Source organism: Lepisosteus oculatus, chromosome 4 (assembly GCF_040954835.1).
Source record: "Lepisosteus oculatus isolate fLepOcu1 chromosome 4, fLepOcu1.hap2, whole genome shotgun sequence".
Classification (NCBI taxonomy): domain Eukaryota; kingdom Metazoa; phylum Chordata; class Actinopteri; order Semionotiformes; family Lepisosteidae; genus Lepisosteus; species Lepisosteus oculatus.
Window position 1 is genome coordinate 33,430,802 of NC_090699.1, and position 286,108 is coordinate 33,716,909.

At 36.8% G+C, this 286,108-nt stretch overlaps 11 protein-coding genes across 25 annotated transcripts; 5 read left to right on the forward strand and 6 right to left on the reverse strand.

The window, feature by feature from the left end:
* Nucleotides 1-1,955: 1,955 nt before the first annotated feature.
* Nucleotides 1,956-70,426, forward strand: mypn (myopalladin). Of its 3 annotated transcripts, XM_015347632.2 has the most exons (22): nucleotides 1,958-2,349; nucleotides 4,391-5,347; nucleotides 20,079-20,254; nucleotides 20,784-20,835; nucleotides 21,289-21,421; nucleotides 21,855-21,926; nucleotides 22,580-22,721; nucleotides 23,800-23,823; nucleotides 27,136-27,252; nucleotides 27,819-28,161; nucleotides 53,248-53,889; nucleotides 54,672-54,816; nucleotides 55,864-55,965; nucleotides 57,852-57,902; nucleotides 60,238-60,459; nucleotides 60,644-60,793; nucleotides 61,277-61,359; nucleotides 61,486-61,615; nucleotides 62,099-62,306; nucleotides 62,751-62,916; nucleotides 63,624-63,757; nucleotides 66,790-70,426. In XM_015347632.2, exons 2-22 carry the CDS (start codon nucleotides 4,392-4,394, stop codon nucleotides 66,966-66,968), a joined length of 4,227 nt encoding a protein of 1,408 aa, XP_015203118.2. In that variant the 5' UTR covers nucleotides 1,958-2,349; nucleotide 4,391; the 3' UTR covers nucleotides 66,969-70,426. The 3 variants fall into 3 exon arrangements, with proteins under 3 accessions (XP_015203119.2, XP_015203118.2, XP_006630853.2); XM_015347633.2 differs by lacking the exon at nucleotides 63,624-63,757 and having other exon boundaries at nucleotides 1,956-2,349; nucleotides 66,790-66,947; XM_006630790.3 differs by lacking the exon at nucleotides 57,852-57,902 and having other exon boundaries at nucleotides 1,959-2,349.
* A 1,390-nt stretch (nucleotides 70,427-71,816) lies between these two features.
* On the reverse strand, nucleotides 71,817-122,158 carry atoh7 (atonal bHLH transcription factor 7). 5 transcript variants are annotated; one of them, XM_015347525.2, is made up of 4 exons: nucleotides 122,071-122,158; nucleotides 102,068-102,129; nucleotides 100,476-100,566; nucleotides 71,817-73,836 (listed from the first exon to the last, which is right to left on the reverse strand). In XM_015347525.2, the coding sequence occupies exon 4, from the start codon at nucleotides 73,336-73,338 to the stop codon at nucleotides 72,913-72,915; it is 426 nt and encodes a 141-aa protein (XP_015203011.2). In that variant the 5' UTR covers nucleotides 73,339-73,836; nucleotides 100,476-100,566; nucleotides 102,068-102,129; nucleotides 122,071-122,158; the 3' UTR covers nucleotides 71,817-72,912. The 5 variants fall into 5 exon arrangements, 2 of the variants coding, with proteins under 2 accessions (XP_015203011.2, XP_015203012.2); XM_015347526.2 differs by lacking the exon at nucleotides 122,071-122,158 and adding an exon at nucleotides 102,564-102,917; XR_001478435.2 differs by lacking the exon at nucleotides 71,817-73,836 and adding an exon at nucleotides 85,218-86,974.
* On the forward strand, nucleotides 95,920-112,463 carry pkd2l1 (polycystic kidney disease 2-like 1). Its single transcript, XM_015347522.2, has 15 exons — nucleotides 95,920-96,388; nucleotides 97,912-98,025; nucleotides 100,420-100,547; nucleotides 103,089-103,342; nucleotides 103,797-104,021; nucleotides 104,212-104,440; nucleotides 104,729-104,899; nucleotides 105,195-105,376; nucleotides 106,683-106,803; nucleotides 106,897-106,995; nucleotides 107,201-107,322; nucleotides 107,496-107,613; nucleotides 108,019-108,155; nucleotides 108,845-108,992; nucleotides 109,383-112,463. Exons 1-15 carry the CDS (start codon nucleotides 96,088-96,090, stop codon nucleotides 109,569-109,571), a joined length of 2,538 nt encoding a protein of 845 aa, XP_015203008.2. The 5' UTR covers nucleotides 95,920-96,087; the 3' UTR covers nucleotides 109,572-112,463.
* LOC102696638 (broad substrate specificity ATP-binding cassette transporter ABCG2-like) lies at nucleotides 119,975-138,996 on the forward strand. Of its 2 annotated transcripts, none has more exons than XM_015347523.2 (16): nucleotides 119,975-120,081; nucleotides 122,020-122,308; nucleotides 125,571-125,630; nucleotides 126,432-126,546; nucleotides 127,723-127,875; nucleotides 129,927-130,084; nucleotides 130,696-130,847; nucleotides 130,939-131,034; nucleotides 131,292-131,572; nucleotides 132,180-132,262; nucleotides 134,458-134,547; nucleotides 135,228-135,352; nucleotides 136,007-136,161; nucleotides 136,977-137,066; nucleotides 137,409-137,527; nucleotides 138,064-138,996. In XM_015347523.2, exons 2-16 carry the CDS (start codon nucleotides 122,025-122,027, stop codon nucleotides 138,209-138,211), a joined length of 2,109 nt encoding a protein of 702 aa, XP_015203009.2. In that variant the 5' UTR covers nucleotides 119,975-120,081; nucleotides 122,020-122,024; the 3' UTR covers nucleotides 138,212-138,996. The 2 variants fall into 2 exon arrangements, with proteins under 2 accessions (XP_015203009.2, XP_015203010.2); XM_015347524.2 differs by having other exon boundaries at nucleotides 120,001-120,081; nucleotides 122,024-122,308.
* A 352-nt stretch (nucleotides 138,997-139,348) lies between these two features.
* LOC102696837 (protein phosphatase Mn(2+)-dependent 1K-like) lies at nucleotides 139,349-143,979 on the reverse strand. Its single transcript, XM_006630794.3, has 7 exons — nucleotides 143,874-143,979; nucleotides 142,832-143,311; nucleotides 142,602-142,702; nucleotides 141,077-141,242; nucleotides 140,269-140,413; nucleotides 140,046-140,180; nucleotides 139,349-139,952 (listed from the first exon to the last, which is right to left on the reverse strand). Exons 2-7 carry the CDS (start codon nucleotides 143,263-143,265, stop codon nucleotides 139,821-139,823), a joined length of 1,113 nt encoding a protein of 370 aa, XP_006630857.1. The 5' UTR covers nucleotides 143,266-143,311; nucleotides 143,874-143,979; the 3' UTR covers nucleotides 139,349-139,820.
* Nucleotides 143,980-157,625: 13,646 nt separating this feature from the next.
* On the reverse strand, nucleotides 157,626-168,653 carry LOC102697029 (pancreatic triacylglycerol lipase-like). The gene is made up of 12 exons (XM_069187834.1): nucleotides 168,605-168,653; nucleotides 167,787-167,941; nucleotides 166,519-166,644; nucleotides 165,765-165,899; nucleotides 165,101-165,209; nucleotides 164,713-164,832; nucleotides 163,339-163,491; nucleotides 162,806-162,924; nucleotides 161,665-161,794; nucleotides 161,431-161,542; nucleotides 159,374-159,541; nucleotides 157,626-158,835 (listed from the first exon to the last, which is right to left on the reverse strand). Exons 1-12 carry the CDS (start codon nucleotides 168,651-168,653, stop codon nucleotides 158,772-158,774), a joined length of 1,440 nt encoding a protein of 479 aa, XP_069043935.1. The 3' UTR covers nucleotides 157,626-158,771.
* A 1,745-nt stretch (nucleotides 168,654-170,398) lies between these two features.
* On the forward strand, nucleotides 170,399-199,434 carry LOC102684991 (G protein-coupled receptor kinase 5). Its single transcript, XM_006630728.3, has 17 exons — nucleotides 170,399-170,514; nucleotides 170,701-170,759; nucleotides 173,235-173,330; nucleotides 176,007-176,119; nucleotides 176,516-176,593; nucleotides 177,475-177,575; nucleotides 178,403-178,495; nucleotides 182,874-182,937; nucleotides 183,800-183,940; nucleotides 186,982-187,172; nucleotides 189,049-189,086; nucleotides 190,577-190,666; nucleotides 191,589-191,797; nucleotides 192,459-192,596; nucleotides 194,165-194,302; nucleotides 196,512-196,643; nucleotides 197,340-199,434. Exons 2-17 carry the CDS (start codon nucleotides 170,708-170,710, stop codon nucleotides 197,439-197,441), a joined length of 1,776 nt encoding a protein of 591 aa, XP_006630791.1. The 5' UTR covers nucleotides 170,399-170,514; nucleotides 170,701-170,707; the 3' UTR covers nucleotides 197,442-199,434.
* A 1,381-nt stretch (nucleotides 199,435-200,815) lies between these two features.
* Nucleotides 200,816-204,738, reverse strand: LOC107077403 (uncharacterized). Its single transcript, XM_015347662.2, has 2 exons — nucleotides 204,149-204,738; nucleotides 200,816-202,250 (listed from the first exon to the last, which is right to left on the reverse strand). Exons 1-2 carry the CDS (start codon nucleotides 204,281-204,283, stop codon nucleotides 201,738-201,740), a joined length of 648 nt encoding a protein of 215 aa, XP_015203148.1. The 5' UTR covers nucleotides 204,284-204,738; the 3' UTR covers nucleotides 200,816-201,737.
* Nucleotides 204,739-211,776: 7,038 nt separating this feature from the next.
* LOC102685187 (regulator of G protein signaling 10) lies at nucleotides 211,777-223,435 on the reverse strand. 2 transcript variants are annotated; one of them, XM_006630729.3, is made up of 5 exons: nucleotides 223,096-223,433; nucleotides 220,316-220,434; nucleotides 219,359-219,445; nucleotides 217,641-217,784; nucleotides 211,777-214,752 (listed from the first exon to the last, which is right to left on the reverse strand). In XM_006630729.3, the coding sequence occupies exons 1-5, from the start codon at nucleotides 223,262-223,264 to the stop codon at nucleotides 214,615-214,617; spliced, it is 657 nt and encodes a 218-aa protein (XP_006630792.2). In that variant the 5' UTR covers nucleotides 223,265-223,433; the 3' UTR covers nucleotides 211,777-214,614. The 2 variants fall into 2 exon arrangements, with proteins under 2 accessions (XP_006630792.2, XP_015203145.1); XM_015347659.2 differs by lacking the exon at nucleotides 219,359-219,445 and having other exon boundaries at nucleotides 223,096-223,435.
* A 12,578-nt stretch (nucleotides 223,436-236,013) lies between these two features.
* Nucleotides 236,014-257,988, reverse strand: tial1 (TIA1 cytotoxic granule-associated RNA binding protein-like 1). Of its 7 annotated transcripts, none has more exons than XM_015347599.2 (14): nucleotides 257,896-257,988; nucleotides 257,546-257,742; nucleotides 255,901-255,997; nucleotides 251,854-251,952; nucleotides 249,549-249,603; nucleotides 246,326-246,413; nucleotides 244,355-244,430; nucleotides 243,096-243,204; nucleotides 242,018-242,113; nucleotides 241,385-241,469; nucleotides 240,135-240,258; nucleotides 239,526-239,665; nucleotides 237,753-237,791; nucleotides 236,014-237,660 (listed from the first exon to the last, which is right to left on the reverse strand). In XM_015347599.2, the coding sequence occupies exons 1-14, from the start codon at nucleotides 257,971-257,973 to the stop codon at nucleotides 237,543-237,545; spliced, it is 1,401 nt and encodes a 466-aa protein (XP_015203085.2). In that variant the 5' UTR covers nucleotides 257,974-257,988; the 3' UTR covers nucleotides 236,014-237,542. The 7 variants fall into 7 exon arrangements, with proteins under 7 accessions (XP_015203085.2, XP_015203083.2, XP_015203081.2 ...); XM_015347597.2 differs by having other exon boundaries at nucleotides 242,018-242,131; XM_015347595.2 differs by having other exon boundaries at nucleotides 251,854-252,003.
* A 2,502-nt stretch (nucleotides 257,989-260,490) lies between these two features.
* bag3 (BCL2 associated athanogene 3) lies at nucleotides 260,491-276,930 on the forward strand. Its single transcript, XM_015347395.2, has 4 exons — nucleotides 260,491-261,127; nucleotides 271,947-272,297; nucleotides 272,885-273,265; nucleotides 273,714-276,930. The coding sequence occupies exons 1-4, from the start codon at nucleotides 260,936-260,938 to the stop codon at nucleotides 274,344-274,346; spliced, it is 1,557 nt and encodes a 518-aa protein (XP_015202881.2). The 5' UTR covers nucleotides 260,491-260,935; the 3' UTR covers nucleotides 274,347-276,930.
* The last annotated feature ends 9,178 nt before the right edge of the window (nucleotides 276,931-286,108 follow it).

The following is a 286,108-nucleotide window of genomic DNA, read 5'->3' on the forward strand; positions in this document are numbered from 1 at the left end:
TGTGGCCTATAATAAATTAGAAAAGTAAATTCAGGGACAAAGATGTATTCAATTGCCTAGGCATATATATTTTTTTTAAATATTCCTTTTCCTTATTTTATACTGAAACCTCTAAGGTTAGTTCAGTTAGTGTTGGGGAAAAATACAGTACACCTATTTAGAAGATGATATCCTTTGCTTATGAACATGAAATTAGTTCATTCAGAGAACAGTTATAATTAGGAGGCTTTATAAGAATGAGACAAAGTGCAGAACCAAAATAAGCATGTTTCTGATATACTTTCTAGCTTGTTATGTGGCCTTATAGAGCGTATGTTGTGTATTGCATATTGTTGTAAAGAAAGGGATCTTTAACAATAAACAGGTGTAAAAAATCTTTGAATTTTCTCCGTATCTCTATTGTCCCATTCACTTTAAATTTCTGTAAGAACACATCAAGGTGGGATTCAGGCTCTTCAGCAAGTTTCTCAATTCACACTGAAGTGGGGAGCTGACATATATTACAAATATTTGCCCTTCAGGCTGAGATGAACTAAGCCCCAAAAAAGGGGACAGCTAGTACGGCTGGTGTGGTTTTCTTTTTTCCTCCAATTAAGTGACAGACACCCAGTTTACATTTCCCAGATATTTTGGCAGGAGATGGTGTCCATGGTTGAAATCAGAAAGGATAAGAGTAGCTGATAGGCTGGCAGCTGACTTGACGTATAGGCTTTTGGACGTCACTACATGCAGAGGTCTTGACTTCACGTCTATTTAGGTTTTGTTCTTGGTGTCATCCCTCTCATGAAGCCAGCATACACAAATATAGATTGTGTCCGGGGCAGACCAGCAGAGACCCTTCAATATACCATCTGTTAAAACAGCATTTGAGTCAGAACAAACAATTTACTTTGAGCTGAGCGATGAATATTTTTATTTTCATAGTGATAGCAGCTGACACTTGGCTGAAAACCCTCAATTCTATTTTTATCCTCCACCTGCTTTATGATGGATGGATACATTTCAGATTGGATTTTGTCTTGTTTGAAATCATAATTCAGATGTCAAAATTATGATTGCCCTTTTCCCCTTTCACCTTCCTCAATCAGTGACCGGTTTTAGTCCTCATAATTTTTCAAGAGACATTATGTTTATCACCATACTATTCCATATTAGCAGTTACATATTTGTCTTTATGAATCTCTGCATATTAAGCAAGATAGGGATTGTATAGCTTTTAAGGAAATAGCTCCAATATCTCATTCATGGTGAAATCGTTTAAATATTGTATAAACAGATTATTATAGGTGATATACAGTATAATGTATAACTTAATTATATCTATGATAAAAAATATATGCACTATAGAATAATCATCTGGACATAAAACAAAGTAATAGTTTGGAGCTTCCTTACAAAGGCAAATGCTGAAGCTGAATTGCAGTTTAGACTTTCAACATTTATTTTTTCGCTACATTTAAAAAAATGATTTTGTCTTCTTCTTGTTATGCATTTTGATCTTTCCCTGTCATGATTTTTTTTGTATTTTGATTTTCTGTTCTGTATTGTTCATTCTCCTACAGAAAGCTGCTGTTTTTGATAGCCAAGAATAGCTATCAATGTTAAAAGCTGACATCCAGCTCATTATTGCAAGCAAAGGAAACACTTAGGTGTTAATAGAACTAGAACTTCAATGTGTTGAGTTTTGTTGCACAACAGATCTGGGAATTCTTCCTTGCAACATTGTGCATGCCAACTCAGATTGAGAGGTGTTTCCCACCTGACAAGAGACAAGCATTCTTGGAACTTCAACCCAACAAGCTAAGAATGCAGCAGTAAAGTGTTATCTTGCCATTGGCGTTCCTGTCTGTGTACTGTATATGAATATGAGGTATATGAGTTTTACACTGGGTTATCTGATGCCAGCTGCATATGCAGCTCACCCTGTTGGATGAATCAGCAGAGGTCCCCGGAGAATCTCCTTGAGGGAGCTCTACAGGCGTTGTTAAAGAGGAGATTGACACATCACCATAGGTGCTTCTCCGCTGCAGGAATCCTTTGCAGAAGCCTCTCCTGCCCAATGAGGTGGAATGCTTCCCAGGCACATGGTCCGTGCTGCCCAAAAATAACCTGGGACCCAGCAAGCTGACAAATGTTGCTGCTTTTTGCTGGTGACAGTTTGCCCAAGCTTCTTGCCGCCATTTAACCCAAACTTCAAGGTTAACTTCCAGCACAAAAAAAGGAGACCTGGGCTGCAGCTAATTTCCTGCTCACCCCTGGAGGGCCTGGAGGACTTGACCACTGTCTCTTACCTCAGTTCCAGCTTGAGGATTCTCAGATCTAGACGGCAGCTTCTGGGTTAATCAGAAGGTAAACATCCTGTTAAACTGTTCACAGCTTCTGCTTGTGTGGGGCGATTGGGTTCAGGTGGTGGCACAGAGAAATATTTTTTGTCCTTTACTCACCAAGTCACAGAGATGCTGCTGTCCAAAAGCTTGTGTAAATTATGTGCTTGCGTTCAATCCTAGATTATCCTATTTGACTGGGGCTGGCAGTGACAGTAAAACAGTTGTGCTCAGTTTATTCAGAGTATAAGCAGGACTCCTAAGTAGAAGTGCTTCTATTTCTGCCAAGTAACAGAGATGAAATGTAACAAGTGCCCTGCAGGAGATATTATTTTTTCCTCTCCAAAACATTCTAGACTGGCTGCAAGCCTTTTGAGGTATTATTAAGCACATCTAGATTAATTTGATCCATTTTTATCATACTAGGCCAGCAAATGTAAGAACCTATACATGGCATGTAAAACAAAAAAAAGGTTTATTTTCTCTTTTTTTTAAGTAAAGTGACACGCCTTGCTATAATTAGCTTTCAGCTCGGGGCTGAAGGAGGCTGTGCACTCGGGATTAATGTACACAACAGCTGCAGTAACAGGTCTGTTGGAAGGGCAATGCTAGCTTTCTTAATTGCTCTGGTTTGAGTGTCAGTAGCATCTGTGGGCCCTATCCCATTGCTGCATTCAACATCACCCAGAAGCCAAGCACTTTACAAGCATTGAAATGATTTTGCCAACAACGATGAAAACAAATCCTATCTTTTTTCGAGAAGCATTTTACAATTTAACAACAATTTATGTTATACAAGAGTATTATGCCCTGTAGGTTAAGAACTTTGTCACTTCCTTTATCCAGATGTCTTTCATACCACCTAGATCTTTTTGGGTTCAGTGCTTGGTTGATGTGTTGAGTTATTGTTTTTCAAATCAATACCACAATGACATTAGCAGCAGAACTCTTTCAGCTACCACTGCATCTTCATCTGTCTGCATTTTCTGTACAATTGTGATGCAAAATATAGATAAGATCATTCTGGTTGTGTGAGTGGATCGTCTTCCAGCTGAATCTATTGCTGGAAAATATAATAACCAGGATTCTCCACTGATCATGTTGCCATCAGGTCCAAAATTTACAGCCAGATCCATTGTCCAAAGATAATCTTTTGTTTTACCAGACTTTCTAGGATTTTGCCTTTTTCTTTTAAAACCCACTCACAACCTTTCCTTCTGCTCTTCAGCGTACCTCTAGGTCTGATGGGGCTTATACACAAGCTTGTGGCATCTTCAGACAGAAGGTCACTATGTTCATTTTCTGTGGGTTCTCACCCAGAACAGTAAAAGGAAACTGTAAATGCACCCCTGTAACAGTAAACAGTAAAACTCACCCCTGTTTCTGCTTACCCCATTGGATTTCCAGCCATTAATGGTTGCTATTAATATTAAGGAAATTCAATTACTATTGAGTAGCAGAAGGTAGTTATCAATATATAGTTTTATCCTCTTGTATTGTGAATACATATAAGAGGGACTCTGTAACATCTTGCAATATGAAAATGTCCTAAATGGAAGATTAGTTCTCAAATAGTACATCTACTAAATAATTAAATATCTAAATAATAATTCTAAAATCAAAATAATAATACAAGTCATATAAAATTAAATACAATTCAAAAATTAGTTTAAGAAGATTTGTTCCAGGCAAAAATGTTTAGGGACTCTGTTGATAAAGGGCGCTCACCAACTGGTCTATGACCAAAACTTCTTAGATACAGATGATAGCTGGACTGTGCAGAACTCATTTCCCTAAATGTCAAAGCTATTGCACATTCCAAAGACTGAAAACTTCACTGACTGGTAAAATCAGCTTGTATTAGTTTTTTGGCATCAAGACTACTTCAGTCCAGTGTTTGTTTAATTTAAGATAGATTTATCTCTAAAGTAAGAATGATATTTGCAGGGATATGGTAAGCAGCTTATACATAGTTTTGAGATTCTTTTAAATTTAAAATTATTTTTAAAATTCTTTTAAAATAAACCCTAAGCAAAATAGTTTTTTTGTTTTAACTTTTGTTGCAGGATGCAAGAGAATAACTTGGAAGCTTCTACATCTATATCCCAGCTTTTAAGAGAAAGCTACCTGGCCGAATCCAGAATCCACCAGAAGCACAGTGAAGTCAGCCGATCAGAAGCCACTTCACACCTTCCATTCTATGGAAACATTACAGGCAAGTCAGATGAGTTAATAGCACAGGATGAATTCCTAGACCTGTCAGCCTTTCTAAACCAAGAAGAACTGGACAAAAGTGTCAACCTTGCTCGTCAAGCCATTGGCCAAGGAGCACAAGAAGAGAAATCTCAGCCCAATGTTGGAAATTATGCAGCCCATGAGCAAAATAGTCCCGTGACACCTAACCCTAATAAGCAGTTTTCAGCATCCACTGCACTGTCGCAAGTCAAGCCAGCATTTCAAAGTTTCCACCAGGAGAATGTGATCAAGAGCAACCGAGGTCCCAGGGAAACACCACAGGATCTTAAAAAAACAGTGAGAAATTCTCCATATGGAGTTGAAACCCCAACCAAGAAGGAATTCCTTAATAAGGCAGCTGACTTCATTGAGGAATTGAGTTCCCTCTTTAAGGCCAACAGTTCTAAGAGAATTAGACCCAGATCATGTAAAGCCCACAGAAGCAGGTACCAGGCAAAGACTCAGCTGGACGAGTCAGTGTTTCCATACAACGCAGAAGAAAGAGAAAGACCCATAGCTCCTTTGGCCAGTCAACTGGACACAAAAGCCAACCTCTACCACGAGGAAACCGATGTGTATGGACAGGAGACAAATGCAGAAGAAGAATCGTCGGACACTGGAGTGTCAGAGAGCTGTGAGCTCGAGTCTTCCTCCAGGTCCTACGAAATGGAGGAGCCAATCGGGGAACCTCCACGGTTCATTCAAAAACTCAAGAGCAGAGAGGTGCCAGAGGGCAGCAAGGTGCAGCTGGATTGCATTGTTCAAGGATTCCCTCTACCTGAAGTCAGGTAAGAGAGCTTGGGCACCCACTAACTGTGAGACAAGCTGTTACAGATCGCACTTTGAAAAAAGGTATTAAAAGCGGTTGACCTGTAGAATAAAATTACCTTCTGGAGTGTTTTTAGTTGTTATGTATTTAGTATGTTTTGGTGTCATTTTGCTTGCCTTTATTTTTTATCTACTGGTGTTTAAGATACCACTTAATAAGAATAAACTGCTGTTTGCATATCTTATTGGGATACGCAGAAAAATTAGTAAATCTTTATGCTCTCTGGCCAATTGACTTTTCATAGCTCTACGGGTCTTGTTCCCAGCAGGGCCTGAAATACAAGATAAATGTTGGTTCTGTTTTTGCTTTTTCCATACCAACCTTTGCTCATTAATTTTATGTGACTCCCAGGCATTTGCAGAAAGTGATTTATAATAAAGCTTTAGAGAGAAGGTGAACTCAGATTCTATAAAAATAAAATAACCAGGATTACTCTGAAGCCAATAATAAAATCTCCAGGCTTCTCTCTTAAATAGATAGGCTTTTATATAAAGTTGGAGAAAGTTTGGTCATATAAGTGTAGTCCAAATATTCTTTTTCGACAAACCATTGTGTCTGTTTTTGGTAACATTGAGGTGTGAGTAACAGTCAATTCAAATATACCTGCCATACACACTATTACACACAATAAGAGCACATGGGGCCATAAAGCATAGTGCTGAGTTCATAAGGTGGAGGAAGTCAGAAGAAATGTGATTGAGCGGGAAGCTAAAAACCTGGCTGACACAAACTCATCCACTCCTGGCACTGCTCAGCTGGTTGTGCACTGCCACTTAGGGAATACCACTTGAGAAACTGGTCAGAGACTGGAGATGTCTAGGGTAATGACTATACTGGATGAGAAACATGACAGTCATTTTGTTTTTCTCAAAAACAACACTTTCCACTATATCAGGTGTTACTGTTTACAATGAAATATACAGTCAGGGTTTCGGTCAAATTGTCCTTTTTGGATATTGCAGTATATAGTCATGCGTCAGATGAAAAAAAAAGAATGAATTATAAGAATTTTTAGGAGACCAGTACCTAAATGATTAATTATCTGACAAGAGTGCACTTTTCTGGAAATTAACATGAAAACATCCCTTTTGTTAATTTAGTTGCTGCAACAAAAGGATAAAGTAGCCAATTTTTCAGCTCATGTTCACTGTCACACCAGAATGGTTTGAATGGGTTTTTGCTCCTTTCATCACAACATTTTTAATCATGTGTCTTCTAGGCCACTAGTGTGGATCTTTCTTATTCTCATAAATGAATCTAAATATTTATAAGCATAATAAAAAAAATGCTAGCAGAATTTCGAAGGCTTGTAAGGGCAGGTCATGCCATACAGTGAGAGTTTCTTGTCCTTCACTGTTTGTGTTCTGGCTTTGTTAAACATTTAAGATCAATTTTTTATTCTTTAACCTTTAGATCAAATAACTGTGCTGAGTGTTCTCGGTGGTGAAGGAGTAATAAATAAAATGGCAGACACCACGACAAAATACTGTTTAAGCTCACAGCATAAAAACATAACTTATTAAGATACGGCGCCACTAATGTTGCCATGCTGCTGTTTTTTTTTTTCAAGATGAATACTCTTTTTGTGTAAATGTCCGTCTGAATAGGTATGTGCTTGTCACCCACATATCTATCTTTGAAACCAGCTGCATCTGTTAGATACACAGCTTGAAAATGTTGGTCATAAAACACAAAGAAATTAAATTAAAGAGACATTTATTAAACAGAGGTGTTTCGGGACAAGACCATTCTTCTTTTATGAGAGTGAGAGTAAACAGCAGGACTCCTGGTAAATCTTTCTTTTACACTGCAAATCTGTGCTTTCTCGTGGTTTTTTTTTATTAGAAGCACGGTTTTCTACTTTGTACAGTAAAAAATAAATTTAGGGCTGTTCTTTAAGAAAATATTTTGCAGTTGAGTTGAAACACAGAGTCTTTACAAAATAATCATCTGCTTCTGAAATAACATCAGTGCACTCTTATGTGGAAAAAATTGCATTATGTTTTTTTTTAAATTGTAGTGGTGTATGAATCTGTATATGTGAAATAATAAGTGGATCCCTAGTTCACTTAGCACATTCAAGGGGGGTAATTATAATCACATGGTTGAATAATTGAGTAACAAGTAAACAAGGACTGGATCTGGGCAGTTCTATCCTACATAATGGTCAGAAATTTTGTAAGTTCAATATACAGTTTAGTGGAAAGACATCATGCCATAATAAAAGATAGATGGTGCTCATCAATCTGGAGAGGGTTACAAAAACATTTTTAAACAACCGAGGCTCCATCTATCCACTGTCAGACAGACAGTCTATAAATGGAAAACATTAAGGCCAAAGTGATTCTACCTAGGACCAGTTATCCTTCCAAGACCTTCCCAGGAGCAATCTGGAAAATCATCCAAGCAGTTACAAAGAATCCCAGAGTAATGTTTAAGAATCTGCAGATCTCCCTTGCTGTAGCTAATGTCAGTGCTTGTGCGTTAACCATTACGAAATGACTCAATGGGAATGGTTTTCATGGGAGGATAGCCAAGAAGAAACCATTGCTCTCTAAAAGGAACACTGCTCCACCTCTCACGTTTGCCAAAGAACCTAAACAACCTGAACAATCCACAAGACTACAAGAAGACTAGTTTTTTTCTAGTCATCCATGTCAAAAGTTGAATTCTTTGCCAAAATGAGAAACAAAACCAAACACTATCAATAGAAGAACCTCATCTCAAAGTTGAAGCTGAGCCTAATGAGTAAGACAACGACTAAACATGGAAGCAGAACCACCACAAAATAGCTAAAGAAAGAAGAAGAGATTTTGCATTTTGGATTGGCCAAGTCAAAGTCCAGACCTAAACATTAAAATATTGCAGCAGGACCTGAAGCAAGCTAGTCACGCCAGGAGACCCTCAGTCGTCCCTGATTTTAAGTCATTCTATAAACACAACATTCCTGAAAGCTGAAGCAAACATGAAAAGTTGATGAAAAGTTACAGGAAATGTTTAACTATAGTCAAGGAGGTGCCACCAGTTTCTGAATCTAAGAATTCACACACTGTACGTATTCACAAAAGGATATTTACTGTTGGATGAGTTTGTTGATTAAAAAATCCCAATATATCTTTTGTCTATATGATATACAGTACCTTCAATCAGGCTGTATTCATATTTTATTAAGACTTTCAAGAAAATCATAATTATGTTTCAGGTATAATATGTATATCAGGACCTGCGTAAGGGTTTAACAAACTTTTTCTCTGCAATGTGTAACTGTTTTAAAATCATTACATAAGGCCTTAAATATCAAATTGTTTAAATGAACAAATCATCAATGTTGTTATGTAAATTAGGAGCTTTGTTAAATCTAAACACTCTGCAGCCTTCAAAGAAGAAACTTGTCCATCATTCAGGCAGTCAGGGAATTTATGCAAGCCTCAATTGCATTTCATGAAATAGAATTTATTAAAAAAGGGTTTTTACCTTTGGAGTCTGAGAGACAGAGACATTTGACAATTTTCAAATCTCTGGCTCAGCAACTGAAATATCATATTTTTCTCCCTGAAGAGTCTTCTGCAATCCCTGGCAGTATGCCCAAGTCTGAGTCATGAATTTGATGTCGATATATATCCCAAAGCAATTCTGTCCAACTGCCCAGAGAAGTTCTGATCAGGTGAACTGAAATCTAATTAACAGTATATATTCACAGTGTATGGGTCAATGATTCTAAATAAATTTTGGAAGAAATGAACAGTGTAGAGGGATTTGGAGTGGAGAACTAAAATAACAACAAACACCAAGTTCAAGTAATCACAAAATAATTTACCAATCTGTACAAAGTTGTAAAGAAACAGGCACATTGAGATGCTATTATGCCTGTTGAGTGACTTTCTTATCCATTTGAAATACAGTGTAATTTTAAAGAGGAAATGCTTATTTGTTTAGGGAAATATAATATCTGTAGACCAGAGAAAATGAGCAATAGGTTCCTCAATATACTGTATATATTCAACATAGTGCAAAGTTCTGAATTCACAAAGACATGAAAGTCAGTTGAATGTAAAATTCAAACAGAAATCAATATGATCCATTTAATTAGCAAAATACATATTAGAGTGCTTGAAGAAAAAGCGTAAATGTTTTGGCTTAAATGTGACTGAACCCAATGACAGTGTTATGGTCTACAGTGTCACATTACTCTGGTGTGCCAGAGACCTTTTCAAATGTTTTATGCTTTACTCAGCCTGGACACTGTATTTTACATGTAATCCCCATTAGCCTTCAGGCACCAGGCCTTGCTAATTAAATTTATGCAACACTGAAACCTGACACAATACAGAACCCCCAATCTCTCGCTAGCGGTGTTACCATAAAAGGTCAGACCCTCACTGCCTTAAGAATAGTTTTGTTGTTAAATTTTTATTATGTAGAACTTTTCAGAGTATATCACAATGGCTGTATTAGCCATTAGAACTGTTATACTTCTTCAAGCACTGTGCTAGAAAGAATATGTAACAACACATGTACAAAGCACTTTTACAAAATCTGAGAAAACATGCAGCAGTAGAAGAAAAACAAATGACAAACAATAGTGTCTGTAAAGCCGTGTAATTTCTGCTTTGCATGAAAATGTTGAAAAGGACATTGACCCCTTTAACGAAACTAAACTAAATTAACAAATGGGATGTTTTCACGTTAATTTCCATAAAATCACAGAGTGTTACTAAATACTTCATGTATACAAGAGTACATGTGCACATGCTTCTTTATACTAATTAATTAAAATATACACACTAAATAGAAGTGTGATGATATTCTTTTGTTGTTAACGACATTGGTACTTTGCGTGGGACAATAGTATATTATATATTGCAATACATTAATATATTAGGAAATATTAGTAATTATTGCATTTAAAGAATGCAATGTTATTTAGTTTAGACACAATAATTGCTGTGTTTAAATGCAATGTCAGCTCCTTTAAATTCTTTTTTTTTCTCTGTGGCACAAACAGGATTCCATAATATGCACCTTTAAACTATTATGATTACTTATAAGACTTGATTTTGCTTTTACAGAATGTTGAATACAGGTTTAGCTGTGGGTATCACCTGAAATAACTGATCAATGCACAGAATCAGCTCTGCAACAGAGCTTAACTGCTTTTTAATATGTGAGTTCAACACATTTTTGCATTACTCTGTTATAAACAAATCATTTTAAATCGATTTCTAACTGTGATAAAAGATTTTTATTTTGTAATTACTTGCTCTAAACATAATACCGTCTTCTCAGTGCAGTCTCCTGAGACAGTAAAGTTCTTATTTTCAAAAGTACCACGAGCAGAGGCCAAATATACATCCATATATCTCCTTGCTCCTCCCTGTGTTACTAGAAGAATGCGTATTTCCTAGAGTAAGAGCCTATACTGAGAGGACTTTTTAATAAAATTGGCAGTGTGTAATTAAGGAAATGTTTTATATGTATTTTATAGTCTGTATTTCTGAGACTTAATATGTTCTGAGCTGCTGTTAGGTATCGGTTATCTAATTGATGTCCTCTTTAAGCAGTAAAAGGTCAGTCTGTTATTACTTATTAATAATAGGACATGAGGTCATTAAAAGAACAAATTAATAAAAATGATAGGAAAATTATAAAATATAACAGAAATCAATCCATCTTCTGACTGGTTCAGCTAATTAAGAGCTGTAGGGAAACCAGCAAGCAACTTATGCAAGGCATAAAAATGTAACAGAGAAACAACTTAACATGAACAAAAGTAGAATATGGGTAATTATTTGCTAAGAAGAATAGGTCCAGAATCAATAAGATACACAAAATCAAATTCCTATCATAGCTCCTAAAATATATTAAAAAACCCTAATTGCTTTATTTTATCCATTCCTCCATTTTTTAACTGCATCTTCCAATTCAGGGTCCTGGGGCAGCCAGAACCTATCCCAGTATAGAAAGGGTACAAAGAAGGGTACTCCCTGGACGGGGTGCCAATTGCTTTATTTTAATATTCTTTATTTACCAAAACACTGATGTTTCTCCACAGAAGCATAATTAATTGCCATGTACACTCCGATTTTGAATACCCAGTTCTTATTCAAATCATCTCTCTAATGCCCTCTCCCTCTGATATCGCCACAGCAGGGGTAGGAGTCACGATTATGTGGAGTGCCATCTTCTCTTGTCGTAAAATGTAAAAGACCCAGCTGAAATTTTAGCGGAGGACTGGCAAAACAGTTTACAGTGCCATCTTTCCATTACCACTGGCCAGATCTGGCAAGTACCAGAGTATACTGTAGTGTTGAACCTGAATACTCAAAATGCAGGGAACCTCCTATAACATGTTTGCTTCTTAGAACTTGAACAATATAGAAAAGGTTTCCATCAACTCTGTGCTAAAGAAGTACTCTTTGAGAGTCCACATTTCTCCTTTTAAAAGCTGAATAGAAAACGATCATAACATAATATTTTATGAAATAAAATAAAATCAAATATTTTGAAATAAAATCCTTATTTAATGTCTTCTTGCAGATAAATTAAGTTTATTTCTTATAAAATAATAGAGATTGATGATTAGACAGGAAAATGGCAGGACAGAGAGATTTCTATTCCAGTATGAATTTCAGATAGTCCCAGCTACAATGGTCTTTAAACACTTTCAGTGATACCAGCACAGTTCTTCATTTAAACATCTACGTGTGTAGCCTTGGCCTAATTTAGAGTCCCATTGTAAGAGGTCTGATGTGTGTGTGGCCTTTTTGGAAACTGGATACCAAGTCTTACTCAGTCCTAAGTCATCCATAGAGTTAAAATAGAGCACAGAGAAAATTCCTGAAGTGGCTTTAAGGTGCTAATGTCAATCAGTAATAAGTGACTGTTGTTGAAGACAAAATGAGACACCAGCTTTAGCTTTCAGAAAAAGAAAAATGATAAGTAAGTCTGCTTAGAACACTGTCTCATTTCTGTGCCAGTTAATATCTGGAGCTTTCCAAAGAATGCCATCCCTGACATTTTGGTAGACAGAGGGTACCCCCACTGCCAGCTGATCTTTGGAGGGGAAAGCAAGCCTGCCAGTCACTTAGGTTCAAATCTGACGTGAAATTGTGCTGGAAATTACTCTTGGAGGGAAAAGAAGTTTCAATGACAAGCCTGGAGCTGTGAAATACCGAAAGAGATTTCAAGTAACTCGAGCCATGTCATGAGCTCATTTCCTGACTGTGCCCAGGAACTTAGAGGGAGTGAGAGAAAAAAAAAGCTGAGAAGAGGAGACCTAAAGTGGAGCATCTCTGGCTAAACTGACAGCAAAGCACAGTCTGTGTGGAATTGGTTTTGGCAATATTTGTTGCTCGCCAAAGCAAGGGAATGCTGGGAGTGATTTGAGACTGGGGCTCTTGAAAACAAGAACTGTGTTGTCTTTCTGTTTGACTTTCTGAAAAGATCATGGGAGAGAACGAAATAGCTGACAAGGGATGTGAATGATAGGACAGCTGCAGCGTTTGGGTTGCGTTTGGCAAGCTGGCAGTATGAGTAATGTACCAGGACCACTGGATCTCGATGATATGCATGAGAATGAATACTGAATCAAAACTAACTTTGATCAAGTTCACTTTGCTTGTGAACTTATTGTTTAGCATCTCAACTGCAATACATGGATTTATCACACATTATTGCTTTTAAATGGATTGTTTGGGAAAGAAAACATAAAATTTGTAGTCTCAAGATATTTTTGCATTCAAAATCAATGGACAAAAAAAACTTTGAATTCAGAGGTATTCATATGCCCTGACAAAGGGCTGGAACCTGGTGGCAGGAATTGATAGACAAGCACAGTAGTTCCCTTCAAAGGTCACATCGAAAGAACTGAGAAACTCTTAAAGACATCTCGCAAAAATGCCAGACTGCCAAAGTCATCCAGAGGCACCTTGAGAAAGGAAGTCTTATTGAAAGCTCTGGACCTTTCACTTATAAGTGGACTACTGCTGGACCACTATTTTTCAATTCACTGAAAACACTTGACAGAGATCACAGAGTGAACGGGGGTAAGTCAGTTATCTGGAGATATTTTGTTCAAGTTTATAAATCTAGTGAAATAAGGGACTGTGCAGATTTCACTGTCTATCAGGCGTTTCGTTCAAGACAAGTTGATTGTAGTTAGCTTGAACATAATTAATGACAAACACATTACTGCCAGTTTAGGTGTCATCCAAGTATTTTGAGAGTAAGCTGGAGAAAACTCTATCTAAACTTTCACTTTTCTTGTTTATATTGACTTTGAAGTCTTCACAACAGCCTCTACTAAAACAAATGAGCATAGAGGTTGTGTGATAAAGCCTACTTGTAATGTAGCTTTACTTATAGGAAACCTGTTAATAATAACCTAGAATAATAAAAAGAAATTTAGTAAGTTATATTGCGAACAGGACTTACTCTCTGATACTCATCCCAAAATCAAAAGAAAACAATTTTAGAGCAAAATCATTTGAGCTTTGATGTAGTCTATAAATGAATAACTATTTCAATACTGTTATAATATTATTCTTTGTGTTGCACTAGGAGGCAGTTAAAAAAGCAGCACCAAAACAAGAACAGAATTTGGACAAAAAAAATTATAATACAAAATTCTCAAGACAATATCACTCTTTAGCATTTCAGGAAATACTGTACACCCCCCCAAAACCAGCACCATAATTTGAAAACACGCAGATATACTACTATTATACAATAGTTAATTCCATTAGTGTATAACCCTTTCCAGTCTGACTCCTGCAGGATTGCTCTGTCATGCCAGTGAAAAATTGCTGTCAGAGTTAGAGAACAGTAAACCCTTTTATAGTGCAGCAATTAGTGCTAGTAGGATCCATCAAGGCCTATACATTGTTATCTTGATGTTTCACACTTCACTTTTGGGGGCAGGATTTTTTCTTGAGACATAAACACAAACAGGCGCAGAATGGGCAATACTTTTCATCCAACCATACGTTAATTTTAAATCTTCAGTATTATAAATTAACTGTTACTGTTAGCCATGTAGTCTTTTCAGCTAATCTTGCCACAATGCTACTCTGAAATTTCTGAGCAGTCGACAATTGTTATCTTAAGATATGTGATACAAATTGGATACCGTAAAGATTTTAGAATTGTCATCAATTCTATCATTTAAAATCTTAAGCGTTGGATTTGTGGAAACTGTGAATGAAAAGAGATATCTAATATAGTAAAATGTACAGAGATTAACATTTGTATATTAACATCGATGCTTTAAAATGAATAAATCAAGTAGTTGCAGCAGTGTCCAAATCTGGCCCCATTCCTTCAGCAGCTCTGTCTGTGTGTGATATATGAAACTTATGACGAGAGCTGAAGAATATAGCATTCCTTCCCATGTTAAAGTTTTTAAAAATATGACATGAGCAGTCCTCTAAGACCATGGCAGCAACCCGCAGGCACAGCAGACCAAATATATCTATCATCACTGCAGAGAAATCGCAGTGGCGAATGTATGCACTCTGAGGAGCTTGACAGGCCTAGGGCTGTCACTGTGAATGGTGCAGTCAGCTGGCATCTGTAGGGCTGGAGGATTACAGAGATTCAGGGTGGCTTCTGTAGCTGTTACTGAAGCAAGAGCTCAAGTGTACTGTAGGATGAAGCTTGAAGCTGAAGAGTGAAAGCTTTGGATCACAGCTGAACTATCTGTTTTAGTGCCTTCCTGGTGCTTTATTTAGTCAACCCCTCACCTTGAGTTATTTATTCTACCAAGAAAATACACCTACAATACTAAAATTACAGTTATCGGAGGGACAAAAAAGAGAAAAGGCAAAAGTGTGAATTGCTTTCTAAAAAGAAAATTCTAAAATATAATAAAACGTTTTAATATATTAATATACTTAATAAATTATTATGATGATGCTACATTTTTTTATTTGTTAAATGTGTGGAAATATAAAAACTACATCATACCTAAAGCTTTGTGTAAGGAAAAATAAAGTGATGCTATATTTCTGTTTTGAAAACTAGAAAAATGGGATTAAAAAATTTAACTGATTTCTACCAGCATAAAAAAAACAACATTTTCTTGAGTTTACTAATTTCTGAAATCACTACTGGGTTGATTAAATAGGAAAGTCTCTCACAGTTATGAGTAATTGTGGATTAAGCTTAACAATGTGATTACAAGGTGGATTTCAATAACTAATTTGATGATGGTATAACATGGTTTTCAAGACAGGGCTAAGCAGTGGTAAATATTATCTCTCACTTGTTAAAATATTATAAAATTAAATGCGGAAATTATTTTTCTATATTTCTTAAGTCATATGTCGTACAATATGTACCAGAACGGGACTACGCACAGCATGGACTGTACAGGTGTTTCCCCAAAATCTTTCCTCTTAGGGTCCTGAGAGTAATTGCAAAAGCAGGAACAACTCTGATACTCTGATAAGTGCAAATATTAACATTAGTTTTGCTCTCAGAGTGTTATCAGATTTTTATTTTGAGTTAAAAAGAACAAAGTGAGGAAACCATTCAGGTTGACCAAGCAAACGTTGACTTAAAAAACTGACCTTTTATGTGGTATTTCCAGGAGTAACAGAGGTTTTTACGTACGTTGCCACATGAAGGTTTTATGAGGAAGTTACTATTCTTAATTCTGAAACAGTTGTCCTGCGGGGTGTCAGGAATAGCTTGGCAAGCATGTATAATAAAAAAAATAGCTGGGGTAGAAGTATGAACTGTCAAACTCTTGCTTGAAACACAGCCAACAGAACCAAGCTGCTTCAACAATACAGAAGAGCTCTCCAGTGTTTTCTGAAACTACTGAGAGTGAATCCCTATAGTAAGGATGTACTGTAATTCCTTTAATTAAGTGAAGGACATATTAAAGCTGTGGCTGAAGCAAAACAAGAACCTGAGAACTGAAAAGTGAGTATTGTTTGGAAAACAGTCAAAGATGCAGAGAATGTGTCAAACAGAATTTAATGCATGCTCCTTCTACTGGAGCTGAGAAAAATGTCCTTCAGACTACCAGAGAGTTTGAAGAACGGGATTACAAAGTTTTCTGCATGATAGCTAAGCCTTATTTAACTTAGAAATACCTTAGAATAAAGTGGAGAAAAAAACTATGGACAGTCTTCTTTATAAACTTTTGTAACACTGTAAGTGGTCCATGTTTCGAAGGGTCCATAACACTTAAAATATTTCTCTGTCATTTGATCAAGTGCTGCACAGCTACTTTTCTGCTGTACAACTAATCTGCTCTAAAATGGGAAGGTTATTTAATCAAATGGTTATTTAAAATGTTTCAGGTTGGACACTATTAAAGTGGGCAGTTACACTTTGGAGAGCTACTCTCACTCACAGTGATCTTCATGTTTCTTTATATAAAGCTCTAGTTTAATGTTCTCAATATTGTGTTGGATGTATGTATATCTTTTAATTCTCATAAATATAGTTTATGTGCCGGTCCACCAATGCTACATGAACTATGTTAATGAGAATATCCAGGTTTTACCAGGGCTCAAAGTCATAAGATGTACAGTATTAACATGTAGTACATAAAGATTGCAAGGTAGTAACAAAACTATAATTCTGAGCATAGCCCGAACCACATCGTCAACCATGACCACAGGGATATTTGCAGAAAGTGGATTGTTTCATTTTTAACATTTTCTAAATATATTAACAAGAAAATAATATAATATAAGTATAAATTTGGAACCCATAAACAAACATGTGATTAAAAAAAGCATTAAGCACCCTTCAAAAATATGGAAGTTTTCTTTTTACAAATACTAGAAGGAAAGAAGTCATTTAAACTAATGAAGAGCTTGGAGTCCCTTCATTTCTGTTTCTGCAATACATGAGAGTGTCCTAATGAGGTGTAATCAAAATCTATACATTTGTAACAATATTAAAATTTTATTTAGGTAGTCTTACTCTATGTGGAAAATATATAGAATTATTATTTAATAGATAAAGGTAATACTTATAATATGATTAGAATAGTATACATTGGATTTATTGAAGTCTGAGTATTTTTACTCTTAAAAGGAAGGCTTCATATTTCATCTGAGACTAAAACTAGGTACTCAAAATAGGGTATACATGGCTATTTACTCATGGAAGCATCACAGAGTAGTCTGCATTATGTCAGTTAGAAGAAAATGGAAAACCATTTTGAAATCTCAAGGAGGACTGTATGGCCCTTTTTAAAATCTGAAAAATGTATGCATACAAAGCGCCTGAGTACTGTGCAAAGAATTGTTTTCCCAAAACAACACACACAATGGAAGATTATCAAATTTATTACCAAAATAATACCCTGGAATAAACTTTTAATTTTTCTTTCTAACAGGCAGATCATGAATCAAACTGACATTTTAATAAGCAGATTGAATGGTACTTTCATCAGCTGTATGCCAGTGGTGGTAAAACAGATACATCACTTCTATTAACATGTCTCTTTCCCCCTAATAGACAGTTATACAGTAAGTCACCAAAAATTGTATTTATGTTGCTGACACAAAAATGCTTTGTGCAAGTTAAGAATGGAGATAAACAACATGAGACTCCAAAAACTATACAATAATTACAATGGAAAATTAGAATTAAATTTTGGGAACTCTCCTTTGTGAATTGTTTAAGAATGAAATTCTAGGAGGTTGTAAAGTAATATCCTAGACTGTGTGCTCCCAGCAGTGGCCATCAGTGTTTGCAATTCAGCAAGTTTCCTGGGTCTCCTAAATCAGTTTAGAAGAGCATAAGACTTGTGGGGAAGAGTTATACCATGTAGATTATACAAAGTTTCTGTAGTTCTGGGGAGATGTTGCCATTGTAGAACTATTCACTTGTCACAATTGGAAGCTGAATTTGGAATCTTACAAAGAAACGAACACTAAATGTGAAAGATAGGTAGACTATTAAATTCTTAGCAGTGAACTGAAATTATCTGATGCTTTGCTTAATGTGCAAGAGTATGTACAACTGTAAAAATGCTGAAGGTATGAGACATCAATATACTAAAGCTGTAAACATCAGGTATAGGTATACAGCCGGTGTTTTCATTTGCCTTATTAAAACATACATTGAAACTGTTGAGTAATACAGTAAAAAGTTCTTAAAAATATCTGCTAGTAATTTTAAGATACACCGGACATCCTTGTGAAGAAATGTTTCTCCTTGTGGAGAAACCTTGTTTTGGTTTATGTTTTTTTGTGAAAGGGTCTCAGGTTTCATTTCTAGCACCTAATAAATGATGTTTGAAAGCTGGGATTTTCAGACTTTGGTTTCTCTGATATTGCTATGTCATGTTGAATCTTGTGATGCCAATACCATTTAAAAAATCAGTAATTTGACAAACTGAGTTATGGACATTTAATGAGTACTCATCATGTAGTTAGTGAGCCATTCTTGTCAGTGTGGGTTTAAACTAAATATTAATCTTGCACCAGTTGGTTCTATTCCCAGACTTTTCGTTGGGTTCGGTCCAAACATAAATATTTAAAGAATTTGTTGAAAAATTACAATAAATAAATCCAAACACAACTCAGTGAAATCTCAGACTCAAAATGAACTCATCTTTTGTCCAAATACTGGGACAACCTTGGCACATGACAATTGTTTGTTTTACATCAGAGCAATGACAATGTTTCAGCCTTTTTGTGCAGTATGTTCCTCTCATTAAGAGAGATCTGCCTAAACAAATGCTGGTAAAACATCAAGGAAAAATAAAGGGCCCGTACAAGTGGCTACAGCCTTGAAGCTGGGGTAATTACATACTGCACACACCTGTTAAGGTGCAGCTTGTCTTTCAAGGAGGGTTTAATTGATTAGTCACATGTTTTCAGTCAATCAGTCATCTGAATAATTCCATGTATTTGTATAAGGCAGGGATTTTCAACTGTAGTCCCAAAGTATTGTGGTGTCTGCTGGGTTTCATTCCAACTGAACTTTCAATTACTTGATTGAACGTTTAATTTATCAAATTATTTAATTTGACTGTTTTTCCATTCATTAGCTGCATTTCAAATTGCTTCTAGAAACAGGACTGTTCCTAGTAGTAGGGATTTGTCAGGCTCCAGTTCCAGCTTCTATCTCGTTTCTATTTTCATCAGAGTTGTCAGCTGACAACAAATAGAGGTTTAATTTATTATTGTTTGTTTAATGTTTGGGTGACTTTCAAAAGGAGTTTTTTACATACAGGTGTAATAATAAAATTATTATTATTACAATAACCATATGAAATGCTATGCTGTAAAATGGTTTACATATGGAAAAGCTTTGTTATTATTCAATAGGTTTGGTGATCCAGCTCCTGAGTCTGCAACACAAAACTCTCTCAAATGTGAAGTTAGAAGCTTTCTGTGAAGATTATTAATTTCTCATCATCCTTGGAGGCTCATGTGTATCCTGTGTTTCATTTGACTGACTGGGGAAAACTAGAGAAGGCCCAGAAGAAAGGTGTCTTTTGCATAATGTAGATTTGTGTTTCATATATTGTTTCTTGAGATGTATGCCAATTGACTTAACCAGTACATCTTTGGAAGAAGGGAGAAAACTCACCCACATACAACATGAAAAGTCCACACAGGAGGCCCCACAGTTCAGAAATGAGCCTATTCATTGCTGATTATGATGACTATTACTCAGTCACCGAGGGTCACAGAGTCCCTGTGTTTGTCTTGTAGGTGGTTCTGTGAGGGTAAGGAGTTAGAGAACAGTCCTGACATTCAGATTCTCAATGATGGGGAGCTGCACTCCCTGATCATTACCGAGGCATTTGAGGAGGACACTGGACGCTACTCTTGCTTTGCCTCCAACTTCTATGGCACAGATTCCACTTCTGCAGAGATCTACATAGAGGGTGAAGCTTTTTTACTTCCCATTGTCTAATAAATGCACTGCAGTTATTTGATTCTTTACATGTAATCTGGTTACAACCATTATTTCTTCTTGGCATGTGTCTCCCTATTATCCATTACAGCAATCAGACAAAAGGCATTGCTTTCCTAGAGATGAGGTGTAGTCATTTCAAGCAGTTTTTGTAGAAGTGCAGTTGTACAGTGCTGGTAAAAATAGCTGGTATTTCATTCATTTCAATCAAAAACATTTTAAATGTTGTAATGCTAAGAATTTTTTTTTTCGGAAGAACTGTGACAATTCATTACAGTGCAATTTACAAAAAAAAACTCTTTGACTTGTCACGCTTGTTTTATGCCCAACCATTATTATATACAATAGTAATATTCAATTATATTTGGAATTCTACCTTTGGGGTCAGATACCATTTAATGTACTCAGTAATTCTGACACTATTGTTATAGTAATATGAAAGGGTTCCATAGCCAGTTGTCTTTTCTTTAACTAACATTTTGTTTGTACATTTTACACAGGTGCCTCCTCTTCCGAATCTGAAGGTGAACAGAATTTTGACAGCAAAGCACAGTAAGTATGAGTGTGATTTCAGAGAGAGGACTAGTGAACAGTCAGTGATGGTTCTGGCTCGACACAACTTAAATTTTTAACTCTGTATTATTATTCATTTGTTGGAGCCTGCCTAATAACTCTTGTCTGAAATATATTGACCAACTTAAATTATATATTGTGCAAAACCTATTTCTGTGCAGTGTCATTTTAATATGCAGAATAACGTATATTTTGCAGAGGCATTCTGCTCTTTTCCACAAAATGAGCTGACATTAGTTTCATGAGCATGCATGTTCCTCCTGCTGGTAGAATCCTCTTGCATGCATACCCACGGACTAACAGTGTACAGATTTTCCACATTTTTCATTTTTCACAAATTGCTGAAACCTGGTAAAAAATAACCAAGCAAACAGAACTATGAAGGTGAACTCTTATGATTTCATGCCTTATTTTTTGTCTCTCAAAACCAAGGGCCCAGAAGAAAACATCGCTGTCATTTTCAGTTTCATCTCCACCACAAAAGACAGAGCCCATTTGTGAAGAAGAGACTCAGCCAGTCCAGAATCCTGTTGTTCAGCCTTCTGCTCAGTTACCTATACAGGAGGTCAGTTGACTCACACCACTAGAGGAGACAGGCCTTTTAGCGACCTGCTCTTCTCATACAATTTACACAGATGTGGCAAGAATCGGTGTGACGTTGCATGACAATGAGTTTATACTGAACATAATAATCACAGCACTTGAGCAGTTAACTCAAATGAGGTCATTACAGCCTTTTTGCACTTCATCTTCTAGTTTCTTGAGCTCTACATCATAAGACATTCATTGTTAATCATAAAGCATAAAATTATTTTTGTCCATCTAGAGTCATTTCTATTCAAACGTTTGACCTTTCAGAAAACACATTTTCATTATCGCTCTTTTTTGTCTTGAAACAGAATCACAAAACCACCATTTTTATTTTGCAATTCAATGCAGAATTAAGATATCTTGTATATCTGACTACATCTTTTGCATGTTCTGTAAATGATCTACAGAGTCAGAGCTCCAACATCTACCTCCAGGGTTTAGATGGAAGACCGATAATGGCTGCTCCAGTTTTTACAAAGGTAAAAATTTGCTCTTTTCTGCTCTAAGCTTAACATGTCCCTACGTTTTAAGGGTTGATTGTAAAATGTAACTCTTGAATAGGAGTCTTTTCTGAGAATGCAATTACTGTTGGAAAAATAAATAGTTTCTTCAAATTACAACATTTATTTTTATTTGCACAGCCCCTTACATCTCAATGATTCAAATTAGGTTAATCAGGAAAATGAAAAGAAACAGAACATATCTTTTTATAAAAAGTAATAGGTTTATTCCATGCTGAAAAAAAGAAGAGAGAAAACTCAACGTTTTGTCCGTGGAGCCTTCTTCGGGTGTGAAGAAGGCTTTATAACTTTTGCCAATACTCAATTTTGAGTCTTAATGTACTGCACAATTTTCAAATTCTACCAGCAGAGGGCGCTGGGAGCCTAGAACATTAAAAGCGTAAAAATGCGATCCTTCAGGTTCTCAAGGAAGAAACATCCGGCGTCGATCAGAACTGATTGAAGAAATGATATTCTTTATTCTCTGCCAATCTAAAGTCATTTTTACTTTTTAATTGATCAAATTAATTTATAATGAGCTCAATTTAGATTATATTCTATCTCTATGAATAATTGTTAATGTAACGTCCAATTTGCAGATCTTACTGAAAACCATATCTCGTGTTCCACAGACTCTTCAAGATTTAACAGCCTATGAGGGGCAACTGGTTGTGCTTGAGTGCCGAATCAAAGGGGCTCCGTCCCCGAAGGTGGAATGGTACAGGGAGGGCACCTTGATTGATGATTCTCCTGATTTCAGGATTTTGCAAAAGAGTAAGTTCTTTCAACCAGAAGAAACTCTAAAATGAACAATTAAAAAAGTATCAATTACCATCACCAAACTATACCGGGTCTTAAGTCAGTCAAAGCGAACCCTCTGATCATGGGCAGCTACTAGCAAGCAGATGAACTGGATGGGCTGTTTGAACTATTAAAATGTGTTTTTTAATAGGTAGGAATGTCTTCATAATATGCAAATATAATGTTTATGCATAATTGGACATACAGTACATACAGTATACAGTACATGCATAAAACAAAAGTAAGTTTTATGTACACAAGGTTTAAAGGAGTAAAAATATCTTCTTCTTTTTTCTGGGCACTTCCAGAAAAGTGCAACCTCTCAATACAGTACATACTGTACATATATGTTCTGCAAACATGCATGCTGTTTTCACATATACAGTTATTTGTATAACTATACTTTATAACTATATGTATGTATATGTATAACTATAGTTATTGTATAGCTATACTTTATAAAGCTGTATCTTTGTGCTGAAATGAATGATTGTTTAGTTCAATTACTTTACTATGTGTGGAGATCTTTTTTTGTTTACAATATTTTTGTAAGATGTTCTGGTCAAGGACCCTGAAAAGTAAGTGTGGGGTGACTCACTGAACAAACCAGACGTAATCCACATTTCTCAAGTAAAAAATGACATATTAAGGCAGAGCTAAAAAAAAAAACCTTAATTAAACGAATTCAGAAAATGGTTCTAGTCCACTGAAAATGAAAGCGGCGTTGACTCTTGTTTGCGAATGACAGCGCTTTACACTGTAAGCAACCTGTAGTAAGATAATGGCATCAGCCAAATGTCATAAAGCTAAACAAATTAAGGGTAATATACTGTAGGATTGATTTTTTTCCTATTCCTCTCCCTACATCTTATCAAATTTTATATACTGTGTGTGTTGCAAAGCATAAATGTAGTCGGAAATTTAGCAGGTATGGATACAAACAGTAGTATTTGCTTGATAAAGACATTTCTGTTCAGGTGGATTTTGTGCAAAAAAAAGTTTATTCTGCCAAATTAACAACTTGTTCCTTATGATTCTGTTTCTGCTCTAGAGCCAAGGTCCATGGCAGAACCAGGTAAGCATCATTAAAGCACAACTGATTCAGCCTGTTTCACCTAAAACAAAGCACCTCCTTTTACAAGCGCCACCCGAAGAATATGTATTACAGAAAGCTGTAGCAGTATATGAGAATACCATTTATTTTTTAAATTCAGCCAGATAAGGTAGCTCTGAAATCACTTGTACTGTAACTCTTAACTTTGCTTAGTGCTCAGCCCATGATCTGCAAAAGATCAAAGCCTACAAGAACAATGATCTGAACATTTTATTTTATCAGCACAACAATCATTTCACTGATGAAAGATTTCTGATGCAATACACATCTTTCTAGGGATTTTTAATGGGATGGGATTCTTCAGTTTTGTGCAGTTTAAACCATATTCTTTCATTGACCTTATACTGTGAATCCTTTTTTTTAAATAAAGCTTTATGATACCCTGTAGGATTTTTTGGCAGAATCCAACACAACAACACCTTCCTTTCCTCCCTCTGAATTTCTATTCCATGCATGCAGTTATTTTATTTTAACTGAGCAGACCGAGGATGGAAAATTAAAAGGTTGATAAGAAAATTAAGTTAATGTAAAAGAAAAATCACAATAAATGCCATGAAGAGAAGAACAGTTATTGAACAGTAGATTGTGGAAATGCTCAGTTGACACCCCCGGTAGGGTTAGGGTTAGCATTCACACATTACTTAGACAACTTTTTAGCTCAACACTGGATTTTGGGGCCCTAGTCAGGTTTTGGATGAGTGGTATTTTGCTCCTATCTGATATTTGTTTTTTTGATAAAACTTTGGGGCCTGGATGACGTGGTGCACCACGCAGAAATTGTATCACAAAACTGAGTTGGTCGGATCATAAGTTGTAACCAAGCATTATTGGATCTCATTCAATTGCATGAGCTTGGATCAATGCTCTTGATTATTTCTCACTCGTGCTTTTTGGTTTGGGGAACATGTCAGAATCCGATTCCCAGAGACGTTCAGATATAGATCGCGGTAATGCACAGTTGACACCACAGGTGGGGTTAGGGTTAGCATTCACACACTACTTAGGCAATTGTTTAGTTCATCCCTGGATTTTGGGGCCCAAGTCAGGTTTAGGACGAGTGTTTTTTTTCTCATATCTGAATTTTATTTTTTTGGAAACTCTCTGGGGCCTGGATGGCGCTGTGCCCCACGCGGTAATTGTATCCCAAAACTGAGTCAGTCAGATCAAAAGTTGTAACCAAGCATTACTGAATCCTATTCACTTGCAAGAGCTTTGATCAATGGTCTTGATTGTTTCTCACTCATACTTTTTGATTTGGGGAACATTTCAAAATTAGTTGCCCAGAGGCGTTCAAATATACAGTATATAATGTGTCAGTATTTTTTTAACCTTTACTGGATACCTTTCCTCAAGCCCAGAGTTCTGTGCAATATTCCATTCAACCACACTGGAATTTTTGCTGGTGTTTGGTACAAACTGCAATGGAAAATAGTGCACATCATTCTATAATAGTCTGCATCTATTCTTTTAAAAGTGAAGGTCTTTAGGAAGCATTTTAAAGAAAAATGTGCAGTTTATGTCACTGACACCAGCCTAGAGCCTGATGACTTTGGCTCTGGCGAGAGACTCAATGAGGAAGAGCTTTGTCTCAGAAACACCACATTCCTCACGAGTCATAGGGCTGCAGTTCAGACTGATGAGGTTGCAGCAAGCAATATTTTGGAGTGCCCCTGTTTTTCATATTTATAAATCATGTGAAAAAGTAGAAAGGGGCATAGATTCCAAAATATGAGGTCATGGCAATGTGTTGCATATTAGTTTTACAGAATGCAAAATTTCTCCCTGAATCCTGCATCTGCCACACAATATTTTGTGTTGTTTAATGATCATGTACTCTTACAGATTGAAAACAATCCCATCCTCCACTTCAAGCCTTATGAAAAACTGTGGTGTCACCCTCAGGAGGAGATAACCCCCTATTTCGTGGCAAATAGCTGGCCTTTGTCTGACTGCCAGAAATACTGCTTTGCAACACTTGACTCTGGGCTCACCCTAGTAGTGTTAAAGCTGCAGCCAGCGTTGGCTTTTCAGAACTTCGGCCCATATAAGGCCATGAAGCTTCCTTGCTCAGAAAGCAACCTTAAACCTTTCAAGAAGGCCAGTCTTTTCTAACTGCTCGGCTGTATACATGATGTAAAACATCTGCAGTTGCTTAAATGTCAACACAGAAACAGATTCAATCTTCCCCGAAATCTAGGGGGACATGGAAAAGATTAATTCATGACAATCTCTATGCACCTATCCAGATGTATACAAACACATACAGTACATAGATACCTGAGAGGTCCTGCTTTATTTGTAATAAAAGGGAGACGAGGGCTGTCTTTGATATAATGGCTGTTATGAAGCAAGACAAATGTACAGCTTAAGGAATGAAGTATATATTTATAGTCTATACAGTATATGGCGAAAAAAGTATTAAGCTTCAGCAGTCAGCAAAACACGTTACAGTATATTGTGAGCATAATTCTATACTGAAATAGTGGTGGTGTGATCTGAAGAAGTTAAGTGTGCAACTTTATAGATAAAATAAGTGTTTTTTCAACCAAATAATTAATTACTGCCAATTCAGACAGTCATTGTCTGAGTTATCTACAGAAAAGTTCACAAACATGACTGAGACTAAAATAATGTTTTTGCCTCCAAGCTCAAGTTTTGTCACCAAAAAAGAAATGCTATACAAATACAGAGCAATAAAACCAATAGGCTTCTAACATCTGTGTTAAATATGATGACCAGCATATAAGGTTTACTTTTAATTTATTGCCTGACATAAATGAAAGAAATAGTGGAGTTGGTGGAAAAAGAAAAGTGTTGAATGTGTTGCTATGAGTCTGAAAGGTACTGAGCCTATTCTTTTTTTTTACTAGAAATTTTTGACAGTCAGCACTTGGTTTATGTCAATAGCAAGGGGCCAGAATTAGAAAATACAGTTGCGCATATGCCACAGAAGCAGCAGGGTGTCCAAAAAGAACTTGAATCACACATTTCACAATTGCTGATCACAAACTGAAAATCAATCAAGCCCTTCTAATACTGCTGCCAATGCAACTTGCATTTTATTCCTTTAATATTTAAACAAACAGCAGCAACAGCAGAATATAAATACATGTTATTTCACTTTTGTTATGATTTACTATATGTAATATTTTGCTTAACAGGGATGATTCGGTGTCCTAAGCAAAAAAGTCACCTGCCCATTTTGAATGATAAAACTCCACTTCATGTTTTATGCTTTGTAATTTAGTTATGTAAATCCTGCTCTCCTTTCAGAGGAAATATGTACATTGGTAATTGCTGAAGTCTTTCCTGAAGATTCTGGAACATTCACTTGCACAGCTAAAAACAAATATGGGACGGTGTCCAGCATTGCCTATCTGAAAGTGAAAGGTATTATGAAATTAAATTCCCTGCTTTTATGGTATACAGACAGATCAATGTTTTCGGTTGCCATTAAGGCAAAAATAATATAAGATTGTTGACTTTGTTTTACCTTAAATTATCTGATAAATTGTTTCCTTCTTAGAACAGCCTGCAGATAGCTTATCGTTTGATGCATGAAATGTCTAAAAGTGTTTTTTTTAACTGAAATACAACATGAAAATGGGAATCTTTCAACTTGGACAGATATAGAATATAGAAATTCCATTTGCTTGATGAACTATGAAATAAGGATGTCTCACTAAATAATTCCAATTCTTTATGGCAATTTAAACAAAACAAAAATTGGGAAGCAGCTAAGCACTGCTAGAATGTACTCTGAAAAGTATGGTTATAAGAGTCTCACCATGCATGCATATTTTTTTATTTAGTTGTTCTTTCCCCTTTTGTTGTTGGAGGTTTTGAATGTGAAATATTGTAATTCAAAATCTGTAAATAAAATCATGTCTTTTGAGCCCTATGTGCTGTAAGACACGCTCAGAAAGGGTTGACCCATTCACTCTCTTTTCTGCAAGGCAATGAGAACAGCAATAACTACACTGCAGTGTCCAGAATCACGTCCCAGCACAGAGCTCCTGAGGTCATCTCGGCTGACCCCCCAGGCTGCCTGAAGCCCAAGCTGGAGGGGGTCCTTGTTAATCACAATGAGCCTCGATCCAGCTCCAAGGCAGGGCTGCGTGTGCACTTCAAGCTGCCTGAGGACGAGAAGGACAGCGAGGCTTCCTTCGAACAGGGAGATTTCCTCACCAAGCCGCCAAAGGCCGGCTCTCCGCTCGAAATGCTGAATGGACAGCCGGCAGCCACCGTGCCCACTTCACCCATCAAGGAGCCCCCACCAGTCTTTGCCAAGCCCAAGCTGTGAGTATGTCTGTTTTTCAGTTGTTCTGGGTTTTTTTAAAACCTCCTCAGATCTACCACATCCACACTCTAGGTTGACAAACAGACCTCTTTCCTCAAATGAAACGGGGTCAGGAGTCTACAGTAGGTGATCCTGCGCTGCTCAGGGTTTCACTTCTTGTGATCCGGGAAGGATCATGACTTTTGTGTTGACAAAATTGAAAATCTGTGGTTTGGGGTATTGAGAGGCATGTTGTCATACCACTATTATATTCCTGACACCAATTCCCAATCAGTATTGAATACAGAAAATGTAAATATCAATTTGCAGATATTATTTCATAATGTATTTATTCTGTTAAATAGAAAATAAATCCAGCACTACTACAGTACCTGGGAATATTTAACAGACACATAACACAGACAAGCAACATATATCTTCAGTCCATGCTTCCTTTGACTTTCATAAACTGTGAACTTACATCCCTGAAGAAAGTGCAGAAGCTATAATTATAGCTGTTTTGACCATTAAATTGGTGTAAAATAAACTGCCACTATACAAAGAGATTTTAATAAAGGGAATAATGAGTTATTAATGGGGAAAAGGGGCATACAGAAAAGGAATGTTGTTTTTTATTTTAAATGCAAATTTGGCTTGTAGTGTATATGGGTTAAATGTGAATTAGAGAATTAAATAACCGTGGTTGTACATAAAATGTTCATGATTCCAAACACGCACTATATGGACGAAATGTTTCTCTTTCTCAAAAAGTAGCTTATAGCGTTTAATCCTATTGTTAATGTTAGTATTACTCATTTTTTTCCAAAATGTAAGAAACAATTTGAACAAAGTTAAGAGCAATTGCTCAGACCTTGGTTAAAGACAAGTCAAAACCTTTGTTTGTTGTTTTAGTTACTTTATTAGTATTGTGTTTTTCAAAAACTTTATCCCACGTGAAGTGTGTGGGCACATATCCACATGTTTATTTTTACTACTTAGTGTACTTGCATTTTCATAATCAAACCAATTATAAAATAACACCACCTTTGAGATGGCACAATTCTTGTTTATGTTGTGTAAATTCATCCTTAACAGATTATCTGAAAGTTTCTTTCACAATGATGTACCATTTTATCTTTTCATACATGGTAGGAGTATAATACACAGTTTACTGTGCATGATTCAAGATCATACACGTGCTTCAACATGTAACTATTTAAGATGCAGATAAAACAAATATCCTTTTTCATGACACATTATTTTTCTTTTCACTTCTTCCTATTAGTTTGTTTAGATGGGTTGTTTTCCATAGTATTTTCCTGTTTTCTTCAAAAAAAAACGCATCCACGCAGGCCTTAATACTGTAATATACCAGGAAATGGGGAAAAATCTCAGTGCTACGTAGGCCTGTGTCTATGAAAATTCTACTACTGGACCTGATTTTGTATTTTCTAGAACTCAAACCTCAGAAAGAACCTTTTATAAGAAACATTTTATAAATAAACTTCAATAAGTTGGGAATTACAAATCTTCAAGACATACTGTATGATAAATTTATTTTATCTTACTTTTTAAAAACTATGTGCTACACACTTCTAAATATTTTGGTGTTCTATCACCTATTGTATTACATATTTCGAATATACCTGTAGATATTAACATGCCTGGAATGGTAATCCCCTGTGCTGAAAAGCATGGGAAAAATGCCTGACAGTTCTCTACTTTTTGATCTAACCTTGAAATACGCCTCTTTGCAAAGAAACAGGTGTGAGCAAGTTTCACATACATCAGATGAAACAGTAAATTAATTTCCCCCCTTCCAGCTAAGGAGGCATTCAGCTGTTGTTCTACTGGATTCAGAGTCAGAACAATGACTTCAGTGTGAATTTCATTCAGAGGCATTTCAGTAACGGAAAATAAATGCTTGGCACAATGTTTCAAAGGCAAAAACATGTTAATTGAATAAACCCACTGACAGATAATGGAATTACAGATGGCACTATTTAGTTATTGGGTGATAAATGACCTTTATATGAAAGCACTGGTTTCCTACAATCTGATTATCTAATCATGTGTTTGTAACATTCTCCTTTTTAAAAAAAATCCAAAACTCTGAAGCTAGCATGAGATGTAAAAATATACCTCGTCTTATTGATAAAATCCATATTAGGGACAGATCAGTTCATTGCTAATGTATATGATGATTTAAAACATATGATTACAATAATAGATGTAGTCTTTGAAATTTGAATAAAACACTTTATTCTGGAAACCTAATAGACTTATTATTTGTGCACCTTATAAGGGAAAAAAGTGCTGCCCTTATGGATGACTTTAATGCAACATTATATCTTTGTTGTTGATCAAAAGTTTGTAAGAATAATTATTTTGCTTTTGCAAAACGTGTCTTATTTTATTATTTAAATATAATGTGAAAGATACTTTTTGGTGCAAGTCTAATTATAATAATTGCAATAATACTAATTAAAAAATTACATAAATCCTTAACTGTCTGCATTTGTGAAGCATTTTTCATTCCAAAGTATCCCAAAGGGATCATATAGAATTTTACGGTGCTATATAGCATTTTAAGAGGCCCACCTTATTCACCACTGAAGTGCAGGAGCCATGTTATAATGAGGCACTATGCAGCAGATCAGGTGGAGGAGTGAGAAATTGCTTCACTGCTTGTATTAAGGGTGAAGTTGAAGCACATTCCATCAGAAAGGAATTTAGCGAAGACAATGTCCCTAATCTTACAGTGTCATGGGATCTTTAATGACCAACTGGATTAAAGATGGGATTAAAGCCCATTGAATCAATCATATTTTGGCTTGTTGTTCTCACAATGTAAATTTTAAATTAATACTAACTCTGAAAGTGTGCCAGGCTTTCCTCTAGCTTTGCCAGTGTTAAAGAGTCAAACATGGCAAAAAGTGGATGTCATCCTGTTGAAATGCTTCTTGTATTTTGGTATTTTATTATGAAAAAAGGTAATTAAGATTCTGCTTGAAAAAATGCTACCCAGGAGAGGGGTTTAGTATAATACAGAATTATAATATGAAATATTATATTATTTGATAAAGACTTTAAATAAGAAATCATTTGGTACACACAAAATTGGTATGATTACTGTAAAATGTTTTTTAAGAAACAAGTCTCAATTTTGCACATCAGTTCTCAGATTAGCTTTAAATGATAGCTTCTCTTTAAGTAAATCAAGTTTACTCAGTGTGCAAATGGTCTGAAAAACTATTATATAATTATGGCATTTTCAAAAATTTAATGCGCGTTTGAAGTTAGACTAAACGTACAATTTACTTTTAAGATAGATTATGTAAGAATAGATAGCTACAACATACTGTAGCTGCTGCCACCATATATCATATCTGTAAAACTTTGCTTGGTGAGGTTTCTGTAGGTTTCTGTGCACAAACTAAATCCTAACTCAAAGAAAATATAAATATAAGTAGCAAGTCATTTTTTGTGTTAAAACCTAAGTTTTTCTGGTTTCTGAGCATGATTTTCAAAGGCACTTCATACTAGCTTCACTTTATTTGCAAACAAATCTCAGCTGCTAGGCAACACATGCACTTCAGTTTATAGCAACTCCATTCTAAGTTTTCAGATGGTGCTCACAGTTGCCACATTTCTGTCTGTATTCATTGTCTGACTGTAGCTAGCTTTTCCAGAGTTCTCAACATTTCTCTTGACGTAGGGGAATTGATGTGTATTTAGTTCTGGTCTGTTTAAAATAATGTTGATCTGATCTGTATTCAAGACCGTTTTGAGAGCCTAAGCTTAAATTGTTCCAGATTGAAATTATAATAAAACCACATTCAACTGCACCTCTTCTGAAAAACATGTACAGTATATACTTATGGTTATCACACAGAGGTGCGATGGTCATCTCAAACTGGTACCACAAATTTAGCCAAAATTAGCCAAAAAGACCAAGCAACCTTCAAAATCATTTTGCAGATAAAACTGTGCAAAGCTAGGGATGGGGCTAATGGTAAGTTGTGCTGCAAAGGTTTGTGGAATTCAATTGAATCTAACAGAAAAGTCAAAATTCACTCAACTGATCAACTGGTTAGTTGTAAACAAAAATTAGCTTATTAGTTACACATCTGCATCACAAGGTGGTTGCACAAAAACCCAATTCAAGGCTAAAGAGGACTTGGTTCTATTTCTGGCAAATAGACTTGAGGTGTTACTCTAATACACCAATGGCAGGAAGGCAATGTTCTTGTTAATTGAGGCATGTTTGTTCTTTTGTCATGTTTCTGTGGCATTCAATAGGTTAAATCACTTCATCATCCGAGCCCAAACTAGTATGTCACTAATTTAATGCTTATGTATCATTCAGTTACTTGGTCAGTCGTAAATGATCGATTAATCAAATCAAGCAAAGACATTCAATCAATATCCCAAATTTCATTTTTTGAGAAATATGCATAGATGAATAGAGTGCTATAGTTCCTCTAAAGCTCTGCATATACTGTTGACATTTTACAAAAGATTTATTCAAGAATATACTATAACTCCATAGATTTCTGGAATAATCCAGCATCAAACATATACAAGGCAATAGGCAAAAAGAAGAACTGCACAATTTTGCAAGGGTTTTCTTTGTTTCTCTGCCCAGCTCCTCACAAAGATTTAATGTTTTTTTTCTCTGTTGATGCACAGCTTTTGTCTTTTAACTCTTAATTAATATTGATAAATGAATCATGTCAAATAGTAAAACATCAATCATGAGAAAATTACTGGCAGTTGAGTTTGTGGTGTTTTGCCATGCTGGTAAAAGCTGTTTATCATCATCATTCTTTAGCAATGTCTTTTCAAGTATGAAGATGAGAGAAGAGTGGTATTTTGATGGATTTGTCTTCTGTCAATGAAATGCAACTACCATAAACCCCATTTATGATTTGGAACAAAATATAGAAACACATAACAGTGTTTACTGACAGTTGGATTTTCTGAATAATCCTCATAATTTCTCAAACCCTGTCATATCCATCTGTGCATGATGTATTTATTTTTATGTATTTTACAGATACAAACATTTATCTGTGATTTAGTGAAATAAAAGTTCAAAAACATTACATGCCTGCAAATTATGCCAAGGAAACTCCCCTTTATTTTCACAATAAGAAGTTTCAGTGATAAATATGACTTTTCCATGCATACCTAATGGTCCCTTTGAGCATTCCCTTCACATTTGGCAAGAATAGAAGCCCACAACTTTGGTTTGGATACATCAAAGTCTTCGGATTTCTCTTGCTCACAGCCTTTTTTCACAGCAACTCACTTTTATAATAAGGCCACTGTTAGGAATGAAACTGCAAACTTCTATAAAACAAGCCATAAAATGCTTGGCCATTTTTGATTTGTAGAGCACTGTGATGGGCTCAGCAGTCATAAGAGAGATCATTGTGTTGGCAATATAAGTACAGAATGTTAAGCACTTTTGTTTCTTATGACTATGAACACCTGGAATGTTGAAAAAGTTGCACAAGTTAAGAGCTCTGAACCATCCATATAACACTGGTCGTAGCACTAGGACAGAGGTATAAAATCATACATGAAACTATTTGGATGCAACAAACATCTGTTGGAATGGTAAAGTGATTTCATCAGAAATCCTAGATACAGTACAATAATATTATGTCTGTTGTTTGTTATGGTGCTGGATGGATATTATACTGTATAAACTACAGATGGATATGGGCAGAAATTTTAAATTCAGCACTTCAGCAAAACCCGAATTAGTGTAAAGTGGAAGAGAAATAAGGATTGGCTGTTCAGTTGCAGTACAGTAACTCACCTGGCTGAGGGAGCAGTAACCTGACCTTAAAGATGAGGCTGATGGAAGAGGATTGAAGCAGGCACCTGTGGCCAGGGCGATGATGGGGCAGGGAGGGGTGTGAGAAAAGAGGGGTTCAGGAGTGTGGAAATGGGTGTAATTAGGGTTTGACCCCTCCCTGAATGTTAATTTTAAGTTTGATTCATCTGATTATGTTTACATTATTTAAGTAAACAGTTTAGATTGCAATAAATATTAGCATATTTTTCTTTTTTTTTGTAATAGAAAATATAGCTTAAAGGAATGCAGACAGTCTTCTGGAGACACAGAAATACTTTTCCAATCATGGTCTTACTATCCACAACCTCTATTAGCACAACCAAATTACATAAGAAATCTAATTTTCCACATTTGGCCTCTAGTCATTTTTTTATATTTTAGAATTGGGTTATACAATGTTTATCTCAAAATGGTAGTAAAAGTAAAAGTCTTAACAATTATACACCAGTGACACTGACTGTATTTAGGTGCAGGTAAAGATGATTTCTGATTAGAAAGTGATGAGAAAAACTGGACTATTACCATCACACAGGCTTGATATAATTTATAGACAATGTAATGAATAGGCTACCTCCAATTTTATTGCTAAATGAAACTGCTTATTTACTAAACTACTTCTCTACATAAACTGGAGTGCTACATCATCTAAACTCTTTTTGCATGTACCATCATGGACAAAACAGTTCTAATACAGGCCCTCGTCTTATGGAAAGAAAGGATGAAACAGTTTATAAACTTTCAGATAAATTAATGTTTTTTATTTTTTAGTTTAATGCACAGTAAATAGTAAATGTCTTTCCTCCCTTTACTGGCAACCACTGGTACTGTTCAAAAGTGCCTGAATGGAATCAAATGTAGAAGAATGTAGAATGTAGAAGCAAGATGCAGCGCTTATCATATGCACTTGACTAAAATTAATGCTTAATACTTTGTAAACATATCCTTTCCCTGTTACCTCAACTTAGTAGGAAAATTAGCCATGAACTTGGGTGTTTTCTTCCTAGAAAACCTGAAAGTCTTTAAAATGATATGTTTTTAAAGACTGTTTAATAATATAATGTTGATATGATAATGTTTTTTCCAGTTCATCCAGGGAGAGTGTTTGTTATCAACTTTCTTTATTTAAGACATTGTTCACACATTAGTTTATTGTGTAAAGTTCTATTAGTCTTCCAAAATGAATTGTTGTGTTCTGACTTGTTTACATGGTAAGCTAACAAAATCAGAATTAAAGAATGAATTGATCACTTTGACTTTTTCTTAGGACACAATAAAAGAACAGAAAACACTACCATTCAATGAAATGTTACTTTCAGCTTTTATGTAGGACATACTTAACAGAACCATGACAGAACTGAATATGCTTTTTTTAATCGGGTGGTAGAAAACAGAGAACAACGTATTTATTGGAAAAAAAATTCCAAACCAATAGATCCCATTGTAGACAACAGGCCTTTAAATGTCAGCTCCTTTTGGGACAGTTAAACACATGTTTGGGAGCTCTGTCACAGAACCACGCAGCTGTAGAGAACGGCAGTAAACTATGGTTAAATACAGGAAAAGGAGCTGTTTACGAGAGTAGCAGGGGAGCAAGCACTGGGCCTTACAAATTGGTCTGTTCCCAAAGGCCAAAGTACCACTCTGCATTTGTCCTTTAATATATTAAAACACATTCTATGAAAGCCTTGTTTAATGGATCCAGTCATTACACAAGGGCTTCCTAGAATACTTCTGCTGAAGTGCATAAGACTGACTGTTAGAGGACTCTTACTGTCCTGCCTTCAGGCTTTTATTTTGAAGTTCTCCTGCTATCCTAACAGTAGCAATAGAGACTGCAGAAAAGCAATAATATTTAAGGTAGGAGGGACAACGATAGTACTCCTTCAACACAAACCCACTCAGCTAGAGCTGTGTTCTTTTCTGTACTGGACTGAGCCCTGCAAGTTAGCACAGCTGTTTAAATTCCCCACAGTACCACTTGTAAAGGGATGATATGCATTTAATGTTGGTGGCCTGAGTAAGTACAAATCTAAATTCAAATAAGTTGGTGTGTGTCAAAAGACTGACTAGTTTTTAACCTTTTGAAAATATTTGTAAGTTTAGATTTTACTCAAAATTTTAGAACCTTATCAAATAAGGTCTTTTTTTGCAGTTTTGTCATGTAAGAGCTGTCTAGTTTCAATGTACAGTAGTATAAACATTGTGTTACAATTTATTAAGTAAATGTTTGAAGTGAAATACAGTATATTACACCACTCCACAATCCTTGTTGGGTTATGCATACTAAATGTTGGTCTGTCAGATTTCTGGAATAAATTGTAGAAGCATTTATTTTTTTATTGACTGTTTACACAGCACAACTGTGCCCTGTTGTCCTACTGTATATACTGTATTATATATTGTGCTAGATGTGTAGATCAGATGTTTCAGCATGTTGTACTTTGTGAAGCCGGCTAAGATGCATTTGCAGTGCGTTGGCTATTCCATCAACTTTTTACCATATTTTCATGGTAACTGCCACTGAGAAAAGGAGTGTTTCTTAAACTATAACCAAAGCAACTGAGCATCTTAACATAAATATCGAACTCTGAAGAACTTGACTTGGTTTGTTTTTGAAACAACATATAATTTTGTTTCTACATCTCAGGACTGTTTAAAAAATACTGTGCTATGCACGAACTCCATCCCCTTTCACTGAGGTGTAAAAGAATTTTGAATTTTGAAACAGCAGGTAAAAAACGATATACAGTATCTGTAGACTGTGCTTGACAGAGATTTACAAATATAGAGCAAGAATATATTTCAATTTGTGAAATAAATTGATTGATAATGCACAGTTAAAGAATTAGTGCAAAATCAGAAAGAATTAAAGAAAAAAACAACTAAAAAGAAAAGAAAAATTAGGGATCTTGCAGAAAGCTAGTATTGTAAATACAGTACATATAGCAAAAAAAGTTTTGTTTTTAGTCCTGACTGAATAGTAGGTATTTAGAAGGTTCTGTCCTTCTTATTGCATGTCTGAAATATTCCTTTCCTGCTCTCCTGTTGTTAGATGAGGCTTGGTAACTGCAAATAATCAGGATCTGCTTCTCATTTACAAATGATTTCATTGGCAGGGGTCTAGTCTTCATGTCTGCTTCCATCATTACAAGGAATAGCAAGACAATATACTGTATAAAGGTTGAAATATCTTAAAATAACTTACATCACATTTTGATGTACTGCCACTTACAAATACAGTTGAAATTTCACACTAAACTTGACTTGAAACAGAAATTCAAAATGGAACAAGAAGGATATCCATGTTTTCAATTTCTTACGACGAAAACATAAATGTCCTATTTTCCACTTTAGTACCTGAGTAATGAACAGCAGAGAATGTGGTTTAATATGAAAACAACTGAGCGCAAGTGTTACTTCTTGATAATGTGGCAGTATGATCACATCTTCATATGCACTGCTTTTGTCTCACCAGTTTGTAATATGTAGTTACTAAGTTTTTTATAAGTAAAGTAAAATCTAGAATTATTTAACTATTGTTTGTGACACATGGCACATCATTTGTTAATTCAAGTAGTTGGTGTTGATATTTTTTTCAGAATTAACTAAACCTTTTTTATAAAATACATATGCCACTGTTGTCATGTTTGTGTTTGACCATCATGGGGCGTAACTACTTGTTAAAATCAGATATCAATTTACAAAAACAATGGATAGTTGGAAACCTTTTATTTAAAACTTTACAAATTAAGTGCAGTTTATGTAAATTTAAATGACTGTATCTTTAGTTTTAAAAGTTAATTAAAAAATGGTTTAAAATGTGTTTAGTTGGCTTATAATCTTCATCAAAATCAATGTAGATATTTTGTTCCACAGATATGATTGTAGAACAATCATTTGTCCAGATTTGTCTGGCTTTTATTCAGCAACTGAAACAATGTTGAAATATCTCAATATATTAGTCACAGGGGAAAAAAAACAACTGTAGGACATGTTTTGCCAAGAAACCCTGAACATGGTATGTCTTTAAAAATCAAAACAGCAATCTATACAGCATATGTGAAAAATAATGTACAAGATTTTACATAAACTGAAATGAATATTTCATTTCAAGCAGTGATTGACCTATGATAGTATAAGAATTTCACATTTCCCCTGAAGAGAACCATATGGAAATCATATTATTTTCCTTCAGTGCAATGGATTCAGGAAGTCATTAGGGGCAATTAGGACACATTATTCATAATGACTGTATCGGTGACAAGGGATTTAGAAAAACCTCTCTTTAAAAATTCCCCACTGTTGTCTGCATGAAAAAGGTCAATCATGATGACAGGAGCCCTACAAAATTCATCCAAAATCAAATCACCATTGAGCACTCAGTGTCACAAACTATGACAGGATTTTACCGTTTGAAGGAGGATAAAGGCTAGCAAGTAAAAAAATTCCAATTGGTTTAAGTGAAACTCTTTTGTTTTCCCTTTGGGTGTGCACAGCAGTAGTGCCAACTCTTCCATTTTTCACTGCAACGTTCATGGAGCTGAAAAGCAATTTCCCAACTTGATACTCAGCATGTACTGTAACTCCAATTAATGGAGCTGATATACAGTACAGTATGTTACCACAGATTTCTCAGACCACTTCTCTTATGATATTGCTGATCTCTAATGGCTGAAGAGGACTTTTTCCCTATTTGCTGCCTTGCTGGATATTGTGTCCTCATCATAGTCTTTATACTGTAATAAGGAAGCTTTGCAAATAAGGCAGAGATGCTCAAGGAAGGTTAACTAGATTGTCGACACAGAGACTTCAGTTTCGACTCCAAGTGATGAAGTTCTTGGTGGTCAATGTAGTAAAGGTTCATTGCTGTTTGTTGAGATTTTGCTTTGGCTCCCTGTGATCTGGTGGTTTATTACTGTTTTTCTTTGATCTATTCTTAACCAAAAAGGTTAAAAAAGCAAATGTATTTGTTTTATGTGGTTAATGTTCAACCTCAGCACATAGCACATTTCCCAGCACGTGTAAGTTCTATGTATTGAAATCTCAGATATCCACTTGTTGAAATGTGGACCTGTTCTGAATTGCATTAAAAATTTTAGGGTAAATATAAAAGGAGTGCCCCTTGCGCACCTGCAGGGTATTACATGACAGTGTTCAATATATTTGCATGCATGTGAATTGCCAGCCAGTAGTCAGTTTTAACATTTAAGTTTTAGCTCTTTAGAAGAGTATTTGGGATCTTAAAACTTTTATTCTATGCTTGGCAAGAAAGGGCTTTAGTAATAGTGCATTATTGTCAGGATCCATAAGGTTGGAAGAAGTATAAATGGCCATCACATGTCTTTTTCAAGGCTACATGACCAAGAGAAATAAGCCGTGCCAAGGAGTTTTAACTCAATGAATCAAACTGTGCTCTCCTCATACTGGTCATAGTAGAAAACCTAAGCACTTCCTTAATTTCCTTAAGTTCAAGTAGGTAGTTACATCAGCATGCAAAGGAACAGCTAAAGTTTATTCCATGCTGAAAAGAGAAGAAAAGAAACACAACGTTTTGGCTATGGAGCCTTCTTCAGGTGTGTGACACACCTGCTAAACAGCCGAAACGTTGTGTCTCTTCTTTTTCTTGCAGCCTGGAATAAACCTTTACCTGTTCTTTTACTTCCTTGACTAGCCTTGCTACACTTTTGGGATAACATCAGTGCCACATTGTCGTTAATCCCCATAATATTACCCGCCTGTGGAGGTTCTTTCTGCTTAACGGCAGGTTGCCTTTTCCCTGTAATGAGTATGGTACAGTTAGGATATATCCTAACCACACTGTTTATTTCAACTTTTCTCATGCTTAAAGGTCAAGGTCTGTGTTCCAATATCCAGAAATCCATCTTTCTTTAGTATAGAAATTAACATCTTTAATTTCTTCTGCTTCTTAAAGACATTAACTGGACAGTCACAATCAGGAAGGGCTTCTGTCAAAACAGGAGGAATAGGAAATAATGGCTTGAAGTCAAGGACAAATTTTCTCTAATGCTCCATTTCAATTATAGCTACTGGAGCATGTTTTCCACTTACAAATGCTAATCAGCTGTTGCTATAATGTTTAATATATATGTCGTTTTTAAAATATTTTTATTTTGTCTGGGTTTTGACAATACCATATACAGTGCCTTGCGAAAGTATTCGGCCCCCTTGAACTTTTCAACCTTTTGCCACATTTCAGGCTTCAAACATAAAGATATAAATTTTTTATTTTATGTGAAGAATCACCAACAAGTGGGACACAATTGTGAAGTGGAACGAAATCTATTGGATTTTTGAAACTTTTTTAACTAATAAAAAAATGAAAAGTGGGGCGTGCAAAATTATTCGGCCCCCTTGCGTTAATACTTAGTAGAGCCACCTTTTGCTGCGATTACAGCTGCAAGTCGCTTGGGGTATGTCTCTATCAGTTTTGCACATCGAGAGACTGAAATTCTTGCCCATTCTTCCTTGCAAAACAGCTCGAGCTCAGTGAGGTTGGATGGAGAGCGTTTGTGAACAGCAGTTTTCAGCTCTTTCCACAGATTCTCGATTGGATTCAGGTCTGGACTTTGACTTGGCCATTCAAACACCTGGATACGTTTATTTGTGAACCATTCCTTTGTAGATTTTGCTGTATGTTTGGGATCATTGTCTTGTTGGAAGATAAATCTCCGTCCCAGTTTCAGGTCTTTTGCAGACTCCAACAGGTTTTCATCCAGAATGGTCCTGTATTTGGCTGCATCCATCTTCCCCTCAATTTTAACCATCTTCCCTGTCCCTGCTGAAGAAAAGCAGGCCCAAACCATGATGCTTCCACCACCATGTTTGACAGTGGGGATGGTGTGTTGAGGGTGATGAGCTGTGTTGCTTTTACGCCAAACATATCGTTTTGCATTGTGGCCAAAAAGTTCGATTTTGGTTTCATCTGACCAGAGCACCTTCTTCCACATGTTTGGGGTGTCTCCCAGGTGGCTTGTGGCAAACTTTAGACGAGACTTTTTATGGATATCTTTGAGAAATGGCTTTCTTCTTGCCACTCTTCCATAAAGGCCAGATTTGTGCAGTGTAAGACTGATTGTTGTCCTATGGACAGACTCTCCCACCTCAGCTGTAGTTCTCTGCAGTTCATCCAGAGTGATCATGGGCCTCTTGGCTGCATCTCTGATCAGTCTTCTCCTTGTCTGAGCTGAAAGTTTAGAGGGACGGCCAGGTCTTGGTAGATTTGCAGTGGTCTGATACTCCTTCCATTTCAAGATGATCGCTTGCACAGTGCTCCTTGGGATGTTTGAAGCTTGGGAAATCTTTTTGTATCCAAATCCGGCTTTAAACTTCTCCACAACAGTATTACGGACCTGCCTGGTGTGTTCCTTGGTCTTCATGATGCTCTCTGCGCTTTCAACAGAACCTTGAGACTATCACAGAGCAGGTGCATTTATACAGAGACTTGATTACACACAGGTGGATTCTATTTATCACCATCAGTCATTTAGGACAACATTGGATCATTCAGAGATCCTCGCTGAACTTCTGGAGTGAGTTTGCTGCACTGAAAGTAAAGGGGCCGAATAATTTTGCACGCCCCACTTTTCATTTTTTTATTAGTTAAAAAAGTTTCAAAAATCCAATAGATTTCGTTCCACTTCACAATTGTGTCCCACTTGTTGGTGATTCTTCACATAAAATAAAAAATTTATATCTTTATGTTTGAAGCCTGAAATGTGGCAAAAGGTTGAAAAGTTCAAGGGGGCCGAATACTTTCGCAAGGCACTGTATGTCTGAGTGAGAGGTTCATTAGCATGGCTGACTTTTGCACCATTCCATTCTTAGATTCAGGTGAAAGGTATTCAATATATGCCCTTTCTGTAAGACCACAGACAATATGTCTCTGTTGCATTTTCCCTTTTATGGAAAATCTTAGAGGTTTTTGTGAATCTGTGCCGTCTATGTTGGCCAGGACAAGACATCTGTCTGGAACACTCCAAGAAACAATGTATATTAAACTTTCAAATAATTTTACAGAAGAAGGAGCTTAAAAGCGTGGAGCCTGAAAAGATTCAAAAACACCTGCAAATGCCTAGACACAGCCACTGTGAGGCTGGCGCCAGAGACTGGGACATAGAGATCAACTGCTTACTTGATGGCTGAGGTAAAAAGGAGAGAGTGTAGCAGGGTGTGTCCAGTATGACATGCCATTACAGGATAATGTAATCCACATAGAATTTCCATCTTTAATTCTGTGTCCGCCTTAAGCAAGCTAGCATAAGCAGATGGGTACCCAGTAATTAAATGAACCAATTTCTTGGGCCTTATCCACCTTATAGTGCATAGTCACAGATATGCAAATCCTGAATAAATCTGACAACTGAGCAAAGTTCATCATACAGTACTTCTATTTGGCACAATTTATATATAAATCTTATGTATTTCACAGAGGTTTTCCATGCTGGTCTCCCAATGTATAACATTTCAATGTGTTAGCATGGTAACCATCTAAACTTTACAAAACAAACAACAAAAAGAAAAGTCTTGTTTTTGGAAAGATGTTCCTACAGCCAGAAATAGAAATTGAGGTCTTGACAGCCTTGCTTCCTAGAAACTCTCCTTCAAGTTCCAAACTAATGAAACTTTGACCTCACAACTGAAACTGTTCTAGCAAGACAATATTTTGTCTGAATCAAGAGCCCAGTTTAGCAGTTTGTTTCTCTCCTTTTCAGGCATACAAACAGGGAGTATTATTTTAGTTTAGACACAACAACATTTTTCTAACAGCTGTACAACAAAAAGTGTTCCGGTCTATAAGGCCAAATCATACAGTCTCCAAGAAAGCCCACTGTGTGTAGTGATTTGTTTAAGAGGTCCAGTCAAATGTCAGCCCTTAAGCCAAGTTTTCTTTGTCAGCATTTGCCAAATAAGACCAAAAAATGTTGTATGTCTCGCTCTGTCTTAAATTAATGGCATGCTGGTGGAGTTGAGGCTTATGTTGTAGTATCTGTGCTCTGCAGTACACTTTTCACAGCAGTGCTGTAGCTGTAATAAATTATATACTGTAGAAAGGCTTCTTTCTTGTACAGTATGAGCACATTTTGCTAAATATGAAAACAGAGCCTGCCTGAATCTTTATTTGGCAGTCAAATAAATGAGAGAGGACACCAGGATCTCGGCATTGCCTTACAGTAGTACTACAGTAGTTCACATAGCAAAATAAAGTTAATTGATTTGATATTTTAAATAAGTGTTATAATCAAAAAACATCAGAATGGAATTTAATCATTTTTATTGCATATAACATAAGTGATAAAACCAGAACCTGATTCATACAGAGGATTGCATGTAATTTCTTGCGTTGTCAGCTTTTTATTTCCCATGCTATAAAATCCTTAGGGAAAGTTTTTTGGTTATGAAAACAGATATGAAAGGCATCTTCATTATTAGCTTTTTACTTAGTTACATATTTTTTCATTTTTAATTGTGGCTTGTTTTGCGATTTGAAGGCATTTCAGTTTCGATGTCTTGATTGCTATCCCAGTAAATCTACCTTCAAATGATCTTGCCATGGTTTATACCTCTTTGGTAAAACACTATGGATGAAAATCTTATTGGCTTATGTAATTGTTCTTCAACTGAAAATAACATTATTTTTTATCGACTTTAGCTAGCACTAGCACACCAGCAGTTTACCCAGCTGGAAAAGATGTGTAAAAGAGTTTAAAACTGAGCTCTGAGAGCTATGACTAATACTAGAACATGGCTAAAAATGTAAAAAGAGGGGTACTGAAAACCCCTTACTATCATTCATTGTTTTACATTCTTCCTTCAACCTATCATCGTCCTAGCTCCAGCTCTTCAGCTTTTAGTCGGAAGGTTCTTATAATCTCATCCTCATGGTGGCTAAAATCAAATTTCTTTTCAAATTGCCAACCTAATAAACCACTCAATACTATGGTTGGTCTGAAAGCTGTTGAATCTAGGATTTAACAAATTTGTAATTCAAAGGACTAATTCACAGTTGCTCACCCCCCCCCCCGACTTGTTCCAATAAGTTTACATTGGGAGAACTTCATGAGGAGAAAAAAGAAAGTAAAAACACTAAATGTACAGTACATGAACTGATCTCAGCTGGGGGACAAGTGTAATTTGAATCAAAGTGTTCTCTTACTTTTTTTTCCAATGTACAACAGAATAATATTTGTTACTGTTTTAATAACATTACTTTATGGATGCTAAAAGACTTTATGCCATTTGTTTAGCGTGAGGGCAGCACTGAGGCATAGTGTTTAATATTACTGCCTCATAGCACTAGGGCCCTGGGATCAATTCTTGGGACACTATCTTGGGGCATGGGCTTTGTATGTTCTCCTCATGTTCACAGGGGTTTCTTCCAGGTGCATCAGTTTTCTCTCACATTCCAAAAACATACTGGTACTGTGAATTAACTGGCTTCTGGGAACATTGGCCCTAGGGTTGAGTGTGAGCATGCCTGTGTCTGTGTGTCTGCCCTGCGATGGACTGGTGTCCCATCCAGGGTGTACTCCACCTTGCGCTTGTTGTCAGGATAGTCTCTGGTTCCCCCCTGACTCTGAATTGGATGAAGCTGTTAGAGAATGGATGGATGTTTAGAGTAATCACACTGCTAAAGCTGTCACGATATTAGTTCACCCTCCTTAAGGGTGCTCCAGCCCTTTCACTCAAGACTGTATTCTATGCACCTGCTCCCTATTCCCAGCCCACCTTAAAAGCCAGGCGCTGACGCTCATCCGGGCTCTGCATCTGATTTCCATATCGTGCGAGTCCGGGACCTGGAAGCGCCTGGTCCCGTTCAGGTTTTAACCTCTGTTCCCATTCCCGTTCCTGTTCCCCGTCCTCCGGTTCCGACCCGGCCTTCGTGGTTTTAATTCCCTTGTTTTGATGGATCTCCTGGTTTTGGACTTTCTCGTGTGTTTTTGGATATTCCCTAAGGACTTCTCTTTTGGATTGTTCGCCTCGGCCACACCTCTCCCGTACACCAGCGCACCTTGGACACGCCCCCCTGTCTTCAGCCCCGTTTTTCTGCATGACGTTTCCCTAGTGTTTCCCCACTCCATCAGACTGTGTCGTCCGCATAGGGTCCGGAAAGAACTGTTCGTTACAAAAGCATTTAAAATAACAGTATGAGCTGAGTGTTGGGTGTATACTTGAATGCAGTTTAACTGTGAAGAACAAGGTGCCTTTAGAAAAAGGTACTTCAATACAAAATCTGCATGATGTAAAAGAATATTCAGAATATATTTTAAGGCAGAATACAATATCCTTACATTAAACACATAAATTGACCTTCTGGCTATGGTTTCTAGTGCACTCAAAATAGCTTTAATGTGCATTTGAGAACACAAATTCAGTTTTACATAAACAAAGAAATAACAGAATAAAAACAGGAGATGTAAGAGATAACATTCTGGGTGGCACGGCAGGCGTTTAGGTCTGAACTTTACTTCACTTCTCTGTGAGGACAAAAACAGGGAATATGCTACAGGCTATCTCTGTTGTAGGAATATTCCTATCAGCTTCATTCAAATGTGTCAGTTTTTTTAGTCTGTCAACATTGAATTATTTAGACCCTGTATTGTTATCATTGCCATTTGTAAAGTGTGGATCATGTCTTTTTATATCACACAGCTGCTAGTTAAGACAGATCCCATTATCAAGCTAATAGCTTCTAAGAGAAGCAGTTGGTAAAAGATAGCAAGAGCATATGCCTCCCAAAGCCCTTCCAAAAGAGATGCTGAATTCTTATCAGAAGTACTTTTTATCTTTAAAAAGCATTAACAAATTACATTCCTCCTGCTGTGCAGGAGGTCCTTTGTCTTTTGTTTGCATCTGTGGTTCTCAGTGCAACATTTTTGTTTGAAAATATCTTTTTGCAATTTAACATCTGTCGCTCTGGCTGAGGTCCGTGTACTGGAGGACTTACAGTATTTAAACTTACAGTTTGTAAGTGTGAGTTTGTGGGAGGTTATGCCATCATTTCCTATAACAATCCCAGTCCCATGTTTCACAGAGTCACCATTGAAATGCTGTGCAATCAGGAAAAAAAAATTGAAAATGACTATTTTAATTTGCTAATGCATGCACTGTTACAGCCTATTACAAATGAATAATTCATTGAAGTTTATGTTGAAATCCTGGGCTCTCCCACATGCTGAATGTTTTCCACTGGATGAAGGCTTTTTGTGTCATTGCAATATCTGCAATTACAGTAATGCAGTGAATTGTTTTATGATGATTTGTGAAAGCAAAATGTTTATTCCATCCAGCACATAAACCTAAGAATAAAGGTATTTACTTTTGGAGGGAAGTATACAGTATGTTTTCTGAAGAAAGCCTGCTCCACGCAGATGAAGAGTATAAAATGAGCCAAAGTTCTGGATATTCTCAACACAATAAACAACTGTAAAAAATCACTTTTTTATTTGTTGGACATTATTTACTCACAGATAAAGCTGACTTTCTTTTGACCCAATACAGCTATAAGACAAGGTTTTCGGCTGAGACATGACACACAAAGCAGGAATTTCAAACAGACAGAAAGATAAAACATAAAGCCTCTCCGCCTTTTGATAAGTTTACATCTTTTCAAAGCGTTTAAAATCAAGCCAGTGATTTATTTCACACTAATGATGGCCTTAAACAATTTAAGCAAGCAGTGTCAGGGAGAATTTAGAGTCCCTGACTTGCTAGTCATTATCAGTGCATTCTTCAGTTGTAAGCTACTTGTTAGAGCACCTGGCCAAAGAAAAAGGGGTCATATTCCAACTTCTGCACTGATGATGACCCACACAAGGGACAAAAGTTCAGAATTGTTGAAAATTCAGCTCTGGATTTCCAAGCCCTTGGTGTATCAGAAGAGGAATTTGAATTGCACACAAATCATGCGTATAGAGCAAATCTTTTAATGGACTTAAAAAAGCTATTTATGCCTACCTGTGTGGGCTGAGCCACTGTCTGTTGTTATTCCTGTAGTGTTAATCTAAATAGGCATTTAGAAAAATAAAAATGCTTCACAAAAAGACCTTACGATGAAATGGTCCTTAGTGTGAAGTACCACTGGAAAATGGATTTTGGACATTTTAAATTTTGCCACTATTTTTCCTGTAGTGTTTTTTTAAATGACAAAGGATATTTGAAAAAAGGGGATAAAACCCACCACGGAATATGAAATACATTACAAGAAAACCAGATAGTAGAATGGCTTTTTAGTGATGCCACATGGCTACACAAGTACTGTATACCTCCTTTATCTGTTTCACAAACATTCTTTATTTTTGAAAATAAAAGTGTTTCACATAACTCAGTCTTTTTCCCTGCATGTAAAATAGTCATTTAGGACAGGCTGCAGTTCCTTTCAAGGATCATGACATAATACAACTACTAAATTTTGGTCATACTGTATATACAACTACAATATACAGTACTCTGTTATTTTTTGAATCCACAAAAGCAAGCTATGTATCTGCAATAATTTATATATATATATAAGACAATGGGCAGGGTATACAGTATAAGAAGGTATATTTAGATTTTCAGAAAGAATTCGATAAAGTACCTAATAAAAGATTAATTCTCAAAGTGCAGACTGTTTTCATTGTAGGTATTGCACATAACTGATGAAGAAATGGTTCACAAGCTAGAAACAGGGGACAGAAACAGGGATTAGGCTCAAATTAGTCTGTAAGGGAATTCCTAGAGTATCTCTTGTATATGAACTACTGCTCTTGTAATCTATAGTAATGATCCAGATTCTAATTCAGTTAGCAAACAAGCTACAGTAAGTGTGCAGATGATACCAATCTAAGAGCAATAGCAAGAAATCAAAAAGATCTAGAACAATTTCAGGACTGGGCAAACACCTTGCACATATCATTTAATGTAGACAAGTGCAAGGGTGTTACATACATGTGGAAAAGACATTTTTGTAAAATGGGAAACAGAAATGGAAGAGTCCACTTATGAGAACAGAGAAGAGCATTTTAAACTGAAACAGGAATCATTTTACACAAAGGGTTGTGGGAATATGGAACACTCCACCTAGCCATGGTGTTGAACCCCATACTCCAGTTTCTTTCCTTCCAAGCTTAATGAGATACTAATCGTATATCTACAGTACTAGCAACTGAACAAGCTACATTGGCTGAATGTTCTCCTCTTGTTTGCAACAGGTCTTAACTTAATATGGATATTTGAAAAGCAGCTACTTTCATAATATCTTTCTTGAATGTCCTTGCTCTGGTTTATAGTTGGTACATTTGTTTACATTGCACCATACTATAAATGTCTACATTGAATATCCTAATTATGGACTTGGAATGTCAAGTATAGACTTCTAACTGTACAGAAAAGAGCAATGTATATTGTTCGATATCTACCTGACAACTGTAATAAGCCACACATTATCTCGATCATTAATTGTTTTAGAAATTTGTTAAAGTAAAGTTATCCTTGAATATTCTGGGATTTTGTATATTTTATCAACATCTGTAATAAACACTAAATAGCACAATACAGTAAATAGAAAAGCTTTTGATTTAAGTGCTTTAAGTGTGAGATCTCCGATTCATTTTCCCCCCATTTTTTTCACTCGTGTTTTCAGAGGACTTTTTTCACAAAGCCAAGAAATTCACCTGACATCTATTACACTAATTGTAATTATCATTGTAATTTATTCCACTAAAGAAAGCAATTTATAACACAGGTTGGACTTTTACAGACGCACATGGGAAATCTATTCAAGATAATTAGACATTTTCAATACTTAGTTTTAAGCATGTCATTCATATTTTTATGAACATTCACTAATATACATTAATTGCATTATTGCAATATTGTATTAATTGCATTAATACAATCCAATTCAAACATCAATCAATCTCATCAGCAGAGCTCAGGTTCATACTTTCAAGAAAATTCTATTTTGTTTATCTAAGAGTGCAACTGAGACTCCATTATTATAACCCTTTAAAACCTTCCTTAGCTGACAGAATATTGAACACATTGTGTAAATAAATCTGCTATGGTTGAAAAGTTCTCTTTATGTCTTTATAAAGCCAAGACCTTCTCATAAATATTGTGTTTCTTGGATAATACAACACAAGACTTAGCCCTATTTTGGCTTTTTACCAATCAGATGACCGTGCTTTTGGAACCAAAGTATTAGACTTATTAATGAAGCACAAAAGACAGTGGAGTGATCCAGATTTCACTTCAGGCGAAAGGTCACTCAAGCATGCACCTTGATCCCCTCGTGTTTACTTTGCAGGTAAAATTAGAGGGAAGCATTACTGATGATTATACCCCTCCTGACAGAATAATTATACCTCAGCTAAAGTGTTTTGTTTGTTTGCATAGCTTTATAACTTACTGCATTATTCTGCTATTATTCAAATGTCTATGGCAGGTCTTCCCTATTCTGGTCCTAGTAACCCCAGTGTCTGACGTTTTTCATTCCTACTTAATTGAGCCCTTTATTGAACTAATAATTTGATTAATTGCAACTATTTTATTGCTTACAGCTATTAATTTGCTAGGAATTTCAAGGCAACAAATAGATTTTATCTAGCAATAATCAGAAAATGATTTATTGCTATTTAGGGTTGCAGCATTCTTTTACAAGCAACCTGAACATTTGCAGTTGAAAATAAACTGGATTCCGAACCATCAGATATCAGGGTCACTAGGACAAGTGGTGGAACTGTTGGAGGTCTGCACAAGGAAAAAAAACATATTAATGTCGGTGTAAAACGTATAAGACAGTCATTTATGAGATTTAAAAAAGACATTATGAATTACATTTATGTAATTATACCCCTTGAAAAGTATACATTTAGTAATTAAAGAATACAGGTTAAAGGTAAGAAACAAAACCTGAACAATGCCATTCCCTGGCTATGTCATAAATATGCTTATAGATTTAGTACAACAAGAGAAATATATTACTTGTAAAAACTGTCAATCAGGGTTTCACAACCCACAGTACATTTACTCCAGTTTTGAAAATATTGCTCAGGCCTAACTTTTAACGGTGACAGATATGGTTTAAGGCAAATTTTAGGTTATATGCAAAGAGAGCCCCTAATTACAGCTTTCATTACAAGACGTCTTTCAGAATTTTGGTCATAATAATTTTTTCAATCTGTTCAGTCTAGAGCTATAATTACTGAGCAAAAAAAACAGTAACACTGCAGTCATTAATTTCACATGGAAAAATGCACATGCACTGCACTGATGCTGAAAGACTAATTGACATTGGGAAACATTTAAGGCACCAAGAAAGCAAAGGTGCCCCATGGCTTGTTGAAGTGCTTTACAGTTGTGAGAGCTTGTCTGAATGTGCATTACAGTTCGTTCTTATAAATACAGTACATGCTGTATTATTTTTAATCCTACAGTATATACTACAATAACCACACCCTTGAAAAAGATGTATTTTGGTGCATATTACCAAGAGCAAAGAGAGAACAGCAAAGTGATAAGGGATCTGATGGTCACTCCAATGCACCATGAAATGAGAGGTTTAGAAATTGCTTGGAAATCTGCCAGTACTGCTTACAGGAACTGCTGGAATTAGTATTTGCCCTCAGCAGTGAAATGCTGTAGTCCATAGTTGGATTTACTCCACTGGACAGGAGCTCGTTCAAAATTTCAAAAGGTGTTGGTTGGTGGCCAATTCAACAAATTCTTCACCAAAGAAATGTGGCCCATGTTTTTTTACTATGTTTTTAATTGTTTTGATTAACCCCCTTGCCCTTTCCAAGACTGAGGAGTTGTGCTACATAAGATGACATCGTCCTAAGCCTGGACCTTTTCAATTTGCTTATTCCGGCTGAAAATTGTCCTGTTTGGCAGTCCAGTGCCATCCGTGTGAAATTTCTCCTTTCCCACGTTCTTGGACGGCCTGTGTGGAGAAACTGCATTTTTACCATTGTGTTTGCAGGAGTCACTGACTTGTGTGTACAGCAATTGGAAAGACTAATTTCAGTTCAGGATTAAGATCAAGTGGTTTTTGATTGTAGAAAGATAACATAGAGAGTATAGCTTGAGGGCTCACCTCAATTGCTTGTGTTATTGTAATTACAATCTGAAGCCACCATTAAATTATTGAATTTAGTCTTTTAAGTTAATTACTAATAATTCTACAAGCACTCCCTAATTTTATTTTTGCTGTTTCTGATTGGTCCAATTGCTCTCTTTATCACCCTGCTCCCTTCTACCATATGTTCAGTCTTCACCCACATCTTCAGCCACCCTCTCTCCTCCTGTCTTACTAGCCTACTGCTGATTGTTTCTCTCTGCTAGTCCATCCTACTGTGCTTAAATGCTTCTATCCTCATGCCCTTTGTAGTTATACATGAACATCAGGACTCTGCTGATCACCTTCTGTGATCAGAATGCTCCTGCTTAGATTTAGTTTGCAGCTTCTCTTTTCTATTGAGATCAGTTAAGCATAACTGTGCATAAAGATTTGACTGAATAAGTAATGTTATTTTATGAACAGTAACATAAAAACATACGAATGATTACATACAAGAGGAAACCGTTTAGTCCATTAGTAACTAATTGATTCATGGATCTCATCCAGCTGTTTCTTGAAGGACGCCAGGATGTCAGCTTCATCAGCATGACTGGGCTGCTTGTTCCATACTCCCTCATCCTGAGTTTAGTAGCGTTGAGAGCAGTTGTATAGTCATTATTCTTTTGCGAGGCTGTGACAGTATCACTGGGCAACAGGTTTACTGGGAGGATTTATGACTCGGGAATGAAAACTAAATCGTAGGTAGGCCCTGTAAGCAATGGTTAGGTTTTCATCACCCCATTCTCCAGAGAGTAGCTTCAGTGAACAACATGTGGATTTGTCACGGATTATCAATCAAAAAAACCACAGGGATTGCTTCCTAACAGCTGGCTTTCAGGTTACACAGGTGTTTGTGCCTTTTAAGGATTAGCTGGTAGCTATTCAAGATGAAATACAGTTCATGCCACATGATAAAAAGCAGTTAATTTAGTATACAAATACAATTACTTTAAAAGCTACTATTTGGACTAAAGTGTTATCCACACCTTAAAGATAAAAATGACACTATATGAAATAATGGGAATTGTATATAGGCTTGAAGCAAGGGTTTGAACAAAGATGTTTAGGAATACCAAGTTTGTGCAGGTGTATAACATCATCCATAAAATACATTCCCAAATATATTTCAGGCCTTACTTATTTGTGCTGTTTTAAACTCACATTTCCATAGTCTCAGTTTCGTTTCATTATACTGTATTTCTACCACTATCAAAATATCCCAAACCACGTTTTTAATCAAACATGAAATAGGGTCAAAGTTCCTTGGAGTCACTTCAGCCATCATTTAAGGATCAAAATGAGGTTTGTGTCTTTCAATCAGTTCAAGCTGATGGTACCAGTTTTATTAGGATATACTGTATTCAAACATGTAGGGCATTGGATAATTCAGGGATAGGCAACCAAGTTCCTGGATAGCTACAGTCCAGCAGGTCTTACTGAGAGATGAGCTTGATTATTAGGTATAAAGTATTCCCTTAAAGTGTTGCCCAAACCATTTGAGTACTTTCACCAATTCACACAAAAAGCCACAAGAAAATGAATAGGTTAACTCCGTGTGGCACTTGCAATAATGTTAGTGAGTTTTAAGTCTTTTCAAACACAGTTTTCAGTTCTTCTTGTTGGAGAAATGAATGCCTAAAAGGAAATCACCACACATTCAGACATTAGCTGCATTTTACACAAAGTTTATGCTCCTCTTATGATAACTGAATGTGCATGATGGAAAAAGTCAAAATGTATATAGCGGAATAAACTGACATAATCTAAATACAAGAGTGAATGGAGGTATTTACCTGAAATGTTTCCATGCTTCTTGTGTTTTCCTTTAGCTCTTTTCTAAAACTGGATGCAATTTTGTAATGTAATCATGTTGTATATTAATTCTGTAGTGGATTAAATGTGGTCATTTTGATCCATCTGCTTTGACAGAAAAGTATTATGACTTTTGTTTAATTTGTGGTATTGTTTGTTTCCTTCTGTGGCATGAGACTTTTAAACATGAATGTATGAAATACTAGATGATCTCTGTCAGGTCAGGCAGTGCCCTTGTTGTGCATTGCATGTTAGCTCTGGTTTTTCATGCTCATTCTTGCGTTTCCTCCTTTGTTCCATGTGCAGCGACCCCGTGCAGCTCCAGCTACTCCACAACCAAGTCCTGCTTGAGCAACAGCAAGAGAGCGTCACCCCGCGCCATCTGGAGTCTGCGTCCCACCCCGCCCCAGCCTTCCCCGAGCCCCTGGCCAACATGAACGTCATCAATTCCACACACCTGCCCCTCCAACAGTCAGCCCCCTCCGCCAACACAAACCTGCCTCAGACCTTCAACTACGCCCGGCCCAAGCAGTTCATTGCCGCTCAGACCCTCCCTCCTGGCAGGGGCTTTTCCCCGACGGAGTCCCCCGTCCCCATGCTGAACGCCATGGCCCAGGCTACCCAAGCGGCTCCAAAACCCCCAGCCGAAGATGTTTTTGCTCCAGCCCCTGCCACCCCTCCCCATTTCCAGCCATCTCCATGGCTGTTCCAAACCAGGGTCTTGCAATCGCCCACCAGTCCCACTGGACCTATGGCATCACCTCCCCCCCTTTACTCTGCTTTCGCCATTCGTGCTCAGTCCCCCCCCCATGCCCCCTCCCCGACTCCCAGCAGCTCCACTCCCAGCCCCATTCAGAATCCAGTGGCCTTCCTCAGCTCCGTCCTGCCATCGCTGCCCACCTCTCCACCAACTAACGCCATGGGCCTGCCAAGGAGCGCCCCTGCAGCGTGAGTGCCACAGTGTCACAGATTGAAGGGCCGAGATTGACGGGGCTCCTTCCAGTCTGAGATGTCTGCATGGCACCCTGTATTGTCCTGTACAGACCCATCTCTCACCCTCTTACTTAATCTCAGTTAAAGTTAAAACAATTAAAACCCAAAAAATAAAACCATCTTATTTAGAGAAATTATATATAAAGAAATGTTTTTCCACACGATGGAAATTTTGATTTTGATTTTGATGTCAATTTTGAGATGACAAGCTATTTCTGTCATCTCTGGAGCAGATTTAACTCATTTTAAATGTGTCCATTTATATTTAAATATTGAGCGTGTAGTTTAAAGTGGATTTTCACTGTATGTAAACAACTGCTTTCAAATTAAGAGAGAAAAGAATATGTTAGAAAACTAATTTTTTAAATGTAACACAAAAGGGATTAAAATTATCTACCTATCCTTTAATGAGAAGTGGTAGAGTAAATTCAACAAATATATCATTTGGGGACTGTTTCTCCTTTTCACGCATTGTTGCGGATAAATATTTGACAGCATCTTGAAACCTTCTGCATTATTTCACTTGAATTGGAACACTATTTAATGTTTATTTTTATATTTTATGTTATCAAAGGGTTTTTTTTATCAGCCAAGCACATGCAAATATTTAAATAGCGCTGAAACGTACAGTACCACACATTAAATTGTATGACAGTGTTCGTTTTAGTCAGATTGTGTGTACAAAACATTAATGGCTGCAGTTTGTCCATCAACAACTTTTTCTGTTGATATCCTAGGTCTCCACAAGGTATACTAAAGAAGAATCCAAAGTCCCCTCGCTCGGTATCAGATGACGAAATACGGGACACCAAAGATGCAGTCCTACATGACCTGGAGAAAAAACTACGGTTTAAAGATGATGCAGCACAAAATGGGCAACAGGTATTTACTGTTTCTGATTCCTGTCCACTGCTTTATCCTGGACTCACACAACATTCATATCCTTCGGCACTTTGTTCTTCATTTCAATCGAACCTGCTGAATCACCCCTTTCTCAAACCAAATAACTATTTTCTGTATCATTGATCATTGTGTATCACTAGAAATAATGTTGTTATAATAATTAAGCAGGAAGTACACCCAAAGCAGTTCACAAATATGAAATAAAGAAGAAGAAAATTCATATATGTACTGTACTGTATACTCTAAATCTCCCATACTCAAAATTTCTAAAATCTTAACGTACAGTAATTAACATGTAAAGTCATGATACCTGCTTACTGCATTTAATATGTGGGATGAAAAAATGCAAAAACGTTGGCTTCAGGTTGAATTAGCAAAGGGAAAAAAACTCTGCAGACTCTGAGGTCTGTTGGATTCCTGAACTGAGTCCAGGTGTCTGGGAAATTCATGCTTGTAGGCACGAAGTATTATGGATATCCTGGTGTATCCCAGGTCCTTATCAAGTTCTCTGATAGACTTCAAAAGAACCACAAAAATGCTTTAATTGACTGTGAAGTTAGAAATGCATGCAGACATATTCTGGCAAAAAACAAAGGTTAAAATATTGTTTCCTTTCCAGGTGTGCATTCCGTGTTCACTTGAAAGAGGGTGCGAGTTTGGTGTATTTTTGGCATTGCTTTCTTTATATATAAATTGACATGTAAATGTAGAAGAACTGTTTTATAATGAACATTTTACACATCTATAAAAAGCCAATATGAAGGCAAGCCTTTTCAAATTCTTAAGCACAAAAGTTTGTTATCTTTCAGACTGTCTGCGAAAGAAGGCAGTGAGTATAAGAGTTTAGTTTTCTCTCATCTTGGGTATACTGTATAACCTACTTCTCGGTTCAGACCTTGACCAAGAAACTAGTACTGTAGGAACATTAATGTACAGGCTAATTTGTACTTTGTTTTCGGACTGACTCTAACAATAACACTGTAACAAACAGGGTAAACCCCAATATTTATGCCTACTCTCTGATAGAAGCTGACTTATGAGGCAAAAATGGCCCGCAGACTGCTTGGACCAAACAATGCTGCAACAGTCTTTAACTTTGATGAGGTACAAGAATGTTCTCCATCTCAGGTATTTTCCAAAATGTTTTCCCAACTATTATTCTCTTTGTCTGTATAAATCTTCTTTGACCCTGCACTAATCTGAGAACTGATTTACTTGATCTTGGCACCGTGCATTCATTTTCACCACAGAAAACTCTAATTCTTGCTACACGGATGTTTTCACTGACTTAAAGCGCTTGATCACAATAATTTGTATTGTAATAATGTATAATAATCTAATACACAGCATTTGCTTTTATTCAAATGCTAAATATAATTCTTTTACTTATATGACAGGTCAGCCAGTGGTTAGAATGTTCAGAAACAGATCATAATTTCCAAGTGCTATATGTTAATGGTGGGTCCCAATAAAAAAGTCTGTATTTTGATATTATAAGATGCTAGAGAACAGGAGACAGAAAATATTTTTTCTAAAAAGCACTACAGGCAAAATGATTGTGGTCTGTGGTCTTTGATATGCTGAAATATGTACTTGTACCATAAAACATATGGATATAGATGGACTTGGATAAATAGCTAAGTCCCATTTATATGGTTTAAATTGTCAGTCAGATGATTTCTACTCATTTGAGAAGCAGGCTGTGTGACATTAAGAATACACAGAAAGGTGTCCTGCAAGATGTGGATCATTGAGACACCCTAAAGCAGGGAAGAGACCAAGTGTTCTGGACTGTTTGGTAGTCTTAACATCTTATTAGTGATACATGTACTCAAATACAAAAACATCTTACTTGTTTACAAATGCCATCAGAACTTGAGTAACACCCACAAAAATGGGAAATCGGGAACAAATTACTTTTTTGACACTAATACGTTTACAAATCTACATTAAACAAAATTTTTATCAAAATGCAAATTATCACCAGAAATCTTTTGAGTATAAAAATGACAGTGAAAACCATACAAGTGCACCCATTGCTCTTTACATTGGTTCCTATGTATTTACAGTATCATTTCTTAATTATTTAAAATAATATAACTTTGTCACGTCAGCTGTCTTACTGTAAAAAAAGAAAAAGATATAAAGACACTTTTTTAAACTGGCTTCAAGCCAGTTTCAACAGCAGTTACAATGCTCTTTTGAAAAGCTGAAAGTAGGTAGAAATAATCCCATTTATCACTGAGCTGGAAAGGGGAAAGTGCCAGTTTCGTATTTTCTCTACAACAGTATTGGGGCACAGCCAGGGGTATTTTGTCAAGCCATATGTTTATACCTTGAAGGAAAATCTTAAGACTAACCTAGTTGTGTAATGCAGTTATATTTAATTAAAATTCAATTATTGTTTGACAAAACCTGAAAGCTTCTTGAAAGTTCCCTACTTGATTGTGAGGAAAGGTGATATAAAGTGTACTTTTATCTGTTTATCAGAGTCTTATTTTAGGGTTTACACATGGTGTTTTATTAATATATTATATGGAAACCATTAGCAAAGACTTGTTCTGTGCTTTAATACAGGATTGTTAATCATGTTGAAAATGTCCTGTGAGATATAATCAAAATGTATATGCTAATAGGTAAATATTCTGTCGGTGTCCAAGTCAATCCACCATACTTGGTATGATTAATTCAAACCCTGAAACAAAAATGCTGTGAAAGTAGGCCTCTAAGTGAAGTATTACGTTTTCTCAAGTTTTATAAAAACATTTTAAGTTTTAAAATGATTGCAACAGGCATTTGCAAAAAAAAAGTGGTCCGTAAACCTCAAAAGCACGATGAAAACAAAATATTCCACCACCTGGTATGTGTTTTGTTTTTGGCAGTCTAGCTGTACATGGACCAAATGTAGTTGGGCTGTACTTTTTTAAACAGTCACATTAAAAGCTAGTCTTCTCTTAACATTTCATCACACTTTTGCATTTTCATCATTTTAAACTTGTTTTGTACTCTTGCAGGATCTTAAATATATGATAGAATCAACCCGCAACACACTTGGTAAACAGCAGGTTAAGTCCTAACCCTGATTATTATTTTTTAAATCTTTCTTCAGCTTTTGAGAAACTACATCTCTTTATCTCTGAATGTAGCACGGGAGTACAGCATCGTAGCAGACTGCATGGACAACAAACTATATTCTGGATACAGTCTGTTTCTATTTATCTTACAGCAAACTGCGATCTGGAATTTGTTCTTTTCCTATGGCTTCCTCTTACGTGCCTGCATATTAGCTCTGTACCTTGTTTGCATGGCAACTGCTCTGGCAGCTTGTGCTGATTCCTTCGAGCTGAGCTATTATTACAGTATGTGTTATTGCTGTCATGTATGAGCCTCACATACTGTAGTTTTCACAAGAGGACAGATTTTGTGGCACTGTAATGTTTTAGGTTGCTGGCAACAACAAAAGATCATAAAGAAATTGCTAGTCATAAGCAATCAGTGAAGGAAGAAAAACTTGATTTTGTCAAAAGTTCTTTTGCCTTTTACATTTCTTAGTGTCCGTAAAGAAGTAAGTTTTTTTTTTCTCAGATGAGCCCAGTTTTAATACAATAAATGATCATGATGGCTAACTAAAAAGGGAACATATTTTAAAACTGGTATTTGTTCTTCCTTCCCATCCTACCACCAAATATGATTATGGTTTCCGTCACCTCCTGTTTCACAACAGCCACCATTTCCTGAATTTCTTCTCATAAAACGTACTTAATGGTGTATGTTACATAATTTCCAGTGTTCTAAAATGTACAAATTAGAAAAGAAACTGAATCTGTATTTTAAAGTACCAATTCCCTAAAGTACCTATTCAGACATATTTTAAAGCGTACATCCTTTCAATGTTTCATCTACAGTTCAATACCATATTTTACCAGTCTTACATATTACTCCATTAACAAGCTCAGGACACAATAGGATGTTGATAACAGCACAGTTTCATACAGTATGTGACTCTTTATAACAGTTAAATTATAGAAGCAGTTTTTGGGAGAGAATACAAATGTATTCTTATCCTTAGAGGACTGAGCTTGAAGATATTGAAAGAAAGCAAACTATTTTTAAGACATTTATGATATTTGAAAGATGGGGATGTATTTATAAAGAAGTTCCAAAAACAATAGCCGTTTTACAGTGTCACATAGAACTCCAAGGATTCATTACCAGTCTCTTTTCAAAAAGAAAAAAAAACAGTTGAGTAGTTTACAATAAAATGTTTATATTTTCAGTACTTTCACGTACTTTCTAAATTTTACTTTTAACTTTTAAAGCCTTACACACCAACTCCTCACAACACAATACTACACCTCACAAACACTCCCATGTATCAAGCAATGTCTGTACTCTGCTGAGGCACATCTTTTAGCTGTACCTTCTTTTAGGTACGTACAGTACAAGCTTCTCAGGGCAAGCACTTTCAGCCGCCTCACTCCATAACCCTGGATCTCACTCTCTGCCACTCTGAGAAAAGTAAACTCTTTTAAAATCTACCGTCAAGACATATCTTTTTAGTTTGACTTTGAATTAATTAATGGCATTTCTTATGTTTAGTTATGCCATTTTTATGCATTTTATAAAAATAGTTTATGCCATTTTTCCATTTTCCATATTTTTATATCTCTATCTTTTTTCTGGTTAGTGTTATTTTGATTGTATTTCTCTTTTTTTTGTGTGTGTTTTTGTTTGTACCCTGTAAAGTGGCCCAAACACTGTTTGCTGTACATGGGCATAAACACTGTTTGGTGTACACAAAATAAATCCTTGTAATCCTCATGAATTGCTGAGCACTAAACCATCATCAAATACATTAATGGTGAAGCATTGAGCAATCACATGAGGTAAGACTCAGGCATGACAGCATTTTCCATTTGCTAGGATTTTGCATAAATAAAACTCAGTTGAGTCCTAAACAGAACCCCCATTCCAAAACACAAAGCCATCATTTCATCTGGAATACCTTCTAAATGCATTCCTTGATTTCAAAAGCGAGCATTGGAAAAGCGCTAGATTCTAAATCACCAGTCGCCAAACAACCTTTCACACGCACGGCCGTTTTCACCTTTCCCTTGAGAGAAAAAATGACTTCATAATAATTGTACATAATAATAACCACTTTCATTTGGATAGAACAGCCTTATAAGAGCCAGTGTGTCTGCAAGTGTAGTGAACATTTAGCCAAAGCTTGCTACTTAATGTTTCTGTCATTGCTTTAGCATGCATCTTCCATCATGCCTCCTTCCGCAGTGAATTTTTGTTCTCCGGATTCATTGTCAAAGAACGTAGGATGTGTGACTGAACGGCAATTATGCTGGGCACTTTAGGGCAGATGTCAATTTCCTCTTCTTCCTACAGGAGTATAAGGTCTCTAGCTTTGAGCAGAGATTGATGAGTGAGATTGAGTTCCGACTGGAACGTACCCCAGTGGACGAATCCGATGACGAGATACAGCATGATGAAATTCCAACAGGCAAATGCATAGCACCTATTTTTGACAAGAAGCTGAAGCACTTCCGGGTCATGGAGGGAGCTTCTTTGTCCTTCACCTGTAAAGTGGTGGGGATACCTGTACCAAAGGCAAGTATCTCCACCACATTTCCACTGCGTTGAACCCATTTATGCAGACGACAATGCTTGTAGTAAGGCTTTTCAGAAGTTAATAATCAACAATATCTGAGCTGCATACAGCACTATGGTTTCTTGATTGTTTGTGAGGCAGCCTGTTCAAACATTTTTAAAACCTCTCCATTATTCCCATTAGGTTTACTGGTTTAAGGATGGCAAGCAAATATCGAAGAAAAATGAGCACTATAAGATGAAACGAGAAGGTGACGGCACCTGTGTTCTGCACATTGCAACTACCACTAATGATGACGATGGCAATTATACCATTATGGCTGCAAATCCACAGGTATCTCTAATTTCTTCACACAGTTTATTTACTGAAACATTTTAAATGAACAGTTTACTATGTTAAGCATCTCTAAAATGCTATATTAACGTTAAGGCCTTGTGGATTTTGATAATTGCAGCATGTTCCCCTTTATTCTCATGATCGTGTGGAAAGAATAGACAATATACCATACCTGTCTGTCATGATCTAAGTACTGAAGACACATTGCATTTTTTACAGTTGGGAAGCATAAAGATATATTTCTACATGAAACTATTGCCCTACCAAGTTCTGAAAAACATTTTACGGTAATCAAAATAAACTACAAGATTTACAGTATTTAAATAATACATTTTTCTTTAAATCTACTTACTACTTACTAGCATGACAAAACAAAATTGTTCAAGTCACAGTTTTTCTGTTTTTTCCATTGTACTCCTTTTATTGCAACTTTGGGTCCTCCGCTGTTACCTTAATTTTGTGAATGTTCACATTCTGCAGGGAAGGATCAGCTGTTCTGGTCATTTGATTGTACAGACTGGTCCAGTGCGCAGTCGACTAGTACCAGCTATTCATTCCCAAAGGTGAGCAATGATCTGAATGTGTCACTGCATGGCAGAGGATTTCCAGGTGAGTATGCCCATATTGCAGGCCTACTCCAAGTCTGGGCTTTTGCAAACTGAACCAGCCGGAACTGGTGTTCTTCTCAGGGTGCGCTCCCGTCCGCAGGAAGGGGAGAGGGAAGAGCCTGTCGAAGAGCGCTTCTTCCGGCCTCACTTCCTACAGGCCCCAGGGGACATGGTGGCTCACGAAGGAAGACTCTGTAGGCTTGACTGCAAGGTACTACCTCACAACTTTACACAGACGTTCTCCCATTTACTTGTGAGCTTCTCAAGATTGATATGTACAGGCCAGAACAAAACCTTGTACTGCTTTGTGTAACTCTCTCACCAGTACAGTATACAGTATATGTCTTTGATCAACTTTACGACTCATGTACTGTACCATTATGTTTACTACTCACAAAATTATATATGCAAATAGATGCAGCATTTTTTCTGTGTATTTAAAATAAAGAAATTAGAAAAGATAGATAGAAAATTATTGTAAGATCAATGCATCATGACCCAGTCATGGCAATGTGCAGCTTTATATTCTCAAAATTAAAAGTGTGAATTCCAAGGACTTATAGTGTTCTCTTTAACGTCTGTATAACAAAGTTCAGCTGAGTCAAGCTGAAACAGGTTATTCATACTGTTGACCTTGGTTGAAAGAGGAACTAAACTCCTATATTTTAGTTATATATTTCCTAAACTTTTCTAGGTAAGCGGATTACCAAACCCTGACCTGATGTGGCTACTCAATGGAAAACCAATCCTTCCAGACTTAAACCACAAAATGCTGGTGAGAGAAAATGGAGTTCACTCACTCCTTATCGACCCACTGATGCAGAGTGATGCTGGAACTTACACATGTATTGCAACCAACAAAGCAGGACAAAACTCCTTTAGCCTGGAATTAAGTGTTGTAGGTAAGACATCCTGTTGAAATCTGTAACTTTCAGACAGTACTGTAGCAGGGAAATTCCTATTTCCCAATCTTTCATCTTGCTGATACAAATTATACTTTGTATTCTCAAGCAAACAATATAAAAGAGTCTTTTAAATAGAACAGAAAAAATGTTTCAATCATTAGTAGTAACCAGGCAGCATTATGCTTCAGAGGCACATAGTAACCAAAAGTGGTAAATATTAGGGCCTTTTTCCCTGCATGAAAAAGATGGAATGCACAGTCTACAGGGTCAAGCTTAGTTCTTTTCCTCTGTGTTGAGTGGTGTAGCCACAGTGATCAATTACAAGTATTACTGTACACTGTGCTCAACATTAACTCGAGATCATTGAATTTAATATGCCCAAGTGTTGTTGGGGTGTCTCACAAGCTTCTCTGGGATTAGATATTTAAACTGTCCCTACAGCAAAGGAGGTGAAAAAAGCTCCAGTGTTCCTGGAGAAGCTGCAGAACACAGGAATCCCAGAGGGAAGCCCAGTGAGGCTGGAATGCAGAGTGGTGGGGATGCCACCCCCAGCTATATACTGGAAGAAAGACAATGATACAATCCCTGCCAGCAAGGAACGAATGAGGTGAGCAGTACAGACTACTTTGTGGCTCTCCACGTTTGCCATTCTTGTAAAACTGGGATTTGCAATGGGAATGTTTTGTATATATAAACCATATGTACATATTTTATTTTTCCACCACAACAATAACAATTGTTGTACAATAGCTGGTTATATATATATATTTTTAATTCCCCTCTCTTCCATTTCCTGTCTCGAAAAAGAAATGGGTACTATCTTTGAAATGGTATATTCCGTCACGGTTGTCTGAAAATTCAACCAAAATCAACATTTCAACCATGTCATACTGGAAATGCAAAGACAATATTAAAATTATCTGGCACGCTACCATCACTTGTGTTAGCAAAACAATCAAATGGGACATTTCACAGCTACCACTAACCTCGCATCAGTGGTGCTGCCTACTTTAATTGAAAGCAATTTAACACAAGAAAAATAATTATAGAATGATTTGTCCTGGAAGAGTCTACTGTACATCATGGACCGTGTTTCTTAAAGACCATGTAGGCTAAGTTTATGGTATGAGTATAAATATAAGTACAGTACATGGCACAATTTAAGGTGCATAGTTCTACATATACTTGGATTCAAAAGTTTAATTTTTTCCTTCTAATTTTAAGGTGAAGATTACAGAACATACTGTATGTATGAAAATGACTTTCATTTGTTGCTACAGATTCTAATACTGGAAATTTATGTTTTAATCCCAGCATGCATCAAGATGCCACAGGATATGTTTGTCTGCAGATTCAGCCAACCAGGAAAGAGGACGCTGGTTGGTACACAGTATCAGCTAAAAATGAAGCAGGGATAGTATCATGCACTGCCAGGCTAGACATATATGGTAAGAAAATGACAGCTTAGTATTACTCAGAAGTCTCTGTATCTATCATCTAACAACAATACTCATGTTTTCAAGTGTGTACCAATTGCATATTTATGATTCTACTTCGGTAAAAGCAAACAAAAGAATTTAAAAGATTTTTATTAATGTATATTTAATGTAGATTTTGAGTCTTCTATTTTATTTTCAGATTTCTTGCCAATCTCTGTAATCTCAGGAACATTATAAATCATCATTATACAAACGAAAATGATTTAATTTTATTTTTAGTTTGAACTGAAAAAAAGTAAAAGTATTCATAGTAAAAGTGTATTACAAGTCTTAACATGAAAAAAAAAACTAATATAATTGTTCCAATTTTGGGTGGTCTCAGAGTGTGGCTAACAATATCTGATTACAGGACTGGTATAAATTAATCAAAAGTAAGGAAATATACCGCACTTAAAGCGCTTATAGATTTCACGACTTCTTTATAATAATGTCAGGGTGCTCTTAAAACTAAAAATAAATGCAGTTATCCTTTATTCTAAACTTTACTGAAAAAAAACAGAAACATAACAGTAAACACTGCTGTTTTTTGACAATCTTAAATCTAAATTTAATTCAATAATGTGATCCCACAATTAGAGCCAAAGTAATAACTAAGCAATAGAAATCGAATTGGTACAAGTTTCCAGATCATAAAAAAACTGAAAAAAAAATTTAGATTGAACAGTCAACAGTTGTCACAAAGAACCTTGCACTTCTAAAGATGATTTATAGTTTTTTTTTTCAAATAGCACTAATGAAATAAGAATTCCTTTCTGATTAATTATACATAGTTCTTAGTCTTCACGATTTGTTCCCGTAAATGGGCAGTGAACATCTAATCAGTATTGCTGATTGTATGTCATGAAGGCAAGATAAAAAATAGCTAACATAAGTACTGTAAAACATTAAGATAACATTTCATTTACATTTAATTTATTTTTAAAATAATATTCACCATAAGTTTTACATTTCTGAGCTGTCTTAGTACATCCAAAACAGTAGAACAGTAGAGAAACAGCAGAGAAAACAGGTTGCCAAATCTGCTCCATTGTATAGTACTACTGTCAGTACTGATTAAACCGAATCGTGCATATTAAGATTTGTGTTATTTAAAAGTGTACGCTTTTGACGTTTTAAGTATAAAAAGAAATAGTCTTATTATTCTGCATTTCACTATTTTTAGCAAAAACATTTCACAATCAACAATCGGGGATTCCAAAATTTTAGCAGGCACATTTCTCTAACTCATTTTAACTTCCTTATACAGTACTTGCACAACTACTGCGCAATTATCAAAACCTTCTCTCGCTTACCTTGTGTGCGTGGTACGCTCCTTGAAAACACAAGCCGGCTCTGACTGCATAAAACTAATTAAAATTGACGTTGATGCTGACCAATAGTATCTTAATTAACACCCTTAATACAACGTATATTATCACATGCAGACAGTTCAGAGGTGTCCACTACATGTAAATAATTGCATTGTAAACATTTTTATTTATTTACAAATCAGTTTGTCGTGAGCGCCACAAATCCCACTGATATCCACATTTGAGAAGTGCTGGTCTAATACTTCCTGCGTTGGCATTGCATGCTCTTTATTGTTGTGATTTGCTGTCTAATAAATGTACCATTGGACGGGGGAAAAGAAGCTTGTTTGCAACCATGCAGACCGAAACTGAAGGCTGGGATTTCTAGAGGCTGCACAAACCGTCATAAAATAAAATAAGCTGTTACTGTGAAAGACTAGTTACAAACTCGACAGTGAAGCATTTTCCACTTTTTTTGGCTGGAGCAGTACAGAGACCTCTAGTGGATGGCTGGAAAAAGTCTGTGGTTTGCTATACTACAATATTGCCGGTTTCCAACTTAATGTTCTAAATTTTTTAAATAAATGTAAGATTCATAGACAGACCATAGATGATCAAATACACTAACACGAAGAAAACACAGGAAAATCATTTAGCATGTACAAAATAACTTGATAACTTGAGAAAACGAAAAATAACGATGCAGTGCTGTTTGTAAAGATACTGTACATACAAAGTTAATATTTTACAATATACTTTACAAAAAACATAAACATAAAGTGTACAAATACAAAAACATGGGTGGCATGACCTCTATCACAACTCATCTCCTCGGACATCTATCACACAACTGCTAACTACTCAGAAGAAAAACAAAGGTCAACTACTGTTATTGATGTGATGTCGACTTCTGAAACAAACATTATATTGAGAGTGAGACATACTGTATGGATATTTGCATTTGTTTCCTATTAATGTAGATTTTAAGAAAGAGTAACTAGATTTACATCTACTGCAATAAACCGTATTGATCGCAATTTCACCGCAGAGGCTTACTAACTTTCTAAAACTATGTACCTTTACAACACCAAACTGTCAATCTTGTGATATTTAATGCCCTATTGACAGACTGCCTGAGCACAGTTTGCATATTTTGTGGAACCCTGTTGTCAGCATGTATTTTTTTCTAAATGGTGGTATGTTCTGCCCAGCCTCTGCTTCTGAGAGCTGCTGCGTCAGTGGACTCTTTAGAGATACAGGTGTCCTTAACTCTTCCAGGCTGTTTCTTCACAGAGCCGTTCACCTACTGTACATGTGGACTTCACTTAACATTTTTAATTGCCATGCTTTAGGTTTTGCGTCACGGGTCTCTCTTTCTTTTTCTCACGACCTCTTGATGTTTTCTGTTCTGCCTTTAAACTAACTCTTGAACAGCTGCCTTTTTGTCTGACTGACCTTTACTTTAACGGATTTGGGCAGGACTGCTTTGCCACCTCTGTCGTCCCGCCTAGGCTATGTTCAGTCCCATCACTGACCCTTCTTTGTCTTTCGTTTCTTCCCTGCCACACACTCCGAAATTGCTCTAATATTACGTCTGGAGAAGCGCTCCAGAAAGACGGTAAGACAATTGTTCAGTGAAAAAATGCTAACTTCTTTCACGTCAACCCCTTTCTTTCCCGTTGTCGACCGCAGCCCAGTGGCACCAGCAGATCCCACAGCCGATGAGGAAAGTGCGACCGTCGGGTAGCCGGTACGCCGCGCTCACAGGTCAGGGACTGGACATCATGTCGGCTTTCCCCACGGTGGACAACAGCCCTATTCTGTTTACGTCCACCCCCACTGAGGCAGCCCTGGAGAGTGAGGAGCTTTGAAGAGAAAATTGATTTTAATAGGAGACATGAGAAACATGAGCAGAGAGGGTGAATGGCCAAGCAAGACTCTATGGTTTACAAGCAACCTGTTAGTAGTACGTTGACTTTTGCTGTGACGTGTTGCAAATAGGAAAAGTAAGCACAGTTTCCTAGAATTGTATCGTTTATAATACCTTTTTTAAATAAAGCTTATGGCATGTACACATCATCAACCGAATCCAAATATAAGGTGGTAGGAATGTTTTCTTTAGATGATAAAGAGTCTTGGCATTAAAAGTTTTTTTTAAAAGTTTGATACATGTAGCTGTGATCTTCAAATTCATTCTGATCCCATATACAGTCGTATGCCTTCCTTATCAAATCTTGCAACCTTCTTCCTGTTTCATGTTTTCTGTTTTCCAGTTTTCTTACCACTTGATGATCTGAGTACAAAATGCCACCAAAATTTGAAAATGTTCACCAGTGATGAAATATACAGTAGTTTACACTGTGTTTGTCTAGGAAATGTAAAGTAACACACATCTACATAAACAATGTGAAGTAAAACATTATTAACACAAACAAAATAATATATACACAAAAAAATAATTTAGCATGCTTTTTGGTACCCTGTTTTCTTAGTTTGAAGCCAACTGCTTGGTCTTGGCAGTTTTAATCCTATTACAACACTACCATAATAACAAATACTATAGTATTTATACTATTTCATTTGTGGGTATTATACTTTTCAGCAGTTTTATTAACATGGGCAGGGAAAATATTAAAAATGTAGACTAAAAAATGATACTCTTGTCACTTTATTTTGATTTGCAATGCTGAAGACCTCCAATACATGATTATCTCTTGTTCATTTTCCAAGTCCTCATCTTCAGCAAACAATTTAAATTATTTTTTCAGTTTAATTTTATGTGTGGTTTAATGTCACTTAAATAAAGGAAAGATTTCACTGAGGAAATCCATGATAGCTTTTGGAGAGCCATTGTGTAAGTTCTCCATGGTGTTTTATGAAAACAAATTCAGATACTGTCAGAACTTGTAATATACTGTAGTTTAATTTAAAAAAAAGTTATGCCTTATATCCATAGCTGAAAATGTTAATCTTTCTGTGTTTTTGAAAAAAAAAAACCCTGCGCTGTTCCAAAGAACCTGTTACAAGTTCTATTGTTTTTTTTTTCATCTTTGAATTTACGTAATGAAAAGTCAAAATAAGTACTCTTGGACGGCATAGAAAATTTAAAGTATTGTTAAGCTAGCTAAGCTATTTTAAATGCAGTGCTGATTATTGTAGGTAAAACACTAAATTTGTGTTCACAGTTTAGGAACTCTAGGACTTTATACCCTGCTTTTTTCTTTATTACCAAAATATTGTTAAAAATAAGGATTTTCTACAAATATTCTACCAAAGGTGCACTTCAGTAATATTATATACTGTATTAGAGCAAAACTAAGCTCTAATATATATGGAATATGAATTATTATTTTTACTGTTTTAGGAGCAGACAGTCTTGTTCATCAAGGAAATAACACCACATTTCTGAAAAGTTAGGTGTTGTACAGTATTTACAGCAAACACTCCGTCTATTTGTGATGATGCTTTAAAAGAACACATTTATTATTTTATTCTGTGCTGTGTGAAATTCAGTAATGCCTTTATAGTGGTCATGAAAATCCACTATAAAATAAAAATCTGAGTTGTTTTTTACGCAAATTAAATTGTTCTGTTTAAATATTCACTATGCTAAATGGTAACAGAATTTCACACATTAAAGCATTTACAATGGTTCCTAGAAAGAACAGTTACTTTCAGCAAAAAATCAACATTTTCCTTACTTCAGTTAAATATGGTTTTAAAGCAAGGGAACATATACAGTACAATGTTATCTTTACAACAGTTTAGGAAGAACAAACACATAAATACAGTACAGGACTATAATAGACAGAGTTGCGTAGATTTTGCTTAATTTTTTGAGTTTACAGTGTCTTTCAATATGTACACTTAAGCATTTATTATATGGTACAACAGAATGAATGTTTGGCTTTCAAGCAAAGGTTTTGTTAATGTAAAATTGCACCTGTTGTAAGAAAGAAAATGGACTGTTTTATTTTTATTTTTTCTGTGAATAAAGTTATATTTATTCCAAAAGATGCTAGTATCATTTAATGTACTTGTATGAGATTGTCAACTGAATGACCTTTTTATTTGAATTACAGTTATTTATCGGGAGCAAAAAAAGAAAAGACATTCAAGAGAAACATGAAAAGAGTCTCTTTTCATCTTTTGTTCTGAAAACAAAATACTTGGCAGCCAACAACTAACCTAAAAATAAATGCTGGAGGTCAAGATCGATAATCTACTGGTGTGTTTATTACAATCTCCAAGTCTGATCTTCCCAGATTTCTGACACTACGTAGGGAGACCTCCAGGGAAAAGCCGGTTGCTGCTGTAAGCAGTGCTGGTAGGCCAGTATGTGGCACTCTATTCTATCGACCATAATTTACAAACCACATCAAACTGAAGCCCTAACTACTTGATTGATAAAAATCCAGTGCACTGTACAGTATGTAAGAGTAGGGATGATAACCCTGATGTGCTGACTAAATTCCACTCGTGTTTCCCCTTAATTTAACCGGTAAAACATTTTTTTCACTTCTCCACTAAACCTGTTATATACTGCGCAGGGGAGTGCTGTATTTCTGTGGAATATTATATGGGTCCTCTTCAGTATGTAAGTGCCTCAGGACCCTTTGGGATGAAGAACACTATACAGTACTTTCTGAGGAATTATTATTGTTTAAAATTTAAAGGGAAATTTAAAAACACGTTTTGGCTCAATGTGTCTGGCTGACCTGGGGGTCAGCTGATATTTTTAAATATTCTGTGTATGCGTTTGTGATATAGGTTTATCTACAGTAAATATACTGAGAATCAGAAGAAACCTATGACCGTGTTCTTCAATGTTTTAGAAAAAATGAATTATACAGATTTTGGATAGTGATTAAATTAGTTGACATTTTGATTTCTAACCTGATAAGATTTTACAGCCTAATGTCGTCTGTCAATGATAGACCATGATCTGGAAGACCACCAAGATGAATGTGGAGGTTCAAGTGTGACAGTCTGGCCAGGAGTGTCCAGTGACTAAGAACTCCATCTGTAGTGATTGAGAGCCACTCGACTGCACAGCACTACACTGATCAAGCCTGGGACTCTGCTTGCTACTCTTGCTATGGGCTCATACTGACACTACCACTTTACAGAAGGACAATGCAGATCCTCAGGTTGCTTGTGTAAAAATGATTTTAATGAGTGTTCTGCCTGACTTGGCCCCCGATTACATATAGTATGTGAGAGGATCTTTGATGATGTACTATATTATCTCTAGGGCTCAGCGACCGGTGGATATGCTTATATATGGTTGTGTATCACATTGTAATAGAATAAAAGTTTTGGTTTTGTAGGTGATTTGTGAATGATTTTTTTTTTTACAGTTAGTCATCCAGAGGGTTTCCTTTGCCAGGTTCAGTCCCTGTTGACATCCCAAATCAAATTTAAGTTCCACTTCAGCCTAGTTCCAAAGATATTTGGAGTAAGATGATTACTGCTACAATACAGCCTCCAGTGTTGTTAACATTTGAAAAAAATGTTTTATTTTTTTAATAAAAAAATATTATTAAAATGTATTATACAACGTATAAGTTGAACATGTGTTCCATTCATGATTTAGTTTGCTTGTCTTTGTGGAGTTGCAGCTACATGTAGACTATAAACCTTCCTATTATTCACAAGCAGGGTCTGTTGTCTTTAGATAAAAATATTTCTTTTCAAATTTTTAAACAAAGAAGTGTCCCAGAATGCATTTTTTCACAAGATTTTTGGAAAACAAGCCCAAAATAACTAGTTCAGAAGAGAACCCTTTTCATTCAACCAGATAAGAAAGGTTAAAAAGGTCACAGGGCTCATTAGAGTAATTAAGAATGACAAAACATGACACAGCACAATTGTACATTAATTGCAGAAGACAATCTTATTTTCTGCTGTTGAAGTCCTTAAGGAACACAATGTAAATGCATTGTGACTTACAGGGCAGAATTCAAATAAAATCTTCAACTTACATATGAGACCACCACTCATTGGTAGTTCTAGTGTAGGCTAGACATAAGAAGCCTCTAGGAAACGGAAAGCAGCAGTTGAGTTCTAATTCACTGGCCATCAGAACAAAATTTAATTTAACTCAGATCACATCTAAACTACATTGAACTATTAATGGTCTACTGGTATTAACCAAATACTTTCTTAATAAACCTTATGTAACTTATACAGAAACAAAGTTCCCATCTATTATGTAAACCTGAGTATAAAACACAAAAAAGCCATTTATGTGTTTCATTTTAAACACGTTAACCTTTGACCTTGACCTTTAAACTTTGGCTTTGCAGCACAAGTGCACCTGCTGCCATCAAGTCCTCTGTATGTCTGATAACTTCATGGGAAATCAAAGTTTTTAAAACCAAATCTGAGAAAACAAGAACATATACATATCTTTTTTATGTTCAAGATCATTTGGTTCAATTTTTTCATATAGTAAAATGGAAATATAGATTTCATGTACATAACACCACCATATTTTATTACAAGTAAACACCAGATATCTTATGATAAAAAGCAGTATTTAATATTGCTTTTCTAAATAGATCAACAGTGTCTCTGTAGCAATGTTTGCATCACTGTGTATTCAGATATATTATTATCTATATATATTATCCCTTAGGACTGAAGAACAGTCATAAGGGAACAAATGGACACACCATGAAATGAACATGTTACAAAGCATTTTTATTCTGATAGATGTTAAGCAAATTTATTTCAAAAAATAAATTACAAAAATAAAAAATTCCCAGTTAACCTTTCAAAACCTAAACACTTTATGCAGCATTGTCATAATACAGCATGAAATTACACATTTACAAAAAGTAAAGCTACGTAATGCATTTGTACTTGTTTTAAAACTTACAAAGTTCAGTGTACAAGGTCTGATAAAGCAGTGATAAAGAACAGGGAACATTTTGAATTTAACATTTACTGGATTATTATTCATTATTCAGTCCTTAATAATGGATACAAATCTACACTCCACAATTATATATTCTTTGCTTGATAAGACATTACATACAGTATGTGTACCCAGTAAATACATATATTATTATGAACTTAAAGAGAGATTTCCTCTAAGAATATATTTTAGTACTCGGCATAGTACAGGCAAGTTAATTCCCCGTGCCAAGCTGCTTTTCTGGGTGGTAGAGTAGTTGTTCTGATGCTAAATTCCTTAAAACAAAAGTAATATTGACAACCACGACACAGTTCAAGTTAACAAAATGTGTTACCCATGTAGTATATACATATATTTTTAAAAGTAACCACATTTTATCACTTGGCATTGTCCAAACAACAAATTAGAATCACTGCTGTGTGAAACTCAAATACATGATAATTACTGAGCAGTGAAGGTAGCTCTAGAGGTTTATGAAATCTACTCTAGCCTTAAGGTAATATTAAATGCTTTGAAAAGTCTTAACAATACCTTCATTACAGAATTTTACTAATTAAGGCTATAGAAATACATGTATGAACTAAAGTACCTGTACATATTGTATATTTCATATTATAGTATATGTATATTACATAATATTGCAAATTTACTGTGCCTGTATTTATACAAATAATTAACACTTGGAACAGTCCATAACTTGGCAGAATTCAAGTGGATTAATCCAAAAAGATTTTAACAAAATATAATACAAATGTATTTACCAACTTTTCAAAATAAAAAAATGCAGTCCCGGCATAAAAATAAAAAAAGCTCCCACATAACCTAACACCTAGATAGATACTGTATGACATATTGGTCATGAGCAAATCTATTATTTACTCATCAGGTGGCTTTTAATTTGTGACCTGGTAGGTGTCACACTGGTATGGGAAGGCAGAGTGCACGTATTCTTCATTACCTGCAGAGCTCTGCTCCAGGTAGGTGCTGTAGGTCTCTGCTTGAAAATGCTCAATGTGCAGGTCCAGCCACTGCCTCTGGGAAGTGCTGTGCCGCTGGGCATCAGTGAGGATGCGGTTGAGGGCCATGATGTAGCTCAGGGCCATCTGCAGTGTCTCGTACTTGGACAGCTTCTTGTCCTGGCCCCACTGGGGGACCACTTTGCGCAGGCGGTCGAAGGCAGTGTTCAGGCCCTGCATCCTCTTCCTCTCCCGGGCATTGGCCGCCATTCTCCTCCGTGCAGCATTCTCCTGTCTCTCAGAGCACTTGGAGTCCGAGTCGGAGCCAGAATCAGCACAGCTTGACGGCCTGCAGGACTTCATGATCTGCTTGATCACGCCCCAGTTCCAGATCCCCTATGAAAGTGTATTCTTTAGACGCTGGGAGGCTTCTCGAGACACGAGCTTGGAATTCAGTGTCAGTTCCGCCGATCTAAGGATGCAGCACAATCCCTTTTAATTTTCTGTGATGGGTCACAAAGAAAGTGCCTCTAGATCTGTTGCAGGTAGTTCTCAAGGTTCTCAAAGCTCCTGCATTGTGAAGATATTTCTGGCAGATTGTGCTCTTAAAAATTGCAGCTCTGCGTAGTCGTTCAGCACGAGGAGAGAGAACTCGATTCACACAGGTCTGGCTGCTTTGGATGGAGACTTGTGTTAACTCCACAATATCTGGACTCATCTGCCTCTCTCAGACTCAGTGAGACTCTGTTCTTTGGTACTGGGGAAGCAGAGGCTTTTATAGCAAAGGATAGGGAGGCGAACAGGTGGCAGCAGGTGGAGAAGCTTCCCTCTGCTCCCTATCCCGGAAAACAGCATCGCTCCCTGGGAAACAAAAAAAAAATCCTAATGAAGTCCCAATGAACACAGCCTTCATCTGCCTAAAAACTGCATTCACAGCCATGCATTTCTGACACTGACACCATACCATCTGGTCCAGGGTTAGAACCCTTTAAAAATCATCATAAACAGGCAGCAGAATGTGGAAATATTTTACTAAGCTAATCCTTAACACTCTAAACAACAAAATCCATCTCTTTTTATCCTGCAATGTCACATTTCCATGCATGTTCCGATAATTGGTCCACATAATTTATTCCCCTGGAAATAATTTTAATATATGCAGAGAATTAGGTGGATTAAAAGAGATTGTGGTGCTGTTGGAATATAACTTGCCTGAACGCATCAGCTATTCATTTTAAAGAATTTTAATGAAACACCTCATCTCAGGCTAGTGAAATGAGGTTACATTTTGATAAATCATCCTGCTCATTTTGCACAGTAAATGTCAATTATCACAATGCAAAACAACTTTAAAGACAATAATCTCTTTTTAGTGAGATAAAATCAGAGTCTTGCTACAAAACATCAAAAGAAGGTTCTATTAAAACATTAACAAGCAGGTTTGAATAATAATAAGCTAACAAAATATTATAATTTGTTTTGTTTGTATCTGTGTTTGGATGCAGAAAAATGTTGCTCAAGAAAAGTATGCCAGAGTCAAGTTAACATAAACATAGATGAATATAGTTTATTAATATGTTCAAACACATGGGTTTCCTGAAAAATAAGTAGTTTTTAGATTTTCTTTACTTTTTTTCCTCTATCTGAAATTGTCTTATTAATTGATTTATCAAACCCAAAGAGAGGATTATCCTTCCCTTAGTAAAGAACAATAGACTGAGATTATGTCTGTGATAACAATGGCTCATAATTGAACTCCACTGTACACTTGTGACAGATGTCAAGTGCCAAGAAAAGCTTCCTGTAATTAATGTGCTGTCAATTCCTATGATGGTTTTCTAATGTCACCTACTGTAGCTGCCACCCATTAGCTTGTATTCCCCTTTCATAGCTTTTGAATCGAGGATTTAAATGACATTCTAGGCTTTTAAATGTAAAACACTAAAAGTAGAACAGGTACACAATGTAGAGAATTTGCTTATTCTTGAATATTAATTTACTTAGTACTTTATTCTGTGATACTCTTTTTGGAGTTAGTTGATGTGTAGTTGATAATTTTAGAATGATGACTAGTAAAGTTGCCCAAGGGATAAAGATTTTATTTGGTTAATTTCTGGATTACTACAGTATTCTCAAGTGAAACAGGGTAGAATAACTTGACAACTGCAAAGAGGACCTGTACACAAAAGCAGAACTTGATAAAATAGCAATTAACAGCATGCTTAATACTTTTTCATGTAATCTGTTCAAGACACCATCCACAAAACAATTCACTCACATGCACTTCAAGACCGGCAGATATACATCAGGAAGGTATTTATAAATAAGGTATTTATATGAATACAATTAATTTGTATATAGATACTGACAAATGCTCAAATGTATTTTCATGTTTGAAGAATCGTCAATAAACAATACTGTATGTTCTTGTGTTTGTGCACAAATGATGGTGGATATTAAGGAGGAGCCAAACGCAAAAATGTGACAATGACAAATTGATAATACCCTTTGACATTATAGTGTGGAACAATCTTAGCTCTCTAGCAAAACACTAATGTTGTTGCTGTTGAAATACAATTGATTTTATCAATGCACCAGACTGCATAACTGGTTGAGATGATTTGAGCCCCATGCTCTGAAGCACACAGCTGCATGAGTAAAGGATCCTAAAGAAGAAAAAGGTCGAAATGCTGAAGACATTGTGGTCTCCTGACCTGAATCCAACTGAACTGTTTTAGGTGAATTTGAACGATTTTGTGGCTGCTGAGAAACCCCAATGTGACCCCAATCACCCCCAATTCAAAAAAAAGTTTGGATTCAAGCATAAAGAAACAGTATCCGTGAAAGATAGCAGCAGAAAGACAGTGATAGTGGTTTCTCATCCACACTTCAAATACCTTATGTGTGTACTCCACAATACTTTATATAACTTAATAAAGATAAAGCATAATGTTTTACTGATGTATTCATCAATTTGATTACTTTATTTTATTTGATTTACTATATTTATTTTGCTTACTTTATGTACAAAGATGAATGTATTTATCTTTGGCAGTATACTGGCATTTTGAAACATAAGGAGGACAGCTGAAAGAGCATCTGTTATTTTTAGCCTTATTATTTAAAGCCTACCATGTCATCAGCAACAGGTTTCACAGTTTATATCTGCAAGCCTTCATACCCTACTGAGTTCTTCTCTAGACCGAGATACCTTTGTACAGGCTAGCATGTGGTAAACAGGCCTGCTCTCCAGCATATGGGAAGGTTCACACAAAACCAAACAGTCCCACATGCACCTTTCAAACTATTGTTAGGAATTGCTAATAAGGAAAAGGATCATTGCCTTAGGAATGCCATGTTAAAAGAGATTATTCTGCACGTTAATATTGCTTTTGAAAAACTCAGATAAAAGATATTTTAAAAAACAATATTTAAATTACCAAATAAGAAGCACATGATGATTCCTCAAAATATTTTGTATGAAGGCCATTACTTACCTTCCAGTGCATTACTACAGATGCACCATCCCCCCAAAAAAATAATTAATGTGGTATCTCGTAATATTGAGAAAATGATCTCGTTATTACAAGATAGTAGATTGTCTTATAATTATGAGATACTAATGATCATGTGAGTGTGTGAACAACCTAAACAACGTAGAAGCTACCGAGAGCTCATCTGGAACTTTGGGTTTAGTGCTTGCAACAACGTCCGATGCTGCAGAATGTGTATGGACTTACTGAACTTTTGCATGGGATTTCATAATGAAATGTTACAATTTGTACCTGATGTGAACCCAATTATTATTATAACCAAGAGGACTCTCACACCTATCCTTAAACAAGAAAGAGTGAACCATGTAATCAATACCACTTCTTAAACCTGAAAGTTAATTAATGTTAAGGTACAGTAGGTATTGTACGACAATTGTGCTATCACATAATGTACTGTCTTGTAATTATGAGATCATTTACTATATTGAAAATATATTAAATATTTTTTATTTGATGGCAGCAGTGCACTTTCATGTATGTATTAACTCAGATCACCAAGATTTTTATCTGTTTGAAAGGATACACATGCATGTGAATTAATAACTATGGTATTAATATAGCATTTAGAGTATTTATATATAGTATTTATAATATAGTATTTATATAATAATAGAATAATAGTATTTGTACATGAACCCATTACAACTATATCGGAAATAAACAGCTGACTCAAGCACAACAATGTCAAAAATGAAGACCTTTGAAAGCATTAAACCACCTTAAACCTAGACCTATACATTTGTTATTAAACTTTTTTGCCATTCTTAATTTATAACTGAATTTAATTGCACAGTTTTATGTAAGACAAAAAATACATTTTCCTGAATGTCATAACAAAATTTTCAGTCCTTTTTTTAACAGAGTGAAACATTACAGATGGAGTATGAAATGACCTTTACAGTTAGAGCTTTAAAAGTTGATATTTAACCTGGCTAACTGAATGACTCTTGAATGGAAAGTTTAAAGTATTACTACATGATGATAGCATCTTTACACCTTGAAAATCAGAATTTAGACAGCACTACTTTAGTGAATACACCCAGTTTATCATCACACAGTGCTGTAAACACAAGGAAGCCTACTGTATGTGATTAGTCTTTTTTTAGATGACCCAATGTTTCTTTTCTCTTAATATTGTCAACGGAAACAAAGTCAGTATTAAGATTCAGTCAGTATTAAGACCACACCTGTCTGGATCAGAAAAGGTGATATCTAGGGTAAGGAGAATGCTTTACTACCATTATCTTCAGGGAAAAAAAAGGACTTTATTTCAAAGTAGTAAAAGGTAATTTAGACATGTGTACACATTTACTTAAAGTAACTGAATAGCTAAAAATAAAAATAGAAAATGTGTGTTTTGAAAGTTTTTTTGTCAATTTTGTCATATTAATTTAAATTGAAATACTGCAAAAGGCATTCAGTGCACCATAGAAGTGAAAACTCTTGTTGTCCAGCTAAGGACAGCATTCGTGTTAACTGAAACCCCTCATTACTGTATCCCACTATGGGGTATTAATTAGTGATCTGTACATGCTGGGCTCTGCATGCATTTAGGACACCAAAATAAATAATTTATCTGTCTGCCTGATACCCAAGGGAATTCAGCAGAGACAGACATGAAATCATTTGTGTAACTGTCTCTCATTCACATCTGTTCCTGGTGCCCAAGACAATAAATGATTAGGAAGTGATAGATGTTGAATAAGAAAACATTGCAGATTGTGTGAGAAGATGGAGCCCATGGAGTTTAATAAAAAGTATAAGTCTGTGTGGAAAAGTATTTTTTTCTTTTCATATCCTGAACATTAGAGTTATCCTAAACTATTACTGTACAGTACTTTAGTCAGTTACCTGATTTTTGTATCTTATTAAAATGTCATATATATTTTTTGCTTTTTACATAACCTATTACTGTAATTTTAATTTTTTATTATATCACATTTATTTACTGTATATACAAAGTACACATATATATGTATAAATGTGGCTCTGGACCATCGTTTAAATAAGATTTTTTTTTTCAACTGACCCATCTGTTTAAATAAGGGATTTAAAAAATCCTTTGTTTTACTTTGAAAATATTTCAGAACTTTATGGACATTTTCAGTTTGTCTGAAAGACTGGTTAATTGCAGCCCATTAACTTTCCTGGGTTCACAGGCACAGCGCAAACACACTACAAAACATTGAGACCTCAAAGGTCAAGATACCGAACCCTGCTGTTGCATCACTAAAAGAAGGTTAACAAAATGTTCCTGATTAGGTCATTATTTGCTAGTACACACACTGCTGTCAAGTCATTTTGTCTAGGGAGCGTATTTCTGTGCAAAGAGGCTGACGATCCAACCCACTAGTTTGAATCATTGATTACAAATTGGTGCAGGCTGCCAGCTGCTGCTGCTTCCCCAGGCTGAGGGTGCCTTCAGACTTTCCCTTGCCCTGTAACTCTCCCACATCTCATGTTATTAGCTGTTATGGGACTTTCAGCTACCCCCCTGCTTGAAATCCCTTCTTTACCCATATGTCACAGTGAAAGAGGGGTTCATCGGGCTTCAGAGTTACAGCCACCAAATGAGAACAAATCAACAAAACATTGAGAACTGGAGAAAGAACGAAAAGAGAAAAGGTGTTCACTTACAGTACTGGTTCTATAAAAAATAGTTCTTTATGTTGTAGCTGCTTACTAAGACACAAAACGCCTGATTTACTGTAATAATGATCAATCTAAATTTTGTACTTTATGGGTTAACTGCAGTGGAACAAGTAATAGGTTTATTCCATGCTGAAAAAAAGAAGAAAGAGAACACAACGTTTCGGCCGTGGAGCCTTCTGTTTGTTTTTGTTTTAATATAGTGCTCTGAATAGCATGACCTTCTTCTGAGATGCCATTCCCTGATTTGTTATTAAATTATTCCTCATTTTGACGGCTACCTCTGTTTCTGAATTTTGATCATACAATTTACAATTACTTCTGGATCAATATCTGTAATTCATTAAGTGCATAAAGTTACCAGAAAGTATTGTTTTTCTTGATGTTTCTTTTTTAATAAAGCTGACTTGGGAGGAAAGAAGACTCTTTTTTTCTACCAATCGCCCCTTATCAAATCATTAATCTGACTTCTCTTCCAAAGTGACCACTGCTTACATATGATCACATAGGAATGGATGGCCTCCTCTCTCTGCCATTGCTGCAGCCCCCTGGGTTATCTTATGCTGGACACCTCCAGCAGCTATATCACCCTGCAACTCACAACTGGCAACCCACTGAAGCTCAGCCTGGTCAGTACCTGGATGGGAGACCTCCTGGGAAAAACCAAGGTTGCTGCTGGAAGAGGTGTTAGTGGGGCTAGCAGGGGGCGCTCACCCTGTGGTCTGTGTGGGTCCTAATGCCTCAGTATAGTGACGGGGACACTTTACTGTAAACAGGTGCCTTTGGATGAGACGTAAAACCGAGGTCCTGACTCTCTGTGGTCATTAAAAATCCCAGGGTGTTTCTCGTAAAGAGTTGGGGTGTAACCCCGGCATCCTGGCCAAATTTCCCATTGGCCCTTACCAATCATGGCCTCCTAATAATCCCCATCTATGAATTGGCATCATTACTTTGCTCTCCTCCCCACTGATAGCTGATGTGTGGTGAGCGTTCTGGCGCACTATGGCTGCCGTCGCATCATCCAGGTGGGGCTGCACATTGGTGGTGGTGGAGGGGAGTCCCCATTGCCTGTAAAGCGCTTTGAGTGGAGTGTCCAGAAAAGCGCTATATAAGTGTAAGCAATTATTAATTATTATTATTATACTTTCAAGGACAATGGCAAGATGGTTAAGGGCGCATGCTTCCAGGTGGAAATAGCACAATAGCCTCTGTAGAGCTGGGGGTCTTACTTTGAATTAAAGCCACAGATATTCCAGATTCATTCATCCACAGTAGCATTACCAACCTGCTGCTCGACTTTGCCACAATTTGGATGTTAAGCAGAGTTTAGCCTTGTAATTTGAGACCCTCCTAGTAATCTACTGTATCTACAGAATTTTCCAAACCAGTGCCCCAGTATCATTACCAGAGACAGCATAGACTGCCTCAATTTGGTCTATTTAAATTTTCCCACTCATTTAATTAGTGAAGTAACTTGTACACTCACTGTCTTTACTGTGGGTTGCTTGTGCAGAATGCCTGTACATACTGTACTGTAGGTAGGTGCTACACTTCAGTGATGTATGAAGTAGTTTCACTGCTGTGTGTGAAGTGTTTCGAGATCTTTTGGGACAAAAAGTGCTATACAAAGTTTTTAATAAAGATATTTCCAATGCACAGACCTGATATGTACTGAACAGCAGATGGCATAATTAGAAATAACATAAATAACAATATATCTGAAAATGGCTAAAAAGACCTCTCACTTTTACTGGAAACATATAGGGGAGGGAGAGCTCCATCATTTTGGGTAGCCTGCTGGTTCTTCTAAATTTTTGTATTCTTTAGGCTGGTGTGCATGTTCTTTTTCAGCCAAAGTTTCAGAATCACTTGGCAGATACAATACAAAATACAGCAGTGCTTTAATATTTCGTTACCAAAGTTTTGATTCTATTTCCACAGATTGAAATCTTGGATACTGTATCTTTTAAGATGAAGAGCTCATATAATTAAATACTAAAGCACCCCAAACAACAAGTTCAAGTATTCTTTTGATCCCAGTCAGTTTTTGTACACAGAATGAACTATATCTGTGATGCCGCGCTGGGATGTGTCTTGTGAAGCTCGTGTGGCATTTCCTGTGGTGTCTTCCTTTTTCAAATCTTCCCACTGCCCAGGATGGCAGCACACTAATCACGGGCTGGTTGACAGGACACCAGCAATCACTGCAGCATGAGAGCTGGAAATTCCATTGCCTCATGCTGCAGCGACATCAGTTTATCTCCTGGCTAGGCAGCTGGAAGAACCTTATACTGCCATAGTGAAAGGTATATTTCCCCCAGCTCTGGCTAAAGAGCAGCTCTGCTGCTACTATTTTCTCCCCAACTGCAGCTGAAGAGTAGCTGTGCTGGTAACTTATTTTGCCCAGCATGGGTACCTATTCCCTTCCTTGACATGGATTGATTGTTTCCCTGCTAGAAGCTAAAAGGGATTTTTTGTCACAGCTCAAAACTGTTTATTTTTCTCAGTGTTTCGCTGGAAGGATCCGTTTGGCTACTGTAAATTACATTTAATAAAAACTTTAAATCTTGTGTGCGGAGTGTCTCTGTGCTTTGGGCCTCACCTAGAACCTGTACCCCTATTGTGTTTTTAGTTATATTATCTATGTGATGTGGCAGGTATCACATACACTATAGATAATTTCAAACACAACAGAACTTTTTCTTAACTGGCAAAAATATGTGAAAAAAGAAGATGCTGTAAGTCCAATAAACACAACTTTGGTTGTGATATGTCTTCTTCCTAAGAATCTTTATTTATTTAGTAAGAGTCTCTATTTATAATGAATTTTACTGTGAAAAAGAAACACCTTTACTGCCTATCATAATATGAAACCTAACTACCATGTTGCTGTTTGGGATGTTTTTTTATAACACATTTTACAATAATGTAAACTTTATACACTCTGTTATTATACAATTACTTATAGTTTTGATGGGATAATTATAATGCAGATGAAACACCGACAATGTTGGCACAGAAATAATAAACACGTTTTGAGACAGTCAAGCTGAAACTGATTTTCCTGACGGTCTGGATGATTGATAGATAATATTCTTCTTTAAAATACTGTAGTTGCTTCTGATTTACTTACTCCCCACTGGGAAAAAATGCTTTGATTTCAATGTGAGAGCTTTCATCGTAAATTATGATCTTCATTGTCATTCCTCCAGCAAAGACAGCCCCATCCCTTCACACCCACCCTTCAAGCCTTTTAATTACATACTCACTTGACAGAGATCAAAATGAAACTATTAATAATGTTAATAAGTAAAATAATAAGGCACCTATAATTAACAATAAAAAACAGGTTTTCTTCACAAATACAGATTATTTCAGTGTGAACCTGAAAATGTCTGCACACTTTCATCAAGTTTAAACTCTATGTTTTCTGAATTCACAGTGTAGAATATAAACTATTCCTATGTATACAGTAGTCCCCATAATAAAACATAATATACCAAAAATGTAAAGCTGCGTTCTTAAAAAACAGTGTGTCCTGAAGAATTTGCAAGGCTATGAGTGTTAGTTTAATCCAGGAATTTCAGTTTCCCTGCCATAATGCATACAGATTATGTATGCATAACAAGCAAAACATGATAAGCTAGACATCTGCTTCTGCATAATGCCAGTATAACTGTACAAACAACAGAGATCCCTTTACAGTGCCATCTTTAACTGTTCATAGTGATACTGTAGATGTGGTTGCCTTGTGCATTCAGTAGGTGTGCATCCAATATGATAGGGGAAACCAAAATGAAGAACTTCATGCTTGAATGCCTCCTTAAAGCTTGCATTAGATTCAGACATTTCACATGAATGGAAATTAATTTTTACTCATAACGTTACACAATAGACTCATTGTGCACACATTGTCATTATTTAAACTATTTTTCACTGTTGTTTACATACAGTATTTGTGATTCTGTTACAACATTGACAAAGATTATTACATGGTGGACATTTAATGGAGAATGGCTATTGAAAGACTGTTTTTGTTAGGGGGCAATATGAATTCCTTGGGAAGGGCAAGAGAAACACAAGTAATTGATAACTACAGTACTACTAAGGAACTTTTCTATAGGGTATTTTAAAATTTGTCCTTTTATTTTAATTTGATACATTTTTGAAGCCTCACAAAAAAGTACTAGAACTGAAGATGAAGAGACAACCAAGCACTCAGCTCAAAGCTAATATAATACTTTCTCACTTCTTCTGTCTTAAGAGATGGATGATGAGGTGAGCTGTAAAGAGTTTTTTGTAATGACTTACCTCCAAAAGCAACTTCTCACTGTTTTGTACTGTATATCAGAGTACACTTTCACTCCTTTGCTTGCAGAAGACCTGTCTGTTGTTGCATATGCCTTCGTGTCTAATTAGCAAAAACCTCCTGTCTGCAATTAGCACACCGATGATTAATAAATATAACCCATTTAGAGCTCACTTTAGCCAGCAAAACTGCACCATCAGGTAGAAGTAATTTATCATTAATAAGTCAGAGTGGATTTACTAAGCTCTGGATTTGCTTTATTGTTCAGCCACCTGAGCAACAGCATTTTTTTTTTTGCTTTGATTATTTTATAAACCACTTTTAGAAAATAGGATGTTAGGAAACTTGTTAAGAAAAAAAAGTTTTATGTGGAAGCAGGGACCATTAATAATATAAGCCCTTAAGCAAATGCTGCTATCCTTTGACACTGTCTAGTTGTTCTTTTCCAAACCCATTTTTGAAAACAGAAGTTGATTACAGAGTTGTGGGAGTATGGGAACAGCTCCCCAGCCATGTTGTAAAAGCTGATACGTTGACTTATGGAAACGGATGGATGAAATTCTCATAACTAGGGTTCAAAATGGGTAATTAAAGCATTGCTTACATGGCCTTCCTATGATTTAGTCTTCATTCCTGAGTTGTAAATCCTCCTAGTTAACCTGTTGCCCAGCCCCACAAAAAATACTGTAAGTACTACACAACTACTCTGAATTTTGAATTATACTTAATGGGAGTTTTTATGCATGTGGAACAAGCTCCCCAGCCAGGCTGTTGAAGAAGATACCTTCAAGAAACAGAAGGGTGAGATCCTTATTAGTTACTAATTACCATAATGCTAGAGGGGCTGGATGGCCTCCTCTCAATTGTAACATCTCCCATGTTCGTATATTTTATTACTTTAAATCTAAGTGCCCAGCACAGCATTGCACTGATCTGATAGAACAGCAACTGCAGAAATTGCTCTTTCCAAGATCTGGACAGTCAAGCTGCTGGTGTTGTGTGGTTTGTTCCCCATTTAATCCTAAGGGGCTTAAAAGACCTTACTCTTGCTAAGAGAGTTTTTGCTTGCTAAGAGAAAATATTGCAATAGTTATTGTTCTGGCTTTGAATGGCATGTTCTTTCTATTTAATCTTTGAAATAAAGAAAGAATAAAAAACAATATAGATAGTATAATCTTATCTTTTAATTTAATTTAATTATACTTTTTGTTTTCCCTATGCTATGCCTGGCATCAGCTTTGCAATATTCAAGACATGCATTATACTGTGACATGACATATGGGCGGTTTAAAAACCTCCAGAGCAAATAGAAGTACCAGGCTTGAAGATAGGCACCAGCAAGAGCTGGGAGGTATTTGACATAGTTTATAGGCAGATTGACCCGTCTGCAGTATGTCAGTCTTGTATGCACCCCACATACAGCAGCTGGCAAACTGAGGCAATTTGTTGTCAATAGGTCATCTGAGGTGAAAAGGATTTTATGCCTCTTTGAACAAGAAAATTGTGTACTAATGACATTATGGTGCGGAGCTCAGTGATGAGTTAATGGAGTGAAATAATACTTATTGTATAATCTTTGAGTTTTTTCATTGAAAACAAGAGAGTAAAAAGCATTAATATGTGCAAGGCTAATGTTTGTCGATCTCTTATCAAAATATCAACAACTTATTTTACATTTGCAGCAGAGAAACTCAAGAAAAAGAAAAGGTTGGGACAAGTGAATCTGTGCATTTGTTTATTTTCTGAAAACAAGTGGAAAGAGAATACTGTATATCAAATACACAAAAATAGTATCAGGATTTCTTTCTGTTGTCCAAATTAATTGATACATGGCAAAGTGACATTAAGACCTGGAGAATGTATCAGAGGAACTTTTATCCGTGAAATAGAGGTTCTCCCACAGAGACAATGTTTTCCTACTGTATACCCCCTAGGGCAAATAATAAAAGAGGAATAACTGAAACATATGATAAAGATGAACAATAAGAAATAGCACCTAGACAAACATATTTTAATATATATCCTTTCATATATATTAGAATATAAAGGTACAGGTAAAGGTCTGTTCCATGCTGAAGGAAAAAGGTGTCACCTGAAGAAGACTCTACAGCCTAAACATTGTGTCTCTTTTCTTTTCCTTACAGTATGGAATAAACCTTTACCTGTTACTTTGCGGCCTACGCATGCTGACGACACTACCGACTTGAACTTATATATTAGAATGTTGTTAAGTGTCTTCTTTCATATTTTTTCTATATTTACAATTCCAAATATTTAATTGAAACAAGAACTGTCATATTTTATTATCAGATTTTTATCACAGCTTTTCTGCATAGGAGTATGATAAGGAGTATAATAACAGACCTTTTTCACAATCCTTATAATTAATATTAGGATAGCAAAGTTCTGTAATATTTTGTTGCAGTGGAGCGCTGTGAAAACATGGTAAAGAAATAAGAAATCATGCTGAAATAATCTTTATCTTAACAGAAGAGCTGAGGCAAGAAGCTGAATCATGACAGAGCCACTACCCAGTCATAAATCAAAGTCAGGGATAAGAGTAGTTAGGAAGTAAGGTTAGGATTACTCCTAGATTTAAGGTTAGGGTTGGAGATATCATGAAGGTTAAAGTTGAAGCTAAAGAAAGAGTTAGCATTTAGCTAGAGGGTCATTAGAGTAATTAGATAGAGGTGTACTAGAAGGTACTACAACAGCAATGTATTGATCTTATTTGAAACATGACAGACACATTTATTTTCACCATGTAAAGGAACATAAGGACATGGGTAAAGGTTACAAAAGAAAGGAAGCTCTTTGGCCCATCCTGTGCATTGATCCTAGGATTTTCTAAAGCTATGGCTTGGTTTATTAGCATCTCTAAACTGTCCTCATGTGAGTGTGTGTGTGTACCCTGTAATGGACTGAATTTTTTTTTGTACATTGTTTAGTCCTGCCTTGTGTTCTAGCAATGCTTCTGGCTGATGTGAACATTACTAGGATAAGTGATTTTCAGAAAATGGATGGCTGAACATATTGTTTAAAAATACCGTAGCTACAAATGATAACTTGCCAACAGATCAAACACAGTTCACAACTAGATTGGTTCTGTAGTTTTTGGAATCTAAAACAGAGTGGTAGTGTTGTGAACCATAAAGGAGTGTAAGAACCTCATAATATGGTTTGAAGCCCCAGAAGGAACCAAAATTTGAGAACAAATATAAATACGAAATAGCAGGCTCATTACCTACAGGTATTTATTCCAAATTCTGTATGGAGGCATTTTTCAATCCGCGCTTTTAATGGAAATGGGATTACTGTCTTGCTGGCAGTATTGCAGATGACATGTTTCTCAATGATACTTGCATGTGGCGTCCTCAGATCACCATCCCACTTGTTACTACATTCCCTCACGGTATCTCAGTCTCAGACTGTCCTGACTGCTGGAGAACCCCAATGCAGGAACATCCTTTACAGGAGTTAGTGCCATCTGCAAAAACCATTTAAGGATATGCCTTACCATCTGGACAGCATCAACATAGCAAATAACTAATCTTGTAGCATCGCCATCTTCCAGAACGTATGCTTTTTAATCCCTTTTTGTATGCAAGAGGAGAATAAACTAGAATTACCAGTATTAAGGTTACAGAGACTTGAATTGCTTTGGAAATTGTGAAGACATTTTACCAGGGAGAACATGCTCATTGGCTGGAGACTATGACATAAACCACAGGCAGCCAATTCCAGTCCTGCAGGTCTGTAGGTTTTGATTCCAGCTTGTGGACTAAGTAGCTTAATTGAACTAATTATTTGGATAAGAATTAAAATAATCCATTTTTAAGTGTTAATCATCAGGTAATTAAAGGTATGTCTACAACCTGCTGGATTATGAATTTCCTATGACTGTCCTAAATCAGTAACTACAGCAACTTTTCTCAACGAGCTAACTCAGCTAGCAATGTACATTTGCATACTCTTGTATGTTATGTTCAGATAGTATGGAGTTAATAGGATAAAGTGATTCCTTGTCAGTTTTTACACATACAGTAATATAACACATGTCCATTAGTTAAATACAGTATAAACTGACTGTGTTGGTAAGTAATCATCTGTGAAACTATCAATAAAAGCATCTCTGGAGATATTGTGTAGTATGATGTTTTCAAGTTTATCTTATATGGCAATAAAAAACACATTTCATTCATTGCTGTGACAGCTGTGAACTCTTAACAGTCTGTCTGTTTTCCTCTAGAGTAATGACAAGACAAATATATTATTTATAGTGGGTCCCAAATGCACGCTTAGCACACCATAGATTGCATGGCTGATGACTTCATATTGGATAATGGCCACCCTGTGTACGTACATCATGGAGACAAGACATAAAAGGGTAGGATTTCAAACTCAAGGGACCCAAAGAATTTAAAAAAATAAAATGAAGATATAGCTACATTAATTACATCCAATCTTACATTGCTCCCTAATATAAAAGAAATAAATAACAGCGAAGCACAACAACAACAAAAAAGTATTTTCTCACATTTAGATTGTATAACACCGTTACGCTTTTTGGAATGTTTTGTGATTTTGTTTCTTATTTCTGTTTTGTTTTTCTGGTTGACGTCATACACATGATATCTTTGCAAATTCCGTATTTTTATGAGGATTCTTTATTCGCATCCCACACTTTTCTTTGGGCTTGCACTCTGTAACCCTGATGGGAAAGTAGGTCTTAGGGGACGAGGAGGTAAACAGAAGACACAAAATATTGTGGGATATTGAGAGGCGATTACAGAGCGTAAAACTTAATTGTAAAAAAAAGAATAAGATGAAGTGTCAAGACAAATTCAGTTTTTGGCTGAGACAAAAATATTCTTCCAAATAACATACACAATCTATTTTTTAGCATGTTGATGAAGAAATCAAATGATTTGCAAATATTTTAACATTTTTTTAGACTGCCACCTTCCTCGTTATTCTGTGTGTCAGGTCTCTGAGAAGCGAAGGGGAAATGTACACTTGTCTGCGCAATTCCCTTACAGCAAACAATTAGCAAGATGGGTATCAGCTGTGTTAGTGGATTGCTTTGTAAAACATGTTTTGCCATTTCTGTCACTGACCAATGAGACAGCTGGGACTGGAGAAATAATGTTTTTCTTGGAACTTACAGTACTTACATACAGTCCACAAAAGAAAAATAATGTTACTAAAGCTTCTGAACACTCCCAAATGGTGTATTAAAATGTTCACAAAACTGCATCTGCAAATGTATAAGCTGAATAGTGGTGAAATGAGCAAAATATAAAATTGTATTTTTCAAGATATGAGAATATTCTGTCTAAACATGGATGTCAAAGAAAAGCAACAACTTAGACACAGGAGTCGGAGTCTAAATATAGTACATGTCACATGGAATATTTTAACGTTGGGTGACACCCCATTGTCTCCCTTTTACACAGCCTCATTATTCATTTGTTGAACAATGGGAAAGTGTGGTATTTACCACATGAAAGTGTGCAAAAATATATTTAAGAAATTCAACTCTTTAGTGATCGAAACCGCTAGCCTTTTCTAAGCAAACGATAAGCTGAAAAAAATTACAGTGGAGGTGGGAATAAATTAAATATTAATACTGACTTTGCAGTCACATAAATAAATCATTAAATTAGAACATTAGAACCACTATGTTTTAATTTTTTTCAAGGTGGCCTAAAATGGATCATTATTAAAAATGAATTATTTCTTCGTCTTAATACCTGTGAGGTGCTGTAGGAGCTTGTTTTTTTTAATGTTTGGCTATAAATCATAAAAGTTGGTATTTCTGAAGAAAAACTGGAGAGTTCCACTCATCACTTAAAAAAAAATATATAGGGCACTCAGCTGAGAGGTGAAGCAGGAAGCCAAGCCATTTCTGCTTTAATATATGTTATATGGGGAGTGGGCAAACCTCAGTTTTCTGGTTCAGAGGATTATGCTGTTGTTGGGATGCTGAACCCCCTGTCTGGTTTTTGTGTCCCCTGTAGGCAAAGAGCATTAGTCCAGATGGTATTTTTTTAAATGCTGGGAAAGCATGGCTTCCTTCTACTCATCCCAGAACTGCTGTTTCCAAAAGTGCTGGGCATCCAAGCGCATTTTATATTTCCACTTTGATCTTCTGTCATTATCACTGAAATACAGTACTAGACTGCAATCTACCAGTTTCCAATCCATTTCTGAAATTCAAATGAATATTAAAACTATTAGATTTAATTTTTCTTACTTGTCCAGTGATCATATAGTAAAATGTACCACTTGGGTTGTATGGATTTAAGTGCTGATTGCAAGTAGTGGATAGTAGATGCTTAACACGGAAAAACAACAGAAGACTGAGAAAACAAGTAAGCAATTGCCCAGGTTAGGAGGATGCAGAGCCTGAACACTACCTTCGACTGCCTACGCAAAGTGGTCCCCCATCGGCGCGAGGAAGAGATGCCCAGCACTGCGGCGCCTCCCAGAGGCAGTGGTTGGACTTGTACATTAAACATTTTCAGGCAAAGAGAGATATAATGTCTCCCTGAGCAGATAATAATAATTGCTTACACTTATATAGCGCTTTTCTGGACACTCTACTCAAAGCGCTTTACAGGTAATGGGGACTCCCCTCCTCCACCACCAATGTGCAGCCCCACCTGGTTGATGCGATGGCAGCCATAGTGATGCCAGAACGCTCACCACACATCAGCTATCAGTGGGGAGGAGAGCAGAGTAATGAAGCCAATTTATAGATGGGGATTATTAGGAGGCCATGATTGCTAAGGGTCAATGGGAAATTTAGCCAGGACGCCGGGGTTGCACCCCTACTCTTTTCAAGAAACGCCCTGGGATTTTTAATGACCACAGAGAGTCAGGACCTCGGTTTTACGTCTCATCCAAAGGACGGCGCCTGTTTACAGTATAGTGTCCCCGTCAGCAGATGTCCAGAAACCCCAGAGGCATACACACATGGATATTTTCAATACCAGCCACTGTAACGTGTTGTAATGTTGGAAACTAAGGGACATATTTTTGTTCACGTGTGTACTCAAATTTCTGCCCACTAAACTGAAAGCTACAAATTTTATATGAATTGTCTGAAATTGTAGGGAAAGTCTTCCTTTCTCCGTGCTTTTTTTTAGCCATAAACGATTTACATTTCTGTAATATGGGGAAAACATTGATCAGCATGGTTTTTACCACTAGGTGATGCTGTCTGTTAAATACTTAAAACAAAGCAGTTTTAGAGATGTACATTTCATCAAGAAGATTGTTCGTGTATATCTGAATCTAGAACTTTTTCTACAGGTGTGTAAGAGAATTAATCAAAACATTAGAAGGGAAACAGGCACCTCAATATGATTTGTCAAACTCACAATTTTAGCTTTGGTGCCTTTTGTGATCACACAGCAAGAGTGAAAGTAATTAACAGCTCTGAAATGGAAACTGAAGTGTGTAAATTCAGGAGAAACTGTTGTATGACTAAATCTTAAAGAAGTCTGAATTTCTCTCCCAAAATGCCTAATCTTCTACATAAAAGTAACTATAATAGATAGATACTTTATTGATCCCATGAGGGAAATTGCAGTGCAACAGCAGCTTTACACAGACAACACAGACACAGTGTAACGAATGATACAATAATAATAATACAATACATACAATACAAACAGTAGAAGAGTTACTCGCAGTCCAGAACACACAAAGAACAGAACAGTACACAAAAAAGTTGTATTGCACAATATGACTATAAATAAAAAAATATAAATGTATTGCACAGGTCCCTGGCATATATTGCACAGAAACAGTCTTAAAAGAAGAAAAGAAAAAGAACAGATGCATCAGTTTACTGTTCAGTCCAGAAACAGGTCACCGTCAATGTTGCCTCTGCCCAGACGCAAGGTGGATGCGTTGTACAGTCTTATGGCAGAAGGCAAGAATGACCTCCTGTAGCGCTTCCTGTCGCACTGTGGATGAATCAGTCTATTGCTGAACGTGCTCTTCATTTCTACAAGCCTGTCATAGAGGGGAAGGGAGACGTTGTTGCTAATCATTTGTAACCTAATTTTGAAACCCAATATTTTTAGTGATAACAGAAACAAAATCTGTCTCACTGCAAAACCCTTTGGCTTGCTTGCTTGCATGCAGAACCCACACACCATTACTAAACCATTTAGACAACCAATTTAAAATGCATAAAAAATAAGAATTATACATAAGCATAATTATGTATTGACATTTATTTGTGCACTTTCAATGTGTTGTCAGTTTGAAACAGAACAATTGCCTGTGCTCAGGTGGCTGGGAATTAATTAATTTAGAACCCCAAAGCTTAGTTAATAGGCTATGATTTATTAATGATGAATTAATTATACCTTATTGTGCAGTTTTGCCAGCTAAATGGGACTTTAAAGGTTTTTTTATTAATCATCGTAGTGCTAATTACAGACACTTACAGAAGGCCTGCTAATTAAACATGCAACCATATGCAAGACAAGCAGAGCTGCTGATAACTGCAAGAAAGCCAGAGCAAGTCAACACCAGCAAAACTGAGCAGCTCTACAGAGGGCTGTACCACTTTTCGTGACTTACTTTTTAGTTATGCACATTTTTTACATAGATGTTGAAATACTAACCTGTTTGCCGTAAAGTGCAACCCAGATACATACAGTATGCACGTTGTAGAAAGTATTAGATATCTAAAGACTGATTTTGAAGATTCTATCATACCCCTATCAATACCAGTCTGGCACACTAAAAACCTTCATGCTTCCATATCAGACAATTGTCTTATTTCTTCTCCCATAAAACTATTTCCTCTAAAAATATTAAATGTTGTTTCAGATTTGAGAACACACATCGTCAATTAAACACAAAGTGTAAACTTATGACCCATTGCTAACGTCTTGGATAAGACATCATTTTAAAACAAAAACACAAAAGCTGTTATGTTTTTATTAAGTCAGTTGCTTGACAATAAAAACTACATGCTGGCAAAAGTTATCTAAGTTATCTAACGATTCCTAAAGTTAATAACCTTTTTTCCCTCAACTAAGATACCTATAGCTTACATATAACTTCGTTGTACACTGTTATGTATGCAAAATATATTTATTTTGGCTAGAAACATAAAATGCTCTGTTAGCCAGAACGATTTAAGAAACAAATCAATTTTAACGTGGCAATACCTTTGCAACATGACACATACATATAGGATAGCTGTTTTCATGGAACTGTGTAGGGATTAGTATAATACACAGATGTTACTAACTCAAAAACCTTTCTTGCACCACAAGCTTCAGACTAAATAATGGAAGCATGCATGTCAGACTGGCTACTTCTCAAAATTGAGGAGTACAACTTAATTCTCTTTCTTGTGCAGTGTCTGGATGTAATATCTGCATTCAGAATCAATGAAGCATGAACTGTTACTGTTTGCTGTGTAGAAAAGTGAAAAAAAAAACTCTTTTTGTCAACAGCCATTCTCTTTTTCATTTTATTAGACGATCTACATCAGATCTGTTCTTCCAAAACACACTTTAAAAGCTATATGTTTCATATTTTTCCATTGCTGTAATCATTATTTTTTAAATAGGGCAGAAGGTTATTGACAATGACTGATGTTCAACGAAAATCAATCTCCACTAAATACTTTTCCAAAACCATTTTTAAAATACCTGGACTTAAAAGTAGATCATGTTTCGATCAATAACTAGAACATTTTATATTATTTTGTCTGTTTTGGAAGAGCTGCAAAATATGCAAGAGCTATTTGTGAACATGTTGCTGCAGGTTCCTAACTCCTAGAAGAGACAATTTAATGGCATACCAAACATGAGCATTCATCTCAAAATAAAGGCAAGGTTGTTTTCATTGATTGTTGGCCTTGTCCAAACTGTACGTCATTGGGCCATTGTGCTGAAGCCAGTGCTTTGTGTAGATAAAGCAGCAATAGATAGCCAAACGAGTTTCAGAACCATTGCCTGCTATTTCTTCACAGGTACAGGGGCAGATGTTTTGCACAGATATTCTGAACAACAAAGAAGGGGTGTAATTTTATATATACATACATAAGGAGAGATAGAGAGTCAAGAACACCAAGAGTTCTTGCTCTGAGCTCACATATTTTCAGTTGCCAAAAATACAGTAATCTTGTTATAATAAGAACCAATACTACTGTACCATGAACATAATTGGATGAATAAATGATCAACAGTACTCAAAACGTTCATTCCAATTAGATGCAACTAAATTCATTACTTCAGAAAACGTGCTGTAGCAAGCCTCAGTACTGAATGTGGGAATCCTGATTTACATCCCAAGCACTAGAACAATGAGGCACACTCCTAATTAAGGAGTTATTAAGGTCTTCAGCTTTTTCTGTTAGCATAGCAACCAAATGTTAATTTCTCAAAATGTTTCTTTTGGGGGGGGGAGGGGGGATTCACAATTTTTGCAAAAGAACGCAAGCATGCTTAACGGATTAGGTAAATACAATCCTGTATATAAGTATGCAACAAACAGTAACTCTTTAGAACTTGAGACCTGATAATTTTATATAAATTTAAAATCATGAAATGAAAATACAGAAATTCAAACACATACTGTAAATGCAGATACAGAAGTATGAAGTTAATTTCATTTTGAAGTGGCAGTTAAATTATCTATAAAAATATTCTTGAAGACATCAAAAAATTTCTGTAAAAAATGTCAGTATTTCAGATACTGTATATCTGATTTAAAATCTACCGCCAAAACTTTCATCGGTACAAAATTCAGTTTTCTTATTATCTAGTCGTCAGTGGCTTCCTGCATCTCAAAAAACAAAATATATATATATATTGCTACCTCTCATGGTTCTCTGTGGGCTGGCTCCAAAGCATTTGATTTGTAAAATGAAATCAGTTTGCTTAGTGCCCTGTATCTTCACTTCACAAGATTGTTTAAGTTGCTCCCACTCTTTGAGACCCATGAATATTCCTACACTAGCTCTGTTTTTTTAAGAATTAAGGCTTTTAATCACGTTTGTTTTGTCTAAATAAATCAACTCGAGGATCTTTATTAATATATAGTATATGGGATTGATCTTGAATTGCTTTTAAAATATCTGGGTATTTTTTCTGATATTGTTTAAACATGTATAAATCTCACAAAATACAAAATAATTCATAAATTTTTTCTTAAAATATTGTCCTGCAAATTCCATTTTTAAATTAATGCAGTAATTAGTAACTAATTAATTATGGAACAAGTGATAGGTTTATTCCATGCTGAAAAGAGATGAAAGAAAACACAAAGTTTCCGCTGTGGAGCCTTCTTCAGGTGTGAGCACCAGAACTACTAATTAATTATGCTGATAATTAGTAAGCATGATAGTTAAAAAACATCATATTGTTTAATAACAATATGCAAATACTTTATAAATGGATGCATGATAATAGTTTGAACGTTTTAATTTTAGAAAGTGTCATTCAGTATCTATGTATTTATCAAACCTTTTAATTGCAAAAACTAAAAAACAATTACATTAAAATGAAATTAGATGGGTATATCCTTAAATATTTAGTACTTCAAGACAAATATTGTGGGAAAATTTAAAATGGAAAAAAAAACAAAAAGAAAAAAGATTTCAATTTAACTGAGGCAAATTATCACCACCAGATTTCTTTTATTTCTCAGTTTCATAATGAATAACATCTTATATTTGCTTACTATGAAAATTCCCTTCTATGCTTTTTTTACATTGTTCAATAAAATCTTCTATCAACTGCATTACATTACAGAGAGGTGAAAACTTAAAGAAATCAAAACAAATAAATATTCTGGTGGTGCACTTAGGTTCTGAAAAAATGTAAAAGAATTTTTACTTTTCGACTTTGCACACTGTTTTGTCTCATTTCTGTTTTTGAAACCATGTATCATTATGTGGAAAGTCTATGTCATTTCTATTTACATATAGAGTAAATATTTAAATGGATATTTCTATTTCCTGGGAAAAGCCGACTTTGGTAAACAATTTCAGCAGTTAATGCAGAAAAAATGGCCTTTCATAACTTTTGGAATAACTGTTACTAGTAAACAAAATATAAAGTATAGTTATTTTCTGAAACCTTTGTAGAGAGTAAAACAATTCCAAAATAACATGCACTCAAATTCAAATGAAATTATGGCAATTTCAGATTTCTCAGAAACAGCAAGATCATGAATGGTGCTCAAACTGTGGGGATTTCAACTGCAGACACTACTCCAAAGCCTTACAAAGGGTCTGTAAGGGAAATGCAAACAGAAAAATGGTTGTGTGGTTTATGGTGCTCTTCAAAAAGAGCAGTGCCTCCCTTTCATCCTTCTGATGTCACTCAGCCTATATAAAGACAATCTGCTAAAAGCCCAGGAGGAAAACCATTCTCTGACTAACCTGTTGTAGACAGGTCACACCAGACACTGGATTTGAATGACAAGAAGTTTTAATACTGCTTTTCTTAGCCGATATTTTTTCCCAATTAAAGCTAAACTGTGTTCTGACACGTGGAGGCTGAAAAGATTATTTTTCCTGTCCTCTGCTCCGGAGGTATAATTCTTTCCATTGCAGATATGTCTGCTTCAGGCTTGAACAACAGGGCGAAGAGCCATTTCAGTCTTCAAGAGGAACACGAGCTGGAAGGCATGGAGAAAGGAGCCTGGGTGAACCCTGCTTACAATGCCTCTCCTCCAATGTCCCCACTGAACATCAGCACTGTCTACAACCCCAAGCCCACTTTGGAGAATCCCTATGGAAACATTAGCAAGCTGGATGTTCCTTCTCCTTACTGTGCGGACATCAGGGCTCTCGAACCTTCTGGAGAAAAGAAGAAGTCTCCCAGTTGCTGTTTCTTTCTTGCCAAAGGAATACGAGGTAAGAAAAAGCAGTCAATGCTCATAATAGTAGGAAAAGCAATCTATCAATTACATTTACATATTACTTTCCATGCCAAAGGATCTCAAAGTGCTTTACTATTGTAGGAGATGACCCATTTCTTCCACCACTGACGTGCTGCACCCATTAATCATCGAACTTTAAAACTGACTTCCATGCAACTTCAAGTATGTACAGTATGTGAAGACTAGGATTCAGTAAATACTGAAGGCAAACCTTTCCCGATTATGAAATCCATTACGATACATGATTATGCTAGAAATCTCAGGAGGATCCTTGTGATTTGTTATTCTCCTTTACAGCCTGCACCCCCAAATAATCCATCACAAAGTACACAATAATTCAATAAGAATGCCACTGCTTGAGTCTGATACAATTATAAAACAATATCATAATCCCTTGTTTCCAAAAAATCATAACACTGTGTCTAGAATACAAATTGTTTGAGTAACAGGTTCCTATCTTATTATTAACTGTTTAACTTTTTCTGTAAAATGCTAATTATCTCTGCTGTAAAATGCTAATTATCTGTGCTTCAGAAGGTGCTATTTCACATTATTTAATCATGGTTCTTAGTATTGATTGAGCAGTAGTAACTTTTTCTAGGTACAACAACAAGAAATGTCAGATTTTAGAGTACTAATTTTTAACCATATTCTCTAATAACGTCACTGTTAAATATTATAACTAATCAATGCCTAAAGCAACAACTTTAAAAGGGTAACTAAAATTGTCTTATAAAACAGTATAGCTTTCACTAAGCACATTTTATTACATTTATCTACTGTATACCAAAAATGTTTGACATGCATAAGTTTGAGTGTCATGGTCAAAGGTCTAACCAATAATACTTTCCCAACATTATGTAATAACAATTCTGTAATAGGGATTCTTCAGATTTCCTAAGGTGTATGAAGAAAAAAATATTTATTTGCTTACTTACCTAAGTGAAAAAACGTTTATTATTAGTAAAATAATTAGTTTTACATGCAGATAAAGGTTCAAATTACAAAATTAAAGCTCTTGAAAATAAAGTCCTAGCTATCTAGATGAGGTGTCAATAAACCATTATTCCAGAAGTAGAATGTCTCGATAAAGCAGTTTTTCTCAGTAAGAACAAATAACATTTTCCTGGATAATAATAATAATAATAATAATAATAATAATAATAATAATAATAATAATAATAATAATTGCTTACACTTAAATAGCGCTTTTCTGGACACTCCACTCAAAGCACTTTACAGGTAATGGGGACTCCCCTCCACCACCACCAATGTGCAGCATCCACCTGGATGGTCACACTTAGATGTTCATATTGTAACGCATTACAATATATTTGGTTATAGTCTCAAATTTAAAGAACGGTTGATGACGATCAATGATAACATAATTTTAATGAAAAATTCTAGGTGTACGATAATTGTTATACCAAACAATATCATTTCACAAGTATTTGTTTGTTATTTCTTAACCTCCTTCATTGTTTTATCTTTGCTCAGGCCTATGGGGCACAACCCTGACAGAGAACACCTCAGAGAACCAGGAGCTGTATCTCAGGACCACCCTGAGGGAGCTGCTGGTGTACATTCTGTTTCTCATCGATATCTGTCTGCGTAGGTAACACAGTCCATGGACAGAACAGTCCATGTGAAACCTGGAAATGAGGAGTGCAGCCTGTTGACTTGTGAAAAGCTTGCAATGTATACAAATGAGTGAGCTGTAAACCGTACTTTTCAAATAATTCCAAAAATATTACAAAAAGTTTATTTTGTTGTGCAGGAGAGTGCACTTCTAATATTCAAATGTTTCAGGCAGTTGGGGGAAACCCAATTGGACATGACTTCACATTAGAAAACCAACAAACACACACTTCAGATATCTTATTGCCATGATGAGAGATGAAATATGTGTAGGATTGGATTCTCTGTAGAATGTTTTAGTGCTGCTCTGCAGTAGTACATCTCTTGACGTAGATCTAGAATCTACATCTCTAGATCTGCATGGTATCTACTCTGGTGGATCACCAAGAACGTCACTTTCCCATCATGGGTTCTATAACAACTTAAGTGAATAAGCCCCTGCCTTGTAAAACATTAAAAAGCTAGATAGCTGGTGGGCTTATGATTAACACACTGATGAAATGGAAAAAGTTACTTTATCTTTGACTGCCTAAACACTGTACTCTTCATCAGCACTGGTGACTAAGGCATTTGTTTTTCTAATTAAGTGTGCATTGCAAATTAAGGTGATGTATCTCAATATTATTAAGTAGAACTTTGTAAAAGTGTGAAACTGTTTTCAAGCACTTAAAGGGTATTCATGTCTTTCTCTAGCAGCAAAGATCAATCAAGTCAGAGCAAACTTCTAAATTCAGTCCACTGGTTGCAGAACGACCAGGGGTGGGCAAACTTTTTTGGCCCAAGGGCCACATTACATTTTGAAACTGTATAGCGGGCCACTTGAGGCTGCTGTTACAGAGCCTATATTATAGAGTCTCAGATGACATATTTGTTCTGCCTGTCCCACAGATGAATGGAAAGTCTCTTTGCACACCACTGTTGTTTTGTGACCATTTTGTCCTAGTCATTGTCATCTGTTGATTTGCTTCTTTTTTACAAGCAGCGCTAGTGTCACGTTGCACCTCCTCCACCCTGACAGCCCTGAATTTAGGAGATCATTGTTTGGCAGAGCCCTGGCAGACTGAATACCAGGTCCTGTCAAAGGGAATGGAGCCGCTGGTGCTTCGTGCTGATAAGACCACAGTTGGCTCATATTGCCTTTTCTTTCTTTTTTCAGAATAGATTTATGGATTTATTTGACAACACCATTTGCAAAGAGCTTTGTACTTGCTGCTGAACCAATCAGCAGGAATAATCGGAGAACTTGTTTTATGACAGGCTGCTATCTCTGAAAGACATTCACAGAATGATGTCATTCCTTGAAAAACACTGGCATTTGTTACATTTGGAGGAGGGAACAATATCTTTGTGCAGCTGAGTCAAAGCTGATACGCCTTGTTGTACGTGTCCAAGTTGAGAGACATATTAAAAACTATTACTGTCATCTTTGAAACAAATTCTTTAGAAAATCTTTAGAAATTTTGATATTTACCATTGTTTACTTTTTAAAACAAAGATGAATTCCCCATTTCAATTTAATTGATAATTATGTTGTAATGTCAAACAATATATTCTGTTCAAACAACAGCCTTATAAATGCAGTGATTTGTGCTTTTTCATCCATCCATTTTCTAACCATTTCATCAATGCAGGGTCACAGGGGAAACTGGAGCCTATCCCAGCAAGCAATGGGCACAAGGCAGGGTATATCCTGAACAGACTGCCAGTCCATTGCAGGAGAGACACACAGAAATACACCTATTCACACCTAGGGACAATTTTCCCAGAAGCCCATTAACCTTCCAGTAGGTTTTTGGGCTTTGGGTGGACACGGGACTCAGAGCAAATCCACGCAAACATGGGGAGAACATACAAACTCCACACAGATACAGTAACACCCCAGGTCTGGAATTGAACTAAGGGCCCCAGCGCTGTGATGCAAAAATTCTGACCACTGCATCACTGTGCCACCCTGATTTGTACTTACACAGCTGCAGAACTGTGTGTCATATACTGTATATATGAAAAGCTGTATCTCTTTTCTTGATCATTTTAAGTAACTATTTACTTGAATGCAGTCAGATGCAACCTAACATATCGACAGAGGTCTAAGTATTACAAAATATAAATTTTATTACAGTGTGGGACTGGAGTGTCGTAAACATCACCTCATTTTGTATCTTGTAATTATATTTGCTGTGGTAAAAGAATGGCGAAGAACAGAATTTTGTGATGTTAATATTTCGATACAAAAAAGGGAAAAAAACAATTTGTGTCACTCTTAAAGGGGTTAGTGATAAGTTTTCATCAGAAAAAAGCTAAGCTATGAAAATATGAACTGGTTTGAAGGTACGTTATTCCTAACTTAACTGCATGTTTTCATTCTAGTGACATATGGGATGACCAGTTCAAGTGCCTACTATTACACTACAGTGATGACAGACCTGTTTGTGAACACACCCAGTGATAATGGAGTTACTTTTCAATCCATTGGTGATATGGCAGACTTCTGGTCAGTAAGTATCTTGGTATGACCTGGAAACAATGAAACAATAGTGGTGAACATATGGTATATAGTACTGTACAAGTTTTAAAATTATTTAGAAGATACAGATATACTCCAATAACTCGACTGTAGAAGGAGTTCTAATATTTTGCCCTTAACCCACTGTGTTTGTTGGACAGCTGCCTGGCCATATGATGTGGAAACCAAAACCAGACTAAGAAATCAAGTAGCTGCTGCACTGGTAGTAGATTGGGGATGGAGGAGGGCATTAATGTGAGGAATGCTGGGAAAATGTGGTCTAGAGCAGTGGTTCCCAACTGTGGTCCTGGAGGAACACCGTATCTGTTAGTTTTCACTCCAGCTGAGCTCTTAAAATCTGATGATTAATAACTTAATTGATTGATTTCCTTGTTTAGGCTTATATATAAACAACTCATCTGAATCAAAAAACTGAACAGACTGTGTTCCTCTAGCAGCAGGGCTGAGAACCAGTGATCTAGAGAACTATAGTATATTATAGCTTAGAGCCATTAACTGGCAGAGTGGAATTAGGTATTTTCCTGCTTCCAGGCTATGGTTATGAACTATATAAATATTATATATATTATATATATTCTTCTAAATATAAAAGGGAGGAGCGGTGGCTCTGTGGCTAAGGATCTGCACCTGTGGCTGGAAGGTTGCCGGTTCAAATCCCACGGCTGGCAGAGGAATCCTACTCTGTTGGGCCCCTGAGCAAGGCCCTTAACCCCAACTGCTTCAGGGGCACTGTACAATGGCTGACCCTGTGCTCTGACCCCAAGATTCTCTCCCTGTCTGTGTGTCTCATGGAGAGAAAGCTGGGGTATGTGAAAAGACAAATTCCTAAAACAAGAAATTGTATATGGCTAATAAAGTGATCTTTAGATCTAAAGTGAAAATAATGTATTAAGTAATAATGGTAAAATTATGGATTCCACTAAGGGATATATTCATAACATTTACCACCATGCTGTTTATTTTTACATATTTTAGTTTATTTTCTAGCAATAAAGCAACAATACGTTTCAAGGTTTCACATAATTCTTTCAGAATCACTGCAAGTGTCATTAGGTTTCATTGATAAGATAAAGAGTTCCCATTTAGTTTTTCAGAAAAGTTATGAGTATATCTCTGTCAGACATATTTTGCTCTGTAGTATTTAAAAGTGAAATTTTCCATGCTCTACTGAAAATGGTAGGGACTTTGAGTACTTTTACTAAACGGGTTTTAGTTTATTGCTGTTGTTGGAACTGAAGAAGAAAAGATACTTTTTAAAATTGGTATTATTTTTCTGCAATTAGGTGTTTCTAAGCAAATAAAGCTCTTGCATCTTTTAAAGATAGTAATTGTTTTTACTACTCATTTTAAGAGTTGCATTGAGTGCATCTACTTATTTATTTACAATACATACACATAGGTGAAGAAACTAAATAAAGTATATACATATGTTTTATGTTTAACTCAGAACACATAATGAATTTGAATGTTTAATAGAAAAGTGAAACCTACCCCTGTTTAACCATCTGAATACAAAAGCACAAGCTTCTTTCATTAAGGGATTCAGTTTATTTCTACAAAAAGAAACAACATGAGATCAGGTGTCACAATCAGACAAAGACAAGGTGTTTGTCTAAAATAATCTTTCGGCGTGCTTTTTATTTGAAATGCTTAACTCCAGAATGGTCTGGGAGTACTCTACAGCAGCTGATAATTCAGTCACCATGGAAACATTTTTAAAGAGTGGTCAATTACCAATTGACACAGTCACACAGATGCTAAAAAGAAGGAAAGTTTCTTGGAAAAAAAGAGGTCCCAGTACTAGCACGATAGTTTTATCATTTTTTTATCTATCTTTGTACACAAATAACACCTGGTAGGTGTCAAATATGTTACCTTATCATGTCCAAGAAAATACATGATAAACACTTAAATCATAAGGAACAGAACAAACACTTTGTATGTTTTTACCCCAAAACACCAAAAATATATAAAAATGTGTCCTCACCTACAGTGAACAATAAATGATTTTATTCCACACATGTAGCCTGAATGCAGAAATAGAGCAGCCATTTTTTTTTCAAATTCACTTTTTCTATTGATACTAGCAAGACTGAAAAAACATAAGCATATTGCCTTTTTATTAGAATAACAGCACCACCTAGTGGCCACATTTTTGTTTGTGAAAGTTGACATCTGATTAAGGGGTAATCAACTCGGCTGAGGAAAGCTGCTTCTAAAAAGCAATGATTTACAGTAACGTGTTTAAGGGACTACCTCTTTAAAAAAAATAGAAGAAGACAGTGGGAATAATTTAGAAAAACTATTTGAAAATCAATGTCCGTTACAGTCAGTAGTGAGTGTAAGTACTTTCGAAAGTAAAACATACGTTACTGCTTAAGAGCAATTTCCCCGTTTTTTTTTAATTTTAAAAATAATCCCTTACAAAAGTAACTTTCAGCTTTAATGATTTCCTTTACATGAATGCTTTTTGCTAAATGCCTCTTTCCTGCATTCTGCTCTTTCCGTACAGTTTGCCCAGGGCCCTTTGCTGGACGGCCTTTACTGGAGCAAGTGGTACAACAATCAGTCGTTAAGCAATGGTCCTCACTCCTTCATCTACTATGAGAACATGCTGCTCGGGGTCCCTCGAGTGAGGCAGATCAAGGTGCAGAACAATTCCTGCAAGGTGCACCGGGACTTCCGGGCGGACATCTTGGGCTGTTACGATGTCTACGATCCACAAAAAGAAGATACTGTTGCGTTTGGTCTTATTAATGGAACAGCGTGAGTACCAGCTCCATCGGGGTAGAAGAAATAATCTTCACCACCGAATGTAAACAGAGGTGGCCGGCCGCCCATTAGAACACCAGATACGTCGCTGTTTCTGTTACAGTTCACATGTCTGGAAAAAAGCCAGACTTTTAAATAAGAAAAACATAGTTCTCTTTTCTTTGTCTTTCCCAGTTAACTGCATCTTTTGTTGGTCATTCTGCTGGTAGTTAATTCAAAAGGTGTCTGTCCCAGTTCTAAACCTTTTGCACATGTCAGCTGTTGAAATAGTTTGTAAAATCATTAACCCTGGCCTATCAATAATAATGTTTCTGGTGTGACCGAAAATTTCACAAAGATTTGCTACATCCACAATTCTGTCGCTAAGTGCTGTGCAATAGTCAACATACCCATCATAGTCCAGTAATTTGCTCAAAGTGGCAAATTGGTCTTTTTGCCCCTACATTAGCTGGCAGTACCATACAGAAGATCAAATGAATGGATCTTCGCAATGGGGATTACTGGCCACCTACACTGGAGGAGGGTACTATCAGGATCTCAAGATGACCAGGGATGAGAGTGCAGACATCTTGATGACGCTCAAGAATAACTTGTGGTTAGACCGGGGCACAAGGGCAGTCTTTGTTGACTTCTCAGCTTACAATGCTAACATCAACCTGTTCAGTGTCATCAGGTAAGGGGAAAACCAAAAGGAGCCTAAGACCTCTTCAATTCCTCTTATATTTTTTGTGGTATTACTAATGATAAATTCTAAAATGACTGTAGGATTGAAAAATAACAGCTTTTGACAAAAGTTAAAGTTCATTGTTTCAGTCATTAATCTCCCTTCTCCTTTAGAAACAATGTCTTTTTTTTGTCTCAAGCCTGTTGGTTGAATTCCCTGCCACTGGGGGAGCAATACCATCGTACCAGATTCGGACAGTTAAGCTCATTCGATACATCAATAACTGGGACTACTTCATCGCTGGTTGTGAAATTGTCTTCTGTGTGTTCATCTTCTACTATGTGGTGGAGGAGATACTGGAATTGCGGATCCATAAGCTGTCCTATTTTACCAGTATCTGGAACATTCTTGATGTGGTGGTTATACTGGTAAGAACTTACCTACTTTGAACATTTACTAAATATGAAAGATATCAGGGAAACAGGAGTGCGATTCTGGTTGGAGATACAGTGTGTGTGGTGCAGTGTGTGTAACAACAATAGAGCCTGTGAGCAATACTACTTCTACAGCACTGAACCAGATTAAACATCTACTGTATACAGCTCCTAGCTTTGTTTACTTTAAAAGTTGTTTATGTGGTTTATCAAGTTTTTAAGTAGTTTTTGATCTTGTTTCATTCATTTAACTGTGTACTGACAGTAATATTTCTTTCACAGCTTGCTATCATAGCAATCATATTCAATGCTTTTCGGACCATTAAAGTGAACTCGTTACTGGGGAAACTTCTGGAACAGCCTGATATTTATGCAGACTTTGAATTTTTAGCATTTTGGCAAACCCAATACAACAACATGAATGCTGTTAATCTGTTCTTTGCCTGGATTAAGGTACGTTTAATAGTTCCAGTACTTTTACATTTCTATGTGGAGCTAGAATCATAAAGGTTGAAAGAATCAATATAAGGTACAGAAGCTTTGGCTAAAATTGGGAAAAACCCATTTTCAAATTTGTAAGAGTTATAATAGAGCTTAAAAGACTGAATCAGTTTAATCTAATGGAAAAGGGAATTTTCAAACGATTTTATGATCACGTTTTTTCAATTTTATCTAGTTTTTACTCTTGCAGAGTATACTCCAGAGATTGTGTAACTGAAACTCTGAACACAGATTTCCTCTCCTTCAGATATTCAAATACATCAGTTTCAATAAAACAATGACCCAGCTCTCCTCCACACTGGCTCGCTGTGCCAAGGACATCCTGGGTTTTGCCATCATGTTCTTCATTGTCTTCTTTGCCTATGCGCAGCTGGGCTACCTGCTTTTCGGAACCGAGGTCCAAACTTTCAGCACCTTTGTCAAGTGCATGTAAGAATTGACAAAAATTACATTTTTGTGATTTACAAAAACTTATTTTTAAGTTAGCACCAGTGATCAGTTATGCCCTTCTACTTATTTCTTGCCACAGTATATGGTACTGTATATATTTTATTTAATCAACTTTGAATCTTAGTTTACCTTTGTAAATACCATTTCAGTGCACCCGTACCTCTTTTTACAAACAAAATTCGTTTTTTAGAAATAATTTCTTATTGCCAAAATTCATAAAAAGAAAAAAACTATTTAGATAGATACTTTATTGATCCCATGAGGGAAATTGCAGAACACCAACTGAACTGCTGTAACAGACTGCCACTACAGTAGCATGGCTCCATCTTAATTACCACCACTTAATTTCCATTATTTCTTATGGGGGAAAATTAAAATCCGTTCTGAACCCCAAAAATGTCACCCCGACTTTACTTTTTTCACCAAAAAATGACAAAAGAAGCAATAATGACTAACATTCATACTGTAATTTGTGTTTTTAGTAATAAAAAACACTGCTTACTTAGTAAGACATCTTTAATCATACCTCAGTACAGTACTGTACAGTGACCACTTCATTTGCTTTTTGTGTAATTACACACATGCTCACAATTTTCATTTTCTTAACACTTTTAGAGTTCATGATAATGTCTAAACCACAAATATTCTTACGAAAAGTAAGAGCGCACACAAAAGTGAACAACACAAGAAGCAAGACACACTGAACTCTATCACCCCTCTCCTGCCACTTAGGCTCTGTGCTAGCTCTAACTCATACTGAGTTAGAGGAAGGTGATTCGTACACTAAATATGAAACGAGTCAATAACGCTTTCCTCTTCACTCTTTACATTTGACGGAGGATTGGAAATATTTCTTCATATCGCTTTTTTGAATTTGGCTTTCGTTATTCAGAATGTGGGTAACATTTGGGCAAACCCAATCCAATAACAATTCACATGCTTCATAGTACCAATTTGTTATAAAAAAGAACATTTGCAAACAGAGGTACAGCTGTAGTTTGTTTAGAAAACGCCCCCTCACTTTTGCAAGGAATGGGCCAGGGAGCTGCTGCAAGGGTGTAGATAAGGTGGTAGGGAGAGAAATGCACAAAGAGAAGCCCATAAGGCGAGATGTATATATGCACATAGGAAAGCAGAAAGTGACAAGGTTAGGTTCTAACTGTCCTCTCAAATGACTGTTAGAAACTCCATTAATAATGTGATGAATGGATTCCTCTCATGATTTGACTAGTTACATGTTGAGTTGTAAAGTCATTTATTAGCATTGTTCTGTACCCCTCCCTAGTTTTACCCAGTTCAGAATAATTCTTGGAGACTTTGATTACGATGCAATTGATCAAGCCAACCGGATCCTGGGTCCAATTTATTTTGTCACTTACGTATTCTTCGTCTTCTTTGTCCTGCTTGTAAGTCATTTTCTATTTTATACCTTCATTGTAACATTTGGACAAGGCCAAACTTTTCTTCTGTGTTGTAATGCTGATAAATCTGTTTTCTAGAATATGTTTCTGGCTATAATCAATGACACATACTCGGAAGTCAAAGAAGAACTGTCAAAGCAGAAAGATGAGCTTCAGTTAACTGACTTTTTAAAACAGGTAAAAAAAATCTGTAGTACTTATATATAATATTTTGATGTAATATATTTGTTGGAATCACAGTTGTATATAAATAAGAAATACATCAAAGTTTATAATCACTTAGAAAGTTTCTAAGTCTTTCTGAAACATTTGTCCTTTGGCCAGGATGCCGTGTGAATGTACCACTGTTTTGAAGACTCATTGCTTAAAATATTGTTTGCAGGGTTATGTGAGAACTTTGATGAAGCTGAAACTAAAAAAAGAAAAAATCTCTGATGTGCAGAAGGCTTTACAATCTGGATCCAAGGAACTGGTATTTGAGGACTTTAGAAACAGCCTGAAAGAGTAAGACACTGCTATGAAACTTTCTTTAAATGAAAATACATACAATCTATACACCTATTGTACTCTGCAACCACTGACACTTTAAAAGTGCAAAAATGACCTTGTACAGCAATTAGCTACAGGAAGAGCCAATCAGTGTCTAACCCCCCTGCGTACAAACCTTTTCCCCTTAGGATGGGGCATGCCGATCAAGAGATCACTGCCGCCTTTACAAAATTTGATCATGACGGAAACCAAATACTGGATGAGGAAGAGCAGAACAGGATGAAACGAGAGCTGGAGGAAAAGCGGGTACTGTAGAGAGGGAGAGTCATCTGACTCCTGTAGCTTTTTTATTTCAGCACCAGATGGCGATGGAACAACCACAAAAAACAACGTTTACAAGAACTAGTCAAGCTGTCTTGACATCCCATATAGAACAGCCGCTATTTGATGATGGATTTTTTGTAGTTATTATTTTAGCTCAACTCTGTCTGTTTCTATATACATCATATTTAACTTTCCTAAATCAGAGAAAAATTGACTATATCATTAATAGAAATTGACAATATAGCTATTGTTATGTAAAGGGTGACTAAGTCACGCATTAAGGGTCTGCTGCAACTCTTACACTGTTGGTTACATTATAAATGAAATAACAATGTACTGCTAGACAGTTTGTGTTAAAATGTTGATTTTTAAGCTGTTTTTTTGCAGGTTGCTCTCAATGCAGAAATAGAACACCTGGGAAGAAATTATGGCAATAATACACTGCACCAGTCTGCAGACATTGTTGATGTGAAGAACAGCAATATTAATAAAGCTGCTGGAGTGTCCCATGATGAGTTTCAGATGTAGGTATTAAAAAAACGGCTTTCTAGAGCTGCACTGGTATGTGATGTATTAAGAAGTGTCTGTCGTAGCTCAGTGAAAGTCCTCAGAAGAATAAGCAAGGGCAGCAGATGTCAAATATCTCACAAGTGAAATATATCATGAAATATTTCAGATCTGCTTAGCATTGACAAAATTACAGGTTTTGGGATATAGTACACAGAAATGGAAGAAATAGGCAAATTAAGGCTAATGGTAACTAAACTGTTTGAACAACTATTTTAAAAGTTTTACTTTATGAATATACAATAGGGATGATTTTTTAAATCATTTTTTAAGCTTTGTTCTATAACTTTCCACCTAGCAATCTTGTGTAATTGATGAAGCTTGAGTAGGGAGCTTCGTCAGCATGCGTAGGCTGCAAAGGAACGGCTAAAAGTTTATTCCAAACTGGAAGGAAAAGAAAAGAAGCACAATGTTTCAGCTTTGGAGCCTTCTTCAGGTGTGAGGGAGCGAGGGAAACTAGAAGATAAACAAATTGTGCAATTGATGTTCATCACTGGATCACATGGAACACAATTGGCCAGCCATTCCTCAGAACATAAATAAGAACAATTTGAGAAATCCAGCGCAAAGTACATTCTGTCACTTTTACGCAGACGAAGGCACGGTGTCCACTTAGAAACTGATCTTCAAATTTGTTTTTTCAAAGGCTGTTACGCCGGGTTCTGCAGCTGGAACATTCTGTTGGGAGCATCGTGTCCAAGATCGATGCTATCACGGTGAAACTCGAAAATCTGGACAGAACCAGAATGAAACGGAAAGATGTCACGGGAACACCACTAGAGAATATAAGTGAAGTGAGTTGTTTTTCCATACCTCCAGATGCTTTAGACTCATTTTTCGCTGCAAAATTTCTCTAAAACAAACTTTCACGGATTTATACCCAGAAAGGGTTAAGAGCATGTTTAGTTGCGTTTTAAAATCTGTGCATGAAACAATCAATTCATATTAATTAATAATTAGTTTACCACTGTCGAGTTCATTAGAAAGCTGTTTTTAAGCAAATCTGTTGAACATTCAGATTGTTAAATTAAAAAAAGGCACAGACAGACTAAAAACTAATTTATCCAATCTTTTACTAGGATGCCAAACACAGGAAAAAATCCATGGTGTCGTTTCACTCAGATAGCCTTCATTGACCTTTGCTGTAAGAGGGCATTTCTCTTGACTTTGGTGTGTTTCTCTAGGTTGAGATGGCCAGAAATCTGGATGGCTTGGTAAACGATCAGATAAACACCTGGGCCACGGCAGCATCACAGGGGAAGGCTTTGGGCGGGACAACACATGAAACAAAGAGTAACCTTTATCCCAGAATAGGGTGGCCTGGAACTTTAGACTCTGCACTACCACCAATGAAAACCAGCAACCATTCATAACTTTAAAGCAGCTAAAATCATTTCAAAGGCCAAGTTTAACTTTCAGTATCACATGTATAAAATCTAAGAGACGAATTCTTAATCTAAGAACAGACATTTAGGAAGGACCTTGCTAAGTGAAAATGGAAGGTAAAAGTAGAAATAAATGAAAAAAACAATGATTTTAGTAATATGAAATACATTGAGACAAATGCCTAAATTATCTGCGTTATGGTTTGTTTTGTTCTTAAATCTAAAACTATTTTTATTTGCTTCAAGAAAGAGCAGACATGAATTCCCCAAAGCTTACATACTTTGAGGCTTTTATGAAAGAGAAATAATCAAATTATTAAATTACTCTAAATTAAATAAATCATTTAGGTTGTTTGTGATTCGTTTAATGATTCTTATTTAAATATTTTCATAACTGTGATGCCACCTGGTTTAGTAATTGGAAACGTATTGTCCTACATTCTCTGTTACTTGTAAAGTTCATCAAGTTTGTGATCACTATAAATTACACAAATATTCACAAACAAAAAATCCCCATTTGATTTATTCCCACTTTTCTGCTCAGCCTTGTACCTTGAAGTAGAGTCTGAAAATACCAAGCTCTTCTGTGTTTCACCATGTTATGAAGCACTAGTGGGAGAGATGCATTTAAACTTATCTACACTCTTTTCAATGTTGACTTCTATCTAATACAAATGTGGTAGAGTCTAGCTGACAGATCACGTGCTTTTTATCAAGCTTGTGGTTAGTGGAGTAATAATTGCTCTCAAAGGAAGCAAATACAGTAGTTTCAGTGTCAAAAACTCTTCAGCTACTTAAGCAGGTATTTGCTAGAGGAAACAAGGAGCCTGTTGCTCAGTTTTCATTGAGCTTTACTGCACTTTATTCTTCTTTCTCCTCTTTACTCCGATTTTTCCATGTTAAACTATATCTTTAGCAGACAAAAGTGTCATATGTGCTTAGGTATTGTGTTAAAGTAACTATTTTTTATATTGCCTATACTCACAGGGATTGCTCCCTTCCAGAGACATTTCCATTTCCATTGAAAGCTTTTAGACTTTTTATGTAGTGCTCTAGTTTGGATGTAAATTACATACAGTATATGATGCAGAGGACTGAACATGAGCAGCATTATACTACTAAAGATTACGATTTATACCCAATGATGGCAAAAAATACATTATACAATACACATATACATTGTGTTATATTTTTAGCTAAATATTTTCTAAGAGTAATATATGTATATCATGCAACATCTGTGTAATTTATCACAAGCTGTTTTGTCACCAGTGGAATACTGATGTAGAAACAAATGTAGATACCATTGTTTTGTGAAATGACAAACTTCCCTTCGAAGATGCCACAGCAAAAATACACTTCTGAGGTCTTCTTAGATATACAACACCGTCCATTAATGTTCATGTGTGATTAGTTACAAACACTGGATAAAAAAAATGTTGCATGTATTTTTTTTAAATATCACACTATCCCTTTTAACATTTCAGGAAAGTTTTTAATCTTTATCAGCCCTAGCTAACTTTCTTTGCTCTTTTTTACTTAAATAAGCCTCCAAAAGGATCTCAAAGTGCTTCACCTTTCATCTGAAGTGTGGCACCTAACTGGGTGAAACACGGCAGTCACAGTGTGTCAACAGCCCCACTACACTAGATCAGCAGGAAAAGTCAGATACCACTTCATGGACTGAGTTAAGGGAGCATTTTACAGAGGCCAGATTGTGCAACCCCTGAGGCACTGGGATTAAGCCAGGACACCACGGTTAAAACACCCCTTCTCGACTGACAAGTGCATGTGATGACCAAGTAGTAGAACTCCCACCCCGAATGTCCCTGGTCACCATGGGGGGACACCAGTCTGGTCAATTTGATCCAGAGGAAAAACGTCATCATTTGCTGGTCCACTTAACACCCCTGTAGCAGCAACTTTGTTCTCTTTAGAGGTCACCCACCATTGACCAGGCACAGCATGGCTTTGCTTGGAAGATCTGAGATGATCAGATTGTGAAATGACAATGCTGTTGCACACAAATCACTGACCAGCAAAAACCAGGTCACCAAAACATTGCAATGTTCCTAGAAGAGAAGAATAACTGAATGTTTTTTTTAGGAAAATAGAATGAGCTTGCTGATTATTTCTCTTGTTCAGAGTACTTTGCTAAGGCAAACAGGGAGACATCAACACAGGGAGGGGAAAAAGCCATGGAAAAACTTGTGCGTCTCCTTGTTGTAGAAGTGCCAGCTGGAAGGTGGCCAAGCTTCACCTTTGATAAGTCTCTTCTTCAACACATTTGCAAACTGTTCTGAATGATTTAAATAGTTACTCCACTGTGGCAGTGACCAGGTTTACCCCTTCCTTCCAAGTAAATGCTGGTTATGCTGTGTGTGCCCTGTAATGGACTGGAGTTTCACCCTGGATATAGCGCCACTGTTCTCTACCCTTCCAGGACAGGTCTCTCACAGTGTAATGGTTTGGTGCTAAAAGGCTGCAAACCAGACCATTTTGAGAAGTGATCATTAAATAATCAAGATCACAGTAGCCGTAAAAAAATGTACAGATTGAGGTCTTTAAATAAACAAACATTTTCAATGCTTGCATTTTGAATGCATAAAGAGGTTACAACTAGACTGCAGACTAGTCCACACAAAATGGCAAGCAACAGCAGTGTTTAAAAAGGGATAGTGGGACAGGTGTATACAGTATCTTCATATTCTTTTATGCAACATTCTGTTGTGAATTATGTGTCTATTCGGGAACACGTTGTTGAATGCGTCCGTTAATGCCTACCATCATATAATCAATTAAATCCTGTAGTTTTATTGTGCTAAAATGTATTGTAAACTTTTTCAGAAATCTTCTGTAATGTGTGTCTTCTATGAAAATGGTCAATTTATTTTATTTAAATAAATGTCGTAAAATTTACGTTTTAGGATTTGTTCTTTATAGACAAATGTATGTCCACTCTCTTATTGCCTACTATGTTAAGGTGTATCATGAAGAAAAAAATAACACAAGATATTGCTCGACTGAATTAATGATCACCAATTAAGGGCGATAACAGCTTGCTTCTTGCTTTACTTGTAAGCTGACTAAAAACGTATGCGATTCATTTTCAAAGCTAGACAAATATAGTATATTAAATCATGCATACAGGACACCCAACATTGAAGTATGCAGAAGAATTAAAACCAGTTTGAACACTTAATCAGTGTCCAACAAGCATTTGAGCAAAAACATTCCATGAAGTGCATGGATATCTTTCTACAGCAACCAGTTTCCTCTTGTGTATCCTCATTTGACTCACAGCCTTCACGTGGGTTTGGACATTACTATATGTCCAAGAAAATTACAGTGGTCATGGACAGGAATGTTAAAATATGAGCACAATGTAATTAAGTTTTTTTACCCTTAGTCTTAATAAATAGCTTATATCTATGAATGACACAATAAGGGACTTTTCTGCATAAGATTACCTTGATCAATTTTTGACTGACATACCATCTAACTTCCACAGTAAGACATACAGTAGGAAAGGGGTTAACTTTTTAAAATAATATTCTGCAATTTTTCAGGCCTCAGTTATACCGTATGCAGAGTTTAAAAGGTTTTAAAGAATGCAAAAAAGTTCATATTATAGATTAAGCTTTTTCCAGCATTACTTCATACCAATGAATAACTAAGACTTTTCATTCTATCAGAATACACAAATTTTAGGGTTTTAGTTTTTTTTTGCCTTTCTATCTCACTTGAATAAACAGTGTTATGTAAGCGAGCGCAAGAACTTGACAGACAAAACGAATCAGATTGGGTGAATGTGTTCTCTGCACAGCACCGTAATATACATATTACACAGCTATTCCAAATTGTAAGCATGTACAGTACATTTTCAGAAGAATCATTCATAACAGCTCCTCATGCATGACATAGCAGGTGTCATGCCCAGGCTGGGAGTGGCTCGAACGTGCGGTTGCCATGGGGAACTACAGCGTTCTCACAAGCACTCACCTTCCAGCCAACCCTGCGTGGACAAGACTGGGCCTCTGGTTTGTCCGGGCAGCTGCCTTTTAATCAGGTAGCCAATCTATCTCAATAAATCACCTCTGTTAAGGGTTGATTCACCGCTGGACCAATGTTGACTTTGACATACTCTGCTTATCTTGTCATTCAGCTACATGCTCAACGTTTTCTCGCACGACCACCAAAGACCGCTTCTCCTATCAGCACCAGTGCAGTTGTGCAGCTGTTTTCCTTTATCCCGGGCAGACCTGTTCCCGTCAACCTGTCAGCCTGTATCGGGCTGTTCCCGTCAACCTGTCGGCTTGTGTCCCCCAGGCAGCCCTGTACTACCACCAAAAATTGGGACAAGAGAGAACCCCATGAATATAATGTAAACTTAAGTCTAATCCTCAGAGCATGGAGATGGTTTGTGATGAATCATGGAGTTCATTATTATAGTGCAAACATTTAAGGAAGCAACTACCTTTCTTGATCTCAATCAATGTGGCTAGCTAACAACTGTCCTACTGCATTAAATAGCTTACAATGCACTCTCAGTTTTTGCTTTTTGGAAATAGGGACTGTCTACAACAAATTCTTACCAGATAGAAAGTGGTCTTCAACTTCATAACTAACAAGATCAAGAACTAACTTGTTTTTGCTCCACATTCTCCATCTTTCCTCTCCCTCCCATTCTCCCACATTCTTCCACCCTGGGTGGTGCAGTGGCTCTGTGGCTAAGGATCTACACCTGTGGCTGGAAATTTGCCAGTTCATATCCCGCAGTTAGCAGAGGAATCCTACTCTGTTGGGCCCCTGAGCAAGACCCTTAACCCCAACTGCTCCAGGGGTGCTGTATAAATGGCTGACCCTGGGCTCTGAACCCAAGCTTCTCTCCCTGTCTGTGTGTCTCTGTGAAAAAAGACAAATTCCTAATACATGTAATTGTATATAGCTAATAAAGAGATCTTACCTCATCTAAGCCTTACAATTGCTACTAGCATCAGCTGCTTGGAAATATAAAAATCATTTAACAATAACAATAGAGTTCCAGTAACTTCATTGTTCAGCCCCCTAGTAATATTGCTTGACTGCAATATGCTTCTCAATCATAAAGGCTTGATCTAACCTTTTGCTTATTTGCATGATTACTAAAAGTCCCCTTGAGTGATTAGTTTTGGTTTTGTAAAGCATATACCAATTAATGTATGCATAAAAACCACACTCAAGAACATCTTGTTGAACAGATAAAACCAGTTTGACCATTTAGTAACTATCTAACAATCAGTGAGAAACAACATTCCTGGACAAAAACAGGGAGGTCTCTGCGGCTCTTTAAAACAAATTCCTGTCATGTATCTAAATTGGCTGACTCCCTGTCACATGTGTTTGGGCATTGTGCCATGACAAACTGCCCCTCTTGCTGTGGCATAATTACCAATCCAACACAGTGGCTGATGAGTGTAGAAATAAGTCTAAAGTCAGGGCCAAAGAATCAAAGAAATAATTGTCCAAATATGAGGGTTCATAAAATTGTTGAGTCTCCAAATCAAAAGACATTATTAAGTCAATGAATAAGGGAGACTTTTCTGCATAAAATGTAACACTCACTTAAAGACCTTTTACTCTGCTTTTGCACTATGCTTTTAATGTATTCATAATTTAATTTATGACTGGAGCATACATTTAAAAAGTCATTAGACTACAAAAGGTCTCATTATTTTACACAACCTTTTATAAATGTGAACAGTTCAAACAGCGTTATACTGATTGCAGAGATTAAAAGGGTATTTACAAGAGTAATACAATAAATTCACATTTCAACCAGTCTGAGAAACTGGGACTGAGATTGAGGGAGGGCTAGGCGATAGGTGACTGCATTTATTCCAATACTATGTAGGTTTTATGCTTTGTTTGAGCAAAAGACAAAAGCTGGACCCTATGCAGGAGACAAGAAAACAAGAACCCGAAAACCAGGAAGCCAAGATCCATAGTCAAAAAGTATCAAGTCCAAAAAAACAGGAAGTCAATCCAAAAGACCAATCGGAAAACAAGAGCCAAAACCGAAGTCGAGTAAGCAAGCCAGAAGACTAGAAAAACCAGGAAGCAGTCAAGATACCAAAAGGCTCTGAAGTGTCTCACAAGAAGTTCAACCCAATACTGAGCAGGGAGGTGAGCGTGAGCCAGGTTAAAGTAGCCAGGAGGAGGGGGTGTGTCTGATTACTTAATTGAAACTGCACTGGAATGCAGAGAGCGTCGGGTCCTCATTGGACGTGGTGTGACAGGTGTGTCCGAAGGTGGAGCTGTTTAGTGGATATCCACACCCGTTGCCCTGGCCTCAGGGGTGGAGCAATCCTGCAGTGGTGGTTGGCTGTCCTCTTCTGGCATTGTATGGCCTTGGGAAGGTTGGCCTGCACCACCTGCCAGACAGCCTCGTGTGGTACTATCAGTGGCAGGGACATCCGTTGGGTCAGCGGACATTCTGAGAAGAGAGGGTTGGAACCCCTACTGGCATTCAAAGGGCGATATTCCTGTTGATGAATTGACCAAGATGTTCCGTGACAGGCCCAAGGAAAATGAGTGACTCTATCATCCTGAAAGGAGGAAACGTGGCATCTCAGGTACGTCTCCAGGTCCTGATGGACCCACTCTGTCTAGCCAAAAGAGATCAATCTGGATGCTGAGCATCCGACAGAAAGGTCACCAGAATCTGGAAACAAAGTGGAGCCCTCTATTCAAGACCATGGAGATTGGGAAGCCAAAACACTTCTTTAATTAATATCTCCACCATCTGAGGGGCAGATGGCAGCCGTGGGAGAGGTATGAAGTGTGTGGCCCTTGAGAACCTGTCCACCACAGTCAGGATTACCGGGTGGCCTTGTGATAAAGTCTGCAGAGAGATGCTGCCAAGGGAGTTCTGGAACTGGCAGGGAGAGGAGGAGGCCTGCCTGGGCTGAAAGAGAGTTCCTGGCCTGGGTACAAGTTGATTTGAATCGGCCGAAACGTTGTGTTTTCCGTCTTCTTTTTTTCCAACATGGAATAAACCTAGTACATGTTTTAAAAATGTCTACTATTATAGAGGCTCTAATGGATTTGGGCAAGGAGTTCCACAAAATTAAGAAATTCCCACACTTTCTAATAATACAAAATCTCCTTCATTAAAAACTAATTATCAAAATGAAAACATGTATTAAGCTACTAATGAATGAATAAATCTACAATGAAGGCAAATAAGTTCTGAGGAGTATTTAGCAGCCAGCTTTTTAAAAACATATAACATACAGTATACATGATATATTTGAATGAAACATAAATTCCAAATAAAAAGAGTGGATATTATGTCTTGCAAACAACCTAAGCAACAGCGTAGATAACAATGCAACTGCCGTGTAGCTCAAAAGTTTAAAAAAAAAAAACAATAACAGGTATTGCATGACAAGAGATTTTAAGGCAGGACCAAATGTTTCCATAACAAAAGAAGAATGTGTCATGTACAGTAGTTTATGTTCTGTCACTACTACAGTACATTCAAAACCTCTAATGAATATTGCTGTATTCTTGTACATATATTTCCTGTTTTTTTTAAAAAAAAATCTCTAGTATTTTAGAATTTACATAGTTAAACTTTGGTTTAGTTTTGTTTTTAAAGAGGATTGGTTGACTCTGTAGAACAAATGGGACTGACAGCCCACAGGAGATAATCACGTGTCAGCTACGCCTGCTGTTTGAAGTCAATTGTGGTTTTGCAATTTCAGTGCGTGAGAAGCCGATTCAATTGGCACCGAGTGGAATGTCTTGTAAAAGTGAAATAAAATATAATTTTTGCGGATTTTACGGAGAAAACTGCTATGTTGGAAAACAGGTGTAGCTGTGGAACTCTAAAATTGATTTTAAAGATAAAAGGATACAGTTATAGGACATGGGACCAATCCATGTCCTAAATATCTACAGCCTAGCAAGTCTTTTAGGTCCCCCTAACATTATGCATCTGTAAAGACTGAGCAAAAGATATCAAAAGAATTACTTTTGATCACTTTTGCTAGTTAGTTAGGTCAGTAGGTAACGAATGACAAATTGGGACCACTCAAATACAGAGAATAGTGCACTTCACTGAATCACTAAATTGAACAAATTATTTTTTTCAGTGGTCAAAACTAACAGTAATATGATGATCTAGTTAAATGGGTGATGAGACTGGTTAGGTAGTGTATGTGAAAGCTTGGCTGGAAGAACTAGAGGAAACCATAACCCATTTTGAATGGAGCTCAACATCCCTGCTCAAGTAGTGCACATGTGCTCAAGTGCAAATTATATGTAAGAATATACTCTAAATGATCCCTTCCAAACCATGGTGCTCCATATACTACGTTTGATGCCAGTGATAACAAATGCAACCAATAAAAACTGAACTCCACACTAATAGAAAGAATAAAATCTATTTAAGAATGAGTATGGGAGGTGAAAAAGGAAGTTCAAGTTCAAAGAAATGAAAATGTGAGAGAATCTGCAAATTAATGAAGAAGTTTTAAAAAATGCTGATCACCAGGAGCTGGGGGAAGGCGTGACTCTAGTTTAAGAGTTTGGGCTTTGAGGGTATTTCTGGAGGAATTGTTTTGTAATGAGGGATCCCAGTAAAAGAACAGATGCAGATAGATGAGTGTAATCATGCTCAGTAATTTCAGTTTGCCCAGTGCCTCAGGGTAACACATAAGCCTAAGATCTAAGGTCATGTCTACGGTCATATCCCTGTCAAGGTGAGAAACGTCTCTTTCAACATCTTCAAATGTTCTACTTCAACATCTTTAAAAATGAGAGGAACCACAAATGGCTGGAGTGTTAATTCATTAATCACTTTGGACCTTTCTTGAACAATTCCCAAGGTGTAGGCAAAAAAAAAACATACTGCAAATCAGATCTATATTAAGAAGAACCACGAAGCTCAAATGTGCCATTTCAGCATTAAAATTGTACTTTAATTGTACTAAAATTGTAATCAGTGTATTCCCTGTGTTTGCATTTCTTACCCTTAGTGAGCAGGAACATGACTCTTACCCAGCAAATTAAGCAATACGGCAAGACAAAAATGCAAGTGGATCTTAGCACAAAGCAAATGACAGGAAATGAAAGAGGGAAGTATATCTGCGGCACACATCTCTAAACTAAATGCCCAGTGCAATGTTGTGCACCTTCAGGGTAAAGTAATTGATCTGAAATAAAAATGTATATTTCTGCATTACACAAAGCAATCTGAATCTTCTTCACTTAAACATGGAATTACAACCTTACATCAATTAGCCCTATTTTACAATCTTGTTTGCATACCACGGATTGTATCAATGAAAAACGGTTTTAAAAATAATCCTTAGCAAATTATTGCTTCAAAGAAGCAGTGATAAACGGGTGTGACTTTATACTGTAGATATACTGGGTTATTTACAGGTTCAGTTGCCAATGTCTAGAACGATTAACTTTAAAAATCTTTTAAAATAAAATTTAATGTAGTTTAAACAACTTGAATTCAGGTGTTTTTCAATCTCTTATCGATAATCTTTTCCTCAGAAAATGTGACTTTGTAATAAAGGTTACTCAAAAAAAGTAAAATATTTACCTTTATCCTTTACGTTTGAACACGTTATTTACTATAGGTATCATTGCATCGTGCTTGAAATACTGCTGCTTCGACTGCTGCGATGCTGTGCTGCATTTGATTTCATACACATCTTAAAAACTACAAATTTCCTCTTCACCCCACCCTCTTTGTTTTAAAATAATGAAACCTCTGAACTGAAGCGTATTTCTAACTTAATATACTGTAGGAGTCAAACGTATCTAAAAAAATGGGGGGGACTAAGCTGTTGTCAAGGTCTGACACGCAAAAACAGAAAAGAAAACTATCACCGGAGTCTCTTGGCTTTGCCTACAAAGTCAATTGCTTTCGGTGGCCTATGATAGTAGTTTCTTACGAAACAAAGCGTGAGAAGAGAACTCGCAGCATGCAAACCAGAAACCCGTGTTTCTTATCTTATGTAAACAATGTGAACACGGGAGCTACCTTGCGGTGAACTTGCATTTGAGACTTTATTGGATTTCATGCATAAAATACAAGTTTTTCCTGACTAAATTAAAAACATGATAAAGTTCTCAATAACGAGGAAATGCGTGCCTGTTTTCTTGCAATACCGCAATTGCAAGAATTCACAAAAGAAAATACCGTTTTATCCTCGTTTTACATGCTTTTTATTACACTTCAGAGCAAACGTCTCTTGTGATCAATGTCAAATGTACACAGCAAACTTCGTTTCAATAAAATATGGATTATGCAACTCAGCTTTTACAACAGTTATACAACGTTACGTCCAATTGCAATATGACTCCCTACCGAGACGTCACTTCTCTCGAGGCATTCTGTGGTGTCACAAGCATATAAATAAGAGGAAAGGGGAGAAGGATATCCAGATGTGGCTGCTTGCTTGGCGCTGAGACAAGAAACTGCGGGATACAGTTTGTAAGTTACAAAGCAAATCTACAGGAAAAAATTATAAAGTTAGACCAAACGATAGGTTGTACAGGTAGCTTTTGTCTTTATGTAGGAGTTTAAATGTTTCCCTTCATTTTACCGTTTACGTTGATATTTTGTTTCTCACCTATAACCCAATTTTAAAGAGATGGTAAGGACGGCGAACAAGCGGTTTTTATTTTAACTGCACAGAAAAAGTGCAATGCTGGTCTTTGATACTAAATAACAGGATTAAGCACCATTATCTACATCTTAATTATAGTGACAATTGTAACCATGGAGCAGTAATGTTGGGTTTTTGTTGCATGTTTCACTTTCAAAGCAGCTTACAACAACAAAAAAGTGAATATGATTGGTTATCCGCAATGTCTGGTTGGCAGAGACTTGAACTTGTAACCGAATAACGTGATAACCTTTTTTTGTACGAACATTAAAGGTTTCGGTATTTGCTTAGTTTCTTTTAACCTTTGAGGTATATGTTAGTAAATCATAAAAATAGCTTTATATTCTTTTATATGATTCCGACAAAAGCACGAGGAAGCTACTCGCTGGCTAAATCATATACTTTACCCAAATGATTTTAATGTTATGCTCTAAATAAGAACATGTAACCTTTTTGTTTGAATGCCAGTGTATTGCTAGTAGAATGCTACTTTCTATCATTGATGCTAAAGTGATAGAAATTTTATCAATTACTAATCACTGTTTTAGTGGGTGGTTTAAAAAATGCGTTTTATACCGTTATGAAGAGATACTAACACTATCGAGTAAAATGCAAGAAATTGTATAGGGCTAATAAAGAAATATTATTATTATTATTATTATTATTATTATTATTATTATTATTATTATTATTATTATTATTCAAATGTGCACCTAATCTAGAATGCCGGAAATTTCATCGGCGTTTTCACAGACAATAATAAATTCTGCTCTGCGTTAATTCCAAAATATTTAGTGTTCGTGAAAATCTGTCCTTTTAAGGTGGCCTTTCCAATACAAACCTTCGCTGCCAGACAATCCAGTATGTGAATTTTGATCAATTCTTGTAAATCATTAACTTTATGTAATCAAATCTTCATTTTAACGTTAGTTTTGCGATCCAGCTTCTCCTATGCAATAGTATTAAGATGATGTTGCAGTCGTAAATGGTTACCTGTATTACAAATGCAGTTTACAGTGTTGAATAAACTGAAGTTATAGGCTTTTGAGCAGAGAATGGTAACTTCGCGTAGTCAGACGTTTCAGAATGATCGACGTTTTAATATGTTCCAATTAATTCCTATTATGTATATATACAGTGCACGTATGATTCGTTCATGTTTTGTGGTTTACAGTACATGTCTCAAGTGGTCAAAAGTGAATAATGCATAAGGGTACCGCATGAATAAATGGGAAATGTCAATAATTCTTACTTGCAATCCGTTAATATACAGTATATAATTCAATCTTTCTTTTAGGAAGTACAACTTCATATTGTAAAGGTTTATTCCATGCTGAAAAGAGAAGAAAACACAAAACACCTGAAGAAGGCTCCACAGTTTTTTCACAGTGTTTTCTCTCTTCTCTTTTCAGCACGGAATAAACCTATTATTTGGTCCTTTGCAGCCTACGCATGCTGACACAGCTACCTACGTGAACTACTTCATATTCTAAAACTTTGTATTTTGTATTAATTGAGGTGTCCACGCATCCGTGCTCCATAATCGTTGGGCATTTATAAAAATTGATAAATGAAATAACGTGCCAATGGTTGCCTTTTTTGCCTTTTAAGTAGATAGTCCGACATGACGTGACCTTGCTACTTGAAAAGCCCCATGAACTCTACACTTTCCATGTGAGGTAGAGGAAAAATATGTGGTATTGAATTCGAGGCATTCTGCGGTGTCACAAGCATATAAAGTGGGTGATATTTTTTTTTGCTAGGCAGAATGGCCAACAAAAGCAGCAGAACGGAACCTGCCAGTACGAACCTACCCGGTGTTGAACTTCAGTCCCACGACAAGCAGCAGCCTTCGAACAGCAGCGCTGTGGTCGCCGTCACGGAGGAAGAGGAGGAGCCGACTTTCCAGCGCGCGGTGCCCACCAGGGAGTCCCTGAGGTGCCCGCGAGGCTCCGTGGTCTCCTTCCACGACATCCAGTACACGGTGAAGATCTCAAGTGGCCCCTGTTGCAAACGCAAGGTGGTCAATAAGAAAATCCTTCACGGGGTCAAGTGAGTTTCCACCTTTTAGGAGTCTTACAAAAGCTTAAAAATACAAATGCTCCCTCTCGGAAATAAAATGATTGTTCCTCCTATATTAATACGGTACTATTAATACACTATTCTTTACCTTTTCCGTTTTGTTACATGCTATTCGGCTTTCCATCCTGTTCTATACTATTCGCATCAGTACTGCACGACTATAAATCGTTACTTTTTTCACAGAGACTCTTCCTGGTGTTATCATTATTCTGCAAAGTAGTCTAATGTAAATGACCTCATCTGTAGATCATGTGTAGTAAAGTGTAAGGGCAGCATTGCCAGAAAGGGAAAGGGGCTGTTGAAGACAAGGTCTCGCAGATTTCCAGTGCTTTTTTTCTATGCGTGTGCTGTGTAAAATACACGCAAACCAAAGTATTGAAAGAACAAATTATCAGTGAAACTAGCCCAGCAGCTTCATTAGAACTTTAACGGTTTATGATCATAAAGGCACCCTTTCCTAAGCCATCTCATAGAAAAATGAAATAAAGGGAATGTTGATGTATAGTTGACTAACCTGTTTAAAAATTAGACAAAGGCAGGGCTTGGAACTGAGGACAGTAGCCTTCAGCGGTATGTGACCATGTAGTATCATCTACAAATTCTCATTACGAAAACGCGACCTGCTTGGGTAACCGTCAGTGACAACCCAAACTGGCATTGTAGGGGGCCTGAGGCTTGGCTCTTTAAATACACAGGGATTAGATCTGTGTGATTGCACCTCCTTGCTACCAGCGCTTAAACGTCTCAATGACTGTAACTGCGCTTCCAGAACTGGGTGACTGCAGTCGCACTTATCACTTGTCCGCGGTGTTCTTGACCCACTCCTGATCGGTGCATTAACGCCCGCTTGTGGAAGCAAGCGGCTCTTTCTTTACGGTGCCATTATCGTATCCAAGTCAGAACCTCGTTGGAAATCTGTAATACTGAATAGGAAACGACCATTGTCTAACCTTCTAGTATCCGCCTTGCAATTGTTCGGCATGGTTTAGATTTACCCTCTTTTTTTTTTACTTAAGGTGACTGCTTCTTCGCTGTTGGTACCCGGTGGGAACAGGCGTGGGTCTTCACGCCTCTCTTATCTCCCGTCTCTTAACCCAGTGCACATTGGTTACCCCTTCACGTCTTTCCTGCAGAACACTTCACACTTATCTGACTGACTCCATCTCCAGACCTGCGGAGTTCTTAATTCCGAGACACTTTCTTATCCCATGTGGTTTACTCGCTTCCTTCTTTAATTGGCAAACTTCCCATTCGGCTTAATTCAAATGTAGGTCAAAACGCAGATTTCTAAACTATTCTTTGAATCCAACAAGAATGAGGAACACCTGTAAAATAGGATTGAAAGCGGTTTCTTCACCGAATTCTCACGTGGAAATCATTGCCCCTAGAGTCAAGAACCGCTGGCGCCCTCGCTTGTCTTGAAATGGGGTTACAATACTTACAACAGCATAAAATGCTTATTTTGCATTAAAACTGACAGCTTATTTGATGTACCAGTCCGGGTATGTTAACTAAAAAGTCAAGCGTATGTAGTCTTTCGATTGCATTAGATACAGCTAAATATGAGCAATGGCTGTTGCTCCAAAAACGGTTGTCAAGCTTGAGTCTATGTACAGTATAATCAACATGTGCCATGTTACAGTTAAATGGTTTACTGGTGGTTTGGGAAGGTGAATGAATGCAGCTCATGTTTTCTCCTTACTACCACCTCCCAAAACTAGGGTTTCACTAATAGAATAAAGGCATCTGCAAAGGAGAAAAATAATGAGGTGAATTCGATAAAAAATGAAGTGTTTCATTTATCACAGAATAATAAACCATGCTCTATTTAAATAATAACAGGCACAGCAGTCAGTGGAGCAGATGTGTATCACCAAGGCTTTGATTGCAGATTCCCTTTTATGTGCCCTTCCTCCTTTTCAATGAAACACGAAAATGTAAAAGAACCATGTTGTTGGTCCTAATTTGAAATCTATAAGTTGCCCTGCAGGCCTGATGGTCTCTATGCTGAGCGTTTCCTGTTCCAGACAACTGCTCAGTAACACAAAGGTCACTTCACCCACGTGAAATATTCTGCCGATCTGAGAAGTTATTCTGAGGGTTATTGTTCAAATGCTTTTCATGCCAAGGAAAATGTCATTGAAGTCATAGATTAAATAAACACCAGCACAGTAGGAAAGCATTTCCACCAATTTAGTTCTAAATTTCTTGTGCAGTAAACGCAGCGTCTTACTTTTACGTTCTCTGATGTCATTCTTAAGAAGTTCCTGTTATGACAAAAAAAACATTTATTTTTTTTAAAAATTGAATAGATTCCTGATGCGAAGCTGCACTCTGGAAGTGTACCACTTCTTGGATTTTTGTTGTTGTATTTGAAAATCTATTTTTACTTTTTGAATACTCCCTGCTGTACAGTAGCTCTGTAATCAGAAGCATGGGGTTTCCAGAAATGCAAGCCTGCTTGCGTGCAGAAATATGTCAGGCTTATGACAGAGGTTAGTGACATTAGGCGACACTAAAAAGATTAAATTTGTATTCATATTAGAAGCATGAAGTGTGATCTTTGTGTGCTGTGCTTGTTCTCACCATGTCCCAGATCTTCCCACCTTGCACAGCCACACAAGACTATTTTAATGGCTTTTATATTGCTCCTGTCTGTTTCCCCTCCAGTCATCGTGACCAGGGTGTCCTGTGTTAATGGTATAAGCTCTGGTTGTCACAAACATCACTAGGAAGAAGCAGATGTCTGGATAGATTGATTTGCAAAACTGTTATAGTTAATTAGTCCAAAAAAAATCTTTTAAAATGCTTTCTAAATGGTATCTGATGTAACTGCCCTAGTGTCACAGAAAGTTAAATATTCCTTTGCTGAAACCATGACAAGCAAGCCTTTATTGAAGCTGGTTTTATATAGTATGGGTAGTTGTTGTGTCATGTAATCATATTAATTTACAAATTTTGGAAATTTTATAATACATTTCAAAATAAATCGATCACTATAACATTAGATTGTTATCTACTCTATATTTGCAACAGGGCACATATTTATTTTTCTGTTGATCATTGATCACTTCTGTTACTGATTTGTTTGAGTTTCTATAATTTTTACTTTGACTCTGTTGTTTAGCTTGAACTTTTTAGTTTAAACTATAGTAAGACAAAAATCCAAAATCCATGAGTGTATTAACATATTTAAGGGAAAAGACAAACTTACCAAATTATTTTTTTACAGCGGTATAATGAAGTCAGGACTGAATGCTATTCTTGGCCCTACAGGAGGTGGGAAATCTTCGTAAGTAGCCCTTTATTTTCACTGGTTGACAGTGTTTTTTGCCTAATGTAATGGCCAAAAACAGACAAAACCCCTGATTTAGACATAAAATGGCACGAGTTGATTCACTTGAGATGAAGATATGAAAATATGCCAATTATGCATAATGGAATAAGCTATCATGTGCTTTTGTGTTTCTTACTTGATGTGAAAGTAAGGTTCCTAGGATCATTGTATCTTAAGCAGTGATGAACAAATGCACCAACCCACAAGCAAGACTTTATATACTGTAAATAATTAAAATTTAAAATTTTAAAAAAACGGTACAATATGTTGTAATCTAAAATATGTTCAAACTGATCATTTTAATTAAATCTACCTTGAAAAGAACATCATGAAAATTAAGAGACAATTAAAATGTTTTGGGTCCGTCAGTTTATACTCTTTTCCCCAAACTTCACACTCATGCATGAAAAGTATCAGGTTGTGTTTTACTAATGGTGTTTACTTAATGCTTCCCACTTCAGTAGAATCGTTCATAGGAATGCCGTTTGGTTCTCACTATCTCATAATGAAAACTAGTTCATTTAGCCTTTAACACACAAAATCAGATTTAATTTTGATTTAGAAATCAAAGCTGCATTAAGTGGAATCATTGAGCAGGCCACGTTGTAAAACTCCAGAGTTCAGTTTGCTCAGGACAGCAGGGTTAACACCTCTGCTTTTTCTAAAAGTTTCACAGGATCTGTATAGACCATTTTGACTGACTGGATTATTTGCTTCTATAATGATTTTTCCCTCTGTGTTGTATAACTGTGTTAGGCTGCTGGATGTTCTGGCTGCAAGGAAGGACCCAGCAGGGTTGTCAGGCGACGTTCTCATTGATGGAGCCCCACAACCTTCAAATTTCAAATGTATCTCTGGCTATGTTGTCCAGGTGAGTAGATTTGTTTCAATCATCATTTTCTTTCTTCACCCCTTACATTCTTAAGGTTGAGCATTGTATCTGTTTTAAGGCCATTTTTAGTGTGAGGTTATAAAACAATCTAGATCTTGTGAGATAAAGGGTTTGTGTGACCAGCTTAATAAAACTTTATGACCGAGGATGACATTTTATATATATATTTTATATAAACCAATTAACATAGACAAAAAATGTTAAAACTGTATAACAAAGGCAGGTATTTTCCAGGAGCTGTGTATTGCAATTGTAAATGTAAAGGTTTTCACACTGAATAAAAAAGAGCTTTTATTTGAAGAACTTAAGTGGGTAAACAAAGTGATTGATTAGAGATAATGGATGTAGAAAACAGAAAATCATTTTCCCCAAGTACAAGTCTTGAAATTGATATGTTACATGAGCATTTAGTGCTGAGGTGATGTGGCATCTGATATACAGTAGGAAAAAAAAACTTTCCTATTGTTATTCAAATTTATTATTTCACCCCTTTAAAGAAAATCTTCTTCATAGAGTAATCAATATCTTAGGAATCTTCCACAACAGGACAACATATCATTTTCAGGATGTTTTGACTTTGAAGTTGCTAAGCCTACTGTACCAATCCTGTTTTAAATGGTTGTCTAAAGGGGGCTTCCACACAGAGACCCAATTCAAAGGGCACATAAAAAACACAGCTTGCCAATAGGCTTATTTTATAGAATAACCTGCATCTGTTATTGTCTGCAATCACAAAAATAAGATGTAAGAAATCACCCAAATAAAATGTTACATTTCATGAAATCGCAGGGTTTTTTACATTGCCTTTTCAAAAAAATAATAATGTGTACTGCCAGTCAGCCATCTATTGTCAAAAGACATGGAATTATTAAATGAAAACTAAGCAACAATCAGGAAATCAAAGATGAAAGATTCAGTTATGGTAATGACTTTGAAAAGGGGAGAGTATATCTAGTCTCCCCATCCACACCCTAACCTCCACACACACATAAAAAGGACAAGGCTGAAATAGGATACACTGATTATGAAGGATCTTTCCAGATAGAAATTGATGCATCAATAAGCTTCTTCAGACCAGAAGAGAACACTAAGCGGGTTGGACGACTCACCTGATCTTCCAGTACAGTATCTGCATCTGCCTGGTTTCTTCAACAGGATGACGTTATCATGGGCACCTTGACTGTCCGAGAAAACCTCCTCTTCTCAGCGGCTCTCCGCCTCCCCACATCCATCTCCTTCAAGGAGAAGGAGGAACGTGTGGAGAATGTCCTGTCTGAACTTGGGCTGACCAAAGTGGCCAACTCCAAAGTGAGTGTGAATCCAGTTGTTCTCAAGTATATTTTTTTTTAGGTCTGAAGCACTCTCTCTAAAAATATTTCTTTGCTGTCATTAAGACATTTGGCTTTTCTTACACATTTAAATTTTAAAATTTAAGAAGTTTAACATAATTGCATAAGAATCATTACAAACCAGAAGAGGCCATTCGACCCATTTAGCTCATTTGGTAGCTAGTAACTAATTGATCCAAGGATCTCATCAAGCCTTGTTGATAGCTTGTTCCAAACTCCCACAACACTTTGTGTAAAGTAGTGCCTCCTGTTCCCAGTTTGTCTCTTGTGTCATCTGATGTGTGTGTCACTTCATTCTGAATGTGAATCTAATTTTAATATAGCTTTGCAAGAAGTGAGCCATACGTTATCAAATTCCTTCCCATCTAGTCATTAGTCATTTTCCTAGTATAACACTATCACAAATAAAGTACAGACGTTTTAAACAACAGTACTTGGTTAACTGCTTTTGAAGCTAAGCAGGTGTGAGCCTGGTCAGTACCTGGATGTGAGACCTCCTGGGAAAAACTAAGGTTGCTGCTGAAAGAGGTGTTAGTGGGGCCAGCAGGGGGCATTCACCCTGCGGTCCATGTGGGTCCTAATGCCCCAGTATAGTGACGGGGACGCTATACTGTAAACAGGCGCGTCCTGAGACGTAAAACCGAGGTCCTGACTCTCTGTGGTCATTAAAAATCCCAGGACATTTCTCAAAAAGAGTAGGGGTGTAACCCTGGCGTCCTGGCCAAATTTCCCATTGGCCCTTACCAATCATGGCCTCCTAATAATCCCCCTCTATGAATTGGCGTCATTACTCTGCTCTCCTCCCCACTGATAGCTTATGTGTGGTGAGCGTTCTGGCGCACTATGGCTGCCATCGCATCATCCAGGTGGATGCTGCACTTTGGTGGTGGTGGAGGGGAGTCCCCATTACCTGTAAAGCGCTTTGAGTGGAGTGTCCAGAAAAGCGCTGTATAAGTGTAAGGTATTATTATTATTATTATTATTATTATTATTATTATTATTATTATTATTATTATTATTATTATTATAACTAAATTAGTTCATTGACTTTTCCTCTGAAAATTCCTTAAATTAATGATTAGTCAGAACAAAGACCTAAAATGGAATGAAAAACCCTTGTTGATGATCTAAAAACTGGAACTCTAATATAATTGATAATCTGTTGATAGATATACATCTTAAGCCGTAAGCCTTCTTTTGTTAAGTGCGGTAGGCAGTGATATTCAGACATGTTTTATTATCTTTTAATGAGTTGAAGAGAGTTCGGCAAGTGTTTTTTTGTAACTTGGAATACTCCTACTATAAGTTGTGATATAAAACCATGTTTTTTTGTGAAAGAAAAATTTCCGTTTGTAAATCACTCCACAGTCTCTCATGCATCAGAGTTGTTCCTTAATTGTATGAAACTTTATTACGAACTAGTGAATAATTATATATGAACAACAAACATTTGCTTTACTTAAATTATGCAAAATTACTTTTTAGTTCTACTTGTCCCCTTACAGCCACGCACTGGCAACGTCCAAAAGATTCAACTCAAAAGATTTTGTAACTGCTCAAAAAAGAGTGCTAGACTGTAATATTGTTATGTTATGACAGATTTATTAAAAGGAAATATGAGCCTTGTTGTTGCTGAATTTCTACATTTCTGAAAAAAGTGTCATTTTCCTTAAGTGCTTGTGGATATTGTCATACGTTTGCAATGACACGTTATTAAGCTTTCTTTTCTTTGATTTTCTTCAAGTACCAATTGTTAACTGAAAAAAAGCCCAGTTTTCTCAGAAAAAAAGAAAACCCTAAAGCATATAAACTGGTATTTAACAGAGCTGATATATTATCTCAGGTCATTAGTGACTCTTTACATAGTAAAGAATGCTGCTGTGTGCACATTCATTTGTTGTGTACAAGGAAATGACCATGTGGCTCAACTTTGCAGTAACAAGAAATAGCTGTTGTCTTGTCCTTAACACGCTGTCACGGACAGCCAGGATAATACAGTGCTTGTTTCAGGTTGGCACACAACTGATCCGAGGTGTCTCTGGAGGAGAGAGGAAAAGAACAAATATTGGGATGGAGCTCATCACTGAGCCTCCTGTTTTATTCCTGGATGAACCCACTACAGGCCTAGATGCCAGCACTGCCAATGCTGTCCTTATTCTCTTGAAAAGGTACGAGTGGCTGTAGGTTTTCTTTGTAAAAGCAGTAAGCAAATGCTTTTGGTATTTTGACTCACTTTGCAGACAAACTTCTGTTGAGAAGCACAAGTAAAGAAATAAACAAAAACGCAGGCTTTAGTTTAAATTTTTTATTGTCATTCTTTTTATAATTTTTTTTTATCACAGAAGAATACCTTTCATCAGCATCGTTTTGTATTTTAGACACATCTCAGCACACATAATTCACTGTCTGTATCGTGATCTGAGAATTAGTCTTTCAATCTGTTGGAAATTATTGACTCATTAACAGAAGGCTGCTTCCTTCATTATTCTCTTTGAACTTTACACTGAAGTATAAAAATACTATGTAATGATTAACAACACAATAGGTTTGTCTCTCTGAATGTTGTGGAGGCATGCCAAGTAATTTAAGATTGGGCAGATTTGTTTAATGTCAAATTGTGGAATCCTAGTTTCAAAGATCAATATATGAAATGCACTAGATAAAATGGCTGCGGGAAGTGATAATACTTTTATTGATGCTGCTTGACTAATATGTTTGCATGAATATTACAGTCGTAATGCTAATATGGCTTAATATTGTTTTCTTTGGACTCCTTCAGGCTGTCAAGAAGAGGGCGAACAATTATTTTGTCCATTCACCAGCCACGCTACTCAATATTTAAGCTGTTTGACAGTTTGACTTTATTGGCTTCTGGGAAAATGATGTACCATGGGCCAGCCAAATCTGCATTGGGATATTTCAAATCCCTTGGTAAGATCACTGGGAGATGGTTTTCATTTAACCACAGTAGTGGTTGGATAGGAATGCATAATCACATGGTTTATGACACTTTTTCTTTCAGGTTATGAATGTGAATCTTTCAACAATCCAGCTGATTTCTTTCTGGATGTGATTAACGGGGACTCTACAGCAGTAGCAGCAAGCAAGGACTTCAATGGTACTCTTATCAGGATTAGATTTTGATGGCTTCTCTATTGAAAGCAGTTGTTTTCCAGCCTGAAATTCAGACTGCATGCAACTGTAGTTTTAAGGTTCTAATAGTTTATGTAATGAATGTTTAAGTGTATATTTCAATCCTAAAAACTTCTATTAAATTATCTGGTAGAAAGATTAAATTCAGACCAAATGCCTTAAACAAAAATAAATCAGTTATTTGGTTTTGTTAGAAAATATTACTCCATTTTTCACACACAGAAAGCTCAAAGGAAGATGACTTGGAAGCAGTCAAAATTCATGATCATGAAGCCGTTGACCAGAGTGTGGTGGAGAAACTCAGTGAGGCATATTTGAAGTCCTCAGAATATAGAAATGTGCAAGATGCCTTGAAGAAGATTGAAGCCGGCTTGGGGCAGAGGAAGAAGAGGAAGAAGCTTGTGTCGATCACATATGCCACCTCCTTCTTCACTCAGCTTCGCTGGGTGACCATGCGTGCCGTTAAGAACTTGATTCGGAACCCTCAGGCTTCGGTTGCACAGGTAGAAGCTTCACACTGGCCCGGTCTCTTCTTTTAGCCTCTTTCTGAAACTCCTTTCTTTAAAATATAGGTATTTTCCAATAAGGTAATAAGTAACAATATGACAAATAAAATCTCGTGAAAACATCTGTGGTCAATTTTGCAGGAAGTAAGAATCTAGCACATGAAAGAGAGGTTAAATTTGACAAACAGACCTAAGGCATTTCTTTTCTTACTTTTAACACTTCAAAGTTCTATATATGTACTGGTAACACTGAACTGCCCAGTACTTTGCAATGAATGGAGCCTGGTACAAAGGCTGTGTAACAAACTTAATCTTTAAAAGATCACTGCTGCTCAGAGTAATAATACTTTTTATATTAAAGATATATGACCCACGTGATTTTGTGATCCATAGAAGTATTGATGAGGTCTATTTTTTAACTGGCATAATATGCAAGAAAAAAAGCACTAACTCTGTCTTCCTGAAGTGTATAACCTGGCAGTAACAGAATTAACTTTTTTTTAATATCTCAGAATTGTTTTGCACAGAACAATGTTTTTTTGTTAATAAAAAAATCTATTTTTGTTTTTTTGGTCTTAGTAGACTTGTTTTCTTTGTGTTTTAGGTTTTAGTAGTTATTGTCCTGGGCCTAATTGTTGGTGCTATTTTCTTTGGAGTCAAACTCGATGCCAGTGGAATCCAGAACAGGTGAAACTCATTGTTGACCATTAGCAGAATAGCCTCATTGAAATTACAGATTACAGTTTCACCAAAATACCGTTTCACAGCTTTTATTTAGTGTAATACGTAAATCACAAAGACTAGGAGCAAAGGTGATAAATTCATTTGGAAAATAATCTGAAGTAATTTTACGTTTTCTAAAGTCTATCAGATCTGAGAAGTAAGAGGCTAATGGAGAATAGCATAAATGATATTAGTATTACTTACAAATCTTTTTCTGGTACAGTGCCTTGCGAAAGTATTCAGCCCCCTTGAACTTTTCAACCTTTTGCCACATTTCAGGCTTCAAACATAAAGATATAAATTTTTTATTTTATGTGAAGAATCACCAACAAGTGGGACACAATTGTGAAGTGGAACGAAATCTATTGGATTTTTGAAACTTTTTTAACTAATAAAAAAAATGAAAAGTGGGGCGTGCAAAATTATTCGGCCCCCTTGCGTTAATACTTTGTAGAGCCACCTTTTGCTGCGATTACAGCTGCAAGTCGCTTGGGGTATGTCTCTATCAGTTTTGCACATCGAGAGACTGAAATTCTTGCCCATTCTTCCTTGCAAAACAGCTTGAGCTCAGTGAGGTTGGATGGAGAGCGTTTGTGAACAGCAGTTTTCAGCTCTTTCCACAGATTCTCGATTGGATTCAGGTCTGGACTTTGACTTGGCCATTCAAACACCTGGATACGTTTATTTGTGAACCATTCCTTTGTAGATTTTGCTGTATGTTTGGGATCATTGTCTTGTTGGAAGATAAATCTCCGTCCCAGTTTCAGGTCTTTTGCAGACTCCAACAGGTTTTCATCCAGAATGGTCCTGTATTTGGCTGCATCCATCTTCCCCTCAATTTTAACCATCTTCCCTGTCCCTGCTGAAGAAAAGCAGGCCCAAACCATGATGCTGCCACCACCATGTTTGACAGTGGGGATGGTGTGTTGAGGGTGATGAGCTGTGTTGCTTTTACGCCAAACATATCATTTTGCATTGTGGCCAAAAAGTTCGATTTTGGTTTCATCTGACCAGAGCACCTTCTTCCACATGTTTGGGGTGTCTCCCAGGTGGCTTGTGGCAAACTTTAGACGAGACTTTTTATGGATATCTTTGAGAAATGGCTTTCTTCTTGCCACTCTTCCATAAAGGCCAGATTTGTGCAGTGTAAGACTGATTGTTGTCCTATGGACAGACTCTCCCACCTCAGCTGTAGTTCTCTGCAGTTCATCCAGAGTGATCATGGGCCTCTTGGCTGCATCTCTGATCAGTCTTCTCCTTGTCTGAGCTGAAAGTTTAAAGGGACGGCCAGGTCTCGGTAGATTTGCAGTGGTCTGATACTCCTTCCATTTCAAGATGATCGCTTGCACAGTGCTCCTTGGGATGTTTGAAGCTTGGGAAATCTTTTTGTATCCAAATCCGGCTTTAAACTTCTCCACAACAGTATTACGGACCTGCCTGGTGTGTTCCTTGGTCTTCATGATGCTCTCTGCGCTTTCAACAGAACCTTGAGACTATCACAGAGCAGGTGCATTTATACAGAGACTTGATTACACACAGGTGGATTCTATTTATTACCATCAGTCATTTAGGACAACATTGGATCATTCAGAGATCCTCGCTGAACTTCTGGAGTGAGTTTGCTGCACTGAAAGTAAAGGGGCCGAATAATTTTGCACGCCCCACTTTTCATTTTTTTATTAGTTAAAAAAGTTTCAAAAATCCAATAGATTTCGTTCCACTTCACAATTGTGTCCCACTTGTTGGTGATTCTTCACATAAAATAAAAAATTTATATCTTTATGTTTGAAGCCTGAAATGTGGCAAAAGGTTGAAAAGTTCAAGGGGGCCGAATACTTTCGCAAGGCACTGTATATTTTCACATATTGAACAGGTGGGGGAGTCAAAGGTAGTATCTACTAGGTTTCAGTGCAAAACATTCTAGAACATAGCTGAAAATATCAAAATATTATTCAGTAAACAAGGGGAGTGATAATGTCAATGATGTAATATTATTATCTTTATCTAAAATAGTCTATATATTTTTTTATTAAACTCCTTATAGCAATATTTTATGTTATGACTGCTTTGTTTATGTTTATTTGTTCCAGTGTGTAATTTATTAACAGAACTGTTAAAAAGATCATCTTGTTTTCAATGGTCTTCATCATCTTTTTCAGAGTGGGCTCCTTATTCTTTTTAACCACCAACCAATGCTTCTCCAGTGTGTCTGCAATTGAGCTTTTCATCACCGATAAGAAACTGTTCATGTAAGTATAAAAAATCTTAAAATTAATTCGTACAATCCATTTATTTTAAACAGAATGTTCTGTATTTTAGAATTAAATGTGATTTAAAATGCTACATGGATGTAAAAAATAGATAATGTCAAAGGCAAGATTTGCAGAAACTATACATGGCATTACTTTGTGTCTAACAGCCTTAACATTTTAAAATGCATGCTTTGACCCGCATGCTATTCGATCTCTTTCTGCAGCATGTCAGAACTCATCTCTCTGTTTTTGGTGTGGTTTTATATCTTTATAGCTATATCTAGTTCTGCGTCCATAATTTGCTGCATTCTGATTTGTGAAAATAACACAGCTATATTAGGAACATTATGTTAAGCAGAAGAGTGCCCTAACTCACTAGGTCTGAGAATCAAGTATGGGGAAGAGGTACAGTAGATGAGATATATTGACATGTAGGGACATATACGATTGCAACAAAGAATTATCAGTCTGTTGCTAAGCACACCACACTACTTAAATTCAAAAGAAATATAATAGACATATGAGACATACAGTATGTGACATTATTCAAAAGATGGGTTCCTTTCACTTGTAATCTATCTTATAGTAGATAAATTACAAAACAAACTCCTCTATTTCTTGTCGTTATCCTGCAAGTTTGCTATTTGTTTTGTTCACGTATTCATTTTAAACCCTAGCCACCAGTACACCAGTGGATACTACAGACTGTCTGTCTATTTCATCTCATTACTGCTGGGAGACCTCATTCCAATGCGAACTTTGCCTGCAGTAATTTTCTCATTAATCACTTACTGGATGATAGGTAAGCCTTTAACTACAGTATCACCTCTTTTATTTGAGGGACTTTATTGTTTTTCCTCTATTGTGCTGTTATTAATAACTATTTAATTTAATATTTTCTATAGTTTTACCTGTTTTTTAAATTAACGTACTTCTATTTACAGTACATTACTGAATTAAATTGACAATGCTTTTTGATAATGACTCTTGAATATTCACAAGGTAATGTTGAAATAAATGGACAATGACAAAACTTGTAAGACACCTAAGACAGAATGCAAAACAATTGATATGACAAAACAAAAGAACCTTTTCCATGGAGACTCAAATACATAACACTAAAACCTAAAAGGTTAAGTGTATAAAATAGCTAGTTAGAACATGGGGAGGGACGTATCAACAAACAATAAGATGATAAGCTTATCTAACTAACAAAACAATCCAAAGTGCAGCAACTAAACAGTAAATGTACGGATGAACTGTGACATAGTTACAATGATTTAATAATGTAGTTCAAGTGGGTAGCTGCGTCAGCATGTGTAGGCTACAAAGGAACAAGTATAGGTTTATTACCTGCTGAAAAGAGAAGAAAGAAAACACAATGTTTTGGCTGTGGAGCCTTCTGGTGTCAATTATGATTTAATAATGACAATGTTTCATTGTTGTGTAATTACAGGCTACAAGAGAGAGCCTGGCAACTTCTTTTTCTTCATGTTCACACTGATAATGGTGTCCTACACAGCCACTTCAATGGGTCTTGCCATTAGTGCAGGAATGGATGTTGTTGGAATAGCAAACCTCATTATGACCATATGCTTTGTCCTCATGCTTGTGAGTACACTGAGATCCTCCATTACAGTAGCAGTGGCTATGTGATAAGATAAGATCACTTTATTAGCCTTATACAATTTCTTACATTAGGAATTTGTCCTTTCGGATACCCCAGCTTGCTCTCCACGCGACACACAGACACACAGGCACACAGACAGAGTGCAACTAGGTATTAAACATATGACTATAACTAAACAAAGATATGAGATAAATGTTTGAAAAAGTCCTTTAAAGCACCAAAAAGCTAAACACTACAAATACTTTCATCTTGTGCACAATTCATTTATATTTTATTACTTTTGAAACCCAAACTGCTGTTTTTTAACTAACTGTCTAAGATAGATATCTAATCTTTTATGTCCTTGTTCAGCACTTAAATGTTTTACTTAAATGTAAATTCATCTGGTAATAAACAAATTGCATGGCTTTTTATATTCCTTTGAGTTCAGGGCTCTTGAGTTCAGGGAAAAGTTTGTGTGAAACAGTCCAATCTTTGTCACTTAAAAGGTGGTTAAGTATAGGTGAACTGGCTAGCTAAATGGACCTCTTTAATTTTTTGCCTTGGAAAACGGACAGATTGGACAGAACTCAGTATGGAGACAACTGAAAAATCCCTGCCTTTTGCTGATGAATGATGAATTCAGGTCACAGAAACACCTTGCATCTCAAGTCATACTGTGGATGAAGAGAAGCACCTTAGTTGAAATATTACAAAATCATATAGATATAGACCATGTTTGAAAAATCTAATTTCTTGAAAAAAGGGTCTGTATAAGAAGCTGAAACTCAAGAACACTTTTTCTCAAATTTTGCAGATCTTTTCTGGTCTGCTGGTGAACATCCCCTCTATAATGGACTGGCTCAACTGGCTAAAGTACTTCAGCATTCCGAGATACGGACTAACGGTAAGAAAATTAGACACTTTTGTGTCAATAGTGTTCTTGATGGAAGTTAATCAGTTTAAAAGTTTATTTCAAATGTCATTTTATAGCTACATGCTTGCTTGTTTTTTGAACAATGATGTCTGTTTTTAGACGTATGAATGTTAGATTTCTGTACTTTGCTTCCATAGTATGCTTCTATACTTTAAAAAAAAACCTTCCATTTTCTTTTAAATATCTAATATAATATTTTACTTTTTTTTTTACTTCTGTCCCACAAAGCAAAGGATGCTTTCCTTGAAAGGCACTATAAGGTTTGATTGATGCAGAGTGTAAACTTTTAATTAAAGTATGTTTCTTTTATAGGCCCTAGAAGTGAATGAGTTCAGAGGCTTGTACTTCTGTGGAGAGAAGCAGAACAATACCATGAGCTTTGCAACAGCAATGTCAAACTGTTCACACAATGCGCAACAATTTGGAGCAGTGTACGTTTTTCATATTTATTTGATTCAGTGATTTAAGATTGGCAAAAACTATTTTACTTAAGTTTTTTTCCTACATAAATACTTAAGGGAATACTTAAAATAGTAATATACATCTTAACCTTAGCATTCTCTAGAAGGAGATTCACTAAGGGCAAGGTAGACCTCAGCCACTTCCCTTAACAGTAACACTACTTCCAATATCATAGAAAATTGTTTTGAAGAACACAATTTGGTTGTTTGTTTTTTTTAGCTAAAACAATGTCTTAATTCACCTTATTCTAAAGGTGTTAAGTGTACTTTTATAACTTGCTGGGCACTTTTGTTGCTGCAGATGATAGAACATGATACGTAATATTAGTATCCAATCTGTTGTCCAAGATACCAGAAAAATAGTTTACCCATGATTATTAATTTTGACATCCTAGATGTAAACTTTTCTATTACATTCATTTTATTCATCTGTAGTAGGATAAAAGTTTTTTAAGTTAACCATTTTTGACACGTCTGAAAGCTTAATTCTGCTGTTCCCTCAACAGGTGTTATGGAGAGGCTTATCTCTGTGGACAGGGGATCAACTATAATGACTGGGCAATGTGGGAAAACATTGTTGCTTTGGCCTGCATGACCATAATCTTCTTGACCATCGCTTATATAAAGCTGAAAGTTATGAAAAAGTTCACATAACCTTTACCTTTTCTTGTAATGTTATCAGATTTTGTATGTGCTGTTAGGAGTGTTACAAGCACTGGAATCCATTAAGCACCTTAGAACACCTCAGCCTCTATGAAAGGGTATAAAATACATTTGATTAAGCTGTATGAAGAATGTTGTTTTGAAGCTGCTGCTCTGCATAATTACTGTATTCTTATCACAATCTAATGTAATCACATACTGTATACATGCTGGAACTTTAGCAATTTTTCCTCAAGACTATCAGTGTAAGATCCTGTTCAAAAGGTCCATTCAAGACCATTTTTATGCAACTAATTGGAATACATATCTCAAGCACTGAAGAAAAATGTCAGAACTCAAACATCTTGATTTTTAAGCATCTTATACCAGATATTCAGCATTTAAACACAGTGTAGGACAATGCATTCATCATTAGTCAATTAAAGAACAAGATGCCACTTGTTTACAAAATTTTTATTTTCTTGTAAAGGCAGATCAAATGGCAAAATCATTGTGTAAGGTCCTGCATAAATGAACTTACAAAAGATTTCAGAAAGCTTCATTATAAAAGGCATTTTTCCCCATATAAGGAGCCAGTAGAAGAACCTAAGGTCTGTCATAAGCTGCATTTTAGTTTGTCTGTAAATATACTGTACTAACTTTCATGTATCAATGGATGAGACAGAACTAATGTAACCTATGCTATTTGAATGTATTAAGACTAACTTTTTTTCTGTAATAGTCAATTAAATTGGGGAAATAACTGGTTGTGCCAAATGCAACCACACTGCCATCTACTGGATTGTTTTCTCATAAATCGACCATACCATATAAAAGGTTTCCATACCTTTAACTGAACACTTGGCTAAAGACAGTCTTTTAGTATGCATTACACTTTAGTTTCCAAGTTAAATTTTTATTCCATGAAACATTTAATTTCTACAGGTAGGTTAATAGTAACTGTGCAGTGCACCCTGAAAAATGTTTTGCTTTGTAGACCTTTTTATCCAACATGGAATACTATACTTTCTCAGAAGTGAAAAGTCCATTGTCAACTGCAGATAAATGAATTCTTACCAAATTGATACATTTACTTTAACCTTTCAGCCAAAATACTTAGTCAAAAAAAAGAAGTTAACAGACAGGAACTGATTTGTAAGGGGTTTATTTCTGTTCACTTGTGCATTCTTTAAAGAGACCGATGTGCTACTCTGTGCACGTCAAGTCTCCCATCCAGCTCCACTAAACATTCCCTTTACCAGAACTGGCATCCAGTTTCACAGTAGAAATGCAAGAATTTTACAGGACTGGAAAAGTCTACTAAAAGCCATATTAAATGAGTAATTTAAAAACCACTTTGGACAGATGTTAATGCTGAAGTGCATAAAGGCACTAAAAATCTTTAACTTTCTTATGAATTGAAAGAAAAATGCATAAGAACCTGTTAGGTCCAGAGGAAAATGCTTGCTACGGATCCACATTTAAGCACAAAAGTGGAACAGCATAGTAACCAGTTTTGCTTTCAGCTATAGAAAAATATCAAAACCCCACCCTGTCACAGTATTTATACATAAATCAGACTGCAAAATCAAGTACAGCTTTACAACAGTCATCTGTCCAGTTAGCTCCAACGGCAGCTGGCTACCATGATTCTTCCAAAGCTTGATGAGGTCAGGGCATTCTTGTACTTTCCCCAAGCTCCAAATGGTACCACTAAAGTAGTCGCATTATCTTGTGTTCCATATAGCAAAGCCTGAAGAAACAGACAAAATCACCATTAAATTATATTGAGGGAAAAAAAATCCTATGGAAGTCAAACACTTTTAAAACTCCTATTTCCACTTACCTGATCAGTTACAATAAGAGAAGCTTCTGAAGGGTCCTGGCACTTTTTCACAATATCACACATTTCCTGTCCTTCCATGATCCCACTGACGCCATCAGTCGTTAAAACCAGGAAGCAGTCCTTTGAATGCTGCAGCTGGAATACATCAAACATACTTCAGACCTTGTATCACAAATCAGAAACAGGAGATCAGACCTGAAATGACATTTTAGAAGACTCATACCTTCACTGTTGTAATCTCGGGCTGTGCAATCACTCCATAGGGCTTCACCTGGAAGTCGCCAATGCTTCGCGTCATTGCCAGCCTCCCATTTACATAAGGATCACCAGCGCTGTTCCACTCAATGATGCCGCCACACTGCAGAATTCTAAAAGGACAGTTCAAGCCCATTAGAATAGCAGGCTTTTCTAATGCAAAAATTGGGATTCTCTCCCTAATAAATAAGAATTCCAAATAGACTTGGCAAGATTTTTACAGTCTTAGTTATTGGAGGGAAGGAATTAATCATCCAACAATGAAGCGGGGCCAGCAGCCATATCACCCTGCAGCTCTCAACTGGCTACCCACTGAAGCTAAGCAAGATTGAGCCTGGTCAGTACCTGAATGGGAGACCTCTGGGAAGTTTTGGTTGCTGCTGGAAGTGGTGTTGGTGGGACCAGTAGGGGGCACCTACCCTGCGGTCTGTGTGGGTCCTAATGCCCCAGTATAGTGGCAGGGACACTATACTGTAGTGGGTGCCATCTTTTGGATGAGACGTTAAACCAAGGTCCTGACTCTCAGTGGTCATTAAAGATCCCTGGGCATTTCTCGATAAGAGTAGGGAGTTATCCCAGTGTCTAGGCCAAATTACCGTGGCCTCCAAATTGTCCCCATGCACTTGCGTCCCATCCAGGGTGTAGCCTGCTGGGTAGGCTCTGGCTTCCCGTTGCACCGTATGGCATAAAGCAGTTCAGTAAATGACATGACAATTAAGTCAGATTGGAAAAAAAAAAAGTTACTACACAAGGCAAAAGCACATAACACGCCTTACCTTTGCCTTTCATCCTTTCGCCTGGGACTGTGGTCTTCGGTTAAGCTCTCTGCTTTCCCTTCTCGACACAGGACAGCTGGGCTGTCTCCTACGCTGGCAACCACAAGCTCCGTCTCATTCCGTAGCAAAGCAACTGTTGCTGTTGTTCCAACAAAGAGCGGGGGATCTAAAGAAAGCAGACAAGATGTTAAAACTCTTGTACAGAAGAACAAGCCACTATAAGGACTACTCTAATGACTGAAATTAGTCTTTACAATAAATCTACAGTATAAAATGGGGAAAAAAAAGTCAGGGCTTTAACCCCTAGCAAAGTTAACTTTCAGAAGAGTAAGTTGAGTCTGGGACTATAAAATGTATTCTGAAATACATGTACTGTGGTATTTTTAAATGTGTTTTTGAAGAATTACCACTTTGCTTTACATTCGAATTTGGAGAATTCTACATCTGCACACTTTATGGGCAAACATTGTTTTTTTTATTGTATGTGTACAACTGCTCAAAAGAAGAGAGAACTCACAAGGAGTTTACATGGTTTTTAAAAAACATTCGCAGTCTTCTGTAGTCCAGACATGGAACCGCTGGACTCCATCACCTAGGTTGAAATATAAAAGTAGTAACAAGACACAAAGCAGCCAGCTCTGGCTATTCAAATGCTTGTTAATTTCATAAAACATCCCTATTCCATTCTACAGATCCCTTTGTTTTTAAGTCAAGCAAAGCAAAAGATGTAGCACAGGGACTAGAGCTGTTTAATTATTTTGCAATCAGCCAAAGAAATAAAAATGCAAAATGAACATCACACATTCCAGACCAAGATGCATCACATTAGTTCTGCTTTGACAGGAATGTCCAAATCTTAAAAGCAAGACCCAAAGGCCTTGAATTTATCACTACAAAAAGGTAGGCTATACCTGCAGTATTTACTGAAATAAATGTCCTGTATATAGCCAGGACATTCTCAGCATCTTAACTATTAAAAGTATAAACTATCTAATAATCTAACACTCACACATGGGAAAAGACAACTTGTTCCAGATTCTTTATGTTTAAGCACCAACAATGTTAGCGGGGGAAAAAAGCTGCAATAAATTCCTGTCATGGGGATTTTTCACATGCAGCCCAGGATGATCAAAGAAGTCAACAAGGGACCACTAATGCACATTAAAGGATGTAACCGGTCCCTTGCACATACCATCACAAGAAAAGAAATGTCTTCAGTAAACATGAGGAACCCAGCACTGACCATAAGGTAACCATTTCAAATGCATGTTTACCTGAAGGAGCTCGTTTTTTCCTCCATTAGAGGAAGATGGAGCATTAAAAACCAAGGCTGGGTGCATGTCAAATTACTTTGGGCCCCAAAACAAAGCTAGAACATGCATGCACAGATATTGGCAAGCTGCCAAGGAGACATGTCAAGGAAATAAAATGAGACGCAGTCCCTCTTATTACTGTCCAGACACGTCCCCAACTACCACATCAAGATGCAAAGCACCCTCTCAAGAAAAGGAAAAAAAAATCTCACCTTCTCCTAAACTGCATATGTGCTGCAGAAAGGCACCATCGATTTGCAGAAAGGACTTCTCTAGGACCGACTCAAGATCAGACTCAAACTGGAGGTTTCTCCTGTGGTGGAAAGACAGTTATCTCAAAACTGAGGGAAAAAAAACGATTTTTTGGGATTTGAGCTTCAAGCTTAATTACTGAAGGTTCATTAATTGCACAAACGGCACCCAAAGAGTGGACGGTACTCACTGGATGAAATGGCTGAAGTGCCGGGAGCAGAACTCGGCGGCGGCAGCCCCACCGTGCCCGTCGAAAACGGCGAATAAGAACAGATCGTCGGCCAGCTGGGCCACCCTGTAGCGGTCCTCGTTCTCTTTCCTCTTGCCCATCTGACTGGCGCAACCAAAGCTGGGGACACTGGCTTTCTTCAGAGCCTGCCCGCCCTCGCCTGAACGAGGCGGCAGAACTACGGGCTCGTCCAGCCAAATCCCAAAACTGTCCCAGGCGGCCGGCTGCTGGAGCCGCCTTTCTGCCGCGGCGGCCAAGTTCTTCCTCCCGCCGGTGGAGGAGATGCAGCGGGCGAGGGAGGGGCAAGGAGACATCGGCCGGGAGGCGCTGCTCCTCGCTGCTCGGCTGGCCACAACCCTGCCGTGCCGGAAGAATGCGATGGCGATGGCAGACATAACCGTTTCAAGCTTTTTTTTTTTCTCTCCACAAACGGGGATCAAACTACAAAACAAGAAGAGGTGCAACTAGAATACAGTATAGGTTACATCGGCGGTAGTTAGAAAAGAAATGCAACCGCAAGTTGATGCAAGTTTAGATTTAACGCAAATGTGGACGACACATACATTTACAATAAGATGTATTCGTACTGCGATGTAAAGCAGTCGACTACCGCGAAACTTGGTTAACCCGAAACCCTGGTCAAGCTTACTTGGCAACAGCCGCTTCACGCCACATCGACCCCTAGACAAGCCACTGCAAAATGTTAAGTATTTCTGCAGATCGGCGCGATGTATAAAACTGTAGCCGCCCACATCCGTCTGCTTCCGAAGAACTTCGCAACGGACGGTACAAAACCCGCGGTCGTAATCTGCAAAAATTAAAACCTTTCTGGAAAGTCCCTACTCCTATCGCCACCGCTCTATTAGCCTGCTTTAGATTATGATCACCGAAACTAACATTAAAATCTTATTTCCCTTTATGCACAGTAATAACAAAATGAAACATACTGTCATACATATTATAGCAATAAAAAAAATGCCTAATGTAGCCGCCGGTAACTCACTTGGTCTCCTTAGCGTTGCCGAGCAGCTGGTATGTTCTAGAGCGCTCTACCGACACCTCTCTGTCCAGCACGCAAGGTTTTATATCTTACGTCTCTGCGGCTTGATCTACGCCGTAGTGCTAAGGCACCGACAGCGCGGAAGACTTTTATGCGAGTCATCCGGTTCGTCTCTTTGAGTGTTGGGCATGCGCGTTGATGTGGGCGTTGTTTAAGGAGCAGAATAGCGGTGTAACGCCTTTGTAAAATGTTAGAGAAGGTCTATATTGGCACAAAACAAATGAAAACTATGCAGGCATCCTACATGCAAATGAACCCATCACACCCATGTATCTTTCTCTTGCTAATTTACACAGTGGCGTCAGTCATTTTCAAAGGAATTTGATGGTATCTCACTAAAACCTGTATTGTAGTTTAAACTGATAACTATGCCGAAATAACACGGTGGAGCATAATAAAAATATACAGAAATCTATTTTAGTTTTTAAAAGACAGAAATTAAAACTAGTTGTCCCAAAAATACAAAGAAAATTTGGAAATGGCAAAAGATTCGATTATGTTTTAAACCTCTGTTTTGAAAATAAGACTCAGCAAACTGATAGATGTTGAAAATAATTATTCTAAAACAGATCTCTGAGATCGAAACAAGTGTGAAATGAATGCAATTAGTTCTGAGTTTCTTTTGTTCGCCTTTATAAAACTGAAATACGAGAGCGCTCCCCGATTTTTTTTTGCATCTGTAATTAGCAGAACTACAAGCAAATGCGATTCTTGTCAGTACTATTTCTCTCTTGTACTTCTACTGTGCATCCATTTTACAGACATGTTACCATCGTAATTTATGTATATTGTATATATGTATATGTACAGTATGTGCAGTACATTGCCTCCATTGCATGTGTATAGGAGCAGCCTATTTTAAAGTTTATTATTCATCCTGTACTTTGACATTTTCAACAATCTGGGCCAAACAGCTTATTTAAATTATATCTAAAATATAGTTATACCTCGTTTCTGAACTGTTTGCAAATCATATCAGAAGCCTGATATGTACAACACATTTATCGTATTTTTTTACAAAAAACTTCACTTTGCAGGTGGAGAGCAAATTTCTACCAATAAGTGACTGAACAAGTTTGTAGTAATGGAGGCCTCTGCAAATCCCTAAAGGCAAACATCAACATTTCACCTTTCTGTACAGCTCTTTCTTAGTTGTTGTGTGGGTGTTGTCTCTACACATGCGATGATTGGTGGAAACTAACTCCCTTTTTAACCCCGCTCCCAGTGTGTGGAAATGTTAGAAAAAAGAACTGTTTGCCAGGTTGGCTCCATCTCTTAAATTATCCAGTTACACCTGGAGAGCTTCCAAAAATCTATAATTCTACACACTGTTTTACAAGCACGAAATGATCTGGCAGCTTTTCTAATTTCTCCAGACAGGAAAATGTAGCCATCCATTTCTTCCATTTTGGTTGAAGTCCCATAATTCCAAAGTTAAGGACAGACCTCATACTGAGCAGCTGTATTTCCCAGTTAGACTTAGTAGGCAGCAATATTTAATGTTCATTTATAGTATCAGAGAGACTTGAAACAAGAAAAAATAATTATGTACAGATTGAATTCAACTGGTTTTTGAAAAGCTTAATGCGTTGTCAAAGGCTGTGTCCTATAAGATAAGCCTTATGCTTGACAAATCTGTTACTGGTATTACAAATTATTTGATAAAGACTCTAACAGAAGTCAGGATAAATGTGTACAGTGTTCTACCTTACATTCACATTGGGTCCAAATATCATCTGGTCTTTGTTGCTCAGAAATATAAAACTGAAGGAATAAGGTACTGCTCCAATACATATTTCTAGCATGTTTCAGCAGGTTTCAGAGTAATTAGCAACCAAAAGGACTAGAGAGCCAAACAACCTGCCCTTGATTGTAGCCCTTCATACAGTAGTTGGTATTTATTTCCTTATGAATAAGTCAGCATTCAAATGTAAATTGTAATGTTAAGCATTGCAGGAACCTGCAGAGCCTGTTTGTTAACTTACTCTGCCTTCTCAAGCATTCTTATGACATTGCATCTTATTCACTCAAAAGCTGTAAACTGTAAAAAAACTGTAATTAAGCTAGATAAGTTAGAATAATTTCATGGTGGAAGAGCATTTATTGTTCTATTTATCTGTGTTCAGTGTCATCCACGTTTATGCTGGCTGAATACACAAAAGCACAGTATACTGTGACCCATTTATGTTTTATCTTATTTGTTATTGCAAGCATTTACCCCATAAATGCTGTAGAAATAGCCAGCTGAAGTGAATAGTTAATCACGTCTCATCTAACCCATCTTAATCACTTTAATCGTGTGTACTGTTTTCTTCTTTGAAACTGAATAAAATTAATATTTCAAACAAAACAATTATATGCATATTACCATACAATCCCAAATTCTGTAAGAAATTGAAAAAATCTATAATGAAATGTGAAATAACTGCTGGCTTTCTATTTGGAATGAATCAGCTGGCTGACAGCTGTACACTGCTCAGCACATCAAGTGCTCCCATGAGCTCCCACACTCACAGATTCTGGTTGAAGAGTTGCATCAGCTGTGCATTGCTTTAGCCTGTCTGTTAATCAGCTTGAAGATCATCTGACATACTGCTAAAGATGATAACTTCCTGGTTTGCAGACATAGGATGGAATCAATCCTTCACCCTACATATTCTATCTTATTTCTCCTTCACCCAAAATATACTGGTTTATTTCTCCTTCACCCTACATATTCTGGTTATTTTTTTGCAATTGTCTTGCAATTTACAGGAGCCTTTGAAAATTATATTTCCACCAGCCTGCATTTGTGGTGCCCTTTTATTCTAGAATTATTTTATTAGCATCACCGTGGGACACGTATGGAATACCTAAAGTATAATATTTAACTCATGCTATATGTCTACCTACAATCATAGAGAGAACCTGAATCCCATTAAAATGATTGTTTGTGGATCTTCAGATCAGAGAATTAAGTTTCCTTTGCATTAATTTTTTAACATGATTTCATCATTTCTTACATCCATTTTAACATGATGGAACATGCACAGACCAAATATAGATATGAAATAAGCATTCCTTGGGGAGTTTGGATAGAAGAAAGAATTTATCATTATAATAAATCTGTCAAACAAAAGGTAGGCTGTTTGCTTTAGTAATCTTCTATATTGTAGACTTTCCTAGTCCTTGCTACTTTTTTTGTACATGAACTCAGTGAACTCACGTTTTCCTTTGGTGGGTATTTCAGAAGACGGTAGGAGAGCTAAAGGAATGACATGGCCCAGTGTTGTATTACTAGAAAAGTAGTCCCTGTCTGCCTTTTTTTCATCTGGCGCAATAAATGAAGCAGAATACACATCCATTGAAAAAGTGTTTTAAAAAATGGCCTAGTGTTTAGTTCATGTTTTTATTTTGTCTTCACATTTCTAACAATTGTTCTCACATTTTAAACATAGGTCCTTGTGTGGAGGGGAAGGAAAGGGTTAAAGGTAATGGAATGGAGAGTCTTGGGCCTTTTTTTCTGGTTCCCTTCTTGACTTAGTAGTGCGGGGAGCCATTCCCTGTGTGCACACACTCTCTGAAGCTTGGGAACAGATTGAACTCAAAGGCATCACCAACACGCATGTCTTGCTTGCACCCACAGCTCCAGCATTATCTGGGAATGGCTGTACAGAATGCAGTAAAGGAAAGTAATTATTTTAAGCTAAACTTTCAATAAAAATAAGATAGATTTTTCTGAAATTCAATCCAAAGACAACGTGCAATTTCACTGCTTCAGTAAAAAAAAAACATTTCTTATTAAAAAACATTTTTTTTGTAAACAATATAAGCAACTAAAGGTTAATGTCCCTGCAATGTATGAATTTTAAATGATTGTGTCAAAATGTTAAAATAGTTCTGTAAAAGGGACACAATTTAGGGACAAACTTTAAACAGAAAAAAAAAATTAAAGCACATCCTTCTTTAAATACGTCAGGCCCAATTGGCTGTACCACAGAATAAAATATTCAATATTTTATTCGCAGAGGAACAAGTAAAGGTCTATTCCATGTGAAAGGAAAAGAATATAGCCATGCAGTTTCGATTGTGGAGCCTTCTCTACACCTGAAAAGACACAACTTTCCTTCACACCTGACAAAGACTTCACTGCCGAAACTTTGCGTCTCTATTCTTTTGCTTTCCGCATGGAAAAAAACCTTTTCCTTGTTCTTTGCAGCCTGCGCATGCTGACGCAGCTATCTACTCAAACTTCAGTATTTTATTTGACCTATTTTAATTATTTACATTTTAAGAGATAAAGTGAAGAAATCAATTTTTGTAGCTTTTCCATTGCTTCCAAACATCAGACTTATAAATCAAAGATCTTGACAATTGAAAAGAGTCTCACCCTAATGATTCTCTTATCTTGATTATCTTTTACCTATTTTGCTTCACAGACCCCATGTTCCTCTTTCACATCCCTGCTCTCCCCCTCTCTGCTGTACACACCTGAAGATGCTTCACAGGTGAAGCATCATATTTGACCCTTTCTACTTTTCCATGAAGAATAAACTATGGTTTCTCTCATTATAAATACAAATGAGTAAATTCATTTAGTCTGAAGAAAAGCAATCAGGTGTCATAAGTTTTTGTTTTCTACAATAAGAGAGAAATACATACATTTCTTAGTTCAAGAAGGAATCAAATATTTCTTGTAGAGTATCTACATTTGTAACTATTTCATTCTCAGGTCCTAAATAGAGTACATTCTTTCAGAAAAAGTCCTCAAGCAGAGCCTCTCTAATTGGCACCAATGTGGTCCTGTTGAAGACACATCAACCACAGTTCATTAATGGTGATGTAAGTCATGGACTAAGTCCAATCTCAAAGAGGAGTTTCTCTCTGTTGGAGCAAAGATTGGTGTACCTTCTCAAATATTATGACTAGTCTCTCAGTGATATGCAAAACCAAGGTATTGCAAGGCACAACAAACAGAAACACAGACACAAACATTTTGTGCCTTACCAAGATAAATATATATTGATCTATACAGTGGAGGTCTAAGCAACAGGGTAAAAGAACAAGCAAATTCAGGTTAACCTGTTTATGTAGATCACATTCTGTATGAGGCAAGTATTGTGTGACTTGTCTGTTTGGTTAGGTATCATCAATACACAAGGGGCAAGGTTCTTTTGTGTTTTGTGGGACAAAAAATAAAGCATTTGGGTTCATGTATATATGTAGAACTATTTTGGTCACAAGAATTTTGTGTATCAGATAAATGGAATAAAGATTAATTATAATGAATATACAAAAAACAAACAAAGAGCTCCAGTCTGGAATCAAACCCAGGGACCTGTGGAGCGGGAGCACAAACATCCCAGTCAATGTGCTTCCCCTTGGTTCATGCTAACAATCTTAAATGTTTGTCAGCAGTGATATCACCCTGCAACTCAAAATTAGCAGCCCCCCTGAAGATAAGGAGGTGTGAGCCTGGTCAGTACCTGGATAGGTGACCTCCTGGGGAAAAAGTATAAGTGGGGCCAGCAGGGGGTGCTCACTGTGTGGGTCCTAATGCCCCAGTATAATGATGGGGATGGGGACACTATACTGTAAAAAGGTGCTGTCCTTCAAATGAGAGGTAAAACAGAGGTCCTGACTCTCTGTAGTCATTGAAAATCCCAAAGTGTTTCTCAAAAAGTGTAGGGATGTAACCCCAGTGTCCTGGCCAAATTTCTCTCCTGGTCTTTACCAATTGTGGCCTCCTAATAATCCCCATCTATGAATTGGCTTCATCACTCTTTTCTCCTCCATGCTGATAGCTGTTGTGTGGTGAGTGTTCTGGCGCACTATGACTGAATATTGCACATTGGTGGTGGTGGAGGGGAGTCACCATTACCTGTAAAGTGCTTTGAGTAAAGTGTCCAAAAAAGTGTAAGGAATTACTATTATTATGATGTCATGTCATTTGCCAAACCACTTTATACCATACTGTGTCGTGAGAAGCTGGAGCCTACACGGCAGGCAACGAGGTAACCCTACACAAGGCAGGGTACATGCTGGACGGGGCACCAGTCCTTCACAGGGTCAGTGCAAGCCAATCATACATGGGGACAATTTAGAGGCCACGGTCATGGTCGAGAGGGAAAATGTGGCCTGGGCACTGGGATAACTCCCTACTCTTAACATGGAGAAATGCCCGGGGATCTTTAATGACCACTGAGAGTCAGGACCTCGGTTTAGAGTCTCATCCGAAAGACGGCGCCCACTAAAGTATAGTGTCTCTGCCACTATAGTGGGGCATTAGGACCCACACAGACCGGAGGGTGGGTGCCCCCTGCTGGTCCCACCAACACCAATTCCAGCAGCAATCATAGCTTCCCAGGAAGTGTCCTAGCTACAGTAGGTACTGATCAGGCTCAACCCTGCTTAGCTTCAGTAGGTAGCCAGTTGAGAGCTGCAGGGTGATATAGCCGCTGGCTTATTCTTTTTCTTCTAATAATAATATTGAATTTGGTAATATTGTGATACACAGAATATCTGTAAGAAGAGAGATCAGTGGGAGGATAAAGATATCACAGAGATCATGAAACAGGATCTCATTGTCTACATTTAAGTAGAACAATGTTTCTAAAATGCTGACAATGTTTAACAGGACATACTGTAGTTCCAGACACGTGATGTATTAGATAACATTTACGTATTGGTAGTACAACAATTGTGAATCTATATTTGGTGCAACGTGGCTGCACTGAGGGCTTTTCATTTTAGGGTTTTCATTTTGGATTCTGACATTACATATTGAAAAAAATGTCTTTATTTGGAACAAGTAATAGGTTTATTCCATGCTGAAAAAAAGAAGAAAGAGAACACAACGTTTCGGCCGTGGAGCCTTCTTCAGGTGTGAGAGAGACAGGGCAGTAGGCAAAGGTAAAGTAGCTGGAGAACAAAGGTTGGGAGGGAGGAGGAGTGAGAGGCGGGAGCAGGGGACAGAAAGAGAGGCCAATCAAGAGGTGTGAAGTCAGAATGGGTGCAGAGAGGTGTGAAATGAAACTTCCAATGAATGGAGAAAATTTAAAAGAACAGTAATCTGTCGTTAAGGGAAGGGAGAATGTGTGATCCTAACTGCAGAATAATTTTAGTTTCGGTGGTCTTTCTGATGTATGAGTTCGGAAAACCGTCTTTGAGAACACAGACGGAGAGATTAGTGTGGTCGTGGCCGTCAGAGGTGAAATGAGAAACAATGGGCTTGGAGAGATCTTTAATCTTCACAGCCCTGACGTGTTCTCTGAAGCGGTCTCCGAGTCTCCTTCCTGTTTCACCAATGTAAATGGCTGGGCATTTACTGCAAGAGATACAGTAAATAAGGTTGCTGGAGGTACAAGATGCTGTCTGGGTGATCCGGAATTGTCCTGAGGGGCCTTGAATGAGTGTGGTGGTGGCTGTGTACTTGCAGGTGATACAGCGAGCTCTGTTGCAAGGGAAAGTGCCTGGTGTGGATGGTTGTTGAGGGCGGTCAAGGGAGCTGTGAACAAGGAGGTTACGCAGATTAGGTGGTCGGCGATATGAGATGATAGGGCGATCAGAAAAGAGGGCCCCAATGGAGGGATCATCCTGTAGGATGGAAAAATTCTGGTTAATGGTCCTGGGGATAGGAAGTGTGTTAGGAAATGTCTTTATTTGTTTATGTGCCATTTGCTTCTTCTATTGCAAGACAACTCTCTCTTAGAATAAATGTAAATATTAAATAATAAATATTATAAATATATATTTAAATAAATATTTAAATATGATAACTATTACTAGTATTCTTTTGAAATCCTATCTGTAGCATATCCTTCTTATCTCAAACCATTAAGAAATGCAGTGGCATATGGTGCAAATGATCCTGGGGTTTTTCATATTTTTCAGGCACCATCTACATTGTAAATAGCTCCAAACTCTGATTTTATTTGCCATATTGTTCTATTCATTATTATAATGCAGTGGGTGGCTAAGGATCTGCGCCTGTGCCTGGAAGGTTGCCCCTTCGTATACCACGGCCGGCAGAGGAATCCTGCTCCGTTGGGCCCCTGAGCAAGGCCCTTAACCCTAACTGCTCCAGGGGCGTTGTATAAATGGCTGATCCTGTGTTCTGACCCCAGGCTTTGCTCCCTGTCTGTGTGTCTCATGGAGAGCAATCTGGGGTATGCGAAAAAAAAACAACGAATTCCTTATACAAGAAATTGTATATGGCCAATAAAGTGATCTTATCTTATAACAAAAATATTAAGATCAAGGATTGTTGCACTACCATGTCAACCCATTTGTTGGGTCATGAGGGAACTGAAAGTCCTTCATTATTATTTTTCTTTTCTTGGTCGCTATTGCTGAAATAAAGAAAGATCCTGTAAAAGTAAGTGAAAACATGTTCTGCGTCCAATCAGACTTAAAAAGAAGCAGAAAGAAAAGGCACATTCCAATATTGGCTCTATAATGAGGAAAGAACCAGCACAGAGCCTAATGGAAGGAGTGTGAAGATGAAGGAGTTCAGAAACGTATGATGGAGCCAGATTGTTCAGAGCCACCTAAGTCTATTCCAAGATCTGATATTGAATATGTGACTTTATAGGCAACCAATGAAAAACGTTCGGAGAAACGGAATAGGAGTAACATGAGACGAGGATCTGGTGAGAGTGAGAAGCCTATTGCAACTTACTGAGGGGAGTCTTAGGGAGTGAACAGAGCAAAGAGTTGCAGATGCCAATGCTTGATGTTATAAATGCATATAAATGGATCAAGCACTTGGCATCAGACATTGACAGTAATTGTCCAATGTGGCAATATTTCTAAGAGTAAAGAAGAGGTCTTCATAAACTTTTTCACATGACACTCAGTGAAGAGAGGATCATACTGTATATAACTCCCAAATTCTGGACAAGGGCTAATGCATGAGTGGGGAAGCCATCCACCATTACTGTTAAGCTCTCCAGCTTTTCCAGCTGACATTTCCAGGCCACTAGCAAAAGTTTTTGTTTTGTCACTAATTACAGTAGTTTCAAGGAAACTTGGAAACATTGAAAAACATTGAAAGTAACGTTTTTTTTACTTTCTGTAAGTAAGAATTCCATTGTACCAGTACCGGTTACATATGGCAATAAAGTTCAAGTTAAAAAAAAAACAGCAGACAGAGAGGAAATCCTTTAGCCAATAGACTTCTTAATGAAAGTCAGCCACATACAAATATAAGAAAAAATGTTTCTACATATCACAGATCTCTACTACTTCATTTAGCAGGACGCTAACGGTTAAGCTGCTGACTGAAACCCCTATCTTACGCACATAGAACTTGATACATTGGCCTATCCACAATGTGCTTTCAGGCCTGGATTAAGAAAAGACCTGGTACTTTTCCATGGCTGAAAGGCTTAATTTATAAATAGTTCAGCATTTGAAAAACGGAGTCTCACAAGTGCAGAGCAGTGGAATTGAGCCAAGGTCAATGCACTCATGAATCTGAGCAGGCTCTCATTAAGGAGGTCACATTCTAACTCAGACTGTGAAACTAGGCAAGTGTTATGATCTGTATTCCACTGTGTATATTCTATTAGACATATAGGCTATTCGATCCTGGAGAGTTTTACACCAATAACAATTTTCAGCAAGTAATAACTGTAGTAAATAAGGATATTTACTTTGCTAAAAACAATAAATAATGATTGGATTTTAAGGAAGTAATATTTCCACAAAGAAAAATCAGTATGAAAAGTACTCTTTAACATATGTACAACATACACTGTATGGCCTGTAATGTTATAGCAAACATTCTTAAGAGACAGCAGCCGAATGCTTTGGTTTAACACTTCGCACTTTGCACTTTGAATTCATAAAGCCTTAGCGGTTAAACCATTGAAACGCAATTCTACAAATAATTTCTTCACTCACTTTCTTCTATCATGTGTTATCCCAGGCACTTAAAGACAACCTGACATTTTACGTTGAACATGCATGGCTGTGTCAGGTGATAGAAAGTAACTTAAGGAGTGTGCTTAGACCTTCAGTGATCCTAGCATGTAATATGTTAGCTCTGGTTTCAAGGCCTTGTGGTATATAGGGCAGTCAAGTAAATTTCCACTGAGGAGATTCTCATTTCTGTATTAACATGTTTCAGTACTGTTTCTCCAAGTGGAATTCACATACCCCACAGACATAAAAGTATGCATGACATACAAATGTTTGTGGGGTGGCATGCATTAGTATATGCTCTGTTTTTTAATCACAATTTTCATTTTCTTAATATGGATGGCCTATCCTGATCTCAGCATGCTATATTATTGATTGATCCAAGGACTCCTTCATGTCTGCCCATTAAACGTGCTAGGGAATCCAAATCCATACACCTGGTCCTACTTTCCATGAAAGGGAAATAGAAATTTGGAGTGAATTTGAGTTATTCTCTTGGGTTTTCATTTGTACAGTATTAGAAAGATCCTTATCCAGGTGAGGGACAAGAGCCTGTCCCAGGTGCACCATGCACAATCCAGGACTGAGACTATTCCTCTCTTCCTGAGCACTAGTCCATCACGTCTCGGGAGGCAGGAGGAGACTGGAGCACCTAGCCAAAGTACATGAACATGGGGAGAATATGCAGATTCCACCCAATCAGCCGCCGGAGACTAGACCCAAACCAAGGGCTTGATCTGTGAAGCTGAAGCACACTGCCGTCTCTCTCAGGATTGTGATTCTTTCATCTCTGAGTATAACGTTTTCTCAGAAAAGAAATGTGAACTCATACGCTATTGGACAGTACACTGTTGGACAGTCATAAATATTATCTAAAGGATGTGGATTTCATTGATGGCAATTCCTTTTTGTGCTGCCTACAGTTTGCTAAATCTCATGGCATCAACATTCTGCTCAGAATAACACGTAACCCACTTACTCTGCCAGCCATTCAGTTTAAGGTACCTCAGGGGCTCATATTGCAGAAAGTGGAAAAACTGATGTCATTCATAAATACAGCCAGAGAAGGCATTTTACTTGAGGAATTGATAGGCGTTTCCCATACTGAATGCTTCTCACAGAAGATCCTTCTTCTATCAGTAATGTATTATTGTGTTTATAGTGTTAGTTATATTAGAATGTTGCATCATTGTATTTTTAAACAAACGCTGCAAGTAGTCTACCTCACGTAGAGTGCACCTGAGCCTTGTGCTCCAGATGTCACTAGTTCCAATCTGGGCTCTGTCATTTCTGGGCAGTAAATTAGATGCCACCTACTGTAGAATTGCAGCAAAATCTGTCAGGTTGGTAGAACCTGGGTACCCTCGGTTTACTGTGCAACAGGCAACATGGGGGCTTCAGTCCTGACTTTCCTACAGGAGGATGCAGTGGCCTTGCAGTGTGTCAAATAGTGAGTAGCTCAGAGAACAGGGGCCAAAAACGTTATTGGTACTGTATGATTGACAAATGCCAGATTTGAGAGGGGGGAAATAAATTTTGATTTCAATCTAGTAAGAAAAAGTGGTCTGACGGTATTTGTGTTTTTAAAAGAGCCACATAGAAAGCATTGACACTACAGTGCTTAGCAGCAACCCGTTCTTTGACATGAACTGTAGATGTGCCTTGGTAGATGGTACAGAACAATTGAGGGTATAATAAAGCATTATACTGAGAGCCTGTCAGCAGTCCAATGTTACAAATCATTGATAATATCGATATATTTTGATTTTTCAGACCAGATTTTGTGTTCATCACTAAGATACATTTTAAAAAAAGGAACCATGGATATTACAAAATCAAGTTCCAAACAATAATTCAGAAATGGAACAAGTAATAGGTTTATTCCATGCTGAAAAAAAGAAGAAAGAGAACACAACGTTTCGGCCGTGGAGCCTTCTTCAGGTGTGAGAGAGACAGGGCAGTAGGCAAAGGTAAAGTAGCGGGAGAACAAAGGTTGGGAGGGAGGAGGAGTGAGAGGCGGGAGCAGGGGACAGAAAGAGAGGCCAATCAAGAGGTGTGAAGTCAGAATGGGTGCAGAGAGGTGTGAAATGAAACTTCCAATGAATGGAGAAAATTTAAAAGAACAGTAATCTGTCGTTAAGGGAAGGGAGAATGTGTGATCCTAACTGCAGAATAATTTTAGTTTCGGTGGTCTTTCTGATGTATGAGTTCGGAAAACCGTCTTTGAGAACACAGACGGAGAGATTAGTGTGGTCGTGGCCGTCAGAGGTGAAATGAGAAACAATGGGCTTGGAGAGATCTTTAATCTTCACAGCCCTGACGTGTTCTCTGAAGCGGTCTCCGAGTCTCCTTCCTGTTTCTCCAATGTAGATGGCTGGGCATTTACTGCAAGAGATACAGTAAATAAGGTTGCTGGAGGTACAAGATGCTGTCTTGGTGATCCGGAATTGTCCTGAGGGGCCTTGAATGAGTGTGGTGGTGGCTGTGTACTTGCAGGTGATACAGCGAGCTCTGTTGCAAGGGAAAGTGCCTGGTGTGGATGGTTGTTGAGGGCGGTCAAGGGAGCTGTGAACAAGGAGGTTACGCAGATTAGGTGGTCGGCGATATGAGATGATTGGGCGATCAGAAAAGAGGGCCCCAATGGAGGGATCATCCTGTAGGATGGAAAAGTTGTGGTTAATGGTCCTGGGGATAGGAAGTGTGTTAGGGTGGTAAGGAAGCACCAAGGGAATGCGGTTGTTACGGCGGGAGTTCCTGATCGGGTTGATGGTCCGGGGGGTGTTTTTGGCTCGGGCAAGGGCCCTGTCAATCACACTGCTGGGATATCCTCTGTTGATAAAAAATGAGTACATTTCGAGGGCTTGGTTCTCGAAGTCGATGTTGTCGCTGCATAGTCGTCGTAACCTAAGGAACTGTGAAAAGGGAAGAGAGTTTTTAGTGTGGTTGGGGTGAAATGAGCTGTACAGGAGGTAGCTGTGTGAATCCGTGGGTTTGTAATAAACTGAAGTAGACAGTCGGGGGTAGTTGATAGACAGGTGGATGTCTAGAAACGGAAGAGTGGTGGAAGATATGTTAACCGTATATTTGAGGGACGGGTGGAAGTTGGTGAAATGGTGCAGGAAGAACTCAAGCTGATCGTTGGAGCATGTGGCGGCACCGACGCAGTCATCAATATATCGTTTGTAGAGGTCAGGGACATAGCCAGTGTAGGAGGCGAAGAAGCGTAATAATTCAGAAATGCCAGGTTCACCATATAAAAAAAAACTGAGGTGTAGACACTGAGGCTATCTCAGTGATTTTGATAACGTAACAACTCACAGATTTACTCTCATTTGTGGTCAAACCCAGAATAACAGCAATGACACTTCAAAAATGAGAATTTAATTGTTTTACCATAAATGGATATGAACATCTACTGTAACACTGTGTTGCTTTATCAGACGGTCCCAAACGATCTTTGGTTTTGAACAGGAAGCTAAAACTTCCTGTTCACGTATTTGAAGGTCCCAGTGCAAGCAATTTCCTAATGTACAGATTGATGCTGACTTCCTGTATTTCACAGTTGGTCTGGGTGCAGTTTTGTTCTGTGCAAAGTAAAATTGATCAATACTGTTTATGGAATATGATTAGAGTTTTAAGCCAATACAATATCATTTCTGAGTGAAAAGTATGTAGTGTTGGTGAAATGGCTCAGTAAAAAAGGTATTAGTGGTCTATCATTGAAGGCGTACAAGAGAAAGCATGGATGATTTAAGTCAGCACCTCTTCAAAAGAGAAAGAATGCAAATTCAAAAGGTTTAAGAAAATTTAATCAATTATTTGTACTGTGTTTTAGTGCCAGTTTGATGACAAAGAATAGCCATTAGGCAGATTTTGAACAGTCAGAATAAAATGGACATTTTCTAGAATGAGGAGCAAGTTTAAAACTACATTTGAGAATTCACTTGCGACATCATCGGTCTCAGAAGCAGCAACATCAGTTTCTTTTGCTGTCTATTGATCAGATTAATACACTGCTTATCCAATACACAGTGTACAGTTCAATTCCTTTAACTGAAGCTACGCGGTGTCAGGGGCAATATTGACAACAACCCACATTTCTTTATTACACCCGCTGAAGGAAGTTTTTAGGCAGTTATTAACAGAGACATTTAATGACTCATTCTGATGTCGTCTACTATGCACAACATCTACAAAGAAGGTCACATACAGAAACAACTACATTGAAATTAAGACATGTGTTGGCCTTCTTTGTTGTTTAGACTTTTTCCATAAACATTGTATGCTTGTCAGTCTCAAAACATCTGTAAAAGATCACACTGCCAATATGTAATATTGACATTATTGATAAAGACTAATGCTTGCCCAGCTGGGCATCAGAGCATGCACACATTAAAATGCTGTTGGAAACACATGGCACTACAATGCTGTAATTTGTGATGGGGGAAGGCAACAGAGCAGTTAAAAAAAAATCCAGTTTAAAGCCATCCCATCTCAATACTTTGTACGAAATTCTACTAAAACATAAGGATCACATCATGTATCTTATATATTGGCTTGTATTAAATTCTCAAAACTAAACATACATTTTCTAATTGCTTTATCCAACACAGGGTCATGGGGAATCCAGATATTATCCCAAGCAACGGGCACCAGGATATTCCTGGGAATTCCATGCATGCAAATGAAAATGAAACAATTAATGTTGCACGTTACACAATAAAGAAGCTAAGTATCCATCACTGAAAAATAGCACTATTGTATTCGAATTCATTCTGCACATAACAAAGACATAATTGAAACATCAAAGTTTAAAAGTTGAATCTATTAATTTCAACATTATGGTTTATCATAGTTGAAGCTGTTTGCTTCAGCATTGTGCTTGCATTAGCAGAAATATGTACGGTATGGTGATATTCTGTGTACATCTTATGAACTTTAGCACGGAGTTAGTGTCTGCAATACTTCCTCTCGCACGGTTCCTGCACCACAGAAACGGAACCTTTAAATGAGAAAAAAAGTATATAGCCGTGAGAAACTAACAACAAAAACCTCAATTAATCCACTGGGACCTGCAATCAGCACACCAAGACCAGTGTGGCTCGGTTTGTGGATCTGACCAATAAACCTATTATTAATGTAAATCTGATGATTTGTGTGTGTGTGTCATCTCCCTTGCCTAACTCCAGGAGAAAGGATTGAAAGAGGTCTGAGGGTGAACCCTGGGATTTTATGCTATGGGGTTAAAACAATCATGTGATTTTGTGGGTACAGAAACATAAAAGATAACGTAACCATAGGGAATGAGCACCAGTTTCCACTGACCCAGGTCCAGGAATAGTTTTCAGCTGGTGATATTGATAGTGCTAGTCTTGTCCTTCAATTCTTGTCTCACAGCCTGCATGCGACATAGCCTTGGATACTTATCAACTACATATCACCAGACTTCAAGGTCCAGACTTCAAGGTCCTCTGGGAGAGGACTTTTACTGAATGAGCCTGATCCAGTGCCTAAGCACTGATATTTAATATCATACTCACACTTTTCCATCCTTTCCCCTCTGAGCAGTCACTGTCTCAGCTCCAAGAGTGGGCTGGAGAGGGTTAAACAGACTGCTGTCCCACAGAAATTTCACATTAGTAAGGTCACCCAAATTAACCTCCACGTCAATTCCAGCTGTGTATGTTCCTGCTGGTTCAAGCTTCCCTCTATAATTAAAAGCACAGAGTTTTAATTAATTGAGAATAGGGTGCCCTTTTATACGTACATGAATACTAGATGTGGATGATAAAAGCTCAATTACAGTTCTATATAAATGGTTAAATGTTTCTGCTGGGCCCTTTGGGGCAGAGCGGTGGCTCTGTGGCCAAGGATCTGCGTCTGTGGCTGAAGGGTTGCCAGTTCCTGCAGCTGGCAGAGGAATCCTACTCTGTTGGGCCCCTGAGTAAGGCCCTAACCCCAACTGCTCCAGGGGTGCTGTATAAATGGCTGATCCTGCGGTCTGATCCCAGGCTTCTCTCTCCCTGTCAGTGTGTCTCATGGAGAGCAAGCTGGGGTATGCGAAAAGACAAATTCCTAATGCAAGAAATTATACAGGGCTCATAAAGTGATCTTTGTGATAGTTCAGGAATTTTTATGGCAGTGAAGTGAAAGAGGCAGGTTAGGCTGAAACACAGGTTTTCAACACCACAACAATCACACTTCTGTTAAATAAATGGATCAGATCCTCTTCTACTGCATATGTATGCTTTTCATTTTCTTACTTCACCCAGACACACCGCCCTTACTTCGCTATCCTTCTGCTTCAGTTGTGTATTGAGTGTGTTAATGCAGGGGCTCCCAGTCCTGGTCCTGTAGGCCCAACACACCTTTGTGTGTGTTTGTGCTCTAGTCCAGCTCTCAGTTACTCACACTTTTCCTTTGACCTTTAACTGACCTGTTAATAGCATTCATTCAAACAGTTGGACTGCTTTCAGCTCATAGTCATGCTGGGGGTGGACTGTTAATCGTTGCATTTCATAAGTAAAATAAAATCCCAAGCCTCTGAGTAGAAAAAAGATCTGATAATATTTCAGTCAAGCAAGTTCTTCGCTCAATTTAGGGTTCAATTATGTAATTCAGCTCGGCTGGAATGAAAAACAGCAGGTGTGTGGGCCTCCAAGACCAGGATTGAGGACCCTTGTGCTAATGTACAGCACTATGTGATTCTTGAAAAATAGTTATTATTATGAAAAAAGCAGTTGTATTTGAAAATACACTTACAACATATTGGCAGTACAAATGTCTTTGAATAAGAGGGAGAGTGAGAGAGTGGGAACGAGATACCAAAACGTGGACAAAGAGGACAAAAAAGGGTGTCAGAAGAAATGGAAATTTAGGAGATGGATTCTGGGGAAGAGAGGATATAAATGTATTTGTGAAAGAAATTAGTAGATCGTTGAGACCTGGCTTTCAGGTATGAACTGGAAAAATTTGGCTTCGGATGTTTTTCTGTGCTAGAGGTCTTGTTTTTCTAATCCTTAAGAAAGACCCACACACAAACGTCAGAAAAAACCATAACAGTGAGAGATAAAATGGGGCAGCCGTGTGTTTAGACATCTCGGATCATCGTTGCTCAAGCCGTCTTCTTTTCATTAACGGCCAGTAGGTGTCACTGTTGCCATGCGTTCCTCCCTTCACACAGATGGAAATTGTTCTCCTGAACGGGCAGTTAGTAAATATCAAGCCCCACTTACAAATACGTAAAGCACTTAGGGATCCTTTGGGATGAAAATGCTATATAAATACAATATAATAATATTTGACAGAATTTTCCCTTTCAAACCTGACTTCTGGTAATAGCACATTAATTTCCATTTAATATTAAAATACAGTATTATTAGTTATGGGCTTCTTAATAATACTTAAATTACCAATATCAGTACTGTAATAATTTAGAATGAATCTTGGCAAACTGAACTATTTTGGGTTTTATAACAGTAGAAAAGAATGTTTTTAACCAACTGTGCTGCTCTTTCCCAGATGTTAGATGTTCTCACTAAGAGGTACAAATAGTGCTGTGTCGATATGACAATGAAAATGACATAAGAAATCTGACCTGAAGATCTGAAGCCATCTTGTGTACTGCTCATTTGTGTATAGAGCAATGTTAATGAACCCGCTAACAGCACGGCTTCCCGATAGCTTTACAGACACTTTGTACCTCCACCCTGAGAGAAAGAAATATACAAAAAGCAGAAGTAATACATAAATGGCAAACACAATTCCAAAACAAAGGCCTTTTATGTTATTTTTATTATTGTCCCTTTTAGCTTTATAGAGAGGTGCTTACGTGCATAAGGTGCTGCGTCGCCAGTATTGAGATACAACATCTGGTTTATTGCACCAACCGGAGGGTTATAGGAATCAGCGTAGTGGCCCAGAACTGGGCAGCCACCACTTGGACACAGTATGCAGTTGCCCTGTGCAAACAAAATAGTGAGCATTTCTTTTATGTTAACACAAAATGTTAATGCTAGCTGTTCACGTCTTTACTTCCTTTAGTTACAGAAAATCCCCAATTCAGGGTGGCTGGTCAGGTCCTACACACCCGAAATGGCATCCATCAACCGTCTACCAGTACATAGACAGGGACAAACACTCTTTATACACAACATGTGCAAATTCAGGCATTCTATTACAGTGGAACAAGCAATAGGTTACTTTATTCCATGCTGAAAAGAGAAGAGATAAAACACAACATTTCGGCTGTGTTTTATCTCTTCTCTTTTCAGCATGGAATAAACCTATTACTTGTTCCTTTGTAGCATGCCGACCCAGCTACCCACCTGAACTACTCCATTCTATTACAGTTACTGATTAACACTCATTTGATTTCCAGGGTATTCACAATACTGTACCGGTCTTTCCAACAAGAGACTTGGTGGCCTCCCTTAACCATCCCATAAGCACTGTACCCCTCAGTCCAAATCACAGGGGACAGTCTTCCATACAGGTCTCAGATGATTAAAATACCACAATACGATTTTTTTGTTGTTATGAACTGACATTTTTACTCTTACTTCTGCATTTGTAAAGAGAAATGAGATGGCTAAAGAAGATAAACAGTGACATTGGTGATTTGTTTGGGCTTGGAAATCTGCGTGTCGTATTCCTTACATGTAATAACCTTAAATGTCTTAGCGATGTAAGATCCGAAAACAAAATTGTCCATATTAATCAAAGAATTAGACCAGTAAATGCTTCAGTTAGAGCTCCGCTGCAATGAAAACCTGTAGACTCTGGGGTCACTAGGACTGCACTAGGAAACCCTGCACAAAACGTGAATATATAACCATGTTACTCATACATACACAGTTTTAATTCTGTGATGGCCATATAATATTGTTTTCATCTGTAACTTGTAACTCTCTTGGCAACTTAAGGAATTAATTGGAGAGTAGATAACTTGTTACCTTTCTCAGTGCTCTTACCTCCTGAAATTGCCCGTAACCAGAGCATGGATAGCCTATGAACCCATCTCTCTGTTTGATACTGTCAGTATAGTATTTGTAAGCTCTCAAATGGTTGCAAGCCACAAAATTACGAGTTCCTGAAAAGAAATACATTTTTTCCTGTGTGTTTTTTTTTATTTCTCACTATAAATGCACAGTGATTTAACAAAATACTGCTTTGTACATGATATCATGAAGTAATGACCAACTATTAAAAATTGATGTCTTTGGTTATTATGAGATAATTCTGTGGAAATAAAAATAGAATTGTGTTGCAGATGAAGGTGAAATCTTATTTGTCATCAAGGAGCATTCTATGTAGCTGTTCCACTTAGGAAGAATGGCATTAAAGGGTTTCTATTACTAAAACTGGGTTTGCTTGCCTGTGCCAATAAACACAACTGGAAATACTTACTGTAAAATAAATTAGATTTTAAACTACATACACAGGGCTAAAGCAATTTCTGAGCGTTTCAAGCAATATAACCTGTAAAGTAACCAAGGGAACATACCCTCCCAGATTCCATCAATATCCACAATTTGAGAAACCAATCCAAATCCAAAATCCAAAATTTGGGAAACAGCATTTTTGTTGCATCCTGGCATTTCTTCACCACCATTTGGATAAAAGTCAACATGACCGACAGCCTGAATCATTCCAAAACCTGAAATTAAAACGCAGAAGATTCTGATTTTTTTTTAGGTTACAACACTCCAAAGCATTTAGATTCCAAACATGAACATAATACTTTAAAGTATGTTTACAGTAATTCTGTACAGCATATAAACCCAAACTATTAATCATCCTTTATGAAGTGTCGTTAGATGTGCGGTCTTACAGGTAAACACATAAAGGAAGTAGAATTCAAAGTGAGTTGGGCAGACCAAACTATTTGAATGCCCTCCAGTCTTTATATACTTGACACTGAAAGCTAAAATAAAAGAAGGCAAAATTGCCCATGGTTCACGAAACCTATAGCTGAAAAACAACACTCTCAAGCTAAATGTAATTGAAATTATTGCTCATTGGTAAAAATAGATCTCACACGTATGCCAGTTCATTGCTATTTTGTTTAAAAATATATAATTTCTGTGCCACAAAATATAAAATAAAAAATCGACATAGTTCCACAAAAAGTTATCTCCTAAAACAGCTGCAAAATGTCAAAATAATTAAAGCCCACAATTATATTAACACGGATGTCTTCACTGAACCTTCAGCCAGACGCCATCAACTTCACATTACTTACATTTTAATACACTGTTATCTGTGTGGAAATCTCTAGGGTGTGGTTCAAAAAACTTTTATTTCCTTTCCAGTCCAATAAACATGTCTGATTACTAGATAGCAAGAGACTATTCTTATTTTTTTAAGTGAGCATTAGGTTTTGCAGTCTGTGCTTACTTTAAAAAAAATGTTTTTTATTTGGGCTGTTCTTCTAACATTGTGACCTAAAACAAATGTTGCATTGTGTTGTGACACTAAAAACAAACTTAAAGTAAAATATATTTCTGTATAGAAATCTAACCGTGTGGACTGGGACATTCCTTAGCTGGAGCTCTGATGTAGAGAGTGCACAAATGTCATTAAATAAATGCAAATTCCACAAAGAATGTGTGAGATAGGCCCACCTCCACATCTTTCATTGACTCAGCTCCCTTGCTTTGCCAAACCTAATGCCCAATTGTGTGTTTTAATTGTGATTTCAGCATTAATTAATTAAGTGGTCGATGCAAGGAGACCCCACGAGTCTTTGCAACGTGTCCCAAATTTTAAAGTGTTCTTGCTCCCAGGCAGGCCGTCTGATGTTTCCAATTTGCATTTTGCAAAGGATGATGGTTTTAACAAAAAGCAAAGTTCATTGGCTCTCCTGTTCTCTCCTTACCAAGGTTGGGAACCATTGGGGCTGCGTCTGTGTGGATGACATCCACAAAGGCAGCGTCACTGGGATCCAGCCTGACCTCGATGGGAGTATTCTGGAAGTATGGCTCAGCAGGATCAAGGCCTGGAATAAAGAGAAATAAAGGGAGTTTCTTTCTGTGACTGTGCCTCTCCTAGGCATTACTGGGATTCTTAAGCTATGAGAAATACAGTTGTGTATATTTATGTTTGCACTGAAAAGGAGTAAATACACATGCTTGTTTTTTCTGTAGCTTTAGGGAAAAAAAAAGCCCATTTATTGTTTGAAGCATTGATACTGCAATGCAATGTAAGGTGAAATCTGGAAAGTCAATTCAAGGTGAAGTCAAGACCTGTCCATTTTCCTTTCTGACCTGTTATCCTGGAGATTCCCGGCTTCCTCTTCCCAGCCTCTCCAGCAGCATGTGCCCCCAGGCTGTGGCCAATGATATGAATATTGGCTGGATGATAGTTAATCTGGGTCTATCATGGCAAAACATGAAAAAATAAACTATGGATGCAATATTAATCTTTTTTAAAATGAGCTAAGCAAGTCATTCAGCACCCTTTCCATCAATAATTAGTGTATTAAGCTTATTAAAATAATTAGGCTGTTATTTCAGAACACAGTTAATAATTTCATGCTAAAATACATATAATAATGTATATTTGTAATATACAGTAAGTAAATATTTTATATAATAGTACTTGCCACTTTTCACAAACAAGAGTCAGTAAGTTTCTAAGTGGAAATAGGAATAATGGATGTTGAAGATAAAGCATATCAAACATTGAACTAGAAAACACTGAATCAAAGGAAACATGAAAAACAGAATCCGAACTGAAAACACACAATACCGTAGCTGATAAATGGAAAAGGAAAAAACAGCTATCAAGAATTTTTTACTTTCTTCAATTGATATAAAAGGTTAGTAGCTAAAACAGTAGTGGTTTCTCCTGCAGTGATTGGCTCATACACCCTTGTGTGCACACAGTATAAGGATATGCATACATGAAGAGAAGAAAAGATGACACAACCTGCAGGACTTCTCCAAAATATGCAACTTCTGCCCCGACTACACGGATATTGTTGGCAGCCTGTGTGTATGGACATCTTGAGCCACCTTTCCAATCCACACAAATACAGTTCACATCTTCCACCTGGAGCATCTCCTAATAAGTTCCAAAACAGATATCTTACAAAGAAAACAAAACCATGTCATTATTATTATGACTACTATTATTATCGAGACTTACACTATTGATCTACAGAAGACAAAGCAGTGAAAGAAAGAAAAGAACAATAAACATATATAAATCAAATACATATAACAAGTACAAGTGTCATGCAGAACAGTTTCATCTATATGCAGGACCATGCCTGAGAGCAAAGCTCAGTCTGAACCAGGGTGGTTTTTGGCGCATGACCTCTATGATCATTGGTTTGATCCTGGGCCGCGTCACTAGCCTGTCATGACGGTGACCAGGTTTCCCTCAATTCTGCTGTGGGGGAGAGCTGCTTGACAGCTTTGCTCCAGCCAATGCTGAACTTCCTGCAAGGGTGCAAGAGCCTGTGATGTATTAAATGTCAAGTGGCTCCGAGGTTGGCATGTTGGAGGAATCTGACCACACACACTCATTCTCCCCTGTGTGCGGTTACGAGGTTCGTAGCTACAGTATGTGCTGAGATGCGAAAAGCACACAATCGGTACAATTGGACATACCAAATTGGGTCAGTATAACAAAAATAATTAGCATTTATGAATTTATGAGGAAGCTATTTTAATTTTACCAAGCACATGTCAGTTACCCAGCCTTCCTCTCCCTTGTCAATGAAGCCATGTATGATGAATCGAGTTTTTCGGTTGCTCCTGAAGTTAGAGGCAGAGATAGTAGATGGATTGATGGCTGTAATGTCCTGTTCATTGAGCAACACATAAACATGTTAGACTTTGAGCCACATTGTGTAAATATGAAGAATATTTTCATTTAAACAGAAAAAAGCCATGCAATGGACAGATGTCCTGTCCAAGGTGTAGCCTTGCCTTCGTTGCCCTATTCTTCCGGGACAGCCCTCACCAGGAATAAATATCTTTCTGATAAAACATCCATTCATTTTCAAATCTCAATATGCAACAGGCTCAAGGCAGGATACTGCCTGGACAAGATACTAGTCCATAGCGGGGCAGACATAAATACAAACATGCACGCACTCGCACCATTGCCAGTCTTCCCAGAAGCCAATCATAGATAGTTAATATTATTTTCTAAAATATTTCACTTTAATTCTGTGTGTTATTCAGCTGTTTTCTCCGCATAAGTTGGAATGAGTGGAAATTTTGTTCTTTCTTGGTAAAGAATTTAAACTGTTAATCATCAGAAATGACCAGCTAACCTTGAAATCTTATGAAAACCTTTTGTCATCTGACTGATATACTATGCAGCATTAGTTTTGAAATCTATCACTTTTAGTGCAGAATGTACATACTATATGCAGTAGAGCATCTAAAACACATGAACGATGAAGAATTCATATGAATTTTCAGTGGGGAAGACATTATTTAAAATCTTTTCATATTGTAGATGCACATGAATGGAAAATGTGGGAGTGAATTACAGTAGGAACACCTGAGAGAACAATAAAAATCTATTTAAGAATTGCTTTTTAGAGATGTTTAAGTATTGTGCCTTAGATCCAGGAGAGGGAGCTCTTATTCTTACAATTTTACTACAGTTCCTGTGCCTAGCTGTACGTGAAGGAGTGTATGTTGATGATTCTGTGTAGAAGACATATTACATATGGACTAGTTCAAGATCATTAAGATAGGAACAGCAACATAAATGTAAAATTTAGATACCATAGAAAATAATTTGTCATCGTTATCAATATGTACAGTTATTATTTTTCGTTTTACCAAATATATTCGTTCAAGATTTAACCAGGCTGGATGTCAGAGATAAATACTCAGAAATTATTTTGACATAGCAGTTGTTTGGTTGTAAACTAGTAGCTTAGCTACAAAGTATAAGAGAAACTGGTGTGAAAGAGACCGAATTCACCTGGAATGAATTTGAATTCTGCCTGGTGAAGAGGAGGAAACGGGTGTTGATTCTCTCGGGGCTCCAGGGCAGCTGAGAAATGGCCCTCTCAACAGTTCCTGCCCAGGGCTTGTCATTTCCAAAACAGCCGAGTCTGTCGTAACAGACTTCGGCCCCTAGGTTTGATCAAAACAATAATTATTTGTAATTGGTGAGAAAGATATAAAAAATGGATACACTCTTAACCATACCTTTCCAGATGGCTTTTTGGAGATCATCATGTGTTTTAGCAACATAAATAAAACTGCTATTCGTCACACATCTCAGGGTTGAAGTAAAGCACCACTACCAATTAAAAACCTCAAGACGAAAGTCTTTATTTAAGGCAGCAAAGATTATTTGTATAGGCCTCTTTTTCCTCAGACTTCAATCTCCTCTTCAGGCATAGTTAAATAACAAACATATCTCAGATTTTCTTTGAATGGGTTTACAAAGTTTTTTTACAATGTTTTGAACCAAATGTTAAACAAATGTTAAAGGAGTTAAAATACATACCTTCAACCTGACTGGTTACTGCACTGCTTTCACACACTTGTTTGCAAACAAAAGAGTATGTAAGTCAGCTAAGAGAGATTGGAACCTGTTACATACTGTAAACACACTGTTGTATTTCAAAATACAAAATACATTTTTTGTGCTTGAGGCCTGTGTGGTGTAATAAGGGATCAGAAAAATATTTTTAAAAGAACAATCATTATTTGCCTACAGTGGTTTACAGCAATGGTAAACAAAGGAGAGTTTCCTATGCTATAGTGACCTTCTTTAGAAGATTTATTTACCTGTTGCTGTGGCAATATAAATTGCCAGAATGGTCCATCGTACAATCATCTGGAAATTAATAATAGAGAATTAACTTCATTTGGAAAACAAAGGATTCTGCAAAATAAAAAATACTAAAAGACGTCATCATGTAGATTCTTACCTTTGAAGGATAGAAGGGTATACTGTCAGAATTGTTAACTTTTATACTTTTTTATCTACAAAGATAATCATTTGCAAAGGCAGGTTTTCCATTGCTAAGCAACTACAGATACCAGATAGAATGATAATCCTATCTTTGCACAATAATCAAGATCAAGAAATAGGCAAGGTTTTTGATCAGTTAAAAGGACCTGGGAGATCATTTTTCTCAGGTGTCATAATGTGAATTTGCAATGCAGGCAAAATACTTTTAAGATCTTTGGACATTTATCATATTTTATGGCAAACCTGCTGGAACGTTCATCAGCTGGAACACTTCCACAGGGATTTGGTGTACTCCCACCAGCACATAAGAGATCAGAGCTCTTCTCACAGTCAGCTGGATCACTTCTCACTGATAGTTCTATCAGAAACATTGGTGACTGTCCAGTTTTCTGTGCTTTGTGAGATTTGCACATTCTCAATTCTCTCTTTCACACCCACCGACCCTTATCTTCATGAAAGTTTTCATCAGATCAGCAGTTTCCTTGAGAGACAGCAAAGATAAAGACAGAAAAGTTGTACGGATTCTCGCGTTTATGTCCCTTCTGAAATCTCTGACCCTCCTGCTTATGTTTTCACCTCTTTTTTCTATATAACTCCCAAATCTCAATGAACAAGATATGCTGTTAGGGGGTATTCCCTTGCAATCTACCAAGAGCTTGTCAGGAGAAGCTTATGGAAAAGGAAATGGCATGAGTTGAGGAAATGTATTATGTGTACCTCACTGAACTGCTATAGAATATAATTTAAATCTTTATTACAATAGTCCTCTACATGGCTCACAGGGGGGGAAAAACAGATTCAGCCAACAGTATATTTTAATTACCATGGAGGTTTCGATAAAAAAAGTAAATTTTTCAACATTCTGTTAAAATCAAAGAATAAAATACATTTTCCAACTCTTTGTTTTATGTAAAGTAAATGTGTCAATTTAGGATTAACACTTATTGTTTTGCATTGGCTTTTAGTGACCTTTTAAAAACCTTTAACTAAATTGTGTTTACCCATTCTCCAAAGTCATTAGCTAAGGAAACTGCAGATCGGGAGTGTACTGTTTTTTTTACAATTATACAATATTATGTTACTGGACCCTCTGGTGAACTGGAAAGTATAATTGCCTATAACACAGTGTGACATGGTAGTATTTCTTACCTTACAACTTCTTAACCTTAAAACAAAGCGTGTTTAGAGTGGTTGTGAAATGCAGCCCCACTGGGAATTTGTATCGCTATGTTAACTTTTATGTTTCTGTCATTCATGTTATTTAAGGCAGAAGCGTACTGCCCCAGTCCTGGTATGTCTGTACAGTTTTCCTTTTAGCTCAGCTCATGTTTTATTACCCTTAAATCCCAGTGAAAAAACTGCGTAAATCTAATCCCACTCTGCCTAGACGTTTTACACGTCATCTAATAAAGTAGCGGGCGGATGGCGGCAACCATATTTATTTTTTACTGGCGACTAAGCATCCGTTGCAATAACTTTCGCAGCGAGATACACCAGCGAAAACTACAAATTCCGCAGCACCGCGCAATAGCGCGCTTGCGTAAAACATAGCCCTGGTTTGTAAGAGACACCGCTGAACCACACCTCCAGAAGGGAGGTGGCTTGGAGCATCTGAAATACTAAACCAGCAACGAGCCCAAGGGGAGGAGGATGTAGTGAGAAATACAATAAATAAATTACTGTATGAGAGAGAGAGGAAAAAAGAAGAGCCTCCTAATGAAAGGTAGAAAAAAAAGCACGAGAAAAGGCGAAATCAGATTAAACGTCGGATGAAAGGAAAACGCTTATAGTTTTTCCTTGCATTTTTTTCTTTCCTAAGGAAAAGCTTTGGAAATACATACCGTATCCCTCTGCAAAACCTGCCTGGCGTCCCCCTCCCCTTTTTAAACCTTTTTTTTTATTTTTTGAGGCTGTCAATGGAGCTGGAGAATATTGTTGCTAATACAGTCCTGTTGAAAGCCAGAGAAGGTAGGGAGGTTTGAAATTATACGTGGCTTGTTAGAATTCTAATGTCCTGTTAAGCGAGGTGATGCCGCTCATGCTAAGAATGTAGCAATAGCACAATGCTTAGCCATTCCCATAGCTGAACGGTTTTTCTGGGAACGCATTTATTTCCATATTATTCTCTGCCAGCGATATGCCAAATTGCTCAGCATTGATGGCAGAATAACAATGATTTTCCAAAAAAAAAACCAAGAGGGGAGTGGGGGGAGATTACATTTGTGTGTGAGGTTTCTCCTAATAACAATGTAATAATCGTCAGTTTTCAAAGGAGATTTTTGTGCTCTTTAGCACGTATCCTGGGAGTAGGAATAGACGTATTATTAGTCTGACGTTTGATTTAATATTCACATTTTGTGTTTCACGTCTTGTATTTTGGAACCTATGAAGCATTTAATGGTTAAATATCCCTAAAATATATTTTGTTACCTTCATGTATTAAACTTATCGTTTCTAAATGCTTTTTTTGTTATGTAATCTCGATTTCAGTACAGAATAGCTTCAAAAGGCAAAAGACTCGGCTCTTGAACAATATACCTAATTATTATGTGTGGTTTTTACTGTATATACAGCGGTTTCCCTCGATGTGATTGGGTGTGATGTGTGCATTGGAGAGATCCTATAAGCCCCAGGTGACATAAACGCTGCAAGTTTATAACGGGAATGAGTTGTCAAGCAATATATGTGAATTTGAATTATTTGTCAAGCCATCCATTATATGTGCGTGTTTGTATTCCTTGAGAGAGAGATTCTTATCTATTGCCATATTCATATCTATACTCTGTAAAATGACTGTCAAACTAAACTTGCCAACCTGGAAAAACCTCAGCATCCTGGTCCATCACCATTAATGTTTAATATCCCGAAGGTAACCATACCAAGTAGAGTATTTCATACATTGACACACTGAAATATGTAAATGACTGCAGTGCTAGATAGTCAACTTTTGAAGCAGTAAACAATTTGCTGTATTTTCATAACTAGGCTGGTTTGTTTGGCATATCTACATAATTCATAAATTATCTAAAAAAGCTGAGGGAATGTTATTTAATTTCCTCTGTGGGAATATTTCGTATATGAATGTCTTTAAACCACTATATTATGTTAAAGAAGGCAAGGGTCACTTAATTGTGTAGTCTGCTTCTACAAGCATGCTACTAAAATTCTACAACAACCTTAAAATTCATGTACTGTACTCTACTATGTGCAGAGTTCTTATTTTAATACAGATATTGTGTAAAAGCAAGACTGTAACAATCCAGTTAAATAATTTAGATGATCCTAAATCTTTGAAAGCATGAAACCAAAGATGCTTTGGTACTATACCGGGATTATCCACTATTGTACCATGCATATGGAGTTTTTCTGTTCATTTTGGCCTGTGTTGCAGCCTCTCTCAGATCATAAAGCCTTTGATTTGAATTAATCAAGGTAATCATATTGTTCGTATGATTTGTTCTGGAAACATTTATCATTGCTGATGTTTCATGCAGGTGGATATACTATTAATAGGCAGGCCTGTGTTGTGCAGAACTTGGCTTTATTAAAATGAGCAACAGATGAAATAGTGGAATTGTTCTTTTTTCCCCCAAAATATATATGCTTGCACTTGATGTATGTTATTTTTGCATGACTAGCTGCAAAAGTTGTAAATAAAGTCTGTACTCAAGCCTAGCTGTCCCACAGGCCCTAGCTGCAGTTTGGGGTAAGTGGAGCATTTTGGGTACCTTGCTCAAGAGTACAAAAGCAGTGTCTTGCATTAGGGACCCAAACCCATAACCTTACTGTTAAGAGCCCTAACCACCACACAGACCCTCTTGCAGATGCAGTTGTGTTTGTGGCTTATGTGTTTTGTCCTTATACTGTTTTTCACAGTTGCATTATCTGTATGTCAAGGCTGCTTATTTTGTAAAGAGCCATTGATGTCATATCACCATTAGTTTAGGCTTCAGTGAATTATTCCAGTTTCACAGGTTTTCTCATGTCATTCTTGGGTACATAATGGTGCATTTTGGGCCCCCTGTGTTTACAATGATCCACAATTGACATTTTCTTTACGAACAAAATAAAATCTACGCCAGCAGAGTATTTAATACCAGACTCATCTAAGATGAAAAGGGCGATTAAACATGAGAGAAGAAAGGTTAAAAAAGAGAGGAGGCCATTCGTCCCATCTAGTAAGTTTCTTGCAGAAGGGAGTTTCTTATTTTCCGTATTTGTAGCAAGATGATGCAGGAACCTCAAGTTGTTTCTTGAAGCAGTACACAGAATTAACTTCAACCACACTAAGTTCTGGTGGGTTGTTCCACGACACTTTGTGTTCAGAGGTGAGGAGTATGGATGGGGGCGCTCACTGTAAAATGATGATTTGAACAATCGTGCATTTGGTTTGAAAAAAGAAGATTATGCTTTAAAATAGCTGGACCCTTTTCTTTGCTTTAGGTGGAGGAGGAAAACGGAAGGGAAAAAGCAAGAAGTGGAAGGAAATCCTAAAGTTTCCACATATAAGTGAGTGTGAAGAGCTGCGCAAAAGTATAGGTAAGCTTGTTAAATTTGGAGCATGTTCCATCTCTCAGCAGGTTCACAAAATGTCCAATTGTAATGGCAGTTTCAGAGCTTTCTCTGGGAGGTTTGGAAAACAGCCTGTGCTGGACATAATTGCAAGCAACACTGGCTTTCCAAAATATTGTCGTTTGTGAACGAAATAGCTAGAGTCTGCAAAAAGGAGAGACACAATAGCCATGCTGCATACAAAAAATGGAAAATTGCATTTTAATGAAAAAACAAACACCACGTATGCACCAAATATTTCATCAGTATGTAAGGACAACAGTTGTCTGTCGAAAGATGTTCTGACTTAACCCTTGCTTTTTCTAAGATAAGGTTCATTGCAACAGCTGACTAAATAGCCTTTTAATCTCAACCTTTTTTCATAAGGCATTTTTTACACTTGCCTTGCATCTCTCATTAGGGAAAGTAAACAAGAGGCAGCCGGAACTGAAAACTACACTCACAGTACTGCTATTCAGTTCATATGGAATGTAGCGATCATTTACAGCCAATTTAATCCTAGTCCATTTCATCTGACTTTAAAATGTATTTGGGATAATATTTAGGACGTTTGAAGGCAAATTTAACACCTTCATGTTACTTTTGTTTTTTTACATTAGATAAAGCCTATGTAGTATTAATAGTATTTTCCCACATTTCAGAGTTAACTCTTCATTTACTGTAACCCAAACTAAAATATTCCCTTCAGGTGCAAATAATTTTCTTTTTTGAATTTTCAGGACACTTGTGCCTACTTGGCACTGGAATCCTGTATTTCTGTCTGCCTCTGAGTGTCTGTTAGAGCATTTTAGCTGTTTTTATATATTCTTGGTGTTGCTAATCTTAACTGTAGGTCTTCTCATTGGCTTTTAGCTGCCTCAGAATCACTTAGTGTAATACCTTAATGGAATTCTAGCAGTTTATCCTTGATCCTCGGCATTCTTTACAGGAGCAAAGATTCCACAATATCTTGTTTTGTTTCCCACTCATTTGTTTCTGTCCCTGATTTGTGTTTCAGCATGTCACTTCAGGAGGTGTCAGGTCTGCTCTATTTCCAGATTATAAAGCACACTGTGTACAACATTGCATTTTATTCAGCCTGTTTCTGCCAGGCACAAGTCATTTAGAAGACATGTTCAGCGGAATTATGCATGTTTATACTGAGGAGAGACAGAAAGAAAATTTAAGTTTAAGTGAGAAGAACTAAATGTATATATGAGAGAAAGATCCAGAATGATATACTTCAATTGAAGAAGTTCCTGTTTGATGTTTTATAGCCAATGCTTTTTGTGTTTTTAATCAAAGGTTACATATGTGACTCTCCACGTTTCTGTACAGCTACTGGTATGGTCTGTTTAACATGGTCTGTAATTGGTGTAATTGGTCTTTGTACATTGGTAATGAGGGCGTTCTCTCATGTCTACAAATAATAGTTTTACGTCATCTTATTGTTGAATGTACTTTTGCTTTAAGCAGAGGTGTTTACTACTGGTGTATTTTGCTTTTAGTGAAGGATTTAGCTTTCATTAATACTTATGTAACTGTATTAGATTTGCTGTGTTCGGAGTGACATAAAGTTTAAATGTGCCTTTTTTGGAAAGACACCTCAAGATCTTTAGCTTCAACTAAACAATTTTACTCTTTTACATTATTTACAAAGTTAGAAATTTGCATAGATAAGTAGCTGCATAAATAATCTTTAATGACATATTTGTTGCTGTAGTTCGAATATTTGTATTGTCTATACCTGAAATTACATGGTTTTAAAAGAATACCCAAACCACATGTTCCCTTTACACTATGAATAAACAATCAGCTGTCCACTGGATGTACATTTTGAGACCACTTAGGAACATGCCTGAATATAAAAAAGAACCTGAAATGTAGAAGAAGTTATAAAATACTGAACATTACATCTAGAAAATTGAGGGTAGAAACAGAAGGTGTGTTGTGAGAGTCATTATACATATTGTATTGCTTGGTAGACTAGGGCTTATACAGATCTACAGGTATATGAGCTCTGGCCTGCATTTAGTTGATCCTATGGCCATCCCTTGCAGTGATGAAATTGCGGATGTTCTTTTGTAGTGTTCCAGACGTTTCAATGTCTCACATTAATCTGAGCACCACCGGTCCAAGTTCTGGGAGTGGCATCTGAACAGGCTTAATTCTCTATTTGATCATCCACATCAGCTTGCCAGTACTGTGCAGAACATTGTACCACATTATAAATGTTTCTCACTTCCAAATGACATAAGACAATCATTTTAACATTATAATGCTCCTGAGTCTCTGTGTCTCTATCTTGGATACTTTGGACCCCTTTCTGTGCAATGGTCTTGTGTTTATGGCTGTAGTACACCATACCTTGCAACATCTCAGCTTTGGATAACACACCATAAAAGCAAAATCTAATTACTGTGAACATTTAGAGTTTCAATGCATATTCTGAGTTATACAAAATGCAGAGGTATTAAACTTAAAATTGGAGCAACTGGATCATAGTTTATGATACAGGTGAGTGTTTTTTTCCTGTTTATATATTGTAAACATTTATATGCCTGTGACATTTAAATTGCTAGTTTAATAAGTAAAATATCCTGAAATATAATTACACCACTCCTTTAATTGTCTCAATCTTTGTTTTCATTTTCTTTCTCTCAGACAGAGAGTACTACAGCTTGTGCTACAGACAGCCAATTGGCAAGCTACTCTTCCGCCAGTTCTGTGAAACCCGACCAGAATTTCAGCGCTGTATAAAGTTTCTAAACTCCGTGGTAAGTACAGCGTGCCCTGGACCAGATTTTACAAAGAGTTTTCTTGCCATTAACGTTGGTAAATGTGACTGTTGATGCTAGGAAACCAGTGGGCTCTCCATGTTTTGCAACAGGAGTCAAGCTACTGTAGCTCCAGCTGTGTCTAAATGAAGCCTTAAACCTGCTTAGTTTAAAAGTTTAATATTTTTAAATGTGTTAACCCTTTCTTCACGGTGAAAACAACTTTAGCATTATGGGCTTATAAATGAACTTTGAATGTAATCTATAAACTCAAATTATTACCTGTTATTTTCACACGAATATGTAAACATCTAAGTGATGCATGCTAGGCAAATTTATAGTTTTCTTTTTACCTTCAGGTAATTCTATTTTCATTATTTATTTATTTTTCCTCAGGTAGAGTATGAAGTTACCCCAGATGAGAAGTTGGGTGCAAACGGAAAGGAAATTATCAGTACATACCTCAGTCCAGAGGTAGGATGTCTCAAGAAGCAAGTTTTTTAGCTCGGCTAGACATTTTTCATAAAGTGGAATGAGCAAGCCAGATGCTGTTTTGTGCTAAACAAGCACAATTAAAATCAAGAAAACAGTGTTTGTTCATTAAATATCCACACTGTACATTCTGAGGAATACTCTTTAAAAACAGTGTTTTGTTTTGAGGTAAGCTACATGCTTAATTCTGAATCCTAAAATCAGTTATCTATTTTTAAAGACTTGCTTTTCAAAATAAGTGGTGGGTTTTGCAGCGACCCATGAAGAAAACAGTTCAGTGACATACTGTAGGATGGGGGCCACCACTTCAAATTAGTACACTTGCAAAAATTTTCAAAATGCAAAGAGCCCATTTGAGCTACCGGGTAAAGTCTACCCCCTTCCACATGATGTACTTTACAGTATTTAGCCCTTTGGATTACTCACCTGTACGGTGCTTTGGGAAACCATCAGTCTTCCCAGCTCTCCCTTGTGTGCCTCTAATTGCAGCTACAAAAGGCAGTGCAGGTGTTTTTCTGTCACCCTCCATTGTCGCATAAATTACCCAGTTGTGGCGCAACGGAGCTGCCCTGCTCCCCTGAGTGTTTATTAATGTGCAGAACGTTTTTAATTAGAAAGATGTCCTGTGTGATTATGTTGGCAATGCGTGCAACTCGCAAAAAGGCGAGGCAGTATTTTCCCCTGTGCTGCGTGTGAGAACTTTTCTTTTTTACAGTTTTATTTTTCTCCGGTGCACGTTTCTTTTCCTGTGTTTATGCTTTCGCTGTAGATGTATTTTTGCCTTTATCGTGATAGGTCTGTCAAGTTGAGATACCTGGTACATTACATTTTCTATTTCTTCTCTCCTCTCTTTTTTCCTCCAGTCTTCAGATTACATACCAGAAATAAGTTTAGACCTCATTAATGAAACAAAAGAAAAACATGAGCTCAGCCCCTGCAAGGAGCTGTTCTCTCACTGTGTGAAGTAAGTTTTTTATTTCATCACCCTATAGCCAGTGATATATGAAAACAAAATAAGTTTAAAATGATCTCTGAGTGGTTGAAAGAAAGACAACACGTCAGTCAGTTTACCCATGACTGATAATCTTATGCTTTTTGCTTTCATCTTTGTCTTATGGGGAGTCTGTTACTCCCAGTGAAGAACTGAGTGTTGCACTTGGAAAGTTTTTCAGATTAGCAGACTAGTATAATCATCTTATTGCTGTATGTCTGCAAAGGGAACTTGAACACAAGCAAGTGAAAATATTGTACTAACATTAGATGATACGTTTCTGTTTATTTACCATAGACCAGGTTTATGTGCATGTACTAGAACAGAATAAAACATGTGGGTAAGAATAGTTATTGGGTTTGAGGTCCGCCATGATACAGGATACTTACACTAGTGCTGGAAATGCAGCCCAACATCTCCCATCTCCTTTTATTAACTTGTACATATTCTTCACATAATGTCTATGTGTTTATTCATCTGCTACTCATACAGTATGTGCTTTTTAATATAATATTGTAATAAATAATATCCTGTTAATGTGTGCATACAAATTTACTGCAAATCAAAATGTTTCACAAAAACATACAAAGAGGTCTAGAGCTCTAGGAGTCTGTGAACCTACTATACAGCAACTGATCCCCTTGTATGCCACCATCTGGAGTCAGATTCTGTGTATGCCATTGTAACGTGTAAGTGGAATTTATTTCTCAACCAGAACAACTGTAAAACGTGTTCTCTTAAATCATCTTAAAATATACAAAAAACCCTGTGATTTATTGCTGGTGTTTTTCTTGAGACAGATCTGTCCAAGACTACCTGAGTGGGGCTCCATTCCAGGAGTACCAGGAGAGCATGTATTTCGATAGGTTTCTACAGTGGAAGTGGTTAGAAAGGTAGGTCATGTGTCCAAGGACTGTTCATCCTCATTGTAAGGAAAACAGTGGTGTTCATGAAGAGGTAAACGGAAGACCATAAAGCTGTGTGACCACATACCACTGTCATTTCCTTCTTTCACACCCTTTTACTGCCAAATGGCTTGTGATTTGCTTTCAAATAACTTGAAGTACTATTTTTATCTTTCCAAAGATATGTGGAGTGGGCTTGAGATTGGTGATTTACCACGGATTTTTATTCTCAGTGTATTATTATTCACTATTGTTAGAAACTGCAAGGCTTGACCACAACAAAGAAACTCTCAATTTAGGTGCCTTTCCAAACATACAAAATGATGGCTTTTCAACTTGAAAATGAACAAAAAGAACTGCTGTTTATTCCAGGTCACACTTTGCACATTTTTCTGAGTTCCTTGCGGTGGGATTAGAAGCTTGGTTATCAGTATTACTTTTACGAAACTGTGGAACCATATGTGCCCCCACCCCTAATAAGCATAAATTCTGAAGCAGGAATCTTTCCAAGAGTTTGAGATTATTCTTCTCATATTAACACAGCTAAATGTTTATACAGACTAATTAGTGAAGCTTTCGTCTAAGGAATATTTCTCGTGTCATAATTCTATTGTATTCTTGCAAGAAGTGTTAATTGTTTTCATACATTGTGTGCTCAGTGAATATCCTAAATAGGCTGAACTTTCTTAAGGCCCTGGTTTTCAGGAGCAGGTAGAGAAATAAAACTTTAGCAAGAAACAAAGCATTTCAGCACTCACTCTGTGAAAATGTGTGCTACCCAATCTTAGATGCCTTGTGTATTAGGCAGCTGTTGTAATTTTTTTAGAAAAAAATCCACATACCTCGAAGTATCATGGATTTTTCATTAACAGTACAAAAACATTGGTATGTGTTGTACATAAAAGGAAGGGTTTGCAGAAGGTTGGCAGCATGTGAAGGAAAGCACGGACTTCATAAATAAAATGATGAGTCATACACATTAGGACCAACTGTTTTTATGCTGGTCACGTATGTGGAAAAAAAACCCTCAAGTTTCTTTCTGAGTGTTAGGTTTAGGTGCTGGGTTCATCACTGTAGTCCAGGAGCTTGTCATTAACACGATTAAAAAGCAGATGCAGATGAAGACACTTCAACGACAGATGCAGCTGTACAGAGCTGTTTGTATCCCACACACGTATGGAGATGCACAAAACTGAAGCTGTCTGGCCTCTTTACAAATCCTTTGTTTCAAATATTTTATTTTTTGGGGTCATTCATTTTCTGATACTACAGTTCAAGAACTAGACCTCTGCCAGCAGGTTTAATGGCAGAGTGTTTACCTTGTTTACCCATGTTTGCTATATGGTTTATGCTATTTCTCCTTTCTGTCGACCTCCTGAAGGGTGGCTATATTAATTTTGTATCAATGTTTGCAAAAAACAGTGGTTATTGTCCCATTTTAGTGTAATGTGATTAATTTTAACACGTACATTTCTGAACAAGGAAATACCACCACCTGTTTCCAAGATGTTTTCAAATTGCAAAGAGTATTCATATTTACAAGTGTATTATTTCCTCTTGTATGAGACAGCGAGCATTGTGGTATTCTTCAGGACAAATGTACCTCAGACAAGCCTTCCAGTGCCAAGAAAAAGACTGAGAACTCTGTTGGTTTGAGATATTTTATGTTTTTGAACCTCAAAAGGATTTAGATCTTCATGAAAGTATTAATTAATATTATGATAACATGAGTAAACATACAGTATAACAAAAAGATGCCAGATACATTAAGACTAATTAATAGTCCAAATAAAAACAAATAAAATAATCCATTAGTAAATATTTTCATTGAGTAAATACACAAGCCCTTAGATTTGCTGGCACCCCCTCGAGTAGCAATGGAATTATCTAGATGTTTCCGTTACCTGTTAATGAGTGTCTCACATTGGGCTCAAATTCATTCTTTCTTACAGAACCTTTCAAGTCTGTGTATTTGAGGGTTCCTTGTGTGGATAGCTTACTTCAGATCCTTCCATAACATTTCAGGGTTTTTTTTCTCTGGGCGCTGATTGGGCCAATCCAAAATGCAAAATTTCTTCTTCCGACATTTTCTTGTAGGTCTGCTAGCATGTTTGGGATCTTTGCAGGGGGTCTTGCTGCATGGATAGTCTTGCATTATGCTCCAGGATTTGCTGATACAGTGTCAGATTCATGGTTATCTGATGGCAAGTCATCTTGGTCCTGAGGTGGCAAAGCAGCCCCAAACCATGATTCTCTAAAAACCGTGCTTGAAGGCTGGGATGAGGTTCTTCTGCTGGAGGGCAGGTTTTTACTACACAAAACATATCTCATGGTGTCCAATATGTTCAACTTGTGACTCGTCTGCCCAGGAGATGTTCTTTGAGTAGTCTTGTGAATGGCCCAGGTGCTTTTTGGCAAAATTAAGATGGGCAGCAGTGTTCTTTTTAGGGAACCATGGTTGCTTCCTTGCTTTCCTCCCATGAAAACCACTCCTTTTGAGGTTCGTTATGATGTCCCGGATGAATTTTAGGGGTTCCCCTTCGGAAGATCCTGGCAGGATTACAGGTTCTGGATAGAGTCACCATGGTCTTGAATATTTTCCACTTGCCTAACGGTGGATGGATGAAGCCCCAGTTGTTTAAAATGGTTTTGTAATCCTCTCCAGACTAACGAGCATCAGGTATTCTTTTCCTGAGTTTCTCAAAAATCTTTCTTGATAGTGACATGACATGTTTGTGCTAAAACACTCACAAAGCTTCTGACTCACATCGGGGAGGACTGCCAAAACGCAGCAGTTGTTTACATCTTGCTTAATTATTTAACCCATTAATTAGCTGAGTGAAGTAGGCCTTACTTATTGTTTCACATAATAGAAGTGGAGTGTCCAGAAAAGTGTTATATAAGTTTAATGATTATTATAAAGACTCATTATTTTCATGTAAACATTTTTTTTCTATTCCATACACCACTGTGTCTCAAAAAACATTGAACTGTTAAATATAAAATATTTAGTTTTTTTTTAAAGACTGAATTTGATTAAAAACAGTATCATGGTAAGAAATTGTCATTCCTGCAATTAAATTCAAGCTTTTTCTCAGCATTGTGTATGATCTGTGACAAAAATATACCAAAATGACAAGAATATACATATAATATACAAAGCATAAAAAGGAGCTACTCTGTGTATGTTTTTAGAAAAAAATAAAGTGCACAGATTTTAGATATTGATTAAATGTTTTTACTGTAGTTTTGATGAATGGATCATTCATGAGTGACTGTAATTCACTCCAGGGACGAATTGTTGCATAAGCACCTCGTTAGTGAGAGGGTTAATTGGCCATATGTGCTGAGGTGATTTAACCTGTTGAATATCAAGCCCGATTTTTAAGCCAAAGTCAAAATAAAAAGCACAGACAACAACCAATGCACCTTCGTATATTATATAATTTGTATATTGAGAGAGCAAAATTTTCATGCCATCAGTATGTTTTGGAGCTGGACAAAGTTGATGCACTGCTGCTCACCATCTGGGATGTTCAAAGCCAGCAATGTCTAACCTTCAAGACAATACAGCCAAACATAACCTATAAATTATACGTGATGATCTGAAGTTCCACAAGTCATAACACCTCTCTGACGTGCCGACTCACCCCCAACCTGAATTGGATGAAGGAGTTAGAAAATGGATCGACACACAAATTTAAAGAATATTAAATCTTAATACTGTCCATGTCAATTTTAGTAAATCTGTTTCACCATTTATGAAAAAATGTCTTTAGATGCTTTAATATTTTCACTGCCTATTCATTACAGCTGCCAGTATTTTCTCTTCATTACATATTATATTTTTTCATTATTTGCAATGCAGTTGTATAGTATTTGTGGTTTTACAAACAACAAGCCACAAAGAACACATAGAGCTGGGATTCTACGCAATTGGTAGCAGATTTAAAAAGATCAGGTCATTTTGGTGAAAATACTGTATGTTGCTCATAAAAACGGGAGTTTTGTTATTTGAATACACATTACCATGGGAAATGAATTCCAGTATACAGTATGTCGTGATTATTACAAAAGTGTCTAATAGAATTGTAGAGGATGGTGGAGTATTGCTATATTAGTGTAACGCAATAAGTCTTTTCCTTCATCTTTTCTTGCTGGAGAAGCTACTGCCTTTTCTAAGCTTTTTTTTATCAGGTTCTGAATGCTGATCACAAGCCAAAATACCAATTTTCCTGTAAACATTGCATTGAGGGCATATTTGAAATCTTTTTAGAACCTATACTTAATTTTCCAGAGATATGAAAAAACTTTTATACCTCTGTTTTTTTTATAAAATAATATTAATTTTTCACTTGTTTTCCAGGTTACCTGTAACAAAGAATACATTTAGACAGTACAGAGTTCTAGGAAAAGGTGGATTTGGGGAGGTAAGAGAATTCCTTTTTCCTTACCAATGTTTTAGATAGTAACAGTCTTGAAAGATCTTTTTGTCAATCACAGCATTTAGCATTTCATAAAGAATGACCCTGATATGTTTCCCACAGTCCTACATGTTAAGGAAATGTAACTGCATGTTCTTCCACACACATTTCAACAGAGCTTTTGAGAGAATGTTGATGCACAAAACCCAAATAAACCCTTTAGTGTATAGAATTTAGCAACAAACAGAAAAATACGAAAATCTGTTTGTTTTCTTTCATTTGTCTTACACTATGTATTTATGGATCTTCTGGTTGTATAGCAAACAATACTGCCGCTTTTAATCTTTTTACAGAATATAGAAATTTAAATTTAAATTGTGAATGCGCTTCTATGTTCTGCACAACTTAGATTTATTTCCCCAATTTGCAATGCAGAAATGATCTGAAAAAAATGTAGCCTCACCCAAACAAGCAACAAATTGTGTTCTGTCAGTTTTTTTTTTCTTCCACAGTGTCAATTTCTCATCTCTGTGTTAGGTTAAAATTAATAATTGAAGTTAGTGTATTGTTTTATCTTATAACAGACAGCTTTCCTTATTTTTAATATACGTACACCTTAAGTAGTTTTCTTCCCAAGACTGTTCTTTCTGGGTTGCATGATCGCATTCTAGGTAACCAATGAACACACAGCTTCTTTTAAACAAATCAGGAGGACTTTGGCAGTCTTTATTTCAGGTGTTTTTGTAATCAGTTCAACTTGGAGACCTCCCCAGAAATGCCTTCTGGAAAAACAAGAAAAGTTACCCTGATGTCTTGGCCAAGCACTGATCCTATGGGCCTCTTTTTCCTGTGTTCCGTCGTCACGCAGGTATGTGCCTGCCAGGTCCGAGCTACAGGAAAGATGTATGCTTGCAAAAGGCTGGAGAAGAAGAGGATAAAAAAGAGGAAAGGGGAGGCTATGGCTTTAAACGAGAAACAGATCTTAGAAAAAGTCAACAGCAGGTTTGTAGTAAGTATCAACTTCACACTTCACCAGAGAACAAGAAAGCTGTGATTGGAACAATGTGTTGGCAGTACTGAAATGATAAAGCTAAAACTGAGTTAAGTCCTCAACATTATTTTTTTCCTTAATTGTGCGGTGTTCTTGGTAAAAGGCTTCTTTTAATAATAAAGGAACCATTAGAATGCAGTCCTTCATTTATACTTTTGAAGGGAAGGAGTTTATCATTAAAAGACATATTCAGATGAGCTTGAACAGATTATGGTGTTTGCCCAGTGACAGTGCCTTCAAGGAATTGTTTTTAACCATTCAGCTGCCATCACATTAATACACAGAATGAATTTAGATGATTTTAATAATTTGTGACGAAAGTCAATTAGACACAGTATGCCAAGATGCACAAGAGCTCAGGGTCTTATATTGTACAAACCAAAATTAAGGAATGTGAGGCTTGTGCTCTTTTGTAGAACAATTCTAAATTAAATGTTAAATGAAGATTAATAAGATATATTATAAATAAGTGTGATTAAGACATTTAGCAGAACTGTAGTATTTTAATAGATACAAATTTTAATAGCCAGTCTTCATTTGAAAACAGCATTATTCTGTAATTGGGATGGAAAGTTCTGTAGAAAAGTAATTAATTGACCTTTTTTCTGTTTTTGCTATTCTCTCTGTTGTGCTCATCTGCTTCAGGAAATTAGTTGCAATGCAGATATGTTTTAGATTGTGCTAAAAAGTATATGCTAATAATTTACTGATTCATATACTGTGCATCCAAACTAACTTACAAACTGCAACAAATGCACAAAGTTATGAGACCTTTTTGTAGCTGTTTTATTGGCATTGCATTGAACAAACATGGGTAAATTCATTATGCTAACATTAATCATCATCAGCTTCCAGTGAAAGTCTCAGGCTAATAATGTTCTCGGTATTGGAAGCAATACAGTCGGTATATCTGTGTTGTATTCTTTACACCAGATTGCAGTTGCTTGTGGGATTCTCTCCCATTCCTTTCTTACAACCTGGATCAGCATGTGACTGTTCACTGGTCTCTGAGCCCTGGATGCCACACGTCATCCCAGCAAATATTCAATAGGACTCAGATTAGGCGAGTAGGGCAACTGCAGCATAACTGTCACCTTAAAAGAAAGCTATTGTTGTATGTGCAGCGTGAGGACATTGCTTGTCCTGCAAGAATGTTGTCACTTCAGGATGAGGTCACAGGAAGGGCAGTAAGTGGGTTCCCATGGATAAGACCAATGTAGCACCCTACAATCATGTTGCAATCACTACATATGGATTTTTGTATTGACTAACATTCATGGCTAGACCATCCTTTTTTGAACGTCCACTACACATTTATATTGGTTCTTGTATTTCAAGGATTCCCCCATTGTAACTTCTTACTGACAGACAACGCTCGACTGTAACATCTCATCACTATATCACTGGGATGTTGACAGCAAGCAGATGTCGTTCTACCTCCAGCCCTCCAATGGCATAAACGCATTACTTTCTTCATAAGCAGCGCAAATTGGTTCCTTTTGTGTTCTTCCTTAATAGTCACCAGGCTTGATATTCAACACTTTAAATTACTGATACCCAATCAACTCTCTTTACTGAGATGATTTAGCTTGTATGCAGCAGTAGCATCATGGTCAGGCATGATCAATCAATTCATCAAAATTATGCAAAAAGCATTTATTAAGTATCTAAAATACGTATACTTTAGTTTTCTGAAACCTGATGTATAAATAAAGTGATGAGATTCTTTTGTTGCTCAATATAGGAGATTTTTAAATATTAGTGTCTGACATTAAGAACAACTGTGTTTATCATGTACTTCATCCTTCTAAGCTGTCTGATCTCCTGTTCCTAATAACACAAATTTGTTTATCAATATACATGTATGATACATGGTCAAAAAATAATTTTAAATGATTAAATAGGTGTTGCCTATTTTTACATTGGCTCCTTTTCAACGTTTATTGAACAATTACTCATGCCGTCGTAAATACTGTAGCTGTGGAGAGTCCAGGTGAATGCTGGAAGAGGTATTAGTGGGGCCAGAAGGGGGCGCTCACCCTGTTGTCTGTGTGGGACCCAATGACCCAGTGATAGGGACACTATACTGTAAAAAGGTGCCGTCCTTCGGATGAGGCATAAAACTCAGGTCCTGACTCTCTGTGGCCATTAAAAATACCAGGGCATTTCTTGAAAAGAGTAGGGGTGTTACCTGAGTGTCCTGGACAAATTTCCCACTGGCCTTTACCAATTATGGCCTCCCAATAATTCCCATCTCTGAATTGGCTTCATCACTCTGTTCTCCTCCCTGTTGATAGCTGATGTGTGCTGTACGTACTGCCACACTTTGGCTGCTGTTGCATCATCCATGTGCACACTTGGTGATGGTGCCTGTAAAGCATTTTGTGTAGATTGTCCAGAAAAGCACTATGTAAGATTCATTTTATTTATGTCTGAAAGGCCAGATATATGAACATATACAGTATGACAAAGTCTTCAATGTAGTATCACCTGAATTCTGATGGGCAACACAGTGCAATGTCATAATTAACACAAATAACACACACATTACAGCATTACACTAAATGTTTTGTTTTAAAATTGCTGTTTTTCTCAGGAGCTGTCACATTCTTCAAAGGCTTATCAATCAAGTTGAGAAAAAAACATCATAGTGGACTTTAATTTAATAATTTATTGCTGCAACATAACATTTCTCTAGTTAGTAATGTAGCGTTATACAGTATGCTACTTTCTGCAGTTTAAGATTTCTAGCATTTTACATCTGGGTATCATAGAGGTTATCGGTTTAGTATGGATAGGATGTCACATAGTCTGATCTGTTGTTTAGACATTGTGCTTTGAGTATCTGTAATTAAAGTAACCGAGCAAGTGTGAGCATGAAGGTGCCAAAACATATTGTTGTATTAGATTTTCAGTTGTAATAGATTTTATGTATTAGCATATTTTAAAAATGTGTCATTTCTTTTCATGGATTTCTTTTTGTATTATTGTTTCTTCAGGTTAATTTGGCTTATGCTTATGAAACAAAGGATGCACTGTGTTTAGTCCTGACAATAATGAATGGAGGTGATTTGAAGTTTCACATCTATAATATGGGGAACCCAGGCTTTGAAGAAGATCGAGCCTTGTTTTATGCAGCAGAGATCCTCTGTGGCTTGGAGGACCTTCACAGAGAATTTATCGTTTACAGGTGAGCAAGGTAACTACAGCAAAACGGGACAAATGTTAGATATGGCCATTGAATGGCTTTTAGTGATCTCCTCAGATCATCAAAAGCTAAACTGGCAGGATAGTAGGCAGGATTTCCAAGCCTACCAAGTGGTGTTGGTGGACATTAAGGTGGCATTCTTAATGGATCTGAATACCCTAACCAAAGAACAGTATGGTAATGAAGACACTGTTGTAGAAAGTGCCATTCTTCAAATGAGTCATAAATGGAGGTCCTGACTGCTTGGTCCTTCTTAGCACTGTTTATACGTGTGTGGGTATTAACCTCAGTGTCCTGGCTAATTGCCACTCTTGGTTTGCCCAGCCTGCCATTCCTATACAGTAGTTCCCTCTTAATTCAGTTCTCAATTCTCCACCCAATCCATTGTGTAGTGGGGCTGCTGGTGCAGAATGACTAATGTAAGAAGCCCAGGTGGGTGCCACACTGAATTGCTGGATGAAACGTGTCCCCTCCTACAGTATATGTATGAAGCCTTAGGATACTTTAGGATACTTAGGATGAATAAATGTAATTATTTCTCCCTGTTGGTAGTAGTTAGCAGTAGTGGTAGCTACAGTAGTAATGTGATTGTGGCAAAGGTATTGGTAGTGTGAAGAATTAAAACAAAAAAGTAAAAATACAATATTCAGTAATGGAGATGGTCCATACATAAATCCATTTGAACACCGTTTCTAAAATGGATTAAAAGAGGAAATTAAATTAAAAAAGAGAATTTCTTTTTATGAGGTATGTTTTTTTAAATCTAATTCATTTTAAACAATTTTAGAAATGAAGTAAATATTCCCCTTGTGCCTGTGGCTATGTAACATTGTACAACATGTTTTCTCAAAATTGGATTCCCTGTGCTGTAAAATGAGTCAGAGGGACAAGTGCTTTCCACATTTTACTTTTATTCTTCTGTTTGTGTTGGATTAACATGCTTGTTTTTTGTGTTTGCATGCCTGTATGTATTTTCTTATTACCTATGATGAATGCCTGGCAACTGAGTAAAATGTAATTTGTTTCACGATTGGGCTCTTAAACTTTAACTGTACGGTGCTTTACAGCCCACTTCCTTATCAACTTCCCTGCATTTTTTTTATTACAGTTCTGTCTTTCTTATCTGTGCTTTTTTGGAATACAAACTGCACATCCATTTTTAATTGATGATCCTTTGGGCATCTAATAGGTTTGCTTCAGAAACGAAAAAATAGCCGTTTCTTTATGCTTTACTGAATATGCAGCAATGTTCCACAAACATTATCATACACCCAAGTTAATCAGTGTGGCCTTTGCATGTGTGTGCTTGCTTTTGCCTATTATCTGATTTCCACAGAAGAAATCAGGAAATACATCTGCTTGTGCTATCCTCATTCGAACTACTATCTAATGTGCTTACCATTCTTTCCTTAAAACATATAATTTCCATAATTAAAAACTTTTCAGTTGTTGACAAGATGTGAAATTGAACATCAGTATTAAGTATTTCAATATCTTGTTTCTTGTCAGTTATGTTCGGCAAATTGTAATTGTCCCCTAAGATGTTAAAAAAGCCAAATTGAGTAATGTTACAGTGTCATCTATGATACAATTGTTCAAAACCTGAAAAGGATGTCTAAATAAAAGTCATATGTATGTTTACATAATTATTTCCTTTCTAGATCATTTTATTGGACCATATACTTTCCACAGAAATAAAATGAAGGAAATGTTTAAGACATTGTATGAAAATAAAATTGCATAGACAGGTTAAAATCTGAGTAGTTTACAAAATGCTTTTTTGTACTAGTTTCTAAATTTCTGCCATTTTTTACAGCGTAAATATATGCTGCTGTAACGGTTTTATTTTGCTCTTTAGGGATTTGAAACCAGAAAACATCTTGTTAGATGACTATGGTAAGCATTTTTATGTAGAAAGTTCTAATTATCAACAAGTCTTAAATAAAATATCTTGTTGCTGGTTTTCCAGAAATGGTATTGATTAAATTGTGTTATAATCTACCCCTAACATTTTACCCTGAACTGCATTTCCAGGAGTCTGTTTATCTGTACTAAGCTTCAGTTTATAACAGTATAAGACTTTTTACTCTCTCTTCTCTAAAAATGTGGAGAGGCCTTAGTTTACCAGCTTTGACAAATACAGGACAAAACGTAATTGCTTATGGGTGCCAGCATACAAAGAGGGTTATTGACATGTTAAATAAAATGAGAAGTTGTTCAGATTCCGAACCTCATACAAGAGCTTTAATGCTGCTTGCTGCTTTGTTCAAAACAATTTGCAACAGTAATCTTGAGAATTAGTCACAGGTGCCATGGGTTCACATTAATAATACATCATTTTACCACTCAACAGCGGTGGGTATGGTAGACCTTTCCAAAGATCATATAATTACAAATAATATATACTACTAGAAAACAAATGCAGAATAATCTGTTGCATAATGTCCCCAAGAGTGCCATTGTGGGTTCACCTTTTTCAAAGCTCTAGATGAAACTGGCACACCATTGACAGGTTTATAGGTTTAATGGTCTGAATAGCTACCCCAGTTTTAGATAAAATAAATGATTGCCTGAAAAGCTGAGAGAATTCAGAAAGAAGGGGGATGAACTCTGAGGGATAAATTATTCAGTGCCTAAGAGTTTAGAAGTACATGACTTTCTTTACTGTTTTTTAAGATCTTTAAATTGCTACAGTTACATTTACAGTTTTCTTAGAAATTCTGTTGCATGTGGAATAACAGTATATAAGAAATGTGAATAGGTGCCACATTGTTTCTTTCTGTTGCTTAGATCAGCTCTGTTCTTGTATCAGTCTTGTATTTTTCATTTAAAGCTGTAAACTCTTTCTTAAAGTATCCATAGCCAAGGTTAAAAACAAACCTAAATATAAAAAATATATATTGAGTTTAACCTATCCTGCTAATGTTATAGTCACAGATTATTTGGATAGTTATGCTTATTTAATAATTATGATTTATGAATTGCATGTATTATAGGTTATTTCTGATGTGTTTAGTTTTAGTTATGTAGAAAAGTTGTACTGACAAGAAACAAAAGTGTAACCTTTAAGCAACTTTGAATAATAGTTTTCCAAAAAATATATATGAGATTTACATTTATATGTATGTAATGATAATACATGAGCAACTCTGTTATAAATTTACCAGCCAAGGCATTAAGGAATCTGTTCCACAAGTAACTTAACCTCAAATTATTGGTTTCACATGTTTTTATTGCTGTTATTTATTGACCTGTGTTTGCACACCATTGAGCAAATGCCAGCACAGCCTAAAACACTTATTAGAAAATGTGTTCATTTTTTTCTTTATGTTGTATTGTAGTGAAAATATTTTTTTTTTCTTGAAATCGGTTGTATGTGTTGGCAGGCCACATTAGGATATCAGACCTGGGTCTCGCTGTGAAGATTCCTGAGGGTGAGACTATACGAGGCCGGGTAGGAACTGTTGGTTATATGGGTGAGTTCTTTCTATTTCCTCTTTGATAGTAAGCGAAGGCTTAAACAGAATCCTTGTCTAAATGTCAGTCGCAGTTATACAGACTTCCATCATAATTCGTTTTTGGCCTCTGGGGGCGGCATGGTGGCACAGTGGTTAACATTGCTGCCTTACAGCGCTGGGGCCCTGGGTTCAATTTTGGACCTTGGGTGCTGTCCACGTGCAGTTTGCATGTTCTCCTCCTGTTTGCATGGGTTTCCTCAAGGTGCTCCGGTTTCCTCCCACAGTCCAGAGACATACTGGTTGATGGTGGTGGGTGGATGTGTGTGATTGTGTCTGTGCCTGCGGTGGACTGGCGTCCTGTACAGGGGGTATCCTACCTTGCACTTGTTGCATGCTGGGATAGGGTCTGGCTTCCCCACGATCCAGTATTAGATGAAGAGGCTAGAAAATGGATGGATGGTAATACGCTGCGAGTTAGTGGGTGAATGCATGGGTCTGGTTAATGCTAAACACAGCATACTGTATTCATCCCGGACTTGTGCATTATATTGGGGAATTGTACAAAGGGAATACAAACAGAGCACCACATTTAATAATAATAACAATAAATAATTGCTTACACTTACATAGCGCTTTTCTGGACACACCACTCAAAGCGCTTTATAGGTAATGGGGACTCCCCTGCACCACCACCAATGTGCAGCCCCACCTGGATGATGCGATGGCAGCCATAGTGCTCCAGTACGCTCATCACACACCAGCTCTCAGTGGGAAGGTGAACAGAGGAGAACAGAGATCACATTTCAATGTACAAGATCTGTACTGCTTAGTTTAACAGGGTTATTCCAGGTTAATAAAAGGAAACTCTGGGGAGACACTTTTTCCACATATGATTGCGTGCACAGTCATTAATTACTTTTTGTTGTTTTGTTGATTGCAGCCCCAGAGGTACTGAATAATCAGCGTTATGCCCTGTGTCCTGACTACTGGGGCCTCGGCTGTCTGATCTACGAGATGATCGCTGGGCAGTCGCCATTCCGCGGCCGCAAAGAGAAGGTGAAGCGAGAGGAGGTGGACAAGAGGGTGCTGGAAATTGAAGAGAGTTACTCTGATAAATTCTCTGAAGAGGCCAAGTGTGTTTGTAAATTGGTGAGTGAAGCTGTCTTCCCAAAGGCAAATTATCATCACGTTTTGATTCCCCATTGTCATATTGTCACTATTGCAGGTAATTGTTACCTTAAGTATAGATGAAGTATTAACATGGTTACTGAGTGCCCACTGGGTAACAGCCCCCAGTCAGATTATCTGATGGTCTGTTGGTCTGTTTGCGAGCAGTTGTAATGTAGGCTGTGCTGTTCTTCCTCTGTGGCCAGAATTTCCCAGTGGCATCCAATAACTGAGTAAATGATGTGAGGCTGTTATGCTGTGGGTTTAACTTGGTTAACCTTAACCTTACCTTGAACCCATCACCCCTGATTAAACTGTTCCAAGATTAAAGTGGAAACAAAAAAGTCTCATTTGATGTAGATATGTTGTCTTAATTCCTTCCCAGCTTAGCCTTTACTGAAACAGTAAATAAAAAAAATAAAAAAATGTATAAAAAAATAAAACAGTTGAGGAGCTTGACTTAGTAGCATCAGCACTTGGTGGTGGTGATTCATTTATTTATAATTTTCATCTCCCGTTATTAGCATTTTAAGGGCTTCACAGTGCCTGCCACAGTTTTCACTGCGATAAATGTTAAATAATAATGAAATGACATATTTTAGACTTAATTCTGAACATCATATGTCTCTCCTTTATTTTGTAGTTATTAACCAAAGACCCAAAGGAGAGGCTTGGATGCAGAGGAGAAGGAGCATCAGAAGTAAAGCGACACCCATTCTTTAAGTCTATTAACTTTAAACGCTTAGAAGCTGGAATATTGGAGCCACCTTTTGTGCCTGATGTGAGTATTTCACACAAACTGGAGACAGGTTCTCTTGACAAGAGATAGTGAATTATGGCTCTTCAAAGATCCCCCTCTTAATTTGAGCATTTTTAAATCGCAAACTGGACTAACCAATAGTATCCATAATCAGTTTTGCTTCCATAGCGTTAAACTCAGTCACAAACAGGGACATTGTAGTACAACATATGCAAATGATTCAAATGGATGGCGGAATGATGTGAAGAATAAAGAATTAACTTTTATGTCAGGTGCTTTTCTCTAGGTGTGGAGGTGTTGCCTGTTTTAGTAGCTTAAGAGAACTCTTTATGAAATGTGATAATGGTCAGTGCACTCAGGGTAATTCAGTCATTGTCACCTTTCCTAGAGAAACGTCCAATGACTTTTCATACAAAAAAGCAAATTATTTGAAATTGTTTGTAATAGACAGGGGGTTCATTAAAATTATCTGGTGATTATCATCTATCATGTACTATACTGTATGTGTTATATGTACCATATACAGGATCCAATTTAAGGTACTTACAGTGAAACCTTTAAATGTTTTAAAATGCATATGTTTGTTAGAAAACTAAATAAAATAGTATGGGTCAGATAGACTAAGAAAGTCCAGTTGTGCACAAACGTACAAAAAATTATGGTTTAATTGTGACAAGTAAACATTGCACATTACATCCTTTGTACTATGAGAAAGTGTTAATGAGGAGAGCAACAGTATACCAATTTACACAGGTGTTATGCTTTAGCAAGGTGATAGGCTATATAATATGTCAACACACTACACTATTCTAGCCTCATGTTTTTGAGAAGAAACAGAAGTATTCTGGAAAATAGTCCCTAGTTTGCCTCATCAGGACCATAATCTGGCACTATTGAAAGGGAATAAAAAATAATGTTTTTCTGATCAGACATTCTTTGTCAGGAAGTTTCTACCCTGAGGTCCAGTCAGGAGGTCATTGTCTCCCGATAATGTTTTAGTGTATTAAGAAATATAATTTGCTGTTAATTTTTATTTATTTTGTACAACTTAGTAACTTAGTATTTCAACTATAGAATCTCATATGTAAAGCTTAGGTCTTGTCTTGTTTGGCAAAAGGAGTTTGAATGACTCACTTGCACGAACGTTTAAACAGGACTTACACTAAGGATTAGATTTCTCACTTTTATTCACTTAGACCACAGGCTCTTAAGCATATGTTTGTGATCTCTGTGCACATAAGCACTTCCTTTAAAAAATCTCTTACTCTGTATCTGTACCTGTACTGCAGAAGTAAAAAGTAGTAAAGTTGTGAATGTGATTTAAGATAGCTTATGCTATTCCTTATTTTTCCTATCTGAAAATATACAGTCAGTAATGTATATACTGTACTGCTGGTGAAGAATGGAACTTTAATTATTGGTGTGTTTCATTGTTTGTGTTTTAGCAGAATGTAGATTTAAAAGATTAAATACACCTAACTTTTTTTTCTGTGTTTTTGTATCAGTGTTTAAAATCTAAAGGAAATGTAAATATTATTAAAAGGCAGCTCTTCAAGAATCAAATTTCTAAAGCATAATTTGTTCTTCAGCCTCGTGCCGTGTACTGTAAAGATGTCCTAGATATTGAACAATTTTCCACTGTGAAGGGGGTTAACTTGGACCAAACAGATGATGACTTCTATTCCAAGTTTGCAACAGGGTCTGTTTCCATACCATGGCAGAATGAGGTGAGAAAAAAGGGCTTGCATATCGCCTTTAAAAATATTTCTGTTGTTTCTAGTCTCACCTAGTAATATTCACATTTTAAAATTCACAGAGCATTGCTTTTTACAATACTGTGAGTTCCATGACATTTTAAATTAACTTTAAGAGTGCAATTGCTGTACTTTAGAAGAAACACTTCACTTAAAATGCTTTGATAAGTACCAGAAAACAGAAACATGCCACTGGCCTAAATTTTACAGCAGTGTGTGTATAGTATCAGATCTCTGCATATTACTGTTGGATAACTTCAGGAACCTTTGATCATTTATTTCTGTCTGTTATCAGATTTGATATTCTTAAGCAATCTTAAGTCGTTAGCCACAGTGTCACAACTATTTGGCCGATAGACTAGATTAGGAAGGGAGAGAAAGAAGACCATAGAAGGCCAAATAGAGAAGCTGATTGTTGGGTCAAAGGTGGTGTTCATAGTTATGCAAATAAGAGATAAATGGTTTCACAAGCATACATTTCTCTCCCACATTGTGATTTTACAAATACAGTGTGATATTTCTTAGCCAGTGGGTGTGTGGGTGGGGATGAAGGTGCAGTTGAAATTTCAGTGGATTTAGATTGTGCAGTGTTTTGACAGGCAGTGCGCTTAGGACTGAAGTCTCACTTTTATGCAAAGGGTGATGTGTGTCTGGAGCAAAGTGCTCAGTCATGTTGTTAAATCTGACTACCTATGATCCATCAAGAAACACAAGAGCATGATCCAGTAAACTCTCTCTGATCCAGTAAACTTCTGGTACCCAGATATGGATATATTTGATATGGAAACAAAATAACGTTGTTAAAGACAATAATACTTTTCCCTTTCGTACAGATTTCTTTCTCTACTGTACACTGACATGTTCTGAGTGATTCAAAGATATTATAGCCTCCAATAGTTATGTTTCTTGAGACCCCATCTAATTAAAATTCAGTATGAACTTTTATGGAAACCGATTATTAACACATGAAATCCACAAAATATTACTTCCAACTGATTACTATCAGAAGCTTTCAGCCAACTACACCAAGTGTTCTGCAACTGCTAATCTTGGGAATCTGATAAATGTTTTCACATAGTGTTTCCTACCTACATACGTTTTACAGTATGTATGTTTAGTGAAAAACTGTTAATTTAATATGGTGTATGGTAACAGAAACTGCCTGCTTTATGATACCTCTCTTCTTAACCTTTGCTGATAATAACACAACACTAAAGCAAATAGACTTAATCTTAGCTATGTTAACATAAAATAAATAAAATGTTAACTAAAATATATAAAATGCTTGATAAATTATAGACCAGGTTAACGTAACAACACTAGAAGGAAGAAGAGTTAGCAGTAACAATACATTCTTTGTTTTACTACGTCGCAATACATCTTTTGTGCATCCACTAGATGTCACTGTAAACAGAGCCTTATGTAGAGAGTTTGGTCAAGTTTACAATGGGCGCCATGTTACACACACTGAGAGCAGGATCATAAGAGTGTCATGGCATAAACTATCTGCACCACATGCTTGGAATGGCTTTGTTTGAATGTCCAGTAAAAAGCTGGAATTCTGAGGGCACACATGAATTCCACACAGCATGTCTTCCACACAACAAAAATATAATAGTGCCGTTTCTCACATAAGCTCATTCTTCCCAGTTATAGTCAGCTGGTACCAGGTTGGCAAGACTCTCTCGATGAATGACTGGAACACAATAGTGTTTCTTTCAGCTTCATTTAGTGTTACTATATGATTCTATACTAATAGCAATTGTTTTTGTAAACTTGCTAGAAGGAGGTTTACAGTAGGTTAATTTCACTTCATTCAGACTGTGGATTTCTGTATCATGAATATATTTTCCTTTTAAGCAGGAAGAAGTAAGGCAGTCACAAGAAAAAATAAATTTAATAAATTTTAATGTAAGGGCATAAGTAATACATTTAACAAATAAAATCTGTTTCTGTTTTCTTATTTCTAGATATTTCTGTACTAAGTACTAAAAAGGCTGAACCTTCATAATACAGGGGTCCCAGACCCTGCTAACACCTCTATGCATTGCCTCACATATGTTGTTCAGTGTCCAGGCTTTCAGATGCTGAGTGCTTGAAACCACTGTATTGTCTCGCCCTGTGTTATGTTTTTTCTTTAAGTCTGGCTTTGGCCTTTCAGTAACCCTTCCCTTTTCCCCAGATGATTGAAACAGAGTGTTTCAGTGAGCTGAACACATTTGGGACAATTGGAGAGCTTCCCCAAGACCTGGACAGGAGCTACCTCCCAGAGCCACCCAAGAAAGGAATACTTCACCGCTTCTTTCGACGTCAGGTAAATCTTGCACACCTTATCCAGTTGGGATTGCTGTATGTGGCCTCTCACAATAAGACTGAACAATATAATAAAAATAATCCTATCACTTCTATAGTGCTTTTCTGGACACTGCAGGACATTACAGGTAATGGGGACTCCCCTCCACCACTGCCAGTGTCAGCCCCACCTGGATGATGTGACAGCAGCCTTAGTGCTCCAGTACGCTCACCACACATCAGCTATCAGTGGGGAAGAGAACAGAGTGATGAAGCTAATTTATAGATGGGGATTATTAGGAGGACAAGATTGGTAAAGGTTGGGGGGAAACTTGGCCAGGACACTGGGGTAACACTGCTATTCTACCTAACACTTATATGTTTTCCCCTGTTTACCCTTAATATGCTTGACATAACCGTAATATTGGATAGCTTGATGGCTGAGACTGTGCATGGAGCTGCCCTTTGAAGAGATAATCATTTTTTTCCATTTCTTTTTTTCCCTAAGTATTGTTTTTGTTTGTATGTATCCAATAGAATAATTCAGCTTGTTTAGCTCAACACAGAAATCAGTTCTATCATCGGGACATTACTTGAACAGCCCAGCACACTTCTTCATCCAGATTCATGACATTACAGAGCTGACCAGAGGAAGATGAACAGTCTTTGGAGGCAGTGTTTGCCATTGTCTCAATGGTGTATTACAATGTTTTCACAGCATCACCAAAACAACTCTAACAGCCCTTCAAACTCCAAGACCCATTCCAACCACCATGTGAATTCCAATCACGTGACCTCGAACTCCACGGGCAGCAGCTAGTGAAGAGCCTTTGAACGGTCGCCACTGCCCCTAGCCCACCCTCTGGCTGCGTCCTCCAGCGTTGGTGAGAGCCGAAAGCGAAATGGGAACTCCTGGAAAAGCTGTAATGGTTTAGGAGGGGCAGAGACAGTAATTGCTGATATCCACCCAGTCCACACAATGGAGCTGTTCATTCATTCCACAGTGACAGTCAGAGCCTCTTTCTGGATGGAGATGTTCCAGTTCCACTCAGGTTTATACCACAGTTGATGCGCGCAAGATCAACAGCAAAACAAGTCTCCTTAGAACATTGCAATAGCAAAATTAATAAAACCAAGCTATGTACAAGACTACTTGCACGTATTAAAGAAACATGACATTGGACTAAAACTAAATTTTGTCTTTATTATAATTATTATTCTTAATTACTATTATAAGGGAAATAATACATTTTGTACATTTAACTCTTATTGTCTCAGTTTACATTTTTTGTACGTTTGTATTTGAATGAACGTTTGAATTTCGGATGATTTTTGTCAGTCCAACAGCCCAGGCAAAGTCAAGCGTTCTCTGAATGGCATCCACTGAAATTATTTGTATGAAATGCAATGTAGAACTTAATCGATTGATTTTATTTTTTATATTTATGTATACATAGGCTGTATATATATGTATATGATTTTGTTTAATTTGCAATACTTTTTATGTTTTCTGGGACCTTCACAACCTGATTTGCCAGATCAATTTGCCTTTTCATTATTTAATACCATTGCAGATTTTAATGTGGAAAGCTGTTTTTTGTGTTATTTATTAAAGTGTACCCTGTCAAAGTAAATACTCAAGTATATTGCAGATTTGGATAGCTACCGGGGGTGATTTAGTCTTTACGGATGTTGTCATGTATCCTAGAAGTGCTGTACCACAAGCAATGCTAATCACTTAAAAAAAAAACTTTCCTCTTCCCTTTTCATTTTTAGAACATTCCTCTATGAATAACTCTTTTTCTAGAAAATTTCAAAAGTAATAAGCATTGGCTATTTGGAATGCGTGTATAATAGTTACCTGTGTTAGTCTGTGGCACTGGTCCTATTCAAGGGCAGAAAACAAATGTAAGAATTGTATGTGTCCCACTGAAACAATAAAGCAGAAGTTAGAGAACATTCTAATAGCCAACTAGTACAGAAACTCACGGGAGTTCTCTTCTCTTTTGTCCTATGGGCACGTGTTGCTGTGTGTAGAATGTCTGAATATGTTATATGGATGTTGCTGTTGTTCAAGACGTAGTGTTCATTTTTAACATAGAGGATGCCTACTTTATCTCTCATTTTACAGCTATAGGAATTTGTTTTTAATCTTATTTTTCATACGCTCCGGGTTGAGCAGCAGTTTGCCAAGGAGTCGGTGGTTCAATCACAGTTACCCATGTTAAAAAATGTATTTAGCTTTATCTGAACCTTACTTGCTAAAACTTAAGGTAGTCATTTAAATTAGCTCCTTGTCAATAAGGATAGAATGTGAAAAATGTGTACAGTATGTTACTTTTAGAACATTCAAGAAAATATCATTCTAATATGTTCAAGACACAGTAGCATTTAATTATAAATCTTAAACATGTTACTTTCCTTACTGTGTGCAATTTTTGTTTAAATTGGGTATCGAAAATTGTATTGCTTGTACTTGATTTTTTTGTTTAAAGAAGTTAATCCTGCAATGATATGGTTAAATACATGAGTGGTGAAACTCTAAGGGAACAAAGAAATTGGGTGAAATTTCAGAACCCCACAATTATTTGAGAGGAGTGCATTCACAACTATATAAGGGCCCATCTTTGAACAGTGTTTCAAGTACAAAAGAAAACATATAAATTTTATACACTGCTACATTGTAAGGTCTAATGTTTTACTTAATTACACTCCTCTATTCTGTTCCCGGAGTGTGCAGGAACTCCAGGAACTTTTTGCTATGTTCTGTGCCTTCAAACATTAAATCATATGCCTTTGCCAAGCAAAAAAAATTTGGTCCCACATTCTGACGTGTCTTCTTTTGCGTCAAATTTATATTTGACAGTTTCCATTGTTTTTCAGATTACACCTCAATCTTCATAAACTACGTCTCTTAATTTGTGAAAAGTACTGTGATACTCGGCCCAATGCCATAAAGGCTGTAGTTTTAATTTACCCTTTGCTTTAGAGCTCCCGTATTAAATCTGAGTAACCTCTAATAAAGGAATTATGTAGGCTGAGTGCTTTGGCCATTTCCTCTGTTCTAGCTCTACAAAATATATCACAATTAAAACTAGACATTTACACTGCAATTAAATGTGTTCAAATGTAACAGAGCTCATTTGGCAATTAAACTATAACAGAAGATGACATCACCCCCTTGGAACCTGGATCATGCCTTGGCAGGAGGCCTGACCTTTCAGCGTAATAGAATTCTCCACTGTCTGAGGACTGCTACTACAGTATGTGGCATTGCCTGCGAGCCACGTTCATCACGCTGGTGCTGTAATTTGGATCACAGACTGATGCTAGTTACTGAAGTTTCTGCAGACGAGAAGATGGGGTTTAGAAGGGGAGAATGTAAAAGAGCTCATTTGCGCTCAGTTTACAAAAGGTGACTTCACTGTCTTGAAACGTGGATAACATTGAATTCTCCTGCTGCAAGAGGCTTGGCCTTTGGGCATAATGGAATTCTGTGCTGTCTAGGGAGGGACACAGTGGCTCTGAAGCTAGAGTTTCCTGCGAACAGACAGCTACATTCACCACACCAGAGTGTTCACTGGGTCATGGCATCAGAGTTCAGCTACCTGCCAAAAGATTTTTTCCAGTACCAGTTCTCAAAATGTGATTGACCTTTTACTTTCTCTCATACGTAGTTTTCTTGTAGATTTCTGTTTTTGTAGTTAAATTGAAGTTGTAAATGTAGTCGTGTAGTTACATCTTGTGGGCTCACGTTGTAAATGTCTCTTTCCAGGTACATTCAGTCTGTGACTTCGCTTTCAATATTCATATATTGTGAAGTGAAGCAGAATACATGTAGATGTGCAGTGAGTCAAACGTGGCTCCAAACTGCCATTCTTCATGCAAGCTGAAGTGGAGTGATTCTTTCGGTAATGGTTCACTAAGAACTTATAGTATGGACACACTGCTATCTGATGAGACCTGCATTAGACTTTTAATTACATGGAAACTGAAGCGGGACTATTCAACTTGGCATCACAGTAGAACATAACAGATTTTCAGTTTGGTAGCACACTTTTCTATTTGTGTTTTCTCCAGCTTAGTTACTTCTCACAGAATTTCATTTGCATCTCTCTGCCTTGCTTTGTTTGCAATCTGCCGCTTTTAGCTTTTTTCAGGCTTGTGACAGAAACACAGACACAGATGGGAGGTGGCTGAAAGCCTTTAATTTTAATTTAATTATTTTACCAAACTGTCATGCAAACATGCTGGAACATCTAATAAAAGCTGCAATAAAAGGGCACATTCTAGGAAACCTTGTCCAACTTGTATATCAATAATATAAGCTAATATTGATTTAATGAATGCACATAAATCAATAAAGCAGCATAACATTTTATTTTAATCAAAAGTATTTGGGCATATCTTGAAGAAAATAAAACAGGATATAAATTTTGAAGCTTTTATACCTGGGAACATCAGTCAGAAAAGAGGGTATGAGTGATTCAAAAACGTCAATGTCACCTGCTTGTGAATCATTTTAAAAAATGCCTTCTGTTAAAAGAAAACACTAGAACAGATTTGCATTCTTTATATTTTAAAAATTCAAGAAATGAAGAATTATTTATCCATGACTAAAAGTTAATATCTTCATAGATTCTGAACAAACACAGCTAAGATTAGTATACTTGGACATTTCTTCTATACTTTACATTACCAGCACTGGTTTCTCATTAATATTTCCATGAAGGCTCCTCTTTTTTTACATGATAGAAAGTCAGCTTTTATTGTGGACATATAAAGAAACCTATAAAACCTGCTGGATGCTTTGCCTCCAAAACTGGTGTACGAGCCTCTGGGATGTACTGAGAATAATTACACTGCATTTAGGAGCAAATGTTAAAAAAACACAACTAAATTGTTATAAGTGTGTTTGTTTTTAGTTACCATCAGATCACTAAATGAGGTGGTTTTAAACAATGCTGTCATAAGGAACTCTACGAAACAATTTCAAGGAAAAAAGGACAGGAAAGAAATGTGTTTGATGATAGTTTAGAACCCATTGTCCTTCACCTCCACACGTGCACCAAATGTATTCACATTCTTAAGAGAATAATTTAAATCCTGGGTCAGCTTATGATTTGAACACCCGCCAGCTATTGATTTTGTTCCAGCAGTCCGTCTTGCAGCGCTTGTAGAAATCGAGGACGCTCAATGACTTGACTTTGCTGCCACGCTCCATCTGGGACCGACTCTCCAGCTGCTCATAGTATTTGGGGACAGGACCCGTAATGATGGCTGCGCAGCTGTTGCGGCGACACATTCTTCTGCTGTGGCATTGCTGAGTCAGGCCTGACCTTGCATTTGGGCTATGATGAGACTCAATGTTTTTCAGCTCCATCAGCCTCTGGCTGAAGTAGTCCTGCATGTTTTGTTCATGGAATCCCCCATTCCAGTCACCTAAATCCTGGGAGAGGTGATTGCTCTCGGTGCCATTGGCAATCTCCTGGGATTTCAAGCTTTCACAGGTGATGGGTCTTACAGCAGAGTTACCCTCAAACCGTGGTGGGGAGGCCAGGCTTCTCTTGTGTGGCAAGTCTTGAAAGACTGGGCTGGAGTTTGCACTTGCAGGTAGACTCCTTGAAACCTGGGAAAATGAAAAAAAAAAAATTTTATTTTATGTTCTTTTAGAACGTCCACTTACAACATACTTCATCTGGCATTATTTTGAAAATAATGTGCAGTGCTGCAATCAATACAAACAAAACTTAATGAAATGGATAGTGTGGCACAGATCCCAAATAACGCACACCATGAGCAGTAGTAAAACTATGATTTTATTGGAATGCGTCAAATAAATGTGACATATACCTGGGTAATGTTCTCATACTTAGAGAATTTTAATTCCAAAATGTATTGTACTGTTTTTCTACCACTTTTGTAAAGACTTTGTAAAACAACATACAGCTAGTACAGGTGGTAGAGAGGAAAACCTTCTGCTGAAATGTGTTAAAGTACATCATACTGAGAGGCAGTGTGGGATTATGAAATGTCTTATTTTGAAAGCTTCATTTGAGAAAATGTGCAGTGTGTTATTTTCTGAATGGAAGAAAACAGAGGAATGGTTTATGAGTTACATTCTAAAATAGAGGAGACTGGGAAAAATAGCTCTGTGTCTCAGGAGGGATAAATCACAAGAAAACATCCCTCATTGGCACTCATGCATTTCCTTCAGTTTTTGCTTTATGATCAGTTCCAACTTCCTAGGCTAGATTGGTACCAGATGGAAAGTAAGTTATGAAGGCTGTTCTAATGAGGCACAGCATAAATATTTGGCTCCAGATTACGTGTGATGTATTTGTGTGAAAGAATCTATTTACATTTATCATGTAATAAAAGCTTTCAAGAAATTGAATCTCCAAAGCTTTTGAACATCAGTGTACATTTTTAGCCTTACCTTGTTCTGTTCCTGAACAATAAATCACTGTATTTATGTTTTCTCTTTATTTTTTTCCACGACTTTCAGTTTGAATTTCAAAGGCTTTGATGCACTTTTGTATCAAGACTTTAGTAACGAAACACCCTTTCATGTGGGGTTCAGACCACAGCTATTATTTTGCAACATAAATGTTGATTTTTACTACGTGGATTTTGTTCAGCTTTGCACAGATGTAGCTTACAGCATAACCTTCATTCCTTACAGGGCTTTTCCTGCTATGTTCTGTGGCAACATTCTTAAAGCTGTACACCCAGGCTAGTTGGATTCCAAGACACCTTCTGTTTCTTTAGAAATATTGTACTTTGTTAAAAAAATATTCACAGTCTTGGCTGGCCACAGCTATTAGTCACAGTCATGTGCATTTAAATATGGTACACACAGAGGAAACAGGCTTCATGCCTTCACATCTTTCTAAATCATCTGAGACAGGCTAATTTTGCATTGCAGAGAAATTGTGATTTGTTCAAAGTAAATTTCAATTTTTAATGACATAATGATTCATGCATTCATCTAGCCATTCATTTTCACCTTCTTGTCCTGGAAAGGTTTGTGGCATGATATATTTAATTTGTTTTTTACACTGTTGGTCAGACTTGGAGAGAGTTGTGCTGTTATGTTAGCTCCACATCTGTCCAATTGTTTGTATCACATTACACATCTGAATTTCCTATTAGTTTATTACATAAGAGAATTTCAGCTGGGAAGAAAAAAATGGTGAAAGAGGGATAGCTTCCAAAATAAATACATAATGTTTTGGAGATTCAATCATAATATACAGATTTTAAATGCTAGTCCAGATGGAAGAGGCTGACCACGGCTGCTTAAAAGGGCTGCAGCATAGTGTGTGATTGAGGACTTTGGATTTCAGAGCAGAGGGTCACAGCTCAAAGCCCAGGAGGGACAGAAGACACAACAGGCAGACAGATGGGTTCCTCACTCACATTACTCTAGTAAATGCCAGCTGCACTAGCAGGTCTCCAGCCCATTGTTTTGAATGAGAATTCATTCTTAATTGACTCAGCAGGTAAAATAAAAGAATTCCATACCTTGATGTCCTGGAACCCGGGATACTCCGGAATGCTGGGCAGGATACAGACTCCAGTACTGTTTGACCTCCGCCGTGCCCCATACCTTCGTGAATGAGTCCGTTTTAGATGGACTGAGTTTCCATAGTAAGGCATTGTGTTTTTCAAAAAATTCCTTATAAAAGTTATCAATAAATCTTTACAATTTATTGTTCAGATTTTATCTTTAGAAACTTAACACTCATTTAGCTGTATTCAGGGATCTCATGGTTAAATTGCTGCTTTTTGAAAAATATGCTGTCAAAATAATTTGAGGCGAAATTAAAAATTATTTATCGCAGCTGCAGCTTCTCAAAAGATCTGTTTTCCAGGACAGAGCCTTGCAATTGCCTTGCTTAGGGGCTGATTGCCTTTTCCCTCTTAATGGATCCCACAAGTTCCTCACAGCTTTAGATCTTGAAAATCCATGGGCTTCAGATCAAAGTGTTTAGAGAGATTATCAGAGCTCTGCCTGCTGCTTGGATTTGCTAATGTCAAAGTCTTTTGCTCACATGAGCCAGTCCTTATCAGATCCTGGTCATGACGTCTACACTCAATTATGGATAGAATAACACGTAATTGCTCCAAAAACACCTGTTGGTTTTGCCTCAGCATTTGCCAGCTCTATCGGCAAAAACATGTATGCTTCTTACAGTACTTTACTGTTAGACTGTAAAAACCAAGAAGACAGATCATCTTGGTAGATGTGGCACAATGACCACATAACCTACAAGGCACAAAGTGTTAGTGACTGTGAGAAGGATTAATTTCCTTTACAGGAACACCTGGTGTTTATAAATACCTTCATTTCTGAGCATAAGCATTTATTGAGTTTAATAAACAGTGCTACAATGGCAGTGTTTATCATTATGGAAGAAAATTTAAGTTGATTCATAAATATACAGTATACTAAGGAGGTCTTAAAATGCAATAAATACAGAAGTAAGTGCACTGGTCTTTTAAAGGAGTGTACACCTGTGGTTTTTGATCCCATTTATTTATTTTTGCTCCCTCTTTTTTCTTATTTATTCTTCAGCACTCCTTCTATTTAATATGCTATATAATATGGCAATGTAGCAAGAAAAACTATCCTAAAAACTATTAAACTGAGGGAATTAAAATTTATTTTACACTGAGTTCAAAACCCACTTTCAAAGCACTGCTCGTTACATTGAGCTAACTACCTATGTAGAAGCTCTTTAGAAAGAGAATATAAAAAGCAAAAAACATAAGCAGGAATCTGTTCACAAAGTAGGAGCATAAATCAAGCAAAAGTCTACCCAGAATGTTGCAAATGAATCAAAATCAAAATGTTGCAAAACTATCTTATTGTTGATTGGAAACCCAGATAGGCTGGAGTTTCCAATATTCTCAACTCAGTTACATCTCTTAATAACAGGCTATAAAAATATTTCAGTACATTCAAGAAACAGTTATCCCTGAAAAACATTCAGGAATTAGAACTGCTACATAAACAAAGAAAAATACTTCAAATATAAGCCTTTTTACCTTTTAACCTAAATTCTAACACATTATAGAAGTGACTCAGTGAAAGCCCACAAATAAAAACAAGTAATGCCCAGAAGATGTACATTTTAGACAAGTAAAAGAAAGGGGTCAAGATTAAATAAAAACTAATTAAAAGGTGCTGGAAATGGTATACAGGAATATAAAAGGCATAAGGCAAAGAGGAAGGATATTAGGAAATGAAAAAAAAAACAAGTTTAGAGGGGTAAACAAAATCCCAACACATTTTATAAACCTGCCACAAAAGCAAAAGTAAAAATAATGCAGTACATAACACATTTTCACTGCGTGCCTTACAATAATCTGTTTGAAGCTTGCATGGTTTGAAGCTACATAGAACCTGAAGAGCTCCAGCAGAGCTGTCCAGTAGTTTTAAAGGTCACCTGCATCGGACTGCCATATTATTAATATAATTGATATATTATTCACTCTTATCTCTGTGTTATTGCATACATAGTATAATGAAAATCAGAATTGAAATAGAGTTGGATTAATTGTCAATTAAAAGTAATACAGAAGGCCATAAATTGAACATAGGCAATACTATTTTTTACATTCTAATTTATCGTCCTGTTTTTGAGTCTGTATACATAAAAGCTACAATGATGAATAATAAGTCAAATTAGAAGACATGAAAATAAATTACTTCATACTGTATGAGATAGATAAGTGATGAAAAATGTATCCTGGCCTGATTTCTCTTTTAAAAATTGTTTGTTTTTTAAATGTTTTTAGAAGCAATAGTTTTAAACATTTCAATTTTTTTTTCATTAACACAATCATATCATTCCATTATAATAAAATTATAATTTTTCTGGTGTTCCCAGAGAAGCAGGCTCGGATACTAAAACTAGTTCAGTATAGTTTAGAACACATTGTGGCAAAGGTCAATACTTTCTTTACCTCAAAGAAAAGCTAAGACTGAGATAATAGTGACATCTGTCAACAACAGCTCTACACATTCTATGACTTGTTATTCCTAAAGCCTTAGGGTAGTTAGGGACTCAAACCAGTGGCTCTTTAACGTCATTAGCAATTAAGCCCCTCTATATAAGGTAAGCAACATGTCTTTTAGCTCTTGTTTTTTTTGTGTCCTTATACCATTACTCTTTCTCTGAGCTCCAGGGTTTCTTACTGCAGTCAGCAGACCATTCTGTTCCTTGAGATTTTATTTGCAATAGATTGTTATTGAGTAATATTTCAAAAGCATGTTTCATGTTTAAAAGTATCATTTTATATTTAGTTTCAATAGACATTTTGCCTTTTATGCTTTGTTGCAGTCATCATCTATTTTACATGTTTCATTGTGTGACAGTAGTGCAAGTATCACTCTGTGGTACTCTAAAAACACTTTAAAAAATTAAATATATATGTAATGTGTAAACGTAAAAATCAAATGTAAATGTGATTCTGTATTATTCTTTAAACAAAGAGATTACCTGCTTTACATACAAGACTTTTATTACATGAATTTCAAGCTGAACTCAAACAAGCTGAAGCGATTAAATGTGTGAGGTGTGAAGTGTGTTTGTAGCAGAAGGTGTTCTTCTCCATGTGAGGGAAAAAGGCATGATGTTGTGTTACGCAGAGACAGCTGGTGGGCTCTGGTAAGAGCATTATTGAGGCGATCAACATGAGAAAATGTGGACAGGAGCTGTAAAAAGAATCCTGTTTGTTAAAGACCTGTCTGGCATATGAGACTGGCAACGGCATGGGATAACATAAACAAGGGGCTGCTTTTTCCTTTTCCAGCATAGTGCTGTCCAGAAAATGTAAGTTTCTGGAAGAACCCAAGAATGTGTTTTAATGCAGCGTCTGACATCCTGCTTAACAGACTCTTTAAGCTAGTAAAACAAAACTTTCTTGTGTTGAAGCTCCTGAGTAAGATTTGTATTGCTTTATACTGTCTCTTGTTCTAAAAGTTGTAAGCATGATGGCAGCCACATGGCTTTTTTTAATCTTGTTTAGATATAAACTTGTTTACATATAAACCTCCTTTTCTATTTGGGAACAGTAATGCAAGGGTACATAAATACGTTCAACTACTATACTGAATTCTTTTAATATTCTGAATTTGTCACAGCTTATTCAAAAGTTTGTTCCTTCAAACATTCACAATTTTATTCGGGAAATATTATTTCCTGTTCCCCTTCTTGTGTGGAGAACCTGTGCAGCAGCAAAACTTCTCCCTTAATCTTCAGCAAAAATTGATTTGACGAAACTTTGGAACATCTGGGAAACATTAATAGCATTTACAATGCTTGGTTAAGGTAAGACCCTTAATAATGTTGGAATAATCACATTAAGATGATTATTTGGATATGCCCAAGGTAATTTCAACTTGAGTACTCCAATACCAACATGTTCAAAGCTGACAAGAAAAGGAATTAGGTCATCAGTCAAAATCCTATATTTATTAACATATTTCTTATTGAGAAGTCATAATTGTTTAAGCATTCTGAGAAAATGAACTCTGTTGTGAAAGAAAAATAGGTAAATTGAAAGACATTTAATATTAAACTAATAAGATTACACATCATATTGCACATAATATGTATTGTACTACTATGTATTGTAGTTTAAATGTACCCTTTTTGTAGAATAGCATGTCCTTCAGTCATATATATAAAACATCTGTTATATATTACTTTTAAAATGATACACTAATATGTTTATCACTTAAAAAAAAAAGAAAACTAACAGATACTGTTCAAATCTGTCGTTTTCCTGTAGGTTATGTAATTGTGTTTCTGTTTTCTAAGCATTGAGATTCCACTGCTTTGAATTACAATATATTTTCCTTTTTAGGTTGTGAACAGTGGCAGAACAGTTATTTAAGATGCAGAATTATGGTCATGAAGAGTGGTAGTGATGTCTCTTGGACTGCCAGGCATTACTGCTCATGTAGGGAACCTAATCTGCACTTGGGTTATTTATTGGGTACAAGATGGATATTAATGACATCTGGTGGATGAAAATAGATTTACAGAGTCCTTGAATATGAATTTGTTAAATTATAATCTAGAACTTTCATTTTAAGTAACACATAAAATTCTGGATTATAATTCTAGACTACAGCACCTGTAGACTAGAAAAAAAGGTTATCAGAAATGTTCTTCTCTGCTTCTCTGGATAATTAACATATATATCAATCTTCAAAGACAGTTAAAAATGAAGCAAAATCACACTGCCACAGTGAGAAATTAGCACTTTAGTATTTCATTGCTCCGAAATAGTGTGCTTAAACCAGATTTGTTCAAACAAATCACACATTGCTACCCTAAAGCCTTAGATATCTTAACTGCAATCGGGAGGTACAATATATATACAGTATGTACACATTGATAAGTGACTAACCCAAAAAGATTTCTGGCTGTAATTGCTGCCCAAAGTGCCTCTACTAATTATTGATTTTATTGGTCTGAATATCAATGCATATTTCAGTTTTTTTTCTCTTTAGGCTTCCATTAGAAGTCTTTAGTTTGAATAGTCCAGTTAAAAATATATGCATCATTTTGTAATTTCACAAAATAGGACAACACTGGAAAGGTCTGAATTCTAATGCAAAGCCCTGTATATAGAAACACACATCACACTACACCAAGAAACAGAGGAACTACTAACTGTGGTATTTAAGATTGTCGTCGGCATCACAGAATACCTCTTAGCACTTGATTCAATTACATTGATCACAGTGAAATTACACTAAAAACACATGATCACATTTTCTTTAAGGGAACACTTAGGTTTAATTACTACTGCTACTTTATCAGAACTCTGCAAAGAAAACCAGATTCATGAAGACGATGTTGAAATCCTGGATCAGAGATGTTGTATCCAGATAGCACCAATATTTCTTGAGTATCTGTAACAGTTCTACAAGTGCATACATCTGGTTTGTGAAACACTTTTGCCTTTGCCAGCTTTATATTGTTAGTTATTAGAGGTGTTTGCCCCAGGTGAGTGACTCAGCAGGCACCTAACTGCATTCCCAACTCAGTTACTCAGTCAACCGCACATTCTCAGGAAGGCAACTCCACCCGTTCACAAGCTTTCAGAGACTTCCAGATGAGCAGATGTCTGCATCTGAATACTTTCTGAGCTATATTTTATTAAGGTTACGAGAGGTGGTTAATTTTGACGTACTTGTGTATGAAACATATTTCATGGTAAACATGATGGAACCACAGCATGTTTGCGTCACATACAGGGCCATGTTACTGGTATGTAGGTTTGCACACATACCTATTCTTTTTTTAAAAATGCACACTTATTTCTCGTTTTCAACAAAAAAAGAAAAGGATGCAAAATGGGAGACAAAGGCAGTACTACCTGGAAGTTATTAACTAAGGTTTGGTAGGGATAACGACAAGTCATACATAGCTGTACTGTACCTGATCATCATCGTTACAAATTTAGCTATAAGTATTGTCCCTAGTGAACTGTCTGTAATAGTTCTCTTTGATGTGGCATATGGTTTAGGCCACTGGATTGTCACTATTGAAAATCTTGAGCACCTGCATTGCAGTGTTGTGTCTATAGAAGCCTGTGGTTCAAAGGTGAAGGGAAGTACAGTTCACAGTATAAACACTCTTGAGCTTGTGAACAACAACCACAGATCATTCATTTGAAAACACATGGTTAAAATGGTGTGAATTCCTGTACCATTTACTGTTAATCTGTATTTCTTGTTTTTGCAAATGCAACCAAACAATTGAAATAAAAAATCCAAAGTCTGTGTTGGGACCCTGCCTGTACAGTCATTCCTAGCTTGTCAAGCTGTCCCTTCTTGTACGATCAATGAATTGACTAACAATAATTTAATATTTTAAGATTAGTAGTAATGACTAGAGCTAAATGTATAAAATGTAGATGTTCCCTTAACAAATCAGATTATGTTGCTTAAGTGTTTTCCAGAGAAGTTTCATTATGACACATGCAGAAAGTGGGGAGTTACAGTGGGTACTTGTCCCTTCATGCATCTGATCACTGCTGTCCTACGCTGTTGACATTTTCTGTGTGGCAGATGAGCAGATCCCACAAAGATTTGCATTTAAAATCTTTTATTTATATAAAAAAAAACATTAATACATTCAGACATTTAAACTACACTGATTACTTTGTTTACAAACTATCCTGAATTCCTGTCAGACAGGCTTTAGCAGGGTTTGTGTTCAGTGATTGGACCAACAATGCCGATATCATGCTGCACTGAGTCTCTTGTATGTGAAACATGCTTTAGGGCACTGAATTGTTGCAGCTGACAGGCTTCATCCTGCCCTCATCACTGATTATCTGCCCAAATATTAACTCAAGAATAACACTGAAAACAAAACAAAAAATAAATCCCACACAAGAGAAGCTGAAGCACAAATTTGACCATGAAGTGTTTTATGCTGCTTAACAGTCTATGACTGTAAGAACAGCATAATTAATAAATTCTGTGAATATGAAGAGTATATCTATCGATTCGATGTTAAAAAATCACTTAGTCCTGGAAAGAATTGTGTCACCCATAGTCTAATCAGGAAGCACAGAATGTGAGATGGAATTACACCTCAGGAAGAAGAGAACATACAGGCTCCACACAGAACATGCCTCAGTCCAGAATCAAAGGTCCCCAACTCCTCTGAGACTGCAGTACTAACTAAAAGCACCACAGTGCCAGCCCACAAAGGGAATTTATGTACCAGATCAGTTGCACTGATTTAGCAGTGCAAAGAGGTTTATATATTCGCCAGTGCTCTGCAACTGATATACTAATTCTCAAAGATATGCAGATATAAACAGAAAAAAAGTCTTCTTTTCCTGTGATTTATTTTTCTTCCTATTATGGTGCTAGAGTGCTGTATGATGTCAGTGTCAAACAGTGTCTGACTGAGCTGAAAGTAATGATGAAAGTCTGCCCACATGTAACACAGCCCACAAACTCATTTCCCTTCAGTCTCACCAAGTAAAAGCAGAAGTAGGCACACTAATGAAGGAAACAGCAAAATATAACCAGGTGCCCATTCAGCAATGACATTATTATTGTAATTTATAAATGTGTAGTTTCACATTAGTAAAACTGTACACTACTCAAATAAACAAAAAACACAAATCTTTATTATTCATCTTGAAACTGATAGATCAGAACCAATAAATACAAATAATATGAAAGAGCAACAGACTTCGGTCCAGATTCTTCACTGATAAAGAATAAAACTAAAATACAGGAAAATTGTCAGAAATTCTTGTTCCATTATAGGTCTCCTGAAACCACAAGATTCACAGGATCACACAGCTGTTTAAGGAAAACATGCATAAATCAACAGATCTCTCAATAAATAAATACCCACTGAATCAACAGTGTAATTTTCTTACTCTTGAAATAGTAGCAAAAGAAAAGCTTTGTTTTGGTTTGTGTAAACATTTTCTGAAAACCTCTGGTATACATTTTCCTGTGTAGGACTGAGTCATGCTCACTGCAGAATATATATGCTATATATATAAATTATTTTTGTGGACTGTATACATTTTCTCTGAGAGTGTGATAGATCTTAATACTGTATTTAAGTGACAGAACCACCAAATAAGAAACCTTTTTGTTGGCAGTAGACATACATTTACACTTAGCCCTGGTATATCTGCATTATATTTTTTATATGTGGTTTTGACAATGTACGATCAGCTGAATATATTTGATTGCCCTTCTGTACTATATATATACTGCAAACAGACACTTCCTGGCTGACATATCTTTCCTGTCATCCATTAGGCTGAAAGCTATTTACTGCTTCTCATTCTTCAAATCCTACCAGGTTTGCACTTAGTTTGCCTAAATAATAAAAACTGTAATAAGCAAACAAGGAAAATGTAAACGTCCCATCTCACAGGCCATTAAAAATGCAGATACACAGCATCAAGATGACCCATTTTATGTTAAAGGCAGAAGGCACAGCTGAATGTTTAACAAAGTAAGCCAATTACAAGACTGATACAATATCAGAAAGATAAAAAAAAACATTACATACATGCACATACCATGGCACACAGTAATATGCCATTTCATTGCCAACTAAATAAAATGTAAACATTAACAAATGTTAATTCATAACAAAAGATTCATTCATGCATTTAAACAGACAACCATTCACTTCTATTCCCCTTTGTTGCTTTCTTTCTCATAATGGCTTTGAAGTTTATTTTATATAAAATCAAGATAAAAACTGGCATGAAAAGCAGTGTGTAATGGACAAGTGAATGTTACCTAGAAAATATTCTGCTCCAAATACATTGGAAAAAAACCCTGCACTCTATTAATCAACTGGTTTAATATACAGCACAAGTATTTTCCACTTCATTGTAAAATGCTTAATGTGATTCCTTGCATAAAATAATGTAAAACAAGTAAGAACCCTGGATGCATCAGTTACAATGTAAATTAATTCAATACAGTACTAATTATCGCAAGTTATTGCATATTTTAAATATTTAACTGTTGAAATATGGAACACAGACCAAAGCAAAAAAAGTGTAGTTCACTATCACATTTCCAAGATGAAATGGAGTCCTATCAATTAAATTCAATTGGTATTTTACCACACCCACTAGTAACCAGCATTAGAGACAAAAACATTTTTAGGCAACATATATATGCACAGAAGTCACACACTGGTCTACCTAAAATCTTCCTCATTCATCTGAAAATTATATCTCATCTCTTCGCTGATCCATAGTCTCCGAAGCGTTTTTTTCAGATTGGAGTCACAATTTAAGATACAAAGCAGCTGAAATTATTTCAAAAGATTAGAACAGTGTCTAAAGATAAAGAGTAAATAAGATTAAACTGACAGACGGTATTCCATACAATGCAGTAACGCTTTTGTGTTCAAATCATCAAAACTAATGACGGTAGAAATAATTCAGCCATAAATGAACTAAACCTGTCTGGCACAGTCTTTATAGTGATGTTCAGAATCCAGGTTACACTTGCTCATTCACTGTCTTCCCAGCATTCTATACTAAACATGAACAAAAGAGGACAGAAGAGACAGCAATATAGTCTTAAATCCACTTCATGCACTTCATGTCATTTTCCAGTTACTGTACACACCATTGGTGCAAGGATTCAGCCAAGGTTTGCTACAGGAAAGATTAGAATCCTTCTCACATCTCACAAAGGCATCCTTGTCTTTTAATTTTGTATGCTGTGAAACAGTTTTTTATCTCTCGTAATCTGTAGAAAACTTTTAAAAAATCAGACTCTTGAAGAATCACTTTGCTGTGTGGTAGGAGGAAAAAAACACTTATCTTGTCCAATCTCTATATTGCACTTCTCCACACTAGACAGGATACAATAACTCATCTGAAACAGTTCCTCTGCTTTTTAAAACAAGAAAATATCCACTTGAGGATACACAGCATCATGCTAAGTGAACCCCATTCTGCATATCAAATTCTAATGCTATCCAAAGATTGTACTCTTGAGAATCATTCACATTCTGCTGGTGTTCTCAGAAGGTTTCTGACTGAAAATGCAAGCTGGGTCCACCTCATGCTTATTACTTAAGATGCTATGGGTATATACAGTACTGTAGTTCAACCCATACAATGATCAAGAGAAAAAGTATTTCCAGGAAGCTAAAGCACCAAATGAAACGGGAGTAAAATATTTATCCTGTTATACACGTCTGGCCATTTTTAATATGGTTTCAACAGTCAAACAGAAAAGGGACATGATATAGTATAGCATTAGTCCTCCAGAGTGATAGATGACATGAGGTGCGAATTAGGCAGCTACAAGCATAGATGGAACAGCCTCCATAGTTTTTTTTCCCCAACCATAGACCACAAAGAGTAATTTTATCCATTTCCAAAGAAGCAGACTTCAAGTTCATAAATGAAGCAAAGAGTTTCTTCATCCATATCCAGAGTGTCGGTCATGTATTATAAACTATTGAAGCTCTTTTGGCAACAGTCTCTTCGCTACCACCGGACACTTTCTGGCCATTTTCCTTCAGGAAGATGTCAGACCGAAGGAAACGTTTGTAGCTGTCAAATTTCATGAGGTTAAAAATCTGGAACAGACAACAAAAAAATATTTTAAAGGATTATCATGGTACATTCCCCATTCAGTTTTTGTCTGAGTTGAAACAAATTGTTTTAAGTGAAAATCGCTGCAATACTATGTCCAATTTTGTTTGTTACACTTCTGAAATGAATGCAGCACCATGGTTCTTGTATCAATAGTCTTTAAGATATAAGGTTGACTTTAAAGCTTCACTAGTTGCCTACAAGGCTGTGTTCTATGCACATGTGATATAAGGCTACATCAGGCCTGTCAAAACAAGACCTTTATTCTGTGAATCAACACACTGGAATTCATCGCTTTAAACCACAGGGCATTGAAAGACTTATTGTTTTCTTCTGCTGGAAAACTATCAGTGCTTTCAAAAAAATTACAATTATACAATCCTTCAAGATCACACTAGTGGTGTTATTAATATAATCTGCCTAAATCAAAGTGATCAACTTTGTTTGTGCTATTCCAGGAAGAGCTACAAAAGAGTATTAATAGAGAAAAAAATATCTGAAGGCTTACCATATTTAGAAATACTGAAAACATTGGTTCTGAAGCTCCAACAAATTCAACCAATACTTCTAATTATTATTGTAAAAGTGAACCTTTAAATCATAGTGAGCACTAGTTTTTATTCCAGTATAACTGCAGTGATTTGACAAATAGTATTCCTGACAAATAACAATAATACAGGGGTGCATCTGAAATAGGCCTAAAGTTTTGGGTTGTTGATGCACACTGATAGTATCAAATACAAATAGGACTAAATGATTCCCACCAGCTACTTTTAATATAAAGTTAAGACAAATCGTAAGACAATAAAATGTCTTGCACCTGTACGTAAAAAGGAAACTATCTGTCACAGACACAGTCTATACCAAGTCCTGCTTGCAACTTAGTCCTGCTTCAAGCATTCCATATTAATATTCTATGTTACATGTCAAAATGCAGATTAACTGACTGCATTTCTTGTGTTTGCTTAGGCAGTATAGTCTGTATATCTTCAGATAAGAGGTTCACAAAGGTTTTTTAACTGTAGTAGTCAAATGTAAAGTGTAAACTTAAAACATTTTTATGCTAAAAAAACAATGCCCTGTATATACAGTACATAAGTATTTTAAAATGTGATGCTTCATGAAAACAGCATAACCTTGGATATTTAGAGACATTTCACTTAATTGAATTAATCACTAAATTGAATCTTGTAAAATGCATGCCTTTAATGAAAGAATGTATTTTATCTATTTGTTTAATCCTTTAAAAGGGCTACAATGAAAAGTAATAAGCCTCTGTGCAGTATCTTTGATTATAAATGTTCTATAGTGGTTAAGAATATTTCCAAATCATGCTCATTAAGTATACCAGCAGCATAGTGTACCTTAAAAAAAAAACAAAAAAGAGAACCCTATTAGTGACACTTGAAATAGCAATATGGGAACTCGCTCAAAATATGGTCACTCCAAGCTGCAGCACAGGTCTAACAAACACACAACATACTACCAATCAAGAGAGAGTGATCACATCTTAGGGAGCTCCTATCTGCTTTCCTCTTAAGGCACAGACCTGGTGGGGGAAGATTCTGGGAGGGAGCTACCTTGATGCAATTGATTTACTAAGAATATCATAAATATATTCAGTGGTGCTGAAATCAAGCCCCCTTACAGGCCATTCATTCCAGGAGATCTCTTTGTTTCAAAGGAAATCATCAACCATTAAAGCACAGTTCAAATCAGCAATTGATGCTAACAGATATGGTTCGGTCAGGAGTTAGTCCTGCATGTAAAAGCTGTTAGACTACCACATTTAAAGCTAGATTTTAGGTATGCAGCCTTCCTGAGACAATGAACACCCTCAGATTTTTAGTATAGTTCATTGTTTCCAAATAGATTCACTCTTTTTCCCCTAAGTTTCAAGTCCGTTCTTTTATTTTTAAAACAAAGCAAAAGGAGGAAACTGAAGTTCTTGTTTTCAGCCAGATTCAGAGGTATTGTGAAATTCTTTTTCAAGCACAACCTTTGTTAAGTTACAGCAGCAAGAACTTCAAACTCTCCACTTCCCATACATGTGCCCAAGAGATCCCCAGACTCGGAAAAAAACACACTCAAACATATTCAAAAAAGGCAAAGTGAGTCTCGGTGCTTTCGAACCAAAGATCATCAAATAAAATGTAGAGTAATTTCTAGATTTTGTAACAAGCATTTCAAAACACTGCGCAGGCTCATGTGTCAGTGGGGCAATGGTGGGGATTTGGAAAGGTCTTGCTCCTCCTGTTACAATATTCTGGTTTTATTTTGGGGATTCTTGACTTGAAACTCTGGGGGGGGGGGTCAGGGTGTAAAGATGTTTCTATTTTTATAAAGCTCAAAACTCAGTACCTTTGGGGGAAAAGTACAAATGTGTTTGCAAAAAATATTTCATATAGGAAAAGCACATAGAGGGTTGCTGTTAAAACACTGTTCAGATACACGGGATTTTGCAATTCCACCCAGTTCTTTAAAATCCATCAACCCAGTTTTCTAACTGCTTCATGTCCCAACTGAGGGACACAGAGTAGCTGGAGCCTATCCCAGCAAGCACTGAGCGAAAGGCAGGACCCGTCCTTGACGGGACACCAGTCCATCTCAGGGCACACACAGACACAGACGTGCACACACTCAAACCAAGGCTGGTACTTAAAATAATTTGTTAAAAGATTTTGTCTATATTTATAGTATAGTATATACCCATGCAAGAGAAATATTGAGATATATCTGTAACTTCACAAAATGAGAAACAGTCAATTAAATCAATTCTGAATATTTATATGCGAAAGAAATTGATGTGGCACTAAATATTCTAACACCTTTGTTCATTTATTTGATTTAAGTAGCAACTGGGCTCCCTTACCTGTTCCTGCAACTTTTCGAACATCAGTGGGTGTGCCTGATCCAGCATGCTCTCATTTAGCTTGGACTGTCCTTCCACGTTCACCTGGGTAGTGGATGTGCTGGACAGATAGGTGGCGTAGATATATTTGGCTTTATCCCTGAGCTGAATTTATGATACAAAGAAAAATAAGAAATGGTTTCACAAAACAGGCCTGACTTGGATCAGCCATACAGGAGATTAGAGAAACTAAGTTGAGTAAGCATGGAACAATTTATCAAAAGTACTCTCCTATGTAGATGTTTTGTCATCCTATTTTTATAATTATACTAATAATTAATAATAATTCCTTACACTTATATAGTTATACACTTATATCCTTATACACTTATTATATGCTTTGACACTCCACTCAAAGCATGTTACAGGTAATGGTGTCTCCCCTCCACCAACACCAATGTGCAGCATCCACCTAGATGATGCAATGGCAGGCATGGTGCACCTGAACGCTCACCACACTGCAGCTATCAGTGGGGAGGAGAACAGATTGATGAAGCCAATTCATAGATGGATATTATTAGGAGGCTGACTGGTAAAGGCCAATGGGAAATTTGGCCAGGACACCAGAGTATCACCCCTACACTTTTCGAGAAACGCCCTGGGAATTTTAATGACCGCAAAGAGTAAAAGTCTCATCTGAAGGACGGCACCATTTTACAATATAGTGTCCCTGTCACTATATTGGGGCATAAGGACACACATAGGCTGAAGGGTGAGTACTACTGCCCCCTCTAATACCTCTTCCAGCAGCAACCTTAGCTTTTCCCAGTAGGTCTCCCATCCACTGACCAGGCTCACACCTGTTTATCTTAAGTGGGTTGCCAGTTGTGAGCTGCGGGATGATATGGCTGATATGGCTATTTTTATAAACTTTACTGTTTTCTTTTTTTATTATAGATGTGAGCACAATTATAGAGAAGGCAGAACTGAAAGAAGTGTCTGAAAAGTGGGCTTGAGATCCTAAGTTTTTTTTAAATGAAAACATATGAAAACCAGACACATCTTAAAATGGAAAGTCAGTATGCAAGCAACATTCACATGTGTAGACCAGAGCTACTCTGCTGTCTAGATCTTTGCACGTGGAATCAATGATTGTGCCACGAAATACTAACCCAAATTTCAAACAGCCGGGTGGAAAACAGCAGCCAGTACAGAAATACAGTATATATATGAAGTATATTTAATTTAATACAAAATATTTAAAAATAAGCACCAGAGTATCAGCCTCTTCAGTCCTCTTGCACTTAACCACATGTTACCTTGCAGCAATAGCAGATTTCTTCTACCAAACCTCAGAGAAATACAGTAAATAACTGTAGTTATAGAGACATGAGATTAATATCATGATTAGACCCTTCCTTTGAGTAAATGTCACTTGGTTATGGTTAAATGTGGATGATTTTATGCACTTTCACTGAGCAAGCCTTGATTTTCTAGGGAACGGAAAGTTATAACAATGTATATTCTTTGTTGTACAGCAATAAAGAAGGGAATACATATATTTTGTTCTTCGCCACTTTGTATTTTAGGATTGTTAGACTTAATGAGGCTCTAAGGTACATAATGTACAAGCATTGCCAGATATGTTTTTCTTTTACATCTACTAGAACTTACAATAGCCCTATCAATTCTTCCCTAGACCCCATATTTTGGATTCAAGTGCAAAACTGAAGCTGTACCTTCTGCATGTCCTGGATCTTCTTAAACTCTTCACAAGCTAACCAAAACAAAACATTTTCTTCACTAAATTCTTTCTTCAGAAATTCCTGCAAAGCAAACAGCAATGCTGTTAAAGTTAGGAAATGAACTAAAAATTGAAAAAATCTCTGAAGTAGTGATTCTTTGTACTGATACAAAGAAAGTTTTGGTAAAAAGTAGTGATTTCTTTTCCTGAAATCGGTCCCTTGTCTTGAAATACCCATTACTGCAAAGAGAATTGCATGATGTAAAAAAAAAACTTGTTTTCCTATCTCCTGGACAACCATGCAATGAAAAAAAAATATTCCCAGACTACAGTAACAAAAGTTAGGTTTTGTTCTTTCTGCACTTTAACTGATTAATTCCTAAAAGAAAAGCAAATTTCTGAAAATAAAATCAGATTGCATGCACATTAGAAAAACAAGGAATCTATAATACAGTGCTCAAAAACATACCAAAACCTAAATTAGTATATTTCATTCATTCTTGGATGAAATACTGAAACAGGCTGAGAAAGCAGTAAGTTAAAGTAAAAGCACAAGCACAGAACATACTTATTTATACTGTAGTTGTTTTTTACTTTATCTCAATCCACTGGAAGATTCCTATTCTTTGTCAAAAAGAAGAGATGAGTTCAGATGATATCTCTATTGTAGCTATTTAAGATATGATGCCAAGGTAAGAGGTACTTGTCAATCACCATTTAGTGTTGCATCAAGAAGGGTATAAGAACTAATGTGTAGCCAAAGTGCAGGAAAAATCTGACACATCGTAAAGTATGTTCCCATAGTCTAAATGTTTCAGCCAAGTTCTTCAAACGTTTTCTGTTGAAAACTGAGCAGATATTTGAAAATGACATAGAGAATCTTTCCAAATGGTGACAAATTAGATAAAAGCTATACACACAACACACAAGAAAGGAAATCTCGTTTACTCACTCGAAATTTCCTGACCCCCTCCGGGTCCTCTAGCAGGTTTTCTAATGAAATAGACCACTTCACTGCTCCTGTCACACACTGCTGACTTGTGCTGGCAAAAACATTGATATCTTGGATCTCTGAAAGAATGAATAGGAGATAAGACACTGCAGAGCGCACAGGGGGGTACCACGGGAAATGAGATGCGGCTATGTGAAACAGCAAACATTAATAGGACATCTGCCCAGTCAGCCTTGCTGGAACCTCAGTATCCCCTAAGCTGTAAAGTAGTCACTTCAGTTTTTTCTGAATACGTGATATCGGTTTTACTTCCATGTAAAGATAGACCTTCTGCAAGTCTGTCAGATTTTATTACGTGTTCAGATGGGCATTAAAGCCCGCAACAGCTTTTATTATTTGAAGGATTACAGAAAAAATGCACAAAAACCTCTTCACATTAGATTAGGAGACCTTTATTTTCCCAAATTTGGGAAATTCATTTGGCAATATTGCTTCACGACCTTCGCCAATAAAAAGAAAAACACACACACACGCGCAAGTACAGAAAAATAAAATAAATACAACATGAAATGCTATGAGATGCATCATACAATACTACGGTGCTTCAGTGCATTTTAACAATTATAGGATTGTAAATGTGACTGAAATGCTCATTTGACAGTGTTATTGTACATTATTATGGTTGCAGGAATAAAAGAGCTTTCATGTCTGTTGGTGTTTATTTTGTGTTGCAAACAACATCTACTCCCCCTTCTGTTATATCTACACAGCCTGCTATAAAAGGGGTGACTTACATCTTTCATTATCTGTTTAGTCTTTTCCTTCATAACATTTTTAGAAAGCTCAAAAGCTGTCATTTGCCTTTTGCCAATACTTCCAGTTTATTCCAACCTCTAATTCACATATTATCACATAAACAAATGAGGTAAAAGAGGAGAACCACACTGCTGTAAAACAGAGTAATCAAAGTGCAGCCATTACACTGCAAGTTCTCAAGTCAAACATGGACGCAAGTCAACAGCTACAAGTGACGACGACCACAAGCAATGGCTACAACAATGGTGGAGATACTGAAGATCTCCACTTAGTTATTAGTGTGAGGTTTATGTATCCAGGAGCACTATGTTCTGGTTCTCTGGATAAGCTAGTCGCAGAAAGAATTTACAGCTTGTCAACACCCGGGTGACAAACTCTCCAGTGGGTTTAAAGTCAGTTCCTCCAAGTGGAACCAGGAAGTCAAAGACTGTCATTGTAACCGTCATATTCTCCTATTGAGTCGTGGAGTGCTCTCAGACATCATGCCAGTACAGTCAAAAGTGAAACCCAGCTTGGGAAAGGCTCCAAAAAGCCCTCTCAGACCCTTCTAGAGTTCTGTATTAGAAGAATTCAAACTTTTATTTTTATTATTTCTATCTTCTATTCGTAATTTATCACATTTAAGCATGGTGAATCTGACCCTCAAACACAACTTGTTTAAAACCACTTTAACAGCTTTTGGTGCAACCCATCACAAAGTACTGCAGCATGTGACTACATTGTGTATGAAAGCTGAACGTTAGTCATATAATAGACCACAGTACTGAAAAAAGTGCAAATATTTATGCCTAAATGAAAAAAGTCTCACAAGCAACTACAGTACGGTGCATGATGATAAAATATAACAAGAGCACAAGTATAAAAAAAGAAAAATCAAACATGACTAATTAAAAAAAATAATCAACAGTGAATTACTGTTAAATCTAAAGTATTTAGGTTTAACACCTTTCACTTCAAAATGTAAGACCTTAATGAAGTTAAAAACAATAACATCTAACAACACAGTTATTTCAATTAAAAGGTGACTTACATATATTTATTGGTGAAGCTCTAATTTTGCTTCCTCACCAATACGGTACGTGTCTTGTAATCATTTCTCTAAATCTGACCATAGCGTTTGAGAATTACACCCAAATTAATCATCACTGAATGCATTTTCACACTCCTAATAGAGATCTGTTTACGTATCTGACCACATATAAAAATTACATAGATACTACGCTGTTACTGGAGGGAAAATGTTGGAAAAGCCACTTAATATGCAAAGAATTAAATTATAAATCAACACTAGGAAAACGCATGTACTGGTGTACGTACTGTATCTGCATTGAGGGTGACATACTGTACATATATGAAGCAACAGTACAAAGGAACAAGTAAAGGGTTATTCCATGCTGAAAAGAGAAGAAAAGAAACACAACGTTTCGGCTGTGGAGCTTAAGTAGCTATACATTTAAACGGTATGAAGCATGTGAAATTTTATTACATATTGTAATAAACGTTCCAGATGTAGAGACTTCTTAAGTACAAACGATACAAGTCGGCGTTATGCACCATTCATTTAAAACAGAATTTGTGAAGAGCATGAGGATAAAAAACTACATTATGCAGTATCTACTTTTCAGATCGTTTTTTTTGGATTTATTGGTTTGGCTGTTGATATTTAAATGTATTCCTCCCCCCAAACGCAAAAGAGCTACCCAGATCCTGATTAGCACTAGTTTTGTATCAGTTTGCCTAAATTTACACCAGTCCCAAATCAGTGCTAGTGTTAAACCAGACACAAAACTAGCCTTTGTGTAGTTTTTGGTTGCAGGAATTGACTTTCAAGTGTACGGCACATGCAGTTTGTTAACGGTAAAAAAGAAACACTAGATGGAAGTTTAACGCGATAACATCAACGGGGTATGTTTTTGGTTTAAATGTACAGTGAGATTTTCTCAATTTAGTTTTTGAAGATTTACCTGAAGGCGGTCTCTTCCTGCTCAAACGGTTAACAGCCCTATTAAACATCCTCCTCTGGCAACAGGGACAACGCTGCGTCTCTCCAGCCACCTTCTCAAATTCTGATGTTGCTTTTTGAAAGCCTCTTCCTTTTTCTCTCCCCGGCAGCAGCAGTTTTCTCTGACGCATGTTGGGTGCACATCCTCTTCTCGAGAGCTCAGCAGACGAATTTCAACCGCTGGTTTTCCTGTTCTGAGGTCAGGACAAATACAGAAAGTTTGAACCCACCCGCATTTGTTTTTCGTTGACAAACCAAGACTCCCAGCTAACAGGAACCCCTCCTGTCTTTAATAAAACTACACCAAACACAAGCAAAAGCGTGAAGAAAAAAAAAAACCATGAAATGTATTACTCGATCGTCATCTACTCACTGCTTTCTGACGTAAAAATGTTCAACTGTACGTCATAGATACTAGTTCTTCATTTCTGTTCTGTTAACTTGCAAAACAAACACGTTTATTTGTTTCCTAGGCGCTAGCAAGTGTGTGCTTTAAGAAAACCAAAACACTTGTAAGAAGGGAAAAAAGGGAAATGTTGTAGAGGGTTAAGTCTTAAGATTTTAAATCTTAAACATACAGGAGCAGCTGTAAATGGAAAATGTGCTTATCACAAAAGCTTGTCTTTGGGATATCTCTGACACGCTTCTTGGCATTATTTACAGAATATTAGAAAATTCACTCATAATATTTTGGAGTGCTGTATGCCTCAAACACCCTGTCAAGGGGAGCCTTGTTCAAACCAGTTCCTGAAGTGATGGGGGTTTCTTCAGGGTTTTGTTATCATAAGGCTATGTGTAGGTAAACCTTAAATATACATTTTCTGGTATAATAATGCTCAGCAGAAGACGATTACTACTCAGAGGACATACTGTAAATTACAGCACTGGGCATTCTGCAGCCTTGCACATACTCCTTTGCTTTGGTTGCATGTCATTCTCTACACTGTAAAAGTTGTGCCTCTTGTGACAGAGTGATTGGAGTCAGCCAGGTTGACTATGTGCCATTAGAATGGATGAGAATGTGTAAGGTGTGCTAAAGGCTCAAGAAAACAAAAATGGGTTCTCATGGAACTTTAAAAGTGAACTTTCATTTAGTGTTGAGAGAGAAATAGTGGAAAAGACCGTATTTTGCATTTCCTTAAAGAGACAGGGGCTAGCTTGGAAAGTTCCAAGCCCCTACAGCCAAATGGTGCTTGGATACTACTGTATAGCAGTAGAGATATGTGTTCCTCACAGGCAAGAGAAATCATACCTCCTTGCTCATGGGTGACAGCATGTGAGGAACAGGAAAGGATAGTCATGTGCAATAGGCCTTATCTGACAGGGTCACATCAGGTCAAATTTAATGTTACTGCTGTGGTGTCAATGCCAGCCTCCCACATCAACACTACTACGGTTTGTGTAATGTAATTCCACTGAGTCAAATTCCAGGATGAAGACAGAAAACTGACAGCTGTCCATAAAGAAACCTGTTTATGTGCACAAAGAAAAAAAAGCTAGAGTTCTGAAACAGACCTTTTAGAGATTATAATTCTCTGCCTTAGGACATAGACTCCCATCTTTGTTGTCTGATTGTACAGGGGGCATTCATTGTAGCAAATCAGATGTTTTCTGTGAAGAGCAGATACGAAATATGAACAGTTTAGCAGTGAAACTGGGGTACCTAAACTGGGATATGTTCTGTACTGGACTCATGGAGGACATTAATGAATGACATGAAAATGTAGGGGAGGCCAGGACTTGAGATTTCCAGCTGGTGTCCTAGCCAGTTACTTAAATATCTTGTGCATACTGCATTAAATATCTAAATCATAACACAAGTAATACAAATAATATACTACCCAGCTCTTTAGAAATTATAGATTTAGATTATAGATTGTATAGAAAAAATCTATACAATGTTAGAGCATTAAACATTTGTCCCATAAGATTAGAATAAAGATAGTAGTCATTGTAATATATTAATTTTATCACCTTATTTCCTGACGTTGCCAGTGTTTTGGCATGGACTGCAGAAAAATATCAATTTTGTTATCATAATAGAGTTACAAGATGTTAACTTCTCCCATTCTTTATCATCCAAATGCAACAATTTACTTAACTGAACATACTTTACTTAAGGAACAAGTAATAGGTTTTCCATGCTGAAAAAAAGAAGAAAGAGAACACAACGTTTCGTCCGTAGAGCCTTCTTCACACCTGAAGAAGGCTCCACGGCCGAAACGTTGTGTTCTCTTTCTTCTTTTTTTCATCATGGAATAAACCTATTACTTGTTCCTTTGCAGCCTACGCATGCAGACGCAGCTACCCACCTGAACTACATACTTTACTTAATTTGACAATGAGCTTCTACAAATAGAGATCTGAGTTTTTAATAAATCACTTACTGAAAAATGTATTATACCATGTGCATTTAATTGTACCTGGTAAAACTCATGACTAATAATTTAAAATAAATCTCAGGCAGTATATAAACAGCATTAATACTTGTTTTAGTGTGAGTCTTAAAACAGGTGTCCTAACAAAATTAGGTTTATTAAAAAATTAAGTATATTATGTACATATACAAAATTCAATATATATCAGTTAACTTACAAATAATAGAAATTAAAGAATGGGAAAGATATTTTGGTCACTAACATGCCAAGATAGAACTGAAAACTACTTTTGTGTGTCTTCCTGGTGGACATGATAAAATGCTTACAGATAATACAAGCAGTCTATGACATAATATACAGCTATTACAATTTGTGCAATATTGTGAATCAGTATATTTCCATTTTAACACATAATGAAGTTTTCAGTCTGTTTACAAAATCTTGAAAACTAGTTTTAAAGAAATAATGGTACAAACTATCCACCTGTTAGAGAAAGTCTTAATACTTTATAGAGAAACTTGTGTTACTGTATGTTCTGAGAAGTTCTAAGTAAACATTGTTTTCAAAGGAAACAAAAAAGAGGAACAAACAATGACAAACGACTTTAAAAATCTGCCAGTAGACAAAACAGGGATCCATCTGTGTCATAGCGAAAAATTAGAGGGTGACTGGTAGTGATTGAGCAAGAGTCTCACATTTTGTTTTTTATTTCAAACAACAGTGCAAATTATATCTGCAGTTTTTACAGGAACTTCTTTTTGATACCATGGTTTTTGAACTGTAACATTTTCCAATACATCTAACTTTTTACAATATGATGTATGCATACGTAAAGCACAGTGTAAAATAATTAATCCTTTTTGCAGTTGTCACTTTTTTTTACTTTAAAGCTTGCAGTCATGACACTTTGAAGCAGCAATTCACTCCACACATTCAAAGTAAAAACAAAAATAAAGAAGAAAATAGATCATTAAAATGAAACTAAAACAGAAAAGAAATGATAGTATTCAAACACTTTTCTGCGGCAAACCTAAATAAATTGACCAAAACCAAACCATAGAGTAACATCAACATTATTTCAGAATAAATATGCTTATGTCCGTACAGTCCCTCAGTCAGTTAATACATTTCAAGTAATGATCTTTGATTTGAAATGGTGAAGTTGACCATTAAGAAGTGAAAGGTAAAAAGATGCTGCCTAGATCAGGCTGTCCCTGCAAAACAAGAAACCAGGAAAGGAGGAAACTGGTTAGGAATACCACCGTGAGGCCAACAGTGACTTTGAAAGAGGTACAGAGAAGAGCAAATGGCTGAATTTGAGGTAAGAGAATGTGTCCGTGCATCAACAATATCCTAGTCACTTCACAAAGGACAATGTATGGAACTGAAAAAAAACCATTTCAAATCCAGCATGGGGTTTGTAATCTAGAACCTAAGTCTTAGTGCAAACATCATAGAAGATTTTGTGGTCAGACAGGACAAAATTGAAACTTTTTTGTCTAAATGCAAGTTCACGAGGAATGACAGCAGCAGAAAGCTTGGGAGAAATTAGAATCGTTTATTGGGATGTGGAGATTTGGCGTAACCCGCTTGGCTGAGGGCCAACCTCCCGGCTGTTGGACGGGGAGGATAGGACCCCCATGCGACCAATTGGGTAGCTGAAAAGGTGGGGAGGGGGTGGAGGAGGGATGCAGAAAACGAACGAGAAAGAGGAGAGGGTGACGTTTGATATAAATGGAGACTGGTTGATTACGTCAGGATTAGTGAGAATTGCGGCAGCTGTGTCGATTGAGCGCGGCTGCCTTCATTCCTCCCGAACTTTCATTAAAAACTCCATTTCACTAGGAATGACAGCTGGCGAAAGCTTTGGAGAAATTATAATCGTTTATTGGGATGTGGAGATTTGGCGTAACCCGCTTGGCTGAGGGCCAACCTCCCGGCCGTTGGACGGGGAGGATAGGACCCCCAAAAGAACCAAGCGGTACCCCCAGTCACCAGTGCAGAAAAAACAAAAACAAAAGATTATTGGACTAATTCAGCCGAGGAGAAAAAGTGCCTGCTTGAGGATACTAGGGTTAGTTTAAATGTACTGTATGCATGGTAAGCCTCAGAGGATCAACGGCCGAGTTGCTTGATGAGATACTCGGGTATGCCGTGGCGTGCGGCGGAGGATGCAGCCCCTGATCTAAAGGAGTGCCCAGAGAATTTTTCAGGAGGGTATCACGATACGGCCCTCCTCGTTTACGAACAGAGGGTCAATAGGCAAAGCTCCGGCAGAGGTGCAAAGATGTGCGTAATGGGATAGAGGCTCATAAGGGCTTATGTAGGAACAGAGTTTGAAATGATAGATGAGAGTGGCGGACCCGAGTTGGTCGTTTTGCTTTTCTTGAGATAGAAGGTCAGTGTATCGGAAGATAAAATGGAGATGTCAGAGAAGCAGGGTTGAGAAGAAGGATCGAAGGATGTGGAAGCAGGGGTAATTTCAGAGCACCTTAGGAAGACGAAGAAGGCTAACAAGAATAAAGATTCAAGAGTGCAGTCGACCCAGGGTGAGTGGTAACCCGATCTGAGAACGTGGATGCAGGATTCAAGGATGTCTGAGGTAAGTGGTGCGCGTTGGTTCGGAAGTGGTTTTTCAAGCCGCTGAAAGCCTTTAAGAAGGCAAGTAATTTGAGGGTGGATAAGGGATGGACAGATCATGCTGAAAAAGAGTTTGTGGAAGAAGTGGATGCCACACAGGTATACTTTGGTGGTGGATGCTCGTACCTTGAGTGAGTTTCTACAATAGCAAACGAAGGATGATACGGTGAAAATATCGAAAGAAGGGAATTTTATGTTCGCGGAGAGGTGGAAGGATTGGAAGCCCTTCCAGGCAGTCCAGTAAGAATTGAGAGTTCGAGGGGAAATCCCTAAGAGGATAGAGGATTGCTGGGCCAGCTGGAGATAGTGATGGAAAGGATGATTCAGAGGAACGTGAGTTCCGAATAGGGAGGTACTGTGCACAGGTTTGGTCTTGCATCTGGTGCCAAGTTCCTAAATTTCTGACATTGAAAGCGAAAGCGAGAGCGAGAGTCGGCTATCTCATAGATATGGCCTGGCCTGGAATGTGAGAAGCTACTAGGATGAATTGATGTGTGAGAGGATATTTAAGGCGGAAGAGGAATTTCATGATAGACTGGGATGAAGACCTTCCTTTGTTGATTATATGAACTACCGCATTGATGGCCGAATGGATGAGGACAGATTTTTGTTTCCAATTGTGGCCCCAACGAGAAGCGGCAACGACAATTGGAAATATTTCTAACAAGGCCGATGACTGGTTGGTGAGAGGGATTGAAGAGAATTCAGGAGGCCGAGGGGCCACAAACCATAGGCCTTTGTAATAGCCTCTGAAACCGACTGAGGGGGCTGCGTCTGTGAAAAGCTGGATATCCTCGGTGTCAGAAAGGAGGTCATTGTAGAAGAGAGATATGCCATTCCAGTTGGCCAAGAGAAGCTGCCAAAGCCTGAGCTCGGATTTGCAGTCGGCCGAAAGGCTTACGTGGTGGTAAGGAGAGGGCACGGAAGAGGTGAGGTCGAGAAGGTAGGAGATGAATGACCGTCCTTGAGGAATGATACGCATGGCGTAATTGAGGTAGCCGAGCAGAGAGAGAAGTTCCCTCTTTGTGTAAAATTTGGTGGAAGAATAGGTAGAGATATACATCTGGATCCTGTCGATCTTGTCGCAAGGCAGGGAGGCGGAGAAATTGAAGGAATTGAGGGTGATCCCGAGGAATTGGATTATATGATGCAGAAAACGAACGAGAAAGAGGAGAGGGTGACGTTTGATATATATGGAGACCGTCAGGATTAGTGAGAATTGCAGCAGATGTGTCGAATGAGCGCGGCTGCCTTCATTCCTCCCGAACTTTCATTAAAAACTCCATATACAGTATCGCATCTGACGCAAACCCAGCACAGAGCATCTCTCAGTCAACACCATCCCTACTGCCAAGTACGGGCTTTGCAGCTTTATGTTATAGATCTCATCAGCGCCTCATCAGCAGGGACAGGGACGGTTATCAAGACAGATTTGATGTTAATAAAACTGACTGAACTGATTGGAACATAGAAGGTGAGAATTATTTAGAAGAAAACTGCTTCAGACCAAAACACCAAAAAAAAAAACCTTTCAGCAGCACTTTGATCCAAAGGACAAGACAAAGCTGCAATGGAGTAGCTTAAAAATAACAAAGTGAAATTCCTTGAGCAAAGTACAATTGAAAGTCCTAACTTTTAAATGTTAAAAGCCTTGAATAATGTTATCCACATGCAATCCCCAAGAAACCTGGCAGGAAAAATGAACAATAATTGCACCAAGCCAGTATACAAATTTGGTAGATAAACAAAATGTCATCTAAATGACATCTAAACGTACTTCCAGCAAATACTAATTTCACCACTCTGAATATTTATCCAATGAACATATTTGTTTTCTGCTTAGTATTTGCTAACATTTGGTGTAGCCTATTTTACATATCCTATTTTACTTTAATCCAGATTAATAAAAGATCAGCCATTTGCACGTCTGCATGTAGGTTTGTAAGATACTTAGCAGATTAAGTGTTACTAACTAGAGCATTGATTCTAGTGTAAGAATGTACCCATTTTTTATATCTAACATGAACTATAAGCTGTACAACAAACACGATGCCCCTTTAGGAACTTTTGTGACAGCCTTCCACCCCAAAAAACTGTATAAGCAGTGTTTGTCTGTTCAATTGAGTTTCATCAAATTCTATCAACACAAAACTGCAAAAAATAACTCAATTGAATATTCAATTCAATTCAATTTATTCTTATATAGTGTCTTTCACAACAAGGTTGCCCCAAGGCGCTTAACAAAGCAAGTGACCATACATGTTGTGAATACAGAACAGAAAAGACCAGTAGACAACGGAGGAGAGGGACCAAAAACTCCTTAGTAAGGAGAAAAAAACCTCTAGGGGTCCAAGGTCAACTGGCTGCCCAACCCCTACCACTTTGGGCATGCTAACATTATATAATTAAAAAAAGGAATAAATGAATAAGGGTATTAATCCATCCATCATGTCTTCTGTATGTCAGTACTCCATGCAGATCTCTGTAGGCCAGCAAAATCCTCCTAAATGATAGCTATATCCACGATGTCCCTCTTGGATCCATAAATATTCTTAAGGCAGAATTAGATGAAGCCATAAGACTGCTCACAACTCTGAATGTGACAAAGAGCTAGTTAATATTTGTATACATAATTCATTTAAACTGTTATTAAGTCCCACTTTAACCTTTTAGGGTATTCTTACTTATACAAAATACTCATTGTATGTAGAAACAGTGCCACCAGCAGGATAATTGTAATTCCTACACATACTTACATACACGTTGTATACTGCACACCAAATATATTCATACTGATCATAGAATGTAAGACACTTCTAGATAAAAAGCAGTTTGCACCAAGATATTTCTTAAAACCTCAGATAACAGAGGGTCATGGGAGTCAACCTGAATTTCACTTAAAGGAAGCTCTGAATACAGAAGCCAAACACTCAGAATCATGTGATTATGGGGAAAATCTGAATTATTTAAACGTCAATGTCAGCATCTCTAGTGACAGCAAGTTTAACCCTAAAATGTGATAAAAATGTGGTTTGGGTGACACACTCACATCCAAGAGCGGAAATCTGGAATGTTCATTAGAATACTATAAAATGTCCAGTATTCTCCAAGACTACTGTTCTGTTACAAAACCCCATGACAACACAAGAAAACAAGTGAGTTTGTCAAATACCAACTAATTGACTCCCAGGTCCAAGGAGACCAAATAATGTAGTTGAGGCAGCATAAAATGAAAGTTCTTGATTGAGCACCTCAATTCAATAGAACATATGTGGTAAGATCTAAAGAAAGCAATTCCCAGGAGCAAGCCAGATGATCAGAAAGAGCAGGGGTTCTGGATGGACAAAACTCTGGTCAAAACAGTCAAAATTCTTCTCATACTGAGAAGTACTGGAACATTGTATTATTATATTATTAATGCCAAAGTAGGATCAATGCATTTTCATGGTCAAACACATTGGAGTTTTTTTCTCCTTCTGTATTTCTACATATCCCTCTTCATGTAGGTTCACCAGTACCTCAATGCAGCTTGTATGTGACAAATGTACCTAGAGCACTGTCAATCTTGCACTAATTTACATTCACTATATTGTAGATCCACAGTACCTACAGGCACATTATTATCAATAAAAAACACTATGTTTATATGTGACAAAAGACACATACAGTGCATCAGGGTTCACCACAACGTAGCATGCCATGAATAACTTGACCCCAACCACACCAGTGGCTAATTATAACTTATTGCTCGCAGAATCTCAACCACATAGTGAACATGGCAATGTTTGCATTATGGAGCTCCACCTTCACTCCAAACAGGTGTCTTTAACATCTGAACCACATAGAGGCACTCCCTATGAGATTTTTTTAACTGAATGTGGCCTTTATTGGGGGCAAAAATACCTGCCATCTGTATAAATGTGTCCCTAGGTCAACCATTCAATGAATGTGTGGTACCAGTGTGGAATCATGCACCTTCAGTTTAGTGAGTTTACTTTGCCATAGTGTTGAGCTTTGCTTTTGTAAAAATAACTACCTTTTCTTCCTGTTGTTTTAATTGACAAGCATACAGGATTCTCAAAGACGGTTTTCTGAACTCATACATCAGAAAGACTACAGAAACCAAAATTATCCTACAGCTAGGATAACACCTTCCCCCTTCTCTTAACGACAGACTACTTTTCTTCTAAATTCTCTCTATTCATTGTAGGTTTCATTTCACACCTCTCTACACCTATCCTGACTTCACACCTCCTGATTGGCCTCTTTTTCTGTCCCCTGCTCCCGCCTCTCGCTCCTCCTCTCTCCCAGCTTTTGTTCTCCTTTTGTTCTCCTGCTACATTGCCTTTGCTTACTGCCCTGTCTTCAGGCTCCACTGCCGAAACGTTGGGTTTCTTTAGTTTTTTTTCAGCATGGAATAAACCTATTACTTGTTCCCAAGAATACAGGATGTGAACTCTACTAACAAAGCTGCAAGCTGAATACATCAAAGTTGGCAAGTTGGCAAGTTAGCAAAGCAGCAAAGGAAAGTCAGATCATGGATACTGGATTAAACTCAAACATCCGTTGGTCCCTCGTAAAACATTAGTGAGGCATAAACAAAGTGAAGGTCCAGTGTCCATGTTTTTACAATGTGAATTAAAAGTTTTTTGGGGGGTGAATAGTTTGCTCTTTTTTTGCTCTTTATGTCCCTGAATGCCTTTGATGTTAAGAAAGATGTTTTTTAAAAAATTCTTAACATGCCTTTCGTATGAAGCATGCTGAAATACTGTAAATAATATTTTCTATTAATTATTTTTAATTATGCACTGGCATGTGATTAACACTGACTGACTATGACACTGTGGGAAGATGTCATAGAACTTTTCCATGAGTGCCACCTCTGTCTTGAAAGACTGCTGGAAGAATTGAGTTGATGGCCCATGAATAAAATCTCTTGCTTCAAGTATTATAGGCAGAATACCAGATCCTGGAGGTCGACGTATTTTTTAGTACTACTAACATTACAAAATTGAGTTTTACAAAAATATAGTTTTGTAATTGCTTAACATGAGGCATATTGTCTACTTCTTCCTTGGAAAATACTTTAGCAAAATTTTAACTTATTACATCCCCTTTCCCTTTAATTATGGAAACGTTTCCCATTTTATATCTGAGACAATTCATCATTTACTTGTCTTTTTCCGTTGTAATACTGAAAAACATCCATAATGTTAATTTTAAACTCCATTACAATATTGCTTCCTCTTTGTTTCGGCTTTTCTTGTACTTCTAGCTTATTATGTTCCCTTTCTTCAGCTGTATCCTGTTCTTTTCTGAATGATTTATAAAGTCTTTTCATTAGTAAGATTATTAACTGCTAATATTTGATTTATTGTACCATCCTCTCCTAACTTTTATTTGCTTACTTGGGGGATGAATCTGTTTTGTGCTACAAGCAGAAAATACTGTATCTCACCTTTTGCCATTCATTTTCTAACATTTCCAGATTAATCCTGTATCCTCTCTTATTCTCTGTTCCAATCTAATTTTCTTACAATCTCACTTCTTCAGTCTTATTTCCTGAAATTGTAATCCTTTGGTTTAAACTCTGACTGTACAGATTAAAAGCATACCATATTTTGAAGATGATTCATTCAGTGCCTTAATGGTTCTCTCATCTCAGTTATCCTCACTCTGATCTGGATTGCTTGAAAAGGCTAGATAATACAAGGGCTTCTTCTAGTAGGAGAGCTGACAAATGGACTAGGTGAAGAAGAAGGTATTAGCCATGTTTACCATTCCTATTAGTTTCTCCCAGTGGATAGAAAGAGGTATTAAAAATGGAACAAATACCCTTAGTCTCAATATTAATTTGTTGCATTTATAATCTCCGTACAGCATATGGGCACTAAAAGAAAGCTCCCCCAAAAATCACTTTTTACACATACATGTCTGATTTCATTTTATAAGACTGCATTATAATGTAGTGTGTATACAGTATCTGAATTCGGTCTTGTGCCATGCTCATAATACTCTTAATTGTCATGCGTCTTGTCAAATGTACTCAATGAGTCAAGCCTACTTTTCTGTCTCTTGCATTTTGTTTCAATTGCTTCTAAGGTAAAGAAAAATTGTATTACCTGGTTCTGTGAGAGGTCCCATTTCTCCCTAGGGCCTGCTCTTGCATTCACTCCCTGTGTATCTCTCGTCAATTTCCTTGGGATTCTCCCTCTTTCCTTTTTAAATGTTATTGGCTCTGTTGATCATTACCTCTAGCTTACTGGTGCTATTACTCAGATGTAATCTGTCATTTCTGGACAAACAACCTTTGCTACTGAAAAGACTGCAGTGGACAAAAAAAGCTTAAGCTTTCTTCAGGACATCATTTTCTCAGACATGTGTTCATGAATTATCATTTGTAGCCATCTTCCTTGAGGTGCTGTAGACATCCACCACTGAGTAGAACACGGATGTGGTCTTACTCTTCAATTTGTCTCCAAACTCTTTGAATTTGATTTGAAATGAAATTACATTGATTGTGGCAGTATGAATTTGTTTACACCTGCCTTTGTTAGGAACAGATTCTACTCTTTGAATGTCTGCCACCTTATCTCCAGGGAGAAAGCAAACCATTGTTGACTCTTCCATGCATATTTCATCTCCAACAACCATGTGGAAGATAACTGGCACTTGTTGATGGTGTGGTACTGTTCTAGGAGAAGCTACCTTGAGCTTCCAAGTCTGGACTTGGTTAGCAGATGCTGGAGTGGAATAAACCTGCGAGTGATGAGATGCTAGAGAGGCAAGCGACCCAAGGTACCCAGGACTTTCAAACTCCCTTTACAAATAATGGAGGTATACAAAGGTCTACACTTACACAGTAAACCCACACTTGTTTTGTCTAATGTTTATCTTGAATCTAGTTGCTTGTGCAAAGTGACAATTCCAAAGTGTTTTCCGTGCAGTACAGAATGTGGAATTCCATTGCGTCCTAAAGGATTTGAACATTACTATGTCACACTTCAATCTCTTCTGAAATTCCTCAGACATACGCTTGAAAAGGGTGAATACTTAAAGTAGGAGGTGGCAAAAACTGAAAGTTAAAATATACTTTTAAAAACAAAATCAATGGTCAATGAAATGAGAAGGTTCACCTAAATACCAAATTTCACTGCACAAAAAAACAACTTTGCCAGTAAAACTAACACTGAAGTCAGAAGAAAAGCTTCAGTTGCAGTGGATTTTACTGGATAAATATGTATGCATCTTGTACCTTGCACGTATGCTTGATCAGTTCAAGTCATGATCATCTTGCAGAAAGTATTCCAGTATTCATTGTTGCACAAAGAGAGCCAGGACCAGTATAGGAGTAACATATGTTGAGCATCAAAAGTTCTCAAAGCTAAAGTGTCTTCTACTACACAAAGGAGTTTGACTATTACACAGTGCTTAGTTTATGTGGGAAGAAAGCCAAGTAAGATTTTTGCATATGAGAACATATAAAAGCTGATCAGTAATTTTCATCAGACGACTTTGTAATGTAAAAGCCTACCAACAATTTCTATTGTTCTTATTTTTTTTAAAAAAGAAAAACAAGATAGTTCTGCATTATCCATTTGCTTATCTCATAAATAATGGAATTTTGACCCATTACATCATATAAAAGCCACACCCTACCATTTTAAGCAGTGTATTTCTACTACAAAAAGCACTTATTTCCTGTTAAATCAGGAAACATTTATGATCCCACTTGTTATTTAATTACAAAATCAAAGAAGCTAAAAAAAGCATATTCTAAAATATGTAAGAAAGCAGGCTATCATACATAATCCACAATAATAGATATTGCAACTATATACAGCAAAATGGGGAAGAACACATTTGGTTCCAAATGTCAATTTATTTAACTGAAGTAATGAAATTTAGACAATAGCTAGTTTATTCATCATTCAAACATTTTCATGATTTTTGCCATATACACTCATTACTCAAGCAACCCTGCATTTATACATTTTTTTAACATGCAAACCACCCTCAAACTGGTCTAAATAAAATTCCACACAATCCTTTGCAGTTATAATCTGCTTTTAACTTAGCAAATGGCACAAAGAAATGTAAGATTACACAGAAGATTGCCATAGTAAACAAACGTTTTTAAAGTGGGAAATAAAACTTGACAGAAAAAAAACCCAAAGAACTCCAAAACTCAGGCTCTCAATGCACATACCTCAAAAACTTTGAGGGCTTGAATTATACTTGAACAAAAACAAAAGTGATGCATTAAAATTGTAAAAATTAAGGCTTCTTTTTAAGTTATATCTCACAGAATCAAATAAATGTCAGTCACACATTGCACACTTTATCTACTGCTTTGTACATCATTCGGATTGTAGTACTCATAACAAATGTGCTACGATATGGGAAAGCATGCTTTAAAAACCCTTGTTGGTACTAAGTTATCAAAGTTTATTTACATGTGTCGCCTTCAAAACCCTTTCCCTTCATTAATTACATTACATGTATATGCAAGGAACTGCATGTATAGATTTAGAGGACAGCATCAAAGTAGACTTTGCAATTAAAGGTCTACACAAAAAAATGCAAAATGGCAAAGAAATAGTCAAGAACAAATACATGTCAATGTAGCTAGGGTAAAAACCTACTTAAAAATATATTTATTTATATATATTGCTGCAAGTATACAACAGAGGTCCAGCAAACTGAAAGTCATTTTCTTATTTTTTGAAATAGAAAGTAAGATGTACAAGCTTTTATTAGAATCCTTTACCCAGTGGCTCAAAGGGGATTTACAGTAACTTGTTTTTAATCTGTTCACAGAAAATCAGAAGAAACTCCAGCTCTGTACACTCGTGAATCTGTAAACAACTGTGTACTAAAATGTCATCATAACATGGGACACATATGAATTGATTTTGAAACAAAAGGAAGGGAATTGGTCCACAGGTGAGGAAAAATTTTTTTGCAAAGCACCATTTACAGTGATGAAAATCTCCCTTTACATTTGCATTTTGGTGCACGTGGAATGATAAACTAAAGATTGTCCAATTTACTGCTGTTTTTTGTTGTTGTACTGTATCAAGGCGTGAAAATTCAGACAAGAATTTCAAAAAGTTCTTTGTTGACTTTATTTCTTTCTTACACATGAAAACTTCCCCACAGAAAAAAAATCCCACCCACCCTTCCCACCCCCCTTAAAAAAAAACCTAGATGACATTTGCTTCCTCCACCATAAGCGAAGCTTGGCTATAGTCTCAAATCTTTTTAGATTTAAAATAAATACTCTACTTCTTTCCAGGTGTAGACATGCTTGTCTCATTACATTCTCAAATTAAAGTTTGCAAGGTTTTTCTTCTTGTTTTGAATGAGTGCATTTCGAGTGAGTTCCAGCTCACTGTGTCTGATAACCGGCCATTCCAAATCCTGCCTGATTTGGTATTACTGGTGCTCCCTGCCCCTGGGTAGGCTGGGCTCCAAAACCTCCCATCCAAGCTGGAGACTGAGACTGCCTACAAGAGAAAAACATTTGTCAAAGTTTGCAAGCAGGCTTTTGGATAAAAGTTTGTCTTTTGTTTGGAAGGTATTTGAATAAGTTTTTAACCTTGATATGTTCTGTGCTGCTGCCGCCAGAAGGGAGTCCCTGTAAACAAGACGTCAGAACTTAGTGGGATGTTCCATTCATAAAGCAATCCGAGACACTTCCAAATGCCAAAGAAAATCTCTAAGGCTTCAACACCAGTTTGAAATAAAAGCAAGTAAACACATACTCAGCACTGCTGTACTGTGCTGGAGGATTTTCTTGCTGCTTTTGAAATATTAATCTACTTGCAGGTGTCCTTTGTGACAGGTTGCCTCAGAACGCTTTACAGAATCACACAGCAGCAGACTGTCATAGGTAAACTTTCCTGTTGTATTCAAGCAGTGAAGGACAACTCCAAAACCAATCTTTCTGAACATTCATGCAGGATAACTTCATGAACCGCACCACTTTCTATAATGTGGATCACAATCCCACAGGTTCAATGTGTGGACTTGTAACAGGAAAAAAAAAACTGAGCATACATCATGTTACTGTGATTTTTAATTACTTAATACCTCATATCCTCATACTATTTTCTGAAAAACCCATCTGTGCCATTTCTCAGCAAAATTGGCTCTGAAGCTCCCAACTGGTATTTTCTACACCACAAGGGCATGTCATTAAATGTAACTACTATTAAGCAACTGCTTCAGACATTTCACTAAAAAAAAAACACCATTAGCAATAAGAGCATTAATGTTAAAATAAAACTGGAAAATCATTTTTACCTTTTCAGACTCATTGCACTATTAAATGCATTGCTTCTTATTAATGGCTACTTATTTAAACAGTATTGAGTAGAAGTGTTATGGTTTATTTCACTTATCTAAAAAGTAATCACTGAGAATGACTGCAGTATGCAGACATTTAATGCATGTAGTAGGAAGATGAAACAGGAGTCAAAGTGAGCTTGTTAAGACTTTTCACTGTTGAACTATAGTAACAAGAAATCTTGAATAGTTTACAATTACTATATACAGCAGTTCACTGACGGACATGAATATATAATCGTCTCTTTAGGATTGTTAGCAAGAACATACAAATTAATAGATGTTCTGTCATAAATGTTACCTTCTAGTCTAACTTTGATCTTAATCTGATCTTGCTCCTCAGAGCAAAGTTATTCATAATTATAAAGCTAGCCGTCACTTCTGAAGAGATATGACATTCAGTACTTTCAACTGTATTTTACATGTAACTTGATACCAAAGTTTGCATATTTCAGTTTACTTATCTTTCTGGATAAAGTACAAAGATGTAGCATAGATGGAAAATGAACCCACAATCCTCTCTGATCAAAACCTGACACACCAATATAATATGGTTTAGGCATTTTACTGTATGTTTTAAAATAGGCTCTGGAAACTACTCAAGGACTAACTCGGCATTCCAGCTCCTTATTTTTAGGGCAAAGATTCACAACCCATGGGATTACATTTTGAACTGCTACTTCTCTAAAGGTTTTCACAGAAAATCCACCCCATTTAATTCAACTTGATTCTTTTAAACTTCTGCATTTGTCCTTGTTACTAACTTACTATTAGGACTACATTAAAACCTTCAGGTAAGTCATTTGTTATATGTACAATCACAAATGCCTGAATACTTTTACACAGCTTTGTTGTACTAATGTTGTACTTTTATTTTTCAATATACTCATAGAATTTTCTCTCTATGAATGTAGCTTTGCCTTTCTTTGTATTAGATCGGAATGCAGGACAATAAACTGACTACCCACACAGGTGAAACTTATTATTTAATTTTCATCATGTGATAAATGAGTGAAGTACTTACTCCACACCAAATCCTTGCTGATTCCACGCCTGTCCATACATTCCGTAGGATGGAACCTGCCAGCCATTAGCCATATACTGTCCATACTGCTGGGGGTTTCCATACATCTGGCTCCACTGTCCCCACTGACCATACTCCATCTAGAGAGAACACGTTCACTAAGGGCTCAGTACAATGACACCTTTACATACAGCTGTAGATAAAATACATTATTCTGAAGAGATTTTTAAAATTGTGAATAATTTCAAACTGTATCCCAGAATATATTTTGCAAAAACAACAGGGTAAAAAGACAACTATTAATTTGTTTCAATACAAGCATATTGCAAAACATTTTGTCCCAGGGATTACTGAAATGTAAGTGATTTTATATAGTCCGCCAGAAAGTATCAAATTTAATTCTTCACCCAATGTTTTGAGAAAAACGTCCAAAAGCATAGATAAAGACGACATTATCTAGAATCAACACAATGGTAATGCAGTCAAAAGGTCACACCACATTGATTATTCTATCCATGGAAGTAAAATTACCTTACCTTGGTAGAAACCAACACTAATCTAACAAAATATTTTCAGAGCATATTTTGAATATAATATACAGTTCCTTACCTGCTGAAAACCTTTGGCCATGTCAGGTGATTCTTTGCCCCAATAGCATTTAACAATATGGCCTTCAATAGTTGTCCCATTCACTGAAACTATGGCATGAGCTGCACTTTCATGGGATGAAAACCTGCAGATAGAACCCAGAGTTGAAGGAAATTAAATTTCAGAAACTTTAAAGCAGCCACATAGCCCAAATGGAAAAATTTGGGTAACTGCCATAAATTAGCCAAAAAAATACAAATGTGAGCCTTCTGAATGTATTAACATGACAGGCTCCGGGAAACTAAAAGTAACCTTCTCAACAGAGGCAACATGAATGCAGGTAAAGTGTACCGAACATCAAAAGAAAGCACTATACATATTTTTGGAAATAAATTGATTTTGGATACTACTTAATTTAAGTGTCTTTGATTAATTGATTGCTCATGACTGGCTATACACCACTCAAGCAACCGCTGATGAGCACTAAGTCGCCTCATTGGAGACTTGATTGGGCACAGCTGACAGTGATCTTACCTGACAATGTCAGTCTGTCAATAGTAAGCAATGATTTGGAAGGCCACACGACATCTCATCAAAACCCATGTGAAAGTCTAAGCAGGCACAATTTCTACAGAAGTCCACATTCAGTAGTTCATGGCATCTGACTGCACATCACTACACTGATCCCCTTCTGAGACCTCACTTGCCTCCCCTCCTGCACACTCATTCTGATGTGACATTCTAGCAGGAAACACATCCTAATGCAGTTCCTGTAACAGCAGCTTTCTGCAAATGTGATGGTGTGAATGCCCTGACTTGAGTTCCACTGAATGTTTGTAGGATGAGTTGGGAAGTCCTGTGATATCTAGAACTGAGACCAGTGAACAGAACATGCTTGTCCAGGCTTTATGAAAGTAATGGCACAGAACGCCGCAACATATACAACATGATGGTCATGTACACTACTGCCCAGAGACTTTCACAGACCCCATGCTGAACAACCTGGTTGATGACATGATAATCAGCATGATGCACCTGCCCATGTCATGTCTGTTCAATAAAATGTCAATGTACCTGCTTTAAAACAGATCGGCATCTCTTGATAATACATTTGTGAATTCTTGGCACTGATGTTTTCTTTGATGATTATAGTTTTGAATACATCCTTATAATTGTAACAAATAAAAAAAACACCACATGCATCCAAGTAATATACTGGAATAAAAAGCACAAAAGGCATGAAAACTTTAAATTTGAAAAACACATCATACCTGATAAATGAATAACCTTTCTCTGGAAAAACTCTTATTTCCATTATTTGACCAAATGGTGAAAAGGTCTGGCGCATAAGTTGCTCTTGAAAAGAGAAAAGTTACAAACCATTCACTTTACATTAAATTTTTAATTTCTGAAAACAATTAATTTTTCTAGCAGAGAGATGAAGGTGAATGACTTAATTCCTACTAACCTGATAGAAACAAAACATGGTGCATTCATTTTCTCATTTGATTTAAGAAAATTGTACAAATCCATTACTTGTGTATTCTCCTACCCTCTTACGATTACTCTGGTTACTCACAGTTACTCTGCCACATCTCTATGCATTTCTAAAACTGATCTAAATATAGAATATTTGAGGATAACCGATTAATGCAGAAGGATCAGTATTCCCAGTATCCCCGTACACAGGTGTTAAGTTTCTAAATAAGTGTATCAGGCTTGTCGTCATGAATCAGTTTTGTCTTGGCACTACCAGTTCTTAACATGACAACACTCTGAAAAACACTCAGAAGCATGATTCTAGCAGTGTACAGTATCATATACATTGATACAATGTGTAAAGACAAAGGAAAATAAAACTGAATTCTAACATGTGCATGCATGTAACATATTTCTTTACTTACCTGTTAATCCTGACTGGATGCCTCCACAGTAGACAGTGCAATTCTGTGGGCTGGACTGATTCACAACATCTTCAAATCTCAGTTGCTTAGAGCTACCTGTAATTGAAAACAAATCTGAAAAGGTTTAGGTTTGTGAAAGAAATGACAATTTTGTCCGAAGATGTATATAATGTATAACTAAGTGGAAAAATCAGCACTGCACAATTTTAATTGCATAAACAAAATCCCCAACTTTGAGGGTTGTGTACTTGTACAAATAAAAGAAAATCCAATTTTAAAATTTTATCCTAATATGACTGACAGTAAAATTAAAGTTCACATAGAGTAAAAATTCAATTTTTGGCTAAATATAAATGCATTACAAAACATTCTTCAAAAATATGCTTTAGCTTAGATTTAATAATTGTTATACATCTAAGGAAGAGAATTATAGAATTTGGACTGTAGACAATGTGTAATCAAGTGATTAAAAAAATGGAACTAATGAACTTCAATGTCCTTGGCAAGAGGGAGTTTGCAAGACAAGCAACTTTGATAAGACAGTACCCGAATGTGAACACATTTACAGACCATGGTCAGAGATGGGAAACTTGTGAACTAACATAACTGCAGCAACATTAAATAGCTGAATACAGAGTATGGCCAAAAATGAGTGTGGGGACAGTAACTAGTAAGGACCAAAAGAATACAAAAAGTCTACTGACTGTCTAGTGAAGAGACTTCCTGAGTCAATCAAGTATAAAAGATAACTTTATTGGCCCTATACAATTTCTTGTATTAGGAATTTGTCTTTTCGCATTCCCCAACTTTCTCTCCATGAGGCTGTACACAGACAGGAAGAGAAGCTTGGGGTCAGCCATTTATACGGTGCCCATGGGGCAGATGGGGTTAAGGGCCTTGCTCAGGGGCCCAACGGAGTAGGATTTCTCTGCTGGCCGCGGGATACGAACCAGCACCTTTCCAGCTACAGGAGCAGATCCTTAGCCACAGAGCCACTGCACCGACCTCATAAAGCTTCTCAGGTGGTTAAAAACACATAAGAACAAGTTGTGCTCAAAGAAAAGGCATCTATACTTACTTTCTTGTACGTTTTTAGGTGCAGGTGGCTTGCGAGTGGCCCAGTTAGTCCTAATCTGTCGACCTCCTAACCACTGCCCACCCATGTGGACAATTGCATTTTCTGCATCCTGCAAATAGGACAACTCTATCAAAATTAAGCATTCTTGCGTTTAAAATAACCAAAATTGGTTTAAACAACTAATGTTACCAAACAAGGCTGACCTACAAACACTGCACTCAGAATGGTTAGTGCCTATGGGAATATCTTAAACTAAAATGTTAGATATTTTCTTTTGCAAATTATGTTATAATACTATCCAGTGATTTGCAAAACTTAATGAAAAAGAAACCGTTTAGATCTTTTCATCTTCTTCTAACATTTTTGGTTTCTTCATTTTAAGGTTTCTGGAACAGTAGAAAAAGGATAGCTCTCTTACAAATAATCATCTTCTCCTGCTTATTCTAGAACAGCCCTTCACAGAACTGGAACACAAGATTTCAGCTGTCTACCTTCCACACGTTATATTTTGAAAACAAATGTCACTGAGTACGTGCTGATGTACCGTGCAGCAATAGAAATCAGCTAATCAATAGGTCTGAATTTTAAATTGTGGTAATTGTGTAACAGATGTTTTTTGATAAAAGAAAACTGCACAGTACTTTATGTTGTAAAATGTCTAACTTTTTTCTAAACCATTATTGTTCCCTTAATAGATACATACATGTCCATACAATATTTACAGATAAAGCATACTTAAACATTAATAATACTTTGGAATCTGATTTTGGGAACAAATCAAACACACCAAGGTCTACGTAAACCATCAAATGCTGCAATAAATTCTGAACGAAATTCACGGTTTAAACCATTTAAAGAATCTTGAGTTATGCAAAATAATTCTAATGGGTATTTTTTCCCTACAAAGGAGAGTGAGAACTTGCTTTATGCCAGCCACACACCTTACCATTTGTCTCAGAAACTGGTTTCACTGAATACTTTCAGATTGTTTCACGGGCATATTTCTTATTGTAGTAACTGTATAATCTAAATTAAAAACACAGCATTTTTTTAACATGCTTCATACAAGTTTAACAATTAATTACAGGTTTTTACTATTCACACTTCAGGGATTCCCACTGAAAGACTGCTTAAATCCAAACATTTCACTTTTGCAATAAGAACTGGTAAGGTTACCCCTCTGTACTGGTTATTAACAACAAACATTTACCTTTAAAGTGAATGAGTCATTTAAAAAGGACACTGGAGTAAGGTCTTACCAGTTTGTTATAGAAAGAGACAAATCCATAACCCTTTGATTTTCCCGTAGTCATGTCCTTCACAACACGAGCATCTCTGTAAAAAGAGATTACAGGCTTATCAGACCACTTGACACATACCAAAAAGTAAAAAATAAAAAAGGAACCACACACACTGTATTGAAAGAATAAAGAATTTTAAGTTAACCCTATTAAGAATAAAATATTTGCCTACAGCTTGTTCAACTGATAAGCAAAATTGAATTTGAAAAATATAAACATGCAACCTACACTATTGTGAAAGCTTTATTCCATTAACAGATGTAATTTTAACACTTTTTGTTGCTTAAAACAGATAAGGTGTTTCTTTATCATTTAATAGCCTTCCGACTATAATCCTACTAACTAAAGTTAAGTGTTGCAAATACGTAAGCAATACTTTACTTCGTTTGCCATGCATTCACATAATTCAGCTAATGGTGTTCTGCCTACCGATACAAATATATAGAAATATCAAAGAGAAAAAAAATAGGAATTAAAAGGCATACATCGCCTGTTAACAGATTTCTTTATTTTTCCTGGTCAATTCTTTACCATCAATATGGAGTTTGGGCAGCTGTAAATTTCGAAAAATTGACATTTTCAGAAATTTAGGAAAGGAGAATAAAACTATCAACAATACTAAGCACACCATTACGAAACAACAATTTACACAGATTTTAATAAAATGATAAAAAATTTGAAATACTATAAAAAACTGCACTAAATAAAAAATGTTAATGTAAAAATACTAAAATAGATCAATATAAAATGTATAAGAATAAATAGAAATGAGAAAAAAAAATCTACAACTGAGTTTCCAGTGTGCACAGTTCCTTGCAGTTAGCCTTCAAGATCCTGTCCATTCTTATGAGCAATTCTGTAAAATAACCAGAATGCTATTACTTTTAATTGAGACTCACAACTACGAAAAAGCTGAAGTTTTCTAAGGTTCACAAAGAGAGACACCTTACGTTGCCTTTACATTTACTTATTTCACATTCAAAACTACTTACCATATGCAAATTAAACAAATATTAGGGAAGTAGGGAAGAAAGAAAGCAACTGTGGTCCATTGAAAGATGAAAAGAGGAAGAATGAAACAGGGAATGGGAGGTGAAATATGAATTTAAAAGATACTCTTCCACATATTGACAAATATTGTCACTATCTTTTCCTCTGCACCATTTAGCAAACCTGATTTAGTGCTTGGTCTTTGCATTTACTAATGATTTATAAGCTATAGTGTAAATCTTTATATTTTCAGAGAAGGGATAATTGCCAAAACACTGTCATTTTCTTCAAGCATGCCTTCATATTCAGTCTTCAGTCATTTCTGCTATTACATTTCTTCTATAACATGATTGTATATTTTCCCCCGTTAATAAAATGTCTGTGTAAAAATATGAAAAGTTCAAAAAAAGTAAATGTGGGGTTAGTGAGGTCTTCAATTATTCTTCGTTTTAAAATACTTATGCGCAAACTGCTGTAAATGAAATTCTGATTCTCTCTGAACTTATTATTTTACCCGTAAAAAAATCACAATGAGTGAAACAAACTTTTTGTAAGTTGATGATCTTCTTTACGGTAGGTCTTTCATTAAAACTTTCAGAGAACAAGTTATTTAAAATACATTTACTAGTCCTTATTCAACCAATAAATCCAACCAATGACTCCATCCAAACAGCTGCACCAAATCAAATGTTAAATCCTGATTAGCTAGAAGTAGTTTACTACAGGTTAACATGACAAATGTTTATAGGATTTGATTCGTTATAAAGAAAATGATTAAGAATGTGCAAATATGATAATGTAAAAAGACAAATCAAGTCTTTTCCATAAAGCACACGATCAAATACATTTCAAGATATACAGCAAATCATAACATTTAAAATTGCCATTAAATACTGCAACAGTCTGTGATGGAATTGACGTTTTAAACTTCACACTTACGAGATTTTACCAAAAGGAGCAAAAGCAGCTTTGATGTCTTCTGTTGTTATCTCAGGACTCAAGTCTCCAACAAACACATGGAAGTGATCTGAAACAAATAAATACTTTTAGTATAAAAAAAACGAATATATCACTGAGAACAGGAGGCATAAAAGACCATCCATGATGTAAAATTGCCTCAGCTTTTATGAACCAATCTCTTTAAGAGAAAATTCCAATGAGTCCACATCTAACAGCCTGTTCCCCAACACCAACTCCTGTTCCCATCTGCATGTCATTTGATCAATATTTGCGCCACTTCAGGAAAAAACCCACAAAATGTATCTTGGAACTATAAAGTATCCAACAGATAGATTTATTTTTCCCCAAAATACCACTGCATCAGTCTTTATAGATTCTCTTTTTTGAAAAATGCTTATGTGTTAAAAGTTTAAATGTAAAACCATCTAATTTGACATCATAGCCATACTATGCTGTTGCCAATTTGAGTTCTAAAACACTACAGGAAAGCACTAGAAGAGAATCTAACTAAAAACGTGCATAATTGAAATGTTCATTTATACTGAATATGAACAATTTCACAAACAGCCTAGAGCAGGATCCTAAGCTAACAGTAAAGTGATAAGTCAGCCTCTTCTACTTTATTAGTTCAAGACCAAACATTTAACAAGGTGGTAAAGTATTATGAATATGGTTCCAGTAAAGGTATATGCACTATTGCAGGTATCATTCAGCAACATTATCAAGTTATTGAATTAAAACTAGAAGAATCCCTTAACAAAATATCATTCTTTAGTTCTAAACTGATAATCTTACAAAGTAAGCAGTTAGATTCCATATTCCTGGGAAAAAGATTATAAAGACTAATGCGGTTTTAGACTAATTCACTCAATGATTAACTAGTCTCTCTCTCACTATATTGAATATAGAAACGTTGATCAGAGTTGCATCTGTAATAACACAGGCATTTCCACCATAGACATTGACGTAACAGTCAGAAACCCCCCCAAGAAGGGACACCATAAGTAGAGACCAGCTAATGTCAATCAGGTCAGTCATTTAGATAAGGAATTGTGAAACTACTGAATATATATTTTTTTAAAGAATGAGCCTTGCATGTACTTCCATGACATGCATTTTCAGATGAGGAGGAATTCTTACACTTCAGTCATAAAAGAAAGATGCACAGTGCTGCTTGAAAGTACATTAATTTCATTTTTCACATTTTAAATCTTTAAAAAAATGTCATATTTAATGGAGATAACCTGAATAATGGGACACATACAATAGTCATTACTGATTTAATAAAACATGTTTAACAAACTCAATAACCCCAGTGCAAAAGTAAGTGAACTTTATAATTCAATAAGCAGTGTCGCATTCTTTAGCAGCTATGACACCAACCAGATGTTTCCCCATTGTTACTGATCAGTCTCTCACTAGTGCTTTGAGAATTTTAGCCCATTCTTCCTTATAAAACTGCTTCAACTGCTCCAGGTTTGCTGGCTGACTTACTGGAACAGCTTGCTTCAGGTCTTGCCACAACATTTCTATCAGGTTGAGATCTGAACCTAGCTATCCCAAAACATTTCTTCATCTTCCTTTCTTTGATAGATTTGCTGGAATGTTAAGGGTCATATCATGTTGTAGGGCGCTCCCCCCGCCAACATCAACCTGTGGACAGAGGGCCCAATGTCCTCCTCCAGAACATTTTGGTATGATTCCGAACTCATAGTTCCCTCAATGATGGCAAGTGACCCATGAACCTTCATGGACAGAAAAGCAGCCCCAAACCATGCTTGACCGTGGCAATGTTATTTTGGTGGTAGGCAGTGTTAGGTTTTTGCCAAATGTGGCATTTTGTGTTGGGACTTAGAAGATCAATGTTAGATACATCTGTCCAGTGAACATTAAAAAAAAAAATCTACAGGATATTCCATATGGTCTTTGGCAAACTTGCACAGCAGTGTTCCTTTTTGATCCCTGGATGCTGACCTGGGGTTCTTTTGAACATCCTGTATACATGTTTTCTTATTGCTTTTTGGGATAATTTTATCCACATCTAGGCAAAATCACACTGGTTATACATTTTCTCAACTTGTAGACTTTCTTAAAGCAGACCAATTAATTCCAAATTGTGCTATGGTTTCATAACCCTCTACCATTGATAAGCATTTACAACACTCTTCCCGATGTCATCTGTGGTCTCTTTAGATTGTGGCAGGGTGTATTACACCAAACTGTATGTGTAAGATCAAACTAACTGGGTTTCCTTATATAGTGTTGGACCTCCCAAACTTTATCCTGTTGATTGGCTCTTTGATTGGTTAACTGGGTACCCAATTATACTTACCTGGTTAATTGAGGTAAGGAGTCTTACTTTTGCAGATGCACTAATTCTTATTTACCCATTTCTTTTTCTACTGCATGCATCAACTCCTCTGAACAATACACAACTTCTGGATATACATTTTTAGTAAAGGACTAGTTTTGATTAAACTAGGATTTTGTAGTAAATATGAAATTTAAAAAACAGGAATTCACAACTTTTAAGCAGCACTGTAGATTTTCATTTAACTATTTGGGTGAAGAAAAAGGAATAAAACCGAACTTCTGTTTATTGGCCTAGAAAGACCATGCCCACATTTGAGGCTGTCAACACAAAACAGGAAGCAGGCTAAAGTGATCACATGGAGACAGTTTCCCCATACGTTGACAACCAATGAGGTACATTTTCAGAAGCTAGGAGCTATTTTGTATTACATGTAGATGTAACAGCAGCTGTGTAAGTTATCAATTTCTAATTCTTTAAAACCATATATGGCAAATAGCAGCAAAACTGATTGAGGACAGGGCTATCATATGTTCATATTCATAATTCCAGCTTGTGACATGGTTAGAGTGCTCAAGTATTTAAATCACTACTTTCAAAACCAAAACGTCAGCTATAAAGACAAGAGTATTACCACAACAGTTATCTTGCTAAGCAGTTTTTCACCCAGGTTTCATAACACAGACTCCATGTTTTGTGAAGTCACTCCTTAGGAGTCCGACAGCAACATTCAGCCAGTGTGCTACAAGAATTGAATTTACAGAACTTCCTGAACCAGCAAACTTACAAAATGTTATTTCTTCAAGGTATGTCTAAAGCACGGAATAAGAAATTTCAGTCACTCCTTTTAATTTGTTGTTTCTGTGTACACAGGCAAAGCAAGAAACTTACTGGATGTGTCTTTCTTCTGGCTGCTTGGAGTTGTGGCCCAATTTACCTTAACCTCCTAGAAATGAAACAAAATGAATGCCACATCTTAAAGCATTTTATAGTCATCATGGAAATTTCCATTGACAAAGAAAAAAGTTAATTAAGCTAAATTTACATTTTTTTCTACTAAACTAGCGATGTACTGAATGAGATGCAGATGAGCCAATCGGCTCATTGCCGTGTTACATTAATTGTAATTAAACACTCTACGGGATTTCTGGGTCCATAGGAAACCAAGCAAACTTTTGAAAACTGTGATGGTCATTGTAATTGTTAGGGACAAAAACTGTCTGAAATCAACTGCTTAGTTATGAAAGGTACTCGTTTGTTCACTGCACTTTTATGATTCTGAAGATATTTCACGTAAAGAACAGGAATACAACTGGAAATGGACCTTTTAAAGAAAGAAATAAAATTCAAGGATTTGAGAAGCTCAACTACATGAAAGGTGTTATTTTAATGTTTTAGGAGGTCTCAGTATTGCCAAGGATTAAACATGAAAATTTGAAAAAGACTTCAGAAATTACATATAAAAATGTACTGTATGAATTTATACGTAGAAAACCAATTGGCTTATTTCAGCATTTTTCTATATATGTATATGAACATTAAGAACGAATGTTTTTAAATAGCATTTAAAACATTAAATGCAGTCAGAACAAAAATTTAACAAAAACCTAAATGCAACTAGTATTTTATAGCAGTGTTTAAGTAAATGGAAGGTTCTACTATTTAAGCAAAATAAAGAATTTCATTCAGCTTTACATCAGTACACCAGAAGTACATTAGGTACCTTACTATCTAAAAAACAAGTCACCATGTTCATGACCTCTGTAAATCTTCTTTAAACTGAATCTACCAGCAAAAACATGTTGACAGGAGCCAAAGTGTTCTATTCATTCTAGGTTTAAATAGCAGTAAATTCCTTTTACAATTCATTTTTAAATCAATAAATGATTCAATGGTATGTAGGAATGTAGAGTATATCCAATACATGTAAAACAATATCCAGTTAAATGATGCTGGAGTGTCTGAATTTTACAGACTTAACAAGTGCAATTTTTAGCATAGCATGCTGGGAAAAAGAGGGAGCTGAAACCACATCTGCATTTTCATTCTCCCATAAAAATTCTCTGCACTGATGGAAAATGATTTCGCTTGCCCAATTTAACAGCCTACAGCTACAACACCAAGGTATTCACAGTGTCTGACCAACAATATGAATGTTCCTAACATGCAAATTGGAAACAATCCATGAATTCTCTGGATTTGTTACTTTCAACTTGGAACAAATTCAGATAAGGTTCATCAATTACTTAACTGACAGTTTAAAAATACATTTCCTGTACTGATCTCTGTAATGGGCTTATGGAATCACAATGATAGAAATTACGATAACTAAGGGAAGCATCCTTTTAAACTAGAAAGAAAAAAAAGTCAGAAGTGAAAATTCTAGATCAGATAAAGCTGGTCTACCACATACATTTGAGACTATTTAATGTCACATTCAATTAGAAATTAAATGTAAAATTAGCAAATCTAAATGATAAAATTCCTGAAGGGGCTTACATTTACTGAGGCACCTCTGTTCATGAGAGGTTTTTTTTAACCATTTTTACTCACCTCTTTGCATTTCAATATTGAAATCTCTCTCAATTGATGTAAACCACATATTGGTTACACACAAACCTCTGCTAGAAAGCATTCTGTAATGTCTGCATTTGTCCACAAGCTAAAATAAACTGCAGAGATTTTTCTGTCCAGAGATTAACTGTCAGACAAATTTTGCATGTATATTTATGATTTTAAAAATGAAAGCTAGTGAAAATAAATTAAACGTTTTGCCAGGTGGTATTTTGTTAATAATAATAATAATAATTAGATGTTTCTTAACATTTAGCACCTTTTATGATATAATTTCAAGGTTCTCTACAACAAAAATGAGACATATAGAGATGGAAGTAAACACTCAAAAGATTGAGTATAAATTGTAAGAACATCTTATTGTAAAGAAAATTTCAAGAAGTGAAACTAGAAAACTTCAGATCTGTGTGTTCTTTTTGGCAGGCACACACTGTAAACTCTATGCTTAAATTCATAATTTGGTAGCTATGGTGCACATAGTATATTGTCTGTATTACCCCAGATAACAGATAAAACTGATAGCAAAGTGCTTTTGATCCTGTTCAAAGCCCGGGGTTTATTACCTTACTCTACTTTTGATAACAATAAGTGACAAATTTATGAAAAGCCAGAAAATACTTACCTTTCCCATTATCTTCCTTCCATTCATTGCTGCCAATGCAGCAGCAGCATCCCTATGTTCATAGAACTCCACAAAGCAATAGGGATCATTGCTTGTATGCTGCAAAACAGAAAATCCAACAGAAGAGTTGACCCTTCTGCTATCGGGTTGCTGAGAAAAAAAGCCAGGAGAGGATATTATTGCACAACATTGAGCTCAACATGGAACATTAATAAACTGCAGTACTCTTGCAAACACCTCACAGGAAGTTACACCGTCGAGCTCAGTTTAATTCTATTAAAGAAAAATACGGGTTTTGAAGGAGTCCAATCAGCTGAAAATGAAGGGGTTTCAATTTTTGAACTATGACATAACCTTACAATAACTTATCAGAATTAAAAGTTATTGCTATTTGAATGAGCAATAATTCTGTAGGAAAAAGTTAATTTTCTGAAGCTATTTAACATTTATACACATCTTATACACGTTATTTGAAAAAAACATTTTTGAAACAGGATACATTTCCCAAATACAAATGCTTCATATTTAAAGAATAGTTGTATTTTTTCTTGGCCTTTGATGTATCTAAGCCATTTTACATTACATTGTGGAGAGGGCGAAGTTTTAAATAATTTGAATATTAAGAAATGCAATTAAACCACTTATTAAAATAATTATCAAAACAGAAAAGCACAATTCAGCATAGTAAGAATCCTGCAGTCTGGAGGAAGCATTGAACAACTAGAAAAAGCATCTCCTCAAAAAAATATTTTCTATTTTAGCTAAAAACAAAAACATTTTAATTTCCTGCCAAGATTTTGATCATAGTTCCTATGCATAACAGAAAGGTCTAAATAGTGATCAATTTCCATCTGTCCAACCAACCACTGTAAGTTTATTAAATCATCCATACCAGAACTGGAGGGAAGTAAATTCCTCCATAGTCCAAATTGTTAGCATACCAACTCACAGTAGATAAATACAAATCACATGAAATTACACTGTAAACTGTATGCTAGAGCATATTTTAATGTAATGGCCTAAAATTCAGACTTAAAACTAAAGGGGTTATTGCAATGTACTCTATACTTCAAAACAGTTATAGGGAACTCTATAACAAGACAAATATGGATGGAAGCTATGACTCCTCTAGAGAACACAAAAGATTCAGTGAGAAATGTTCACAAGAAACTTTGGGAATTCAGAGCAGTATCAGTTTGTACTATGGAAATACACTGAACACACTCTGATATTTACATAATAATTCAGAGTCACATCAAAATGCCAATTTTTAAAACACTTGTCCTGTGTCCTCACAAAACCTGACGCAGTCACAAACCACAGTTAACACACCACCTTCAGGTGCACATGTGGGCAAACAGACTTTGCCCAGTAACATTCATTAAATGTTTTGGCACTCACCTGGAAAACTAGCGTTAATTCTGGGTATAAGCTGAGCTTTAGGAGAATGTACAGCTACAGCAAATTAGCAAGACACAGAATCTGCACTTCAACTGACATGGGAAAACCAGGTCAAAGTGAGTTGTCAAATATAACTACAGCTGAAGCCACCAAAAAAGGAGATACATATTTTCTCAAACAATATATATAAACTAAAAAAAGGGAATACTAACAGATTTTGCAGCTAGCCAGACAACGATAAGGAGACATCCTCAAATACTTCACATTGGTTTATCTTTTCGTAGCCTAACACAATGTATGCAACTATTTTGTCTCAATAATTAGCGATCAACAGCTTCACATTGATCTGGAAGGAGACATGGAGAGAGCAAATGATTTGATGTAGTACTAAGGGTCTCTAAAGTCTAAAACTTCATGCTGCTGGATTGTTTCACTGAAAGTTTACTATCCTGTGCCGTGCATGAAGCGGAAGCTTCAGTAAAAGCAGATTTTTCTGGGGAGGTAAGGGCTGCTTAGTGTTGTGGGAGCCATCTTTTACATACATGGGCAGCTTTATGGAGAACCACAGAACAGTCACCTCTACATAAATCATAAAAGGACCATTCTGTAAATACACTACTTGCATGTAATGCCAACAACTACAGAAGTTTGCGAACTATCCCATCTCCGTTGTGACCCTTGTTACTTCTCATTTCTTAAAGTTTTTATATTCCCTCCATTTACAACTACAGACCAACACATTCTCTGAGTGAAAGTTGAATCTCAATTGGTTGCAATCTTACCCCCCTACTGTGCTGTTACGTTCACTATTTATACATTTGTACACAGCTCAGATAAATCTCAGTTTCATGCCAACAAAGTAGTTTGCCAATGCTACCAATGGTCATCCCTAGTGCACGTTAAACAGTGCCATTCATGTCATATATACACTGTCATTTCACAATTTTTATTAATAGCCCTTATTGCTTAATATGATATAATATCAGTCTAAACCAGTTTTGCTTTCTATTGAGAGCATTCTTCATAAGATGCACACTTATGTACAAGTCAGTAAACTTATTAGCATGAAAATCCTAAGATACTGAAAGATGCCTAAGAATTATTTTTTTAATCAAAGCACATATCCTTCAGAATGCAGAGATCACAGAAAACCTTTTACATAAAGTTATACAAAATGTGGGTTATTTGATACCACAATGAAAATACAACATTGTAACTCAAAAGCTCAAACCCTCTCCCTAAAATTTCAGAAGGATGATTTCATTTTGAAAGCCTGTCCATAAAGAACTGAAGCACCACCGCCATTAAAGCTGTAAAATACTGTACAATTTACTGGCAACTGCATTGATCAAATTTTGACATACTGTAGCCAACTTGAGAATAATCTGTTTATCAGAAGTATTTTAATTTCATATACAAATGCTTTATATAACTCACCCTTCACCATACTTCTAAACTTACTTGAACACCAAGCAAAGCAGGCCTTGCAAACAGGAATTCACCGTGATTTTTGTTTAACTCTCTCTTATGTTTTTGCAACTATATTTCAGATTTTCTTTTGCAAAGGCTAAAGCCTTACATTTCCAAATGTGCAAACACTGAAGTTTGAATATCCTCATCCCCCAGTAAAATATATTCAGGATCATTTGTTTCACTTTTAAATGTGCACAACATTCTTAAACATTAACTCGACTATTGATTCAGAATTTTCCAAGTTATTTATAAATTTATAGCCAAGCTACATTCTCACTTGTTCCATATATATATATAACACTTCAATGTTGGGATCCTTGCTCATCTGAGTTTGCCATTACAACTCTACACTCTTCCAAGTTGGGAGTGAGCTCTTACTCTCTGCTGTTATATAATGCAACACTTCTGATCACAGTAGGTTAAGTACACTGACAGTTTTATTTTAAATGGACCGATTACTGCAAAGGGAAAAGGAGAACAATAACACTGATGTTAACTAATGTATAGTCAAAATAAGAGGTCTGAAGAGTATTTAAAAAAGTTAACTTAGCCACAGTTTCCAATTTGTGCAAAGAGCCCTTATTTAACCACAATTTCAGCCAAGACCAGTTTCTTCTTTTGAGTACTGTGTTCTACTTCAATTGTAGATGACCGCACTGTTGTGCTCATGTGTTACAAGCTTTTACCAACTTTAAAACCATGAACAACAATAGCAACCTTAAGGAACTCAAAATCTTAACTTCAGATTCTGCAACATGTAACCAAGTTACTATTCTTTAAGCTTATAAGGACAGTACCTTTTCATTGATGTAGAACAGACAAACTTCAGGCAGAAATCTATTTAAACCTGGGTGGGGGAATGTCAGGTTGTGGGAAGCTCAATTAAAGCACAGTAAACTACAAACATCCTTATGTTTGTGAAGGACAATACAGGGTAGCATTTACCAATACAGGCAAAACTCAAGATCATACAATTTCAAGACATACATTCTTTGACAAAACTGAGTACACACAATTTCCATTTACATAGATTTGCAATACAATCCCTCCTACCCTCTTCATCTGTGTCTCATCATGAAAAATCATAATTAATAAATATGGGAGTACAGTAGCAGGGGGAAAGCAACATCTTGCACAGTGACTAAAATTAACGCTTTAACAACGACTTCTTACCTCTGTAATCATTTTACAGCTCTTGCATGGCCCGATTTGACTGAATAACTGAAGAATTAAAACTTCTGTGACATCTCTGGACAAGTTTCCCACATAGCTGAAAAATAGAAAAAAAGGGAGATAAGACGGCTTGGAATTCTTGTTTGAAAGAATAATGCAGAATAGTGTGATCATTTTAAAACAAAGGCACCATCTTTAGCTAATATTTAACACCAAAAGAAACGATAAAAAGAGAAAATAATTTCAGTAGGGGAACACTATTGTAGTTAAATGTATTGGACACTTAAAGTCAATGTTTGAAGTGTGTTGGAAAGGTTTTAAAAATCATTTCACTTGGTTAACTATTATTACGTCATTCCATTTCTTGGAAGTCCGATGCGAAAGGAAACTGTTTATGAAAGTTGTAATAAAATCGAGAGATAACGGCGCTGGACCAGCAAACTGTTTCAGCAAAGCAGCTTATGTAGGCCTATATGTCGCGTCGCTGGAGACTATTTTTATTTAGTCATAGGGTCAAAACCAAACAGACTTATCGGTCATTTAACTGGACTGACAGCACACTCGTTTTATGGCCCCTTCAGACTTTGCTAAAAACTGCATTAATTTGTTGATTGATGTGCCTGTATCGTCTTAATTAGGCAGGTTACATCTTAAAACGCAACTCCCAATGGCGATAACGTATTGTTGGGCAAACGGACCGGCATACTTCCGCAACATCCGAATCATCCGGTCGAACCGGGGTCGGTATTCATGTTGCTTAAGAAAGAAGAAGCCTAATTTTAAGTAGGTTATCGGTAATAAAAGTTATGCACCAACAACGTAAACGGGAATGGCGACTGATTAAAAGTTGGGCAATAAACTGTACCCTGACGAACCTATGAGTTAAATTTATCCGAGTTTTCCTTACAACACATTTTTGAGCAACAGCACTGTGGAAATTCAGAACAAAGATGTTTATACCCTCTTATTTTATCCTTCCATTTTCCACCTTCAATAATGGCGAACACGTAAAATACGATTTTGCTCTTCCACAAAAAAAAAAACCTTCGTCACAACACAAGGCCGTCGTTGCCGTTTCAGTGCTGGACTACACGTCTTCAAACCGAACGATAATCGGGAACAGCACATTGTTCGCACGTTATTTCTGTTTGTGGAACAAAGACTCGATCTACCTGAAGATCACGATGTCACTTTCCCAGCAAACACCGAAACAGGGCAACGGCAAGATATCAACTTGTTTATGTAGGGAAAGAAATACGAAACGCGGCTCGGAGAAACAAGACCTTTAACAATCACCGATCTAAGTCACAATAATGTCCCTGTGCTGGGTCTTAGGTAACTACCGTGAAAGGCTCGCTTTTTTCTTTTTGCTTTACTGTGACGAACTGCGTGGACTGTATCAACTGCGGGGACTGCTCATCTAACGAAACGGCAAACTTGTGAGCCGTAACGGCCTGTTTTCATAATCTGCACATTCTCTTAGCAATGTCTTATCATGACACGGCCCTGTGTGTGTGAATACTCCAGATGTATCATAGCTTTCCCATCTTCACACAGTTGTCTCTTTAAGTGCGAGGGTGGCCAAGCTAATCGAGAAGTAAAAAAAAGTTGCTAGATGGAGCGAGACTCCGTGTCTCTTACTCACAGCGTTTTGGGATGGCTGTCGTCCTCCATGTTCGGGTATATCGACGTGTTATCACTGTGCAACCCCTTTGTATTTTGGTGCTGAATAACCTGAGTCTGATGAATTTCTTTCTCTGGAAAAAGGCAGAAAATGGCGGAAACCGGCGAGTCAGGAAACCCAGAGCTGCACATGCGCACTGCCATTCTCCAGGCCACAAACTAGAAACGGAAGTGTATGACAAATAACAAAATTATGTTTTGTGTCCTCTTTCCTTCTGAATCAATCTGGACCGATACCTGTGGTTTTATTCTCACAATAATCAACAGTTTCTTGCAATACAACGAATAAAAATGGGAACAAGTCTAACTCACCTTGTTATTTTTATGCGTGACCAAACCACGTGGCATGTCGGGAGTTGTAGTTTGAATGATTACACATTTATTGGCCATGATCACGGATAGGCGGATATTTAAACTACACTACCCCAAAAGCTTTGTTTGCATACCTCTTGTCCAAGGTGAAAGTTTATGGGGGTAATTATAAGATGTGGCAGACTGTTAAGTAAATAAGTTTAAAGACTGGCTGAATATCAGAACATTGCAAGTCAGCATCTAATGATTGTGTTTACCTCTGAGGAGTCGTGACTATGCCAATAAGCAGAATGTTGGGAAATTGAGTAATTCAATGCACCATTGATTTTATAATTATATTGTGAACATATCTTTTCTTCGTTTCCCGTTACTGTCTCTCCTCAAAGACACAAAGCGGTCTTACTTGATGCAGTTGTGGTGATCTCACTCATTTTTAATCATTTTAGAATGTTCTACTTTGAACTTCCAAGTAACGTAACGTCGCCATATTTACAGCCTAGTTAATTATTTGTGACGTGAACGTAGCAAACTGTGAACTCGCATGTTTCTGGTACTGTAAATGTTAAATAGGAATACTACTACTAATAATAAATGTTGTAAATAAAATAGGAATTATAATGATTATCGAAAAATGAAAAGGCACTAGCCTTACTCAGCCACAACTACAGAACAAAAATATTATTTGAAATATCTAATAGACTAAATTAAGATAATTGATTGTATATAAATTACTGGGTATCCGAATGTGTAGAGAGGACTGGCACTTTTATGTATTTGTTACACCTGGTCTTGTTGAGCCGAAGCACTCATAATTGTCTGATTAGTGACGACTACCAACAATATATAATTCCAGAAATACTCAATCTTAGGATGGAAAACTACATGTTTGAAATTGAAACACAATAATGAGAATAACCAACCTCAACGTATATGTTTTAAGTTAAGCACAGTGGGTCAGGAAAACCTTTGCTCAGCTTGAGCGTTTAAGAGCAATTGTTTGCATCGTATCTCTTATGTAGACAACACACACAATTAAATGTATTTAGGACCGAAGAGGATGTTTTGAACCACACGTGAACATGTCAAAATAAACTGGATATAAACAACGAGGTAAACAGAGTTGGCACAACAAATCGGGACATAAATTCAATAAAGAGTCAGTAGAATTGTCTAATGATTATGGATTGAAATGTAAAAGGAGGTAATATGAAATAAATTGCATTAAGTGTAACGAAATAACTATAAATGAGTTTAATGCTTCGATTTCTCGTCCTCAGATCCCTCACCCATTTTTATAGCAAGCATTATATTGTTCTTCCCATACTCATGGTCTTGTTTAGATGAGACATCTTCAATGGTGAATATTCTAGAGACAGTCGAGGTCAGGACACATGACTGGGTTCTATTTTTCTGCCTTTGCGTCAGTGTTGTTAGGTGATGTTGCTGATCCTCTGCTGGGGTTCCTTTGAAACTTCGTTTCCTCTTTTAATTGTACAGTTTGTCATAGCCTATTTTTTTTTGGTAAATTGATAGGACCTGACTTTAAAGCCAGAATGTTTTGGAATTTCGTGTTTTTTTGTATTTTATGCAATTAATTCAAATGGCTGATCTTCATTCCACACATGGGACATCACCTTTCTGTCTGGAAACATTTGGGACATTTAGCCGCTGAAATATTAAAAAAGGCAAATTCACAATTAACGTACAAGCTTCACAGATCATCTTTATATATATAAGGGTATTTAATGTCCTCTATAAGAAACTATTTCCTCTTCAAGGCTCTTTCAGGCGTTTAACTTTAGGTATATGAGTTTTCCTTGTTTTATCTGTACTGGTCGTTGATTAGATTTAATCTTCGACTGAAAAGTGATATGAGGACATCTACATTAGTATTTTAATACTAGTATTAATAAATTTCTATTTAAATATAAGGGTTCAGTGTTTAGAAAATATTTATTCAAGTCGATAGCAACCATGTACAGAACTCAGAGCAAAAAAAACACAAATACTCGTTTCGTCAGTATGAAGTTTGTCACTCAAAATGTTAGGTGGTTACTTCTCCACTCTGCATGGTGTTTTTTTTATTCGGCTTTGTCTTTTTAAAACAATACACACCAAGTGTAACTGGGTGTGTCACAGGCGCTTATCGTAAAACTAGAAGCTAAACTCAAAAACACATAATAATCTAGTATTTTCAGCTATTTAAAACAAGTGAAGTAATTTAACATTTCCGTGCGTTTGACAGAATTATGCTCTTTATAAACTATAGGTTTACACACATCAATCTTATTGATTTAGAATTGATGAGATATTCGAATATAATTTAACATTTTGCGTTTAACACTACCTTAATTGCGTTTATGATTATATTTGAAGAGGGTACGTTCATGTGGAAAGGGTTAATGGGGTAGCTAAGGTGGGTGTAAATTTACACGCTCAATTTGTAATTTAACATCTAAGGAATGCCTCACATATAATCTTTGAAGGACGTTAACAGTACGTATTTTTCTCCTCCTCCTATTCACGACACTTAGAAGTCAACTGCAAGGCTCTGCCACAGAAGAGGCAAGTTTGGTGTTGCTTGGAAACAGACTGTCTTGAATTCTTACTAAAAAAGCAGCATCTCGCTTTTATACCCGCGAGATCAGCACGGGGAGATGCAGGTGTCAAAGGAGCATGTCTGTTAGTCCAGGATATACTGTTATCTGGAATGCAAGTTACGGCGCCTGGGATTGTAGACAAGAATGTCCAGGGCTTCAGGGCACCACAGAGCTTCACTGGAACATGAAGTGCACATGTGCACATTTGCACAGCATGAGCGCTGCAACCCTGTGCTGACAGCAACTGGCTGATGATGACTCAAGGAGGAGCTGTTTGTGTGGCGCACATTCTCTCTCGATATAGCCAGAACTTTCCAAGGCTCCCGGAGCTATCCTCAGAACTTTGGTCTCAGAGTTGACCGGGCTAATTCCAGACATTTCCAACCCCTTTCAACACGTCACCCAACAGATTCTATAAAGGAGGTACTCGGCAGGGCATAATGGCACAATTCACGCAACCAAGAAGCTTTTATAGCATGAAGACACAGTCACCAATGGTACAGATGTCTACTAACGACCCATTGCCCCCTGGCTGGGAAATTAAAATTGACCCGCAGACAGGATGGCCCTTTTTCGTGGATCATAACAACCGCACAACCACCTGGAACGACCCCAGACACGACGTGAAAAAGGTAGGCGAATAACAGTGTGAATAATATACCAGATGCAGCAATGTGCGTGATTACGTTGGAAGTTTGTAATTTGTGTGGTCGTGATGCCGACATAATTTGTGAGCTCCCCGAAACCCGTTTAATTCATTTACTTTTTATGACTACGGATTCCGGTACCATTTCATCTACAAATCACAACGGATTTGATCAAGAGCACCTTCCAGTTTTAACAAACGAGTTAGGATACTGTTATGGAAGCGATAATTATTTATTAATTTGCTCCTGCGCAGGGATTTCTTATACTGGAACAAATCCAGAATACATGGACGACAGAATACATCTACCAAATATGCAGTCTGATAGTTTACCATGAAAATGAATAGTGTGGATGAACATGCATCTTGACAGCATTGTACGGGTGGAGAGCGATCCTGCTGATGCCCTTTAATATTCCCGTGTCAAGATCCAGAGGCTGTTTTGTGTGTATGACGCACTGCAGTTCTATGTGAAGCCATTCCATTCAGTATTTGGACCTTTTCACAATGGTTATTTAAAGCTTCTTATTACATCAGCAAAGTGAGATTCACAGACTTTGATCTCCGTGTAAGCTTTAGTATAAACATTTTCCTCCTTGCCTAAAAGTTTCCCTTAAAAGGGATGGGGCGTTCTAGAAAAATAAATCACTTCTGCGCAGCTTAATGTATTGTGAAGTTTCATTGTCAGATATATTAAATCTCTGTTGGTCTCCCACCAATAAATGAGGAAATACTGTATAGGAAGGTTTAAGAAAGATACACAAAACAATTCATATGAGCAATATGCCCATTCTCGTTAAGTGCAAATCTGAACCTCTGTAAACAGCTATAGAAAATTAGAGCTTTCTCCCAGTGTCTAGGCATGCTGAAAGATTTTAGATGGTGGACACAGAGCCAGCCAGTTGGCATCTTGCATTTATAAGGTCGACACTTGCAGTTGTCCAAAGTTAGTGACACTGAGAATCTGCTCGAAAGAAACAGCTGTCAGGAGATAAAATTGGTGCAATGGTGGTGGTATATGTTCAGTCAGCAAGAGTTCAGAGGTTGTCTTTGTCTGCTTTTCACTCTTACTAGAAAAAAAAAGTTTTCAAGTATTTATGGGAGTACAGCAGAAGTTTTCAAAGTAAAAAAAAACTAAGCAAAGCTAAAAGTGCATAAGGCTAAATTAAAAAATTTCATGAGAGTCCATCTGTAAATACTTAGACTACCTTATGTAGTGTGGAGAAAAAGTACACGCCATTAAGATTTTAAGGTTTAACACATTTAGACATTTTTAAACTTTACCTAGTTCTCACCAAGTCTTAATAGTAGATCAAATCAAATGCATTTAACAAAAATGTAACTTTGTCGTTGTTTATTAAAAAAAAAATAATCACCCAACATTCAATATCTTTGTGTGAAAAAGTAAGTTACTATTTCTCTACCATCACAATTAAGAATTAAGAGGGTATCTACTGTAAAATCAGGTGCGCCAAAACATGTGTAAATGATTAATTGACCAACTGAAAGTGATTTTTACCCGTATATTAAATCAGAAACGTAATCAGTTTTTAGCACTAAAGGTCATGGTAACATTATGCCCAGATCAAAAGAAATCTGTGAAAGAACTGTTGTTACTTATCAGTCTGAGAAGGGTTACAAAGTCATTTCCAAACAATATGAAGTCCATCATTCCACAATAAGAAAGATCATCTACAAATGCTGAAAATTTAAGACTTCCAATCCACCCAGGAGTTTATTCTACCAAATTCTCTCCAAGATCTGATAGTTTGATGCCCATGGTTACATCCAGGGATTTCATGCTGTGGTAAATGTCAGAGCTCATGAGTCCACCATTGGAAACAGAGTGAATAAGAATATCTTTCATGGAGGGATAGCAAGAAGGAAACCTCTGCAATGTAAGAAGACTGCTGCACAGCACCTGAATGAAAAAGCAAGACTTCTGAAAGAGTGTGCTCTGGACAGATGAGTCAAAAGTGGCATTGTTTCTGCATAAAGCAAAACGAGTTTGCCGAAAGGCAGCATTTGGTTTTGGCCAGACGTTCCTTATAACAGCCATTAAGCATGGTGGTGGGAGGGTAATGGTTTGGGACCTGGACATTTTGCTATCACCTCGTCTGATATGAATTCTACAGTATACCAGAGTATTCCAGAGGAAACTGTGAGACCATCTGTTTGAAGTCTAAAACTAAACCAAAAGTGGCTCATAGAACAGGACAATGATCCAGAACCCACAACCAAATTTATAAGAGAATGGCTCAGAAAGAAGAAATTCAGGATTTTGGAATGGCCAAGTCTTATAAGGAAGAGTGGGCCAGAATTCCTCCCGGTGAATGTGGGAGACTGATCGACTCTTACAGGAAGCATTTAATTCAAGTTACTGCTGCTAAATGATGGCTGATTTTGTAAAAATAAATAATAACAAAGTAGAATTACTGTGTTGTTTGACAAATGAGGTTATGTTTACTACTGTTAGAACTAGGTGAAGGTCAAATATGTCTATGTTAAATTATAAAATGATAACCGATAAGGTATCATAAAATGATAAGGGAATACACTTATTTTCACCACACCGTATATTTAACCTGTGTATTAACATATGTAGACCTTTATAATAATGTCTCCAGGTCCGCACTATACTGAAAACTTTTAGGCACCATGTACACACTGCGTCAATCCCATGCATAAGGTGTTGATGAAAAATCTATATTACACATATTTGTATACACAACATATAAAAGGTATGGTTTTCAGTGTTTTTGGAGAATTAATGTAAAGAGCTAGAAATTGATCTGTTGTGCGTGACATCTCTATAATTCTTCTTTTACTTGTGTAATATTATAAGCTCCACGTTTTTCAAGAGTGGAAGAGTAAAATATGTTTTTGAGTGGTGCTCTGACATTAGCTTAAGGCCTGTGATCTTGTCTCATCTGTCGGCACAGTACTGTGTAATTTGGTGGTGCTGGATGCCATATAAAAATTGGCAGGTGATGCCCGCAATGTCTCTGAACTAATTAAATACAATGATTTACCAGAAATGGTAAACATAAATCTATGTAATGATATTGTTTGGCGCAGAGTGACTGCTAGGCTGAGTTTGAAAATGAAATGAATGTGGCAACACCCTGCTTATCCTTGTGTATGCAACCTTTGAAGAAAGTACTGCCATAATTGTTTAATATAATTAAAACTTGAAAATGTAATTCAAATATGCATTCTGCACTTAAACAGCATTAGGATAGAACATTTGTATTTTCAAACTGATGTCTTCTCCAGACATGTCATAAAGACCTAGTAAGAGGAAAGCACAATTCCTTTTGCTGGAATTTAAGTTTTTGAAAAAGCCTTCCAGCTAGTGATTAAACACTAGCTAAAGTCCAGGACAGGCACAAGACTAAAGACTTACAGTTAAAAAATTATGAGTAAAATACAGCTCTTATGCTTCAGTACAGTCTACAGTAAATACAAGCCAGTCATTACCGAAATACATCTAAAACTTTAAAACAACCGAAGGTCCAGTGCATGGGTTAATGTCAGGGGCTCTAGCCCCAGTGTTTTTGATTATTTTATTACTGCATTGTTCTATTCCTCTGTGACAGTTTACTCTTTGTGCTGCCCAGGAGGGGCAGAGGTAGAGGTCCAATTACAAGCATAACATAGTCTATCACTCACAAAAACAAAGCAAGTTGGCTTGCAGTGCACTTTGCTGTGAAGAAGGATGTGCAAAACATGATCTAAACCTTGAGTCTTGAAAATGAGAGCATTAGGCATATGCATGTCTTTTCATAAGAAAACAACAATGTTTTGAACTGTCCAAAAACTGGAGATCTGCTTCTTTCTTGTTCTTATGTTTTTCTTAGATTCTGACGTACTTTTTAGTATGTATTTTAAACTCTTTGTTAAATTTCAAATTATTTATACAAAAAGTAATTCTCTCAGAATAGTCAGAAAATCGAGGCTAAAAATGTAAAAAACACGCCTAGTAAAGGTCCATTGCGGTTTTCCCCTAAGCCCTAAGCAGTTGTCACTTTGGTGTGTTAATAGTGCTGTTCAAAGAAATGACAAAAGAGGATCCCAACAGAAAAAGCTTTAACCGCTAAGCAGTCTCCTATCCTAGACCTGGAATGCCCCCAGTCCAGTGGCATTTATAGGTCACTGTAAATCACCAGTTTTTTAAAGATATGGATCAGTTTCTTGGTGATCAGTTAAGCAAGTAAATGGTTAAAGTAAATAACTTTGAAATAATTTTGACCAAATGACCTTCTGACCTTCCAGCCCACAGTTGTCTTAATTGAGCAGATGAAGATATGTTGATCAACAACACATAGGTGTTTCCCAGTCCTGAGAAAAATGCGACAGCACCAGTATTGAAGACCTACTATTGTGTGGTGATAAACACAGAGCTTTACATAGAATTGTATCTTTAATAGCAAATGCTATATTAGCACAAAGTGCACAAAAAGCAATGGAAAATCACCGCCTGAGGTACTGGAAAGCTAAAAGCAGAAAAATGGTGTAGAACAGTTTCATGCTGCATTTAAATACGCCCTCTATGTCTTTGTGGGAATGTGTAAAGATCACAGGATTGCAGTCAGCTCAGCACATTCTCCTGCCACTACGAGATTATTTTTTAAATGTTTAAAGCTTCTATTTTAGCTTAGTTAGGTCCTTCTTATTATTTAAAAAGCAGAATGTCTTGGTTTCTACACTCCACAGGTTATTGACATATTAATGCAAAGGGAGCCTCTTAACCTTAATATGATTGCCATAATTTAGTCTATACAATGCCATATTATGAGTATATTTTTGTCATGCTAGCACATGCATCATGAAATCTTTACAAAAAAACAATAAAAAATTAATTGACCCAGTTTTCTCATTGAAACTTCAGTTTGTGGGAGTACGTTGTTTTCTTTCAATGTTGTGATTGTGTGCAACATCATATTGCTGCCTCCTTCTGTATCAGGCCTTTTCGACTGAGAAGCCATAAACTTGGGTTCCCATGGCAACTGACGGTTGTGTAGGCCCAGTCGCTATAATATGTATTCTCTCCCACCCAGGGGCATGACTGTTTTAGCTGTGGTGTTTCTATTCTGTGATAGATGGAACATATTATGAACATACTGTGGAATTCAGAGTTTATTTTACTTATTAGTATAAACAAATTCATTTACTATTGAATAATTCAAGTGAGTTAAACGTTTCGTCAAGAGCTTGTAAGCAGATCACAGGGCTGTTTTAGTTTCTGAAAGGTATTTTTGTACAGGAGTGGAAAGACAGACTATAGAAGATACTTGGAGTTTCTTTAGCTTTCTGTCTAAAACCTTAATTTGATTTGCTTTTTTCTAAGGAATAGTGTTTGCATTATACATATAAACATGAAATTCTGTATTCATATGTTTTTGTTTGTGTTTACTGAATTTAAATGTCTCAATGCACTTTCTGCTACCAAATGAGCTGTTAAAAAGTCCACCTCTTCATTTCCAAAGAAAACTGCAAATGAACTTGTCTGACAATAAGCAATGAATCACCTTGTAATTGACTAGTTTATTCTATGAATTCTGTTCTGTGCTGTTTCTCATTACTCTGGGAAAGTGCCTTACCATAGATACCATTGTCCCAAATTAGGCCTAACAGTCATAAGACTTATAAAAGAAATCAGTGTAAGAGGGAAATTGATTTCTCTTGTCCTTATATTATTTCAGTACAGCTGAAATGAAGTGCTAAAATTTTTGAAGAAGGATTTGTAATATCTGTATTTTCTTTATTGTCATATGATAGAGTTTATTATTGCTTGAAATGCGGAGCTCTCTGTTGTTGTTGTGTTGTGACTGATGCTGTTGCTAGGCAAATGTAGCACCTATTTCCAACAAGCCAGTGATATGATGGCTTGGATATGTAGGCTGACCCTGAGAGTTTCCATTGACTGCACAGGACTCACAGTTGTGTGGGAACAGTCATTGCTTATCATTTTTTCAGCATCTTAAAGCCTTTTTATGATATGCAGACCTCTGTGGATAAGCGAAGACTTGCCTCGGTTTCTAATCTTGCTGGCTGAAACACGTTTGAATTTCATTTTATTCTGTAGGCCCCAACATGATTGAAACTCAAGTCAAGGAATGTACTGTATTACACTTTATTTATTTAACTTTACAGTACATGCATCTAGTGCGTGTTCTGTATAATGTAATTTAGTAATGAGTCATTATAAGCAATGTCAATATCAGGAAATAACCTGAAATCAGGAAAGACAGTAAAATTTAAAAAGTAAATAAGAATAAGTCAAAGTTAATTGCATTGTGAAAAGTAAAAGCTACTACTTTCTCCTTTTCAGCTTGGAATTAACACTTATTTTGGTCTTTGCATTTAACGCATGCTGACACAGTTCCACACCTGAACCCATGTAAATAAGAATGTCGAATAATGAAAGTTATAATTGACTCAGTAATCTTTTACAGCAGTCTTTCTTAATAGAGTAATATAACATGGCTGTTGTGAGATTTGTTTCAAGAATAGATGTTTCTTGTAGTGTAAGCCAGTGAACATGATGTTGTCCAAAATGGCAGTGCATGCTTCAAGTTCATAATAACAGAAAAAATAGAAATGTTGCAATGTAATGCTAATACATTGATAAGGATATTTGTAGACTAAAAGTATATTTATAACTACACTTCTGTCATCATAAGCGTGATGAGCATGCTTTTTAAAGCTTGATAAAATTGTTTCGATAAAATTCCAGAGACCTGTGTTTCATATGCTAAATATTTTTAGAGCTTTGAATTAATTTGATTCTAGTTATTTTAGTTTCACCATTTTGGGTTTGGAACTGACTACATACTGTCTTCCATTGCACTATATAGTCTGTGTAACCAGTGAACTCTTACCTGTTATTGTGGGGACCAACACCTTGATAAGTACATGGATACAGATGGGATTTCAGCATATAATGGAGAGGAGCTGTTAATGCAAGTTGTTCTTGTTTTCCTTTTTATTTCTTTTGTTCAATTGTCTCTGTCTTATGTATAGCTGTCATATGTTGTCCCTACATATATTATTCACAAACAATTGCGGTGCAAACAAGTTTTCAAAAAGCATCTGGACAGCAGATTAGGGACTAAGTTGTAAGGGGATAAGATCAACAAGTTTACATGTTAGGCTACGTGATGAATAAAGCATTTAGAATTTAAATTGAAATCCAATTCTTACAGAGCCACTGTTGGCAGAATCGTCTAGATGTGCACCAAGTCTGAAATGAAGTAACAGGGGAATCCTGACAAGATAAACTATTCCTTTAAGATCTGGTTGTGATCTCATTTTTCTTGTGAGAGGCGGAAAAGCCAGTGTCTATGCAGCATCTTTGGATGTTCTGATGTCATTCGGAACAGGGAAAGGTTGAACAGATGTACTGAAATATATTCAGACTAAATTAAATACACTACATCAAGCATTGCTGTGTGCCAGATCACCCTAAGACAATTTTTAATTGGAAGTGTTTCCCTGAGCAACAGAATAGAAAAAGCATTAAGTAACAGTGTACAATAGATTTACTGTAGGTGTTTCAAGCAAACTATTGACAGTAATTTAAATTGGATTATGAATATTTTATTTTACTGTAGGTGTTTAGGATGTTCTTCAAAAACATAAAGGGATTTTTTTAGTAGCATTCAGTAGTGATTCACTATTTTCGCAATTATACTTTAATCTATTTTATGATCATTGGCTCTAAAATTAATGTTGCACTTCCTCAGAAGCATTCCTTTCAATTTACTAAAATTAAGTACTGGAACAGTTTTCATGTTTATATTTTATATAGAATTAATTTAGTTGGATCAAACTTGAAGAGCTCTTTAATTATGTATGTTTTTGAGTCAATTGAAATCAAGAGCTTTAAACCAGATGTCCAGGATAAAAGAGAGCACAAAAATGACCTGGAGATTGGAGTATGGAGTATGATTTAGAAAGGGGAATTTGTCATTGTGCCTTAAAATCTTTGACCGGCGTGTGCTGTCTTTAGTAGCATAGTAGCATACAGTTGTTAAACCTGCACCCTGAATACAAAAATGAGAGACCCAAACAAGTATGTGAAAGGCAAGATGGAAAAAGAAATGAACAGGTTACAGGGTGACCAAAAGCATGCGGCTTCATAAGATAGTGAAGACAGTGAAAGGACAATTGGCCAGACTCATAGGAAGAAGAGCAGAGCAGCAGATCATTGCAGGACCATCAAAGTACTAAGAGATACATCCAAAAAGGCAACAATGTCCGAAATAGAAAGCAAAGTTTCTCAGAAAGTGAAAAAGTGGAAAACAATGACAGGCTTCTAGGTACAAATAAAACAAATTATTTTATATACAACAGTGCTAAAAAAGCAATAATCTCAAATAGTTATTATCTCACTTAATGTCTCACTTCTGCATGAAGACTGATGTGAAACCAGGACTTCAAATAATAAAATGCTCCTTGATGTTTTATTTAAAAACATACGGGGGTAGTAGTGATTAAGGCTCTGGACGTTGAGCCAAGAAGATGTCTATGGGCCCAAACGCAGCTGTAGAGCAAGGTCTAGTAAATTTCCTTCACTATAAATGCATTTCTATTTCAATCTTTGTTGTCCACAACTATTTGTTCTCAGTTGATATATCTCGGTACATCATTTTAATATTTTAATATTTTAAGTAATTACAAGATATTTTGTACTATCATTATAAGTTATCATGAAAGAACTGAGAAATAGCCAGTAACAGAAATCATTTATGCCTTTACCTGAAAATAATATCTGCATTATAACAGTACATGCTATAAAATAAGAAATTTGCCATCCAAAATGATAAACTGAATTTCTTTGTGTATCTTGCATAACAGAATGGGTTTTATCTTTCTGGGAAAAAAGAAGCTTTGAATCAATGACTTTGTTAAGCTCTTCAGATCTGATTGAATTGCAAGGCGCACTTTGATATGAGGCATGATTCCCTGTAGTCTAAAAAAAAAGACAAAAAAGTGATTTAAGGCTGACTCTTCCTGTGATTCTGGAATGTGTTCAGTTATTTGTGTGGGCGTTCTTAATTTTTAAATAAAAAAGGAACTTCAGCCTATTAACCTTTTACTGTAAAGAATTATATTTTTAAATGAATGTAAGAAAAGTACAACAACTTAAACCTGACTTAAAGGCCATCAGTTCATGCTACTGTCTGGAACCACACTTTGTTGTTATTTTGGGATGTATATGAAAATGGAAGGTTAAGGAATTTTGCAAAAAGGACAAAACTCAACCTCCATCTCTAACAAAGGAGTTTAGTTTAAAAAGCATTCCACAGACATGTATTGATATTGATTCAAGTTCTCTTATATGTTTCTTGTTAGGTTATTAAATTTTCTAATTTCATTTTCTACAGTACCAATATAATAGTCTCATGTTGAAATGTTTAAGGTTTTGTGTCACAGGAACAGTAAAGCTATCATTTAAGAAGTTTGTTACTGTATGTGGGCAATCTAAACTTTTATATCTGTTGTGGATTTCCTGGACAGTTGTTTTAATGAATATCACAGATGTATTCACATTAAAATGTTGATTGCATAAACTTGGCTCCTTCCTTCAACACCACATTTTTTTTCAAGAGCAAGTCTTTTGACAAGCTGTAGTTTTTCCATTAAGCAATTTCCTGAAAATAAGCCACTTCTATTCAATAAAGGGAGCTTTCTGTAATTCATTCATACAGTCCATCTTTGTTTTCTGCAGTTTCAATAATCTTTTTCCATTGCTGTTACCATAGACACTAATGGTTTTCTGCAGGTCCTTGAAAAATACTATCAAATTACAAGAGGTGTGAAAAATGGAGGTCATGATAGAGAACTATAAGTTGACAAAGTAATATCTGTGGCACTTGTCAGATATGCCAGCTGTCTTAAACTTTTCAGTAAAGCTCCCTAACATCTCCGTACATTTTTGATACATGAGAGCACTGAATATTTTTCTCATTGATTATTCTGTCTGAAATTATTGCTCCTAGCATGATAAAGCCCAAACCAGATAAAGCCCAAATGTTGTCTTTAAGAATGTCATACATTGCTACAGACAGATCATGTAACGTTGTTTTTAGGTAAGTCTGGAAATTATGTTAATATTATAGGATATTCTGCTAAATTTAAATATAGAACAAATGTTACAAAATAAGAAGAAACCCATGACAATCTTTTTGTGTTGTCTGAACATATTACCAGTCAGTTTAGTGTCTGTGTGTGTCCTGTGATGGACTGGAGTCCTATCCTGGGTGTATCCCACTTTGCACCTGTTGCTTGCCAGGATAGACTAAGGCTCTCTCCATGTTCCTATATTAAATAAAGAGCTTAGAAGATGGATGGATGTTACATGTAACAATGAAAAAGATCAATTGAAAAAAATCAAAAGCAATGGGCAAAAATATTTTAAAACATCATTAAACATTTACCTTTGTTTCCAAATGTACACTTGTATTTTTTTTATGAGAAAACGACGCAGAAAGTGACAGGTCTTTCAGGAGATTTGATAGTTTAATTTTTTAGTTACTATTATTATTTGACATGACTAATTTTGTAACGTCGAGTTTGTTTTGTATATCAAAAAATGGATGATAAATTAGCCCAACATTGAGGTTTTACGAATGTGGCCTAATGTGTTTTGAGGTGTGTAGATTTTAAACTCTCAAAGTCTTGGAAGATATTCAAAGTGGGCTCATGGCTCATATTCTCACATATTAAGATGTAGCTCCCTGTGCTTTTAAGGCAAAAGGTTTTCTAAAATGATTTCTTTGTGATGGTCTTTCTTCAAGGATGCCCAGGCTTCTTCGAACGGCCCTTGTCTGGCCTCACAGCTGTCTCCCCAGGAGCCTCAGAAGCAGTATCAGAGGGAGGTGAAATACCCAAACCTTCGGCCAGGATACATCCCCATCCCCGTTGTTCATGACAACGTGGATCCCAGGCAGCAGCAGCAACACCCGTACTACTCCTATCCCCAGCCTGCCCCCATGCAGAGGGTCAGGACCGAGGGGCGGGTGCCTTCTCCCACACCAGGTCACACAGGGCGACCCAAGTCCCCCATCAGGCTCCCAGCAGAGGACTGTCCGAGTGATCCACACTGTGGGCAAGGCTTGTCGTCTTCACCTGTCTCACAGGCACCTGAGGTAATTTGTTCTTCATCGTCACACTTGTCTGTTTTCATTAGGGGCTCACTGCTACGTTCTAGGTATGCACACCAGAGAAGCCTCTTGGAAGCGTTTTAAAAACGGTTATTTTTGGAGGGGTTTATTTTACTTTTTAAAAAAAAATGAAATATCCTTTTTAGATCATGAGTCTGATTTGCCTTTGGTCTCCAAATAATAATGGTAAGACATGCAGTGGGTTTCTCTAGAGCAGTTTATTTGAGAGTTATGGCATATAATGTAGCTGTAAGCAGTATATGGCAATATTTTATTATCTTAGTGTTAAGTGATCCAGATTTAGTCTGAGTTTCCTCTTTAACAAAATACCAGCTCTCTTCAAATAGGTTTTACAGAAAATATGCAATAGTTAAAAGCTAACCCACCACAGAGAGTACTTGTTTAATAAGACCTACTCAAAGCTACTTTGTCTGTTTCAGGACACACTCATAAAAGTGTCAGAACAATTGAAAATGATTAGGTAGAGCTTACGCAGATCCAGATTCGTTAGCTGTATATGCTCTCTCTCACCACAAAATGTCTCTCTTAATGTGCTGCTATTCTTGTCTTAGTTTCAGACCCTTCACCATGTCCACCATCAGCACCTTCCCCAGACCTCGTGCTCCCACACGGCTCCTGGCCACCAGCCTGCCCGGCCAGGAAGCAGTGGACCCCAGCTTCAGCCTGGTTACATCCCCATACCCGTGATCCACGAGGGGGCAACGGGCCGTTCCCAGGGCCCGCCCACGCCTGTTGTCCACCCCCAGCGTCCCTCTCACATGGACTACCAGCCAGCCTTCTCCCGAATCCAGCCAGAAGAATGGACTGTCCACACAGCCCCTGCCCATTCCAATCGCGACAGGCCAAGCCACGAGACCTCTCCCGTGCAGATTCCCCCCCACGCCAGAGCCCAGTCACCTGTCAAGGCTCAGGTCATGGGAGAGCGTCCACAGGTACAGAATTAGAATGACTAATTGGTTAAACCAATTATGAAAACCAGTCTCAGAATGTTGAAAAGTGACGTTTCATGTACGGTTGCCTTGATACAGGTGAATTTGTTGTCCCAGGGTCAAATCGAGTGCTTGGAAAACATTTTCATTGACCAAATTATAACACTTTACATAGGAGCTTTGTAAAATAAAATTGATTTTAGGAGTCTGTCCCTTCTCCTTAAACTTTAAAAAAACATTCCGTACTGTTACCATACTATCCCTGTGCCACGTTTTTGCTCTTATGATTTGGTTTTCCTGAATGTGCTTTTACTCATTAGATTATCCTTTTGCCTTGACATATATTTGTAACATTTGTAATAAACTGGTATCCTTGTAATTAGATTTCACCAAACAATTCGGAGGTCAACAGGTTGTAAAAAGTAAAATAAATAAATTCTGTTTTCCTCAGGTTCAACATCATATTGTACAGCAGGAGTCTCCTCCTAAATTTTACCACGAGGAGCATGGCAGCCCACCAGGATTTGAAATGCCTCAAGGGTTTGCCCAGGCAGTCCATAGAGATGCTGAGGCAAGACAGCCTCCTGAGAAACAAGAGAAGACAGAGGTCAAAGTCCAAGTGCCAGTAAAATCTGAACCCCAAGAATTTAGGCCAGTGCCAGAAGAGGTTCATCCACAGAAGATGGAGGAATCAGTGGAATTACCTCCAAGACACCCAGGCCTGGAAAAAGTTCAGCAGATTGTGGAGAGGGTGCAGAAGTTAGAAGAGGAGGTAAAATATTTTGATGGGAAGAAGAACGACAAAAAGTACCTGATACTGGAAGAGCTTTTAACAAAAGAACTGCTAGCCCTGGACTCTGTTGACCCTGAAGGCCGGGATGATGTGAGGCAGGCAAGGAGAGATGGGGTCCGCAAGGTGCAGAACATTTTGGAAGGACTCGAGCTGATTGGTGAGGAGCAGAAGTATTGTGAAGGCCCACAGTCCGTTAGTGAGGGCTCTGTGGAAGGCAGTAGCCCCCCAAGCAAAGGGGAATCAAACAGAATTGGTCACGTGGATGCCACAATGGAGAAGGAGATCTCCTAACAGCACTGCCGAAGCTGGAAATAAAAAGAAAAGCACAGATAAAAAGACAATTTGCTGCTCTAAATCACTTATATTCCTGTAGTTTTGAATGAACTTATAAAATGCATGCCTTAAGGACTTTAACGGCAGTTGTGTTACGCCATCTTGTAGATGACTGGGAAGGAAGTTCATATTTGTATCAACAAGAGCACTTCGCAAAGTAATGAAAACTTTTTACTGTTGGGACTATCGCGGTTAGATCAATGAAAGAGATATCTGTAAAAGGAACGTCATTATTTCTGAAACTGAAGAGTCAAGAAATGGCCTTTATTAAAAAGCCACTACCTTGAGACATATTTTGGATGTAGTTTTATCTTTTTTTAGTGTCTGTTAATGCAGGTTACATTCAGTTCATATTCAGTACATTTCTCACTGCAAACTGTACAGAATGTAGCTGTTACTAAGCATATAAACACTTGGAGTTTTTTTTTCCTTTGGCAGATGTTGCTTCCTGAAGATACAAATATTTGATTTCAGATGAATTCTTTACAGCAATACATTCTAGCATTCTGTTTGTTATGTTTTTAAACCTTATGTGAGTGCAGTTAGCTCTGGGTAGAGATTTGTGTTATTCTCAGTCAGTTTGCTCCACTTGCTTTGCTAACTTCAGGGCGCAGTCTCATCTCGGCATTGCAGTCTTCAAGTTATCTTTGTAGTAACAGATTTAAATTTGTTTTAAATTTAATGTTTAAAATATTTGTGGAAAAGGTAAAGAACATCTAAACTATGTTAAGCAGTCTGTAAAATGTCTTTAACTTTCTCCACAACTTGTTATAAACAGACTTTGTCAGTGTTCTGAGGTTACACAGTCAGGAGCACTTTTGTCGGAGGGATTATTGTGCCTGTAATGTCCCACACTCACAGTAATGCTTTGCATGAAGTCATTCTTTACTACAGACAGACTGAGAAGGCAGTGCTCAACTGCTGCAATCAATGATTTTTACCACATGTGTTCAAATGAGTAAATGTTTACAGGCATTGGAGTTATAAATGCTAATAGGCCTTTGGGAAGCCATCTTTAGACACAGAAAGTGAAAAGTCCTTGACATCTACACCAGGCCAAATAAATGTTTTCACATAGCATAATGTACCAAATTGTACAGAGCAGCTTTTTGTTAATCAAAAACAAATTCACTGTATTGTGTGTGGTTACTTATAATACGCAAAAACATGACAGAGTTAAATAACACTGATGGAGTGCTATGAAAATAAAAGAAAACCAGTGAAATTTACTTTATGTACACTTTCGTGTAAGACAGGCAACATCTGATGTGGAATACAGAAACATATCAGAGAGGTGAAGGAAAATGCTTTATGATTTAAGACAATAATCCAAAAATAGTATTCATATAATTTCCCAGCTGTACCAGGGATAGAGAGGCTTATTCTCATCACCTTTAATGCTACAGTACAAGTATGATTTTGCACTAAGAGATTTAGAATAGTTTTAAAATAACAACATTTAAAATCCCTGTTGTAAATTAACATGAAAGCATGGATCGCTCACAGCAATGCTCTAGTAGGGTTTTTGTTCAGTAGCATAAATTAATGTACAAATATTGCCAGTACAAACAGTTGTGTCAAGGGGAGTTAAAAAGTAGTGTTGTGCTAACACATTTCTAAATTAGGAACAAACAGAGCAGCTCTGTGTGTATGTGAGAGGGTCTTTTCACACAAGCAGAGCAATGACAGTGGTTCAAACTGTCTTTGTGCTGTAAAATCTGATTTAACAGCTTCTGTAAGAGAATCCCATTTATGGCACCACAGTGCTCTATCACTGTCTTATACTCTTTTGATTAATTGGCTGACTTCATAAAAAAATTGGAATGTAATGCACTCAAGTAATTGAAACCCTTATTATTCTCATAAATTGGTATCATATGATAAAGGTCTTTGATCTTTTGCCAAACTTGTGGGAATTGTAATCCTAACCTGTAAACAGCACAAATCTTGCATAACACAAAGAAGTGAATATATAAGCCTATGTGATTCATGGCCTTACTTTTCCCATGATAAAACTTTTAAGTTCCATTAAATTTGTATAATGTTCATACAAACTTTTGAAAATTCTGTTGTTCTGGGCAATAGCTTATTCATCAAAACTTATCTTGATTTGACACCTAATTCCATTGGAATTATTGCTTTGCTTATGACAAGAGCTAATTGGAAATGTGAGATACAAGTGGTATGGATATGGTACCGTCAATAAAAACCTTCTAATATAAATCCTGGCATTTGCCAGCAGTCCTTGCTGAGCTTCTGGAAATAGCCTCTAAATAAAATCCCATTCTCTCTTGTCTCTGCTGTAGGGGCTTTCGTATTTAGTTTATTATTAGAATGGGCAATCATAAACCATCCATATGGTGCCTTGTGACTGCTCTCCTGTATTAAAAGAAAGCAGGCATGGAGATCAGTCAGTTTGACTGTTGGGCACTTTAAGGAATGTTCTGAGTATTGTGTGTTGGATTATTTAAGTGTGAAGGAGTTTTCTGTTGTTGTTTTTGTTTACCTATTCAGTAAAATAAAAATAAAAACTACTTCAATACTCCTGTCCTTTGTGGGTTAATTTTATAGATCCCTGTTTTATTTATTCATTGCTTTTGTGTTCGTGTTCAAATGATAGAAGGACATGGATTTGTTTTTTTATTTGCTTCCCTCTCAGTCTTAGCACTAACTGCTGAAGGGTTTTACAATCAGATCCTTGATTTGATCTCTCAGTCAAAAATGAAGGACCCATCAAGAGAACTCAGGAAACATAATATAAAAAAGAAAAAGGAATACTGTGCTGACAACACTAGAAAAATAATGAATAATAATTTCAAACAGTAATGAGGAGGATTCTATAGGTGACCCTTAAATGCAGCCATTCAAAATGCACAGTACAACCCTTACCGCACGCAACTACCCACAAGCCACCGCAGTCTACCGCGGTAAGTGATTGGCTGGCCAAAATGACCTACAGGAGCACTCGTGGTGCATTGGTCGGTAGTGAAAAGATTTAATCATTTAATCTCTTTACTGTGCACGTTTTAATCCGCTTAGTATTGAATATATGGAATTTTACCACTAAAGGGAAATTTTAAATTTACAAAAGGTGCAACACATGTTTGCTTCTGTGTGGTTTTCTGTAGTTGTCATGCTAACTATTCCTCTAAATATTCAGGTGGGTAGCTGCATCATCATGCGTAGGCTTACACCTGAAGAAGGTTCCACGGCCGAAACGTTGTGTTTTCTTTCTTCTTTTTTTCAGCATGGAGTAAACCTATTATTTGTTCCTATTCCTCTAAATGCTACTTAGTGAAAAAGACCAAATGTTGGATTTTCAATTACTATTGTGAGGGAGCTTCAGGAAAGTCGAGATTTTATTGCACCATGCGGCTAAAGTTTTGAACGTAAACTTAGTAAAAGTGGTCATTCTGGTCATTCACAACAGAGAACTTTTTAGGAGCGGTTTTACAATTACAATTGTTGCAATGATGAATGTCAATATCAATCGAAGCACATTTGGGGTGTGATTCTAATTTATAATCTGCTCCTTTAAGCAATTGTAACATGGCAGGCACTCAAGTCGCAGCTGCAGAGAGTCCTCACAGCAATTACACACGTTCTATTTTAAGCGCAGTGTAGATCTGACATTCTGTTCTGGGTAGGAAGAGATCTCTAAATAGGAGCTAGCTTCTTGTAATTCTCAGTCAGATCAATTAGATTCATCTTACTATTGACACCCTCTTATTAACCTAAGAAAACTCTTAAAGAGTTTGCATTCTGTTTTGTTATTATCCATGCTCCATTGCATCATGAGGCAGAAGCAGTAAACAGTTCTTTAATCTAATAAGTGTTTACAATACCACATTATCTGGTTAATTGCTCAATATCTCAATAACTGAATATCTGAATTATAGTTCAGGTGGGTAGCTGCGTCAGCATGCGTAGGCTGCAAGACACCTGAAGAAGGCTCCACGGCCGAAACGTTGTGTTCTCTTTCTTCTTTTTTTCAGCATGGAATAAACCTATTACTTGTTCATCTGAATTATAGGATTGGTATGAAGGTACTTTATCTTCTTTCCTCAGGTGTTTTAATTTTTGGAAGAAGTACCGGAAATTATGCAAGAACTATGCTTTTGTAACATAAAAACTGAAAGAAATACAAATCCAAGGAGCGTCAGACTCTTTCACCACAGTCTGTTGGAGTTGCACAGGCAATTCTGGATGACGAGGTCTATTCTGTTCTACCGCTTGAAGTAGTTTGAACCATAATGGTTTGGTTGTGGATGGCAATTAGAGTTGCTGCAGCACAGCTCTTAGGTTCTTCATTTAAGTATGGTCTGGAGCACCTGCTGTGTGGAGTTTACATGTTCAGCCCCTGAAAGTGTGAGCTTTTGCTAGGTCATCTGTATTCCTCCCACAGTCTAAAAACATACTGGTACATTACTGGTGTGAATGTACTGATGTGTTTGTGTCTGTTAGTACCCTGTGATGGACTGGCGTCCCATCCATGTACCCTGTGTTGTGCCACCATCTGGGTCACCATGACCCTGAACTGGATAAGCACTTACCGAAAGCAATGTAATGTGATTCATGTAATCATTTTAACACACCTACATTTATCACACTATTTTTATCACAGATTTTTAAAGTAGTGTGCATAAGCATAGTGTGCTGTTTTTTTTTAATAAAACACACATCTAGAACTTTTTATACTTTGAATAGAACTGTGTTCAATCTTTCATATCAGCATTATATTAAACACCTCACAGAATTGTAGAGACTATGTATGACCAAAAAAGGTTGTCATGCTGAATTAACCATTTTTCAGTGTTATTCCCATCATTTTTCTAACTGCTTTGTCCAGTACAGGTTCGTGGGAGAGCTGGAGCCTATCCCGGCAAGCAAAAGTGTAGGGCAGGATACAAACTGGACGGGATGACAAACACACACACACACACACACACACACACACACACTTGCACTAGGGCCAATCTTCCCAGAAGCCAATTAACCTACCAACATGTTTTTGAACTGTGGGAAGACATTGGGGTACCCTGAAGAAGCCCACATAAACATGGGAAGAACATACAGATATCAAGGTAATCTTTTTTAGGAAGAAAAGGAAACTGAACTGTGGATGTATGACCAGTTCACAAAAAATCACACTGTGGACTGTGTTGTAGTCATCCTGATAATATTCTCAGTAAAAGGACCTCCAGTAATAGAAGTGTGTCACTGAAGAATCACCTCAAGACATTCACTCCACTGTGGATGGTCTTCTGGTCTTACTGAGTCCAACATGATTCACTTTAGTTTTAGCAGCAACGACAACTTGTCATCAAGTACCACCTACTTTATGTGTCAATTTCTCAGAATTACTTTAGTGTTCACCACTCCCTTGTCTATTTTGGGTGTCTGTTCCACGATTTTGCAATTTGATGGGTAAACGTTAGACTAGCTTTCAACTACAAATACCCATGGGCTGTATTTAATATTGCAAGCTACCTAATGTATTCATGAGGAAACTGAGACAGCCTACTCTGAAAAAATACTCATAGCTTTGAATATATATTTTTTTTCTTTCATTATTTTGTTCTTGAGTGTCATGTATTAGTGTTATTTCTAAAATATAGTCCCTTTAATACAAAGTTGTTCTTGGTTATTGTTTATTGTAATGGTTACTTTAAAAAAAAATAACAGTTTTATTGGTTTCTCACAAAGAAAAATATTTTTTAATATTTGCACATAGTGTAGTGCTCATTATTTTAAATGTACAGATTCCTTGGGTTTGCTATAACAAAGAGAGAACTCTCCTCACAATTTGCTGGCAGTACTTCAGTAACAAGTGAACATTAAACACCCAAAAAGACAGGATTTATGTGATTTCCTGTTTCTCTGTTCCTTGTCAAGCCCTAAGCCAATTCACTGATTAGAAATAATCCAAGGATATTCTCAAGCAGGTCCCATACAGATGGGTCTACTTAGATGGCTGTTTGGAGTGTCTTATTTGAAGATGTCAAAAAGACAATTCTGCGGACAGAGCTGTGTAATTCACAGATGCTTTCTTGTACGGCAAAAATCCGGATAATTAACAATCAACAGGAATAAAATGTGGTTAGAGTTGAAATAATTAAATATATTTATGTCTCTGTAAATATAAAACTACCATAAATTATAGAACAATATGATGTCAATCCAAAGAGTCACCTGGATTTACTGTAGTCAAGAGGTGTTACTAAATCCCTTGTGTGTCAATGTGTGCTTTTGTGTGTGAACTGGCATCCTGTCCAGGGTGTAGTTCCTGCATGACCCCCTGTGCTATTAGGACAGGCTGTGGAACATGCAGAGTCTACACAGAAGGCACTCTCATCTGGAGATAATAGTGAACAGGTACATATTGTAAATAACTAGTACAGGAGATGATGTGACATTATATTCAGAATGTATTTGGGTTTAGAAAAAATTAATGTACAAATCTAAATTTCAAACCATTACGCATACAGCCTAAATTAATTCACAATTCAAAACAAATGTATCAGGTAAGAACACAATGTTGTCATGAAGGTAATGGGATTGTCGATATTTTCTGCAAACAATTGTATTTTTGCTGTACATTTACAAATGTAATGTTTAAGACTTCTCTGTTTGACTATAAGTGTTAGGAACTGTAATTATGTTCCATGGAGAAGAGATGAAGTCATGAGTCAGATCTAAGGTAGCTCTAAATACCTCACTTTTATGGTAGGCCAAATCTGAACACAACATTTCACATGGTTGTGAAAAATGCCTTTGTCGTGCACTGTCTAATTGAAAATGCTTCCCCAACTATTTCAAAGCAGTTTACTCTTATCACGCATTTAAAAACATGTTTTTGTATTATTATTATTGGTGTTGTTATAAACATTGGTAAATTATGTGAACTTATTTTCTTGGGATAAAAATTGATCTCTAAAAGCACAATTTTTCTCTTTAATGCCTTAGCACATGCACACAGGTGCATTTTATATTCTTTCAAGAATTCATCTGAAGGACTTATGAATACTAGTAAACTCTGTAGGAAAGATGCTGATTCTGTTACTTAAGATATGCAACGCTGTAATATCAGTGCAGGTGAGAATTTAAACTTTGCTCACAGTTTCCACAGGCAGATTCTTTCTGAAGCCGATGAAGCCAATGATCTTCAGCTAAATAAACAGTTACTGTCTTAAATTGTTGCTAGTTTTTGAGATGATGACATCTTCCCATGATGCATGTTATATGTTATGATGATCTTGCCAGGTTACGTCAATAGAATACTTTAGGTTTTATATGTACTGTATGTATTCTCTATATGTACAGTATGCTACATCATGTATGTCTTTATCAACAATATTTCAGGTTGGATGCTCACAAGCATCTTTGATCACATTTATGGGTGTTACTGTAGGTCACCTATTTCCAACAGGTAAACCTCTGCTTAACCTGCCCTAATGTGTTAAAAAGCAGCTAGCATTTCACTGGAATGCAAAAAAAGTTCACATGGCAATAACTGTAGCATTACAAGGAAAGGTGACACAAACATTTGTGCTCCTGACTGCTGGCATTTTTATCACTCTTAATGCATCAGCCCTCAGAAATCTGGCCCTCTGTGTGCCATCTAAATATGTGACATTACTGAATTCCGACAAGCTGACAGCAAAGTCTTGCTAGAATAAGAGCCTTTAAAATAATATTGTGAAAAAGCCATAGCCAAATGTAAACTCTAAATCCTTTTGAAATCCCTTCTTCATCTGGGTTTCAACCAGCGTGATATTTAATATCAGAATAAACTTGATTTGTACCGCATAGAGAAGGAAAAAGTGTCAATGTGCGAGCTGCAAAGAAATTAGTACGGGTTAATTTCACCCTGATAGAAGAAATATGATGTTTTTGCTGTGGAGTTTTGTTTTAGGAATTTTATCGCACTTTCCCACAGAAATGCATAATGAGTGGTATGAGTCACTTTACTCATAATTATCATTTGTTTTATTGTCAGAAACGCAACCCGAAGAGGCTTTTTAACTTAAAACACTGATAATGATATTTCTTAACATAATCTATTACAATTTTTTTCCTGGTTTCTTTTTTCTTGTCATATAGAGCCTGCTTAGATGCATCTGATGATTAAAGTGCTATGGTACTGAAAGTGCAAGTGTAATCAAGATCTCTTGAATGGAATCCAGGGCAGCATCTATTTTGGGCCTTACAGAAAATACTGGAACATCTAATGAGCGAGTCATACTGCAAACTGCTGCACACAGATCTCCTGTTCCCCTCCCACAGCCTGGGAGGACATTGCTGCCCAATTCTTCTCAGCGAACTGATGAGCAGGCTCACTGCAGGCGTATTAAGGTGACAGAGCGCATTGCAACAGTAGGGGTCAGATCTCTGTGGAATGTGATTCCTTCCTGCCCTAGGGTAGTTGGCTGTCAGCTGTATGATTTCTAAATGTAACAGTTGGTGATAATGAATACACGTTTTATTTAAGATCTCTTTTCAAGAAAATCAAAGCACTTTATTGACACATTTTGGAATCAACACCTCTATATCTAGTAAGACTGGAAAAAATATTAAATTCTCTGCCCTGTAATAATGTTACCTTTACCCACTACAGGGTCACAGTGGAGCCAGAGCCTATGGCAAGGCAGGATACATCCTGGACAGGCCTCCAGTCCATCACAGGATATATACTGTATGTTTCATGTATGTTATATACTGTACCGCACACTGCCATTCAAAAGTTTTAGACATTTAAAACACAATCAGGAGTCCCAGTCTGTGGAGGTTATAACATTAACTCAGAACTCAATGGAGTTTTCTGCCCTTATAGGACTTTGATCAGTTTAGGTAGGAAGAAACTAAACTTGTCATTTACAGATCTTGACTCCTACATACCAGCATCCCACCATCAGTTGGTTAAAGTCTGAGTGTTCTGTCACATTTCAATCTGTCTTTAGGCAAATACATAACACTGGAATTACATAGAACTGCTCTTGTTAAAGTTGCTGATGTTAGGGGCAGCTGATTCATTTTCACTCTCAATACTCTTAGATCTCAGTGCCACATTTGATGCTTTAAAGTATGACTTTCTACTGTACTGTACAGTTCTGTACCTCGTGTGCAGAATACTGTAAAGACTTTAAAACTGTAAAGTTTTGAAAAAGAATGCCAAGCTGCTTCTTAAGTTGTCTGCGGATTAATGTGTTTTTTTCCAGAACTGATTATTGTAATGCCCTACTTGCCGGAGTCTGTAAATCTACACTTAACAAGTTCCAATATGTTCAGCCAATATTTGGCTGCTAGCAGCCTGACCTGGTCGCATTCGAGTGATCACATCACTTCTGTCTCAGAGTCCTTGCATTGGTTTCCAGTCAGTTTAAATACAAATGAAAGTTAAATTGAATTTGACGGAACACCTCATTTTTATGTCTAGTGGCACCATAACTAAAATAAGAAAACAAATATTAATTACAAACATATTTTCCTTAAACTAGTATCTCTTTTAGGATTTCCATTTCTGGTCTGTAAAATCTGCATCCAACAGAGGTGAGAGCACTGCAGACAACCATACTGACATTCTTCACTCATTTGCCACTGACTATATGATTTCATGGGTGACCTACCTAAAATAATGTGGCCTTAATGCCATATAATCCTTGAACATAGATGAAATGTATTGAGTATTTACAGTAATTGGAATTACAGTAGCCTATGGTGTTATTTACAAGCTTTTAGTGGAGCAGTATGAGGAATAGAGAAGTTATAGCAAACTAACTTGACAGTTATGCTGCCTAACTGGCAGGTCTGATTCAGAATGCGGGAAGCAACCAACTCAGCATTGCTGAAATACCAAAACAGTGCAGAGTCAGGTAAAGAGACTGTAGCAAATGACATATATACATGCCATGGCTTGGTGATTCATTCATTTTAGCATAATTTTGCCTTTATTTAATACCATCAACCTCCCAGGGTTCCTGAACATTTCAGTTTCAATTGAGCTCTCAATGATATCCACCTCTCTTCCCTTGAAGTAAAACATGTCTGGGCTGTGTTGTACATTGACATTCCCAGCTCTCATGTATATATTTCAAACCCCCGTGGTCTTAAAATCATGATCTAATTTAGACATCATGTACTGTTCTGTTCACCACATTAAAAAAGGGATATTGCATTTCTGGAATCAGTTAAAAAACAATAAGGTTAATTCCTGATCTTAATGGAACATCATATACAGACAGGTAAAAACCTGAGTTTCTTTAGTTTTGAATAGAAGAGGCTAAAAGGGGACTTTTTACAAGTATTTAAATCCTGCAGAGTGATGACAAAAACAACCCAGAGGATTACTTTATGACTAATAATGATCTAAGGGTAGAAGTGGAAATTAAGGGGATTTGTTTTTAGGGATGAAAACACATAGCATTTGTTAATGGATGGGTTGTGAATACCTGTAATAAGTCACATTACTGAAGAAAACACTGGATGAGATTTTTGGAATTTATAACTGTTCTTACCCTTTTCTTCACATTTCTAAAATTCTGTTATGATTTTAACAATGCTGAGCTTACTCTGGTTTTATTTTAAATATTACAAAAAGAAAGATTCTCCTTATTCTTATTTGTAATATGAATTAGATAAAGTACTTTGATTTTTGGAAAAGTATTATTTTTAGTTTTGTTTTCCAATGAAAGGTTGGCTTTCTGTTGATGATGTGCATTATTAACTCAAACATATTGTAGTAGATTCTTGCATCTACTGTGTCTATACGATTCCAGGAATATCACCCTGGACGTTCTGTATATTGTGAGACTGAATTCTGAGTTCTTTATTCTGATCAGCAGTTGCTACGTCGTAAATCAGCAACAGCTTGGACTCCTCCAGATATTCAACTTTTTGAGGTCTTCTGTGCCTTGACACTTTAGGAATTATGTGTCACTGTATGATGCCATATTGTGTGTGTGTTACAACTGCTCAGAAAAAGCAATACTTTTAATTGACTTATGTAAAACATTTTACAGCTTCTCTAGACAGACTTGTGCTTTTGTAGATCAAGACAATGAATGGTGCTTGGTGAGATAGTGTCTTTATGCTACTAAGGGGTCACACTGTGCTACTATTTTTGAAGGCATGTTGTCATAGACGTTTTCCAGGGTTCTCCACCTGGGAAAGATGGGATGTGAAATTGAGTGATATAGAGTGAAACAAAGGTGGAATGTCCTGTTTATAAATCATGATTTCTTACATTAGTTGGTCACTATTATGTGTGTAGCATACACAGAAATGTATGAAAAAACACGGATGAACTTCAATCTTGGTGCCACCTTAAATCAACATCGTCTATAGACAGTAACTTCTGAGGATTACAAAGACAATCATTTCACATTTATATCCACCGTCTCAAATTTTTGTCCCTTTAAACAGTTGTAAAATTAAAATATTTACTTCATAATTATTGACTTTTAAACCTCATACACTGCATCCTAACATGCATTGCCTCTGTACCTCACCTCCACTTACACAAGAGGGCACCCGAACCTCGCCAAAAAATATTATTCTGCGTGTGCTTGGAACTGACCCCTCCTCACAAATTTTTCATATTATTTTCAGTTGTCCATGATGAAACTATTTAAGTTTCAACGACAGATTTATTATTTTATTTTTTTTAAGGATGATATTTCTCTCTCCCCTCTCAGTAGAGATGTAAAGATTTTTCATTCATA

What these genes read in the sequence shown, in the direction of transcription:
- mypn (XM_015347632.2), top strand. Translation starts at nt 4,392, where the DNA reads ATGCAAGAGAATAACTTGGAAGCTTCTACATCTATATCCCAGCTTTTA. An exon ending in TGCAGAGATCTACATAGAGG is followed by an intron (nt 20,255 to 20,783) that starts GTGAAGCTTTTT and finishes CATTTTACACAG; the next exon opens with GTGCCTCCTCTTCCGAATCT. An exon ending in CTGCTCCAGTTTTTACAAAG is followed by an intron (nt 21,927 to 22,579) that starts GTAAAAATTTGC and finishes CGTGTTCCACAG; the next exon opens with ACTCTTCAAGATTTAACAGC.
- atoh7 (XM_015347525.2), bottom strand. Translation starts at nt 73,338, where the DNA reads ATGAAGTCCTGCAGGCCGTCAAGCTGTGCTGATTCTGGCTCCGACTCG.
- pkd2l1 (XM_015347522.2), top strand. Translation starts at nt 96,088, where the DNA reads ATGTCTGCTTCAGGCTTGAACAACAGGGCGAAGAGCCATTTCAGTCTT. An exon ending in TCTCATCGATATCTGTCTGC is followed by an intron (nt 98,026 to 100,419) that starts GTAGGTAACACA and finishes TTTTCATTCTAG; the next exon opens with TGACATATGGGATGACCAGT. An exon ending in TTTAGAAACAGCCTGAAAGA is followed by an intron (nt 107,323 to 107,495) that starts GTAAGACACTGC and finishes TTTTCCCCTTAG; the next exon opens with GATGGGGCATGCCGATCAAG.
- LOC102696638 (XM_015347523.2), top strand. Translation starts at nt 122,025, where the DNA reads ATGGCCAACAAAAGCAGCAGAACGGAACCTGCCAGTACGAACCTACCC. An exon ending in CTCAGGCTTCGGTTGCACAG is followed by an intron (nt 131,573 to 132,179) that starts GTAGAAGCTTCA and finishes TTTGTGTTTTAG; the next exon opens with GTTTTAGTAGTTATTGTCCT. An exon ending in GCGCAACAATTTGGAGCAGT is followed by an intron (nt 137,528 to 138,063) that starts GTACGTTTTTCA and finishes TTCCCTCAACAG; the next exon opens with GTGTTATGGAGAGGCTTATC.
- LOC102696837 (XM_006630794.3), bottom strand. Translation starts at nt 143,265, where the DNA reads ATGTCTGCCATCGCCATCGCATTCTTCCGGCACGGCAGGGTTGTGGCC. An exon ending in CACTTCAGCCATTTCATCCA is followed by an intron (nt 142,703 to 142,831) that starts GTGAGTACCGTC and finishes TTTCCACCACAG; the next exon opens with GAGAAACCTCCAGTTTGAGT. An exon ending in CTCTTATTGTAACTGATCAG is followed by an intron (nt 139,953 to 140,045) that starts GTAAGTGGAAAT and finishes CTGTTTCTTCAG; the next exon opens with GCTTTGCTATATGGAACACA.
- LOC102697029 (XM_069187834.1), bottom strand. Translation starts at nt 168,653, where the DNA reads ATGATTGTACGATGGACCATTCTGGCAATTTATATTGCCACAGCAACA. An exon ending in GGGAATCTCCAGGATAACAG is followed by an intron (nt 164,833 to 165,100) that starts GTCAGAAAGGAA and finishes TCTTTATTCCAG; the next exon opens with GCCTTGATCCTGCTGAGCCA. An exon ending in CGACGCAGCACCTTATGCAC is followed by an intron (nt 161,543 to 161,664) that starts GTAAGCACCTCT and finishes TCTTTCTCTCAG; the next exon opens with GGTGGAGGTACAAAGTGTCT.
- LOC102684991 (XM_006630728.3), top strand. Translation starts at nt 170,708, where the DNA reads ATGGAGCTGGAGAATATTGTTGCTAATACAGTCCTGTTGAAAGCCAGA. An exon ending in AGAGCTGCGCAAAAGTATAG is followed by an intron (nt 173,331 to 176,006) that starts GTAAGCTTGTTA and finishes TCTTTCTCTCAG; the next exon opens with ACAGAGAGTACTACAGCTTG. An exon ending in AGGAACTGTTGGTTATATGG is followed by an intron (nt 190,667 to 191,588) that starts GTGAGTTCTTTC and finishes TGTTGATTGCAG; the next exon opens with CCCCAGAGGTACTGAATAAT.
- LOC107077403 (XM_015347662.2), bottom strand. Translation starts at nt 204,283, where the DNA reads ATGCCTTACTATGGAAACTCAGTCCATCTAAAACGGACTCATTCACGA. An exon ending in CCGGGTTCCAGGACATCAAG is followed by an intron (nt 202,251 to 204,148) that starts GTATGGAATTCT and finishes TCATTTTCCCAG; the next exon opens with GTTTCAAGGAGTCTACCTGC.
- LOC102685187 (XM_006630729.3), bottom strand. Translation starts at nt 223,264, where the DNA reads ATGCGTCAGAGAAAACTGCTGCTGCCGGGGAGAGAAAAAGGAAGAGGC. An exon ending in CAGGAAGAGACCGCCTTCAG is followed by an intron (nt 220,435 to 223,095) that starts GTAAATCTTCAA and finishes TCATTCTTTCAG; the next exon opens with AGATCCAAGATATCAATGTT. An exon ending in TCGAAAAGTTGCAGGAACAG is followed by an intron (nt 214,753 to 217,640) that starts GTAAGGGAGCCC and finishes TGTCTGTTCCAG; the next exon opens with ATTTTTAACCTCATGAAATT.
- tial1 (XM_015347594.2), bottom strand. Translation starts at nt 257,973, where the DNA reads ATGGCCAATAAATGTGTAATCATTCAAACTACAACTCCCGACATGCCA. An exon ending in GAAGGAAGATAATGGGAAAG is followed by an intron (nt 249,604 to 251,853) that starts GTAAGTATTTTC and finishes TTTCATTTCTAG; the next exon opens with GAGGTTAAGGTAAATTGGGC. An exon ending in CAGCAAGGATTTGGTGTGGA is followed by an intron (nt 237,792 to 239,525) that starts GTAAGTACTTCA and finishes TCTTGTTTACAG; the next exon opens with GGACTCCCTTCTGGCGGCAG.
- bag3 (XM_015347395.2), top strand. Translation starts at nt 260,936, where the DNA reads ATGGCACAATTCACGCAACCAAGAAGCTTTTATAGCATGAAGACACAG. An exon ending in CTGTCTCACAGGCACCTGAG is followed by an intron (nt 272,298 to 272,884) that starts GTAATTTGTTCT and finishes TTCTTGTCTTAG; the next exon opens with TTTCAGACCCTTCACCATGT. An exon ending in TCATGGGAGAGCGTCCACAG is followed by an intron (nt 273,266 to 273,713) that starts GTACAGAATTAG and finishes TGTTTTCCTCAG; the next exon opens with GTTCAACATCATATTGTACA.